Source organism: Seriola aureovittata, chromosome 13 (assembly GCF_021018895.1).
Source record: "Seriola aureovittata isolate HTS-2021-v1 ecotype China chromosome 13, ASM2101889v1, whole genome shotgun sequence".
Taxonomy (NCBI): Eukaryota; Metazoa; Chordata; class Actinopteri; order Carangiformes; family Carangidae; genus Seriola; species Seriola aureovittata.
In genome coordinates, this window is record NC_079376.1 from 19,841,520 (window position 1) to 20,129,877 (window position 288,358).

General features: G+C 40.1%; 1 protein-coding gene and 2 long non-coding RNA genes across 8 annotated transcripts; 1 reads left to right on the forward strand and 2 right to left on the reverse strand.

The window, feature by feature from the left end:
• The first annotated feature begins 19,889 nt into the window (after nt 1-19,889).
• On the forward strand, nt 19,890-29,862 carry LOC130179768 (uncharacterized). Its single transcript, XR_008829323.1, has 2 exons — nt 19,890-19,984; nt 28,846-29,862. It is a non-coding gene; the product is annotated as an uncharacterized LOC130179768 (long non-coding RNA).
• Nucleotides 29,213-80,652, reverse strand: LOC130179767 (uncharacterized). Its single transcript, XR_008829322.1, has 4 exons — nt 80,173-80,652; nt 34,076-34,182; nt 33,927-33,954; nt 29,213-29,311 (listed from the first exon to the last, which is right to left on the reverse strand). It is a non-coding gene; the product is annotated as an uncharacterized LOC130179767 (long non-coding RNA).
• Nucleotides 80,653-86,600: 5,948 nt separating this feature from the next.
• On the reverse strand, nt 86,601-201,736 carry lrfn5a (leucine rich repeat and fibronectin type III domain containing 5a). Of its 6 annotated transcripts, none has more exons than XM_056393992.1 (12): nt 200,759-201,736; nt 180,273-180,328; nt 157,430-157,537; nt 144,776-144,882; nt 110,521-110,744; nt 109,096-109,224; nt 108,804-108,984; nt 108,063-108,218; nt 106,829-107,088; nt 104,676-105,143; nt 89,413-89,686; nt 86,601-88,680 (listed from the first exon to the last, which is right to left on the reverse strand). In XM_056393992.1, the coding sequence occupies exons 5-12, from the start codon at nt 110,715-110,717 to the stop codon at nt 87,721-87,723; spliced, it is 2,625 nt and encodes an 874-aa protein (XP_056249967.1). In that variant the 5' UTR covers nt 110,718-110,744; nt 144,776-144,882; nt 157,430-157,537; nt 180,273-180,328; nt 200,759-201,736; the 3' UTR covers nt 86,601-87,720. The 6 variants fall into 6 exon arrangements, with proteins under 6 accessions (XP_056249967.1, XP_056249966.1, XP_056249969.1 ...); XM_056393991.1 differs by lacking the exon at nt 157,430-157,537 and adding an exon at nt 200,618-200,637; XM_056393994.1 differs by lacking the exon at nt 180,273-180,328.
• Between the last annotated feature and the right edge of the window lie 86,622 nt (nt 201,737-288,358).

A 288,358-nucleotide genomic window follows, 5' to 3' on the forward strand; every position in this document is an offset into this window, starting at 1 on the left:
TGCCCAGCAGTGGAGTGGATCCTGTATTATTAATTGGCTAGAGTTAAAGAAGGAGATTGGGAGCGACAAGTACAATTGCGTCACAGACGGAAGACACGCACAGGTTTCACAATATGAAAATCCACAATATTAATTATTGCCGTGTTTGTTGTGTCTGTCTGTGTTTGTGTGTGTGTGTGTGTGTGTGTGTATGTGAGACTCTATTTATGGGATCCACCTACACTACATCCATAAATGTTGCCATTATATTGTTTGAAAATGTTTCTTGCAGATGCCCGAACAAATAACCACACATTCACACATGGACAATGACACATCAGTGTTGACAGCGTGGCTTCCAGTTGCATCGACACGTCTCCTTTTGTCACCGCAACCTTGTGTATTGTAGCGTAACGTCTGCATGCGTACCGTAGGTATGTTCGTGTGTTATTGCATATATTTATATATGTACAGACTTTCTTAATTCTCCCTGGCTGCCAGTTCGGTAACTTGTGTGAGCAGCGTGTGCAATCTAAGATTTCATTCTTGTGTATTTCAAACAGTTGCTGTTGGTGGGATAAACACTGTATTCATGCCATTTACACGTCAATGCGAACATGGTATGTGGAACAGTGTGGAACTTCTGGAAGTCAGATAGAAGTAGACAGCAGCGTGTGTCAAGGCTGCGAGTGTGGAGAGATGTATGCGTGCTTTGTATACATGCAACTGTTAATGGCTTTTAAAAGCATCATGAGATGGGAAACATTTCAGTCAACTCTAATTACAATCTGTAGAAGCAGGGTTTGTTGTATAACGCGAGAGCACTGAGAGAAGTTTGGAGGGGTGGGTGATGGATGGAGAGGGACTAAAATAAAGTCAGGAAAGAGAAAATAGTGAGTGAAAATTGAAAAACATTTCCCCAAAGTACCGTCCTTTAAAAAAAAAGGGATTGGTTTTGAAAAGCTCTTCTTTGTATGGAAGGTACAGTCCAGTTGTTCAACTCTTTAGAGGCAAAAAAAAATACAAAACACTTCAAATACAAAAGTCTTATTAAATCCAGCAGCAAAATAAATGGTTGTGCAGCAATTTTTAGTTTTACAGAGCGAACTGGATTTCCAAGTCTGTGTCTGCATAGGATGCATTCATGCACAGTATTCAGGGTATGTCTGCTACGTTTAGACTTAATACATAAAAACATGCCACGAGTTGAGTTGAACTGCATATAGTGCAAGTAAAACGTGAGCCGTATGGAGAAGGCCGTTTGTTCCATCAAGACGTGTGTATGAAGCACAACTGAAAACTGCAGCTGAAACATCCTGTGTAGACACACTGTCTCATACTGTATCAGTTGTCTCTTCATTTTGGTTACATTACAGCACAGAGCCGAGCTCACATAATCTTGTCTTTACCAGCCTCACGAGATCAGTTAAATGCAATTTATATATAAGAAAATACCGAAGTAAATATTATTAAAATGTATTGAGGTTGATTCTTGCAGCTGTTACATCAAAATGTCAACTCTGTACACGAGACACTCCGGCACACTGATTCCCAGCTGGTGGGTCGGTGGACTGTGTTTCCATTTGGAGTAGATAATGAGCATGTGGGTTAATCAATCTACAAATATAGTTTACTTTGAAATATAGTTAATTTCAAGAGCAGCACTTTCATTTTGAATTACTATTTCCTTGGAATGCCTCGATTGATCGGTTTTTGATCGGCGTTTGATCATGATCGGGCGATTTTCATAAAAAATATGTTATGGGTAGATCGGAATTAATGCTTCAAGTCACCGATCACCTGTGGTTAATAATCTGGTGTCTGCGGCCGAGAGAAGCACTGTGTGCTGTGTAGTGTAGTCCCACCTCCCACTTTGTTCAGTACGCTGGCCCGGAACAGGCCACCAAAACAAAACATGTCGGCCGCGTGGAACTTTAACAAAGTGTGCGAGACTGATATAATGTACGCCATCTGCAATGCATGCCAAAAACGATCGGTGTCAGCTGTGGATCGGCGGATCTGTATTGGTATTGACCGCAAACATGTGATTGCGGGATCCTTACTGTTTCCCACTTCCTAGTGAGAAACAGAATCAGAGTCAGTAAATCTTTATTTCCAAGAGGGACATTTCTTTGTTACAACTGCAAAATGCACAGTTAGGAAAGTGGACGTAAACAATTAAAAAACTACTGTAAAATAGTAATGACAAATACAGCTGCAAACAGTGATATGGGGGCCAAGCAGCCCAGCAGGCCAAAGTTGCCATGGAAACATGTTGTCACTATGTCAAGGGCATGGTCACTCACAGCAAGTTTCATGTCAGTTGATTAAAGATTGGCTGAGATATGATTGATGATATGATTGACTGATTTCTTGTTTGACACCTTTACAACCAATTTCGATTGGCTGATATGGTTGAATGGTTCCGCAAATCCAGAATCCATGTGAGAATTTCTGTGAGTCTTGGTCTGAAGATCATCTGTGCCAGCTTTGGTAAAGATTGTTCAAAGGTTGTCCAAGTAGCAGCAAAAACAGCTAGACCAGTTGATTATAACAATAATAATAATAATAATAAGATGATTGTAATGAACACTGCTGCTTGTTGCGTCTGCTAGCAGGAGCCCAGACTTGTTATGTTTTTTCATATGACATCATCTCTTCATGATGAATTATGAACTACACAACAACCTTAACCTTCAGCTTGACTAATAAAAACATTTTTTCTGGATGACTGTCTCTATGCGAGTGTGTATCTGTAATGCTGATATTAAGACAGAATGAAGTAGAACACCAAATTGGATTTCTTAGCAGCCAGACTGATTATTTAGCAGCTTCAATTAACATGATCCCTCATTAGTGTGTTCAAGTAGCGTCATGGCATTTTGTGTCTGGTAAGAGCTAATTTCTATACATCGTAACTCTATTTCTCATCGTACATGTTAATTCTGTTTCCTAATTTCACTTACTCCATAAATCGCCTGAAGCTGAGACAGGAAACAGGGGGAGGGAGAGGGGAATGAAACACAACAAATTCCCCAACTAAACTGACCATTTTACTAACAAGGACCTCCTTGTGTTTGTCCTTTCACCCCCACACATCAATCACAATGAAAACAGTTTTATAGCAGCATTCACAGATTTTTTGGCCAGGAGAATAAACTGTACAAACAACACTGACATATTATCACCTTTAAAGTTTTTCCTATAGCGAACATGTTAGCGAACAGTTGCCTATTTTCACATTAAGCAAACATGGAGCAAAATTATCATCCTATGCAGTTTGTCAGTTTTGTTTGTTGCCAATATTCACACTTTGGACTACAGCAACTGAGGGAAACATACCACTAGCAGCAAAACCTATTCGACCCTTAAAATGAAGATAACACAGCTTTAAAGTTTTATATATAGTTTTACTTTATATAAAAGAACTATAGTTTATTGCATTTATGAAATTATAGAACTACAAAAAAAACTGTTGATATTTTATTGCTGTTTTTACCTGTTATAACAAAGGAAAACACCAAACTGAATAGGGGGAAAAAACACTAACATGTGTATAGATAATTTTAAATAAAACTTAACTATGCAGGCCTATTTGAGTCCTTCTCTTCTTTGTAAAGGATTAAAAAAATAAAAAGTAACCCACTTTGAAATAAATAAAACATATAGTTGCAGACTTTTCTTTTTTTGGATTTATCCATGGTTAGTTTACCGGGGTCGAAAACTCAAGATTAGTCACCTATCGGCGGCAGGAAGAGGCGGTAAATGTTGCTATATGGAGACATTGTAAGATGTGACGTATATTTTAGTCAGTTATCAGTATCACCTCGATCTCCAAAATATGGACAACAAGGATCTAAGAAAAAATGCTAAAAATCTGTGTAAAGTGATCTGACCTATTGATCATGTAAAAATATTGATAGGTGCAGCTTTAAGTTGATAGTGTAACATGAGAGTCTGATATGTGGTGGTACTTTGTAAGCAGCATGTTCACCTTTCTCCACACTTTGTCCGCTTCCAAACAACAACACTTCCCGTCACATGTCACTTAACTAACCAATCAGAGGCTAGAAGGACCTAGACTGAGGTAACTTAGAGTAAAACTACAGAGATGGGTATAAAGGTCATTGTAACTGTTTTTAAAGATGCGGATGTAAATATTTAAACTTGTAAATATCAGAAAATAATAAACAAAATAAACATAAATATGTAAATACTTAACTGTGTGAACATAAATGTGTAAATAATTAACTGGATAAACACATATATATATTTGTAGATAAACTCAAATATAGAGTATGGATTAACATCCTTACAGCCTTACAATAGTTGCAGCATCAGAAACATAGTGAGGAGGGACAGTGCTGGTTTCACAGGGTGAAAAATGTAAAAACTGAAGTAATAACATGCAGATATGCATGATGAGTATATGGGTAAGAGCCAAGCGCCTTGCTAAAATGCAGCTTGTTAGCATTACTCCAGTAAGTGGTCATTCAGTGTCCCAGACCACTTTGTATTTTCTTTTATTATTCAGTACCAATTTATTAAGCATTGCACCCTTGCATCATGCACTTCTATAATTGCAGTCATGTCCCTACACAAGAGTCCTTGTTAGCAGTCCCTCTTATTGTGTTCTGCTGTTTTAAATATCCACTGAATCTCTTGGCTTAAAATTAATTGTGACATCAAGTTATTACATTGTCACAAGAAAGTTTTGAAAACTTTGACAAAGTGCAAAACGAATCATTAGTGACTCTCACAGGATCTTCTTGGTAAATTTTCTGTATTGCCTCAGACAGTTTCAGGCAGTTATTTTTGTCGCAACGGTAGCCAATTAAATTCAACTGTAGGTGTTTAGCATTGTGCTGCGATGCATCCCATCCTTCCCAAAAAGAGCAGCGGAAAATAACCAGCTCTGAAACATGAGCTGTCACAATACATTAAATTAAAGACATCAATGTTTTATAAATTGAACAATAAACTGATTTGGCCCATAAATGAGCCACCATAGACAACAGTTACACAAAAGTATGATATTTGCCTCCATGTATCCAACTGTGCTGGGATCTTTTATTGAGTCGCCGTTAGATGAACTCAATGCAGCACCGTGAAGCTCTCAAAGACTTTCAAGAAGTTTCACAACATGTTTCCTGTAGCAGTTCTGCTTTTGGAGGTTTCTAATTCTAAAAAGTCTGGATATCAAATGAATCAGTTTTTTTTTGTGTATTTCTAATATTAGTTGGCATGCACAAATAGAGTTTCTTCTCTTCCCAAAGAATCAGGGATTTTTGGATGTGCTGATGTTGGGTGACTCTCTGCATCTTGAAGCTGCAGATAGCAACACTGTGCATGGTGAAAATGAACTAAAAAGCAACCGCCATATACCTTCTAAGTCACAAGCACGTTCCCTGCTATCTTTAAGCTCCACCAGCTCATACCCGCCTTCATCCAATCACAACCGGACACACTGGCCTTTAGCCAATCACTGGTAAGCCGTCAAACTTGAAAAGTGCTTTCTCTCTCCGCTGCCATTTCAGCAAAGAAAGACTTTAAAACATTTTGTGACCCACCTCCACCCTTTCAGTGCCTCGACCGTGGATGCCTGACCTTCTCCAATCAAACCACCACCATTCCCCATGGTTATCCACTTCCTGCCAGGGGGCTAAGCAGCAAAGTCTGTTCATGATGTTCACAACAAATTCCATTTTATTTCAAATTTCTCATACTCTTTTGTTCCTCTTGTTTGTCCCTCCTGATTGAAAAGGACATTATAAGTCAACGTCATACGCTGTAACTACACTGCATCACTGTTGTATGGATGAGGCTGAAGCACAAATCCTTTATTTACTGTTCAAAGATTTGTTTAGCAAAATTTTATGTTGCCACAATCTGAACTGAGAAGTGGTTTTATGATATATAAACGGATATTTACCAACATTAAAATTACACCTCTTCCTTCTTTACTCCCTTAAAAACCTGTCGTGCTGCACCTGAAAATGAATTCATAAATCATTATCTCATTAACTGTGAGACATTAGTATAATTACAGTTTTAGCGTGAACACCAAGAACACCATCATTCTCTGCAGTCTTCTTACACTGTGTTTTACATGGGCTGTCACTGGGCTATATCTATTGGAATAAACGCTGGATTACACCGCAACACAAATCAGGAAAGGAGCTAAGGCTTTTGGAGTAGCCTATATATGTATGGCAAATGGCAGAAGTAATAAAAGGCCATTGGAAGAATTAAAAATTGTAATCCTGTGGAAAGAGACAGAGGAAACCAAAAAAAAAAAAAAGAGCAACATTTGACAGGCAGTAAAAGTATTTAGAGGAAATCTTTATTTTAAGAACACCTGCAGGAGTATCACTGCTGTCAGAGACTGCTAATCTTCTCAGCTAGAACCTCTCCTTGCTCAGAGAGGCACTCCGCACATTGGATTTCGTAAGCTTGCTTTAGTGTGCACGCAGTAAAATCAGCAATGAATGGAACCTCAACACAGCTCATCTCAGTTCAATTCAAAAATACTTCCTGCAGCAGGGGTATGATATGATATGTTTGCAAACAAAAAAATCTATGTGAAACAATCTAAAGATACGAATATGATCATGTAAGAAAGGCGCTGAAATGCACAAGGGTTAATGGACGTGGCCAATCCATATCTGTACAACAATATCAAACAGAGGCGATCGAAAATGGATTCTTGAGGGCACCAACTTCAGGTAGTCTGAGTTGATACTGAGAAAGTTAAAAAAGAGTGTCCCTTTTTGAGTTTTCATTCACAATCTTTTTTTAGTTTAGTCTCTCCTATCTTTTGTTAACCAAGTAGCACTGTTGTTAATAACAAACACGGTGACGCTCCAGAGTTGCAGTATATGTGTGGCAGGGTACTGTCGATGAACAGGAAATGAAAAGTCTTTGGTTTAAATACCAACTGTCCAACATGTTAAGATAAGAACTTGTGGCATATTTGATAACTCGAGGAGGAAGGCGGATGCACCTCTGCTCTCCGCCGGTGTTATATCATACTCCAAACCAACAACTCAAAAAGATTTGATAAAGGATTCAAAAGGATTAAGATTTGACAAGTGGCTTCGGAACCGGATTCAGATTCAGACAAAATAAATGGACCCATTCCATAATGATGTGTGCTATTATGTACCATGTAATCTCCTAATCGTAGGCTGAGCCTGCTTTTTGCACAAATTGATGTTTTCCTGACAAAGGCTATAAAAATCGAAATGCTGCATCATTATATTTTTGAGAGCTTGTCTTTGTTCATACTGTTATGGCGCTCACTGTACTTCGGGATTTCACCATGAATCTGGGAGAGGATCGTGTTTGAAGACCTCACTGATGCCTGTTTTGATGGGAACTATTTCTTTGGTAGAATATAATCCTAAAAGTGTCTCAGGTCTGTGGATGATTTTGTTTTGTGAAAAAGTCAAATCTCAAAAGGAGGGTATCTTAAAACCAGGAAGTGCAAAAGCAAAAGTAAACAGAGGAGAGGGAATGATCCTCCTATGACCTAGTGGGAGGGGGGTTGACAAAGAGGGAGGGAATGAATGGATGAATGAACACTTGCTTATGTGCTTGTGCATTCCTCTACAGTGTGTATGTGTGTGTATGTGACTGTGACGCTAATGTTATGATAGATTGACACAGAGGCTCGAATTGGATTATTTAGCAGCAGGACTGATTAATTACTACCCTCAATTAACATGCACCCTCATTAGTGTGTGGGTTAGCTTTCTGACTTCCTCTGTCTGGTGTAGGCAACGTTTTTCTAGCTCACACCTCCCTCCCTGTCTCTCCCTGTCTCTCTCTCTCTCCCTCTCTCCACAGTGTTTTTGACTCTTTCTTCCCTCCAGTGGGTTTCCAGCCAACATCTGTTAATCAACTCTGAGTATATGTATGTGTGACTGATGTCTGTTTATGCATGTGCGAGGGCATCGCTGTGTGTGTTCACTTGTGTCCCTATTCTCCGTTCTAATTAAGGTGATGGTCTGTGAAATCGTTAATTGCTGCCTCTTTGTCCCATCTAAGGTTTTAAGGGGATGTGTCTGTGTATGTGTATGTGTGTGTGTGTGTGTGTGTGTGTGTGTGTGTGTGTGTGTGTGTGTGTGCGCGCGCATGCACGAGTCAGAGTTGGGGAAAAGATGCTTAATGAATTGTTTGTATTTTGTGCAACCATTGGCAACCTTGTATCTATTAAAATAGTGTCAGCTTGTGTGGGAAAGATGTCATTCTTTCCACCGAGGATGAAAACACAGGAATGCATCTGCTCATGTTCTCATTCACTATACAGCCAAAACAACCACAGTGGGTATTTAAAAACAGGGGACTGAAGCGTGGTGTAGTGGAAAGAGTGGATTCACCTACTAACTACATATAACAACATAGACTTACCTGAGCTACATTTCCAAGAAGTGTTTGTGGTGCATAGCGATTTTCAACGTCTCAGTGTTCGCCAGCAGCAAATAAGTAGCGTAGCAGCATGACCAGATGCTAAATCAATATATTTTATACTGGAGTTATGCTTCTCCAAAGACACACGTAAAGCTCTTTGTGAATCTGCCAACCTCCCAGAATTCAACAAACATGCTGTGTGGACCTGTACGCCAAGTTGTAAATGTACTACATGCAAGTACTTTCTCTCTGGTGAATCAGAGGATAGGAGGAGTGCAGCTGCAGGATTTGACAACAGTCATTTTTGAAGTTTCTTTTCTTTAGAAAAACAGAAAAATAGCCACTTAGGGTTTGGTTTTGCTGCTTAGCGTAAAAATAGCTTTCTCCCGGAAACAATGATTTTCAAAATAGCTCGGCTACTCAGAAGCTACTGGGTAATGCAGTTAAAGGTACGCCACACATGAATTTAACTATTTTGGCAGATTAGACCTTCAGTATCAGGGCTGTATGGGTGGGTAGAAACTGAACTTGACTGACTACTCTCTTTTGCACCCCTTAGTGCAGGAGCAGTGACGCCTTTATTATCATTAGTGCATGGAGTCTGGTGACCTCATGTGATTCCATAACTGCTCCACCCTCCTCCAGTCTCAGCAGAGCTCTAATCAGCCAGAATGAGAGAAAAAATTTATGTGGAGATCCACATTCACAACTTCAAAGTCAGCTTGGCTTTCTTATTTAAACATATGCTCAAATATTATCCGCTATAAAAAAAAAAAGAAATGTAAAGAGGGAGCTGCGCCAGCCTCATGTCCAGAGAGGGATCCACTTTTTAAGAAGGCAACCCTAGCGAAATGTGTGGTCTCAAATATTTATAGTTTAACGTTTAAGGCTAACTCAAATGCATACGCTTCTGTCCAGCCGGCCTGGGAGCATGACCTCAATATATCTTTGACTGCCTCTCAGTGGAACTGGAACTCAGGATTAAACAATACAAGATTCTAAGTGGAGCATATATTACACCTGCCAGATTATCCAAGATGGATAACAAATACCAAGATTGCGGCAAGGATCATTCCTCCACCTGCTCTGGGACTGTCCACCTGGTAAAAACGGAGTCAACATATGTAACATCACTACATCACAATGCTGGATTCAAGCTTGAGTACAAAACATTTTATGATGAACAGCAGATTCTACTTCCTTTCATTCATTATATCCCGAGTTTAAAAAATGTTTCCGGTTAAAAGCTGCAGTGAGGGACCACAAAAGCTGCAGAAGCAATCATGATGTGATATTTCTGTTGCAGATAGGTGGCTGCTGAGAACTGTATACACCGTGCTTATTGGCCTAGTTTTGCACTGACCCGAGGAGACACGACAAACAAGCGTCACACCTGAAACTGAACAAAGACCTTCAAAAACAGGGACGTCACTTAACAGAGTTATGAATCATGGTGTCATAACTTGCCTTTGAAAAAAAATGAAAAATTAGATAATCAGTGACTATGAATTGGCTTTAGTCATTGCTTTTCTCTGCCTGATGTTTATATTGTATATTTTATATATTTTGTTATGCAGTATCCGTCTCTACACACCTGTAATTCTGCAGTTGTTCTTTTTAATTTTTAACTCTCTTGTTATCTCTAGTCCGCTGTGACATGACAATTTATCTTCCCTCGTGGGATCAATAAAGTTTATCTATCCATCTATCTATCTATCTATCTATCTATCTATCTATCCATCTATAAATAATGGTTGTATGTGAATAACTTGAGTGATATTTTGCTAGCTTGGCAACATAATTTTACTGCTTTACACTGTATGGTATTATCAGAAATAAACATTTCTCCACCAGGATGTGGTGTCTATTAACATTTCTTTCCCTCTCAGAATTCCAATCCTTCTTAAGTGCTGAAGGCTGTTGTTTTTTTAACTGATGTGCTAACTGGACTGCACTATCTTAGCCTGGATTGCTGTTTTATGTATTTTTTTTATTTTACCAGGCAAGACATTAACATTAACAAATTCTCATTTGCGATGATGGCCAGGCAAGTTTCAGAAAACATTTGCAGGCAGGAGGGGGTGGGCAAACAAAAAGCAAACAAACAAAAACACAACACAAGAACACAAAGAAAACAAAGAAGAATGACTAATCAAATCAAATACAAGTCAAACAAATTGTTAAAATAATCTATAACGAGGCCTTTAAATGAAGTGAGAGAGAATTATTTTGATGGAATGATAACAAGCCAAAGGATGTGTTGGATTTAGGGGCCTTTATTCTGGTGTAAGAAGAAGACAGTGTATTGTGCTTGGCCACCAAAGTTGGCTGCAATAAATGAGTAAATAAATGAGGGGGCTGAGTATCCAAGTTTAACAGATGAGTGTAAACCAGTGTATGTTACGACAAGTATGCAGAGAGGGCCATTTGACCACAGAACACACACTATAATACACAGTGATCTGTATTGAAGACTGGGTCATTTGTAGCAGATCGAATAGCAGAATGATAAATTGCATCTAGCTTTTGAAGTGTTCCTTTGCTTGCCGACATTAGATTGTGTCCTCATAATCAAACAAGGGAAGTATGGTCATTTGAAAACGAACATTTGGCAGGAGATGTAAAAGAAGAATGATTTCTATGTAGAAAACCAAGTTTCTCCTTGACCTTCAATTGCAACACAGTAACATGATGGGAGACGGACAATGCACTATCTAGCCAGATTCCTAAGTATGCAAGACCATAACCTGGTAAATTTACTGGTAATGTCCAAGGGACAGTGTGTCCCCTTCTGACCAAACCACATAACTTTCATTGCAAAATATAGAGAAATTTAATAACCGAAACAGTGGTAGTATTATTATTCTCAGCTTTACAGAGTCCAGCATGAAACACATCCTAGGCGAGATGTTAGCTGCACACAGCAGCAGAAATGCTATCAGAGTCAACTCGAAATGCATAGGGAGCTTAGCAAAGTGGCAGTAGAGATGCTAGCAGCTATCCACAGTCCAACATGAAGCACACAGTAGCAGAGATGTTAGCAGTTACTCACAGTCCAACATGAAGCATGTAGCAGAGATGTTAACCGAGTCCAGCATGAAACATACAGTAGCAGAGATGCTAGCAGCTATTAACAGTCCAACAACAAGCACACAGTAGCAGAGCTGTTATCAGGTACTACTCACAGTCCAACATGAAGCACACAGTAGCAGAGATGTTAGCAGCTAATCACAGTCCAACATGAAGCACACAGTAGCAGAGATGTTAGCAGTTACTCACAGTCCAACATGAAGCACACAGTAGCAGAGATGTTAGCAGTTACTCACAGTCCAACATGAAGCACACGGTAGCAGAGATGTTAGCAGCTAATCACAGTCCAACATGAAGCACACAGTAGCAGAGATGTTAGCAGGTACTCACAGTCCAGCATGAAGCACATGGTAGCAGAGATGTTAGCAAAGTCCAACATGAAGCACACAGTAGCAGAGATGTTAGCAGCTAATCACAGTCCAACATGAAGCACACAGTAGCAGAGATGTTAGCAGGTACTCACAGTCCAGCATGAAGCACATGGTAGCAGAGATGTTAGCAAAGTCCAGCATGAAGCACACAGTAGCAGAGATGTTAGCAAAGTCCAGCATGAAGCACACAGTAGCACAGATGTTAGCAAAGTCCAGCATGAAGCACACAGTAGCAGAGATGTTAGCAGGTACTCACAGTCCAACATGAAGCACACAGTAGCAGAGATGTTAGCAAAGTCCAACATGAAGCACACAGTAGCAGAGATGTTAGCAGCTATTAACAGTCCAACATGAAGCACACAGTAGCAGAGATGTTAGCAGTTAATCACAGTCCAACATGAAGCACACAGTAGCAGAGATGTTAGCAGTTACTCACAGTCCAACATGAAGCACGCAGTAGCAGAGATGTTAGCAGCTATTAACAGCCCAACATGAAGCACGCAGTAGCAGAGATGTTAGCAGTTACTCACAGTCCAACATGAAGCACACAGTAGCAGAGATGTTAGCAGGTACTCACAGTCCAACATGAAGCACACAGTAGCAGAGATGTTAGCAAAGTCCAACATGAAGCACACAGTAGCAGAGATGTTAGCAAAGTCCAGCATGAAGCACACAGTAGCAGAGATGTTAGCAGGTACTCACAGTCCAACATGAAGCACACAGTAGCAGAGATGTTAGCAAAGTCCAACATGAAGCACACAGTAGCAGAGATGTTAGCAGCTATTAACAGTCCAACATGAAGCACACAGTAGCAGAGATGTTAGCAGTTAATCACAGTCCAACATGAAGCACACAGTAGCAGAGATGTTAGCAGTTACTCACAGTCCAACATGAAGCACGCAGTAGCAGAGATGTTAGCAGCTATTAACAGCCCAACATGAAGCACGCAGTAGCAGAGATGTTAGCAGGTACTCACAGTCCAACATGAAGCACACAGTAGCAGAGATGTTAGCAGTTACTCACAGTCCAACATGAAGCACACAGTAGCAGAGATGTTAGCAGGTACTCACAGTCCAACATGAAGCACACAGTAGCAGAGATGTTAGCAGGTACTCACAGTCCAACATGAAGCACACAGTAGCAGAGATGTTAGTTGCATGTTCACCCTAAAGCTGCACATATCACTGTTTGTAAGGTATTTTTTTTGCATGTTGGTAACTTTGGTTTAAGGATGTTAAAAATGGGAACCTTAGGTAAGCTGCTGATCTTTGGGGTGAGCAGGATGTCAAGAGATCCATTACATATCTGGATTTTATGGTTATATTGTTGTTTATGAGTTTATCTACATCGCACAGAGATTTAGTGATGCACCCCCTTTTAGGAGGAGGTAAGCAATAAAAGTGAAACACAGAGTTAAAGGTCTCGAGGTTAACAGATGTTAGTTACAACACCCAGAACAACATACGATATAAGCAGCTCAAGTTCTGTCATTCAGTGAGAGACTTGGTATATTCTACATCAGATCTGTCCTTCCTGCATGAATAAATCAGCCAAATTGAAGTGTTGACTTGTTGGTCTGATTTGTACACTTTTCCATCTCCCGGTCACAAGAAATCTTTTCACTGTTCTTACCCAAACAACGGGTCAGTGGTCTCTTAGTGCTTTGGTTTTACAGCCTTTACTGTTCTGGTCAAATATAACTGCTGTCATCAACCTTGCGTCCACCCTCAGCAGGAAGCTGTTCTCATCAAGCAAGCTCCAATAAACCCACTCTATGCTACATTCCCAGCACCAGGACAGACTGATTTGTGACATTTCAGGTAATATCTGGACAAAGATCAGGATACTAGACTCAGTTGGAATGTTGGAAAAGTATTTATTTGGAAAAATAGTTGAATGGGGTTGAAGGTGTGTGAAGGGTGAGGGTGGTGGCAAACTGGGTGTTAGGGGAGAGGTGAAATGGCGTCCGGCCAAATACTGAGGTCAGGGTTAGGGTTATTGTTTTGGGTGTAGTCTGGCAGATGATGGCTCAAGAGACTGAGGCAAAGAGTTGAACAATCTGGCAAGGAGTGAAGGGTGAGCCGGAGTACTTGAGCTGTAGGCAATGAGTAGATTGCTGTCAGTTGTGCAGGACCATGAGAGCCAGGAGAGCTAGCCACGGCCACAACACACACATACCCAGGCAAAACAGGGGAGGAGGAGACACAAGGGAGAACAGGGAAGATACGGGGAAACACAAGGGAAGGGAGAAAAAAAATACTCACAGCTTGAGCCGTGACAAGACTGTTAGACACTGAGTTAGTTAGAAAGTACTTGGTGGACAAAGTGAGGCAGTTAGCAGCTACAGAGGCAGATATTTCTCTCAGGAGTTGGTAAAGACCAGAAAAGAGCCAAAACATTGCCAGAAACATAACAGCAAATGAATGCTAATGTGCTGCATATCTGATGTAAGTATAAATGCTCAAAAGGCAACATTTTCCCTCAAAATTTTTTCTCAACTTTTCCTGCATACCTCCATACTAGACCTTTTTCTCCTCTGTCTCTCCCGCTTTCTAACACTTCAAGGTCAGTGTAAACTGTATCTGACAGCCATTAGCAGACTCTTTCCCACCTAGACCAGGATGCAAGAAATCACACTTATTGCATGTAAACGATAGTCTGCTGCCAGCCTATTGATTACTGCGTATAAACCTTCTTTACATGCAGTGTAATGGTGTGCGATTCAAAGGACACTGGAGTATTGCAAGATACTAATAGACTAATGACAGACCTGCTACTAAAGGGCTGTGTGTGCATAAATGTCATTCTTCATTTGCTGCAGGTTTATCTGAATGAAAATGTAATCTGGCTTTAATTGTGTGTAATACTTGCAAAGAGTGCAAAATATTTAGATGAGATGATGCGAACAGCTTATTTGTACATTTGTATATTAATGCAATTTACTGACACTGAAAGACATTGTGGGAGATTTAGCTGCATGTGTAATATCTCGTGAGGGAGAACAGGTATTAATCAAAGGAGATCTTAATCACATATCTTTTCAGAGACAGCGGCTCTGACAGCGAGAGTGAGATGTCGGGCAAAACCCTGTAAAGAGTTTTTTAAATGCAGAACACCAACAATTATCTGTACGGAGCAACTTACAAGAAAAATACCATTTTAAAGCTTTGGAGAAGCTATGAATTATTCGCAGCGAGTCACCGCTATGGAGAGATTCCTGAACAGGTCTTCGGGGTAATGTCCCATAGCCCCAGCGGTCCAGAAGGCACGTGACCCCCTGAGATTCACCTGCAAAATGTCCCTGCGAGACACAGAAAGAATACAAAGAGATGCAAAACAGCCACAAAAACATGCAAAATGACCACAAAGAGATGCCAAACGACTACAATAGACATAAGAAGACAACAAGGAGACACTACACAACCACAGAGATGCAAAACCACCACAACCAGATGTAAAATGGTCACAAAGTGAATGAACTTTTGCAAACTGACTTGAGAGAGAAACAAAATGTCAACAAAGAGGCAAAACAACAACAAAGAGACACAAAGTAACTGACTATAAGGAGACTTATAACAACTATAGAGAGACTCAAAATTACCACAGAGACACAAATCTAACAGAAAGAGATGCAAAACGACAACAAAAAGACAAAATGACCATCGAGAGATGCAAAATGAACACAAAGAGACACAAAACAACTACAAAGAGAGAAAAAAGAAAAAAAAAACAACCAGAAAGAGATACAAATATAAAGAGATGCAGAATGATGAGAAAGAAACACAAAACTTTTTTGGGTGTGGGGCGCCATTGATTCATAGTCAGTCCTAGGAGTCAGACAACACTATGGCTAATGTAAGTCCTTATCTTTAATATACTTGACTGATCATCAATTGACCAACCTTTTCTTTCATTTTTCACATACTGTATTCTGCCTCGGCTGCAGCCCACATTCACAGTCTGAAAGTAAAAGTACTCTGCTTGTAGATATGAGCTGAATGCTAAAGTTTCTGTGAAGCCGCATCCACAACAAAAGCAGAAGGACAAATTCTGTGTGCTGTGGGAGATAAAATGTCCTATCTGTCTAGTCTCTAAATGTTTATTGTAGCCTTCCAAGTTGGTTATTACTGTATCTCTTATGCAGTTTTGGAGAATTTTATCTTTCCATGCTGTCCTAAGAATATTGCAGCTCATAAATCTCTGTAAGAAACACACACACACACACACACAGACAGACACACACTAGTTTTATCACATACACTCTCACATACACACATAGGGAAGCAATAGCACTGTGAAGACACACACATTCAAGCACACACACTAGTGTCGATAATAGATAGAGGAAGGTATCAATCAAAGCTATGGATTAATGTAAAAACACTTCCTATGAGGCTAGAAATCAATACTTACTTACAATCACTTACAGAATAGCACACATGCATATCTACACATTTTCTCTCTTTAACACACACACACAAATCCACAAATCCAGACGACCACGCCCCACATACACCGCAACAATCTGTAAACAGTCCAAGTTTTGATGACAGCATTGTTAAGTGTCTTTTTCTGGTCCATCATCAGATTATTGTTCATTATGCAGCAGCTAGAGAGCTGATAGCTCTGTCTATTGAACACAGAGAGAGGGAAGGAAAGAAGAATGGTAGAGGAAAGAATGGACATAGCGCTATAAAGGACATTCAACAAAATCGCAGTGAATTGCATCAGCTGTGAATTAGCCCGTATCCTGGACAGAAATTGCGCGAGCATGTGCGTGTGTGTGTGACAAGGAGACAGAGTGACAGGAAGTGAAAGAGAGAAGGCAAACCGAGCTGATGAGAGACAGGCGAGGAGACGAAAAGAGAGAGGGAGAGGTTGATGACATGAGCTGCGGTTTTTCTAAGTGCCATGTCCTTGTGTTTCCTGGATCTGTCTGCCTCCGAGCTAGTTGTTGCCAGTCACTAACTAGACTTTCTGTGTGGCTATGTTCTGTGGATGGATCACATATGCATTATGCACTTTCTTGTAGTTTGCTATGAGAGGAGGGGGGGAGGACACACACACACACACACACACACACACACACACACACACACACACACCTATCACAGCTTACATAATGAGTTTGTTTTTTTTCAGTTCTTAAATGTGCTTCATACTGTGCTTTAAACAGCAAGCCAGGGTTTTTGACAATCCGTTGAGGAAGCTACGTTGATTAGCTACAAGCTATCCTTCATTGGAGGTAGTTAGCTACCCACACAACACTACACTTCTGGAAAATGGCAAACTATACTACACAACAATACAGAAAGCATATACTGTTAAGAAAAATAATATTGTTATTATTATCATATTACTATTCAGTAACTTAGCAAACAAATGCAAATTAAGTATTATTTTGTAACATATACCCAAGAGTAAAACAGTGAGTACAAGATTACGGGAACTCTCTGTGTCCAAAAATGACAAACAACAAAATGTAATTTTCCAATTTTGATATTTATTTTAATTACATTTCTTTTACTTATTTGACAAACAAGATATAATGTGGTAGATGTATTTTCTTATATTTAGTCAGGTTAGCTGATCTTCTTCCAGTCGTTATACTAAGCGAACATAATTGCTTGGTGGCTTTAGCTTTGTGTGTTGGCATCAGTCTTCTCATCTAAATCTTGGCAAGAAAGTAATGCAAAAGTGTTTTTCCCAACCACTTTAAATGATGCCCAAACCTATGAAAATACAAGTCTAGGTGTTCTAATGGAGCCATTTGTAAATTTTGCTATTGCTACATAAAAATGTTAGCATTAACAGCTGTTTGTTTACCAGTCTAGACACAAATTATTGACGAGTTCAGCATCAAACTATTTCCATTCCTTTACCCGCCTGTCTCCAGTGGTGGAAAGCAGCCCTCTTTTGCACCTATTTCTACCACTTCTTTTCTTCTACTGAAGTTAGCATGCTAACCAGCTAGCCCCAGTCTGGCTGGACTGTCTCGTTACTTTCCGATACTGAGTCACTGTAGCCTCCAATCTACCCTGACGAACTAGCACTGCCCAGAGAGCGTATTAAAATCTCTTGTGTTGTTAACGCAATGATGGCTGAAGCTGTTGGCAAGACTGGTAAGTAAAACAGCGGTTAATGCTAACATTGGCTATGTAGCAATGTAACAAAACTTAAAAATAGCTTCTTTAAATCACCAAAAACTTTAGCTCCATTAGTGCTGGACAAACAGCACCCTCACTCCTGTTCGTGCCATACAGGAATATCTAATTACGCTGCTAAGCAACTCCAGGATTCCTACTGTACGTAAACTGTGTTGGCCAGTAGAGGCTAACACTTCCCGTGCTGACAGTCTTTTTATGGTTTAATTAATGTGGTAATGGTTTCATTTTACATTGAGAATATACATGCAATTCCTCTCAAATGGTAAAATCTACCATTCAGCCACACAAAAATCTACATAATCCAGTGCTTTTGAATAAACAGAGCTCACATTTACACCGTGCCAGCATCCTTCTGTCTCTCTACCACACAAACCCATTCAGAACCTTCCTCGCCTCCCTCGTCATATGTCAGCCCCTCCCTCTAGCTTTTCATTCTCATGTGTTTCCCCCAACTCTTCCTCTGCTCTCCTCTTTTCACCTCCTTATTCGAACTCCTCTTCCTCTTTTTGTCTTCTCTGTCTCCGTCTCTCCTCCCTCCCTTTTTGGTCACACTCCTATCCCCTCTTCTCCTCCTCTTGTTGCTTTTCTCCCTCTGCTCACTTGTTCGCCAGCTCCCTCCCTTCCTCGCTCCCTCCCTTCATCTCTCTCTGCATTGCAGTATCTGTGTCAGCCATCGGCAGAATAGGCTGTCTGGTGTGTGTGTGTATGTATGTGTGTGTGTGTGTGTGTGGACATGTGTGCATTTGCGGGTGTGTGTGTGTGTTAGATACTGCAGTCCCTCCTTAGCAGCTGGACAGGAACTGAGATGGATAGCGTTTGTTCACCCCACTCTTTTTTTCCTCCTCTCCTCCCTCTCTTTTTCATCTCTCCTCTATCCTAATTTCTATCTACTCTTGCTTCACCCTTATTTTAACTCTCCTTTTTTGTTTTTGCCTTCTTTCTATAATATACTTTCATCTTCTCGCACTGTAACCTGTTTTCTTCTCTTAAATTCTCCAATTTTTTTTCTCATTACATCCTCTGATCCATTTTCCCTGCTCCTTTCCCCTGAAATGCTCTTCTTTTCTCTACCTCTCCAACACTCTTGATTTCTGGTCCTGGCTGAAGTTTGCTATGGAGACATACATGACAGCTGATCACCATTTACAGAAAAGATTGTAATTACACCGGCACTCAGTACAAGACCACCCACAGCGCCGACCAAGGGAGAGTATGTATCCTTCCCTTTAGCAGACACATGGCTCTGGTCTCATGCTGAGGGTGGACCTCAGGACACTGGTGCCCTTCTCCTCTGCCTGCCTGGTCGACTGACCCGGTCCTGCTCTGACTCCTTTGATCAACTGTTCCCCTGCAGTGATTAACCAGTCACCAGAAACATCTAAGTCTCATGTCAGTTCAGCCTGTTTTTCTCCAGCCATACTCCACACCTCTTCTTTCCATCCGCTACTGATGGATGAAGAGCCATGATGTGAAGTGGTCAGTGGTAGTTCTATAGTAAGTATGACACTGTCATTGCTGAATCTTCATATTAAGAATGTAGTTTGCTGTAGCTGACACTTCAGTATTGTATCAAGATTTCTTCAGTCAAACCAGACACCACATAACCACATTCCTTCCTCCTGTGATGTAACAATACTGATCAGCTCCTTCAGACGTGTGCCAACTTACAGCCACACTTTATTGGTGTGAATTTCTAATCCTTGGTAGGACCTCCCCTTTGCCTTCAGAACAACCTGAGTTCATCTAGCACAGATTCAACAACGTGCTGCAAACATTCCTTTCAAATTCTGGTCCATGCTGACATGTACAGTTGCGGATTTGTCACCTGCACATTCATACTTCATATCTTCTGTTCCAACACATCCCACAGGTTTTCTGGTCAGCTGAAATCTGGTGACTGGGCAGGCCACTGAACTTACTGTCATGTTGGTGGAACCAGTTTGAGATGTTTTCCTGTCTGAAAAGGTTTGTTATCATGCTGTAAGTATTGGTGAGCCTGTGCTCACTGTATTAAAAAAAAGCATTTTTGCTCACTGCCACTCACCAGCTACTTTCTTTTATTCGCACCAAGAGTAAAAACTCTAGAGACTGTTGTGCATGAAAGTCCCAGGAGATCAGCAGTTTCAGAAAAACTCAAGCCAGTCCGTCTGGCACCAACAATCATGTCACAGTCAAAGTCACTGGGATCCCATTTTTTCCCCACTCCCCAATATTTGGTCCGAGCAAAAACCTCTTGACCATGTCTGCCTGCTTTTGTACATTGAATTGCTGCCAGGTTATTGGCTAATACTTTAACTAGCAGGCCTTCCTAATAATGTGACCATTGATTATATGTTTGCTCACTAATATTTGCATTCAAGAGCATCAGCATTTAAATGTTAAATGAGATCACCCCAAGTGAGACATTATGAGCACTTTACCAGTTTACTACAAGCTGTATGGTATCTCCTGTGTCTGCACAGTCTGAAAAAATAACCTTGATGATGTCATAGTGATGTCATCAGAGTTATTTTGGCTTTGGGTTGGAGGCTATAATTTTTCTTTTACAGAAAACGTACAACCTAGGAGCAGGGAGCTTAAAAGATGCAGGCAGACAAAATGATACCATTAGTTGCATTATGGGAAATGTAGGCTCTTGTGTTTTTAGAGCTTGATCCATATGGACAAAAAAATAAATCCAGATATCTCTGCCTCTCTTGTTTTGATTTTGACCAGTCTTTTTAAAAATCTTGTGTTAGTCCCCCAACTTCCTGAAAATATAATACCAGTGCACTCCTTTTATCTCTATAATTTCTAAACTCTAAACATTTTTATAGCTTACATGTTAGCAAACAATAACTGGGTTTTTCCATCCACATGTAGTGCAAATTTTAACAGAATTTCTGGAGAATCAGTTTAAAAACAAAACAAAAATTTATGTCATGCAAATATAAAGAATTCAACATAAACAGTCGGTGGTGCTAATTCTCCAGTCATGTAACCTGAAGCCATTACAGAAAAAAGGGGCACAACAAGGTGATGTGATTAATAAAGTACAAGTAAACATAGTCAGTCACCAAACAATGTAGAAAATGTCATGACATTTATGTTTGTTTCATCTATGCATTTGAGGAAGGTTACAGTCTCCTCATCGCTCCACACACATCTGATGTGTTTATCTGCGGCTATTTTTCATCTTTTTTGTTGGAGCAGCAGCTTCAGTAAACTCTGCACTATGTCACATTTTGTTTTTATCTATACGCCAACTTTTCCACCTCAGTCAAGCGTAAAAACCTTGATGCCCAGATTTCAAGTGTTTTTCTTTCTTTTTCAGTAATTTTACTTTGCTTTTGTTTTTGTTTTTTGTTTTTTTGTGCACAAAAGGTGAAAGGAAACGCTTAATGCCATTCTGACACATCCTGCTGACACAGAACAATTTGGACAATCCATCTCAGTCCAATCCATCTGAGACTGAGTCCAATCCATCTGAGACAATCCATTTTTCCAACACCAGACTAAACTGTTCTCCAGACTGATAGCGGATGATTCTGCAAATACAGTATGGTTAAGGTACAAAACACCTCACCCAACCTTGTGGTAGCACTCGTTATCCAGGCAATGTCCCCACCCTCCACCCCCTTCTCTCCATTCACTCCTACAGACACACACAGCGCATATACACACTGCTGATTTTTAATGACCAGTTAGATAGCATAGCTAAACACTGAGGGTGTTAATGGCTGAGTGACACACACGCTCACACCCGATGAGACATAAATGACTGTGACACATGCAGGAGCGTGATGAGGGTGGCGGCATGTATGGGTCACGTGTAGCACACAGTGAGGAAATAGGTTTTGCTTCTCATTTTAAAAATAGAAACTGCTCTGCTTCTAATTCCATAACATGGCAAGGCAGACTGTTTCCATAAAATGAAATGACCTACCACCTGCTCACATTTTGGAAATGACAGGGATGGTTAAGAGCCTGGCCTCGCCGGAGCCGAGTGTAAAGTTGAAGTAAATTGGTTGGGTATTAGAGTGCAAGTCCATGTAATGACTTGCTGTACGGATTTTAAGATATGCTGTAAAGCTCAGAGGCAGCTGGTGAAGTGATACGCTCTCACCCTCTGCTCCCAGCCTGGATTCCTGCTGGAATGCTCTGGATAGATTTGCAGATTTCTGCGGTCAGTGTTAATACCGTGTTCTTTGGTCTGGATCTGACAAAAAGCATTTTACTTATTTCTTTAAAAGGAGTATGCCTTTTCCAGACATTTCATATCACACTTCTATAAAAGGTGGGGTACTCACAAGAGATTACAAAGGAGAAGGGTAATTTTTTATGTAGTATAGGTAAAGCTTGGAAAATTTCAGATCATACATCTTTTTGTTAGACCACCATTTTCTTGTAAATGTCCATGTTTGTTGTCCATACCTCCATTTCCTAATATAGACTTTCTGCTAAATGTCTAGTCTTGACATTACATGGTAGCCCTGCTGTAACTTAGTAAAATCATAGTCCATTGAGTAATAACTTTTCTTAACGTTAATTTACACTTTGATACAGAGATATGAGATATAATTTAAAATTTAAACCTTCATCAAGCGGGTGCAATTCCTTCCTTATGAACTGTTGTCATGTGGGTTAAAGTTAGACAAATGATGGGTGCTAATGTTAGAACTGAGACATGCTCGCTCTGTATTGTGTTGAACAGTTACTGTTACTAGGATTGGATGAGAATTTATAGCCCATGATTTTATGCTGGATTTAAAAAAAATCATAGTACAATCAACTTAATTGATAAAGCATTATTGAATTATTAATGTTACATGCACAAGCATGTGTTGTGTTATCTAAATAGTTTGCAATTATTCCTTTTTTAAATAAAATAGTCTATTGTAAATCACCTAAATTCCATTATCTCCAAATTTATCTGAATGCTGCAGTAGATGAAACATCACTCTCCTCAACAAGGCTTTCATTAAAGACTAGTAAACCGACCGTTATGTATAAGACCGTCCTCCTCTAAAAAACAAACCCATAGGCTGTTTGAGCAGCAGCTAAATAATACCCATAGTTACGTTTTGTTGCTAGGCGACACCTAGCAGCCATAATAATTATCACAGGAGCAAAGGGAAAAGTGCGATGATGTAGTATATAGAGCAACACTGTCCGCGTTAGGAGGAGGTTGGGGTGGATGGTTGGAGATGACCAAACACAGGAATATGACACAGGAGCGGGCTCTTTGATTCCCATGTGAAAGCAGCAGTTTATATTGTTTCTTTTCTTTTATCCATGAGTGTTTGACAAAGTTAACCACGTTTTATTGTAACCGTGACGACAAACATCATCTAATGTTGAGGAAGTAGTTATTCTAACCCAAATCACAATCTTTTCCTAAACCTAACCAAGTTTGTGCCGAAAGCTAACCAAGCCATGACCCTTATTATAGTAACCATGGTACATCGTACTTCTGGTACAGTCACCGGTGTTTACAATTGTAACCATGGCAACCAAGGTCCGGTGCAACACTCCAACACTCCTATGGGTCGTATGGTTGTTCAGGTTGGAGGAGTTCTATGTATGAAACTGGTGAAATTCACCTTTAATGGAGCATTCTTTGCAGTTCTGTATTCTGGATGTTGCTATCTGATATGATTAGAGTTGGAATTGAAATCTGTCACCCTTTTCACTCAGCTGTAATTGCCTCCAATACTGGCAAAGCAGGAGTGAAGGAAAACTTGATTTATCTATACATTTGTTGTAAAATAATCAAGAGGGTGTCTGTGCGATCTAAAAGAGCTTTCACTGAGGTTTGAAAAATAAATGTACAACTGGTAGAATTTGAATGTCCTAGAGTCCTTAAGTGGTCCTGTCTTATATCACTGTTGCAATACAGTGTGGCAGCAATGCGCGCACTACAAGACAACACATCAGGAGCCAAATTCAGGTCAGTCGGATGCTGCTTTGTCACCTCGTGTTGACTAATACTTGCTCACTCAGTGTTATTCCCAGGTTCTCCCCCAGCTTCAGTTGCCGCTTCATTTTTGCACGTCAGGTCAATGCTGAACATTTTGCTGGGAACTGCGCCCAGTGAGACTTCAAATAAATAAGTGAATAAAAGGAATTAACTAGTTTTTTCTTCCTATGATGCTCTCATTTTGACAGCCATTGCACCGTGCTGTCAAATTAATTTGAGAATGATCTGTATATTAGCGATTCTACTGTGCATGTAGGAACTTTTTAGTTCAAGAATAGCTGGATTATGTTGTTACGGATTGGACTGATGGATGTTGCATACAGACAGACAGAGATGCGATCGAGAAGGAGACAGAGTTCTGGCTATCAGACGGCTTCATGACCATTTGTTCTCAGCTTAACAGAGCTCTGCTCAGAGCTCCTATCCATCGATCATCCTTCATCAATCCCCATCTCTTCCCCCACCCCTCGGTTTTTCAATGAGTCCATCAGCCTGGAGACCCACCTGTATTGGCTCTAACCATCAATCACTGCAATCCTCAATCTGCTTCCATCATAGTTCATCCACTGTAGCTTCTCTCCCTCATGTCAATCAAAGCCTAGAGGGTGATCAGCCAGACAGACAGGTTTAGAGTTCCATTATTATTCCATCTCTGTCAGACCAACGTACAGACTCTCTGGCTTGTCTCTGCCACAGAAAAGTCTTCAGTGACCAACCAGCAAAGATGTCCAAAAATTCTAAAATCATAGAAATTCAGTCCTTCATGGTGTTTCCTATCTTTCTGAACATCAGGGTGTCATTTCCAAGTGGACAGGGTGGTGGGGATGAACGATCTGGGCTCCCAGATCCTCTGACTGGAATCCCTCTTACTTTTGCTCTCTGGGTTTACCTGACGGATAAATTCTGCAGAGATAATCCAAAGCCAGCAGCCATCAGCAGCAGAAAATTACTGGAGAGGCGCACCGTGCAGGGTAACTGACTAACTGGCATTTCCACCAGTCTTTCTGCAGCATAATTATAGAAGCATCTTTCTTTCTTTCTTTCTTGGTGGCATAACTGAAAAACTTGAGAAATAATCAGTTAATCTCTGACAAAAATGGAAAAATTTTTCTCCAGATAAACGGCATCAAGGGAAATCTCAATATTACATCGTAAATTAAAACATCAAAGAATTAAATTAAAACTTATGAAAAATGTGTACTGTTTAAACATAAGTAGACAAGATATTATGACTTTATTCAATTTTAGCTGCGTGCTTAATATATTAATATATAAATATCAACCGAGGTTTAGAATATCCCTTAGAGCTGTATTAATGTTAATTCATACGTTCTTTGTTCTTTTGAGTGTAACATTTTTTGTCAAAAAGTCAAAGGTCAAAGTGTAAAGATTTTAAGTGGGGCTGTCACGGTTTCGCCCGCTGTTTCAGAATCTTGTCACATGGGGGCATCGACGAGTAAGATTACTGTTACTCCGTCAAGTGCATCTTGGTCTTTAATATAATTTTAGAGCAAAAATATGCTGGAGATTTGCATCGTGGACAGTGCTGTTTTGTCCGTTGTGTAAGTTAGTAGGTAAATATGCAAGGCAATATTAATGTGCCCAAGACCTCAACCTTGCTATTGAATTCTGTTGCTAGGGGAAGTTTTAAAGTCATTGTAACTCTATTTTAAGGCAGCAGTAAAGTGTGGAGCTGTGCAATCTCTGGGAAGTCTCAGTGAAACTTTTTTGAACCTAAGTCTTGTTTGATGGAGGTGTGTAGCCAAATCCATGCTGTATTTTTGTTCCCGCATTGTGTATAAAATAGCTGCAGTACAAAATGTGCCTCCATCATGATCCATCCACTGTTTTTGTAACTGATGCTGCTTTGTGGCCTATATACAGTAAATTCGAGTCAAGTTGTTATGGCCAGATGTTAGATGACAGCAACTGCAAAGTCATCCATTTTTTTTCTTATATAATTATTAAGCGTGAGTATGGAGCTAAACAAGGAATTGGAAAAGCTCAGCTAAATTACAGTTTGGCTGCAGAAGGATAAAGCTCTTGCTATTAATGTTACGTCTCAGTTTACCATCACTCTGCTAGTGATGAACAGCAAACATCTATTTTGTCCAAAATGTGTATAGCATGCATTATCAACTGAAATATTGCTACATGGAAGGGAGAAGCCTGGAGAAGAGAGAGCAGCAGAGGGAGTTTGTAAAAAGAGAAATATTCGAGTCAAGTAAATTTTATTTATATAGCGCCAAATCATAACAGAAGTTATCTCAGAGCACTTGTCATATAGAGCAGGTCTTGACTGTACTCTTTACAGTATTATTTACAGAGACCCAACATTCCCCCATGAGCAAGCATTTGAAGACAGTGGAAAAGAAAAACGCCCTTTTAACAGGTAGTAACCTTGGGGGGCAGTAAGTGGCTCCAGCTCCAGAGGCAGAAATACTTACAGAGAGCAACAGGAGGAGAGAGACGAGAAAGCATAACTACCGGAGAGAGAAGATGCTGAGTTAGTAACATGCATTAATGGGATATGAATGTGTACAGATGGGAAATCCCACGGCAGTCTAGGCAGTATTATTATATTGACACAACTAGGGGATGGTGCAAGGCAAGCCTAAACCAGCTCTAACTATCAGCTTTATCAGAAATGAAAGTTTTAAGGCTACTCTTAAACGTGGAGATGCTGTCTGCCTCCCAGAATCAAAGTGGATGATTTTTGCACAGGAGAGGAGCCTGACAGCTGAAGGTTCTGCCTCCCATTCTACTTGTGGAGACTCTAGAAACCACAAACTGGCCTGAATTCTGGGAGCGCAGTGTTCTAGTGGGGTAATAGGGTGCTATCAGCTCTTTAAGATATGATGGAGCCTCACCATTAAGGGCTTTGTAGAGGAGGAGAAGGATTTGAAATGGATTTTACAGAGAGCCAGTGCAGAGAAGGTAATTTGGGAGAGATATGATATCTTTTCCTCGTCAGTACTCACGTAGGAGTGTTCTGGATCATCTGGAGAGTGTTTAGAGACTTGTTGGGGCAGCCTGTTAACAAGGAATTGCAATAATCTAATGCTGCATCCTTTTTGAGTCTGAATGTCCCTCATTTTTGTAATGTTTTTTACAATTACTTGAATTTTATCTGAGTTTAATAGCAGAAAATTGCAGGTCACCCAGGTCTTTATGTCCTTATGGCAAGATTGAAGTTTAGGTAACTGGTTTCATCTGGCTTTATTGATAATAGGGAACAGAAGTGGTCCAAGCACAGAACCTTGTGGAACTCTGTGACATGGAGGATTCATCGATAACCTGAACAAACGAAAATTAATGTGATTTAACGAGCTTAGTATGGTTCCTTTAATGCAAATGTCATGGGATGTTATGGTCAGTGGTGTCAGATACAGCACTAAGATCTAACAGGACCGGTCCTTTGTCTGATGCAATTGGAAAGTCATTTGTAACTTTCACTAGCGCTGTCTGTGACACAAGTCACACAAGGATTTTAGAGAGAGAGGGAAGGGTAGATATAGGTCTACAGTTGAAAATCACCTGAATCAAGAGTAGGCTTTTTAAGAGGAGGTTTAATTACAGCTACTTTAGAAGAGTCCAGTAGATAGCCTGTAAAAAACAGCTAACCAAGGGTAAAATGTCCTTCAGCAGCCGGGATCAGGGCTAAGAGACAGATTGATGGTTTGATGAAAAAATCATGGTGGTGAAGGTTCTAACAGACTAAATAGATATCAGGTTTTACAGCTGTTTCTATGGTTCCTGTGTTTGAGGATAAATCTGTGCCATTTGAGGGCAGGGGGGGTGATGAATTATGTCTCTAATATTAAGAATTTTATCATTGAATAAGTTCATGAAGTCGTTACTACTGAGAGCTACAGGAGTATATGGATCAATAGAGCTATGATGCTCTGTCAGCCTGGCCACCATACTTCTGAAGAGAAACCTAGGGTTTAATTTTCCTCTATTTGTGATGAGTTATAGGCTGCTCTGGCATTACAGAGGACCTTCCTGTATGTTTTAAGATTGAGCGAGTTTCTTACAGATTGGTGAAACCCCAATTCTTTCCAGTTTTTGCAATGTTTGCTTTAAGTTGGAGTTTGGACTTAAGCCACAGTAGTGGTACCTCGCTAGTTTTATTATCTTCTTTTTTAGAGGGGCAATAGAGTCTAGAGTCATTTGCAGCGAGCCTGCAGCACTATGGATATTTGGGAGGGTTAGCATAGAATTCTCTTTTATATATATAGAAAAGGCATTGAATTAAGTTCGGCATTTGGCAAAGACCAATGTGCAGATAGAGGACATTCATGACACTAATTCCACTTCTTTAACAGTGGTGTTCAGATTGCTGACATTCAGAATTTTGGAAAACTGTACAATTTTTTTTTTGTTCCTTCAGTAATTAAAGTATTTCTGCTTTTATGAACGTTATGATATATTCTGAGGAACCTTCACAACTCTCAGACTCACTGTCTCCACTTATAATCTCTAGTAGATCCAGAAGACTGTATCGGTTCTTGTTATTCATACTACAGAAAAAGAAAATGACAATGAAATAGGACCAACATAGGATAGTAAAATCTTGTTTGTTTTATTTATCAAGAAAAGTAAAGCTAAAGCCAAAGTGCAATTTCAGTACTGATATGCAAAAAAGATTTCATAATACATTTTGTTAATAATTTAATTAATTTGACATCATTTTTTTATGTTTACTTTTGACTACTTTTAAGGTTAAATGTCCCATGTGACATATGTCACAGAGATATTTTCCAAACATGTTTTATATCAATTATCAATATTTTCTATATTTGCTTTGCTTTAAAAGTGTGTTGATATTGGCCTGCATTCATTCTTACTTCCACTTTATTCACAGCTCCGGTGCCTGATGCAGACATACGCCCCCTTAACATCAGCAAGCCTCCACCATGTTTGACTGTGGGAATGGTGGTGTTCTCCTCACAGGCGGCACAGGGTTTTTTTCTCACCACACGGACCCTTTGACAATTATGACCAAATAGTTCAACTTTGGTCTCATCATTTAGTTCCAAAACTCATTTGGTTTGCTCACATGCTCTTTAGCATCATCTGAGCATGGTGCCTTGTGTATAGAAGTAGGCAATGGCTTCCTGCCTGCTTTTCTCTCAGACATTCCTTGGGTGCTTGAGCAGATCTAGTGTAAGTTTAATTATAGCAAAGTTACCTGGGTTGAGATAGAGCAGCATAAAAGCTACCAGTGACACAGAAAGTCAGTCAAAGGTACAGTTCTGTTCATGGTGTTTGTTTCTTACCAAAACTCTGATTCCGATGGTTCCTAAGTGACAACTCCCCAAAGTCATCCTCTGCAAACACAGAAGAAGAGAAATGTGACAAAACATTGTGAGACAGACTTACAATCTTACAGACAGACTCTCAACAACTATCATAAAAGCTCATAACACTCAGTTCCTTTTGTTTATTTGTTGTTAAGGTGAAGGTATTTTGCCAGAATAGATTGCACAATGTGTCAAGAGAGATGCTGCTGAAAGCAGTCGCAATCAATTTCAGTTATACTGGGTGAATTGATGGATTTTTGTCTTGCTCAGTGGGACCAATAGGAGCGCAGCAGCAAAGGCCTGTATTGCTGAAGTTAGACCAAAGCAGACACAGACACTAATTGGATTTACTGTAGTGTGTGTGTTTGTGTGTGAGAGAGAGAGACGAGAGACAGCAATGCAAATACTAGAGTGACACCATTTGGAAAACACGGACCACTTCCCTTCGTTTCTCATTTGTAATTCTATCATAAACTGTGTTGCACTCATTACACCGCTTGTGATATAATATGTCCTGTTAACTTCTGTGTGAATGTCATCAGCATTGGTGGAAATAAACAAGGTATCATTTACTTAAATACTTTACATTTTTGAGGTTCTTGTACTTTAATTGTGTTTCTTTTTTATGTTACTTAGTGATTTTGCCATTACATTTATCTGAAAACTAAGCACAAGAGCCTTATTTGCAGAGAGGATGCCTTATACATATGCTAAGCACACATGACCAGCTTGTCATCAGTTAAAGTTCAAAGCAGTTAATCATCTCTCCCTCCTGCTCCTCTTTTCCTTCCCTGCTATCATTTTCTTCTCTGTTCCTTTCAGAAGGGTATTGAGAGCAGATCACAGAGGAGACACACTCCGTAGACCCAATTTCAGTGTAATATCTTAGGTAAATATGAATCAGATGGTTAATTATCTGTTTTGCCTTCATTTGATATTATAGCACCCTGAGGCAGACATTAATTGTCCCCCGAAGCAGGCTTAGTTAATTTTAATTAGTGAACCCTCTCATGTATAGTGGTCACTACAGTGGACAGATATTCAAAAGCCAGTTTCTCGTATATGCCTGGGTTTGGATGGTGTCGTTGCATATCAGTCACTACAGTGGATAGTCCTTGAAAACACCATTGGCTGCCATCAAGTCACAAGCAAAGTGCAGCTAAATCCCCAACATCCAGGATGGCTGACGAAACATCAGGTATGTACGGTTTGCACTGAAGATCATCTGCCAGGGATGAGACTTTCACTTGACTGTCCTGACCACATTTTATAATACAATATTTATCTTAAGCAAGAAGTTTTAGACACTCATTAACCTCAGCTTTAACAAAATGCCAGACTAACAGCAGCACTGTAGATGTGTGCTCACCTAAATATCACTGAAGCAGATGCAAAACAACTGCTTGCTCTGCTTTTTCCACTGCTGTTGCATAAATATAAAAACTTAAATATAAACTGAAATGAACTGCCCTCTTTCTATATGAAGTGGCTCAGCAGATGACTCTCAGAGCCTTCAGTATTTTAATGGAGCACAGTGGGGCGATTTTGACAGCTGTCATCGCAGGAGCTAACAGCTAGCTAATAGGCTACCTATATCGAAATGCCTGGCTCAATGACATATGTTAACTTGAGGGCACCTTTTTCGATATAGGCTTTCTCTTGTTAAATGCCTATGATGTTCACTTTTTGTTGACACTGCCATAGAGGTGTTCATTACCTCTAGCAAGGAGGTCATGTTTTAAGCAGGATTAGGCAAAAAATGCTCAACTGATTGGCACCAAACTTGGTGGAGGAATTGTCCATGAGCCAAGAAAGAACCCATTAAATTTTGGTGCTGATCAGGTTAAAAGGGACAAATCCAGGATTATTTTTCATTAATGTTGTGAGATAGGGCATTTTTTTCAACACTTCAATTTCATAGGAAATAATTAATGGACCTTGAAGTAAAAAATCGGATGCATTTATGGTGTTCATATCTACGACTTTGTACAGTTTGGTGCACATCCAGATAATCCATCCAAAAACATGTGGTATTGTTTGGCCATGGTGGAGGAACAGTTTATGCTCCACTGAGTGCCATTCTAGACTTTATTTCTTTTGACCACATCAGGTTTGCTTGTCTCAGACTTTGTTGAATGCTGACATTGTTATAACTCTCCAACCAATTTCAGCTGTGACCTAACGGCATATGTGGAAAGTTCTATGTTTAGCTCATTTATTCTGTTTTGACATGTTTGAAATGTAATATTTAAATGTAGTTAGTGTAATTGCAAATCTGGTTCAACACTGCGTTATTAGACCGCCTATCTGGTAGAATCTTGTGACACAGCAAATGTGAACTCATTTAAATAGCTGGTTGATTCCAATTGTTATAGTGATTTTAATGGACCTGCTCTCATTTCGACAGGTGGCTAAAATTATGGCGTCTTCCCAGCACACTGAAATTAATTTCCCCAAAGACATTAGAGTTTTTGCACACTCAGGCACTCATAACCTCATTAGGTGATAAATGTATCACAACCAATGACTTGACCACACTCAGGTGCTTTTGATGTGGGATAATTGAGGTTGGATGACTCATGACAAGTGGGATTTGAGTGAAATTAAACTTAATTCATATCGAGTTGATCACTCTTTTCTAATCAGTGTTGTAGTGGTGAAATTGTTTTCAGCATTTGATAGGTCATATAGTAGCAGCCTATGACGGAAAGCCTAAAACTCCACTTACATGGATATATTTTTATATTTTCCACTTGATCATCATCCTAAAAGGATGGTCTGAGGTGAATCTAAACTCTAAACTCATCAATTTCATATTTATGATCCTCACCCTGATGTATATGTATGGTCGTCATGTTTTGGTCTGACAGTTGAATTGACCGAGCGTGGCACACAATCACCTTTAGGCCATTCCCAGTGGTCATGAATATTTACTAAAAGACAGATCCACAACACTGGAGCTGTTTATTCAGAACTGGCCTATTTAATGTGTGCACTGCAAGGTTCTGTCTTTGCTTGCACACAGGTTTCTTCAAAACCTTGGCATCTTCAATCATCCCACATGTATAGTGAAACATTTAAACATGGACGTTTCACCTTGTCATGTCTTTCTCCTGAGGTATTGCCTTCAAAGCTGTAGTTTTTAACACTGGATCAAATGTATGTGTGATATTGTGAATGGTATTGCTTGTAGTGACAAACCTACAGAGAATTATGACCCAACTCTACAGTTCTCTTTAGCTTTTCACCGTAGCTACAAAGCCTTTTAACCTCTTTTGCTCATTGCTTAGCTTTTTTGGTACATGGACTCCTCTACTATGAACCTTGTTTTCAGCTGCAGTGGGCAGGAGATTTCAGCAAAAAAAGCTGTGATAGACCCTCTGTATGCCAAAGACCAAATGAGAGTCAAATAGAGAAAGCAACTAGCTAGTGAGGAAAGTCAAATAAAAAAGTGTGGATGTGTTTAGCAAAATAAAGGCCAAGGATATTCTTGTCAGGAGTTGGTGTATACCAAGCAAGCAGTGCAAAAAGTTAGGCGTGGCTAAATACCAATTTTACTCCATGTCGGGTGGATTTTGAAATGCTAACCCATTTCAAATAATAAATATATAAGGTGTTTGCATTGTTTCACAAAACCACATTTAATAATCAAAACATATCGACTAATGCAGCTTTAAATACCATGCACCTCTTATTAGATTTTGCTTAATAAGATTCCATGTGAAAATCAATTTGGTAATCTGATTAGTGACATCGACAAAGATCCCATGTGTTAAAGTGCAGCACCGTCTAATTGGGAAAGTGTCATATGAATTAATGAATATTTTTCTATTCAAGTGTCGTACACCTAATGGTTCCCAACCCACATGGGCTTACAGACCACTACTTGTATTAGAGAAAACAAAAAGAAAGCAAACCAATACATGGTACTGTAAAGTGTGTCAACTTCACAAATTAAACACAGAGCCTTCTCATACACTGATGGTAAGCAACTGACAAAAACTGAGCTATGTCAAACAGCCAACTCTGTCTATTAGAAATAACATTATTAACAAATGATTTGCAACAGCAAATACATTTTGAAGGGAATGTAATTAAGACCAGATTACATATTCTAGAACAGTAATGAGTAACAATGTTAGGTTGTTAATTTCCATATTTCACAAATAACAAATTTACATTTGCATTTACACATTTGGCAGACGCTTCTATCCAAAAGCAGCATAAGTATACTGACCATATCAGTTCAGGTTGTGTAATGTCATCATGCCAAACATGTTAGCAAACAATTGTACATTTACACTGCACATCCACAGACACGGAGCAACACAAGCACACATTTGAAGTAATCTTTCTGACCATCCAATGAATGTTAGGATAATAATCATGTTTGAAAACCAACACGGAACAAAACAAATAAAAAAGGCTGTGGCGGCAGCTGAGTCAAAATTCCCTGTGGATTTCTTACTAAGAATGACCCCTCTGACATCTCACATAGTTATTTGATCCATTGTTAATATACAAATATTGACAGGTGCAGCTTTAAGATTCTATTTTAAGAGTTTTTTTTAAAGGTGAAAAAACTGTATAACGCAGGATACAGAAGTCTTTGTATGATGAGTCTATATAAGTTGATTCTTACCTCAGGCTGCTTGACATCACACTAAGACCTAAATTGGATGGACAGAGGCAAAAAAAAAAATCTGGTGTTAGATGGGAAGACAAGTCAGACAAGTCAGACAGGAGCAAGACATGCAGGTGATCATTGACATCCGTGTTCGGTCCCCTTACTGTCACATCCAGGAAGAGATGGGAAAGATAAGATGATTTGTTCTTTCCATCAGTCACACTCTTTTTCTCTTTTGGCCACAGGCCCCATGCAGCTATATTCAGAGAAGCTAGGAGAGAAAGGAGATGGAGATCATTAACATCCACCAGCAGACCCCACGCAGTCAAATTCAAGACAAAGGAGGAAGAGAGCGAGAGAGTTGAGGACAGTAGGTAGATGCATGAATATTTCTGGATACTTATACATGGCCATCTAGAATGATCAGGACAGTCTAACATGCTCCAAGCCAAGAAGAATAATGTATGACTTGGTTGGTATGACTCTGCATGGCACTCACCTTCCCCTCTGTCTCATGTTTATTTAAACATGGTTCTGGGGCGTATCGAGCCATACAGCATCTTAAGGTCCAGCTCAGTCACTCTTTCTCCACCTCACTTTGTCTCTCTCTGTCACTTTCTTCTACATAATTCAGGGCACTTAGCTAGTTGAGCCAGATTGAGTGTGTGATTGAAAGGGTCACCTGCTCAAATCTGCAGCCACTGACACTGTGTTTTTTCTACTCTTAACTCCTATGGCCTTTATAATTGAACATTTTACCAGGCAGAGTTCTTATACAAGTCTTTATTCTCAGGTTTTGGAGCTAGAGTTGATGTGCTTAACTGTCTGTTTTCTCAAAAGTATAAATAGTTATAAATAGTTTGGTTAGTGGTATAATATGGTGTTTGTTTTCTTTCTGACATTTAGATGAGAAGATCAATACCACTCTTTTTGCTGTGAGTTAGGTAGAAAGCTGGAGCTGGGAGATTAGCCCTACTTAGCCTAGCTTGAAGCATATGAGCTATAAATGAGTTTAAGGTTATTTTTTCTCTCCAGCCCAGAACTTCACTGTTTTGGAACCCACTGCACACTCCCTGTCCAGAACTAAATGGGACAGACGTAGTTCGCTATTGGACTTACCTTACCAGGTGCATAGAAACACAACAATAAATGAATGCTAATATTGCTGCATAAATGCATCTCTTCACCATATCCATTAAAAGGTGATTATATATCAATTTTCAGTTTGGCCAGTTAGCTGGTTTGCTAGATGAGGCCAAGCTAGGCTAATTGCCCTGTTTCTGCTCCATACTTAAAACAAGGACAAGTGAGTGCTATCAGTCTTCTCAACAGTGTTGCCAACTACTTTCAATGGAAAGTAGGCTAGTTAAAGCCTCCCCGAAAAGTTGCTAGTTGCTAGTTAGCATATTTGTGACGTCAGTCCTCCGTCTGCTTAGTGGTTTTAATTTTGAATTTTAACAGTTATAGGTCTACTGAATGCCTCCAAATGCTCTTTTCTGTGTCTGAATGTTGCTATTGAGGAAGTAGGGAGAATAATATGTGTGAGACCATTCAGATAGAGAGCATTCATTATTTTTTCTGGCCTCCCTCACAACACCAAACTATATTCATTGTATGTGGAAAAAAAAAACATATTTAATAATACTTTAATCCTATTTGTGATTCTGCTCTGATTGCATCCACAACATCAGTACCCTTAGTTCTCTCCCCCCCTGTGGGGCGATGTCGGGTGCAGAGGAAGAGCTAGAACCTGCTGAAGGACATGACTTAAATGAAAAGGCAGCGGAAGTGTCAAAGAGCCGCAGCACCTTATCTGGCAGTTTGTGCCCATAGCATGCATCCCCAGCCAGCCTCAAACCATATCTAATATATTGAATAGAGCTGAGGGTCTGAAGGGACATACGATTCCTGAATTTGTTTTTAATGACTCACATTTGACTGAACGGTCTCTCTACCTCAGCATTTAAGTGTGGGAGAGAGAAGAAAGAAACTGCAGCAGAGGCCAAGTCTTCATATGGATTTATATTGGTGCATCCTTGTGTTTCTTCACCTCAGCCCAGAACGCCATGGTGTTTATTATTTCCTCCCATGTATAAAGAATAAAGTGTTTGAATAGAGTACAATGTACAGGCTTGTCTAAATAAATTATCATCCAAAACGAATGAACTAAACCCCTCTGTGATAGTGAGTGACAAGACAGTGATAATGATCAAAACGATCAAATTAAATCATTTAGATTAAAACAAAGGAGGAGCAAACAAAAGGGATTAGTGATTGGTCCTTGGTAAAACACGCTCATTCACTGCACTGAATGTGCTGCCCATTCTGCCTCTCGCTCTATGCCACTCACCGGTCAGAGTAGACACTGAGGTGCCTCTCACTCACAGGGCAGTACGGACTCTCTTCTATGGAAAACAGCTATGGTTTGTCCAAACAGTCACTAGATTTGTCAGTAGGTAGTACTTCTCTAACCCTCCTAGCCTCAATTTTGACCTGTTTTCACCTGTTTAGATGTGTGAAACTTACCTTGAATTTTTTCTGATCAAAACAAGGTGTCATTATGTCCTCAACAATAACCTACTAAAATATATTTTGATCATTTTTCTTTTTTTAAATCCCTATTAAAAAAGAAAAAGTTGCATCTGTAGTGTTATGGGTTAAATTTGACCCAATAGTAATTATGGGTTGTTTATGAAGAGAAATACATGGTTACATAGTAAATGTTACCAAACCATCATGAATAACAAAAATTACAAACAAAACTATAATAATAATAATAATAATAATAATAATAATATTCTGTAGACTATAATAATAGTGTGTAATAATTTGAACATGAAGTCTGTCGTAAATATTAACAAGTTTCCCATGATGCAACAAGCAAAGATATCAAATCCAAAAGAAAATGAAATCCTGAGGATCTACATCCAGAGTGTGTGTAACAAAACGTTTTGCCAACAATGCAACAGTACCCCGTCTGACTTTTATGAGAAGCAAGTTCATCCCCTGTTTAGGTTTTGCTGTGTAATACAACTATTCAGTATGTATGTGGAAATGAAGCCAACTGTCAAACAGTATTGTAAAAAAAAAAACAGCAGTCAACAATCTGTGTGTCAGCAGTTCTTTTCTTACAAATAACTACTTGCTTGTTTGGCACATGCCCGTCTGACTTTGACTGGTTGAGGGATAAATCTGCCTACATTTGGCATTTGACAGGTAGTCATTAGGCTTCCAGCACGGCCGTCTGAAAGACGTAAAATCTTAAGAGTATAAGAATGTGATACAAGACATGTAATCGCAGCCAGCAGCCTGTCAGATGAGCACAGCCTACCTGACTGACAAGATGGTGAGACTATGGCTTCAGGCCAGCAAACACTTGACAGACAAGACCGCGGCTTGTCAGTCAACAAACTCAACAACAGGCTGCTAAATACGGAGAGCAGAGCCTGCATCATGAAACAGGTATTTCTCAGTTCCACTGCTAATACTATTAACACTACTTTTCCCTCTACTGCGGCTAATATCACATAACTATAACAAATACCAAAAAATACTAACAAAAAGTGACAGAGACAAAAGATAAAAAAAAAAAAAAAAAAGACAAAAGAAAATAAAATATGTAAAGAGCAATGATTTCACACTGATATTATACCAGCATCTTTAATGATCTCAAGTCTTTCCACCATCCCTCCCATATGACGTGAATGCAGCATAAGATCAAATGAACCTTTAAAGAGCCTTGTGAAAATGAAGGACAACAATCATAATAAGTGGATACAGTTGGTTATTAGCAAAATAAACACAAGTGGTATCATCCTGGGAATGAATGAAAACTCATGGAGGCTTTCAAAGCAATCTAACAAACAATGCTGATTTCTTCTTTTGTTTTTCATGAACACTATATACACTGTCAAACTGTTAAACACTCTAATGTGCACAAACCATTGCTTGCTCACAGAGTCAGAGTCGTGAGTGATGGCTGAAACAAAAGAGGTCTTTTGCGGTTTTGGGTTCAACTTATGACTCACAAGTTCTCTGCTTTGTTGAAACACAGCGTGAATCCTTACAGAACCAGGCTGGAAAAAGCCACTTGCCGCATTCTAATCTGTGATTTAGAAACTTTGCTGTTCTGCAGACATGGTGAGATTTTACCTACAATATCCACTTCATTGGTTGCTGCAGTTTCTGACTGCTGTTACATCACTGCATGTCACCTGTACTAAGTATAAACACTTCACAGATTTACAGTATTCTTCTGTTGCAGCTTATGCAATACCACGTGAAATGCATTTGTTCCTCACTCTCTTTTTCAGATTAGTAATATGCATGAGTTCCTGACATGAACCTGGCTGTTGCCTTTGGGAAAAGCTTGCGACTGCAACAGTGAACTTGCTTGCAACATGCTGGTGCTACACAGTGGGTGACTGTCTGATTTTGATGTTAATGTTGCTGCTTTGTGGAGTTGCATGGGACTCTCCATATCCTCACTTTTCTCCTGCATCATCCACACCAATACAGAACATTACAATACGTTTACATTAACACAGATTTTGATTGTCTTCCCTCTTATATATGAGGTGGCAAGGTGAAAGTGATATTTTGGTGGAAGTGGTCAAATGCAGACAAACAACCTTAAGGTGTGTCTAGTCTTAATTCCTTTAAAATTTATGTTCTGAAATGCAAGGGATTGAGTCTGGATTTTATCTTTTCTTAAGGGAACGGTTATATTAAGACTGTATACCTGCATATAAAGCACTAATATCTACATTAGGTTTGAAAAAGTCCCCTGCTACAAAGTAACCCTGGATGAGCTCAGCGGGTCTATAACTGCAGTATTCATTAACTTGTATTAGAACTGCACCACAGAGGATCAAAGATGGTGAAGAAAAGAGGAAGGAGGGAGGGACAGGATAAAAAAAATAACTGGATGGAGAAGTAGTGTGGATTAGGAACAGAGGGCAGGAAGCGTGAAGGGCAACATCATGCTGTTTCAGGTGAATGTGAATATTGATTTAAATAACACTAAACTCTGTTGACTCTCTCTCTCTCTCTTTCACACACACACACACACACACACACACACACACACACACACACTCTTCATCCCCCCACGCCCTCTCTCAGGTATAAATTTTTAACCAGTGTCTTGTTTTGGGAAGGTGGTTATTTTGCTCAGAGGAGAAATTACAATGGATTCCCAAATCCATTTTCTCCCATCAATTATTCAGATGTGACCAAGCCTCATTATGAATGGAAATGTTCTCAACTCATGTGTGTACATGTTGTGTGTGTGTTTACATTTGCTTTGTACAGTCTAATGCCGTGTGATCATCAAAGGACACATGTGGATGTTTGTGTACATGTAGATGTTATGTATCCCTTTCAGCAACCGTGCGCCTGTGTTTACCTACTTAGAGGTGTGTTAATACTCACATGTATTCAGTGAGGAACAGCTGTTTGTGTAGAGTTTTGTGTGTGTGTGTGTGTGTGTGTGTGTGTGTGTGTGTGTGTGTGTGCGCGTTGTGCTTAGTTACTTGTTGAAAAAACTCTCAAAGAAACATGTTCCATTTAATGGAGTGGCAGTGATTGATAACATTGGCAGGATGAATAATCTGCCATTTCAGACTGATTATACATTTTGCCTTTGTTATTATTACACTGGCAGTGTAATATATTAGCATAAAATCAGAGTTTATGATCTAAAGCACCTGTATCCTGGAGTGCAAGAATTTTGTTTTACTTGTTAGCCTCAACTCTAAAACAGGACAAGTTCAAGACACTTTCTGAGCTGTTAGTTTCTTAGTCAGGTAAGAGTTTGATAAATCATAAGCAAAAAAATCTTATAAATATACTTTATATCCCAAATTCTTACAATAAAGTTCACACTGCAGCTTTGTAAAGATAGTATTAACGTCAAATTTGATAAGTGAAAGGTGCCTCTGTGGAGTTTTGGACCAGCATAGTGCATTGTTTAACCAGAAGACACAAGGACACACATGTATAATGTCATTTTTGTTGATGAACATTTTAACTTAATATATTTATCAATGGCCTTTTTTTTCCTGAAAAAGACAAAACACTGATGATACTAAACTGACAGCATTAAATAATAACTGTGACTAAATGTCCATATAATATCGTTGACCAAAAAAGAAGCGACTAAAATGAATTTATGTATCATTTTATATCATGTCACTCTCTATTTAGATGAAAGAAGAGGAAACAAAATTAAACACTGTTTTATCACATGACATAATCCAAATATGCTTCTTTGAATGGCTATGCTGCATATTTCTCTTCCTGCACACCCAAATCATCTTCCCAGTGACTTTGCACATTAGCTTTGCAACCATGAATGCACCAGTTCCTGGACCTAGCTACCATGCATAGTAGTAATGCTACGGCTAAAGGAGCTCAAACAACATATTGTCATAGGAACATAACATTGTTGGGCCTCAGCCCAGTCAAGATGGTGGATGAAGCCACATGTTTTTTTGGTAGACAAACTAGGGCTATTCAAACCCACCCATGGGTAACCATTGATATGGTAATTTTGTTTGTAATTATTAAGTTAATTCTTAATTATGATTCCAGGTTGATAGTTATTTTGAGACTGAATCAGTGAATTGGCTTGCCTTTCCCTGTTGGGGTGGTGCCCCAAGGTTTACTTCAGTGGATTGCCAAAGCTTTTAGGATCTGTCCTCTGTGACAAGAATGCCAATCTCATGGTGGCATTAGAGGAACGGTTGGGATAACCAAAGCCAGTCAGCTTTAGCCCCTGCAGACCATGAATATCTGTGCAACAAAAACTGGCAATCCATCAAAAAGTTGTTGAGATATTTGATTTTGAACCAAAAAAAATGACATTGCCATCCCTAGAGGTTTGTTGCTAATGTGGCAAAAAAAATTAGATGAACACGAATTAGTTAATAAATTCACAGAAGTCTTATTTTTTTCTTCGTTTATCATGGCACGGTCTATCTCTGCCAAATGCTTACTGTAATATTAAAACAAACTTACAGCCAAGATAAAAATCTAATGGACAATTCCTACAATTTTCTGACAGTATTTCCACTTTTCCAGAAGATAACTTGCCAGATTTGAAGTTCATGCAAGAGGCTTGAGCCTGCACGATATGAAAGAAAAAAATCTTCTTTGGTCGTCATCCACAGTCAACACTCGTCAGTAACTATTTAACTATTTCCAAACGCAGGTGTAAGGTAGTTGGAATTCATTGAATGATGCTCATTTTATCCAAAATGCAGATTTTCTCCTGCATTGAACTTTCAGAAACTACTTATTCTCCCTGTGTCCTCCACAGCCTCTTACTCCTCGTATAATTTTCTCCCGATACATGTTGACGTCACAAATTCCTCTGTGACTAATGGAGAAAAGCTGGTGGCAGATGGTGCAGTTGGCCTTGCTCACATTTTCGCTCATGCATCCCAACAATTGGTAACCGTATTCTCATTCCCTTCTGTATTTTTGTAATCTCTTCTTTTTTGCTGACAGACTCGGCTCATAGATGGCTTTTTATTGCATCTCACGCTGCTGACAGGTGTATTGTAGCACCTCTGACAGAACTTCTCATTGGACGTGAGTCATGACCAACGAGAAGTCCATTCTCTGCATAGGTAGTGGGACATATCATGACAGACAGGCTGAGGGAGAGCAGTAGGGTTTCCCCCTATCTCATACAAACCACTCCCTCTTAATCTAACCTGTAATATTTGTGTCCCTTTGATTTGCACTGAATTGATTCTCAAAAATATGGAACAGAGTACATCCCAATACAGCACACGTCTTTCAGTTTCCAGTTATATATTTTACAGGATGGCTGGCAAACCTATAGTAGCGACTGAGAGTCGGTGTTACCTCTGCAGAATGATAATAAAGTTGGTAGAACAGGTCACACATACACCTCCCAGACCTGATGGTGTGCGTGTCTGTCTCCGTGCTGCAATTAATTCTGCGATGGTAATCAGTCTGCAGAACTCTGATTAGTATGGTTGTCACGGCAACACTCCTGGGATCTGACAAGAGTTTCTGGGATGGATTGACAGCATGGCCCTCAGTCTGAATGGAAATACCAATATCCTCTATGGCGTAGTTTCAAAGCACAGTTGCTGAATATATATTAAAACTAATCTTTTAACTTTATGACTGTCTGGCCACTTACCTAAGTTAGTGTGATACAACTTGGAACTGTATTACTGAAACTGAATGGATAGATTAAGTACAATTTATTGTAAATTTCCAAAACATTGAAAACATGGATATAAAGTCAAATATTGATTCACTGTGGTGAAGGTTTGGTTTGAGGAAAGATCATGGTTAGGTTTAAAATAAGTACTTTGTTAACGGGGACCTTCGTCTTCATGGTGACAATAATAAACAATTAGTTAAGATTAGGGAAGGTCATGCTGGCAAAATAAATATTGACTGATGGTTGGAAACAGGAAACAAACAGTTGTCTTTTGGCACAACCATCTACTCCAACCTCCTCCTTATGCGCAGACTTTGTCACTCTATAACTGATTGCTTCAGTTGCTCCCATCATAATTAGTACGGCCAAGATGGGTTGTAAATTGAATGTGAATATAATGTTAATTTGGGGCACTAGCTGAAACGACTGATTCTGTCATATTGGTTTTTGAGAAGTCAGTCTCGATTAATCTGTTCTAACCGTTGTGGAACTGTGTTGCTCTAAGAGACAATGTTCAAGATCACAGAAAGAAGACTTGGATTCTTGAAGCTCATATTCAGAGGAAACAGTTAAAACCAGCTCTTCACCCTGTCATGGATAATTGAGGTATTTTAGGGATTTACCAATTAGGTCGACGTAAGTTATATAGATGTGAGAAAGACCTCTGCCTGTGCTCCCTGAGGTATTCAGCAAGTGGTGATGTGAGACAATTGGATACTAATGAAAGGCATTAATTCCCTGTGCATTTGGTGTGACAACAGTTCTTGCAACTATCTAAAAAACATTGATCCCAAAGTGCTAAACATGACTATATTCAGCACAAACTCAGCACCAATAATCTGAGAGCAGTAAGAATGTCATTAATCTATTTTTATGCCTCTGCACCACTGACAGCTGTGGGGGATCGTTTTTTTCAGGTTGTCTGTGTATACAAACGTAGAAACGTTCACTTGGACTCAAGGATAAACTGATTAGACATTTGGTGGTCAAAGGTCCCTGTGACCTCACAAAGCACAGTTTTGGCTTCTTGAATGCGATATTTCAGGTGTGCCTGGGGGGAATTTCTTCAAATTTTGCGTAAACATTCACTTGGACTCAAAGATGAACTGATTCGATTTTGATGGTCAAAGGTCAAAAGTCAAGGTCACGGTGACCACAGATTATTGTGAAGGTAATGTATCAGGAGCACCCGGAGGGAATTTCATTACATCTGGCACATACATTCACTTGGACTCAAGGATGAACTGATTAGAAATTGGTGTCTAAAGGTCAAAGGTCAAGGTCACTGTGACCACACAAAACAGATTTTTGGCCACAACTCAAGAATACGCATGCCCGTTAACCACAACTGGATTGGTTGGCGGAGGCATACAAGCACGAGGGGGTATTTCTAGTTTTTCAAAAGACAATTTTCAGAGGTGCTGAAATACTGTGGAAAAAACACATTATAAACATTTCTGGCCATTTCAAGACTTTGAGCTCTGAACCTTGTAAATATAGGAATTGGTTACACATAAGTAGTAACTACATGATATGTGTTGATGATTTTATCACCTAAGTGTTTGAACTTTGCAGTGACTATTTTCTCCAAGCCAGTGGCCTAAACAACAAACATTGATTAAGTACAAGTCAACACACTGTTAATGGAACTCTCATTGTCAAAGGTAGTGGCCCATTAGTCTGGAATGTCACTGTGGCACTCTGCTATTTCTGCTTGAATAGAAAGTGCAATCACATTAAATTCCTGCAAAAATTTAAAAAAAATGGGCAACATCTGTCACAAGAATTTCCTTCAGGACAAGTAAAGTCCTGTCTTATCTTCATCCTTTAATTTTCAGTCCTGATTAGGATGCCGAGACAAAAGTAAACAGCACATGCTTTGCACTTCCAAGAGTTTTTGTTTGTTTGCTTTCTCCTATGCATGCTGCAATATGCACAGGTCTTGCATCTCGTGGTAGCCTTCATCCTGCAGTCACTGACAAGCTCAGCCCCAGGAACTGGCACATGAACAGCGACATTATGCATTATGATGTGCTGTGCCTGTGCAGAGTGGATGGAGATAAAATAATTCACTTACTCATCACAAACATCCTCAGCGGGATGGAATCGACGCTCAAAATGGCAACACTCTCCCTCACTGTCTTCACTGCTTTCATCCAAGGAGAAGTTGCAGTCGCTGTTCCAAGGGTGCAGCAGCAGAGAAGTGTCTGTGAGCCATCTTCCTCGGTCAGTGTCAACCCAAGCATGTGCTATTGGAGGCAAATTGGGTATTTTCACACTTTTGACTGCACCATCAAAAGCTGCTTTCTGACTCAGTCTGTCTCTATAAACATATATATGTATATGTTATATACAGATATATATGTTTTTTAATGTTTTGTAGGACAAAAACTTGTAGAGGTTTCTAAGTGGTCTGGCGTCGCCATCATCAGTGGGTTTAAGGTGGGCACTGGATTATGATAAGGGTGAATATTATTACCTTTTAGTGATTTTGAGGAAAATCATGGATCATTTGGCTATACCTAACTGCAATTACGCTTGAACAGTTTGCAGTTATGAGAATCACCATCATTAGCCTCATTTTGACCAAAAAGTAGTTCCAGCTACTTAACTGGAACGATTAGTTTCAGGTACTTTTATTCAAGAACTAAAAGTTTCCTGTAGCCCATGTTGTCTGCGTTTCCACCGTGGCCTAAAGTCCCGGGAAGATTATGCAAATCAGGCTGATGACCTATGGAAAAGCCAAGGAGGTTAATGCACTACACCTCCAGTCCAGTAGGTGACGGTAAGAAGAAGACAAAGGCTATACAACGACGATGCCGGATAAAACCGACAGACAGACAGGCATCATCATGCAACACTACAGTTTGCCTGAGGAGATTCAAGTTGTGCTGCTGTTGATCGTGCTAATTGCATTGCAATTCGATTCATTGAATCAGCGCTGGAACGGAGGCAAGCGTTAGTTGCAAAGCGGATTACAGATGCGCATCAACAGTCTCGAATCAAAACAAAACAGTCAGATTGCAACTGAGGGCTTTTAAACACAGCAGGTGAAATAAAAATGCAGCAAGTACTCGAACAATCAGAAATGTTCAGCGCTGCAGACCACACCCCAAGTTCCTGAACTTTTGGAAAATACAACCCCCTGTACTTTTTTGGGGGTCGATCAATAACCCTGGAACTAAATTTAGACCCTGGTTCCTGCGGTGGAAATGCACACAGTTGTCATAATTGGAGGAGTTCAGGTATACTGGATTCTTAGTCAAGTCATGGCAAAATATTGTTAGGTTGATCACCATATTGGGGCATCAGGTGCAAGTTGTGTATCTGATGACTGTGGTGAGGAGAGAGTTCTAAAACAAAACCCTCAATTTACCATTTATCAGTCTTAAACCCTCATAAGCTTTGGTCCTAAGCTTTGGATAGCAACCAAAGGAATCGTACTGCAGAAGCAATCAGACATGATGAGGTGTCCCCCTAGGATTGCTGGTTGCAATCTATGCGATAGAATAAGAGGCCTAGTCACTAGGGAAGAGTTAGATGTTGAGCCACTGCTCTTTTGTACTGACAGAGGCCAGATGAAGTGGAAGAGAAATCTAGTAAAACTAGGCACCCACTACACATGATTTTATCAGACAACATGTCATATTACTCGATGCAATATCAATTGGAAAATGGACTTCTTCGACCAGTTACACAAGAAGACTGCCCTAGAAAATATCAAGCATGTCTGATAAGAATCAGGATGTGTAAGACAAGGTCAGGAGAACATGAAGGCAATTAAACTGGGACCTTCTCACAAGAGGAAGATCGTGATAAAACACCCATGTGCTGATCCTGAAAATATCCCTTTGTCTCAGCACTGCAGTCTGGGAGACCCAGGACACACTGGAAGAATCTGTTGTGAAGGCCCCAGTTTTGACATAGCTTGACTTCAAGCTTTCTGACTCCACACCAATACAGTGGACATGAATGAAATTTAAACAGTGAATTCCACAGTATTGGTTTTATCAGGGTTCAAATTATGGGAAGGATTGGTGGAATCTGAACCCTCTGATTAATAGTTCGATCCCCCTAAAAGAGGCAAAAACAACAGTTCAAGGGGCTGTGATTGTAAATATCGAAATCTATTTCCCATATTGATGCCTCTGAATCTTGTAATACCATTTCAGACACAATTAGACTGTGTCAAGTCTATGGGGGGATGCTAATGTTCGCTAGTTTCTAACTGTAGCCTAAGCTACATCTTAACTCACTAATGTTAGCGAGCTGATAGTGCTCCTTTTCATTTCCATTGTTGGCTTGTCATTTCATTACCAATATAAAATGTAATTTCTTATCTAATTTTAACTGGAGTTCAGTCATGAGCAGTCAGACAATGGAGGATTAGTTGTTTTGTTTTGTAGTCTTTTGCATTGCTTCGGTGGTTTAGCTAGTCTTTTTCCTTTACCCTTTAAGACGCAGCCCCTTTGTTTTCACTCAGGAATTCACAAGTTTTGTCTAGTTGGGTAATTGAATAATATTAAATTCTCATTTTATAATTCACACTTTGGGTTTCATGGGAACGACGTTCTACCAAAAAAGTAGACCCCATGAAATCTATTGACAGTGTGTTTGAGTTAAAAAATGGATGGATCGTGGACTGTACAATAGATAAGTTTATATTAAAATCACACAGTGTGTACTTTGTTTTGTGTTACATTTTTGATTCCTGATGACACACAAGCACTGACACACAATACACTTTTGTTAACTGGAAAATGAATTATGCAGCGCAGCCATGCAGTATTTCTCCATTTGGGCTATTGTTGTGTTCCCACATCCTCCAAACTGAGCTGTGTGTTGTCACAGCTGATGAAATTGGTCAGCCAATCTGTGACTCTTTGATTAGTTGATTAGTATGGTTCAAGATGAATCAATGTCATTGTGGGAAGTCTGCTGATGCTGCAGACGTGACATCAATAGGATAAGAGATTTACACACGCAGAGGCAGTAAGTCTCTGTAGCCTCCCAGTATAGCTGTTGTATTGATACAGTGCATATAGGGCCTGGTGTTCCTGATTAGTGTCTCGGTGCTAATTAACTGAGCTGAGTGGGAGTGAATATTGTAGTGCTGCTCAGACATGGGGAAAACACACTATGAGCCAGTTAATGTGGAGAAATTTGACTTGACTAAGGTTGTTTTAGATTTTGTCAACACATATTTTCTTTTCGCCAGATATTTAAGCCTTATTTACATGTTATTTTTCATTGATTTGTAAAATATACTCACACAGATGAGACCACTATTTATGGCTCACCACTAATAATTCATGGGAACCTGAAGCTAGATTTTTTTGCAGTGCATTCTGGGTGAAGAAAAAGAGATCAAAATCAGCTATATAGGCAGCCAAAGCAGATAAAAATGTTTGTACCACATTGTCACTGTACATTTTACTACTCTAGGCCAGACATCCACCAGTGACTCATTATAATATTTTATATCACTTCAAATAATCTTCTGATATTTTGCTATCAAGTGTCAGTTAGTAGCTTTACACGAATAAAGAGTTTTTTTCCTGGTTTCAATTGTGATTTGGTGCAAAGGAAGAACAATACAATATGACAATGAGCATCAGCCCTGAATACAGTGTCCCCATTTAGTATGGCTGCTGAGTCTGTGCAGGGTGTATACTGTTAGTTTATTTAGCAATAAAATGCACTTAGGGTGTAGGTTTGGTTTCAAACGTGGGTGTGGAACAATTAAAAACATAATGTTCACGTAAAAAATGATTGTTATGGTGAATTCCTGGGAGTTGTTATCTTCTCTTTGTTTTGGGATTTTTTTTCCTCTGTTATAATAATTCAGAATCACTTTGAAGCCAAGCACTTTACTTTATGGAGGTTCTGCCAATTGAAAAAACAAAACAAAAAAATTACCCTCTCAAATGTATCCTTTTTTTCTTTATTGTCAGTATACTGTTTTATATGTGTGTTGCATGCACCCTACCTATCCTTCACTACTACTTCCATTGCCCTGGTGTTCCAGTGAGAATATGTGATAAGACTTTGGATTTTTCTTCAAAACCTCTCAAATTGCAAATATAGTACCTCCTCTTTCTCTTTCCCTTCTTTTTGTCTCAACAACATCATCTCTTATCTTTTTCCATTTGATTATATTTCGGTTTTGTTCCTCCAAGCTGAAAAGTGAAGTGCTTCCGTCTAGTACATCAGATATTTTGTCCAGAAAAAAACAGTAAGAACTGCATATACTGACTTTTGGACCGCACTGTATTTTAAATCATGCAATCGCAAGTGGCTCTTGTTTTTCTCTATGGTATCTCTATTAGTGTGTCCACTTTTGAAGCTGCATGAATTACTCTAATAGGGAATAACACACTGTCATGTGACTGACTGATTGACTGACAAACACAAAGATGTGTATGTGTGCCATTGTAGGAGTTACTTCTACATGCAGAAAATATGATTTTGTATTTTACGTCATCATTTATTGACCGCTGGAACGCTGGAGGATTAAACTGCTGTATCTGCACTATCACACTGATTCCTGAATAACGTATTCAGGCTAAGGTCTGCCTTTGGTGCTGATCTCTCCTAGGACTCAGGAACTAAGGAATATTATGTATGAATATGACATGAGCACATCTTGAATGTCAAGCAGCTGGCATGAAAATTCACCAGTAATTAGCAGAAATGTATCGATCCCTTCATGTAGAACTGGAGCATTAAAGCAGTTTTTTCTCCCCGTTACTCAAAAGTGACATCTCAAAAGAGAGCTTACAGTTTTACTGCAGGATGGTATTAAACCTAAAATAATATGAACTGACAGGAATCCGATGTATAGCTGGGAGAATGAACCCAACAGGACATGAAGAAATATTAAATCTAAAGAGGTAAAAGCTTTTTTGCATGATTAAATCTATTATTTTTCCACAAGAGAAGAGTAAGACTCACTGTAAAGAGTGATAGTTCCCTCTGTCAAACGTTGCAGGCGATATGATGAATAAAAAGCAAGAAGCAATAAAATTGAAGCTATTTGAAAAATGAGATAATCCCTGTGAAAATTGTTTCAGTATTACTGTTGCTTTGAGCTCATTTTAGTTTTTAGCCAATGGCATGCCAATCAGAACAGGCAAGGAAAGCAATGCTTACCCAGTTAAAAATAATAGACATCAATTAGAACAATACTGAAGTGGAAGCGATATCTCTTCTTACATCTGATCTCAGAACGGCGTTTTGTCCCATAAAGGATCTGTTGCTTGTAATGTAATTTACTGCCAACTTGTGGTGGCAGCAGGGTATTGTCTCTGGCAGCTAGTTTGACTACCAGCTGTTGTAACTATCGTTTCTTTCATTTTCGTGGCTGTGACTGTGTCCCGCTGACAAAGGCTGGGGCTAGTCAAGCGGAGCTTTTTTTGGACATTTGCGCATTGGGTGTTGACTAGCTATTGTGATACTGAGCTTGTGCTTCTCAAGCTGCCCTTGACACAGCTTTCACTGTTCTGAGATCAGTTATGGTATTGCACTTGTACCTAAGATTGCGTATTCAAAATCATTTTAACAGTCATTTCTTCCCAAGCTGTAAAAGTCACTGCATGGTGCATGTCACTTTTTACTATGTATGTGACACCAAACAGCAGATAGATAAAGTTAACGAATAGGTAGTGAACACAGTGGAGCATTTAGCGGTGAAATAGCTAGAGAGATGCCTTGCATTCAGCTGTGGCAGAAAGTAAGCCAAAACCAAGGGACAAAGGTGTGATATTACAATTGTTTTTGCCCATACTTGCCTCCACTGTTTACAATTTTAGTCTTAAAATCAAGCTACACAGAGTTGCATCCTTCTACACGTGATGTTGGACTTAGTCTCTCAAAGTTAATCAGTTGATACATTATTCCCATATGTTCTGTGGGACTGACTTGACAGTTCAAAGCCACAGCTCAGAAGCATTCATGCATTAGAGCTCAGTTGAAGCTCTTGAGACACCATGGGTGAAGTTTTCTTTAGCGTGCAGCTTCTTCAAATATGCTTTTGCACACATACAGTAAAGCTGAATAGGGTAGCACATCCTTTCAGTCAGAAGTGTTGCTGTCATATGCCCCAGAGAAAAAGAAGATCCCATTTCCTCAAACTGCAGACTCTGTACATTCAGACAAACTGAAAAACTTACACTTTTCATGCAGCATTGGATCATTTATGAGCCCAAAAAGTGCTCATGGGGGAAGCAGCCATCTTGGTATCGTTGAAAAACGGGACAGATCACTATGGTTCCTTTGGAGCAGCTGCACAGTGAAGCTTTTTAAACACATTCGCTTTTGCGAGTGATTCATGAGGGCATGCTGTGATTTACTGTTTTTGTCCACATGTTTATCTGTAATTAATCATTTGCTACTCTTAACGACAAGTGTTCCTTGTTGAAACTTTTAGTATTCAGAGAGTCAGAGACATTAGGGTCCGAGCCTCCCATTTCCCCAGTACTTCACAACCTGAAAACTAACTAACCTGCATTTCAACAAGGAAATATATCTACCAGCTTTCCCCATATGGAAACAATGTAGCACATCTCTCCAACTCCTTTTTTGTTTTCCTTTGTCATTCTCTCTCTCTCTTTCTCTCTCTCTCTCTCTCTCTCTCTCTCTCTCTCTCTCTCTCTCTCTCTCTCTCTCTCTCTCTCTCTCTCTCTCTCTCTCTCTCTCTCTCTCTCTCTCTCTCGCTGCCATGTCTGGTCCTTGTTAAGATTCCTAGCAGGCGCTGGGAGGCATCAGGAAACGACAAGTCACTAAATGAACAGACAGATTGTTAATTTCCCTCCTATCGGCACAGACTGGACAGGGTTGAAGTCCATTTCTGTTTGGATACAGAGCAAAATACTGTCACTTATGTTAGCTTCTTGACTACATCAATCTGTCTCCCTATCTGTGTCTGTCCAGTCTTTCCATTCTTGACTTCTCCTCCCACAATGTTTCTCTCTCTCTTCCTCCCTATTGGGCAAAACCAAGATAAAAATAAAGCATGACACACTGTATATTAATAATACATTGAATATGAATTAGATAGGAGGGATGAGTCAAGCTGTGCTGGAGGATTTTTTTATGAAGTCAAGGAAGTAGCTGATTTAGAGTTTATTGAAGCAGAGTGATTCCCTAAGACCAGTAGGATCACAGAATATACTCATTTTGACTAGCCTGAGCTAGTTTCTATGATCTCCTGTTAGTGGTGTTAAAAAAGAAAAATGCCAAGTGATATTCCCTGGGCTAAGATGTTTAAATGAGAAAATTATTATAAATTTTTTTCACAAATATTTGTTTTCGATTAAGATATTGAGTTATTTCTTTTATTAGTCCCACAGTGGGGAAATCTGCAGTGCAGCAGCAAAGTGGACAGTACAAAGAAAAGAAAAACTGCAAAATATCAATACAAAATACTTAAAAACAAGATAAATAGTAGATAATTATATAATATGTACAATTAGATATTTAAATATAACATGAAATATAACAAAAATAGCAGCAGAAAAAGTATATTGCACAGTTGGTATTCAGTATTCGAGTGGGATAGCATCTGATTTTGTGTTTTTTCTTTTTTCTTTAAGTTGTATCTCAGTCCTGGCTGATATGGTGACATCCATAGCAGCTGCTTTGTCAGAAATACAAAAGAAGAGCAACTGGTGTATCACAACCAAACAAACTCATGTTTTAAGGCAATCATTTGTTTGGTTTGCTTTAGCAGGGACTCAATACAACCCTGACGTGGAGTAAACAGACTGACCTGTAAATAGTGTGGCTGTTATCAATGAAAAACCATTACGCTGGATTACATGCTGTATCATTTCCTGTTAGTTCCTGGCGGGTGTGAAGGACATTTGAATCCAGAATGGGAATGGCAGACTCCATCACTAACAGTAAATACTACTATAGGCGAATGAGATATGGCAGAAAAATGACGACCATGAATAGTGTGTAAATGGGAACTCAACAATATGAACGCCAATGAGGCTAAAATCAAATGCTGCATTTTTCCAGTCAAATCCCAAGAACCGCAGCACTGTGCATCAAACTTAATTATGACTGACTGAGTGATCATAAGCCTGTCAGTCTATTACACAGCTAATTCAGCTTTAAACCTTAAAACACATTAAGACTGAGCCGTGCCTTTGCCTTACACCGGGCGATTTCTTTTTTTCTTGCCTTCCTCTGCATAAGAATTTCCCCCACTTCAGTAAAATCCAAAGCTGATTTGTTTTCCATATGACAAAACCTGGAGGTTATCTTGGCTCACAGTTCATTATTAATGGCCGTAAAGTTGGAAAACGAGCTCCCTCCATTATACTTTGAGTTGCCAATTAGTATTTTCTGGATTAGAAACAAAGCATAACAAACTTTATTTACGGGATAGCTTATTTATTTGATCCTCCATTCTTCCTGTTTGTACTCTTAGTGACACAACACCAACTGCTTTGGCTGGAAGACCATGATCACCGGTCCACTCAGTCCAGTTTAACAACTGGTCACAGAGGGAAGTTGGCACGGCTTTACACAGATCCAATCTAACTGCAACAGTGGTGGCTGGCCCACAAGGATGAGTCTGGACTACAGTATTTTTTGTTGTATTTTCACAAATACATGAAACTCTTATGGGTACTCCAAACACATATTCAAAGTAAACAGACTTTGTCTACAATAAAAGTATTACTCTGAATCAATGTATGTATTTGGTCATCTGTCATCACTCCATCATCTACATGTGTTGTGGCTGTGAGTTGAGCATGTAACCACACTCATAAGGTTGGTGAAAGGTTTGTTGAAAACAAATTAGAGTTGACCATCTGCCAGCCCTGGAATAGAGGTCGACAACTTTGCAGTGAGCAATCGGCTGAGTCATATTATAAAGAGTGAGCTCCAGCCTCAGACACAAAAGGGCTGAGGGCTGTGGTTCACAAAGAAAAAAAAAAAAAGGATTAAGTGATCATTTTTAGCATTTACCATTTTTCACAGGACATGGATTGGTTCGGATGCTGACAACAAGATGAAACAAGACTTTTTTCGCATTAACTCTAATTCTAAGATTCACGAGATCTTAAGTGAGAGCTACATAAGGTCTTTAACCTTTGAACTGCTTTGTACTTCATGCATCTGTGCTGTAACACTGTAGTTATAAAAAGACAAAGCAGCTACGTCAGCAGCAGATGGTATTTCATGTGTTTGGCTGCTAAAGTTAGCGGTGTGACATACTGGAGAAAATGATCTAAGAACATGTTGTTCGCCGGATTGAAGCTGCACAGAGACTCTCTTCGCCCCGAGATAATTTCATTTCGGTAGCATCTGCAAAAACAGTTGCTGACAGAGTTGCATACAGGCCGATGAACCACAGTCTGGCTTCGGCTGGAGGTCTAGGCTTCATTGTTACACTCTCTATCCAACCTTTTCTCTCAGTCTCACAAATTCAGCTCACTTTATCTTTGTTACAGAACGTTTCACATTTCGTGGGCAGAGCCATGCTACCTGCGCATGATTATGTACCATTAGCTATGCTAAAGAATTTGCATGAGCACCAGACAGACTTATCTAGCTGCGACAAAGAGGTGACTTTAGTCATTGTTTTATCAAAGGTGACCAATGGGCCAAATGGAAATGTCAACATAGTACTTCAGTCATATGCAGTGTGATCGCCTCACTGTGTGACAATGGTTTATTGCTTTTTTCTCTCTCGGCTAAAACTCTTAACAGCTGACTGAGGCTTACTGTGATGTGATGGTCTGATCTGTGTCTCTATTTGAGAACTCTTCAGTCCTCGCTTCTTCTTTGAATAGATTCACAAACAGAAAGGCATTCAGTAGATCGCATACCTAAGCCAAGGCCAAACAATCTCACCAAATTGAACTCATAAATATGTGTTTTGTTTTGGGGTTTTTTTTTTAACATCAAAACCCATCCATTATTTCCAGAGCAATTGATGAAAATTTCGATAAATGTCCTAACTCGCAATTTAAAGGAAAGTGATTAAAAATTCCTCGATCTGCCCCTTTAATCAGATCAGCACCAGCATTTAATGGGGAGTATTTAATGAGAAGTAATTTTCTAATGCACAAATTCAGTTTCCACACAAGTCTCCACATGCATATAATTCTGCAATATGATAACTGATCTCAGAACGGTGGAAGATGAGTCAAGGACAGCTTGAGAAGCCCTAGCTTTTGTCAATGGGACACAGTCACTCCCAGAAAAAAAGACCAGAAAGGAATGATACAACAGCTGGTAGTCAAGCTAGCTTCCATAGACAATAGCCTGCTGCCGCCACAAGAGGGCAGTAAAAGATGAATGCACACAGGCAAGATCAGATCCTTTATGGGACAGAACGCGGTTCTGAGACCAGATTTAAGGAGAGATATAACTTCCACTTCAGTATCGTTCTAACTGATTTTTAGCTTTAACTGGGCAAATACTGCTTGTCTTGCTTGCTCTGATGGCACGTCGCTCCGTTGTCGGGTACCGTATCCTTGTTATATTTGATACATGAAAAAAAAGAGTACATGTAACATACAGATGTGTGACATATGAAAGGGAAAAACCTAAATAAATGAGTGGGAGAAAGATTTTTGCAGAACACAACAACATATGCGCTACGACATGAACAAAACGCTACATTTATTTACTCGTTGGAGAGCATTGAAAGAAGAGAAGGGACAGAGGGCAGACACGGATGTTGCCTTACTGCCCTTGGACAGGTTGGCTTTTTTTTTAAACATTTGGAGTAGGCTGTGTAACTATATATTTTCTTAATGATGAATTATTATTTTGGAACTATGGAAATGTCTATGTATTTAACGGTGTTGGTGTAATTTGCTTACTGCCAGAAGGAGGAGACAAAGGTTGTGCACTGCAGGTTTAAAACAAACAAAACCACCGAATAGACACACAGTGACTACAAAGAGATGCAAATGACCACAAACAACAAGACACAACATGATTTTACTCCTCTCTCTCTTTCAGTCTTTCTCTTTCTTAGAACCATTTTAGAATTCAAGTTTCTACACCTGCCCTGGCTAATACTGGAAATAATGATCTAACAAGGCTACATTTCAGTTTGTTAATGTGGACTTTGACCGCCTGACTGATTACTGGAGGGAGTGCAATGTCTAAAGGATCCATCCATCTGTCCGGATTTAAGTAAATAGAAAATACTTTGTTTTCTACAGTGTAAAACCGCACACAAACTTGTACTGGAACCGGTGATGGTACTTTGTTTGGGCTGAGATGTGACAGTGATTGATGCCCAGGTGTCATGCAGCAAATTGCCCATTTTCCCAACACACACAGACACACGCACACACACACACAGATATGCACAAATGCTTGCATGCACCGGTAGACACACAGTAAATGCCCACCCGCATGCTTACTCACCCACACAAATACCTTATTTATCACAGCAGCACACTCACTCACGCACGCACGCACGCACGCACGCACGCACGCACGCACACAAACACACACACACACACACACACCCACCCACCCAAGAACTTAATCACTCTCTCTCACACACACACACACCACACCACAGGTCCTACTCATTATACTGCATGTCATCAATTTGTCTCGCACACACACTAGTTCATACACAGACACACACATGTTTAACTCTCAAACAAACATCCATTCTACTTCTGTAGATGTCATGAGTGGATGTTTTAGCCACTAATACTGCACCCCCCCCCCCCCCCAAAAGTTTCTCTATGTGTCACCACTGTATTTTTTCCCCTTAAGTTAAGTCGAACAGCTGAAGCTTTGGCCTGATAGGCCAATTATCAAGTGTTAAATCCTGGATTGTCGACCCCCCCCCCACCCCCCCACCCCCCCTACCCCAGTTGGATTAGTGGGCCTGTCAATCACCTTTGGCACTAATCCAGATAAAACTCACATGGGACTGAAAGAGACAGAGGTCAATGTAGTCCGTCTTCTTCTATCTTCTATCATCTTCCTCTCATTCTCAACTTTTCCCTTCCTTTTTGGACCCTTTCCTCAGAACCTCCCTGGTTGCCACTTCTATAATATTCTGATGTGTCTGCTCTTTTTCTTTTCCCCTTCTCAGGAGTTTTCTGATGAATTTTACAGCGGCATTCATAAATTATTGGCCACTAGGAGGCAGGAAAATATCAAAATAGGCTGACGGACACTGACTCTGCGCAATGATCTCCTTTTCCAACCACTTGACCTCGATGGAAAACGTCATGAGGTCAAGGAAAGATGAGAAGGACTTATGGAAAGACAACTGCTGTGGTGAGAGAATCTGATTACAGTTGCACTATGATTTTTGTTTTTTTAAACCAACTTTCTTTATAAAACATGGACGATATATACTCCTCTCCTAACACAAACACAAAACAAACAGAATTGGAATATTGAAATAAGATAACATGAAGTGCAGAAAATAGACGATCAGGCAAGGATTTCCATAAGTTTTAGATCATGTCACAAACATATAGATGCCCTGTTGTTTCTACATTTACATCGGCCTGCCGTGGTGAAACTACTATGGTGCATCACTTTAAATGTTGCTGCGGCAAGGAATTGTGGGACAGCATTTTCTCCTTTTCTTTCGTAAAGGAAGATCCACTGTTTCCTTTGCTAAAGGAGCTAAAACAGATAAAACAGGAAGCATTGAAGCACCTTTCCTTATCGATTAGAGGATTTGCTAGCTCTTATCATGGCTGCCACTTTGGTACTTCCGGGTCATTTTACTCAGTTACGAACCTTCCTAGGCAAAAAAAAGACAATTCTACCGCAGCCTGAGTTTTGACATGTTATGACTTCATAAACTTGCTGTAGCCAATGTCCCACTTGGCTTAATATAAGTCCTTTTTTTTTTTTTTTTTTAAATATTTAGACACATCAAGCTAAATTTGCCACTTGTTAATCAGCTCTTCATAAGCGACATTAAATCGTTGGATGTAAATCCAGCCATGCACTGACACAGTCTGTTGTGCTGTTATCGTCATTGACTAGATGTCTGTTGTGATGTTTACCTTTGTAAATCAATGCACCTTTGATTCAAATCTCAGAGGAACTCACATGAGACAAAGCGAGTGAGAGAGGCGCTGGCCTTTTTCATCTCCTTATCTCATCTGTTGTTTTGTGTTTGATTTGCCTGCTTGCTTTTCTCTTCTTCTCCTTTTCCCCCCATCACCTTTAAGTAAACCAAAAAAACCTATGAAAATGCCATGGCTAGTGGCATTAGCAGCTTTAGATGAGGAGTCCACTTCAACTAATCCAGTCTCAGGGGAGGGAAAGATAGAAGAGAGAGGGGTAGACAGACTTAATTTACACCTGGTATTAAAACGTGATCTGCATATCAATGTGCACTGTGTGGATAATGAACAATCCAATCTCACCCTTACATTTACACCTGACTTCAATATGCATTGCTTCCTGCACCTTCCATTGTCGCTGCATCTCATTTTTAATGGATTAACAGATGTCAGTCAAACACTGTCATGTGAAACTTTCTCCCAGATAGCTGCAGTATCATCATAATCACTGTTAACCATAACGTGGTTACCACCATGTTTATTGTGTTTAAAACACTTGATAAAGGTTGGATAAAGTTTGTGGTCTCGGTTTCACTTTTTATGTGGGAAAATCATGTTAAACAAGATATTAATCATAGCGGAGTATTTTTACATAGTTTAAAACAAGTCTGGAGAGGAACTTTAAATATTGGAAAAATCAATAATGTAATGTGCTTCTACTACAAACTCCATAAAGTAGCTGTGCATCAGGAGACTACTTGTCAGATGCAACACTTATCTGATTTGTGCTCGTTATTCCAACAGCATGGGGAAAAAAAAACAGAAGCTTCATGTATGATGTTGGCAAATGCAGCAGGTGTAATGCTATTTTCACCTGTGGTGATGATGTTTGTACTCATGCTAATTTCTGCCTGTGACAATGTATCTCCCCGTGGTGATGACATCTGTACCCACGGTGATGACATTTCTGTAATGAGAACATACTGTACTGAGCTGACTGACTCAACTTCTGTCTGACATCCAGTCTCCTCCTCGAGTTTCCCCAGATCGCATCCCATTCCTACAGCAGAGATCGCTGCGTGTGTTTACAGCTCACATTTAAGATGTTCTTTTCCCTTACAGGGATAGACGATAGACATCAGATATAGATCACAATATAAATACCAGTTGGAAACAGTCAGGAAAAAATAAATATGCTCTGGAAAGGAAGTGGGCTGCATTCAGCTTTCTTCCATCTCATTTTATTTTTCCTTTTTCTGTCTTTGTCTTTCACTGTTTCTGCTGTTTCTCTCTTCCTCTTCCTTGTAAGGTTAAAAACCCTTTTCGAGACCCCTGCACTTTGGGCTGGATCAGCATATTGCCCGACTGATGGAGGACCTTGTCAGTTGTGGTCAATGGAGTGGAATACCGGAGCTGTCTTTTCCTCTTCATTAGTCCTCTCTTGTCTTACCTTGTCCTGTCTTCACTCCTTTTCTCTTAAATATCCAACATATTCAGAACTCAGAGACAAGATACAGTACATGGAATGATGTTGAAAATTGTACATTACTTAATCATACTCTCCGCTTCTTTTCTCTCCTCTCCTCTCCCTTTGGGAACACAATATACTTTCTTTAACTAATACTGAGGACACATTACTCTCACAGCTCTTTCGTTCCGTCTTTTCTCCTGTTCTTTTTCAGCTCAGCTCTTTTCCATGTCATTTTTGTTGGTTAGACACAACTGGAACTTTCTCTTCCTTTACACTTGTTTTCAAGTGGTAAACATATGTATTCCGCTCAGTGTTTGTCATTGGGATTTCCTGTTTTTCTGTCTGTCTCCAGATAGGGAAAGGGTTTGAAAGGATATTAATGGGTGTATGGCTAACAAAAAGCACAGCTTTTAGTGGCTTGAAATTAATAATTAAGTCAAAAATGTTGCTATAGGGAGCAGTAATTAGAGATCCAATATACACATACACACGTTTTTTTGTGTGTTCAGTATGCAGTTCCACCACTGGCTTTGTTGTCCCCAATCAATCCCTGCAAATATTTTATGGTCCAGCTCTTGTGATTAATGAACTAATGTCTGAGAATTTGAGAATTACAAGAAAAAAAATAACTAAGGAACTGGGGAATGGTCAGATCTGCTGTTCAGAAATAGGCAGTTTTGGCAAGGTTATTTTGAAATGTACTGTAGATTACCAATTACCCTGTTCAATATGTCATAAGTAATGTTACTCTTTTAATTACTGCATCAAAGTAATGTAACTTATCACATATGATTCCTTTTTGATTCCCTTTCAGTATCATTAATAGTCTGTTGGTGCCCTGTAGACATTTTACAACCTAATGGACAGTTAATATTTGAGTTATTATAAACACAATGCTAAGTGTTATTAGACTTCCCACCTGCAACCCCTTTGTAATCACCAACATTTTGAGTGGTAACTGTGATTTGATTAAAGGTTTTTCTCAGTAAATTTAACATTACAATTACATTCATTTTGACTTAAAAACTTAGAAACTCAAAACAGAATTGTCAGAGATTTGTTGTCCTCAGTGAGCCAGATTTATTTCATTACGCTGCATTGTTGGGTGTAATATACTAATTTTTTTTAATAATGTAGGCTTTGTTGAGTTTGCACAGTGGGATAGGACTATACAGTGCATTTTACCTTTCAACTTTGGTAGCGTTTTTCTATTATTATTATTTTTATTTGTATTATTGGGATTTTTTTGCTTACACTGTTCAGAGCCCAGCTGATGATTTAATAACCTAAACTGTTATCCACTGAAATATGTTTACATTTGGGGAAAGTAGAAAGAAGCTGTGAATTAGTACAACCTGATATGGCAATCTAGTTAGCAAACAGTCTTTTTTTTTTTTTTTTTTTTTTTAAACAGTCACTATTTACTCTACTGTTGCGGTCTGTCTGTTGTTTTGTGCTGAGGAAGACGTGTACAGGTTACAGTGGGTGTTCAGACCCTTTTTGCTGCCAGTGCCTGGGCTTGGAGCAGCTGAAATCAACTGCAGAGGGTGACAGTGAACCAGAGAAGTGAAAAACTGTTGAACAAGGAGCTGAAAGATACTAAAACATTTCTTAAAGCTGAGGGGAAGTGTACAGTCAGGTACGGCTCTATTCTCTAGGCCCATTTAGACTGTACGTGACCTAATAACAATAACTATTTTACACCGTATTACACTGCAGCCAAATGTGGCAGGGAAGGAGCAAACACAAAGTGCTGAAACAGCACCAACACTAAGAAAAGAGAATGACAACCCGAATTAAAGCTGATAATTTAATATTAATTTTATGAAATTAAACAAATCACGGTCTCCCATTAGTAAATACAGGTTCTCTATCCTAACTGACTCCACAAGCTACGGCAACCCGCAACTTCAGCTCCCTCCTGCTACAATAATTGGACACAATTAATTTGGGAGGATTAATTGTTTCATGAGGGCACAATTTAGTGATTTAATTTAGTGATTAGATTATTAACTTGAGGAAAGCAATTAAGTCATTTGTAGGTATAACTTATTAATTTGAGGCTGCTCACAAATTAAGACAGTAAAAATAAATTTTGCTCCTACATGCTGTTAACAGTTTAATTAGAGATAAATAATTAACTAAATACGCGGTGAATGATAAGAGATAGATTGGTAGACAAAAACAAGGCATTTTGAACTTTTCATGACATAGTAAATTGGCAAGTATTATTTTTAATCTTGATCATTTTTAAATAAAGAAATGCTACAGGCTATAACTATGATATCTGACTTATTTTCACACATTTAATCACAGTTTTCCCAAAATACAGAAGCCCTGTTATTACAGTGTGAGTTCAATGTGTGCTTTTGAAAACACACCAATCATCTGTTGTATTGATTTTTGTTGTACCAAGTTTTCTAACTCAGTTTAAGGTTTTAGTGTTGTACAGGGAGTGAGTCATCACTGAGGCAAGAGACATCAGTTTCATACACTACACACTATTGCCTCTTTGGGGGGAAACAACTGTTTTCAAAAGGAAGTCGATAGTAAAATAGATACTCTACTAGGACAAAGCACGACACTGGTAGTTAGAATTACAAATCAATACCGCAATACTAACATATGCTTAAGGGCTGATGAATCTGCCTGAAAGATACAATAGTGGGTGCAGTGTCAGCAGGAGTTTAATGCCACCATAAATGCCAGTCAAGGCAGGTTCTACTGTGGCATGTCCAACAGTCACTTATCAAACCTCCTTCAGTCTGCTGAGAGAAGACATTTGAGGTTTGGGCGATTGGATCGTGCACCTCAAAGGACCAGATGACAACATGATGAAAGGGTTTATACTGTGTGTGTTTGCCCTACATCAACCCAGGTCACAGGAGAGTACAAATTCTGAACTATGAGCATGTGAAAGATGAAAACGTAGTGCATAAGCATAATCTCTGGTGTCTATAAATACAGTATAACACAGAACTCAGCACTATTCTCAGCACATTTTAATATAACATGGAAATAAAACCCTTTAGTTTAGAGTAACCTTACCTGAGTAGTTTGGGTCAGATTAATTGGTTTGTTTGAGGGCAGCTACTAAATAAATAGTATATAATCACCACTACATAAGTAGCATTAAAAATGACAAACTAAAATACACAAACAGCCAATTATTAACTGTGAAACCTTTTTCCCAAAGTAGAAAGAGGGAGAAAGACACTATCTTAGCAATAGCAATAGTAGTGAAACGATGCTGTAATAGAAATTAATTGATTGACCATGCAGTGATATTGACATTTAGATACTAAATTTGTCCCTCTTATCTTCAACAAAGTCCTCCAAATTACATGACAAAAGCACCATTTGTCCATGCTCTTTAGAACGACACGCTTTTTCTGATCTGAAGCTGCTGTAAGCTGGACGACATCATTTTTCTCTGTCTTCTAAAACCATAAATCACTGAGTAGTGGTTAAAGGGGCAAAATTTTCTCTGCCGCCGAACATGGTTTGACAACAGCCTCGGCCATCATTCTTTAACAAGAGGTTAATTTGCCCTCTGAGCAGTGCTACGTCCTCAGGGCAGATTGGGGATAGCTGGGTAGCGCTCTAACTTCAACATGAGGCAAGATACAAGAGTTAACATTGGTGTTGCTTTCCACCACTGGAGACAGCTCTTGGCGGAGTAAAGGAATGGCGTTTGATGATGAACTCACAACGTTTCTTCTAGACTTGTATGTAAACAGCTGTTAATGCTAACATTGGCTATGTAGCAATAGCAAAACGTAAAAATAGTTACATTAAGGTTTGGTTAGGTTTAGGGACAAAACTGACATTGGTGGGTTTAGGGAAAGATCATGGTTTGAGTTAAAATAGGTAGGTAGTTAGGGTTATGGGGGCTTTGTTGTTATGGATACAATAAAAACAAGTTGCTCGGATTATGGACCAATCGTGGTAATGCTTTATAAACAGAAAAACAGGTAATGAACCGTGGTCTCCTGTGTTAAAGTGTAATGTTTTGTTGACAATACACCATTCTCCTGCTGGAGTCAGGTCGCCTGACTTTCTTTTTTGCTCCAGTCATAATTACTACAGGGCTTTGTCATTTGAACATAAACAATATGTTTGGGGAATTCACAGAAAACAGTGATAACCTCGTTCTTCTTGTGAAGGCAGTCTCTTCTTTCTCTTTTTTTTTTCTGTACCTTTTTTGTCGTCTCGTCTCTGAGACCTTGCAGATGCTATCTTTTGTTTTACAAGGAAAAGATTACTTTGTTTATATGCTTTGAGTATGAGTTTTCTCCTCATTATACATAAAAACAAAGTAAAACAGAATGTCAAGCTATCAATCAGTGAGACACTTCATCAATGACAACTGAAAAACAAAAGCAACCGATAAGCATTTAATGTAGACTCTCACCCAGAAAACAATAAGTTAAGAAGAAAAAAAAATACCCAACTCAGGCTTTCTCTAACCCTCTTTTCTCTTGTCAATAGTGGTAGATGCACTGAATAAAGTCACTCTTCTATCCATTATTTCATCCCCAGTCTTTACTCAATCTCTCCAGATGCTGAAAAAACAGATCAATAACTAAAACTGAACAAAGGGTAAAAACAAACCAACGCTCTTATGAAACAGAATGAGCAAAAGATAAGAAACAAGGGGATTTCACTTGTTATATCACCTTTAGCCACAGTGGTGAGCTGTAAAAGAAACGCGGGGCAAAGAAGAAAGACAAGAAACATTAGCGCTGTGCAAAACAAAGTGCAGTATGAACAATAACCTCATCCCTCATTACCTTAAGTGTACTGATGCAATTCTCATAAAACACCAAGGTACATAAAGAGAGGGAGTGGAGAGAGAAGGAAACAATTAAAAAAATGCAGGAGCAAGGTAATGACTTGATGAAAATGCTGCATAGATCAATCGATAGAGAATTGCCAGACAGATAAACAACACCAAATAAGTTTGTTGTAAGAAAAGGATTTAGGAAATAAAGGAAGAGGGCAGAGGGATAACAAGGGGTGAAATTAATGCTGATGGTTAGATACAGAAGGAGAGCTGATGACTTCATATGTGTTTTTGGAAACAAGACAGAAAGCTGGCACTAATATGAATGAATTGTTTTCTAAATGAACACCAAGCTCAGCCAGAGTGCTGTTCCACCATTACCTCAAGTCTACCTTGGGTCATTGCCACTAATATGGTGAAGGTTGGTATTGAAAACATCTCTGAAATGAATGCAGTCCAGTAAAACAGTAACAGCTCTGACACAATGTCAACAAGACTTAAAGTCCACAATCATGAGCCTCACCGTGAGGCTAGGTTATTAAGGGTATTAAGGAAAACTGAATACTGCATTCAAACATTTTTTTACCTTTGAAGAGAGCCAGGGTATTTCCCCTGCTTTTAGTCTTCATGCAAAGCTAAGCTAACCATATCGTGGCTCTAGCGTCATAGTTGAGTGGTATTCTTTTCATCATGCTCTCAGCGAGACAGCAAATAAATGTATTTCCCCAAATTCTGAACTACTATAGTACCTTACTTATTACTTATCTTACTATCTATAGTAACATCCTGAATATCATATATCATGAGTTTTGTATTGACTTTGTTGCAGTCACTGGCAGAGGAAACATTAGAAGACTTTTCAGACTTTTTGGTTGTCTTTGGGATGAGGGTCAAGTCTGCATCTTCTCTGCATATGTTACATGGACTGTATGTCAAGACGTACATAGCCTCTGTGATGTCTGCGCCAGACAGAACCAGGTGAAGTAAAGATAACTGAAGATTACCTGAGTTGAGGACAACTATCACTGAAATTACATTACTGTAAGTGCAATTAAAGTAAAAGGCCAATAAGAACTTATCTAACCAGAGATATTTTCCCCTGTTTCCTCTGCTGACTCCCGGTGTCTTTACGCAACATCATTGCATTGGTTAAGCTAATAGCTAACTGTTAGCAAACACTACAATGAAAGCTGTATGTGAGTCTAACTGATTATCTTAGTTTACCACAAATCTTAAAACATGGCAGATTGTTGTAAACTGAGCAACTGACTGAGACAAACCAGAACAATCAAATCAAATCTGTTCTGAATTCATTCTTAAAAAAAAAAGAAAAAAAAAGAACCAGTAATAGTGTGAGCTGGATCAATAGTCAAAGTGTATGGATAAGATAAAGATCAAATCATCTGGTTAATGTCTGACTTTGGTAGGATGAGCATGTCACAGTTCAAATCCCCTCACTTTAAGTATTGTTTTATCAGTGTTATTTTGTGAATATAATTTTTTATGGCCCACAGTAAGATCAGTCACAAACGTGAAGGATTACTTTATGTGTAAGTGTTATCAATTCATTAGAAAATGGAACTTTTTAATATCTTTAGTCCTTGTAGCTGATAAATATTCTGGAAAAGACATCTGCTGCTGCCTGAGAATTCACACTGAATAGGGGTTTCAGAAAATATGCAACCCAGAATCTGGGTTTATTGATCATGCCAGAGTGTCGCTTTGATTTTCTGGAGGAAAATTAATTTTTTAGATTAAATCGACTATTCGATAAAATAGTCGATAGATTAAACTTTGGAAAAATAGTCGTTAGTGGCAGCCCTACTTTTTATATCATAAAAAGGAAGTGGTATCACCAAACCTTAGTGGTGAAGAGGAGATATTAGATGGTATGAAGGGAACAAGGACAAGAAGAGGTGAAGAAGAGGGAGCTGAGAAAACAGAGGAGGCTGTGGGCCATCACAAGTATGAAAAATAGATCAGACAGTCTCAAGTCAAAGGTCTCTGCTCAACAAGACATGAGGATGCGAGTTTCCAACACTGCATATCACCCAACAGTGGCACTGACACATACACACACACACATTCACACTTCCTCTCTGCAGCTGATTTGTTATCTCTGCCTATCCAGGGTCACTGCTCATGTTTGATTGGCTGACACACTGTAATTTAGAGGAAGTGGAATGTTGCTATGCCGACACCAGTCAAGGCCAGAGACAGAGAGGAGGAAAAAGAGAGTGACGAGTAACGAATATTGATTCTTTTAGCGTAACATTTGGCCAGTCACTGCTCTCTGATGAAGTGAAAGGTTAATGAAGCACTGAGGACTGTATTACCTAAATGTCTGTGGTAGTGCTAATGCATCTGCATGCAGAAACACAAGCATCGGTCTGTGTAGAGGGGCTTTTCTGCATGTGGAGGGCAGGCTGCAGCTGTGCATCAGATTTTTAACACACCAGGAGATACATTTCTAACCTGAGACCACTTTCCTTTTCAAATGGTCACAGACTTTTGGACTCTACTGTATTTCTAAACCCTAACTATAATGCTGACTTCCTTGCTCTTATTATTACCATCTGACAAGCAAAACAAAAGATATCTTTATGCTAAATAGCTACCAGCAGGCATTTATCTTAGCATTAAGCCCAAAATCTAAATTTCTTGAACTATTCCTTTAACTGATATTTTCACCTTTTTTTTTTTTTTTTTTTTTTTTATTATAACAGTCGGTCCCCATATGGGTCAAAGCAAAATTGAATTCAACCTCACAGAATGCCTTCATGTCTGCCTACCTACAGTAAATTCCTAATGTTAAGCACCAGTTCTTTATTAGACACACAAACACCTCTGCTTTCTTTGTAAATTCCATTTAATGTAACCATTTTACTGTTGACTCTTTTATTTTTGTTTTCATAATTTCATACTGAATACAGGTACTTTTTTTCATAATCCACATAATAACCAGCATTACTATAATCCCTCATTTTTAATCCTCCAGTCCCTAACACTGCGCTCTCTCTCTCTGTCATATTCCCGATGCTGCCTGAAAAGCATGAGCGTAGGACGGAGGACTGAATGCACAAAACAAATATGCAGGACAGACATTTCATTCACACCGCTCCAAACAAACTGCAAGGTAAGAAGAAAATGTCGCACACGCTTACATGTGCTGGCAGGTGTGTAGACACTCATCCCTGTGATTCGGAGAGGAGGCAGGTTGTGCGAAAGGCATGACGCACACAAGGTATAAAGATATAAGCATGGATGAATGTGAATATATAAATCACAACCAATGTCTGCATTGCCTTTTCTTATCTTTTTACATAGAACTGGAAAGTTTCTCTTTTATACATAATAAGCAGATACAGTCGAGATAGATACAGAGTCCCCATAATCAAGAGCACTGAGAAGCCAACAAATAGGGTTTGATTGTAGAAAGTCAGACAATATCCCATTTCATGACAGTGCAGAGAGCAACTGGTCTCTTCTGAAATCACAGGGAGTGGACTAGAGTCTGACCTCAGCTGCAGGTTTCATAAACCAAGCTGGCCGTCAACATGTACATCGGTTTCCCTCTCATCTACCAGCAGTTCCTTTCCATCCATTTTGTCCATCCAATGTAATGGCAGAGATTTCCAATCTGGCATACTTACCCAAGGGCAACAATGAGGCTCAGAACAGACAGATTTTAAAGGACTATAAGACATTTTTTTTGTTTTTTCCAAAGCATAGCTTATTGAGGTAAAAAAAAGTTGTTTCCTTGATGGCATGTGGCAGGTGTGCTGGTTTGCCCAAAACCACAGTAAGAGGCTATCGCCTGCAGCTCTTCATCTAAGAGCTCACTCTGTTTCACTACTGTACTATTCCTCCTCGAAAAAGATTTCAAACAAATCCACCGACCAAATAGCTCCGACTACTGTATGTCATATTTTGTTGTGTGGACCAATCTGTATTGAGGAATACAAAAGTCCACGAATGAATCTCTGCTTTTCCAGAGCTTCTTCACAATAAAAACTTCCATCTGGTTTGCTGGTGGCAAACTTGAAGGAGCAGCAGAAAAACATGTTCACTTTGTATCAGAAAAAACTCAAACACACCTCTAATATGTCTTAGGTGGGTATCAGTAATCAGTATAAGGTATCGGTAATCAGTAAAATAAGGATGATATTTTAAAGTACAAACATATATGTAGGAGTGAAACTAAATTGTAAACTATAAAGTTTAGTTTAGTTTAGTTGAAACTAAAAAAGTACTGAGAATTGAATGTTTTATCTTTTGACAGATAGGCTGGATTCTTTCTATTAGGCCCAGCTGTGCTACCAAGCAGTATGACTCTAGGTGGTTGTCCCCTGCTGTGAGGAGGTAGTAGAAACATGTTCGCAGCTCGCCACAAATAAAGCAGGCTAGCCTGGACGCATGGAAAAATAGTAGAATTCATTGACATAAATCTTAGTGCTACTGTGCGGCTGTCTTTAGCTTTTCTACATTTTAAAATAACAAGATAAGAATGACATGAAAACAGAGATGGAAAGAGATAGAAATTATTATTTTAACAAACCTGGATGTGGAAAAACTGAAGACAAAAGAAAATGTAAAATTGGACTGAAAGCAACTCTGTTTTGCAAATTCAAGTCTAATATGTGAATATCATTTAGGTTCAGATATAAGAGTTGGAAATCACTTCACAGACAAACAGTGGGTTCAGTGTTGGATCTGTAGGTGTTGGAAAGTCTGCTGTGTTTGCTGAGTATTAGTGACGGTTTCTCTGCCAAGATGGGCTTTTGCTTTCTTCTGCTTTCGTCTCTTGTGTGTGTGTGTGTGTGTGAGAAAGAGAGTGCTTGCATCTATCAGGACTCTGTCTTTCTCTGTTCATTTGCCAGGAGCAGTAATTACTTCACTGTCACTGCACTCATGCAAACACAAGCACACAAATAAGCACACACTGCTATTAAACAGATGACCTGGTTTAAAGCATCAAACGGGTATACCTATGTTTTTTCATACAGCTAATAAAGCCTCTGATTCTAAACCCTCCGCTGTATTTACCACAAAGCTGCTTCTGTCTGCTGCTGCAGGATTAACTTACCTCACAGGCGTCATGGGCTCCTATTATTTTCAAAACTCTCTAAAACAGCTCAGACACACTGTAGCACTGGCCTAACAAAACAAATCATGTTGAGCAGAGTGTGTATTGCAGCTTTCCTAACTTAACCCTGCTCATGTTTTTTTTTTTCCTCTGAGTCAAACTGGTTTTGGTTTTTCTCATTAGCGTGTGCTGCTACATAGCCCTGGTGACAGTGACAGTGGAGGAAGAGTGGAGACTAGTATCTAGCTAGAGCCACAATGTGATTCTTTACATTAAATTCTGGTGAAATAGAAATGCCTCAGCTGCAGTGACTCAGACATTCAGAAGTCATATAAGAAGAACTATTAGAGTTATCTGATTTACAGTGATGGATTGTGCAGTACTGCATGCCACTTCTTCTAAATGGGTTTTTTTTGAAGTACTAGAATATAAATGCATTAAAAAAAAGTGTTACCCTTTACTGGAAGGTTTGCATTTTCTGTGAAGTAAAGAAAGCACATAGTAGTAGCTTGTATTGTCTTCAGAACCTATAATGAGCATACAATATCCATTTAACCAGTAAATGGGTCTATTAAACAAGATTACCTCAACAATAACGGTATGTCTGAAAGGGTAGAGAAGGCGAGCTAGCCTGAGTGACTTTGCTGAGTACTGTTAATCTGTCATCATGTTATGCATTATTAAACCTGCATTAACTGATTTTTGTCGGCCACTTGGAGTCAGCGTAACAAGCTATGAACAGCACAGACATATTGTCACCATGGTTATAATGAATATGTTAGTGAACAGGTGCTAATTTACACATCCAGCAGACATTGAGGAATATTACTGTTCATTTGAAGTCATGTAGATGTTCAACTGACGAATGTACCTTCTTTGCTATCCACCAACTGCAGAGGAAAACACCCTCTCTTTAGCTGCTAAATGCTACAGCTACTCACAGCTAGTTGCTAACTTTGTCTGCATTTTGGTGCTGGGCAGGTGGCGTATACTGTTTTTTGGGGTTTTTTTTTTTACTGAAAAAAGCTGCCAAATGGGGTTACAGCATGTCTTCCAACCAAAAGAACCATCTTTCCTTACCCTGTGATACGATTAAGATTCTGACCAATAGCCGATGCTCATTAACTGACCGATAAAATTATTAGAACAGAGTGAAAGTGTCTGTAACCCGTTAAAAAAATACAAATACACAGGGGTTAAAGGAGGCCGGAATGACTTTCCACCACCTTCGATTAATAAGTGAATAAATCTGAGCGAGTGAGACAGATGAGCAGACAGGGGCAGGAGAGAAGCCCCTCCTGGCAGAACATCACACAAGGTGATGGTCCTTTCAACTTCATTGTTGCAGCAGGAGCGCCGCCCCGCTTATCCAGGGACGCATAAAAAGCTCTATGTTATAAATTCATGAGGTTATTATAAAGATCAGCTCTAAGTGTGATTAAAAAAGAGCAGGGGAGCAGAATCACTTCTGAACCGACACGGAGAGTGATATACAGTAGCAAATGATACACGTTTTCACTTTATGGTCATTAAGTGGAGTTTTAAATTTGTCAGATCTATGTAGTATCATTAATGCATTTAAGTCTACCAAATAAATTATCTATAACACACTCAGTGTTGTAGATGAAGTGTTACTATTGCAGACACACACACACACACACACTGAATTCTGACCAACAGATCATACTCAACAACAAAACACAGTAAACAAACCACCTTGCTTTGATCCTGTGAATTTCCACTTCCTCCTCTCTTCATCCTTCCCTCCATCACTCCCTCTTGCCCCTGTACCAGGAAATATTGGTCTGATCAAAAAAAAAAAAAAACAGCCAACTCAACACACTTTGATCTTTGCAACTACTCTGGTCCACTGCCTTTCCTACTCTATCTCATAGCCACAAATCTTCCTGGTATTATTTTCCCCCCTTGTTCTCTTGCAGTCCTTTTCTATATATTTCCTCACATTTGTTCTCCCAGCAAACACTCTCTCCTCTTCCTCTATTCTCCATTCTCATGAAGTGTACTTTCCAGAACCATGCTCTCATTTCTGAGTTGTTCCTTACTACAACTCCTCAAGAGGGTGCTTCCTTCTATCTACACCTAATCTTTGAACTTGAACTTTGTTTTGAGAGTCCTTTAGCTTTATCCTCAGTTGGAGCCAGTGGATTGTGCATTGTTGATTGCTCTGAGCTCATACATGGATGCAGAGTGTCAGTGGGGTCAGAACGAGCAACCCTAAGAGTGCAATCTGACATTTTCAAAAATTCTGAGTTGTGTGCTATTTGAAGTAGAAGATAAATCAGCCAACCCACATGGACTGGATTATATTGTGAATGTAGAATCTGTACTGCACTGATAATTGGCATCTCTCCTCAAGAAGACATCAGGCTCAGTGCAGCAGACAGAGAGGTGTGATGGTGATAACAACTATGGAAAGACAGAGCTCACAGGTGGTTACAGGGGTGGAGGTGCAACTTTTGGTATGCTGAACAGCAGCAGAAGCAAGTGTGGCAGGAAAAGAGTGAGACGAGTATTGATGGTTTAAAGGGGCTGTCTGTTTACAGGTCTGTGGGAGTACTACTGCAAAGCTGCAGGTGAAGACAGTTGTACAAATCCTTTTGTGGCTCCAGAGAGAGCTGATAAATTGACTCAAGTGACGTCACTAGACGCACAACAGGGGGGCAAACCCAGAAGCCAGAAACATTTTTGGCTCATGCGCCAGGTAAGCAAATTACAAGTGAGTCCGGTATCCAATAATACATCCATGACTGTTTCCCAGAGTCCTTTGTGTTCAAAAGGTACACCCCAAAAGGAACAGTGCCATGTCATGGCATTTAGGAGAACTGCAATATTAGAGTAAAAAAATTTTAAATTGCCAAATAATCCGGATGATAGTGTGTACATTGAATGCCTGGTCGCTTATAGACAGAAGCGTGCCCTGTAGCCCCTGTAACCACACCCAACGGTGATGTCATAGTGACATGGTAAATACTGACACCACCCTCTAATAACTACAGCTGGAAGACAGCAAAACCAATGATATACAGTATATATCAATGGTGGTGCAGCATCCTCAGCACCTTCCTTCACTGCCCGTGTTTCACGTGTCTGCAACAGCCGTGGCTGGAGCCTGTTTTTGTTCTCAACATCAAAATGGATTCACCCTCTCATCACATTGAATCGGATATCAAGATTGTGGTGGAATTTTAGTCTGGCAGTGTTGTATTCCATAAAAAATTGCACAATTGAATGTTACCTACAGTCCCTGAAGAACAATTTTGTCTCATTCTTTTCTTTTAACTCCCCTCATTTCGCTCTCTCCTCCTCGCTTGCTGAGTGTTCACCAAGGTTGAAAAACATGTATCCCTCCTTTCATCTTTCACATCTCCCATCCACCTCTCCCCGCTCAACACTCCCCTCTACTTAAAAAAACATGTATTCATCTTTTTCACCCCTCTCTTCTTCTCCCTGTCAGTCTATTAGGGTATCCACCCTCTCCTCCCTATGTCGTCTCTCTATTTAAATGTTTTTCCACTCACCATTCATTCATCCATCCACAGAGAGGGATTGAAGAGCATGGTCACAGTGCAGAGTGAAGTAAATTGGCAAACGCTGCCTGCACTACTGGGTTGGAGGGAATTGGTGAGGAGAAGGACTGGGAGGGGAGGAAAGAAAATTACAGCAGAATGGAGACCCTTTGGAATGGAAAAGGAGCGACCGCCTCCGTTTACCCTCTCCACAATTTTTATTTCTTCATCGCCGCCTCGCCATCGATTTTCTCTCCCTTTTTCACGGTATATTTAGCCCACAGTTCAGTATGTTTACCCATGTTTCCTTCCGCCACCTCTTCCACACTCATTCTTCATCTATCATATTCACTCTTCCACTAATTCTCTGTGAAGTCTGAATATAAATGTAAGAAAATTATCCCACAACAGTGGCATGTTTTTGCAACAACTTAATGTTTTTTGCTGCTTTGTTTGGAAGCACCAGAGCTTGATTCTAACAAATACTGACACATGAAATTGCATTGGAAACAAGCAGAATTATCGCACACCAATATCAGGTTATTTTTTCCCTGGATTTAAGAAGAATACATCTCTTCTTTCATCTTCCATCTCTCTATCCTCCCCCCTTTTCTTACTTCTCTTCCTCAAATGTGTCAAAAGTATTAACATTCCGCCAACAGCTAACTGATCCACACAATAAACACTTGAGCAGCCTGTGACATTTTATTGTTGTCTCTCTTTTACATTATATCTTCCTCATCTGCAGGGAGAGAACTCAAACCATCTAAAACTGACAACATCAACAAATTATTTAACATCATCCTCATGTAATATAAAAGTGTCACAGGGGATGTGAGGCAAAGATACTGCATGAGGTGAAAAGGACTTGAAATAAGTTAGAAGCCCCAAGCATCCCAGCAGACACACAGCAGGAAACCAACGTTGTTAATGTTGATATTTGGTTGAATTTAGGTTGTGATGTCGGGTGACCAAACTTCAATATCAGGACGTCTAATGCCAAGTCATTTTGATCTGATTTTCATTTCCAACTAAAATTTAACACGTGTCCATTGTTAGAGTCGTTAGAGTCCATCTTTCTGGCATTACATTGATGTCCGTTACCGGCTGGGATATGACAACTTGCAATAGTACTACAACAGTGTTAAAGGTTGTCAGTGTTAATGTCTCTGCGCCCGCGAAGCCATCCGTCCCATTCTGGTACATGCAATATCTCAATAACGACTTTACAGAACTTCTTTACATTTAGCACATACATTCACTTGGACTCAAGGATGAACAGATTAGATTTTGGTGGTCAAAGGTTAAAGGTCAAAGTCATGATGACCTCACAAAACCCGGTTTTGGCCTTGTGAACGCAATGTCGTAGTTGCGTAGTCAGCTCTGCTTGCCTTTCTGTAAACGTCACCACAACACAGATTTAACTATATGGTATTTTTGGAGAATGTAGTCTGTGGTGGAGTTGACCTGTAGTGTGTTATGTTGACAGCTGTTCCTTTTATTTTGTCCGCCCCATTAAAATTAGTGAGGGTAGGCTAAAAAACTGATTTACCTTTTCTACGACGCTACAGGGCTACTTCTATGACGATTATGTTGCTTCTTGTCAGTCAAATCTGGCAATGCTGTCTCACACCATTGTCGGGTCAAAATTACAATTTGTCCAAAACTTTGCTGCACTAATGACATTCCCAGCAGCCTCAGCTGTACTTTTTGTTTTTCTCAAATCAACGGTGAACATGGTAAACATGGTAAACCTGGTACCCGCTAATCATCAGCATGTTAATATCGTCATTGTGAGTATATTAGCATGCTGACATGCACATTTAGCTCAAAGCACTACAGTGTTTAAATAGAATCTCACAGAGCATCTAGCATGGCTTGTTGTTCTCATATGTTCCTTCAAATCCTGGAGGAAACAAAGGTCCGCTGTCAAACTGCAATATATCTGTAGTGGAACATTCTGTGATATACAGTACCAGTCAAAAGTTTGGACATGTTATTCTCTGTTGCTTACATTTGGTCATTTCATATGTTTACATACTATTTTGTGCTTGGAAAAAAAATCCCCCTGACACCACAGATAGTATATCATTCAAACTAATACTTGACACTATTAAGAGAGTTTCAAAGGTGAATCCACTTTTGTATTGACTTATGTGCACATAGTGGTTCAAATGCCTTCATGACAATTGAATAAATCTTTAAAAATTCTCAACACTATCTTCATTTAATCTCCTGAGTATGAATGATTTCTTGATGAAATATTTACAGTGTGTAGATGGTGAAATATTCATTTTGAGGTGTATTTTCTGGACAGAGAGCTAGCACACATACTGCATCCTAAAAGTGACAGTGTAAATGTATACACCAATGAGAAAGGCATGGTAATATACAACCCCATTTTGAAAGAAGATTTAGTCTTTTTTAGTTTCAGATTATTAGTTAGGTAGGAGGTAGAAGATTGGTACCTCTCTTATGTCTGCGAGGTAAATATGAAGCTAAATGCTAATCATTCAACTTAGAGACTCTAAATTCAAAGACTGCAAACGACGGAAGCAGCTACCTGCGCTGTAAGGTAAAAACAACTAGAAGTCTTGGGTGAGCCAAGAAGTAAGCCACTTCAGTTCATAACTTCCCACCAAACCACAGCTTGTTTTAACATTTTGTTTTTGCACCGACTGAACAAACTACATATCACATTTTAAATACTGAGCTTCAGAAAGAGGCTTGTTTTTGGTCTTTAAGCTAAAAAGCTCACCGTCTCCTGGCTGTTGCTTCAAGGTATTGGTAATGGTGCATCTTTGACACTGGCTGTGTTGACAGCACTATACTTACTGCAGACATTTTGGTAATTATACCTTTTCGGCAGCACAGACTTTCTTCCACTCAACTATTCATTCCTCTGATTAATAGATATGGATTCAAACCTCCTTACTCCCTCACCCCACTTTTGCCTCAGCCCTGTTACCATCCCTCCTTTTTCCATTCCTCCCTCCTTCACTTTTTCCATCCCTGCCTCACCTTTTTCATCCTTGCAAATGAAAAAAGGGAGCGGCAGCATATGAAAAGTCAGACGGCATGGAGTATTCAAATCAGTCTGAGCCCCCAGGAGAGTGCTGCAGGAGAGTGCACACTTAAGGTGCTCTGGGAGGGAAGGGTGGAGAAATAGATGAAAGAATGGTGCAGAAGTTGTTCGAACACCTCCCTAGTCCTTTCATCCCCTCTGTCGAGTCCCCCCCCCACCCCCCCACCCCCACCCCAAAGCCTCTCAAGTGTATTTGGTGCTCGGTTCTGTCTCCAATTTTTAACACTTCGTGATGCATGAGCAAGCCAGACATCCTCCGCACAGCATGGTGCTGCAGGAAGGTGTTTGTTCTCTCATTTCACCCATTCATACTGTGTTTAAAGCTTGAGCTGTGTGACTAATTGCTTGGCAAGTCAAAGTCAAGGGGTAGCAGCAATGCAGAGCAACAGTGTGTATTTTGTTTTGCAGGGACACAGCAGAACAGCTTCAAGAGAACACAATCTGCCGCTGAGCCAGACTCTTCTTTATACTGTCATCCAGTTGTTGGCTACACTGTGTCAACACACTCGCACAGCTTTTTACTAAGACCGCTTAGGAGCTGGAGAAGAAGTGAAGAGGAGGAGTTGGTTTCCTGTTGCAGGCAGTGAAGTAAATGAGATCTAAAAATACATATTTATATGTGAGCTTGTTTTGTGTATGAAACTTGTGGTACTGAGTGTTAAATACTCAAATATTTTCCATACCAAGTTTCAAAAACTTTTTGTGGAGTCATTTTTCATTAACCAGTATTTTGCTGGAACAAATGGGAAGTACTGAGCTTTACTGCGATTTATACATCATATTTATATACTAGTCTATACTGCTCCACGAGACAGCTGGAAAAGAAACACCTTTTATTAATTAATGTGGCAGAAAATGGCTCACGTGTGCGCTGCTTTCTTACTTTGTTAACACCCTAACCCGTGTGGTGCAGTTTAAATTAAATCTGATGAATTTGCCTATGAAGTCGGGAGCCTTTGAGCTGGTGAGAGTGATTTGTTGAGGACCACTCAGCTGCACTGAGAGCACTTGAAAAGATGCATCAAGCGGATTCTGCTGCACAAGAACACAAACCAGCCACATCATTTCATGTGAAAATGTGAACTGGTCTGAATCTAAAACTCAAAGAATAATTAATACTTCTATTGCTTTCATCTTGCTGCAGTTGGATGGTTGTCCTCTTTATGACACATCAAATCCACAAGTGTCTGTACTACATAAAAAGGTACCCTGTGGATTTTTTTGGATACCAACAAAGTATACATAGGCAGTAATTTTTATTTTAGCACCAATGGTCAAAAATTCCATTATCATCTTTCAGCATATTGTAATTAAAGTGATAAGAGAGCAAACAAGACGTCCGCACCTCCTCTTGGCTTTGTTTTCAGACTTTAGAAAAATTTAACTTGTGAGGGGAGACTTTGGCCAATCACAGCTCTTTTCAGAGAGTGTTCCTATTCGCTGTTCTACAAATGCAGACGCTTGTGCATGTCCTTTCACTTGGACAGGTAACAGGCTGCTAACTTCCTGTAATATCTAAATGTGTTGTAGTGGTTGATTGTGGATGTGTAGATTTACCATGAAAGCAAGAGATGAGTGGCTATGGTGAATGTTGCTAATAGTTTAGCGTTCTGCTTACGGTAGCCAAAGGCTGACGGCCGCGGCTGTGTTGTTTGTGTTACATATGGGTATGAAGCACATGCATATTCCATGAAGGTAGAGGGGTGGTTTTTTTCCCCCTTTCTTTCTTTTTCTAGATTTCTGCCTACCCCAGCTTTTAGCTTCAGCGTTTTTCTTCCCTGTCTTTGCATTTCTTGACACCTTCGATCAATGGAATAGTGTGAAGTCATCAGCCGGACTGTCTATTGTGTCACCAGCATACATATTCATTTGAGTGTCCTTGTGCGAATGCACTCTTTAAAACATTGCTCCATAGTGCTACAGGGAAAAATGGTGAAGTCACATGCTACATGTACTTTACCTCATGATCAGTCTACTCAGCCTGTTTCCACTGGACAAACATTTAAATTACCATCATTTCTACTCTATTTTTTATGCACAAATTGAAAGTGGTCATACAAACAGGCAGATGAAAACGCACTTAACAACAATAATATATAATAAGATTGGACAATTTGATGGCTATAGAACAATGCAACAAGTCCTCCAACCTGAACGACCAAATATGTTGTGTTTTTTTCAACCCTCTAGGAGTGTCTCCTGAAATAGCGGCCCTATGGCGACAGGCACACCAGGCCTTGGTTGTCATGGTTACAGTAGTAAACACGCGAACTACCAACAGCGTGGTACCTACCATAGTTATACAATAACAGTTATGGCTTGGTTAGGTTTAGGCACTACAACTAGTTATCTGTCACTATCACTATCATGATTTGGGTTAAAATAAGTAATTCCTCAACATTACATGATCTTTGTTGTCATGGTTTCAGTAAAGACAATGGGGTTTATTTTGTCAAAAGGCCATAGATAAGTGAAACAACATAAACTGCTACTTGATAAAGCATATAAAATGATGACAATTTGACTTCCTCCTCAGTGAACGTGCTTCTTTCTTCTCTCCTATTTCCAAAATGATGTTGATTGTGTGTAAATTCTGAAGGAAACGGAAAGTGATCCGGACTTTGTGAACCCGAATCCCCCAACAGTAATAACACTTTGGGGGGGAAAGTTGTCTGTTTCCACTTTCAAGAAAGGAAGAAAATCACTATAAGGTTTTTGGTAAGTTCTCCAGCATTAATGAATTGCTGTCCTAACTTATTTTTTTGATGACTGGTTGATTAACTATTTTCCTGTTTTGCTGCAGAGTTTGAACCTTATGCCCTCAGCTGGCAGCTTTCAAATGCCTGCTCAGAGGAAAACAAGATGAGGAGCCCCATTTGTTCCCCGTGCGTTACATTTGCTTAATACAAAATGATGGTGCTAACGTGACACTTTGCACTTATTTAACAGGATGCCATTTAAAAATAAATCTCATTATTTTCCTTTGAGGTGATGCTGAGGTGATGTTCGCTTCACTCACTCCTTCCACATGCACACACACTCACTGTAGATTCCAACTAAGTCACACACACACACACTTCCTGCCTCTCGTACATGCTGACGCTCTCTTTCTTCCGTACACAAACTCAACACCACAGTTGGCCAGCACATGCTGACACAGTCATTAAGCATTCCTTCTGGCTTCATGAGCAAAGGATAATTTCTCTTGTACACACACATGCGTGTGCGCGCGCGCGCACACACACACACACACACACACACACACACACACACACACACACACACACACTCACTCTTGTACAGCTATCTTTGTGGGGTCCAATCACTGACAACCTAATCTAACCCTTACTCAGCCATTTAAACTTGTTGGGTCCAGTATTTTCGTCACCACAAAGTTGTATAGTGAATTCCAGGTTTATGGACCCCAAAAATATAGTGAAAGAAGCCAACATGCGTGCGCACACACACACACACACACACACACACACACACACACACACACACACCACACACACACACACACACACACACACACACCTTCACACACATTTGCATTCTTCTACTCTCTTTTTATCCCTCAATTTGACATTTTATTCTACAGAGGTACAGCAAAGACACTTACTTGCATGCAAGCTTGTGTGCATGCACAGCCACACATGCAGATCAGAATAATTAGTGCTCGGGTCATTACACAACACCAAAATCCCAGAAAGAATGGGAAATCTACTGCAAAGGTACAGGATGCTGCGTGTGTGTGTGTGTGTGTGTGTGTGTGTGTGTGTGTGTGTGTGTGTCCACAATATAAGATACACCTGCTCAGATGCTCATATATCCACATAGATGGCGTAAGGGGAAGGAAGGGGTGACAGTGAGTGGACTATCTGATACTGTGTGTATCGGTGTATCAGAGTATCAGATAACCCAGACCTCTCTCTCTCAAACACAGAGAGAGAGAGACAAGACACTTCAACACGACACAATCATTTCAAGCACTGACAAAATGCTAAGAACTAAGTTAAAAAATATTAATCGCCACATTTTAGTAACACTTAATTTCCATCAATTCTTAATAATTTCCTCAGAAGTTTCTTGGAAAGAATCAGAAATAATAATGTAATCCCTCCTTGCCACTGAATGTAAGATATTAGACTGGGCTTCTAATTAAAGTGTTTGAACCAGATCCGGAGTAGAGTTGAGTAGGTTGAGCTTGCTAAACCTCCCTGTACCAGTAAATGTGATCATTACAGTCTAGAATGTAAAGAATAAGCATAATGTAACCATAAAGTAATTACCAAGAAATAATAGCGCGGTGCCTCCACTGTGGGTCTACAGCCGTTTCTCAATCTGCATTCTTCTCTGTGCTTGTTCTTGCAGACTTTTGAAAAGTTATCAGTCTCAGCCCAAGTACTGTTCCAACTGAAAGTCTGTATCTACCCAAGTACAGATCAAAAATCCTGGCGCCACTGCATTTTGCACTAAATAACAACAACGGCAGAGTTCCTAAACCAGGCTCAAAGCTGAAACAATTTTCATCCCTCGTACTATATGAAGTCGTGATGGTTTTTCAGGCAAGAAATTGACCGTTAAGACTTCAAATATGTGGTCAGTTTATACAAATAACGGCTGTTTGGAAATTTGCTCGGCTATTTTCGGACATGTGAGGACCGTCGAACCGGGTGAGATCGACGGTCATTTCAGCAGCTCGCTGCCCAGCTCCTGGCCCAGTCAGTGTTCGCTGTCTAATTATAATATTGTTAAAAACAAATCTCTTTTTAGTTGCTTCACCATATTAAATGAACACAAAATCAATACCAGTGCAATTAGACATAAAAGAAATAAGAAATAAAAATAAATAACATTTCAGGAAAGTACCCTTTAAACTTAAACTGATGTTCTGAAAAATAATGAATACTTCAAAAATATTTAGACTAAACACACTTTCAACCTGTAAAATGAACACTTCCCTTGTTTTTCCCCACAGCAAAACCCCTGTGTGTATGTTTACCAGTTCTGACCATTGGGGCCCATTAGTTGGTGCACATATGAAGAAACAATTCAGTCGGTTACTCACGCGACCACAATACATGCAGCTAAGAAGAGTCCACGAGCTGGTAGGTTACGCAGCAGCAGGTGAGATGCACAGGTGGTTGTCTGAGTCCCGACGCAGGTCCAGTGGCTGAGTCGACCCTCATAAACAGAAGCAGCTGCTGCCAATTAACATGGTGCTCCAGCAAAGTCTTCCTCTCCTCCAGTCCTCGGTGTAAATGCTGCTGACTCACGACGCTGCTAACTTAAAGGTCCACATTTTAGAGTCCAAACGGTTTACGTTTTACAAAGCTAGTGACAACAATAAACGTACCTCTGAAGCCAGTAGGAGCATATACGCTCCCAAATACCACGTCGTCATAACTCCGCCACATTTTCAGATAGAGACATGCCGCTTTTTTTTTCATTTCAAACTAGAGAAATGGCGCTAATAAGCTAATGTCCGTCCGTGTGAGTCACGTTCTTCGGTCGATAAACTAATGTGAAAAGTTAGAAAATAATTGGACCTTCTTACTGCTTGCCTGAGGCATTGCTGTTTGTGTGTTTATGAATGGATTCACATCCGCAATCTTTGCTAGTGACGTGACGAGCCAATCAGAGTGTTTGATTGAGGCTTGCTCAGTTGCATGTATATACCCAAACTAAATGGCAGCAGTACTGAACCATTCTGAGCTCACAGTGAGGGGAAGTTGCTTTGACTTCATTGTAGTGATTGAAAACATATATCCTATAAATCCTATAAAATAAGGAAAAATTCCCTCTTTGTTTTTATTTTTTGTTGTTGTTTTGTTTTATTGGCTGCTATTCTCTGTTATGCTGTACAGAAGTTTTTATTGAGTGACCTATAACTAATAATTGGGTGAAGTTGTGCTGATTCTGAATCTGTGCAGCACTTTAGCTGTATTTTGTAGGTCCCTATAATAAAATTTGTAATAATTGGATAATGGGTATAATATTGACAGTTTCCATTTGGTATATTTCCAATTAATTAATTTAAATAAACTGCTGAGCATGATCCATCCATGTGATCTATTACTTAACAGTTCAACTGATTCCCAAGCTCGTCATTGTTACGCAGGCCAAAGTTACCACAGCAAACCACACTGTAAAAGCATACTTACCCATCAGCCTCAGCTCACCCAGTCTTCCGTAAGGCCTCCCAGAGCTCTCAGCCTCAACCTGGGGGTTGGAGATGTGGGATGCTGCTCAGATTCTGGTCCTGACAGTAACAATTCTCTTTACGATTATTGTGCCTAAATGAAATGATTAGGTCACACATGCAGCTCTGGCTTTTGTTGCTTACTCTACTTTATATTCAGTGAAATTCACACTTTTTATTTCTTACTTTCATTGTGTTGCATTTCCTTGAGATTCTTGCATTTTTCACAGATTGAATTTTTCAGTTGATTCCTCGTCTTTGTGTTCCCCAGACAATGAGAGAGGTAGATACCATTGATATATCACCCAGCAATATGCAGTGGCACAATACAAATGTATTCACTTAGACATTTCTGTACTTCAACAATAAAACATTACTTCTTTCTTTCCCCTCGCTGTACTAAGCTCATGATCCTGATGATGTTATGGTCTGGTCCCAGTAAAAAGTGGCAGAGTAAATTCATCTGCACATCTTGCACCTTCCTATTGTTGGGAATGTTACTTTTGAAATGTTACTAATTACCCTGTTAAAATGTTATATATAACTTGTCATTGCCATTAATTTAGTCTGTTGGTGCCCTGTGGACATTTCACAACCTAATGACCTCTCCAGGTTAATATTTAATGAAAACACAATGCTACGTTAAGTTAGTGAGTGTTATAAGTTCTCACACCTATCACCTGTGTGACCCACATCGTCCACAAATATGTTCCTAGTTACTCCCCATCACTGCTAGGGACGACTCAGAGGTGGCGATGTAGCTGGGGAGCTAACAGCAAACACGTGCTAGTGTAGCTCTTCCAAACCTTTTCCAACTAATGGCCCACTTGAAAATCTCAAACATTTTATATATATATATGTACATATATACTTTTTATATAATTACATTTTTTCAATAAAATGATACTGTTTTGGAAATGATTTGTGGGATCACTTGCAGTACCTTTGTAGGGTTAGGGTCCAAAGGCTCGGACCACTGTGCTCGTCAGTTACAATCAGTCTCTGAGCTTCTCTCTGCTTTTCCTCTACTAGGCTGCTTACTCTGACATCTTGTTATGAAGCTTGTACATCATTTCATTCAGTAAAGAATTACTGAAGGAGATAAAACCCTCTGAGCTGGCTCACTAACTCTGTTATTAGCGCTTACTGTCAGTTATTTATAGCACTGATTCCACTGTTTGTTTGTTTTTTGAGGAAGTTAATAGTTGGACAATGGAGGATTAACTTAAACTGGATGTGACACAGGATTGTCGGGGTCTTTGTTCCCTGAAAGATCAGCCCTGTAAAGACATCTAGCTGTGATGCAGTGTTGACTGTCAAAGGCCACCAAAATTCAACATGACTTTGGGGCGAATTTACTCTGCCACCGAACGAACAAATGATTTTGCTGTTTTAAATGTTGGTTTTACGCCGCTGTCACTCTGCATCATGCTCGGTTTTTCACCATTAGATGTCAGTCACACACTTCAGGGTTTGTTTAGGGTTCGAACTATTCTGGCTCAAAGTTATAACTGGAGTTCATTCATAAGACTCTTAGTACTAGTATTTTTTTTTTTTTTTTTTTTACTCCAATCCATCATCTCAGGCTTTTCCTCATTCATTCAGACTGTCTTTCAAACATTCACTCCCTCTGTGTGAGGCAGGCCAGCCACACGGCTCACGCTTCCACCGGATGACTTCAGCTTCTGCTGAGGCTCGATCAGATGGCCTCTGTTAAAACGCTCCACCAGGACTTTCACTCGCCACCAAAACTTTATTCATTAGTTTTTTTTCCCCCTCATTCAGAATGCGGATGAGTCTTTATGAGTTGAAACGCAGTGTAAATGTCACAGATTATTACTTTAAGCTTCTTCTGCTGTTACACAAACTATCATTCACTGTATAAAAGCTGCTGCTAAATCCACAAAATATAAAAAGATAAATGAGGGAAAATGAAAGACGGAGAGAGAGAGAGAGAGGGAGAGGGGCAGGTTTTGAAAGGGAGAGAAAATGAGGAAGACGCATATAGAGAGGGATATTCTCCTGCAAAGCCTCTTACCATTAAGCATTTACAGCTTAAGAAATAGGCATTAGAAGGTCAGTCAAGGAGGCGTGAAGCAGGACGATACTGACACACTTTTAAAGAGAGGAAGATTGTGGGTGTGTGAGCTCAGTTCTGAGGCTGTATATGGGCTGGCTGTACAGCAGAGGCAATGGGCTTTCTACGCATATTAAATGAGGAGAATTATGGGAAGGTAATTTGTTTCCCCTCTCATCTTCTCCTATGACTCTCCAGCTACTCAGGTTCCTGTTTAAACATTCACCTGATGTCTGCTGGCGTCATCAGCTATTGAAATGTAAAACCCGGCGGAGAACCTGAGTGTGATAGGAGAACGATAGCGGGGGGTGATTTTGTCTTTAATCCCGCAGAGAGTTTAGGTTTGTATCTCACTCTCTTTAATTAAATAAGTTTGTCAGGAGAAAACATGTGACTTCATTACTAAGAATTTAACCCGATGGTCTTCCAGAAAACACAGAGTAAACACTTAGATATTCTCACAAAGGTCTGTAATGATTCTCCGTCAGTTCAGTCAATTCAATTTACTTCATTAAAACAGCAAAGCCTGATAATTGAAGAGAGAACATCCATTTGTAATTTCCTGTCAGAACCGCTTCATGTCAAACAAATTCCAGTAATTTAATTGCAAAGTGAATACATTTTCTGCATTGACGTTAACTAATAGTGACTTCACCCGTACTGGCTGTGGCCCCCAGGTCGCCTTCCCACCGTAGCTGCTGATGTATAAAAGCAGACCTGATGGTGTATTACAGCTGGGTGAGGCGGAGAGTGAGAGCTTAGTTTGAAACTTGGTTCTGGTGCCTTTTTTGTGTGAAATGCTGATACATGATGACACAGGTGGCTGTCACGCCAGGGATCAAGTTCATTTGAACAAGTGAGAGCGCATATCATTTGTCCTAACCACAGCAGTCTGGGTTAGAGTCCAGCCCGAGGCCCTCTGCTGCCTGTCATCCCCTCTCTCTCTCTCTCTCTCTCTCTCTCTGACTTCCATGTCTCTCTTTCACTGTGGTAATTACAAGAAAGGCAAAAAATGCCCAAAACATAACTTAACAAAACTAAAAATCTGAGACCACTTTCCCAGAATGGGAAGGACTGCGGTGTATGTTTGTTTTCCTGAGGAAATACTAAAGTATAGGAGTAGGACACAGACCTTCAGTCTTTTTCTGAGGTGATCAGGTAAAGCCCAAACTCACATACTTTACCGCGGTTACCTGATGAACTTGCAAATATAAATATATAGGCTGCTTTACACTGATCACTTGGTTAACAGTTCATATTCATCTAATGGAATTAATAGTAGTTTGGCTTTCAAAGAGGTGACGTCCCTTCTCATGCGGTTTCTTTCCGGGCCTCTGGCTGTTCTGCCTAACCTGTTTGGTTTGGTTCAGATGAACTCTGGTTTGTTTGCCAATTTGGTCTGGTTCGTTTAGGCTGCTGGAAAATGATGCCAATTAAACAACTAGAGCGAGACTGTGGGCCTGTGGGCGCTGTCACACCTGTGTTTAGGTTCAGTTGGTGCAGACCATGGGGAAAAAAATTATATCTGGCTCACGTTCGCACTGGCTTTTTACAAACAAACCAAGAGGAGTAAACACAAAGTCACAGAGTCTGATACCTTATTGGATTTCGATTGGACAGTTTTGGTGATGTCATCCCGTATCACCAGCCCATCATCAGGAGCAACGTGAGGAAATCAAATCCTGGTCACTGATAGCAGTTCATGCAGCACTTCAATGCTTTTAATGTGTATATTTACATATTTTCTCTGGTGTCATAAAGAACTCATGAAGAAATAAGTGATTAGATCTTCACACTCAGCAGAGGGATTTGATTGGAGTGTAGCTATGAAAATCGTGTTAAAACCACATATTTTCCATCACAAAACATTGTGGTTGGTTTCTTTAATTTCCACAAATGAACTGCACAAGATTCAGCTTGGAAGTGGACCCAGACCCCGTCTTAGTGCGGTTGTTTTGGCAACTGACAGCTTTCACACAAGCCCAAACGAACCATGCTAAACGGACAAACGCACCAGGGTTAGGTGTGAACGCACCCTAAAAGACTTAAATTTACAAGAGGCCTCTTTTTCATCCAGCTTTTACCTGTATGTCATCATTTATGACAATAGTGATAATGATAACAGTCATTTATTAATTTGTATGCTTTTTGGCACCACCAGAAAAACATAAACAAACACATAAGGTCTATAAAGTGCTTGTAACTTGCCGTCACTCACCAGAGTTAATTACCAGTTACCGGGAACAGTGTATCCTTTCTTTCTTTCTTTCATTCTTTCGGTGTCTAAATAAATTAGACCACAGACTTCTACATCTTGCTATTCTGCTCTTATCATCCTGGTGTACTTGTTGTTAAATACCATTCTGGCCCAAGTATAAGACAATGTTTTTTGAGGATTAGTCATTCACATATTCACAACTACATGTTCCATTTAAATGGAGTGAGTGCCAGCACTTGTGTTACAGTGTGCGCCAGAGTGAGCGTTGTATAAGAGAGTGAGAGCGCATATAGAGAGCTGAAGTCCTGCCCCTTCTCTTCGCTTGCTTTTATTCCACTTGCATGATTGTATTACTCAACAGCTTTACTCAAAGCGTGTTCTTTACTTTGTGTTTAAAAAAAAAAAGAAAAGAAAAAAAAAGCCTGTCATGTGTTCCTAGGTTTTCAGTCTGTTTTCACCGCTGTACTGGGCATTAATATTTGAAAACCTCAAGATAAAACAATGATTATTTTTGTTATCCCGTGATTCTCAGTCATTTGCACACTGGCAAAGCCTCATGGGAGCATTTTTCTGTATTGTTACACTCTGATAAATGTGTTTGCAGCCAGGAAAAAGTGGGAGGATTGGAAATGAGATCGTCTGCTCTAAATAAACAGCCGAAGAAGATTTGATCTATCAAATTACAAAAAGAAGAGTCAAAATGTGAAACTTCAATTATTCTAACTTAAAAGCTGCCACACATCTGTTCTGTTCTGATTTGCAGTGGGAAATTGTTTTTTATTTTTCCCGAAATGAAAATGAAAATTTAAGCCAGATGAAAAGTGATTTTAACCTCCCGTAAACGTGTTACTGCAATCACAGTAGGAACTGATGCTGATGACATTATTGCATCATTTCCAACTGCTAACTCTGTGATACCCTCATCCCTCACGATAAACACGCAAAGATCCAGAAAAATACATTTCCAATGCACATGAAAGACACGTGTCACATTTCCACTTTTCATTTTATCCCTTTTTTATTTTACACAACATAACAACACAGTACATGTTGTCTTTTTCTGTACAGAAGCTTTCCGGGGAACTCGTGACCAACACAGGCTGTGGAACACCAGTGTCAGTGAAAAGCTTGCAAGGTTTTTTTATGTTCTTTTTTTGTTTTTTCTTTATTCTTCCCTTTAAAAAATATTAATTTCATAAGAGGTCCGTTAAAGTCTTCTGTTTGTTACTTGTTGTCTCAGTTTGTGTCCGTCTGTATGTCAAGAAAACATCTGTACTCCTCAGTAGGTAAGAAAGGCTATGTGTGAAATCTTCTATTCCTTTGTTTGCCCCCCCTCTCCTCTGTCCTAATCCCTCGTTCGTGGAGCCGTGGTGGAGTTTTAAATCCAGTTCTATCATCTGTCAGAGGGTCTGTTAGTGCAAAAGAAGGCACCGACTGCTGTTCTCTTGCCACCGTATGGACGCACGCTCTCTGTGGGCATGTGAACGTTAAGAATGGTGTGCTTTTCAGTTCTTGTATTGTTGTTGTTTTTTTTCATTCTTTTTTTCCTGTAATTATTCCCTTTTTGTGGTATTTTCAGATAAGGTGAGTGTGAATCGGGAAATGACGTGGCGAGCCCATTGTCTTGTTTTCTTCTTGTGCTATAAAGTGGAACCAACGAGACAACCCGAGGACGCTACGAGACAAGGCAAGTTATCCACTCGCTGAATGACCGACTGCAAAACAGATAGGAAAATGTCAAAGTGAAAAAACTGTAAACTGAATACAAAGAGTTGTGGAGAAAAGTTATGAAAAATAATAATAAAAAAAAAACCTGGTTGAAAAAAGAAACAGTATGGACGCAGAACACACACTCGCAGTCAATCATCCAGCTACAACATGAACACACACACACACACACACCAAAAACGCAGATTCTAAACGGCAAAAAACATATGTCACAAATGCTCACACACACACACACACACACACACACACACACACACCTGTACCCTCACTCACACATCTAGAAACAAATTCAAACTAACACACACAGAGAGTCTCAGACATACACTCATACAAAAGATAAACAATAATGGATAAACCAAAGTTTATTTTATAGTCGCCGCCTCGCTCCACTTCAAACCGTGCTTTCTAAGATCCAGTCTGAATCACAGCGTCCTTTGTCCGAGTCTCCCTCCCCGTCTTTAGGGAGCAGCATCCCGCTCATTGATTGGCTCCTTTTGTTTCGCATTATGCGCCCTATTCTGGGCGCTCCTCCTCCCTGATGTGACGAGTGCGTCTTTGAGCCTCCCTCACTGAGCGAGTACCTCCTCCTTGCCCTGCTCCTCCCTCCCTCCTCCACAGGGAGAGTCTGGTACTTGGCGGAGGAGGAAACAGTGGCGGAGGAGGAGGAGGCGGTGTGGGGAGCCCGGCGCAGGATGGGCGTCTCTCTGAATCGGATGGAGGGGACGGGGCTCGGCGTGGGGTGTTGGCTGGAGAAAGGGGAAGGAGCGAAGGGAGGCGGGGTTTGGTTGAGAGAGGTGGAGTTGTTGCGGTTGGTGTTGAGGTTCTCCAGAGGGATGGAGGAAGGGAGGAGGACGGAGGAGGCAGTGGAGGAGGAGGAAGGAGGGCGTTGGGAGGTGGGGAGATTTTCAGGGATAGCCGAGGCGTTGGAGCACGCTGAGCCTGGCTTACTTTGGGCGGGCATCCGCTTTGGCTTGGGTAGTGAACCGGTGGTGGTGGTGGGCGTCGAGATGCCGGCCTGAGCTCTCTCTTCACCTGCTTTCTCCCGTTCCTCGGCTCCAGCTGTCGGGCTTCTAGCCGCCCAAGGCTGGCTGAGAACTGACGTAGTGGTGGAGCAGTCAGGCAGGGAAGAGTCGGACGAATGAGTCATCGTATCCTTGCCCCCTCCTCCTCCTCCTGCTGCTGCTCCGCTCCTCTTCTTTGTGCCTCCCGAGAGGTCGTCTAATCCGATTGAGCCATGTTTAGAGGCGCTGGGAGTCACAGTGCATCCCTGCGACTGCTGCCCATTGGTCTGTGAGTGAACGTTGGTCATCGACATTGAAACGCCTTTACCACCCTCCCCAGGGTTACACACCTGTGGAAAAAAAAAACACAAGGAAAGGTTTTCATCCTTTTTTTTCCACACTCAAATATTTGTATATGAACTCAGGGCAAAATGACAAAGAAAATATGAACTCAGTGACCAAGAATTAAAAGAGCTACAAACAGAAAATCTATTCAAATAAATACATTATATAAAAGTGAATCTAATGTCAATCTTGTCAGTTTGAATCCTTGTAAATCCTGCAGAGTGAAATGTTTACAGCCAAGGACCTTATGTCTTGAGCCGCAATTATGACATATGATCGGTTAGACTTAGCTTTGATGTAATTGTTTAATACCTTTACATGCAATATACGTTCTTGACAATATATATATATATATATATAAAAGTTTCTACATTTAGTTACCCTTTGCCATTTTTTGTCACCATGAAAAGAAAAAAAAAAATCATGATGTTTTTCCTTTTCATGGCATGAATGGACTTTCATACAGGGGTCAATAATCATGTAGTGCTATGCAGACTCAGAGATGCATTCTGAAATCTTAAATGCTCAAAAATGGCTTGTGATTGTTTGTCACCGCTGTGAACGAACACGTTAACAGCAGAAGTGTAGTGGTGCGTAAAGGCAGGTTTAGATCTGGGCAGTACATGGCTGCCATGCGAATAATCCCAATTGTCTCACATAATGAAAAGCTCTCTCTCCTCTTATTCTCTCTCATTTCTGGCAGGAGAGGATTAAGAGTGACAGACGGAGAGACCCACCTTGTAACGTATCATCAGGATGATGATGAAAACGAGCACCGAGGCCACTATTATCCCTCCAATGATGATGATCATAGTCCCGCCGAGAAACTGCGACTGCATGAAATGACACCTCATGTACTCTGACTCGGTGGTGAACTGCACACAGCCGACCACGCGGGTTGCTGTCAGAGAGGTGATGACATCATCGTAGATGGCCAGCACGCAGAGGTCGTACTGGGTCCCCGCGGCCAGGTTGTTGACCAAGAAGTTCTTGCTTGACGGGGGGATCATTCTGTGGACGGCACAGGACACACAAATGTTTATTTAAATGTGTGAGTTTCAACAAACTAAAGGCACTTTGAGAAGAATAATATACAACCAGTAGAGGAATGTGCTGGTAAGGCTATATCCCAATGTCATGTACTGTAACAGCTTTTCTAGATGGCCTCAAACCATATGGATTTATATGGCCTCACATCAGTCGTTAGTTAAAGGGCCCATATTATATAAAGTGAGATTTCTATGTATTTTTTGATTATAAAGCAGGTCTAGGTTCTATATCAATACTGTTAAAGTATCAAAGCGCTCAGTCCACAGAGAAAGACACACAGTCTGTATTCAGAGACTGAGCCTTACAACAAGTTGTCAGGATTTCTGTAACACTGAGATGTCACAACAAAGCAGTCACTGCCCACCTGGACCCACTATCCAACCTGTGTTTACCTGATATCGGTCAATCAATCGCTAAGAAAACAGTCAGCCAATCAGAAGAGAGGCTGTTGTTACTAGAGCTCCAGAAAGAAGCCTGACAAAGAAGATGTAAAACTACACTGAGATGGTTTTAGGTTCTTAAGGCCATAAATAAATCTTCTTATGGATCAAAACTTCAAATAAAACACAGGGAAAGTGTAAAATATGGAACCTTTACATTTTCTTGACCAGAACTTTACACTATCTCAGACAACTCCGAAACCCTTCCTGCTCATTATTTTAATTTGATAGATACTGAAATGCTCTTTAGAGTTGAGGGACTACAAACATAACATGAACATATATTCATTACAGCTGCTTTAAACAGCTCTTGTACTTTGCCTTGGGTACAATTACAAGCAACATTTCTTAATCTAACAGTAAGGGGACTGGCAGGACAACATTATGTGAATGCTCTCTCTGTACAACCTCAATAATCCATTTACTGGAGTGTAATGTGGTAAAAATACTCAACAGGGAAGTAAAAAGGAAAAGGGTATAGAATCAATGCACTCTGCTCAGATGTGTATAGCCGGCTGCTGAATCCTCAAAAACAGAAACCCACAAGTCATCAGCTGGACAGGAGTCCAATTAAATGATTTACTATTGCAAGGACGTTTGAGCAGACGCCCTTTCACAGCGGGCAAACTGTGTTCCAATTGAGCACAAGTGTAGAACAAAATCTTTCACAGTGAAACACAAAAGGGAAATAGTTTTCAATCAATCCATATATTCGTTTGGACAAATACAAAGGTCCTTTGCCACTCCGAGTTAAAGTTGGTTATTCTTCACTGGTCGCACTGACTGAAGAATTTGCACATTTGTCCCTCAATTTCCTTTAAAACGTCTTGTCAGCTTTCCCCAGGTTTCCTCATTAAAATGCTAATGAAATTCCTCATTAAAACACAAGAGGCCGGCCGGTTCACAGCTCGCGGCCTCGCGTGCACCGGGAGGAGCCGAGGGTTACTTTGGCCAGGTTAAGCATCTGGTCTGGAGTTGGAGTTAAGTGAAGGTTAGGAGACATGTAAAGGTTTAATGGTGAGTATTAAGAGCAAGAGGATGAATGTAGTGGGAGGTCATTAGTGTGTTCCCAGCGGAATAACAGCACAAGGATGCAAGAGAGTGTGTGTGTGTGTGTGTGTGTGTATGTATGCGCGAGCATCTACAGCGATCAGCCACAACCTTATAAACAGTAACTGGCTTTAAACGTTTATCAAGATATTTTTAAACTGTGTAGATTTTTAGGTTGTTAAACGTTGTTTTCTATTACTGATACTACAGGCGCTTCCACTAAGGATACATGAGCATTTTGGAGGGTGTGAGTGTGTGTGTGTTTGTCTGTGACCTTTCAGTATGATTATGGTATCTCTGTATATGTATGTGCGTAAATGCATCATCTCCTCGTGTGCATCTTCACGTTTCGTGGCTAAGATGTGAATGATATTGGTGATTGACGATCATCAGAACGTTCGCCGATAGCTCATGTCTTTAAGACATGAGCTATCAAGACGATATTTGACTTGCCCGCCACGGAGCTGCACTGTGATTTAAGAACGGAGGAGATCGACAGACAGAACACGTCATTTAGTTCAGAGTTCAGCCTTAAGAACATGTTCCAACAATCCAATGAGTACACATATAAAAAACACATATACTAGATACATGCAGTATTAATGCGTCAGTAAACAATGGTCTCTGTTTGAGAGCATGACAGCGTTTAAGTCTACGAGAAGATGATGGACCCAGAATGTGCAAGGTTAGGAAACAAACACTTTTTTTTTTTTTTTTTTTTACAAAAAGATATTAATGCTTTGCTGGTTAATGTGAACCTCAAACACACGACACACATTCACACACACAAGGCCCAAGGCCACAGCAATAATGTGGAAATGAATCTTTGTCTGTGTGTATGTAGGCTATGTGTCTACAAATGTAACCGCTTGTATCTGAGCTTTTAAGTGCAGGTGACATTCCGCTCCTGTCATTAATCTTCAGTCTTCAGTGTGACTTTATGTGTCCCACCACAGGAATAATGACAGCTGGGCAGTGTGTGTGTGTGCATGCGTGTATGTGTGTGTGTGTGGTTTGCCCCCATACTGATGAAAACATCAAGCAGAGGAGTGAACACTACTTGTTTTAGTACTCATGAGGTCATATACATTGATCATAATTAAAACCAGTTATTGGTATCAATGTTGTGGCTGATCATTGTATTCTGGGTGAATATCAAAAACAAAGGGTGTTGGACCTGTTATCATAATGCAAAACTATATAACTGTTGTTATCAAAACATACAAAGGTGGCAAATATAAGTGAAAACCAACATAAAGGCCTCTGGTTTCATCTCAGCAAACCTTATCAGCAAATAGCTCATACACTCTGGGGTGCGTATTGTGGTTTATGGTGGAACACACACACACACACACACACTGCCCAGCTTGGTGCGGTGAACCTGATGTGTTTGTATTATGAATATTTCGCCTACTCTGAACAGCTTTGACTGCCGCAGTCGCACCTGTGACAAACAAATGACAAACAAATCTCTGTCCTGATTCTGTGGAGAGCCGCTGAGGCTGCACTGACTGTTCCTGTCACACTGACATCATGTTATCCATCAATCCCCGGATTCTCCACTGAATTAACAGAAAGCTGGGAACTATTTTCATGCTCTTACTCCACTGAAATATGAAACAATATGACAGAAACATTCAGTGCTCCACTCCACTAATGTTTTGTAATTGTTTGGTGGTGGTGACAATGTTACCTTATGAATAGTTTTATTATAGGAATATTAAAGGAAATATTTCAGAAATTCTGCTTTTAATTTGAACAATATGACCATCTGTGCCATAAACATATTTGGTGTGATGAATAATCATTTTCATGTTCACACTTGTGTATTTCATTCCACAAGTCATTCATTCCAAGTAATTGGAATTGGTTAATTAATTAAATGGTTAATGAATAAAATTAGATAATAACATGGAGAACTCTCCTGAACGACTACAACACCACTCTTCCCAAAGAGATTCCTTCATTTCATCCTTTTGATGATGCACAGCACTGTTGAACATGTCAATCCAAAATCAATAGCAGGAAAGAAACATAAAGACCATGGAAGTACATCTCTGCTGTATTGGTACAAGACGAAAACCCCTTCTTCTGTCAGTGTACCACCATGTTATCTCTTATCTCTCTTGATCAATCTCTTATAGCTCCAGAAGTAGAAACAGACAGTGATTCTGTTTGATAAATCTCACATTATCTGGATATTGATCTGTAGGTTTTGTTCAAAATCGAAGGGGAAACAATCACGAGTGAAAACAGTAACAGGGCGAGTTAAAAACCAAATGTTGTAACTCTGAATATGTTTTGGTTGGAAATCTATTAATGGACACTAATTATCTGTCTTTCTCGAGCATTTGTTTGCTGCTTAGCCATGTATCTGCATGAATAAATGACATTTTCTCTCTTCTCCACTTCACAAACCTTTGCTTCCAAGAAACCATTAGCTACATGACTCATCCTGGACACAGGCCAAATTAGACTGTCTCTAAGCAAAATCCATCCGACCGGACGCTCCGGCTAATGAAACTCGCATTGCAGAATTTTCATTGTGGACGTGTAAGCCAAGCTGTCATCATTTATAATTCATAGATACATGGAACAGTCAGAATATTGACAATATGTTTGGCTTATTTGGACCCTGTTCCGCTGCATGCTGAGTGCACAAAATACATTTTCATGCAAATCAGGTTTTTTTTTTTTTTGGTCTTGCATACAATTATTTCTTGACTGTGTGAGCCGTTAGCATTTGTGAACTCATCCAAACTGACTCATTCATTGTGGCTAATTTCTTTGTGTCTGAGATGGATCTTGCTGCCAGTATTTGAAGCCCTACAGTGGGCAGATGATTGCCTTGGCCGAGACTATTACACTAATCTATCTACTGTGCTCTGCCAAGCCCTCAGCCCAGGGCGTCTGTGTGTGTTTCTGGGTTTTATCACAATTTACACAAGAGAAAATGTCTGTGTGCACGCTCCTCTATGAGTATGCATTTGTGCACTTATGTCTGCATGCATCTGCAGTATATATGTGTGGACATGCGTGTGTGTGAGTTCCATTACAATAATCTTCCCCTCCCATGGCAGCTTCCTCTTCCCTGTGGCTGTCACTGTGTCTGGCCTTCTGCCAACATTCATCACTGATACAAGTCTATATGCTAGTAAAACCCAAACTCTTATTGTGTGTATCTGCATGCACACGTGTGAGCATGCACATGTGTGTGTGTGTGTGTGTGTGTGTGCGTGCGTTAATCAACTTTAGTTTTCCTTTCCTCACTCCAGCTGGGACGAAGCCAGCAGGCCAGTGTGATCTCCATTAGTCGCCCTCAGCTTTTTGTCTCAAGACAAATGACTGCCTCCATGCACAGAGCGGTGAACTATGATACCAGATTGTTCTATTTCAGGGCATTTCACATGATTAAATATTGGACAAAACCTACATGCCACAAACATGCATTATTCCAAAAGAGAAAAATGGCATTCATGGCAATGATTCAACACACAAGACCAGGGTTTCTAGGTCGACCCACAGCAGTGCGATAAGGGGCCAGGGCTCCTATTAACTCAGCTGCAGTCTGTAGTCATTGGCTTCCCTATAGCAGAGCCCAGTCTGACCATGTGTGACACACTGGATGAACAACTTCCAGTGTTTTTAAATGATATTCACTGCTCTGGGCTAGAAATGAAGGGGAATACTGTTTTTTGCATTTCATCAGAGGACTGAAAGTTTGTGAAAAACTTAATATTCACACATTGTGTTAAAATGTTTGTTTTCTTTTGATTACTAACACCTGGCAACTGTTTTTAATCAGCATTATTACCTCCACCAAGGAGGTCGTGTTTTCACCTATATGTTGCTGTATGTTGTTTATTTCTCTGTTTTTCAGAAGGATGAAGCAAAAAGTACTGAACTGATTTGAATGACATTAAATGTACTCATTTGGGCAGCGACTTACAAGTGGGAGAATGGAGCATGGGCCAGGAAAGAACCAGTTATATTTTAGGGAAGATCCAGAAAATTTACTATGATTAAAAAATTTTGGATGGACCGCAACAGCTCGGTCAGCTCTTTAATCTCCCTCACTGACTGACTGACTGACTGACTGACTGACTGATCATATTTCAACCATTGCTCAGCTAAATGCCAGTTGGAGTTTCACCATTGGCTGTTAAAGTATTGATATAGATAAACATATGAGTGGTATTGATCTTATCTAATTCATACCAAAGCAAATAAGCACATTTCCCGAGAGTGAAGTTAAAACAAAGCAACTAGAACATACTGCCCATGTGTCAGGTGTCTGTGACATCAGACATATCCCAGTTCCATCTGCTGTTGAAGATCATGTGATGTGACTGAGAGCTCCAACTACAGAAACTCTGCTGATGAGAATCATGTGATCAAAGGGCCAGAATAGCCACTAAATGACTTGTCTTGATAATAAGGGTCATAAGAAATTTTCATTTTCATTATATTATAGCATCTACCTTTGTTGTAAAATAATACACCAAAACTCTGATAATAAGGCTGTTTGCATTCCTTATTATGTATATTTTATTATTTCATTCATACATCGTCTATCTGGTTTATGCTTCTGAATGTTTTTATTTGCTCTGTAAGGTGTCCTCAGGAGCCCAGGAAGGCGCTTGTAAATAAAAAATGTATCATTATTATTATCCAAATTTTTCTGTAAAACTGAAAGAATGCAGTAATTTGGTGTGAAATCTCAGTAGTATCAGTAGTATGTTACCACTACCCACTCTTGTTAGAGGTATTTGAATAGAAAAACATTGTGAAATTGCACAGTAGTGTTGCTCAAACTGGGAAGGGACCAAAATGTGGGTCACAGATATCTAAAAGTAGGTTGTCCAATTATTTCAGAAAATGCTATTCAGTGCTTCTGGCTAAAGCCTCCCATGCCACCACATTGCAAGCTAGTCTAAATTCAATAGCCTGAAACATGGAAAACTTTGTCAGATAAGCCAACAAAGTAGCACGCAAAAACAGCAATGGGTTTTAATAAACTTTTCTTGACACTGCACTTTTTAAACATGTGTTACCCTCATATTTGCAAATAGTTCTTTTTGCTTTCATGTTGTGGATAAACTAAACAGTAACATGCCATTCAGTCTGTTAAGCAAACGACACAGTCCACTGTAAAGCAAACAATTGCAATCAAACCAGTAAAGATTAACTGGTTTCCAAGCAGAAAGTGAAGAGGATTAATGGTAGTTCAACGTCCGCTCCATTACTGCTGACCTCAAAGCTAATGTAGCTTACACAGCAGATGGCACAACGCCATGCTAATAGGTCTGAGTCTCGAAGGCAGACAGAAAACACTGCAGAAGCTAGCTTCTTATCTTTGTTTTGCCATGCATAATGCCCCTGATGCCAGAGCTAATGGTTAACAAGCCTCCACACAGCTTGTAGTCAGAGGTGGAACAGGGATTTTGAGGCCAGGCCAGGTGGGCTTTGCTAACACCTCCCCATCCATTTTTATTCATTAAACTCTGCTCGACTCAGGGAGAATAGTTTTACACTTGGTGAAAAAGTAAACATTAGCCAGCTAACTCGCGGATTAGCAATGATTCCGCAGTGAACGAATGAATAGTTCCCACCGGTGGTAACTTACTCAGAGGATTAGGATAATATTTTCCCCACCACTGAACAGTTTGACAAATTCTATTTTAATAACAGTCATAATATTACAATAACACCACATTGCCACTTTATTGAAATGCCAGTATTTTCTAAAAACTGTAATTATCCCGACCTTTTGATCACTTTCCTCATAATCATTATCACACACTAAAAGATCTGAGAAGAAAAATAGCTTTGAAGTTTAGCTCCTGTATTTTGAAATACAGCTGCCATCTAGAGGGTTTTAACAAATCACGGTGTAATGAATTACTACTTCCTGTAAAAGATGGAATAAAAGATCTAATAATATAAACTAATTATAATTTGGAATTGAGTTTTATGAATATCAAATTACTCTTATGGATAATTTGTCTAGCACTACAGATCAAACTGAGCAGTTTGTTACACAGAAGTCAAAAACTTAAAGCTGCTGTTGTCAATATTTTTATATTCAAAAGAAATGAAATGACCATGTGTAATGTGAAAGGTGTAACATAAGTGTATTACCCAACTCTGTAGTTTCCCTGAGCTCTATGGAGCATTTTTGCATCTTAAAGCTAATTGTTTTGGTTGTATGGCCTGATACTACACTAGCCAGCTGCCACCTGTCAGCAACAAACATCAGACATGTAAAGTTAGCATTTGGCTAAAGAAAGGAAATATTTCTATTTTCCAAATGGCCAGAACTATACCTGAAATTAATGAATGAAAGCTAGTGCTGCTCCACGTCTGCTGAATGTGTAAATATACACAGTTTTGCTAACAAGTTCACCATTGCGTCATAAGGAAAATGTCAGTCTTGTGTTTTACAGTTTCTTGCGCTGCCCCAAATAGCCAAAAGTAACTTACAATGTAAATTGAATATTATGAAGGACTCAGTTTGAACTAATAGCAAAATAGTGACAAAAGCTTCATTTATACATTGCTGATGGAAAATGGAAAATGATTGGAATGTTATTTAGTGACCATTATGGCAAAGCATACATGTGATTTATCATAAAAAATGTTACATTTAATATAGAGCAGATGGGAGGACTGGTTTGACTGGTTTCTTCTCTTGAATGACCCCCACCAGCAGGGGACCCAGTTTTGTCAATTCTTAATTCCAAAACAAAAGCAATGACGCTCCACACTTAGCAAGATCTCATTACTGCTGAGCTCAGTGCAAACATGCACCGCAGAGTGGATGTCAAAGTGCCGTGCAGCGAGAGCTGTCCCAGATGCGGGGAAGACATTTCAGCACTATCTGTAACTGGGTGTAGACCTCCATCTGCCCAGCTCAGCTCCATTCTTCCATTTAGCTGAGTCATCTACATCTATCCTTAATGCTGTGGTTGGCTCCTTCCATACTTTTCCCCCTCCATACTGTTGTTTCTTCACTAATCCATTCTAACTTTCTGCCCCTTTTTACTCCATCTTTCCTTCTTTCCTTGCATCCTCCCTTTCTTGTTGTCCTTCATTTCCTCTTACTTCCAACTTGTTTTCAATTTATCCTCCCACCTCTTCCTTGCTCCCTTTGCCCATGCTTACTACTGCTTTTACTTCCTTCATTCCTTCCTTTCTCACAACCTCTTTCTTCTTTCTTCCTCCCCTCTCTCACCTCACTGAAGAGTCATATAAATCTTCTTTACGTTCTGTTTGCCTCCTTCTATCTCTCCTTTCCTCCTTGCGTGCTTTGCTGCCTTTCACCACTCGTCCTTCCCTTCTTCCTAGCTGCTGTGGTAGTTCCCCAGTACTACTCACCTGCGTTTAAAACCCCATAGACTATTTACAACAATAACACTGTTACGTTAAGCCCACGATATGTTTATGGTGCTATAAAATCAGAATTGGAACATAACTGTGCGATAAAGGCAGAGGTTTTTTCACGCCTTAAGCACAGCTGAGCTAGGTGTTATACCTGGGCCGCAGGGACCATTGGCAAGGATAAACTACTTCCTCCTAGCGTGAGAGGGAGGGACAGAGGGAGGAGGGGGAGTGGGCCTTTTTAAAAGCCTGGATTCATCCCGAACCCCCTGTTGTGTAGCCTCATAAAAAAGCTTGCCACACAATTTGCTTGATGTGTAGTTTTTTTGGCAAATGGCAACCAGCCCCTGTAGCTCGATGGGTCTGCTGGAGTGGAAAACAACTGCTGAAAGAACATAGAGGAAAAAAGAACAAAACAAAACAGGCAGAGCAGAGCAGAGCAGATGAGGACTAGGGTGGAGGGAGAATGGGTTTTGCGTGTGTGTGTGTTCTCAAGTCAATTGGTAAATGTCAAAGGAGAGCTCGGGTCCAATGAAAGAGAAATTCAGCAGATACTGTATGTTGAAAAAGTAATGTCTGCAGACTTGGAAGCCATAACTTAACCCTTTGTTGAGGGCTTATGTTAATGTATGGCAATGGCAAACAGAATTTCAGTATTTCATTGAATTATTTTCAAAGCTCAGGTTGGTTTAGAGCTTGGTGATTATCATCCTCATCTCTACACTTCATAATGTTCTGAGGTTCAAGCTGACTCTCATGCATTTAATATTCTTGTCTTTGTCATTTTTCATTCTTTTCTAATTCTCATTTTTGATCTAGTTGCAATTATTATCATCGCCTCCACTGATAGCCTCGTTACACAGCCTTAACCCTGCATTTCACTGCACATACTGAATGAGCATGTGACAGATTCAACCTGTGAAAACTGCTATAGGCCATGTTCTTTTTTGATAACTGGTGAGTTTCGCCTTGCGGGTGTTCACATTTTATTTCAAGAGCTGGTTCCATAATTTCCATAAAACCAAGTTCAAGTCCACAAACTCCTGAATAAACCAAAAGCTTCAGCAGGAAGACTTTGAAACACCATGTAGAGCAATAGTTCCCAACCTGGGAGGTCAGGACTCTCACAAATTGTCACAAGATGAGTATAAATGGCTGAAAGAGAAAAACTGTTTATTTTTTAGAGGTTCCTGAAAAAGAAAAAAAAAAAAAGGTTTGCTTGAGACTTAAGTAAAGCAAAACCCAGCCCAAATGCTGTTACATTATCATTTACCTTTATCAAAAAAAAAAATGTTAATAGATATCATTATAATGGAAAATCAATTATATCTTATTAGAAAGCTTTATTCCATCAATCTCTCTTTCTTCCTTTCTCTGTTCAAGGCTCACATATCTTCAATAGGCTTTTTAGCCATCATCATTTTGAATCTATTCATTGACTTAACAATAGATATGCTCATCTCATAATTTGGGAATTCATTCTTTCTGTAATCTCAGAATGGCTTGCAATCATCCCAACCCTTAATTAAGGGCAATAATTGCCCATGCAGCTGAATAAGAGCACAATCTTCTTTGTGGCCGTTTTATGGATGTCAATGTCAATGCTGACGGTGAGTTTTACTATCATCATCGACGCGGCTGTGAATTGTTCAATAAAAACCAGCGAGGTGTAAAGGCCAAACACTGCACGTGCCGCCTCTGCTGCGATAGGTCATGTGTGAAAGGTCAGCGGATTATTTCATCGACATCAGCCTTCCCTAGACCTGACCCTGAAATAAGGAGTTAACAGCTGAGGCTTAGAGGGCTGTGTGGATGACTCAATTTAGCTCCTAGTGAAGAAAGGAATACAAAAGAGATTTAAGAAAAAAAAAAATCCAAAGTTTTCAAGTTGCTGAGTAGATGAATGAGTAGCATCAGGGGGCGAAGAAAAAGTGTTTCTTTTGGGCGCTGTGTAATACAACCTCCATGTTTACAGCTTCTGATAAAGCTTCTATTGGTCCATACATTGGAAAGCCTTGACGAAAAAACAAAATGAGCCTGAATTCTATCAGTTTTGGGTTGACTCCTAAGAAATGTGTTATTTAACTGTTCTGCAATCACAGTGAAAGAGGGAAAGTGAATTCTGCGCAAGAAAATTCCAGCAGCTTTGGCATCTAAACAAGAGAGGTGGCCAGTCTTTTACCTGTCTATGCCCAGGGACCTGTTATTTCACAATCTGTCCGTCTGGACCCAGATACGATGCAGGAAAATGGTGGATCGATTGAACCAAAAATATATAATTAATTTGATAATTTAAATTTTTGCTAAAATTGACATGTCCAAAATGAATCGATGGGCTTCCCACCAACACCCAAAATGTAAAGCTAATTGTACTGTCTGAGACGGGCAAGAAAAAAGCCTCAAGAATGTTTTAAATGAAATTTAAGACTTCTGCTGCCTTTTTTGAGAGAACCTTATAAAGGCCCTTCACCACTTTTCGAGACCTCTTATTGTTCAGGTCCCCCCAGGGTTCAAACTAGTCAGTCAGAAAAAAAAAGTCAACTTCTGAATGAAGGCGGGTGCTTCTGGAGAGAAAATTGATGCTGGGAGCGGGTGGTGGTGATTGTTGCTTGACAAGAGCTTCAGCCATTGTTGTATTTATAATTATATAAAAAGAGGTTATAATACACCCTCTGACCATGCTAAGTTTTCAGAGCAGACCTGAGGATGCAGCGAGTCGCTATCGCAAAGTTAGCTGATTAGCGTGCTAACTTCAGTAGAAGAAAAGACGTGACAGACAGTTTTTGCTGTCCACCACTGAAGACAGCTCTTTGTGAGTAAAGGAATGAAGTTTGATGCTGAACAACATTTCTTTCATGTCAGTAAACAGCTTATAATTATAATGTTAGCTATGTAGCAATAGCTACAACTGACAGAAAGCTCCATTAAGACATGACATTTGTGTTATAATTAACATTACTCAATAATATTCAATGTTAATCATGAGATTCAAATGTGTCATTTTATTATAGATAACAGCTGCATAGTTGGTCAGTCATGTCATGACAATGGTTTGTTAAATGACTGGTGACTTCCATTTGAGTTAGCGTTACATTAACATTACGGTCAGTGGTCATGCACTCTAGCTGTTCGGACAAGACAACAATAAAAAGACAAAACCCACACTTTCATTTTTCAAACATAAGGAAAAAAGAAAAGAAAAAAACATCTTGTGTATACAAGAAGCATATTAACCAGAAAACAGGCAAGGTTTCCAGTTTATTGTTTTGCCCACTCACATCATTAAGTTAACCAGCTGCAGCTGAGAACAATCAACCTTCACTTGCTGCAGCTTGTTAAGACACTGTTGTTTTTGCATGATATAATTAAAACTGTGGCTCTTGTGATCTGAAATTCACAATTTTGATATATAAATGATGACTTGTTCAGTCACATTTCATTTGAGTGGTAATTACAAGGAAATACTCATCATTACTTTAAGCGATTGATCATTGCTCCACTAAACAAAACCTGCAATGCAGAGAGTTGCTGAGTGTGAAGAGGTTTTACTCTTGTGGCCGACTGGGCAACAGGCCGGCCTCTGGAACTGAAATGTAACACTTAAGCTGGAGGACGGGCGTTCAAACACCGCTACTGTATGAGTAATCATCTGCTCGTCTCAAGTGTCCTTGAGCAAGACACTGAATCCCCGTCAGCTCCGGCAGCGCTTCTCTGCAGCTGACCCTGACCTCCCTGTGGAAGGAGCTGTGGGTGGGGTTTCCCTGCATGGATCAATACAGAATCAAGTATTACAACTATTACATTTCAGACATGCAGCGTGTCCATGAGATGAACTGAACCGGAGGGCGGTGGGGGTATGCCGGTAAAAGCTTGAAACTATCGCTCACTTTTCCATCTGTTTGTGCTGAAGTCACAGTATGGAGGAATCATACAGGAGCCCCTCCTACACCCAACAACAATATGTTGAGCAGGTGGGGAGTAAAGTGCACAAATGTCAATGTGCCGCAAATCGATAAGCTCTCATTGAACCTGAAAGTAAGAGCTCTGTGTGTGACAATAGGACCAGTCTTCCCCAGTTGGTCATTCTCTTCCCCTCCCACCCTCGCCTCACTCATTCCCCCCTCCATTTTCCACTTGTCATCTTCTTCCCTCCCTCTTTTCTATTCTCTCTCTCCCTCTCCTTCGCCTCCCCTCTCTCTTCTCTGTGTTTGGGTAATGAAAAAGAAGAATCGATGAGTTGCTACTTTGTGCCAGCAGAGGTGTTGAATGGAAATCAATCCACTATCTAAAGACAAGAGAGCTGCAAAATAACACGGAGACACACAAATGAATATTGGAAAGGAGAGAAGAAGGGAGAGCGAGAGGATGAAAAGACAGGAGGCAAAGATACGACTTTGAGTTAGGTGACAGGGAGGGGAACAATGGTGAAAGGCTCTCTCATCACTCCACCTCCGTGCCCCCACAGGAAGCTATTTGTTTGTGTCTGTCATTCTCTCTGAGTTAATACTTTCCAACAAGTATTTTTAAGCGTCAGGCTTAAAGTATAAACTCAACCTTTTGTAGGGTGAAAACCCTACAAATGCAAGAAGGCTTTAGTGTGCTTTGAACAGACGTTTAGTGTGAAGAACGAGAGATAGATAGATAGATAGATGTGATCTATGATGTTATCTCTACAAGACAGACAGCTGTAAATCCCATCGGCGCCGTCTCTCTATGATGCATCCTCTCAATGGGGTTAAGTGCTGATGAATTATGTACAGAGATTAGGAATAATATGAAAGGCGGATAACACCAGCAGAGTCTTATATGAATGATCCGTGTTTGTTAATTATACATTGGTGCAGTCAAAGAGAGATAAAGATCATACATTCAAAGCTTGTGGGAAAAAAAAAAAAAAAAAAATATATATATCTTCAGAGATGAATTTCTTAACGACCCTGGGCATTGTCATCATCGTGACCCAGACAGTCAAACCTTACTCTCTCCCTGCTCTCGATGATGACGATGTGTACTGATGAGGTATGTATGGAGATTAGCAGAATATGAAAGGCAGATTATACTGGCAGATTTCCCTTCGAAGGCTCTTTGTGTTTGTTAATTCCCGCATTTCACCAGGGTAAATATTTAGCTCAAATAACAATCATTCCCCGCGAGATCCATCTAATCTTTGTAATCCTGAACAAATAGCAAAAGTCAAGAAAGATTGGCAGAGCTGTTCCTGTCAAGGCCGTCCCAGTGAGTCAGCAGGGGGAGGGGGAGCTGCGTTGTTTTGGATGAGGATTGTGAACTTTCTCACTGTTTCTGTTTTGTCCCCCGTCTTTGCCGTCACAGCCCTGTTTCATCTCCATGCTGGTCTATTTCGCCCTGATATGAACTGATCTGTCTGCGCCGTAATTTCATACACAGTGATATATGTAAAAACAATGCACTAAGTCTTCAACATTACTACTATTCTGTTTATAATAATTCTCACTTGATCATTTAATAGCTTTTAATATTTTTTCAATTGCCGTTTCTTTTCGGTATACAGTATATCCTTGGCTATTTCCTACTGTACATGCTGCATACACGCTGTACTGTTTATATCAATAGCTTATATTTCATTTACGGGATCAGAGCATTGTAGCACTCTCATAGCGCCCTTGAGATAATATGGAATAATAATATCTCTTAACGTGCCGCAAAAGGTGCTATCTATTGTAGCATCTTTGAAGCACACTTGTAGTGCTTTTGTAGTTCCCTTGTAGTTCCCTTGTAGTGCCCTCATAGTGCACTTGTAGCACCCTTGTAGGGCCCTCATAGCACCATTGTGGTGCCCTTGCAAGTGCCCTTATAGTGCCCTTGAAGCACCCTTGTTGAGCCCTCATAGCACTGTTGTAGTCCTCTCAGAGTGTTTGCCTATTTGCCTCAGCTTCATCTGTGTTGTGTTACTATTTCCTGTGATCACATTTTCCAATAGGATCATTACAGGTACATGTAATCTACTGTAATCTAATTGGTACAGCTCAGACCTGGGTAATTGTTTACCTCCACTCAGTGTAAACTGTCTGTCTCTGACGTAGTGATTCTGTCAGTCTTACCTGTACACCAGCGAGTCGTCCTGGCTCCCGTTGTACTGGATCTGGAACATCCTAATGCCTGGAATATTCCTCTGGAAGTTGAACTTGATCAGAGCTGTCGACGACGTGGCTTCAGCCGTCACCACCCTCTTGTCCACGCCGCCCTTCACGTCGCCCGTCACGTTGCTGCCGTTGGCCCCGCCTCGGGTCGACGTGGAAATGTCCGACGATCCCGGGTCAGGCTCTTGGATGTTGTTGGTATTGTTGGAGATGTGAGGGAGTTTTATAATAACCAGGTCAACTGTTTGGTGGGCTTCACCGGCAGGGTTGGAGGAGATGCAGGTGAAGGAGCCGGTGTCTTTCACAGTACTGATGAGGATGTCCAGGGTCCCGTTGTTGTAGACCAACGTTCTGGAGGAGTTAGACACCAGTTTGCCCTCTGGAGAGATCCAGTGGATGGCTGGCTCTGGGTCACCTCTCGCCTTACACCTTTAAGGAAGCAGTAGAGTGGAACTTATGAGAAACAAGACAGAATGGGGTCAATTGTACAGTAAAAGCAGAGAATTTCTTGATGGTGGTCCCTTCACTTTCCCTCGTGGACCTAAAGTGGAGGGAAAAGACTCTGATAGTATTTAGACTGTCGACAGGGCACATATTCTTTAAGTTAAACACGCTTTACCCTACAGCAAAGATGTAGAAATAAATTTTCATTAATCAGGTACGTATGAAATAATGACAGGGTACAGTTACATGTAGATCTCTGGTGACATGTTTTGCCTTGTTTTGCATTGAGTTACTATGTAAGTACTATATATATATATATATATACAATAAACAATAAAGCTATAAATACAATAAACCAAGGAACTACATGTGTGACTCATTCATAATGAATGTAGTTCAGTCATGAAGCAGAGATGTAAATAGATTTTAAAGCCTTATGACAAGTAAGTCATGTAAGTGAAACACTGAGGGACTGAATAAAAAAAAGAAATTGATATTTTTTTTCATTGAGAAAATTACAGGAGAGAAACATTGTACACCCTATAATTTCTTTTTTTTAACACCACCTCCCCAGTTGCATATAAAGAACAAGCAAATAAAAAAAAAAACAGTCTTCTGTTACCTTTCCCTCCTTTCCAATAGCGACCCCCCCACCCCCATCCCCTGGATCTCTCCTCACAAAAACAAAACCAACAAAAGATTTTAAGTTGGTCGCACTGCGCGCTCTCTTTAACTAAATTGTAAGCGCTCTGGCCACGGACCCCTCCATCTGGACAAATTTGAGCAAAGAATTGGCCCACTGTCGCCAAGCCAGGGAATGTTTTGTAGGTGAATGACTGTAATTAAAATGTGTGCAGTTATAATGGGCTTTGAAGTTGTTAAAGATATAAGCAATAAAAAAATAAGTCATTGAGACCCTTCACTTATTCTATACTTACAGTGAAGTAAAACAGAATAAGCTCAAAGGGAAATGTAGTGATTTTTTCAGTGGACTTTGCTGCAGGGTCACACTAACAAATGTCTGACAGTGTCCGGACATGTATTACCTGGTATTAGCTTATTCCCAGTCATGAAGTTATAAAATAAAGAGTGGTTAAACTATTATCATTCATTAACAAATGAGATATATCAGATAAAAAATCATTATCAACACCTAACTGTGTACCCTGACTCTTCCTTGGCTTTTTGCAGTTTTATGCTGCAAAAACTGAAAAACTTTGGGTAAATTCATCCTCTGATAATCTGCACTTCACCTTATACATGGAGCTGAAGACAAGACACAATAAAGGAAAGAGAGTAATGGCATCTCATTGATTTCCTTTGCCCCCTTTTTTCTAATTTTCATCATATTTCCACACTTGAAAACATAACATCTATTATGATTGGAAGCGTGTGACCAATATATATGCAAATGAAGTCATTATTAGCTTTCTGTTGTCTTGATTTAGTTTTGTCCTTCCTAAATTTTTGGTGTAATGTCCCTGTGTTGTGCTTCATTGAACAGTAAGGCATTTCATGTATTCTTGAGTGGTTTATAAACACAATGCACAGCTACAGGAACTAAAATAGAGAGCGTGTCTATGTGTGTGCTTGTGATTGCTTATAGGGTAATGAGGAAACTTATTAAAACTGATTGCATCTATTCACACTATTAGAACTAATACTGATACCTCAGTGCGACTCGCTGTCCTTCAAGCACCCTCATCTCATGGGAGTATCTGGTGATGAGGGGGGGTTCACATATGAACTCCTCCTCTGGGATGGACCAGAAGTATCGACCAGAGAGGAGTTGGGGTGAGGCGCATGTCTCCAGGTCGTCCTCCCTGTTTAACCTTCTCAGCCACAGTAACTCACAGTTACAGTGGAGAGGGTTCCCGCCAAAAGACAGTGCGAAGGAAGAGGAGGTCATGATTCCTGATGTGGCCAGAACCTGGTCGTGTGAAACAATGATTCAAAAGTTCAGGCAAAAAGTTATTTTCCAGTAAACCTCTGCTATACATTTGATTCTGGAGCTGTTTATGTGGAGGATGTGAAAAACTGTTCTTTAACCTGTGTGACTGTAGAAATCACCAGGGCCGGAAAACATGAAACATGATTCAAAATGTGGATGAAATAAGCATTCATTCGAAGAAGTTTTAAATTAGCTTTGAAGGGGCTATTAGTAAATTTTCTCTGCTGCTGAGTGTGGATTTTTGCTGGGAGCGGGTGGTGGTGATTGTCGCTTGATAAGAGCTTCGGCCATTGTTGCGTTTGCAGGACAAGAGGTTATACTACATCCTCTGAGCAGCGCTATGTCTTCAGGGCAGATTGGAGGCTACAATGAGTCGCTATCGGGAAGTGACAAAATGGACCGGGGCTAGCTGGTTAGCGTGCTAACTTCAGTTCAAATTCAGGAGTTTAAGAGGTGACATTGGTGTTCCTTTCCACCACTGGAGACAGTTCTTGGTGAGTAAAGGAATGAAGTTTCATGATGAACTTGCTGCTTCTAGACTGGTAAGTGAACAGCTGTTAATGCTAACACTGGCTGCATAGCAATAGCAAATCTGGCAAATAGCTCCTTTAAAACAGATTTACAGTGGTTTATCACTAATATGAAAGTTGCCCCATTGACTGCCATAGTGACCGAACAACAAAGTTTTGCTCTGAAGGGTCATCACATTTGTCCCGTCTTTAAGGCAGAGATGGAATTGTTAATTACGTGGAAAGTTGTATCTTTTGCTATAATGTAGTTTGGTGATTTTAAAATATTCTACCACTTTGCATGAACTGTTACCGTAAAAACAATATTAGAAAAAAGAGGTTTCTTATGTCATGAGGATATATGATGTGCTCCATCATCAACTTAAAGCTTATTTGACCAAACTGTTTGTTGGGTTGGGTTTTAATCGTTTGATTAAAGGATACCTGAGCTCGTTGAAAAAGAGGGTCTGGTGGGAGCTTCTGGAGCTTATTGGAGGTGACGTCCAGCCGGTTGAGTTTCTGTAGCAGTGAGAAGGTTCCCTCTGGAATAAAGTCCAACATGTTGTGGTCTAAACTCAACGTATGGAGGCTCGTCATTTTCTGTCGGAATAGCAGAGAAAAACAGATTTCTTTATGATTTTACCTTATATAAGGATGATTTAATACTTAAGGCTTCTCAGCGTGCACACTCATGGTCAGTGTCACTGTTTTTTCAATCTTTCACTCTTGAAGTTCAGTGGTGATAAAAATGTTAAAGCTGAATTGGAGTGTTAATATGATTAAATACATTTAGAAAACCAGTTACCTGTTATTGCAACTGTATCGCAACTACTTAGTCTTTTCAAGATTCAAGAATATAATAGGAAGCTGTGACATTGAGATCACATAAAAATTGCCTGTTGACTGACAAAAAGCACTAATATGATTGTAACTTTTAGCAATGAAAATGAACCGACATTAAAAAACCTCAAGTGAGACAATCAATGACAAGTGTATATAGGTCTATTGAACTGTCTGATAATGGTCTCTCTTCTGTCAAAAAGCCCCTAAGATCTTTTTATTTTATTTCTAAGAAATGGCCAAAAAGGTTTTATGGCCACTTTATTGTGCTTGGAATTGGCTCTTTTTTAAAGGCCTCCAGCTAAACAGGTTTGAGAGGCTGCTGCAGTTTAAGGAGATTCTGACCTGGATGGCCTCCCAAGGAATAGAGTCCAGATTGTTGTAGCTGAGGTCCAGTTCTTCCAGCGCCAGCAGGTCGTTGAACGCTCCCTGGTGGATCAGCACCAGCTGGTTGTTGTTCAGAATCAGGTGGTGAAGCTTCGACATCCCGCTGAATGTATCATTGCCTATCCTCGTCAGCCGGTTACTGTGAGATATTGAAGGGATAAAAATCTTTTTTTAAACATCCAGATCTTTGCAGCTTTGGAAAAAAAAAACTACAACACCCATGATTCATCAGTCTATGTCTTAGACATACCTGTTGAGGTGTAGAGCTCTGAGGTTTTCCAGATCGGCAAAGGCATGAGGTGTGATGTAGGAGATGGTGTTTCTGGATAATGTCAGGTCTACCAGCCGTGTCATGTTTGCAAAATCTTTCCTCTTCACACTGTGGATATAGATGAGTTTATTTAAACAAGTGACAAACATATATCACCTCTGATATTTCCTCCAGTACTACAGATAAATATGTCAGACTATTCCTTTAAAAAATTGGTGTTGCATGTTTGTTGCTCCTTTATTAGTGTTCAAATGCACGCTAGACTTGAAAGAGAACATTTTAAAGAAGAATTCATCCTAAAACAGAATTCACGTGGTATTTCTTTCATCCTGTGGAGCTCATTCAATATGAACAACTCTCTCCAAAGGCTACAAACCAGAGAACCACGGCATGAAACTGCAATGCCATCAGGAGACAGCCTTGAGCTGCTCCATTGACTATGAACCGACTCCGACTTACTCTGGGGCCCTCGAAGAATGTGCTTTCTTTAAACACCCAAATTAGTTTTATTTCATTCTGGTGCCAGAGGATAATGTGCTCGTATCCCCATAAAAAGCACCCTGGGTGATGCCGCTCTGTCCAAAAATTCTCCGACTTATTCATGTTTGCTGGAGGAGCTCTGGGCGCTGTTACATCATGACATCATAGATCACTCTCTGCAGTTTAGAGGGAAAGTTGTTCACTATCCACGACTCTATAATTCATTTATTTATGCCAAAGCCCTCTGTATTAGCAACCCCACTATGTCAAAGCTATGGTGTCTTTGACATGAATGAGTCAATATTAAAGGTCCCATATTGTTTTTTGATTATAAAGCAGGTCTAGGTTCGGTTGTGCTCTCTTGTGAAAGCATCAAAGCGCTCAGTCCACAGAGAAATGCACACAGCCTGTATTCAGAAACTGAGCCTTAAAACCAGCCATCAGGACTTCTGGAACTTTGTGATGTCACAACAAAGCAGTCACCGCCCTCAGCCATGCCCCAGGCCAAGCCCACCTGGATGGCGGGTCCCACCATCCAACCTTGCAGGATGTGGTTTCTCTGAGTGTTTTCCGGTATGTTTTTATTAGATCACTCAAAAAACAGTCATCCAGTCAGAAGATAGGCTCTGAGCCTCGTCTCTTCTGATTGGCTCACCGACCTGTTGTTACTAGAGCTCCAGAGAGAAGCCTGAGAGAGGACATGTACAACTACATTGAGATGGTTCTTCTAATATATCTTCTTAAGGATATCAACACTTCAAATAAAACACATAAAAAGTATAAAATATTGGACCTTTAATTTCTATATGAACACTATCTAAAAAGTAAAAACTTCAGTAGGGTAGTAACAATAGCAGTATCACTTGCAGAGTGAGTGGTAGAAAATACTAGTGTTGTTAATAGCATCATGGAGGTGACTGTTACCTTGTGACAAAGTTGTCAGCCAGCCGTAGCTCCACAGTATGCCTGTCAATGTTCGGTGGTACAAAGAGCAGACCTTTCTTGGCGCAGAGGGTTGCCAGGTTGGGCGACAGGATCTGACATACGCAGCGCTTTGGGCAGATCTGTGCCCTCACTGCCATGGCAACTGCCAGCATCACACACAGCAACAGCCTCTCCATGGTAACCACCCCACCTGGACACAACACCTGAAAAATGAGACAGACGGACACAAAGAGAGAAATGGAGATGAAGCCATACTGGAAATAAGATACTGCAAAAAACAAAACAAAAAACAAAACAAGAAATGGATAGAAACACATTCACCATTTTATTAACATGGTCTTTTAATATCTTTCCAGTGTTTCTGCAAAGTCTTCAGGCAGGAGTGCAAGGAAAATTGACTAATAGACAATTTATCATACACTAAACTTTCTTTTGTATCAACTAAACTGTATGCAACTTTCAACGCAGAGAGCTGTATTGAAAGCTGAGTGTTTATATTGTAGATAGGATGATAAGAACCACTTAAAATATTGGTCATATCAATAGAATTCCTTATTACATACACAGTTATTACACTTTGTAAGTGTAGAGATTCTAACTCTGATAAAACTGCTAATGAACAGACTTCACTAAATGAACCCAAATGTCTCACCACCAACTTTTAGGTATCACTAATCAAACCAGGGGAGATGTTTATTAGTTATTCATTGCCCAGCAGCATAGCTGTGCACGCACACACACACGCACACACACACAAGCACGCACGCATGCACGCACACACACGCACACACACACACACACACACACACACACACACACACACACACACACACACACACACACACACTCACACACGTTCGGTCATCATTAGTAAGCAGCAGTGCTTGTTGTTAATTAGGAAAGGTTTAGAGAGAGAGACGGAGCAGGGCGATGCGGGGCGAAAGAAAATGCTCATTAATGACAACCTTGATTGGGGCTTGAAGGGCATGGGAGAATCAGGATTAAAGAGATCACAGTGCAAATGCGCACGCACGCACTCACACACACACACACACTCACATAAATATGGTGGAGGTGAAACAGAAGTTGAGGTTTTACCTCAGTGAACGTTTCTCACACTTCATCATATAAAAAAGGTGAGCTGGAGAAGAAGGAAATGAGAATGATGTAAGGAATGTGGTGTAGTGCACCATTTCTAAGTAAAATAAAAAGTCAAAATGATGAAGATCAGTTATAAGCCATTAATATGATTTGTTTTTTTGCACTGGCGGCTGCCACTGCTCAGGCTAACCCTGCAGTTCTTATAGCTTTTCCAAACAGGAAACATAAACGTGACCATCTTCTTCCTTTCTCGCCAGAGCAGATTTCTTGGAGAAGAACTACCAGACTTAAGTTGTTCATAGAAGTAAAATCTTTTATGTTCGCACACATCGCCAACAATCTGTCTGTGGGACTCAGGCCCAGGTCAATTTCCAAAGACATGAATGATAAACAAGAATTATGAATAAATGCACCCTATAGAAATTATTTTGAAAAAAAATGTAATACATTCGATGCAACAGAGTATTTATGGCAGCGTATGTGGGACCGCCTAAAAATAAACTATAAACATCACGTTAGCTGCATTGAAGGAACATGTGACCCAGAGCAGTTGTGTGGTTGATATTTTGAACAGATTTGGAACAGCATCAGAGCTCTGTGGCAGAGAGGAATAAGCTATATCAGGCTTTGCATACACAGGCCACACATGTTATTAGATTAGAGATCATAAAGATGAGGAAAGACTACAAAGACACAAAATAACAACTGCAAAGAGACACAAACTGAGCACAAGAAGACATAAATCAATAGAAATAGATGAAAAAACTATCATTAAGATACACATATTGGTAGTTTTGGTCTTTTTGTTGGATTTATTTACGATAGGAAAAATATAAATATGACCAGCCTTATCCTTTAATGCTGCAAACCAGTAAACCCGATCTAGACAAATACAGTTGCTGTAATGGTTGGGTGTCAGCTGACTGGACTTTGCAACATAGGACAGTATAATGCCTGCTACATGATCACAGGGTGTTTGGAAATCAATTTAGTATCAGTTTCAGTCATTATTACTTTCCCTGTCGCTATCTTAATTGAGTCAGTGTGATAACACTCTGCTGCAGGTTGATATAAGTGCTACATATTCATATTATATCAAATCACTACCCAGGTCTGACTAAGAAGCCATTCAACTGTCTCCGCTCTAACTTTGCGGTCCTCTCTCTATATATCTCTTTCATTTCTTGGTGTAATTACTGAGCTGAAATCTGCGGCGATGTCGGAGGTCATACGATCCCTGCTTTTCTTTCCCTCTCTATTTGAGTTCAGAGAAAGAGGAGCAGAAAGACAGAGCAGCAGCTAAATAGAGTGCCGGATGACTCATATGCACTTGTGCTACATAGAGAGAGGGAGGGAGGGAGGGGGAGAGAGAGAGAGAGAGAGAGAGAGAGAGAGAGAGAGAGAGAGAGAAAGAGAGCTCATGACCCTTGTGACACGAAAGCAGATATCAGCTCATTAATTAGACTGAGAAATGACTGTAATGAGAGTGAATGAGTGAGAGACAGAGAAATGGAAAGGATTCGAGGGAGAATTATCAGAGAGGGAGAGAGGAAAAAAAGAAAGATCAGAGAAGGAGCTAATTAAAATGAGTGCTGAGGTGTGACAGGAAGAGGGGGGAGCGGGGACGAATTTCATTTAGCGCAAGGAGACGAGGTGGCACAGATGATGCCGGCGTCACATTGTTACGCTTATACACGGCGCTAAAACTACATTGAACATTCGCTGTATAGGAGAGGATGTTTGGGATATAAGTAAAACATGTGGAAATGATCGTTTTCACACAAACTCCTCCAAACACAAGTTAGTGACTCGGTGTAGTGCGAGGTGAGACGCGGGACCGGTGGAATCAAATGGAATGGCGAATTAACCAGCGGGATTATGGGTAAGGAAGACAAATTAAGCTCTGTTTGTAGTGGTGTGTAAAATACGATTCTGTTTCACACATGTGCAGCCTGCTTGATCCACCTCTTTGAAAGCCTTCCACACTGATACCCCAGTTCCCCGAAGGTCTGCCATAAAGCCAGTTTCACCCCCCCCCGGCTCGCTCACTGATGAACAACTGGCTTCTTGGCCGACTCGAATGGATTCTCCACACGATCCATATACTGAAACTGAGCTTAGGCTGCATTCAAATCTCAAGGGGGATAACCAGTGGAACGGCTTGGCAGTTAAAAGCGACGGCTTGGAAGTATTCACACATTCAAACTCTTTTGAAGCTGCCAAGAAGCCGCGATTGAAGATTTCATTGGACTTGTTGCTCCTGATCAGATTTTTCACACTTAATGCACAGCCAGCTAGCCGGTGATACATTTGAGGTCATGTGTTTTATAGGAAACGATACAGTTAAGTAAATAAAAATCAGGCAATTTCATTTTATTTTCCTGTATTTCCATGTTGGAAGCTGTGGTAAACAGTTATGTAGGGATTTCTCTAAATCTTATGTCATTAGCTTAGCTGTGGTTAAAGGTTTCAGGCAGGTTTGAACTTGTGTTGTCGAGAAAAAAATTACTTAATCTGCTAAATCCCAATGATTTGGATAAAACTGCATCATTGTGTAATTACACTTAAAAGGTGCTTAATTCATTTTTGACTTTAGAGACAGGGCTACAGAATTATTCAGTAACCTGAGGCTATAACACAGAAAAGATGTATTCTACGACTAATTACCAATGTAATTTGAATTCAAGCTAATATATCTGACAGCTTACTGATACTGCAGATTGTGAGGGAAGAGAGTTGTAGGATTTACATTTGTTTTTGACTGACAAAATGACTGCAAGTAATCTATATAATATAAAACATGCACTATAAATTGATCCAGTGGTATTTCTAAAGTCCATCTTCAGCAGTTTGTGATGTGGTCGGCTGAACTGGAAAATCAGAATGCTGAAACCATATTGCCTTATTTCCATTTTGCAAGTGCATGAACAGCATTACTATATAACGTTCCTCTGAAAGAGTTGCTGGGCTGATACAGTTATAGTAACTTTTTCCTGTCGTTTAGCTGGATTTCAGCCGAATCTTTGCTAAATGGCAGCTAAGCTAGTCAGATGTGAAGTGACACAACAACAGGCCCATGGTGGGTCTAGTGGGTCAAGTCATTACGAACTGTGTTTAAACCTATATAAATAATTCTTTCAAGTTCTGTTGGACTTCCCAAAGTTTCCTATTAAATTCCAGACTTACTGATTTTGGATGAAGGATATTCTAAAATGTATTTTTCTGTATGGCAAAACCACAGGGGATCTTGGGTTGCAGTGTTAAGATCACATTGCCTCAATGAAGAGTTGGAACAAGCTGAACAGAATATATGGTGTTACAAGGTGTGAAATATTTCAACATTGAAGCTATTTAAAGGGGAAAAGTTAAATAAGGTGTTACAGTTAGAGGTCCCATATTTTGCACCTTTCCAGTGTTTTATTTGACGTGTTGATATCCGTAAGAAAATATACATGTGGTTTTAAGCATCAAAAACCATCTCAATGTTGTTTTACATCTCCTCTCTCAGCCTTCTCTTTGGAGTTCTATCAACCACAGGTTTGTGAGCCAATCAGAAGAGGGCTCTGAGCCGTTCCTCTGATTGGCTGGAGAGAGCAGGCTCTGAGCCTCTCTTCTGATTGGCTGACTGTTTTCTGAGTGATCAAATAAAAATAAAGCAGATTTCAGGTAACCACTCCTAAATCCTGCAAGGTTGGATAGTGGGTGGGGCAGCGGCTCAGCTCCTGAATACAGGCTGTGTACATTTCTCTGTGGACTGAGCGCGTTGATACTAGACCTGATTTATAATCAAAAAAGACATAGAAATCTCACTTTATATAATGGGGCATTTAAGATGGAAAAGTATTTTCTGGTTATTCTTACAACTGAAAGCTGAAGAGAAGAAGTGCCTTTTATAAGGGTATTCATCTCTGACTGACTGATGTGAACAGTATTGAGAAGTAGAAACCTTGTAGCCACTATATTTACCACATGACATGAACATGGCAGCAAACATAGGAAACTACTCTGTCTTCCTAAAGTGTCATCCAGCGGTTTGCAGGCCTCTTTGTTGAGGAGTGTCAGGTAGTTTCCTATGGTACTTGTGCTGTTAAAATAGATTAGTCATGTCAGAGTTAGGAAAACACTTCATAAGTTAAAGTGTTCTCCAACAGTCTCAGAGCGCTGTGCTCTTGTTCAGAAGAGAGACATTGTTTACTGAAACATTCAACTGTTCAAACAGCTGCAAAACCCACAGTGAACTACAACCTCAACAGATTTAAGTGACATCGAAAATTAGATCATTACAGATACTGGATTTCATAACAGCGTCTGTCTCACAGCATTTCTTTTTCGATGACTGTACGGATATTTGAAATACAGAAGCTCATGCAGATTTTTCCTTCATTTGTTGGATTCCTGCTGGTTGCAGCAGAATATAGTAACATGAGATTATTCTACTGCACTACTGCACTACTACTACTACTACTCTCCATCAGTTCGTTTGACATGGAGCATTTGCTCTGTTATATTTTACTCAGCTATTATGGAATATGTCATACAAAGATTAAGATAATATTTGATATTTGTTATAAAATAGGATTATTATTATAGGATTGCTGATTGAATGCGGATTGTCGTAAATACATGTACAGATGACGTGTCTCATTTTAATTCTTTTATACATCCTATACATCTCCTATACTTAATCCAACTTCAAAAGGATAATCTGTGATGCAATGGTAGAGAAAAATGATAACCCAACCACCACACTTTAAAGGTTCCGTTAAACTGAATTACAAGAAAACATCTTTTGTCTCTCAACCTTATAGTAGTTTATAACTGCACAGGTAATTTTGGCTTTCTTACTTATATCTGGGATTGAATCGTCCTTTTAAAAAAGGGATTTGGATTTAAAGGAAATTGTAAATGTTGAAATTTTCATGTATTTCCGTAAACCTGTAGGTTTAAAAGATGAGGTTTCCCCTCATGCCCCTACTCTCTTCTCCCACATTTCCAGTCCATCTTCACTGTCCCCTCATCAAATAATGGCGTACAAATGCCCACCCCAAAACATTGAAAATAAAATAATATGTATGCATATACAGGTATAAATATGTGATTTTATTGAAAGCCATTGTGGTGTGATTGTTTTCTTAACTGTCGCTTCACTGAATGTGAGACAACAACCCGTGTTTTCTAATCATTTACTTTATTTATGAGGTCAAATCATTTCTGTGGGGCCTTTAAATGGCATACTGGGAGTGTTTGTGTGTGTTTATTTCTAATGTGATACAATACAAAGCATTTGGGACACTGTTAACCAAAAAAATGTTTGAATCCTTTTGTTGATTTCACTCATTAAAGCACCTCAGTATTGACGGGCGATGTGCTTGACGTACTGCACATATTAAGAAAGGATTTCAGACAGTCAAAGACAAAGTGTTTTTTACACTCGCTGCACAAATTCTAATTCACGGCATGGAGATTATAGTATATCGCTCTGGCCGCTGGAAAACCTTTTAGCTCCTTTTTATTTTTTTCAAGCAAATTAATAGTTTACATGGTCTTCTGTGCCTTCAAGCATGTACCTTGGTTGTTTGTACCAGCATCTAATGCATAACAAAAAAGCACCAATGCCCAAGCCACTTAACAAACCCGCTGCCTTCCTGTAGCTGCCACTCTCTGGCTCTGTTTGTCCGTGTGTCCACCGGAGTAAACCTTATGCTTAAGCTAATGGCTTTACCCACTTGAACAACAGGGGTCAGCAGCTGCCTAAATACATCGCAATTACTCTTTATTCAATTAGTTCACTTTAAGACTGCTGCACTGAGCACACGCACACTCATCACACACACACACACACCACACACACACACACACACACACACACACACACACACAAACAAAGCCCTGAAAACCCACAACGTGCCTATATAATCACATGAGCAACCAACCGGCAACACAGTCACACAAATACACACACAAGCAGACAAGTAAAATGAATCCCAACAACAGAAACTGGACTCTCATCTGCATGGGTGTTTTGCATTCAAATCAGAAGCCAAATATATTGTGTGTGTGCTTTTGAAAAGGCTAAAACAAAGAAAAGAAAAAGAAACCTCCCATGCTTTGTTAGACTTGCTATCCAATACGAGATCATCACCGCTCAAGGGAGAGGTTTTTAGGTTTTTAGTGAACCGTCACTTCCAATCCATCCACTTTACTTTACACTGACTTGCGAGTCATTTTGCACATGCATTTTTTCATTGCGTTGAGGCTGAGGAATCCTTCTTTAACCTGCCCCCCCCCGTCACCACCTTCCTTTCATGACTGAACTGAACTTAATGGATGAAATCAAACCAATCAAAGGCAGATACAGCCAGCCGGATGATTTATAGGTGCACATGAGCCGCCAGGAATATGAGACGATCACCGCCAAGGTCAGTCTGCAGTGGAATGAGAGAACACACAGATGGACACACACGCACACACACACACTCTTAAAACCCTAAACACAAACGCACATATATACATATATGACAGTGCACACACACAGCAGTATACATTAGATATACATCAAGACAAACATGGACTACTTGAGTATTGATTCATGCATTATGTATATGACTGGGAGCAGCGAAAGAAAAAAAAAGAGAATGAGAGAAAGATGTGTAACAGGAGATCTTGGCAGTAAGAGCCTACCAGTGGTACTTTAAGTGCCTGATTCATGGGGGGTGCTGTGTAATATCTGGTCTACAACGCTATTTCCGCACCATTACATCACAGCACTATTTTTCACAACACGCCAGAGTGCATCCATCACAGGCTATCAGATGATATCGTGTTCACAGGACAATTTCTATGGCATAACATTACTATCACTATCCCTCAAAACGCACACGAGTGCATACATCAGCGCTGCTGAAGAGGATCTGATGTAAAACGGTTTCTGAGCTCATTGTTTTATGAGCGATCGAAGAGTGGTGGCGCCATTAAAATACATAACTTATCTTTTAAGATGTTAAACAGTACATATGTCATACGATGGGATAAAGTCTCAAACTTGAAGCTATTTCAACAGCATTACGCCATCTAAGCTGCACTCTGGTACTGACAGAAGAGTGCACGTCATGGGCTACAGGAAATTAACTAACATAAAATACTTTTTAGATACAGTAGCAGTGTAGGGATGGAAACGGTGGTGTGTTGACTCCTATGCAGAGCGAAGCAACTACACAAATATTGAATGGATACCGAGAACTTTTGCGCAGAGATTCATGTTTCCTGGACTTTTCGTTTCGCACCACGAGTAGGTTAGCGTCTTTGATTCACCGTTAAACTATTTGATGGGTTGCCTTGTTGACGTTAGTGTGTAGGTGATTGGCACAATGCCGGCTATCTCTAAGCTCCACCAGCTCATTCTCGCCTTCATCCAATCACAACCTGACACTCTGGCCTTTAGCCAATCACTCGTGTCAAACTGTGTTCTCGCTCTCTGCTGTCATTCCGCTGTCATTTCGGCACCGTGAAGATTATGTGCCGCACCTCCACCACCTCATCTGCGGATGCCTGCCCATCTCAAATCGAACCATCCGATCAGAAGTTTCCCTCTTATGAAGATGTTCCTATGTTTGATTTCCATTGCTCATCACCACCACCACCACCACCAGTGTCTTGGCTCCGGGGGAAGTTTCCTCTAATTGGAAGCACCTTACCCCTACGGATCATGGTGATCCACTTCCTGCCGAGGACTGAGCGCCTTCTGTTCACCATAAATTCCACTCTTCTTTAAATCTCTCACTCTTTTCTTCCTCTTATTAGACTCTCCTGATTGTTAAACAATCATTTTTGCACTTCCATGTTCTCATGGCGTTTTCTCACTGTAGACTTGATCAATACAGCCCACAATATTCCAAGTAATGTCCCATATACAACAGAACCTACATGCACACAGCTGTAACATGTATAATGTGTAGCTGGTAAGTAATAATCATTGTTTACAGCCATAAGTACAGCTCTAGGGCCGTGCACTGATCCTCTGCAATGCTCTCTTAAGGTTAACAGGCTTTGTGCCTGGTGTGTGTTTTAGCTGGGTGCACAAAACAGATGCACAAAAGAAGCATTCGTCACAGGTTTAGCCTTTGCTAGAGTGTAGTATGAGACGACTGAATCCCTTTTGAAATGCCGCATTCTTTTGATAAAAAACTGGTTTGGGATTTTGGCGTTTAGCTTTTGCTTGAAAAACAGACACACTGCGATCTCAACCGCACACAAACAAGAAGCAACTGAGGACTACAAGCCTGAAGTTCAAAACATAGAGGGTGGTGTGAATGCAGGAGAATGGAAAGAAAGGGATCGAAGCAAAGACGGGTCCACTCCAATTTCATCCATTCATTTTTGGTACCTGGCTTTACTGTTCAGAGTTGCAGGGTCGACTCGAATTGAAAAGTTTTATCTTGGTCAGAAAATATGAGGTATAACAAACACATATACACTATACACTGGCACAGTCCACATAGATTGAGTGTGCGCTGTTAAAGCAAATGTTCATTCACTGTTTGTGGTTATAACACAGTAAAAAAAAAAAAAAAAAACACAAGAAGAGAAGCCAAGAGTATATTTTACGCAGTTAAGCTTCGATACATTGGGATTCACAGGCGCAATTAAGTTGCTACAACAAAATCCAGTAGTGTGTCATTGAACCCATAATGCTCTCTGTTTTCTACAGCTGCAGTAGATCACATCTTTCAATCCAAAAAAAAAAAAGCTCCAAAGGTTTTGCCAGGAAATGTACCAACAAACCCAGCGTCTCAGCAAGGTCTCACTGTGATTACAGCTCTACCATACACCCAAACAAGCCTCTCCAGGGTTAAAATGACTGCTGCAAACCAAACAGGTGTGAAAATGCCTCGTGAGATGTTGGTTGTACAGAACAACAACGTCTTCTGTAACACTGCGGTGAACAACCCAAAGCTTCTGTGTTTTACTTCCTCGTATCGAACACAGAAACGACGGAGCACAGTGAGGGCCTTCTTAGAGTCACAAGTGATCATTTTCTTGCCACAGACGTTTTAATCCTCTCAGAGGCATAGAAGTGTTTGATGTTAATAAAATGGCACCGTTTTTTTTTTCACCCCGTCATCCAAACTGCCACATCGCAGAGATACATTCACATGCTAGAAGCGTAAAGATGAGGGTGCGATATGTTCCATTTCTGTACCACAAAACAAAAATCCCATTAATCTGTCCTGTCGTTACAAATACATTTTGTTCTGATACACATTTACACTTGGGGAAGCACAAAGCAGATTTGGCATTTTTAATATACAGATGGAAACACCGCCCAAGTCCCTTCTGAGACCGAATCTGCCAAACATACTCCGCATTCACTCACAATTCTGCATCTTCCTGTCTCATTCACACAAGAAAACACCCACAGGTCCCCACACAATTCACTCCCACACAGATTCTAGAGATATTTCAACTTTGATAGTATAGGAATAGGGATTCTGGACTGACTATTTGGACAGGATAACATTCGTATGTGCGTGGCTTGTGTGGCAGTGTTTTGGCATCACTGAATATTGTGTGTACACTCCTTTCCGCTGCTTTTCTGAGTATACAACAAGTATTCAGATTGATTTCAAACTTTGACTGTAACTAGTTCTAATTCATTGCATTGAGATTTAATTTTCAGAGGCTTAAATCAGCTTTAAATCTGGAATTGATCAAAGCGATTGTATTAGAAAATGGTATTTTGGGTATTTTCTTGGAGGCATTGTTTTGTGCCTTTACTTGACAGAGAAAGTGGAGAGAGACAGGAAATTCAGGAGAGAGAGTGAGGTGAGACACTACAGTAAGGAGTCGAATCAGGGACTCAAGGCTCATTATGCTCAAGTGATATAGTACCACTCGGCCATCAGGTCACAGTATACACAATTTTGTAGTAAATGAATGTGGCCCTTAACAGTTTGTTGACCTGTAAATGCCCCCAATCCACTAACAGACCTACATATTCTGCATCTGCTATAAATACTGTGTACTGTAAATGTAAATATATGTGAATGCAGCCTATTTTAAGCAGTTTAAAGCCCATCGGGAGAAAAAAAAACGAGTGTGCAATTATGAACAAACTAAGCATAAAGCATAAGGGATGACAGCCTCAGTGAGTAAGAATATCTGATAATCAGCATGTACTGTAGCTCTCATGAAAAAAACACTGAAGTTAAGAAAAGGAGAACTGAGAAATTCATGAAAATGTGACTGAATATAAATTGGCTAAACTGAATTGACTAAAAAGACTACTAGAGATACACAGTGAGGGTTTATTTTCATAATGGGCTCTCTAGGGTGAAAAAAGTATTAATCATGAACTGGGAACGGGCAATGAAAAATTTATTTAAGTAGTCTAAATTGGGTCAGGCTGTTTTATATTAGAATATATGAGAGACAGATAGTGACAGTAATGGACTGAAATAGAGTAGTAGAGAAAAGAGATCATATAAGACTGACAGAGAGAGAACGAGACAAGGACAAGAGAGGACACCATGTCCATTCAAGTGTCCAGAGGATTTGAAGCAAACTTTTGAAAAGTCAATTATTTGTAATGGCACAGTTTAACTAATATAATCTATACATATTTCACATAAGCAAATGTACAAAACTGGTATTTTGATAGTAACATAAAATTGGAAATGGAAAATGCTAAACAACTAGTTTGTATTGGTTACTTTATATTATTTTCAAACCTTCAAACTGATTTTTCTGGCCACCAGGGGGCAGCAGAAACAAGCAACACTAACATTTCACCATCTTTTAAGTTGATAAGGCGAACTTGTTTGCTCATCTACACATTCAGCAACATAAGCATCCATTTGGACTCTGGCTTTCTGGCTGCCTGGTGAATAAGTCCAATATCCATTCTCTTTTAGCTCCTTTTTGGTCTCTACCAACTCCTTAGGGAAATATCTAACTCTTTAGCTGCTAAATGCTAACTGTTGCTGTCTATTAGGTGCTGCTAAAATGTCTTTATGCCGCCACAAAGGACAGCTAAAGAATGAGCTGAAATCAACTACAAAGCTGCAGATACATAACACTTCTCTGTAGGGTCATCATTACAAGCAATGCCTCTCATATTACACACTGTAGCATATAATTGTTATTAGTTGCTTTTAATCTAGACATTCCCAAATCTGCATCATGCGCTGATGAAAAAGGCTGGTGTCATTTAAGCAGCTAACTTCAATGGTGTGTGGTGACACATTTCCCATGAAAAACCATCTGTTACATTCTCGTGGTTCTCCTCAGTATCTGCCGTCGTAAAAAATATTATCACCCAGTTTAACTTGCACCTCTTCTGTGATTGGTCAGTTTGGGAAATGTGACAGCAAATTGCTCGGAAGTGGCTGCACCAAATAAGGGTAAGTGCCTAATGGACTCCCTCATTTGACAAAGGCTGACTTTCACAAAGTGGGACTATTTCCTCCTCCATAAATCTAACAGCTGAAAGCTCCGCAGTTTGAGACATCACATTATGCTTGATTTATGCAAAAATATTAGTGTAATAAAGTGCTTATTTCAATAAAGGTTGTAGTTTTTTTGCACATCAATCACAGTCATTCACTAACACCTGGCTTGTCTCTCTCCTAGTGGCTGTGTGGAGGCACTGCAGTGTCACAGACAGCCTGTAGGATCATTCGCTCGCCTCCACTCTCCAGTCCTGCACAACTGTGCGGGGAGCTTAACATCTCACATTGTGTGACACTGTTTGAGGAACAAACCCACTGCTTACATCGCTGTCGATGTGCGTTTGAAATTCATAATTAATTAGCCATTTGTGTATGACGACACAGTTGTGTTACCCAGGAAATGTTTCTGCCATGCCAGTAAAGCACATTTGATTTGAATGGATGCAGAAAGGGAGCGGGAACGAGAGAGATAGAGAGAGGTGGGAGGATGACAAACACTTTCTATCATCATCCTCGAGGCAAGAGGAGGCTGCATGCTTACATAAGAATACACACACACAGAACTCAACACAAATACGCATCTACACACGCACGCGCACGCACCAACTCACAAAGATGTTGTTTTTGTTTGTTTATATGCAGACCAGTAAATGGGGTTGGCCAACAGAGCAAGGCATTGTGGGAGGGCATAGCAAACATATTATGGCATTAGGTTGTAATGACACATTGTTAGTTCACATGTGTGTTTGTGTGTGGTGTCTGAAAATAGCCCGTGTGACTGAGCAACGGGGAATGTTGAAGCATAAATCTTTGTCTCTCATCTCTGTGCTTGTCTTTCTCTCATTTATCTTCTATTGTAGTGCACTGCCACCCCTGACAGCAGATATACAGGAAAGTGTGAGGGAGAGAGATATTGCAGCTGAAATGATCATCAGGAAGCAGCCATCTTTTCTTTTCTCAACAATTATAAATAAAGGTAGGAAATGTCTCACAAGGAAACCAGAGTGTGGTAAATCTCACTGAAAGGAAATTTCTTCCCAAACGTTTCCCCAGCTCACTGACTTGCCCTTCACATCTCAACTATTGACTTTTCTCTGTGTTAGTGCAGAAGCTAACACGCATACAAGACAATCCCCAACAGCCCCTGTAGTTCAGCATGTTACCTTGAATGTGAATTACTTGAATGTTTTATTGGTTGAGCTAGATTTCCACTTGAAAGAATACAGAACCAGACATCTAATTTGTACAGATGAGGGCGACGGTCTTATTATTTGAAACTATTCCAAAGCTGGTAGCTAATGCATATTTAACTCTAAAATTCCTTAATCACATAGAAATCAAATAAACTGTAATCATCCTGAGATAGTTTTTCAAACTCTGTGTTGTGTTACCTTTTCCCCAGTCAGTGCATGTTGAACCACGGTCAAACTACATTTTTTTCATATTATTTTCAGTCTTCATCACTTACTGTGCCAAGAATTTATATATTACATGCCTGTATGTTGCTGGAAAAGATTTAAAGTGATAGTTGGGGTTATTTGATTTATCCACAGTCAGTGTATCACCTGGGGTAGGTCTGGCTCACCGTGCTCCTGATTGGAGAAGCAGGGAGAACCAGCACAGATGCAGAGTAATGTATTGCTGTGGATGGGGAATGCAGAAAAAAAAAAATTGTTTTACCCACCTAAAAACATGCCCACCTCAAAAAACAATATCAGTTTAAGTGTATGCTACATGTGTCAAATAACACAAACTATCACTTTAAAGTCTGTTTCTTTCGCTACAAACTTATTGAAATACAATAAGAAAACATTTTTGCATTATGACAATAACCCCAAACAAATAGCCAGACTGGTACAGTAGATTTACATGCACATTGATATTTAACTATTATTCCAGAAATGACAATAATTGGAATTTGATATGGGTTATGTGAACAACATATTCCTTGTGTATATTCCGAATTTGGCGATTATCTGAATTGATCATTTTCTGAGTAAGACGTCGGAAAAGCAGATATTATTGGGATTTTCAACGCGTATATGTGTGCAGCCCATTTGAAATTTGCATCTCAATTGGCTTTGTAATGGCAGTGTGTGACACACAGCCTCTTGCCTCTTTATACAACAGATGGTATGGCCCCTAATGATGTTTCCTGGAGACTATGCTCATATTCTACACAACTACTTTCACAGGCACTGGAGTCACCAGGAGGTGGTTGGGGTCGACGGCAGCTGTACAAAGCGCAAGACTGTTACACCGCAAACCGGAGTTCGCATCCGCAGTCCTGTCTCTGCTTTGGGTTTAGGCAACAAAAGAACTTTCGTCAAGCTTATGGAGAGATTGTGGTTTTAAATTAAAGTAAACACATTGTCAAACGGAAGTCACTGTGAGACCACAATATTTCTGTAACCTTACCAATGTGCTGTGTCTAAACCATTAAAAGGTTTAACAATGCTGCAGTCCCTACAAATGGATATTCTACTGCAGTATATTTTGGCAGAAAACAAATTCATTGTCATTGATATGTTCAGTATCAATGTGTTTGCAACTTACTTAGCAAAATACATAAATTAACATTTCTCATGCTGTTAATAGGAACGTAATCCGGTCGGAATTGTTTCCTTCAGTACGTATTTGCTAATGCAAATGAGTTGTAACAAATAAATAGACATGCAACGTAAATAAATGTATTTTTGATAGTCCTTACCCTCTATTTCTTTCTTCACTACAAATGACACTGTAACCTTTAAATGAGCAGTCATTACTGATGGCAACATTTTGAATTTATATATTGCCTTCATTTCCCAACTGTAACAAGATTCCTGGTGAAGTTGCCTTTTTCTCATTTGCACACGACTCAGTAATTGCCACCATTACTTTTTTAATTTATAGTCATTAATTTGTCATTAATGGGATGTAATTTACCTTAAATTCCCAGGAGGGGATCAGTCAGAACACAATATTGGCAGCTCCGTCAATAGTCAGCGCTCAGCATTGGCGACCATAAACAGGAAGGTTGATTACCGATGTCTGGCTAAGTAGTATATCACCTCCATCTCCTTCCCAATGAATTCTCTACTTGACATCTCTCTAAGCTAAAGTAAATAAATAAATAAATCATTTATTCCTGAATGCAATAATGCCCTGACCTTTACATTTAGTTGCTTGTAACGCTGATGACCTGGGAACTTAATCTTTATCCAAAGCACACCTCCAGTGGTTTATTAGAATTCAGGCTCTTCACTCATTTACCGCTATTTGTTGGCATCAGTAGGAACTGTCCATCTGTGGCTCAGGGGGACACCAGTAACCACAGTCAGGTCCCGGTAAATGGATAAAAGGGAAGGTAGGAATACATCTAGGTACCTGTTACATAATGTTTCTTTATATTTTTGAAAGGTATGATGGAGAACATGAAACCACTGACAGTGTCGTTGTAACTTTATTGAGCTCTTTCCCATTCGTAAATCTGTTTCTGTCACCAAAAGTGTCTACACATTGTAAAAAGACTACTCCCAAAATGAAGTAGATATTTGCTTTTGTGCAATTGATCTGCCAGTTTCTGTCACCATCATACTCCTCTCCCTGTCCTCTTCAAACATGTTCATCTCCTCTGATGATATTCTGTTTTCATTTTCCATATCTTCTTTTGCCTTTTTATTCATTGTGTATATATCCTTTAGCACATACAGTACAGGTCTAATACAGAAATAATGAAAGAATGGCATTCACCACCGATTATGTGCATCAGTTAATAAGAGCTGTCACTGCTTGACTTTAGGTTTACTGAGTACTAATGGGAAATGTCTGCCCACCTGGAGCAGGAGCTGAATCTATACTTTCTTAAATGTGTATATTGTGTCCTTTATAGCACTTGTGATTTCTATTACTGATATATAGCAGGTCATATACACAGCTAATGCATCAGGTCACTTTAAAGTGTATTCAGCATTCTCAACAGCACCATAGAAACGCAACACTTTCTGTGAGAGCATTGATAAAAGTGTATTTCAAACACTCTTAACTTCTTTGATCCATTGTTGTCAAGAAACCTGGTTAGGATTCCTGGTTAGTAAGAAATAAGACTAGGTCATAACCTATGGCTGGACCACATCATGGGTTACTTGCATTCTGCCTAATGTCAGCTGGTTTCACCCCTTTATCGGTTTGCTTATCTCCTACTCTCTGTGCTCACATATACAGTGTTATATATACAGCTGAATGCAGATGCTGCTGCTCTGCACCGTTAGATTCCTGACTTTATTACAAAGACATCGTCTAACAAAATCACCACGAGTTAAAGACATCAGCTGTGTTGTCATTTTGGTTATATTTACTTTTAAAATGATTGCTTAAAGTAAGAAGCTCATTCACATCAGCTGACATGTGGTCAGCATAGAGAGGCGTGTCTGCAGAGGGAAAGCTCGACCTTGTGCACGTGGGGCATTACTGGGGACTCTCTTCTACAGGAAGCTGCTAAGGTTGGTCCAAAAGTCGCTAGGGTGCTTTTTTTGAAAAAGGGTCAGTAAAGACGTTTGAAAAGTTTGGAAATCCAGTAGCTAAGGTGTTAAGTGAGCAACACTGCTTATTCGTGCTAAATCATTTTGAAAGAGGAAGACCAATGATGAAACTCAAACACTTGGGAACCAGCCAATGGCATAACTTTATCATTCAGCCACACGAAATTTGGCTAACCAATGATGCAGCTCCATCACTCATTCAACTCTAGCACTCAGTCAGTCGGTCAGTGACATTTGCCAAAAACTAGAATTACTGCCTCGCTGTTGTATTTCCCCTTCCTGAGTTACAGAATTGAATAATGGCCAGAAGTGTTTCTGCGGAACATTACAATGTTGCACTGAGGTTGACCTTTGACCTTTTGGATATAAAATCTTCGTCTCCCTTCATCATTTTATACTATGAGACATTTGCGTTGAATTGTTATGATTAGCATAATTTTTCAATATTGCGAGTCATGGCCAAAAGCATGTTTTGTGAGATCACAGTGACCACGACCTTTGACCACCAAAATCTGATCAGTTCGTCCTTGAGTCCAAGTGAATGTTTGTGTCACATTTAAAGAAATTCCCTGAAGGTGTTACTCAGATATCACATTCCTTACAATGGGGCTTGATGATGTGAGGAAGCAAGGACGCACCCGACACTTGAATACATGATGCCTCCGGCCCTGGCTGTCGCTGGTACAGACGAATAAAAAGAAGAAAAGTTACTCTGGGAACACGTGCCAACTAAATGTCTAAAATATAAATGAAAATGCAGAGCCTATAAACCAAACAGACACAGAGTTTGTGCTTGAATAAACTGTAGGCTCCTCATTGGGACCTGCTCCTAACGTATCCTGCATCCTGCTGTTATCAAAGTTACTAAATAAAGACTTTTTATACCGCCCCCCCCTCCCGCTGGAGGACACTGTCAACTTTGAAACAGACTATGGTAACTGCTGGTCCCAAGCCAGCCCACTGAGATGTTTAGTTCCTGAAGAAAAAAGCTGTCTTGACCATTTTATTTTCAACCGATGTGCTCAATAAGAAATGACATACAGAAAGCGAGAGAGCAGAATGACAGACGGACGGAAGGAGACAGGTAGAGCTGTGGCGTGTGAGCAGCATGTCGCAGGGGAGAGTGCGTGTGTGCGTGTGTGTAGGGTTAAATAATTCACAATGATCCAAACATGAGCACACTCTTTCATTATTTAGACACCGCACATTTAACACACAATCACACACACACAAATGCCAAATTGAATGTATTCTGTAATAACAAAAAAAGTCAGAGGAAAAGAATTACCATGAATTTTTAAGAAATGCTCGGCACACAGCAACAGAGAGAAAAGAACAAGAAAGTAAAGGTGAATCACAGCAAGACACATGGTTGGTAAGAAAGCGAGCAGGGTATTTGGGGAAAATATTAAACTTGCATAAACCTTTTCCTCAGTGTTTACGCTGCTCCTCATGTCCCACCGTGTCATAGCAATGAAAATAGTCAGAGTACTTCAAAGTGAACGGAGGGGGGTTGTGGTCAGGTCAACTGTTGTTTTCCAGTACTTTATTTCCCCAAAGCAGTGTGTACACATGACATAACTTTAAATCAAATTCCATTTATTTGCCCATGTAAGTGAGCATCAAACAAACTGTCCTCCATACAAAGCTATGGCCAATGAGCCCATCAGCGAGGCTCTTGAGCCGCCCTGCCTGCTCCACTGACAAAGCTCAGTGGCTGAAAGTAGCAGAGATTGTACTAGGCGGCGCCCAGGTGTCAGTGTGAGCTGAATTATATGAATGTGATATATTTATAATAGCAAAAATCTTAACTTGTGTAGCACTTATAAACTACACGACACTTGGAAAATACTTCAAAAAAAGATTCAATCACACTGCAAGAGCAATGAAAGCGAGAAATGCTGCGTTAAAGAAAATCATGAAAGGAAAACGACAAATTGTATTGGATCAAAAATTCATTTTCAAATCATCATCATTTCATGTAATATACATTGAAAAGTGTTGGTAGACATAGGCTTTTGGGTGGTAGCTAATGCAGAAAAACTAAAAAAAATGATGACATTGGACTTCTAACAGGTGGCTCACTTTGTGCAGGCACTTGTAAAATGTATATTTCGACCGCTCATTATCACAATTTTGTATTTCCCTGTAATGTAGTGAAGTGTTAGCAGTGTTACCTATAACTTTCTTTCTCTGCCCTAGACTCGAACTATTTGCTGAGGCTCCTCAAAAATGTCCATATAAATAATTGAATTAATATCATTAATGTGCAACAGATAGCCGACTAATGGCTTGAACTGACGGCTACGAGTATGGTCGTGGGCAGCCCTACACAATAGTATAACTACATACATGTCTTACCTTGTTTGGGGAGACGAGAATGTGGAACACCGTCCCTTAAAAGGATGGGTATTAGCAAAACATAAATAATCAATCAGAAAATACAAGTAAATCAGCATATTTCAGTTCATCTGCAAAACTTGAAAGCAGAGGAAGGATTTAAATATGCAGTCTCATCCAAACCTAGTCTTAAGCCTTCTACACTTTAACTGAGACTTTTTTTTTTTCACACACATAAATTGTCTGTTTTTCTGAGTGAGAACTCCGTCAACATCTTCACAGTGTTTCTGTGCCAGTGCACATCTGTCTCACAGTAACTGAACTTGTGTCAGGTGCCATTACGAGGGAAACATCCAAATGAGCGTGTTCAAGTATTTAGCTGCACTTTGATAGCTGACTCTGATGTAGTGAACCGCACACATATGGGAAGTTACTTAAAATGTCTTTGAAGTATTTTTATATCAATCACTGTACATGTGTGTGTGTGTGTTTACATATACATGTGCTATGTTGCCTTTAATGTGTCAGGGACTTATCAATAGCCACTGACTAATCACCACAGTATCTAGGTTAAATACAGCTCACCACTGTGTGTGTGTGCATTTGTTTGCATGTGTGTACACTTCCAAACAACACAATAACTAGGCTAAATACAGCTTGTACCTGTATGTGTGTGACTGTGTGTGTGTGTTTTAGTCCTCGCATAAAAATGATCTGCACGCCCCTGTGTGTGATCACTTCATAATAACCTGGGAGAATGACTAATCTAAATGTATCCATCAAAAGCTAATTGTCACTTCAGTCATAGAATCATTCAATGGCTACTGTGAAAGATAATACGTGTACACGTGTGTGTGCGTGCGTGTTTGTTTGCGCAAGTGTGTGTGTGCAGAATTACATCCTGCAATTTCTCTGAAATGTTATGGTTTCATCTAAAAATACTCCTACTTTCAACATGTCACAGATCCTGTTATAACATGAATAATTCATCATGTCAGTATTATTAAAGGTGAATTTTTTTTACCACTAGTATAACTGTCACTTTTTTCTTTTTTTACTTTGAATGTCATTTTTAAAAGGTTCTGATGAAGTAAATCACAGATAAAGGAAATAATATCAGCTCTTCTACCAAGTGTTCCTTAAAATCGTTCATTATTTAATAGTTTTGTGGATCAATTTACAAATTATGTACAATCAAAGGTCATTAGCCAGGAGTTCTTCATCTCAAAACCATTCCAATGCACACAGTAATTTTGTTTGGGTTCAGAAAGGTAACCAGTTTTTAATATGAGCCGCACTGACATGAGGCTGGTCCTCAAGAGATGAGACTGTTTCACACGACACAATCAAATTTGAATGCTGTGGACATCCAACTGGAGCTTAAAACGCAATCTGTCAACGTCAAAGGGCCACAGTTCCTGACACACTGTCTGAAAGCTGGTAACTGGATTCACCTGCCCAACAAAGGAGCTACAACACTCTGTGTCTGTGTTGCCGAATAAAATGCGAGTATTGTAAAATCACAGTTATTTTCATGGTGCTTAAGTTTAAGGTAACTGCTATAGTATTACATCAGCCATGCTATGCAAGGAAGCTGAGTTTAAATTCTAAATATATGATCCTGCTGCTTGAAGAGCCACATGACTGCCATAACTGAGGCTGAGCAGTCTGTTAACACTATACAGTAGCAAGGAAGAGCTCTCCATGGTGCTGAATATACAGCTAATGTATAGTACAGGGACGCTAAGCCTACTGCATTTAATTTAGGCCTAATACAGAAAAACATGTTTTCTGTCTCTCCACCCAGTTTCATTATCAATGTAAATGGGGACTGGCCCACGGTGGCAAAGTGACATGGATAATTGGGTTTAAGACAAAACACCTGTGAGGCTACAACATTTTGATAACATAAGAGGTAGGTATAGGTAGACATGAAATGATAAGAGACATGGTTAGAAATTAGATTTTGTGAAAGGGTAGCAATCAGGTTGATTTCAGTCCACCTGTTTTTACGACATTTTCAATTTGTGGAAATGCCAGAACTAAAATTAAAGAAATCTCGCTATCTCACAAACATGGTTCTTACAATCGGTGATGAAATCAAAATCTGACAAACTGCAATGAAAACACTTCAAAATTCATGACCTACATAAAGCATGTGACTTAAACATCCACTAAAGTTTCTGCTCCACTGAGGAGGCATAAAATAACAGCAGACAAACACCTCAGATCTGTGAGGAGCGATAAGCAGACTGTAACCTTCCTCAAAGTAATATATGAAACTAACATAAATGTCATATATCTATCATGTTTACATAATTATTTTCACCACTTGGATCACATGGAATCACTTAATTTAATTTGGTTCAATGGCATCCAACTGGGAAATTAGTATCATCAGCCGTTTATCTTGATGGATCAGCTCCTGCTATCTACAGTAGTGGATGGAACCACACATTAATTTGCATTTTGTTTTGTAGATTTTCTCAAAATTCTGTAAAAAAACTGGACTACATTTGGATAGAAACCAAACTGGTGCCACTTAAAAAGTAAGATACAGTTGTTAAAATTTGCATTTAAAAGTGGCCCATTCTCTCTTGACATGTGGGCTAGTCTTGGGTCTTCTTGTAAATGAGTGTGGTGGAAGATGGCTGCCATTTGCGGAGCAGACCCGGCATTAGATTTGACACCAGCCACTAAATTATTTGTGATTGACCCAGCAGTGTCAAATTCAGTTTTTCCATTGAGTACCAAGTTCTAGGATGCCAGTGGTCTTGTTACTGGCCCTTCTTTACATTAACTGGAACTTAAAATATAATGCTCACAGTCTCCAGGTTTAGAGAAGCTGGTACAATGTTATGATCCTGTGTTCCACTAGACCACTGGTTGTGGCTATGTTGACAGAGATCCAGTGTCATCTGTCTTTGCAACTATTGCACCACTAAGGCCTACACCCCAGCTGCACCAAGATCAGCCTGGAGACCTATCAGAGGATTCAGCTCCTCCTGGCCCTATCGGTGGATTCCTAGGCCGAGCTGAACTGCAGTCACAGACACACTCTCACAGTTCAGGTTGGGGGTCAAGATCACTTTTAGGCTGTGTCTCTGTCTCCTAGGCCTCGTGGCATAATTAGTCCAGGATCAAGTTCGAATGAGCCTGGTGCACACGTGCCTCTGAGATCTGGGACTGGAACAGTCCTCTCCAGGCCATGGTGGGTGCCTTCAGGCAGTAATGCTTAGCCTTATGCTGATGGGAGACCAAAGAGAAAATTGATGGAGCAAGTGTAGGGGTTCATTGATGCACCTGTGAAGGCTGTAGTAAGGACTTTCTTGTTTGAATTCCATCAAGAGATAATGGTGGGATTTAATAGGCCTTTTCAGAATCTCTCAGGACCTGCCGAACGGCCCTCTCTCTTCTTACAATAAAAGTGTCAGAATTAACATTGGCCAGACAGGGAACAACCATCCTCAAACGGGAGAGACCGATGTTTTGTCAGCTTGCAACAATCATCATCAGTCTTAGCTTCTGCTCCATCAACCCTGGAGTGAGGTCACCCAATCAGCAGAGAAGCCTTGCTATCCGACCCTTGTTGCTCGGCAACCAATGCATCCTTCTTCCATCAAATTGTCAAGAAAAAAAAAATGTTGAAGAAAAAGGGCACATGTTAATACAACAGAACACGGCAATGCCTACAGACTGTTGTGGCCTTTTCTCATTATTATTCCTCAGAACCATATGAAGTGATGCCGTTTTCAAAACAAAATAGTGTGATATTAACTCTAATTACCAATGAAAACTTGACACAGGGCTCTCACCACCCACTACACCAGTTTAGCATACCTAACAGATGAGAAACAGTAAACAGAATGCGAGGAAATGTTCGGCACACACAGAGTAGTAACATAGGGGCTGCATTGTAACGAGTAAAAGAGAAAACACTGACCCAATGGATTTCAATTAACAGTTCTTCACTGAATTATCCTAAAAATCTTAGATTTAAGTCTTTGACATTGATCATATTTTGCCTTTTACACTGATTGACATCCATCAGCCCACATGACTGTCTGGAAGTTGTACTTAAGTCTGTAGCCTGTGCTGACAGTCTGTGTGTAACACGCGCACACACACACACAAATACACACACACAAACAGGTCATTAAGAAGGCGTAGGTAGCGCATTTCCTGTTGAGGGAGTTGACAACATATTTCTCCAGTGAGTACAGTCATCCATGTCCATATTTAGACAACCACAGTGCACTTCTTGTCTCAGTGTTCCACATACATCAGCAGTTAACAAAGGCATCATGGGACAGACGGATGGAGAGAAAAAGAAGGAGAGAGAGAATGAAGAGGAGTTGGGGATAAAGTGCAGCACAAACCCACCTAATCTCATTTTTAAATGTACATCTGTCTGTGTGTTTGTTTCTAAAGATTATCTTTATGTTTGCTAAATCACTTTTTATTTCACGACACACTGAATGGCACACAGCCACTTTGTAAATTTCAGTTGTTATCCATGTTTTATAACTTCAATAAGCAATCAAATGTCCCGCTTCCAAAGAATTTTCAATTTTTAAATAGTTTTTTTTACAGCTGACAAAAACACTGACAAATAGAACATGAGAGGATTGGCAGTGTATTTCACACCGAGCATTAGAAAGTCATAATATCTACACAGACCAAATCTAAAGACCCCTCTATACTGATGACGAACACCAGAGACATTGTGAATAAAGAAAGAAAACATAACCAAACGACTAAATCCTCAAAGAACAGAATCTCTGCCTAATAACCGTTGCTAAGCGATGATTGGACACTGTTTGGGTGACTCTCCATATTCTCCATGTACAACCACACAAAATAACACAACCTCTTTTACATTTTTTGAGCAGGCTGTGTGTGATCATGCACTGAGGTATGGCCTCTGGACATGGGCATGGATATGGATACAGTATTATCTACTGAGCTCAGGCCTACATTTCACACATTGGCAGTACACAAATGGATATGGTTTGGAATGGCTTTTAAAGCCTTATAGGGCACTGGTGCACCTTACTGGCAAGCAAGGAAGATAAGACTAGAAATAATAAGCAAAACATTATGCAGAATGCGAGGTAAATGCAAATTAAATTAGAGCAGACTGGCCACAAAATGAACCCCAAAAAACGCCAGCGTTATCCTTTAATCACCACAAGAGAACGCATCTGCTCCAGCACTGCGCACTCTCTCTGTGAAGGATTCAGGATGTGCTGGAGTTTCTATTTTTACCGCAGGAAAGACACAGAGGTGAGAGAAGGAAGGTATACACAGAGGTGTATGGAGAGTGAAAGGCGCACAGACTCATATCTGCAAAGACAGGCAGCAAAGTAAACAGAAAGCCAAGTCACAGAATGCAGGGACAAAAACAAAAAAGATAAAAAAGAAAGAAAGTAAGAGAATGAGACTGTGTGATGCTGAACCTCGGAGCTCAATAAGAAAAGATGTAGCAACAAAGACCGAGAGGCAGATGAGGAGCGGATACTGACCAGAGGCTGAGAGACAAAGAAAAGAGGTAAAATCTACCTAGAAGCAAGATGAAGGAAAATCTGAGAGGAGGAAAAAAAAAAAAAAAAAAGAATGTGCACAACAGAGACCGAAACTATGAGAAAGCGCCAGACATGTCAGAAGAGACATTTAGCTTAAGGGAAGGAAGAATAGCATCTGCAAGCTGTCTGACTGAACACATTGGGTTTTAAAGGGGAGCAGGAGCATCTGAGGAAAAAACAAATATGGAGAGCCTGGCTTGCATTAATGAAACAGCTCCATAAAAAAGACACAACGGGGAATATAGAAGCAGTAGTGTTGCACACACACTGCTTCATCCCAGTATGGCTTCACATTGTTTTGGATTTCTTCCTTTCATGTTAGTAGAGACTGTTGTGAAAAGTGTGGCTGTATCCCTGTCAAGTTCATACCGACTCTAACTGCAGTTTGAGTATGTCATGTGTTTGGACTGGAAAAGTGACAACATTTAGTAGACTTGAAAATACCTGCCACACGAAGGGTTCTTACATGCAGTGGCATACAACTTTTTTTTTTTTTTTTTTCCCCCAGAGGAGCTCAACTCCACCTGTGTTCATTTGAATGGAAGTAAATGAAACAGGATGTTTATTAACATATATAATTATAAATATAAAAACATGTATGTTGTTAGGATTTTATGTAACAGTTCAAGACGGTGGAGGATGGTGGAGGCTGTACATTTAAACCATTTATCCATTACTTGACCTCTCTGCTCTCTTGCTTACTGTTTTTTCATGCATTTTCAAACCCAATGTAGGTGTCCTGGTGCTACAACTGACTCAGGTATTGTAGCTGATCCCTGGCAACTGGAGAAATACTTCCTGGTTGAGAATCACTGCCTTAACGTCATGGAATGCATAATAGCTAATAAAATAGAGTAACTACTGTATAAATGGCAGAAACTCTAGAGTTTAAAGTTCCTACACAAGATACCTACTGCACATACCTTGTGAATCTACACACACCACGCAGATACATTAATATGTACCAGCTGCACACACAGAGTTACTTAATGATGCAATGCTGATCTAGACGGACATAGATATAGATGTACTCATATCACCGGCAGCGCATTGTCAGACAGTAACACAGTGTGAAGTGTGTGAAGACAACAGAGAAGACCGAGTGATGGATATAACGATGAGAGGAGTGGGAGAGGGAGACGGAAGTTGGATGGGAGTTGGAATGATAGAAATAGAAAGCGAGAGAGAGGTGGAGGAGGGGGGGTGGGGGGTGGTGGGAAAAGGCATAGCTGGAGGGAAGAGAGGTGACTGCGGAGAAACTTTTACAAAATCATTGTTTGAGAAGTCCTGGATGGTAGAGAGTGAAGAGTTAAACATGTAATCTCTATACACCTCAGTGAGTGAGTGGGAAAACTGTATCCTAAATACTAAATAGTACACACCAGGTTGACCATTTATAATTACTAGCAGAGTACTGGATTCTTAAACATTGGAATATATTAAAACTTTTATTATCTATTAGTTTACAGCTAGTTGGAATGTAAAAAGGCCATGTCCTTAATTTATTGTCAAAATTCTTAATTGTCAAGTATATATATATATATATATATATATATATTATATATATATATATATATATATATATATATGCAAACACACACGCACACACACACAGTGTGGGTCCAAAACTGTGAGACCACTGTCAGATTTACTTGGATACTGTGCATCAACATTTTCCATTTCCTTTAACCTTTTATAATTTCAAATGTCATCACAAGCATAAAAAAACATGAAAACCAGCCTGTGCCTGCGCCTGTGCCTCCACCTCCAGCCTCACAGAGTCTGTCCATGTTTGTCATCCATCAGTGGTTTCCAGCCAGGCTTTGGGCTTTCAGTATAAAATAAACAATTACTATATGGCTATCCTCACATCCTGTTTCACATACTCCATTTTCTGCTGCTGCCTACGGTGAAAGAACAACTGAGAGATTCCAGAGAATGGGCAAGAAATTTAGAGGGGAAGTCAGAGATAATACAACTGGGCCCAATGTGATGAGGCAGTGAAACAGACAGAGACTCACTTATTAAACCGAAGATAACAAAATCCTGAGGGGCATCCTTTGTGAAATAGTACTGCATCTCAAAATCTCCCAAACAAGCTGAAATGGCCCTAATACCACAGAAACAAGAGGGAAACGAGGGGCTTTGTCGGTTTGATATCTAACATCCTTTCATTCAAGTATTAAGCAAAACAAACATGTTCTACTTTAAACAGTGATAAACTAGCGCCAAAGTAACATGTCCATCGCGGCGGCGTCGCTGTGAACAAATGACATGGTCAAGATGACTGGTAGCACCTATCAGGGTGGTACAGTTTTGTTTATTCTCAAAATTGAAATCCCATTTGTGCTGTGAAGCAGATATCAGCAAAGAAGATTTAGTGTTTAGTGTGTGATCTGTGGGGCTATTAAAATTCATGGTATATAATGCAGTATCCTTGCCAGAAATGTCAGCTTTTACAACTACAGAACAGTGTAATCAAATTTAAAATGTATGCGATTGTAATTTATAGAGATTGATAAATAATTTACGTCCCAATTAGACCTGACCTCTGTAGTTCTTCAAAGTCTTTACACCAAACTTTGTAACAGCAGAAGTTACTGTAACGGCACCTGTAGACCAGTTCGTAAAAACAAACTAAGGTTTTTACTTGAACTTCAATTATCAACAGTATGTGGGGTTAATCAGCCATCTCTTGTTTTCCATCTACCAATATTTTGTCTGTCCTGTTATGTCAAACCAAACATATTCACAGTTTATCAGTGTGTTGGAATAAGTAAATACTAATTTGTTTGCAAAGTCAAGACACTGAAAAGTCTAAGAACTCCATACTGTGCTATGTTTCCTTGCTGTGCACTTCTTGAGATATAAAATCTGTCATGACTCACACTGTTGTTAGATTTTGTTGATACCCAGGGTTTTCTTTAATATATCTGTCACTGGGATGCCCTGTGCACCCACACTTGTACAAACCCATCACAGAAACTTTATGGTAACATCCAGTCTGCTGCGAGGCTGCTTGGTGATACAGTTGGTATTGATGCTGAGGAAGAATATACACAGACTTCAGTGTATTCAGTGTAGACTTGCTGACACCTATGAACAACTCTATAACCCTACTGAGTTGGCCCCTTGATCCTTTCATCAAGGGACACACCCCTTCTTCCCTCTTACATTACCAACACTTTATCGTCTTAACAACAACTTACCTATAGATATGCTGATTCAATCTAAGGGTCCTTCCTGCCCTACCTGTGGATATGCCGATCGAGCCTAAGAGACCCCCTTGATAACTTGAACCTAGGTGTTACACTGCTAGACCTCTAGAGAACGTTACTTTTTGTTTCTAATTTCCTTTCCTGTCTGACCAAATGTCTGTAACCCCAGGTCTATGCAAATACAGTTCTCTATCCCATTGTCTTGAACTGTATAACTGTCCCCCTGCCCTACACTCTGGGTCAGTCTACTGCCTCAGACCCGCTCTGTGTCAGTTGGTTCACCGTATCCTGGGATACCAATGAAACCTGCATCACTACAGCAAACTTGAAACTAAAGACTTGAGTGAATTTTCTTCAACAATACTGATACTGTGTTGTCTGCTTGAAGAGGCTATTTGTAAGTTTTCTCTGCTGCTGAACGCGGTCTCTTGCCAGGAGCAGGTGGTGGTGATTGTCGCTTGACAAGAGCTTCAGTCATTGTTGTCTTTTTAATGTAAGAGGTTATAATACTCCCTCTGAGCAACGCTACGTCTCCAGGGCAGACTGGAGGCTACAGTGAGTCGCTATCAGTAAGTGACGAGACGGGCCGGGGCTAGCTGGTTAGCTTGTTAACTTCAGTAGAGGAAAAGAAGTGATAGAGACAAGAGTTAATATTGGCGTTGCTCTCCACCTCCGGAGACAGCTGTTGGTGAGTAAAGGAATGAAGTTAATGCTGTTAATGCTAACACTGGCTATGTAGCAATACCAAAACTTACAAATAACCCCTTTAAGGCCTGCTAGTTGTATTAATGAAGCTTTGGCGAAATTAAATCATAAATTCTACCTATATTCCTTTATGACTAACTTCTGCTTTTTCCTTTTGTTCTATTACTCTCTGTCACTTCTGTTTTCCCACACTGTCAAAATACTGACATGTTTCGAAGTCGCCAAACACGACCTCCTCTCCATCACCACCATGACCTCCAGCATGTCCAGAGAGATTCAGCTGAGAGTTCCCATCATCCATCTGCTGGCTCTACCCCACCACCACCATCACCAGCATCGAGAGTCTCCGATCTTCATTTGGGCCTTTGCTTAACTATGTCTTTTAATGAAAAACCTTTTCTGTGTTGCTAACCTCAGTAAAAATTCTGATATGCTTCCAACTGATCTCTCCTTATTGCAATACAGTAATGTGTGTCACTGTGATTGGCCAGTCAACACAATTTGAATACTTCTCACTTACTATAAATCCATATGGAGTCATTCCAGGTGAATGTAACATATGTGCTGCAGGGGGTTTATGAAATGTTTTGGAAAAAAAAGCTACATGAAGCATTAAAAATATTCTTGTTAAAATGTTTAGTAATGGTTGTTGATGGTAAATTCTTATATTTAATTATTTAGAAAAAGAAAGATCCTGACAGGGCCATCACTGATATGTCATATTTTTCTGGTTTTTCTTTTTTCCTTTTGGTCAATAAAAACAAAAAAACTGTGACTGTGACACCACTTCAAAGACAATTTTTGGAATACTGATATAGACACTGTCATGGCATGGTCTTAGATTTAACTTCTACAAACTTTGAGTCACCTGCCTTTATACTATTTTTTGTTTGTTTCAAAGTTGTTGTTTTCTTTTATAAATTACATCTGTGTTCTTTTGTACATCCCATATTGGGTATCTGTGTCATGCTGGGAGTGTTAGTCTGCTGCTGCTGATTGGGGGGGGGGACAAAACGGGGAACAAATACCACTTTGGAAGTGTTCAGCATGACTAACAACTGCATGCAAAAGCAACAGCGGGAAAGAGATAGCACGAGAGAGAGAAAGAGAGAGAGAGTTTCAAGCATGACTAGCTAAATACCTTAGGGTGTGTGTCTTATGTATTTGCATTTCCTCTAATGTATGAATTATCCTACTCCCTTTGGTTTCTTTTTCCTTTTATCTCTCCTCTCCTCTCCTCTCCTCACCTCCTTACATCTATTATCCCATGGGGCAGGGGGAAGAGGTTAGCTTGGTGACCCAGGCCTGGCCAGCCATTGGCAGGTCTCAACTGCCAAACTCCCCCCAGGGATCCAGGCAGTCTTTCAACTCTCTGGGAGAGAGCACCTCTCTCTCCCTCCCTCTCTCTCTCTCTCTCTCTCTCTCTCTCTCTCTCTTACACACACATACACACACACACACACACACACACAGCATGGTGAGATTATTGCACATACGCACTCACAAGCTGCCAGAGAAGGAGGTAAGGAGGAGGTTAACGGAGGAAAGCAGCATGTGAGGATTGTAGAGAGAAGGATGGGATGTGATAGAGAAAAATTCAAAAAGGAGGCCGAGGGGAATATGGGATGAAGACGAGAGGAAAAATGATACGTGGGTATACGTGTCAAAAAGGAAAAAGGAGAGAAGAAGAAAATATGGGAGGTAAAAGGAAATAGGAGTGGAGGAAGAAGAAGAGAAAACAGAAGAAGCAGAGATAAAAAAAAGAGAGAGTTAGGGACAAAATAAGAACAGTTTTGACAAATTTTAGAAAGTGAATAATGGATAAAAAACTGAAAAAAAAACTACCAAAAAGCGAGAGAAAATGTGACTCAACCTGCACCTTAGGGCAACATCTGAAGAAGTGATGAAAAGGTCAAACCCATCTACCCACCATTTCATCCATCTACTTCCTCCTCACGTACTCTCCCCAACACCCCCATCCATCAATACGTACTCAACCCCTTGTGCTTGCAGTGGTTCATTCATCCCTCTCTCCATCTCCTCCCTTTTTATCCATCCATCCATCCATCCATCCATGAAAGTGAGACTTACTTGACTTTGACTTTGATGTGTTTTGCTGATCAGGCGGGGGCTTCAGCACATGCACAAACACACACACATGTACTCACACATAGAGAGAGAGAGAGAGAGACTCAAAAAGAAGCTCCAGCTCTGAAGAGATCTTTAGTTCCAATCGCTGTCAGAAGCTGGAGGGTTGTGGGTTGAATTCCCCCATCGGTGCACAGGCCTCTCTGAGTGAAAGCCAAAGCACTGAAATATGTGACACTTTGTTCATTAAACAGATTCAAACAGAGGCTGCTGTTTGAACTGTCGTCTCTCTCCTTGTCTGTCTGCATCTCACACTCTCCCTCTCTCCCTCAAGCACTGAGAACAATTTCAAAAAATGCTCCAAACAGGTGCTGAGCCAGGTGAACTCAAACACACACATGCACACACACATGCTATATATTAGCACTGCACTGAATGTTTACATTCTCCTTTGTGTTCATTAATATTTGTCACTCAGTCACTTTATTAAAAAAAGCTTCTGCCACAGAATAAAATGTATATTCATTATTAGACTTTTCACCTGAATAGAAAAGAAAATAATCCAGTTGATTCTTATATGTGTATCCATAGTAACAGTGTAAATAACACATTTATTAGTCAGTCTGTGAAAATAACTTTCCAAAGAACCCTGATGGTACCATTAGGGCTGCAACTAAGAACTGTTTTCATGATTGATCAATCTGCTGATTGTAATTCATTTTACAATTAATTGATTATTCATTTTGCCTATAGAATGTCAGAATATAATGTAAAAACATCCTTTGTAATTTCCTAAAACCCAAGATAGCATCATAAAAGTAGTTGCCTGGTCTGACCAACACTTCAAAGAGATTCACTTAACTCTAACAAGTGACACAGAAAAGCAAAAGACAAGCAAATGGTCAATTTTAAGAAGCTGAAGCTAGGGAATGTTTGGCATTATTGATTGAGAAATTACTGAAAAAATGTTTCATTGTTTCAGTTCTAGATTTCATACAGGAAGGTAAAGGTTAAAGGTGCTATTTTGTGGAATGTAGAATCCAGTGGTTTTTGATACTAAAGACTATAAGTCTGAATATCTGGGCCTCTGCTGCTTTTTTAGATGTTTCTTGAGTCCCCCAACTTTAAGGAAGTTCAGCTATAAATTGCTGAAGAAGCACTTTAGGTTTTCATGGTGTAGTCAAATTGTGCAAAACCTTCTAATTTCAAAGACATGAGTCCTAGAAAATGTAGATTTATTCTGAATACAACAACATATGGCTCAGCTCAGACTAAAGAGAGTAAAAACAAAAGAGCCTCAACTAAAATGGTGAAGTCCGTGGTGGACGACAGGATGATTATGAAATATTTACAATTTTATATTTATATCTAATCATTTGACCACAAAGACGCAGTAACTAAATGAAGAAGTCCAGGTATCGATGGGTTAATAATATTCCAAATACAACAGGAAGTCAAGTGAGGAGGAACGAACAGTGTGAAGCACATGCTCATCCTTTTTATAAGCTTTTGAGGATGACGACAAACGACGAGACTGTGAAAGACATGAGGGAGACATGTGCATTCATCGGGCCAAGTCGATACAATAGGCTGTGAGAATCCTCCACCTCTGGCTACGATTATATCTCAGCAAACACTCTTTATATTCATGTGTGTGCCATTTGTTCTGGTCAGAGCAAATTTCACATTTGCCTGAGGTGTAAATGTAGAGCTCACACACATACACACACACACACACACACACACACACACACACACACAACATACACATCATCATCTGCATCTCATCCTCTATCTCCACTTTGAGTAATCCAGTCAGTTATGAGAGCTCAGCGTCAAGGTTGAAAAGATACAAAGATTACAGCTTCAGTAATTGGCATGTTTTACGTAGATAGATGTATAGATAGACAGACAGACAGACAGACAGACAGACAGACAGACAGACAGACAGACAGACAGACAGACAGACAGACAGATAGATAGATAGATAGATAGATAGATAGATAGATAGATAGATAGATAGATAGATAGACTCTTGCCTCCTTCTCTTCCCACCTTTCTCTCTATCCTTTCCTTCTGCCTTCTTTTAGCTGAGTTCAGCACTCAGCCACATCCCAGAGGGACATATCAAGGTTAGAAGTGTAGATCTAAGAGCCAGCTGAAGAGAGGAAAAGCGATGGCAGGCTGGGGAAAAGAGAGAGAGGACAGGGAGGGGAGACGGACTCGGCAGCAGAGTCTCAGGGGGTGAGGAGGTTAGAGGTGGATTTCTGACAGAGGAAGCCGATATGAAGATGACAAGCTAGCATAATGTAGCCTGAAAACAATAGCGGGGAGATAAGAGATGATGAGAAAGGCCAGGTGGGAGAAAAGAAAAAAGTAGGTTTGCCATTTATTGGCAAAAAGGGAAGAGTGGTCACACCACTGAGGACCAGAGGCAGAGCTGATTCTTACTCAAAGCGAGCTAGCTTCATCTCCACTGTACATTCACACTTAGTTAAAACAAGACTGGTTCCCATTACAGGGCAAAACAGGGCTAATCCAATTTCCATGGCAAACTCAAAGACAATAAAACTATTCAGGTTTCCACTGCAGGGCCATACCAGGCGAAACGTAGCTTCCACTACATCTCCATTTCCACTACAAGGCCAAACTGAGCTGGCCTGGCATCCAGGTGACAGATGTGAAGCCTGTTGCCTTGACCCAGATCTAGCCTGCTTTACTTGAGCAATGTAACTCAAACCGTTGCTAAACAGTTTCAGGGCCTGGTTTCTGCTAACTCAAAAAAGAGGCTAGCCTGTCGCGAACAGTGCTGAAGAGAACATATTCCTATAATAAGCTTCCACAGCAGAATTCTCAAAAGAATACATGGAAGTCGACACTTTGGGATTTTGGTTTCTTTTAGAGGGTTAGATGAAAAGATTGATGCCCCTGTTTAATCTGTACTAAGATCTGTACCATGTGTTAACCACTGAGCCTTGGAGGTGCTTGTACGTTGATTTTGTTCCTTCTAGACAAAGCCAAGCTAGCTGTTTCTATCTGTTCGGGTGTTTATGCTAAGCTGAGCTAATCACCTTCTGGTTGTTGCTTCACATTCAACAGACACATATGAGCCTGTTGTCAATCTTTTCATCTAAGTCTCAACAAGCAAGCAAAAAGAAACACATTTTTCAAAATGTTAAACTATTCCTTTAAGCAAATCCATCCCAAAGACCAGAAAGTGATCTTACCTTCAGAGACGTAAAAGCGGATAACACTCTGCTTCAGGAATCACATGTTATTGTGGCTATAACATCATGGATGAGGGTGCAGGCCCAAAATCTTCTGTGTTCACTCACTAGATAAAAGAGATAAAGAACAGATTAGTCTTCAACACTGGACTCAGAAATCAACTAAAGTTCAACAAAAATATGACAGATAATGATACTCTGGACAATTCGAATCACATTTTGACAGCATGTTACATTTAGTCCATAGAGTGCCGCAAGAGTGAGTTCCAAAACCCGGAAATTAGTTGGCATTTTAGCAGTTCCAGGTTCCCTCTTTCCGAAGCCATCAGGTTTTTTTAAATGGTTTTTTAATTGATGCCTGAAATAAGGTCTGTGGTTGACACAAGCTCAAGACATGTCATGTTTCATGTTTTATTCTATGACATAAAATACATCGTAAAAAACCCATAGTCTGGATTTTTTAAGCTTTTTCATATTTTAAAAAAGGCAGATGGTAACAAGTGGCTAAAAGAGATTAAAGAGGTTGTAGGGGACGTCAAACATCATCACTCTAAATACGAAAACCGATCTATTCCCCAGTCCGCGTTGACAGCCTTGTTGTGTTTACACTCGCACTTTTATAAACTATTACTAACTTTCTAAAAGGAAAGGCTTTTGTAGAAGAGGTAAGCACTGAATCAAACTACAAGTTTGAAGTTTAGTAGTGGTGAGTTCTGTGAGGGTAGTGTAGCTGGTTTATAGACTAACATGAGCTTTTTACTTCAGGCGATTGTATTTAGGTTTCATATCGCAGAGCTTACGCTCCGCAGTAATGCACAAAATAGAAAAGATCCATTGGCTTTTAGTCAAGGAAACCAGGGTGATGCTAACTTCCGGGTAGGCCTACACAAATATGTCATACCTGCAGCTCTCTATTTGTATTGAATGTATTTATTTTGTTGTTGGCCTGCTGTACAGTAAGAGATGTACATGTATTTACAGCCTGACTGTTCAAAATCAGCTCACTTATCAATAAACTGCTTGTCTGACTTTTCAGTGGGAACTAAAGCGCTGCAATTGTACACCATTGAACCAGAGGAAGTGTGCTAAGTTGGGAGCACATGTCTTATAGACAGTCACCCCCCCCTTCATCACTCTCTCTCACACACACACACGCACACACACACACAACACACACACACACACACACACACACACACACACACACACAGGAAATCTGCCCTCAGATTCTGTTGCTACTGGATATCAATGACTTGAACAACCCTGACCATTGATCCAAAGATATCCCTCTTACACCGCCCCTCCTTCCTTCATCCTTCTTCCTTTCTTACCCCCCTTGCTTCTCTTCATCCTCCTACGACTTCACTTCTTTTTATCCCATTTTTTTCCCATTTGCATTTCCCTCCTGTCCTTTTCCCATCCATGCTTTACATCTTCCCTCTATCCCTCCCTCCCTCCCTCTCACTTTTCAGCTCTCCCTCCTTCAAAGGATAGAGGACACAGCTGAAACAAAGGCTGCTTCTGTACCAGCTGAGCCAGCAGGACGGAGGGAGGGATGGAGGGATGGAGCGAAGGATCAAAACGAGGCGTGGAGGAAAAGAATGAGGGCAAAGAGTAAGGTGGGAGGGAGGGTGAGTAGGACAGAGCGAAAAAAGAAAATGAAGCGGGGTCATGGGGATGCCAAGAGTGAAGGAAGGAGGGTGGACCTGAAGACAGAGAAGGATGTTACCAAAAAAAGCAGTTGAGTATGGAGGGAGGTAGAAAACAGGAAAAAGAGGATGAATGTGAAAGTGAAAAGGGAAAAGAAAACAGAGGGAGATAAAGATAAAGATGCAGAGAAGAGTTTGAGATTGCTCTCACATCAGTAGTGTAGTGATGTCTGATATCAGCAGGATCTCACACAGAAAGAGTTATCACAGTCAGCCTTTAATGAAATCTGCCTTGAGCAGCACAAACACACGCAGTGAATATCTACCTCTCCTAAAGCTGCCATCGGTTTGCTATCACAGGTACAATTGTCTATACACAAGCTATTACATGGATGCTTTAAAGTGCTGGTATAAAAAGTTACTGGACTTACAACATATTTGACTTTAAAATGCTGGATGGAGAGACAGATACGGCGGATAACATGAACTGAATGACGGGTAAGGGTTGTGATTTATTAATTCCCCACTCTCAATATGACCTTGGGGAAACAGAAAAGCCATAATCAAATAAGGATACGGTGCCTGTTTGTCAGCAAATCTGCGAGGAGCAGCAGGAGTGATTGACTGGTGTTAATGTGCAAGACCACACCCTGAATGCAGGGGCATGAGCTTTAAATCCACCAGGCACTGGTCAAAGAGATGCACATGCACAGGATAGGCACATAGAGTGTAATGTATAGACTGTATGTTCAATAATTTTACTTTTTTTCAAGATGCATTGCAGTCAAATAACACCAACGTGCGCATGATTCATCATTGTAAATACTTTTCTCATTTCCTTTAAAATCCAAAATGCTGTTCCATCCCAAATGTGACTATGACACAGACACGGCTACGTCTACAAAGTGGAAAGTGTTCCACCAATTTGCCTGAACAGCAGAATCTAGTCCAAGGCTATTACGTAACTCCACATCAAACTTTGTCCCCACAGCTATTTACAGACACAAACAGACAAATAAAAGTCATATACCTAATCTGATCTACCTCAACTGTCTAAAATATAATTTTTGTTTGTTTGTTTTTAAAAGCTTCTGTATCCTTGGAAAATTTTAGTCTCAAATATCATGCCTGTCACCATCAAATCTATTTTTCAGCAATCTGACAATAACAACAGCAGCAGCATTAAACTTTGATGAAATCCATAACAGCACAAAACATTAAAGTTGCAGACAACAGCATCACATAAACTGTGGGTCAGTGGTTAGCCTGTAAGTTCCACATGTGAAAAGACGACTGGTGCAATGCGACTGCTTGTAGTCTCACCCTGCGTCTCCGGGGTGACACTACATCTACTCAGTTTTGGTCTGATCTTCGCAAAGAGCGCATGTATCCATTAATGAGACGAGATACCTGGGGTGAAATGCCACCGTAACTTTACTCTACATGGGTCCCTGATGATGATGAAAGCTTTGAAGAGCCTCCACGTGAAACAAGAATGATAATTCAGTCCACAGAAAAAGGTCTCCTAAAAATAATTACTTTCAATTATTCAATACCTTATGTAACTTCAAACTAGGAAAAAAGGCATAACTAGGCTGCACAGCTGCAGGAAGTCTGCTGAGCTACTGCTTGTTTATTCTTTATCTGAGAGTTCACGGCATGGGTAGCGTACAGAGACTCTTCAGAAGGTCTGTGCAGTGAAAGTGAGGGTGTATGTATTGACCAATCATCGCAACATGATATCATCCTCAGTGCCATAAAGATCTGACGGTAACACAAGGTGCATGCTGGCACACATTCTAATAAATGGCTCCATATTTTAGAAAGTTAAAACAGTCCTCTCCTCCGCTTGAGTCGCCCATAAGGTCTGATGAGCTCTGCGGGGAGAGGAGCAGTGTATGTAAGTGCATAAATAATGTTACTAAGAAACTACTGCTACCAAGAGTTTGCAGTGAGGACACTAATTTCTCAGATGTCTCTACACTGGTTCGCTGATACATGGGGCTGATACTGGTGAAACTAATTTAGTCTAATTATTTTGATTTGAACAAACAATATCAGTGGTGCCGTCAAATTTGCCTTTCATTACTCACACGGAGCTATTAATAAGTTTTCCCGGCTGCAGCGAGCGAGTGCTGGCGATTGTCGCTTGACAAGATCTTTGGCCATCGTTGCGAGAGTTAACATTGGTGTTGCTTTCCATCACTGAGGACAGCTGTTGTTGAGTAAAGGAATGAAGTTTGATGCTGAACTCGTAACATTTCCTCAACACTGGTAAGTAAACGGCTGTTAATTCTAACGCTGGCTATGCAGCCATAATAACTCCTTTGACAAGTTGCCAACCTATGTATAGAAGGTTTTGTTAGCTTAGCGCCGGCAATATTTGGATGGAAACCTGGCAATACTGAAGCTGCTGGGTTCACACACCCTAAACAAAAGTAGGTTATTCCTGACTAAAGCATTGCAAACCAAAATATAAGGCAAAGCTACTAGTAGATAGATAGCAGCTAAGAAGACACAAATTAGACAACCTCTGAGTCATCGGCAGGCACATATATCCTGTTCTGGTAGAGGCAAGCCACTTCCCCTACACCTCCTGTCCAGCAGCAATCTGTCCTCTCAATACACAGAGACAACACTGATCTGATCATCCCTCCATTAAACTTCAAGTGAGACAGCAAACAAACCAACCCCAAAAATGTTGAAATAACTTCAGTGGGATTATTAACTGTAATGTAATTAAACTCTCTACTGCCTTATGGACCAACACTTCTAATAAAGATGTACAATGGTGCATTAGAGAGAGAAATCATTTATACACTGCAAACAAACTGAAATGAATACAGCTACTAATCAAGAGGAGCTGTTTAGTTGCATGTCGACCTTGATGGACATGAATCATAGATTGTTAATGTAGAGAATCTTATTGACAAGTTGTATTTTGATTACTGAAAGAGGCTATAGCTGAGATGCTGCTTTTAAAGCCAGATTTTGTTCGTTTTTCTTTTTTTCCTTTTTTTTTTTTTTTTTAAGTTTTCTGATTAGATAAGCTCCTAAATTTGGCAGTAATTCTATCTTTGATCTTTGCTGTGGACAGCCACGGCCACTGGTCCAACATTTTCCATTTGAGGGCCAAAAAAAACCCTTTGTTGTCTCAATAAAACATGATCCTGAAGGTTTATATGTTTTGTATCGAACATATACAGCTATAAAATTTTTAGCTACACTTAAGAAGTACTCTTATCTTCTATTTTTTAAAAGAAAGGAAATAACAATAACTTCTGTGAGTTCACCCAGGTGCCATATCCTTATGGGATCAAATTTCTGAAGCCTGTTTGGTGTGTAAAGCCGCATAGATGTAAAACTGCCAAGTATTACAAACACTATGTTTGTGTGAATGTGTGTGTGTGGGTGTTTGTGTGTAACGGTTGACCGAGTCCATGGATAGAGTCCATTGCCAGCCAGTCAGCCAGCGAGTCACTCCTCTGAATTATTGAAACAGGTCAGTAAGCAGCAGAACAGCTTCTGTATATGTGTATATGTGTGTGTGTGTGTGTGTGTGTGTGTGTGTGTGTGTGTGTTTGTGATTGTCTGTCTGCGTACATCACTGCACCGGAGATTCATAGCTTAAGCTTTCTGTTCTATCCAGGACTATATAGAAGGAATTAATGGCGGCGGCTTCTATTCATTTCTAAGCTTATAAATAGAAAACAGGAGCGGTGTCAAGTAGACTTTTTATTTTTTTTTGTACAAATGTAAAATATTGCAAATAGTGGATTAGTTGTGTTTCAAAGAGCTGCGCTTCCTAAATGCAGAGCTCCATCAGAAAAACATCCACCAGAAAAAAGCGGTAACGAGCACAGTCATATTTAGCAGTTCTTCAAAGGCCCCTCTGACTTTGCAGGAAGCTTCAGAACAATGTTGTGCTCTCACTTTATTCTGCTTCTCTGTTGTCCTGTGCTGTTTTGTTTTTTTTTTCCTTCAACCAAACAGCAGTTGGAATAAATACCACAGGCGACCAATGTTACTGGATGAGATAAATATAAAGACGGCAGGCAGAGCTTCTGATCTGTGCTGCTGCGATATTTAACGCACCAGTGGAACAGATGCACAAACAAGTTGTTGGACTTTTTGGTGCCTGAACAAAAAAAAAAAAGAAAAGAAAAAATGTATTAATGTTCTTCTAACATGAGCTGCTCCCTTTAGGTTTTTGTTTGGATCCATGTAGGTGTTAGATAAGATAACAAACGAGACATAAAACAAATATTGTACGGAAATGCGTTGGGGAAAAAATGTCTAAATAAGGTTTGAAAACATTATTTGTTAAGTACAGTTTCAAAACAGCCACCAACTGCAACAGCAAACTAACAAATCAAACAATAATTAAGACATCTGGTGCAGCTCAGATATTAACAGAGATGCTGGAAAAAGACCATGAGATGCATTTAACTAATCTCTAACAAGTAGAGAAGAGATCTGAGGCAAATTAGCCCAGAGGTTGATTTTAAAAAGAGGATATTTCAGACAAAATGTCACAAGCCCTCTGATCTTCAGGCTGTTCCTACTTTGTTTGGTCTGTTTTGGAAGAAGTATCATCTTTGCTGCACATCAGTTACAGTATGTCTTAAACAAACATACACACACACACAAACACACACACAGATGCAATCATCATATTGTCACGCAGTTCAAGAATACAGAACAAGCTCTGCTCTGTTCTATCTTCAGATGAATAACTGTATTCATTCCTTTGATTATACATCCATACTATTTTGAAAGCTTATTGCATGACAGCTAGAATAAGCCAATAAGCCAAGCTGTCTTTCTTGGATACACAAGATTTTCATCCATATGATCTTAAAAACAAAAATAAACAAACATTTGAAGCATGTGGGGCAGAATCTACATAATTTGGATGAAGCGTCTTTGTTGGCTTAAGGTATTTGCATTTTCACTACTCTTGGCCTGGAAGCTATCCTTTTATTATCACTATAAGGATGCTAATTGTTTTGTTCGCATATGCTTTCCTAATTTCATTTTTTTATTTTTCTGGATTTTACACCTTTATCGTTTGTTGATGCAAACCTCCAGTGGCAGGAAAGACCAATGCTGACTCAGCACCGTGCTATATTTGCACATCAAGAGAAACACGCAGGTATGGATCAGTGTATACAGTGAACTCGAAGATGAGTAAGTCTAATAAGCGAAGCGGTAACCTCAAGTCCAGCCCACTCAGTAGTAATAGAGCACAGTATGGACGTGCCCACGCATTTATTTACACACATTAACTCATCCAGTCACTCAGCACAGAGCTGCTAGAGGACTTCAGAGAGCTCTTATGTAACTGAGGTGTGGTCAATCACTGGTGGTTACACAACTCAGCTCGTGTGTGTGTGTGTGTGTGTGTGTGTGTGTGTGTGTGTGTGTGTGTGTCTGTGTCTGAATAGGTATTTTAACAACTGTATGAGTGTAACGTGGCTCACTGTAACAAAGCTACAACATTCACCAGCTGTGAAACTGGATTCAAAGCAAATAAACTACATTCCTGCTGAACAACAACAACACATTCAAACTCATCAGTAAACAATGACATCAGTGTCAACAACACAACAAACAGCAGCTGTGGCTGTGATCAAATCGGGGCTGCATGATATGTACAAAATTTCATGCCTCAATATTTATGCACTGGATAGTGATACAATATATGATATGACGATGGGTTCACACATTTGAATTTTTTAGGTATAGCAAGAGGGAAAATTAAATTCTTCAAAAAACAGCATAACAATACCAAACTGATGTAGAAAATGCAGTTACTTAAAATATTTCATTCATCAGAACAGACCAATCACTGCCTTAGGCTACATTAAAAATGAACAAAAATAATGAATCATTTCCAAACCTGTTCTGTTACATTACTCAATATGAGAAAATCTCTAAATACTTTGGATTACTTCAACATTGTCTTACATTTTAATGCAACATTATGAAAGTGGTATTCACATAATACTGCTCACTCAACTAGACTATTATTCAGTTGTTTTCTTCAACTGTATCAACCGTCCGAACACATCTCAGTCACCCTGAATGTATATCAACCCTCACTGTAGAGGTGCAATATAAGACAATAATTCATTTTCTGGAGCTTAAGTTTGAGTAATGTAATGAGGGTTGTCTTATATTTATTAAGACAATTACATGTTCAGTCATTACAACAGACATTCTTTTTGAATGGAGAGAGTACCAGTGACTTGTACCTTGTTTTGCATTATGGGTTGTTCGTAGCCTGTCACACAGCCAAGAATTACGTCCGTCACAGATGATGAGCTCAACGAGACTGAAGTCTGAGAAATGTTAATGTCAAAGGGAATAATTATAACAGGAATAAGAGAGAGAGGGAGAGGATTCGACTCCCTACAGTCACTCAGTCCGCTGACTAGAGGCCACAGGGAGTGAGCTGTCTATTGCAAAAATGCGAGGTGAGCATGAGAAATTTGATCTTGTCAATTTCCCTTTACGATATAAATATGCACAAGTTCATAGATAAGGATATGTTAATGACATATCATCCAGCCCTACTTCAAATGCAGCTCAGTTCCCCAGTAACTGGCTTAGTGCTTATTTACAAATTGTGTGGGTTTAGAAAATACCAACAGTTGTGGACTGACTTGATTTGGCAACAGCCATGCTGCTCAGGCTTCTGGTATTTTTTAATTTGACTCCTATCATTAATAAAACAAACCCAAAACATTGGCAAGGCTTCATTCATTGCCTAAAATGCTGTTCACACTACACATCACTGCGATAACTTCTTCATTTCCACACATTCACCAGCTTTGGCGTAGGACTGTCATTGCATCAATCAAATTTTGACCCGAAGCTTAAAAGCACACTGTCTTAGAGTAACAGCCTCTGTGAAGAACTAGCACTGTAACTATCAGTTAGTTTAATCATATCGATAAAAATGTGATCATGATGCTTGTAAATTGTCTAAAATTAATCATAAATGCCCAAAACATGTTGCCAGATCTCAGAGCCTTGTTTTGTCTGACCTTGAATAAACAAGAGTCTACAACCATTTAACCGTTTAGTTTTAGAGAAAACCAAAGAATGCGCCCTGATGATGGCGCTAGATGGAAAACAATTGGGTCACCACAAAAGTGAAACTCATGACGGTGCTGGAGAAAAAGTCAGGGGATCATCAAATTCAATAGGACTCATCCTCTGGAGACCATGAACGTCTGCGCTAACATCTGTGACAGTCCACAATGTAGTGGTACAGATTTTTCACTTGACCTACTGATGGTGCTACATGAAACATCATCGGTTTACCAAAGTCAGGGATTCATAGGATTCATCATCTTAGCACCACAAATGAATACCAAATTTAATGGAAATCCTTCCAATATTTGATGAGATATTTCACTGCCCAACCCACATTCATCTTTTCAGCCCTGCCACCGTTGTGGTAAATTTAAATTCTGAACTGGTGTCGATGCTCAAAGAAAAGTCATCACAATTAACTCAATAGTTGTTGAGACGTTTGAGTAAAAAACGGAAAACCAACCTCACGGCGGCATAGTCACAGGATTCATCCTCCAGGGACCATAAATGTTTATACTACATTTCATGTGAATCCATCTGGAATGACAGGCTAACATCGCTAGATCCCTGGATAGAAGCATGGAACTTGAAACTGAAAATAAAAAATAGCAAATCTTCACATTTGAGCATCTGGTGGGCTGTGGTGGTCTTAAGGTTAGAGGAGCAACCTTGTGACTGCAGGGTTGCTGGTTCCATCCCTGGACTGGACTGGCAGGATTAAATCTGGGTTGGAAAAAATGAAAGAGCAGCATTCATCCAATCCTCATCAACACCACTGTGGTGCCCTTCAGCAAGGCCCTCAACCCCAGTGGCAAGTCAGACTGCTGTTGTACTGCAACAGTCTGAAACTACCCTGAATAAATAAAGGTTTAAAAAAAAAAAAAGGACTGTAAGCATGACATTCATTCATTTGATAAATAACTGAAATTATTGATTATCAAAATAGTTTCCTATCAAAGGACCAATAAATTGACTGATCATTTCAGTATTGATGACTACACATCCCCTGAGGAAAAACCAGGTCTTGCTCTACATATGCATCTGGCAGAAAAAGTATCTGTTAAGTCTTCTGTGATGCCTGTTTTAAAAGCTTTAGAGTTGAGCAGAAAAATAAGCTCTCTAGGTGAAAAGGCAGCCAAGTCTGACAGGACGTGTTAAGTTTTTTAATGTTAGGGGGGAAAAAAAAAGGGTTGGATCTTTCCTTATTTTAAAACTCGTCTCTTACAAGAAAAAAAAAGAAAAAGGGGAATGATTAAACAACCGGGTGCACGAGGCAGCAATCGGAGAATCATATTCCATTATTCACAGCCTCACATCATGCTCTTATTTTATATCACATGCTGCAGCTCAGTGTGAAAATGTAAACACCAGATGACAGATGTGTGCATGAGAGTGTGTTGCGTGTGAGTTGGTGTGTGTGTGTGTGTGTGTGTGTGTGTGTGTGGGGGGGGGGGGGGGGTGTCTCTCCAGCTGGACCATCTTTCATCTCTGCATCTGTCATTCTTTTCCACTTCATTCCTCCATCTATGTGACTGCTCCCCACCCTACCCCTCCCCTCTCTGTCTCTCTCTTCACCTATCTGGGTGTCCATCCATCTCTGCCCACCACCGCTCTCTCTTTCTCTCTCTCTATCTCCCCCCTGCCCTCATCCCTCAATACATCTGGCTCGATCCACTCCTGTAGCGGGAGTTGTCATTGTGGAAACCTAAAATGTCTCAGAGGAAGTAAAATCCAACCCCTCTTTGTATTCCAGACGTTGAGATTTCAAAGCGCTGTAGAAAGAAGTTATATCCTTGTAAAACATGTTGAAAAGAACTGGGTTTGTTAACGTTGAATGCGAAAATAAAGTTTATAAGGGAGTCTGAATGCTATTTTATACTGGTAAATCACATTAGAACTTAGACTTATGGCATCTAGCTAGCTGTTATGGATGTAAATGTCATATTTAGTCTGCCAGTAAATGCATCAGACTTGTCATTTAGTTGCAGCAGAGAAGAATCGATGAGGGTGATGAGGAAGATAAAGGGTGACAGATGAAAACGTAATGAAATGTAGGTTATTTACTGTGTTCTGGCTTTGTATAGCTATGTACACATAGGTGATCATGAATAGCGATCAGAGGCTTACTCCAGTCCACTATCAGACAAATAATCTCAGATCCTTCAGTCCCCCCTTAAGCAGATAATCCTATGTTATATGGGAGATGAGAAACACAATGGTTAGGAAGGTTATCCATGCAGCCATACCTGCTTTGGTTCCCCTAAGCAGGTGCTTAACTGGCAGGCCCTGCACTCTAACTGAATGATAAAGGAAGCTTTTTCATTTCCCCTTCCACAAATGGCTCCATAAAAAAAACAGCAAACACACAGGCTGAGAATGTAAGAACGCAGGACAGAGAAAGGAGGCGCCCGATTCTTTAAAACTTCAAGCGTCACTCCCACAGAGCTGCACATTCAGCACACGGTAAAGTTGCACCGAGGGCAAGAAGGGCTTCCTTTTAAAATCCCAACGCTTGCGACTCCACTTAAGCTCTTTTCACAGTAACAGAGGTGGCAAATGGCAGCGAAAAAGACACGCAGCAAAAGGCCACCTCGCTGGTTTCAGAGCCTTTCACAGTGTCCCGTGAAAACCAACTGACCACAGCGAAATTCTGCTGAACCGTTTTTGGTTGAAACACATTTTTGTCTGCGCACTGAGGAGGATTTGTGACACAAGAGGCCACTGTACAAAGTCAACACTGTATGGCCCCCGCTTGTTTTTCTCATTATGATTCAATTTTATCATTTTATTTTCACAGTAATGACAAAGTTCTTCACCCAGGACAAAGACATTTTGCTTCTTTCTTCTTCCTATTTCTTTAAGATAGGCATGCCTCTTTTTGAAAAATGTGAGAAAATGTAAACCAGCATTTTGAAAGGTACAATATTTTACACTTTTCTGGTGTTTTATTTGAAGTGTTGATATCCATGAAAAAGATGGTTTGAAGTATTAAAAATCATCTCAATGTAGTTTTACATCTCCTCTTCTCTCTGGAGTTCTAGCAACAACTGGTTCTCTGAGTGATTGAGTTTTTACCTGAAAAGGTTGGACGCTAGGTCCAGGTAGGCTGGGCATGACTGATAACTGGTGGTGACTGTTTTGTTGTGACATCAGAAAGTTACAGAAGCCCTGACGGCTCGTTTTAAGGCTCAGTTTCTGAATACAGGCTGTGTGCATTTTGACCGTGGAATTCACATTTTACTTAAACAGTTTTTACATAGAACCTACACCTGCTTTATAACCAAAAAAAAGCAAGGACATCTCACTTTCTACAATATGGGACCTTTAAGCAAATCATAAAATATACACATTGTCAAGTATAGCCTATTGTTGATCTGGACTTCACAGCACCTCCTCCACTGAGTCAGACATCAAAGTGTTGTCAAGGTAATCTGCACACAGCGCAGACAGACTCATTACTTCAGATGAAGATAAGTTTGGTATCCCCTCAGTAACAGCCACTGTTGTGCGCATGAAGATGTGAGTTTTACTGCGCCTCACGTCGTATGAGGTCCGTTTAAAGACTGTAATGACTGTGGATCGGAGCAGAGTTCACAGGATTTGGTGGTAGCACAATTTTAACAGAACCTATGGCTGTTGCTTAGTAACTAGAAACTCGTTATCAAACATCTTCTCCATAGCCATACTGTCTTCCAGGCCATGACTGAATATATACTGCACATTATATACAGACTCAACATGTCAGCCTTGATGGTGGGAAGGCTTAGAGATGGAGGGTTCTTAACTTATCTATTATAAAATACCATATAGGTTCCTCCACAGCAAATATTATTTGCCAAATACTTTGTGACAAATAAATAATAATATACAGCTCTATCTCTGTGTTTGCTGTCAATCTCACCTGGCTGCTGTCCTCCTCCTCCTCCTCCTCGTCTCCTACATCTCTCTCTTCAGTAGCTGCTGTCCCTTTCTGACCCTCTCCTGCTGCTACAGCAGCTCTGGTTCAAGCCTGGAAATATTGGAAAGAAATGAACCGGATAGCTAAATCACACTAGTCGGACTGTTAAACTTTCCCACATGTTTTCATTGGTTTTCATAAGTGTTTTGCTAATACTTCTGATCCAGACTGTCTTTGCTCCTCCACAGGATGAGTCTTTTGAGTCTTTGAGAATATTTTTCAATATTCATCTGGAGTGAGGGAGCAAACATTCAGTGTCAGAGTTACAGGATGTTGATATTGACCAGCAGCTACGTCAGCCGTCTTCTCTGAGGGGAAAAGCCAACAACACTCCTTCCACCTGCATGGTCATGTCTTGATTCAAAGTGTGCAGGGAGAGGAGGGGCTGCTCACAGACACTGTCCATCATCAATATGTGCCAGCGTGTTTGTGCACAATGAAATAAGATTTTACCTATTTGAAATAGGAAAAAAAAAGAAAAATCAATATGTGGCATCAATTCTGATAGTGGTGGGTCGCAACCAATAAATCAACACTGACGTGTGTTCAGACAATCTCCTGGCTGACGGAGATGCACATTATTCTTTAAAGAAGCTACATAGCACAGAACGACCACAATAATCTGTGAGGCGACGAGGGCTTGTTGATCAATACCAATGACTCAGCAATTTCTTGGCCAAGTGCTGAGACGCCCAGTTTTCATTCCCTTATACATATTCACTGTTTTAGAACAATAACGTCCGACTCAGCAGAATTACACGACAGCCCGAATCCCAAGGTCTCTGCTTTAATGAGCTGACCTGCTTAAAGCCTTTTCACCGCACGCTGAAGTGTCTGTGCTGAGCGCTGGCACATGTCTTCATGGCTGCTGTGAGCAGACAGAAGGCTTTAACCGAGCACAGCTCTGTACATCTGACTCTGCAACAAGGAGGCAATGACACACTTTTCTCCAACGTCACTTTGTGAACACACTGATACTCATCTCTTGTATCATGTCGGTTCATCTGTCAGTCTGACAGCATTGTTTCTATTACAAAGTGTTTGTGCGACATGGCGCATGAGTATAGTCAAAGGTCAGCAGTGCAGTAAGCAGTCGTGATAGAGATGCAACCACTATAACAATAATACAACGACCGAACGCAAGTCAATTTAAAGTTTTACACGACACAAAAAAGCAGTCAGTTACATTTGAGAAGCTGGAACCACTGAATATTTTTTGCTTGATTAAATGGTTTAAACAAATAATCCATCATCAGTATTGTTGCCAACTAATGTTCTACTTGCAACTAATCTTTCCAACTAACCTTTCCCAAAAATCTTGTGTTGTCCTATACAGTACAAATATTATTATTATTTCTATTGATTATTCCTTTGAAAATTTGAAAATTGCTTTTAAAGTTGATACACAGAAAAATGCCGGTGACGACAGACAGGAAATAGTCAACAAAAACAACAAGTCAGCTCATCGGTATGGATGTTTTTTTTTTTGGTTTCTTTAAGTCTGACCGATATCAGGACACCGCTGTGTGTAAACCGCTTCCACCCTTTGGATTATGCAACATGTCGTCAGTCACAATCAACATCTGCTACAGGAAACAACCCACAGGCAGGCGACGATGGAGAGGTACTCAGCAACAACACCGTACGTCAAAACATCCAAACTGTAGGACATTAGAGTACTACTTTCCTGCTGGTCTTTATTAAAAACGGTTTCTTTAACCAGGTAGTCTGAGAATTAACCAGCTCTTGAGCCTCTGAAGAGGAGATCCTGACAGGAGCATTCGCTTCTTTGAAACAGCCACGTCAAGCAGCCAACCTGCCAGCGAGGCAGACAGCTGTTTTGCATTTTCTGTCAGTTCACTCATTAAGTCAACACAGGCTTAATCTCCTGTGGTGAAATAAACTTTTGTTTATTTATTTCATTCTAACTTATTTATTTCATTTGGGATTCATGTCATTCTGATTTCAGGAAACAGGTGGTCCGGGCATGCGTAAGTGTAATCCACTCACAATAATACTCTTATTTGTTCCAGACTGTTAAGTCCATTGAGCTGCATTTTGGTGATATGTCAGGCTGAATACATTTTTACAGGCCGGCCGAGCAGATGGTTTGTTCCAAACAAAAACAAAGCACAGAGCCGAGAAGAAGAAGGAGCTGATTGACAGTCTGAAACACATGTTGAACATTTTTCAGTTTACAGAAGTTTGCGTGCAGAAAGGGAGATATTCTGTTTTATAGGAGACATATTTTCTGCTCGATTGTAAAAGGATAATTCATCCTGGACATATGTTTGTTTCCTCTGTAATTTAGAGGAGTGCAGTCATTACAGGAAACTGGTTTCCACACTAGAATTTGCTCGGCTGCACTTACACCATGGCCACTGAGAATTCTTGATTCTGATTGGCTGGCAGGTGAGGGTTAATCTTTAACACCCTGACAGTAGAACTGGCCGACAGCATCCAATGTAAAATCCAACTCGTATTGCATTAGTGATATGTAATGTTATGCAAGGCAAGGCAAATTTATTTGTATAGACATTATCATATAAAGGTCATTCAATGTGCTTAACAGAAATTAAAGAAGCATGGAGAATAGAAGTGAAACGCATCATTTGAAAACAGTATAAAAACACAGATAATAGAACAGCTAATATCTAATTAAAGTAAAACATTATGTTTCTTTATAAACAGTCTAACGGAGCCATTGGTGAGCCTTGCACTATATACTGCCAACCCGAGGCCACCAACACGACGGACAGCAAATTTCAGTAGGGGAACGGCAACTGGACTTGGTTGTAAAAACCTGAAGATCTATCTCTTGGATGAGAGGTGGATAGACTCAACAGCAGTGATTATGACTTTTCTCCCATGAATGAGAGTGCTGTTTAACGTCATTGCTGTTTACGATATTTTCTGGTCACAGCTACTGAGGCAGCCTTGGATTTCTACCAAAATTATTTCTGCAAATCTTTGAAAAAAAAAAAAAAAAAAAAACAGCAAATAGTTGGAGAAGAAAGAGGGAGAAGACAGACCACCACAGACACACAAATGTCTTTGATCTGCAACCCTATCAAACTAGCCAGCCAACACACACACACAGACACACACACAGAGTGTGTGGATGTGTTTGAGTGTTACGTATCTCTCTACCAAATGTCAGTGAACTTCAAAGGACATCAGACAAGTACACAGACACACACTACATATCCCATTATTTTGAGAAATAGGCCAGAATATATTTTGCAGCAGTGTGTTTTGGCGTGCATGTATGTGTGTGTGCGTGTATCTGGGACAGGAGTCTGTATTCCAGCCAGGCCTGCATCTTTGACCAAGGAGCAAAAGAAGTTTTCAAGGACAGAGAGTTGGTTCAACAATACTGAGAGAGAGATATGAAGGTGAAGAATCGGTACACACATACATACATACAGTGCATGACATGGTACCAAGTTAAAGATCCTGGTGTCAGTGTAAAACCTGCATGAGGTCTGGACTGGAACAGACATTGAGACTCTCTTCTTCAGATTCTTTTCTGTCTTTGACAGAGACCACTTTTCTCTCAGAAAGGAGCACATACTCAACAACTTGGTACACATTCAGCAAAAACTATGATAACTGTCCCGTCGCTAGGCAACTGCTGAAATCCCGCCAGAACGTGGTGAATTCCTGTGTGTTCCTGTACCAACACTGAAATGGGCGAAAAAAGGAAAGAAGCTCAGTTAAAACGCTAAAATTGGATGAAAGTGGGCATGAATGCAACAAAGACTAACGACTACAAAGAGAACTGGAGGAGAGAGAACTTCAGAGTGAGATGCTCCGACACTCACAGAAATTTCTGAGCACCCACAGGGAAATTATATTGATGGGGTGACCGCAACGAGAGAACAGTTATGTTGTCAAGACAAATACAGGACGGGGGATAGTGTCAAAGCAGCGACCTTAACCTTTCAGTTAAAGTTGTGTGTGTCCACCGTGCCTCATCTTGCATCACATTGTGAAGCAGTTGTTTCACCAAGGTGAACTGGCACTGGAGGAAGGTATGTTAAACAAATAGATAAATAACTGAGTTTACCAGTAAAACACATCACGTTAATGCAGCACAAAAAGGACACGGGTAGCAATGTGTGTCATTCCACACTTGTGGAGAGTATGCCACATGATCACAGGCGACAGTGCTAACCACTGCACCACGGCGGCGCCCCCCTACAAAGTCGAGCGCCAGATACGCCAAAGGAAACAGGCATATCACAAATTGAGGCGTTTGGCAAATCACGTGAAAACAGCTAATGTGAAAAAATAATCGTCAGATGAATCTATAATGAAAATAATTATGGGCAGCCCTATTTTTTGTTATTTGTTGGGCTTTTTATGCCTTTATCAGAGTAGCAGTGAGAGAGAGACAAGAAGGTTCAGACTTGAACCCAGGTCGCTTCGGTAAGGGATCCTAATGGTGCTTGCTCTCCCAGGGGAGCCACCGAGGCGCCCCAGTTGCAGCCCTACTGACGCAGTAATTTTACTTGGTTGTGGTTAGGGTTGTGGTTTACTTGGTTATCTACTCTTAGAGACTTTAAAAAGGTTATATGTTTCAAGCACCCCCGGGGAAAAGTCAGCTTACACTCATATTTCTCTATTTCTTTACTTAATTGTTGGCCATTCGTCTTCGTAAAATTGGCTCAATTACTCACTTGGCAATATTAATCCAGATGGTGGAAAGTAACTAAGTTTATTGACGTCAGTACTGTACTTAAGTACAGTTTTGAGGTAACTTTACTTTACTTGAGTAATTTTATTTTATGCTATTTTAATTTTCTACTGTCAAGTCTAAGAGGGAAATATTGTGCTTTTTACTTCACCACATTTATTTGACAGTTACTTTGCCGATTCAGATTATTTAAACAAAATATAATCAACAAATACATAATCATGCCTTATTGTAAATTAAACTATACAGTACATACAATATATAAACTAGTTAGCTATTAAATGATCATTACACTCTTGATGCATTAATAATTATGATCACATATTATAATATATATTATATATAATAATTAAGATTATACTTTTATCTTTTTTATATTTATACCTATTATTCTAAAATGGGCCTAATCTGCATACAGAGGACTGATATACTTCGAATGCACAACTTGTATTTATGAGTCACTGTGTTATTGCTACTTTTAATTCTTCCACTACTATCAACATACACACACATGCACACACACATGCACACCGACAACAGCAACAACAACAGTCCAGTGGAAACAAATGCTATATATAATGCGCTTTTGATTGCTGATGTAAACCAACAGCTGAACATTACTGACTCGTTACTTCCATCTTAACTCGGTTGTCTAACTGACAAGCAGCCGAGTTATTGGGCTTTAGTTAGAAAACGTTTTTCCACACCCAGAGCTCTGGAAAAATGCTCAACTGTTGGGCCAAAATCCATTCCGAGCATTTGAGATGTGTATCAACACTCACCACTCTCATTAGCAGTTAAAGTGCTTCAGACCGCTTTTCCACATATATTTGCTTTTCCACATCTCGCCTGGTACACCAGCAGGCCCATACATATTGAAACGCTCGGAGGGAAAGATTCTCCCCAGAATTTGCTCATTTAGTCATAATCATCTCGGTAAAACTGGATTGAGATTTGTGAACATTTGCATAAGCAGGGGATTGATTTGTTTATGTTTACAAACGGAGGTGAGAGTCTGAGCAGCGGCCCGTGGAAGCTCTGCGTTAAGGTGGAATTTCTCATTTGTTTTCCAGTCCTGCGTGGTGTGAGATCAGTGGCCCGTTCAGCCACAGACAGTGAGTCTGTGGCCTCTGAACTACTTAACATCCATACATCACTCATAGGTTTAATTATGCTTTATTTACTTGAAGTCCAGGTAAGGGGGGGGGGGGGGGGGGGGGGGCAGTAACAAACATTATGACTGTAAGTTAGTTCTGAGTCATGATGTTTGATTTGAAAGGAATGAGTTATGTACAAATGGATGTAAGGGACGCATTATATCTGAAGTGATTGCAACGATTTATGTTTATTTCATGCATCACAGTACCAGTATGCAAAAGAAACAATTACAGAATACAGTGCATTAGTTGACTGAAGGCTTTTTGGTCCAAACCTGTCAAGGTTCACTGGTTTTTGTACATATTTTTCAGTGCAGCTGGCCCCAGTGGATCAGAACCCACTGAACTGGCAGTGTAAGTGCTCTGTCCTGCCTCTTTGTCTGCATACACTACTACATACGTCTATTTATACATTCTGCATACTCACAGAGACTGACAGACCAACCCACGCATGATTAAGTGTGTGTGGTATATGTGCAGTTTATATTTTCACTTCACGTATGTAATTTGTGTAATTGATGTGTGGCAGAAAAATGCAGAATGTTAAAGAGCAGTGCAGCTGCATCACATTAAAGCTCAGTGTTAGAAGAAACATATGTGTCTCTTTTGAACTTGTCAGTACATGGTGGAGTGATATAAACAAAGGTCCACTTACTGTCCTCAGAGCTTTTCAACTGCATCTTGTGCTCTTCATTGAGCCCAATTAAAACTGGGAGATACAAACTTTTGAGGCTTTCTACCTGTTGTCCCTTATTGTCCATTGTGTGAATGGATAATACTCCTACCACTAAGATGCTCTAAGTGCCCATAGTGAGGATAACCGACAGTCAATACCATTCATCTGATCTGATATTTGTTCATCTTGCCTGTGAGCCACCTTTAAGCCTCCATCATGCTTTTCATAAACCTCAGTATGACACATTCTCACAGAGATTACGCTTTAATCCAACTACTAATATTGCATAATGTAGGCCCACACTACCTAAATGTGTATTACATAATATGGTGATGGAAACACCCACCATCTGGTTACCATGATGTTAGTGACAAACTATGAATAATAAGCAACCTTTCTCTTTTCACCCAAACTATTGCATGCAACACATCACTATCTAGCCTTGTCCTCATTTATACTTTGTAAATGATCAATCAATAATCAATTAAAACATAATTTACCCACCTCCTGTGCAACCAGTGACTTTTGCCATTTAGTTTCTTTGAATCAGTTATAAATAGCCAACTGCACAGAGAATACAACTAACATGGGGCCCAAAAGGCCACACATTCATTGTGCCACGAAAGTACAGTACACAACTACAACTACACAAACTTCTGTCTAATCAAATGACCACAAACACATCTGGGGCCCGTAGCTAATTTTTTACCTCTAGCTTCCCTTCTGAGTATATCCACCCACCCTTTCATTACAAAAACAAACACAGAAGGAGGCGCACTTGAAGGCATCATCACTTTTTAATCCCTTTTCAGCCTTAAAGCGACACAATGTAACTGTTGCTGAACAGCGGTCCCTGGGGCCACGTGTGGCAATAACAGGATAATGGCACGTTCAATTTGCCTTTATTTCCCAAGATTCTCAAGTCATTTCCTTTAAAGACATCATCATTACACGACCTAACTGACCACGAATAGGACAAGCACAAGCAGGAAACAACAAACATGTCTTCTGGTCAGGAGTGTTTCCTACATGGTTTACGTTTGTAATAAAATCCTTAAAACTAGAATTTCCACCCTGTGGTTGTTTGCCTCAGCCAACCTGCCGAGTCGCAGGAAATATGGTCACAATCTCTCCTTCCAGCATTTACAGCTACAGCATTGAATAATGGCCAGAAGTGTTTTTGCAGAACATTATGATGTCACAGTGAAGTTGACCTGACGAACTATTTGGATATAAACTGTCATCACTTCATCATTTCATCTCAGACATTTGTGTGAAATTGTGTCATAATTGTTTTGTGAGATCACAGTGACCTTTGACCTTTGAAAACCAAATTCTAATCAGTTCATCCTTGAGTCCACGTGGATGTATGTGCCAAATTTCCAAACTCGCTCAAGGAATTACTGAGATGCCTCCAGCCCTGGCTGTCACTGGTGCAGAGGCATAATAACTATTGATAATAATCATGACAATGTGTTTACAAGAAGCTACAGATTGTCACTAAAAAAGCTTCTCCCTTCATGGAGCCGGTGGAGGGTGACCATCCATATGGCCCAGTAGTGTTTAATATTTAGTATTTTCGATTTTAACGCTGGTTTTTACTTTACTGTGAATGCCATTAAGCTAGGATGTAAGCAAAACACTATAATAATAATATAACTCAACTACAAATAATCTGACACCTGTTTTAGGTTGGGTCAGGAAGCAGGTAATTCTCTGAACCTGGTAAAGTAACACATAAAAGCAGATCCAGGGCCCCACAGCACAGCAGAAAGCCTTGTTCTGTATTAGATTAGGCAGCGCTGGGAATTCTGCTTGTGTCTTTTCTGTCTTTCTCTTTTAAGACTTTACTTTGACCAGGCTGCTTGTATTATATTGGGTTAGGCAGAGCTGGGCTGTCTGCCAGACAGTGATGTAATTATATTGTTAACAGTCAGTGTGTCAGGCACCGTCAGCTGTACAAAGGTTGTAGCCTTTACCTCTTTCACTTTCAGAGATGACATTACACTTGCTCTACCTTGCTCTCTCACTCTCTCTCTCTCCCTCAGTCCGACTCCGTCATCGAGGCAGACACTGAAGGCTCGTGAGGGTGACAGTGACTGCGCCGCTGTTTAAAAGGCATCGGACATGCAACTTTTACTGCTGTCCTGTCTATCTGTGCATCTCTTTGTCTCGCTGACATTAAATTCGCCTCCACCGTTTCTCGCTGCCGTCAGTTGTAACTCCATCTCTTTGTGAAACAAAAATTCCCTAACCTTTCTCCCTAATAGAAATCCCTCTGTCGAGTAATGGGAGAAGTACATCTAATTATCTAATTATTCTAACCGTATTTCTTTTGTGTGGCGTTTTTAAATATCTCTTCCTTTCAGACCTGCTGATATTAAACAGTGAATAAACTCCAGATGTAGCTGCAGCTAACTCTCTAGAAACAAAGAAAAGTTAGGCACAGAAACAGGAAGCAGGCGGTTCAGATCAACACACATCGTGCGAGGCGAAACACAGGAGGAAGAACGAATGATGTTCAGATATTTTTGAATGAGAACAAGTGAACAAGTTTGGATGATGTGTTTGAAGTCAGTAACATGTGCGCAGGAGTGTGGAAGAAATCCAACTGGGAGGATGAAAGAGAAACAAAGGAAGAAAAATTCTTTGTAAAATCCAGAGACATCGTAAGATCCTGTGTGAATCTGTCCTGGATATATCTTAAAATTCTGGCTCCCAATTGATCTGATTCATTTTTAATAAGCAGGCCTCGATGTTGCTATGCAAACAGCAAATGGGGAACTATATTTTCTAATGTTTAAGCAAGACGAAAATCAATTATTTGTCAAATTATTGACATATAATTATGGTTTTAGTTTGATTACACATGGCTGTTTGCTGGCGAGTGGCCAAGTGTGATAATACTCTCCATGTTTGTATGTTCCATGATTGTATTGGATTCCATCCTCAGCTTTACCTCAGGTGGTTCTCAGCCCCTGCGCCATCCACAACAATTACTGAACATACAACTTAACACATCTTATCCCTTGTTTAAAATCAATATGGTGAGCCTGTCAGCAAACAGTTGCTTATTAACAAAGAGCAATCATGGATTTACATAGGCAGAGTGTTGTTGCAGTCCAAATGTAAGTAATATATTCACTCCGTTTTGGGTTCCACCAACACAAGAAGGACGCCATAAATCTCTGAAGAGCTCAGGTGAAGCTCAGAGTCAGGTGGTCATTTTCTGGCGATTCATCACTATGAGTGCCCCCTTTCACATTACATGTATTTATGCCCCATACTCCACTAGTAATCGTTAGTTAAAGCTGTTACTCGACTAGTGTTCACTGAATTTCTGATTTTAATTTCTGATTAGTTAACTAAATTTTGGGGGGGCATCAGAAAATGGTTTGAGTTCCAGGGCTGAGAAAGAGCCTTATATGAAACATTGCTGATACTGTGCTACTGTACATTACAGAGAAAAACAAAAAACGTACATAAGCGTGTGCACAAAGTGAGCTTCCTGTTGGCGATACTGATTGAGTAATTGTTCTGAATGTGTCAGAACAACCAGCAAGGAGACTGAACATTTTGTTGATGTATTTCAAAACATTACACAACCTAAGCCAGATAATTTAGCTTCTCCCGTTCCCACGAACACTTAGATAAGGCTAATAGCACATATTCATTTCATGTTTGAGGTCTACGATTGATAGGCGAAGAGTTGTCCTTTAGCCTCTCGAAATGATCCCACACTTTAGAACTTCCTGCCCCACATATGTAATTGCTATCAAATAACCGCAGCCGTGTAAACCATATCTCTGAATATCTCTGTCTGAAATTCACCGACTGTCGCCACTTCCTGAGGGGATAGATTTTTTTTCCTATGACCAACTGATCAATGAAAACTTGGTCGACTATTACGCCTTATTTATTTCATTCATTGACGATATGAAAAAATGTATTATAGCAGCTGTAATGTTTAATAAAGTGACTAAAAGTCATTGATCACGCTCAAAACTGTGTTTTTTATACTTTGGGTCTAAAGATTTTAATCAGTTTCTTGGTTGCCGCACTGAAAAAACAGCAAAGCAGTAAGTCATTCTCGGCCCTTAAAAGGTTTTGACAGTATTAACATGTAATCCTTTAGTCATATCGAGACACAGGGCTCATTCAAGATGCTCATTAAGAGACCAGTTATCCTGAGGCGATTAAATTCCTCCTGTTCTGATGTGTGACTCTGCATTTCCAGCCTGTCAGTCAAACGCTCCTCTGGTAAACCTGGCATTCACGGATGAAAATGTAAAATAGGCAACGTATTCTCAACAGGGTTATCTCGCAGTAACATTCAAAAGGTTTAAGCCACTGTGATATCCTTCAGGGCTGCGGGTTTTTTTTTGATCATTCGGATTTTAAAATCCCATTTTGGTGTTCTGTTATCATTGCCTCCTCCACTTTACTGTGATTTGTAAAAGTAGCTTCAATGGAGGCTACCTCCCTGTCTTCAGTAAGCAGCAAAAATCATATACTAGTGACTGAATGCTTTCTTTTTAAAATAGGTCACCCTGTCCCTGTGTTTCTCGCTAAAGTACTTTAAGATTCTTGCCACTAAAAAGTCATCACCATTCTCTTATTCTTTGTCTGGTGCTAAATATTCAATATGGTTCTTTTTAGCAAGATATTATGGAAACACTTTGTCTCTGACTTCTCTGCCTGTTTCTTACTACACTCTTACAAACTACTTTCATTTGAACCAGCAGTATCAAATTAAAAGAATGCTCATGAATGTCCTATTAATAGATAGGACATTCATGAGTCCTAGCACACACACGGACACACCCACACCCCCCCCCCCCCGACCCCCCCCCACACACACACACACACACACACACACACACACACACACACACACAAACATGCCAAGATCCCGAGCTGGAAACACTCTCCTACTCTGCCAAACCAATGTCACCTTCTGATGTGCTCAGAGGTAAAGACAACTGGACCGCAACCTTCAGGTGCACTGCACGTGCGCGTGGGTGGGTGCGTGCGTGCGTGTTTGTGTGGGTGTGTGTATTTTTTTAGGTGATTAATCAGAGCAGTATCTTTAGCTGCAAACACATAAACACACACAACGAACACGACTCCACAGCATGCTCACACCTGCAGTACAATTCCATGGGAACAATAAATGAAGTGAACTATTTCTAATTGAGAGTTGAATTCATGCGTATTATTGTGTAAAACTAATTGCTACTTTGTGTGGGCTGTCATGGCTGTACACGCGCACACACAAACACACACACGCGCGCACCCAGTCCCGTTGCTGCTTCACACCTAGTAGGTCCAAAACAAACTCATGATTCAAGCTCATTTCAAACCATGTTGTGTAAAAATATTTGCAGCATAATTGCATATTATTTAACAATTCCTTGAGTCATTATGTTTAACACACATGAACACACAAAAATAAGCATGTACGAACACACACCCATTATATCTCATAAATATTCTGATGTTTTCTGGGAATCACACAACAAAGAGCCGGGTCCACCTTCATCAGTCTGCAGATGAACTAACCCACTGTCTTTGTGCCAAAATGATATGAGACAATCTTTCTGTGCTAAAGCCCTTTCTTCTTTTTTTTAACTCAAGAAAAAAGATAAAAGCTCATCGCTGATGAGCAGAAACATTTATACATACACCCACGCGGTCTTGATTTCTCTGCCTGACACACACACACACGTTCTTAACAGCGAGTATTTATCTGAGTGTGTGTCCTTTAAGGCTTCTCTCCTGATGTCAGTTGTGATTGGTTCATCCTTCAGACCAGCGCTGTTGCGTTTCCCAGCCGTTCTGCCGCTGTGTGCAGTCTGCTTGTTCACAAATAAACACACCAACCATAAACTCAGTGACTCCACAGAGCTTAAAGTGTGTTCAAGCGTTACAGTGTCCTAGATGGACGGATTGCTCTTAAAAGACTGAAACTGATCACATTGTAAAACTTAACAAGAATCAGTGTGTTAATGAGGAAATGTCAGCAGAGGCTAATTCAAGCAGCTGTTCCACTTGTTAACTTAACTGAAACTTTTTTACCATGATTCCTAGTTAAGTCAATATCAGCCCCCAGTTTTGCCTAACAACCCTAACAACTACGTCTCTATACAACTAAACTGCAACAGCAATTAGTGTTGCAATGGTGACTCAACTATAAATGTAGCACTACATGAAAACTAAAGCAGGTTGCCTCTGAACAACTCGTATATAAGTATTTTGTATAGGAGACAGGCTTGTATCTAAGAATACAAAAAAACAACCTGTCAAAAAAGCTGCTAAACTATGCCAACCTGCCACACTCATGCTCTTCCCACATTTTCAACTTTAATCAGGTTCTCTTCACCTTGAGATTGGCGACATGTGAATCTCTGTAGTAGAAAACGGGAATTGTTAAAATCTTCAGCTTGACTTTAGAGGAAATACTAAATGAAAATAAATAATATATATGTCTTGAAGTGGTAGAGCGTTGAGAGTTGGCAGTTCATTAGGTAGATCTAGATAAAATAAATTCAATCTATTACAGCAGTTCTGCAATAAATCCCTTCATGTTATAATGTTCGTTATTTGTTGGTACAGTTAATCATCATGTAGTCAGGATGCAGTTTGGGGGATGCTGTTGAAATGTTTTGCATTATACTAACCCATGTTTCCATTATTTTGTCCACCTCATTTATATCAATGAGGGTAGGCTACAGTACCGATCTGTGAGTTTTAGAGCTGGGCCTTCAACTCAACGCTGATCAAACACAGGGTATGGGTATGGTTGTTTTCATTAGTTTGTTGCCGACAAATTGGTATTGTCCCCACAATGTTCTATTGTGTTTTCACCCAAGGAGGGTCGAGTGAAGCGAACGCACCTATCCGAAAAGCCGATGACGATTTCCCCCGTGCGATAGCTCTGGCCTTGATCCTTCAGGAAGAGCCTAAGACAGTGATTTTTGGTCCCACCCATTATAAATCAAATGTGATTGGTTAATTCACCTGCCATTTTCTAAACAAACACACACAGCTGAATGAGCCTTCCTATTTTCATAGGTTTAGGACAGTAACCCTTTCAACTTGATAGTAAATGATGCAAAAATTCTAATTAGAGGAGAAAAATTATTAAATGGAAGAGATTAAATACAACATTTAAAATATTGATATGTTTGGCCTCTAAAAACCTAGACGGCCCTGAGGGTTCCCCCGCTGGTAGGCTGAATAACAGATGCATCTCTCTGGATGCACTTCACCAAGTCAACAAAACAACTGCCAAATACAATACTTGCAGGAGGGTACTCACAAAGAGGGAGACGACAAATCCCTGCTTAAATATTAACCTGCTCTCCATCATGTGAAAGTGAGAACTTTCTTCATTTCCCACCAAACAAACTAATTACAAAGATTTGATAAGGGATTCAGAACTGGATTTAGATTCAATAAAAGGCTTTCGAAACTCCATCCAACTATGTGGATCCCAGTAAAATTTGGAAAAGGCTAGAGGAAGCTTTCAGCAGAGTTTTGTCACCGTGTAACCTGATGCCTCAGATAGTCGGTTACTCGGAACTATCTGGGAAGGCCTCATTGGAAACTGTTTAAAAAACAGCAAGTTGCTTTCAAAAAGTGCCTGGCAGGTGATCGGATGAACCATCCGTCTCTCATCGACTATCACAGGCTGATTTCAACTGATCAGATTCTGCAACCTTCCCATTTTTTTCACAACCAGCTGGTTGGTGGTAAATCAAGCTCTTGTCGATGTGCCTTCAGTGCTGTTCTCTGCTCTTCTTCTAATATTCTAATATAAGTGATGCTAAAGCAGCATCTACACTAACCTCGCTAAAACAGCAGCTTCTTGCTGTCTTCAAACCTAAGACACACCTGCAGCTGCTGGTTTGGCCACTGGCAAGATGGATTCTCACTCGTGAGAAATCCAGCTGCCCCGCAAGGTTAGTCGCTGTACGCTGCAGTGAATGGCGTTTAGACATTGAACAAAAATGAGAGCCCTTTTTTTTTTTTTTTATTCGAAAGAAAGACATCTGTCACTCTGTGTCTGAAATGCAGTCCAGGTTTCTGCAAACCAGAAACCTTTTGATCTGGTTTGAAACACGTTTTCCAAACGCAAATCCACTTCCATTCCCAACAGCAGGTCAGAGTGTGTCTGTGTCTTTGTGTGATGCGTCTTTTTTTCTCACAGACTCAAGGAAGAAGTGCTAAAAGCTCTTAATGCAACAGTGACGGGTTGTTCACTGCCTTTGTGTGTGTGTGCGTGTGTGTGTCTGTGTTCTGCTACACTGCAACATGCTATCACTGCTGCTGCCCACCAAGCACACCACATGTCACAACCACTTTCCTCTTGACTTGTCACACACAGACTTTAACACACACTTTTCAAGCAGTCCCCTCACTCACACATACACACACACACACACACACACACGCAGCTCAAAATCACAGCTGCCGGACAGCATTTTCAACTCATCTTATTTCACACGAAGACAGTTGTGCACACAGTTTGCAATCAGCGCGGAGTCGGCTGCATACCGATTGATTGCTGCAAGGTCAAACGGAGAGGTGGAGAGAGCTGGAGGGAGACGCAGAGAAGAAGAAAGGGGGGAGAAGAGTGTTTCGTTCCCATCTCTCCCAGTGTGTCATTACTGGGTGATTAGGGTGGTAATGACCCTGTAACTCTAACACCTGTCAACTTTACAAACTCACTGTGTTACTGCTCTCCTTTCTCTCCATTTATTCCATCCTGAGGTGAGAGGAGCGGTGACCTAATCCAGTAGGACTCAAAGTGAAGCTCTGGGGCCACACAAGGTTGCTTTCAGAGGGTCGAGGGGGTCTCTGGTAAATGAAAAAGCAAGTGAGCGATTTCACTTTTATACCAAGTAACTTCAAGGATCTAATGCAGGTCTATGAAGCAGGTTAAAATCCTCATGCTGCAAGTTACAAAAGTGGTAATTGCTCGCAAAAATCAACTGTTAGGAAGCTGAATATTTCAACAAGGTGCCACAATGTTGCTCAACTGGGAGATTGGTGCCATATTAATGGGAAACTTCCAGTAGCTGACAGTAGAAATGTCCTAGGTGAAAAAGATGGCAATTGGATGAATGTGAGGCAATGCCTTTGCTGGAAAAGAACATTGCACTCAGCAAACACCTTCCCTGGATTAATGACAAACGAACGGAAGCAGTAACAGGCTGGCAGAAAACATGTTAGAACTGAGCTGACACGCAATCCAGTTTGGCGTTCAGAGGCGACTGGCACCCAGTGTGAAATCTGGCCCCTATTGATGATGGTATAATGGGAGGAAATGTGAGGATCAGGTTGTGAATGTTGAAATCTGGGTTGCCAAAGGAATAAAATGAACCTCTCCCTGGGTGCAAAATGGCAACAGAGGAAGATCCTGTAAAGACATAGAATAACTTTATATCTCCTTGTTTATTGCAATCAGCTAATTCTTGTAACTTGTATCTTGTAGAAATGGAGTGTTGATATTTGTTAAGAACCTGCGGGTGGACGCTGGGTATCAGCTGCACTAGCGTTTTAACTGCGGTGATGAAATAAAACGAAAAGTTTTACATATGTTTGCGTCCTAGAATCGCCATTATTTGTATGATACTATTGACTGTCATAACTTTTAAGTAACTGCAAAAATGCTAAGCTGCTAAAATAATTGATTTCAGCGTAGGCAGGTGAGACAGAAATGTTCTATTCTAATTATTGACAGTATTGAGGTTAATTAGCAATGTTTTTAATCACTGAGGAAGGAGAAAGACAGAATTTAAATCCTAAATTTATTGTCAATGTAGGATTTGTAACTAAGCGTGTTATCGGCAGAGCTAAGCTACATCAGACTATCGATTGTAACATTAGTGGAACATAATCGCATGTTGACTAACTCACTAAATTCCTCTATCAGTATCACTCAGTCAGCGTGAAGCTAGCTCCGAGAAGCTGTATTGTAGAAAAACACAACAGCAGTGGCTTCAGATGTTTTCGGTCACATTAATCAGATCATTATGGCCACAGCTCTTACGAAAGTTACATAGTCTCCCTTTAAATTGGTGAAGTTTAGTTAGTTAGTTTTTTTTTCTTCTGTTCTTTTAGTTTTGATTTCACTCGGATGCAGGAATGGAGGAGAGGGACACTTGCAAAACAGACATAAAACTCATGCATTTGTTAAATGTCAGAGAAGTACTGGACGCTTTCTAAATGTAAAAGCATTTGCATTTTTTTAGTACATGATGAGACACAGTGAACATCCACACAATCCGTTGGACATTTCCCCTTGATTATAATCACTAAAAGCCTCTGTAATTTAAGCTTACATCTATTCTGACTAATGGTTGGGCTGGTACAGCTTTGTGTTGTGTGTCTGCGTGCGTGTTGTGTATGTGTGTGTGTTTGTGGTTTGTTTGTTTGTCTGAATTTGCATATGTGCCTTCGTGCGCCGATTCCCTCTCTGTCTCATGTTGAAACATCTCAATTATGCCTCTGCACTTGTGTGTTTTCCCCCGTGTTTATGTGTTGTGTGTGTGTGTGTGTGTGTGTGTGTGTGCAGTGGTGTTATGTGGAATCCATTATGCCCCTGGTTTGTCAAGGAACACAGAGGCAGGGCTCGCTGCCAAGACTGAGACCTATCAAATGAGTGTGTGCGCATCACTCAGTGGGAAATTTATGCAGACACAACCATGGGAATTGTCGTGTGGCAATTTGTTGTTTTCTATCCGATTTTCCCCCAAAATCATAATGAAATTAACAGGCGGGGGCACATTTACTCTATTCTAACAAGGGAGGTGGCAAATTGAATTGTGTGTGTGTCTTTACATGTTTGTGCGCTCACGTATATATGTGTGTGTAGGTGTTTCTTCTTCTCAGTCATTCCTCAGGATTTAATTGGCATCACTCACTCACTTTTTCTCCAGTGTTTCCGATGCTCGCCCGCTCCCATCTGAGTAAAAGATCTGTGCCGGAAAAGCACAACGAAAGAAACACTCCTACACTCTGTCTGTGTGTCTGTCCTCTCTCCGGGTGTCCCTCTGTCTGTCTCTCTGTTGACATCATTATAACCCTAATGAAGACGCTTGCTGGCAAACTTAAGCCACCGCCATATTCCCATTAGCAAACAGTCACACACACACACACACACACACACACACACACACAGTAGGGGTATTTAGAGAATTGGCTGTGAAGTTGCTCCCAGCTTGCCCACTGTGAACTGAATTGAGCTCTACAAACAGCATTTAAACGGTCAGGCTAATTTATGTGTGTGTGTGTGTGTGTGTGGCTTTGTTTTCCTATATTGGTGGGGTCTGAACAGACCCAGCAAGTTTAAATAAATGGCTGTTTGGTCAAGACTTGGTTTGAGGGTTAGCATCAGGTTTAGGTTTAGGTGAGGGGTTAGGGAAGGTATTATGTCAATGACAGGCACCCATGAATGTAGTACAACTTTATGTGTGTGTGTAATGTCTTTGTAACAGAGAAAAATATGATGTTATAGTGTTGTCTATTGCAGATCCATGAGTGAAGGAGACGAGAGAGAGAGGAGGTTCAGGTAAATACTGCGCTGGCCAAAACAGAGTGCACAGCAAGACCCTTGTTTTCCTGCTGAAATGTGACCACATGTTAAGTTTACATATAGACATATCAGCTCTTGATCAATATATCTATTCAATAAGTGTGAAAATTGCTGTTGCTGTCTCCAGTGAAAATGACGTCAGCTGGACAGATACAAAACATCACTTAGTTCTGATTGGTTGGGGAAAAGAACTACAAAATAAACCCCGTCTCCAGATGAGAAATTAGCTCAAACCCACGTCAGGCTGAATGAAATGAAATGGCAATTCAGTCTGATTATCAGGCTAAGTTGCCCCCTGGGTTGAGCTGAATACATAGTGTAGAGACATGACTCTTGTTAGAAAAGCCAGTAGATGTATCCTTCAAGTGAAAATCACATTTGGTTCCTTGCTGGAAAAAAAATATGTTTTTTCTCAGTCAATATGTTTCCAGTGGACACCACTGTTTTGGTTCCAGCTTCACTCGTCCTATCTTTCTCTCTATTTTTGCTTCTTCTCTCCTATTTTTTTTCTCCTCATCTTTTCTGTCCTTTCTTCACTCCTCCTCTCACGCCTCTCTGCTGTACTCTCTGTCCCTATTTGTCCTCGTCTTCCTCAGTGACGCGTGTGTGTGTGTGTGTGTGTGTGTGTGATGCGGACAGTTACAGTTTCCCACCCGGTAATAATCTTGTCACAACACCAGTGTTACTGATGACACCGGCCATTTTAGAAGAAAAGACGTGTTGGTATCTCTGGAGGTTTGACAAGGGCTGCAGGTTGCCTCATGAATGTTATCAGGTAACATGATACGACTCCCCTCTGACACTTTGATTTTATATTTGTAGCGTCCGACCAAGTATTGAAGACTAGTATTTTATTTTGTTTTTTATTTGATGAATGAAGGCAGTGCTGCTGGTATGCAAAGACGAACCTAAAGGGTTTAATGTCTATAAAAAAAGAAAAGATAAAAAGAGGGTGGGCAAATTATGTAATCTGTGTGCCTGAACACCATGTAACACGGACTATCACAGCAACCCTAGCTTCCTGTTTCCTCTCCTCTTCACATTCACACCTCCCTCCTCCTCTCCCCTGTGACTAAACCAGCATCTTTCGCTCACTTTCACACTCTCTTTTCTCTCTTTTCTCCTCGTGTTTCTCTCTTCTTTTATCCATCCATTCCTCCTCTCAATTACCTGGTCTGCCCAGCATCTGGGAGTCTGGCCCATAGTGTGTGTGTGTGTATGCGTGTTTGTGTTTGTGTGTGCATGTGTGTGTGTGTGTGTGTGCATGTGTGTGTGTGTGTGTAGGTGGCCATGTGTTGTACTGGGTTCTTGTCAGTCTGAATGGAACAGCTGCTAACAGATAACAAGTAGCTGGCTTCCCTGCAGGTTTGGAGACAAAATAGAAACACAGTCACATTATTCAGTCAGGACCTTTCCTGTGTCACCCTGGACTCCAGCTGAAACAGATGGCAACGTGTTGGCGACTTATCACCATCTTATCTAATCAGCGTTGATAAAGGAAATCAGACGTACAGATCAGGATACAGCCCCTCACGTCTGTCAATAAAAGCTTTGTGATTCCAATATCTATTGGATTAAAGCCGATATATTGTCATGTTCTTTGAAATATACCATGTCAAATAAATAAATAAATAAACACAGATTAACAAAGCTAGAATGTTAATGTTTCACCTTCTTCCCATTGACACCGTGTCTGCTGTTGGTAAGTTCGATTAATAAATCTATTAATACTAATAAAGATGCGACTTAAATAACCGTAAATAACAATTACAAGTTGTTAGAACTCAGAAACCTTAATTATCAGCATTTGAAGTGAAAATTGAAACTTGAAGTCTTAATGAGTATTTCATTACAAACTAATAAGTTCTGTTGACCTGTGTTCTGTAGTCGGGGAATGAAGGAAAATCAGTCTTCAAGATCTCATAATGAGTCAATTAAATAAACTTTTCTTTAATTATTAAGTTTGTGTAATGAATCACGAGGAAGTCTCAAGTTGAAATTGTTTAGTTGCCACTGTCAGTATACCACTGACTTAACTCGTCTAATTCAGCCATTCGCATATGCTTCCCAGCATGCATTAGCCAGTGTCTATCATAAGGTCAGTACTTGTCTGGCTTACAGCAGTGTAACAAGCAGTATTACATCCCTTATGACACGCCAATGTTACGTGTGCTTGTGTTTGCAGCTGCAGGGGGTCAGGTTGGAAAATCTGGGTATTTTTGGGAAAACTGAGAATCAAAATTGAACTGTGCCACCTGATCTAAATGTAATTAGAGATTAAACTATTTGTCGATTAATTGATTGCGGCTGTAAACTGTTGATCTTTTGGTTTCTGACAATTTTTCAGACAAAACAAGCAATTTAATGACATCTCTTTAGGCTTTACTAAACTGTAATCACTGTTTTTTTCATTCTATGGACCAGACAATTTACTTATTAACCAAGGAAATAATTGTCAGCTTTATAATTATTAGTTCTAGTCAGTAGTAGCTGCACCACGTCAACCATTTACATTATGACATTATTACATTACTAGTCTCAGTGATGGCAGCTTCAGTCTTGTTCTTAATCTCTGCTTCCTCCAGGAGGAACTTCAGACCAGTGTCCTCTACCCCTGGTACCAGGGACATAGTGCTCTGCTTAAGCACCAACAGCTCTGCAGGTGCAGAGGCCCCTGGAGAGAGTGGACCACTGCTTATCTGAATGCCAACAATGAATGTCAGCAGCATGCTGTGCAGGGACAGAGAGGTTTGTGCATCCTCTTCTGCTGCTGAGAGATGATTGACACAAACATCTGAAGGCCCTACGGTCTGACCTTCCTGCTGAACACCTGTTAAAGCTGCTTTTCTGTCTCCAGCTCTGTTACCAGGAGCTCCTGCTCCAACAGACTGAGGCAGAAGTTTCTCATTGTGGTCCAGGCCAGTTCAGCCATGGAGAGATGCTGTCCTTCCTATTATTTCCAGTCAGCAGCCAGGTCTTCAGATCTCTTACAGATAAATGGGGAGGAATTTGATCCTGTTGTTTCATTAGCTTGAGCTGCCTCATCATTTTCTGCCAGATAGATTCAGCATGAAGTCTGACTCAGCTCACTGCAAAACCATATTATACTCAACTGTAACATAGAAATGAGCAGTGCACCTTCACATTGTCCTTTCTTCTACCTGGTCGCAGTGTTGCACTCTCGGTTTTGAGAAAGAGGAAGGTCTCATTTTCTGGACTTGTTGAAAAATGTCCATATTTACGAGATGTCAAACTTTTAAAACAGAGAAAAAACTAAACATTTGTCAAATGCAATGAACACATATATTAATTACAGATTCAAATTAATTAGGGAAACAGACAAATTTTTCTTCAATTATCTTCTTAAAAAAACTCATATTTCTTTAGAATGACAGTAAAATGAAGACTCTACAGAATCTACATCTTTCATTCAAGTGTCCACTGACAAAAGACAAATGAGAAATAAATGGTTATATTGACATATATATGGTGTATATTTAAGTCTTTTCTTTCTCATCCACATTTTTAAATCTAGTTTTTCATGTTGTAACCTAAAACAGTCTGTAAAATGTATAAAAGTTCAGGAGGCAGAGCAGGTCGTCCACTAATCAGAAGGTAGGTGGTGCGATTCCCTGCTCCTTCAGTCTGCACTTTAAAGTGCCCTCGGGCAAGATACTGGAAAACTGCCCTTGATGTAGCATTTGTGTATGAGTGTTTGTGTGTGGTAGAAGAGTGCTATATGTGTGGTAAAAAACACTCTGTATGAATGTGTGTGAATGGGTGAATGTGGCTTCAAGTGTATAGCGCTTTGAGTGGTCAATAAGACTAGAAAAGTGCTACACAAGTTCCTTCCATTTACCTTCCGTCTCTACATTACCAGAAGCAGCTTGGGGATGACTGCCTGGTAACTAGTTTTACTTAAACGTCACAAGTAACAGTATTCTGTACTTATTCCGTTGTCTGACAGTTAAGCTCCTTTCAGTAGTGATCACACTCAGTCAACTGACATCTCAACTCCTTATCTTCCTCTTCAGTTCTCACAATGACTCACACAACCTCCGCTGTTTGAACACAAGTTACCCAGCATCTTTACTACAACTTCTTTCTGTGCTGCTTCTTCAGCAGATACACATCTTTCAGTTCACTTGAACTAACATTCATTTTCTCTGGACTTCCACTTCAACTTTCACTTCCAGCTCAATTTTATACTCTGATGATTTTGATGATTTTAGACTTTGATGATTTCAGCTCTTTCCTTTCAACTGAAACTTCAGTCTGTGTTTCTGCTTCCACTTAAAAAAGAAATGCTTTATCTATTTCAGATATTTCAAAGCTGCAGGTGTGAGCACATGTAAATATTCTTGGGGAAATCTAGCCTTTTGTAGTTATAATATTAATATTAATAATAATAATAATAATATGTGGCTTCTGAAATTATTGATGGTATGATTTTTTTTTAATTCCTCACAGTGTGATTCAGTTTGACAAGTGCTAAGTGGGATTGAAATAATAATAATAATTATAATAATGAAGACAGAAATAAAATGGTTCTGAACAGAGACCCAGCTGATCACACCTCCTGTGACCCACCCCCAACCCCCCCAAGTTTAATGTAACTGGGGGCAGAAATAGCATAAGTGAATGCAAATTACCTCATTGTAGTACAGTGGGGCCGGCCTTCCCAAGTGACTGTCTGCCAGCTGTGGAGCTGATGGTTGAGGGATGAAATGGAGAAAGGAGATTAGGAAACCTGATATTAAACTTCTTACAGGGTATTTTAAAGCCTCTTAGGTCCTCTCACTCTCACTTTACCGCCCTGCCTTCCTCTCTCATTCTGCTGAACTACTGAATAAATGATGAAATTCAATATGGCTCCACAATCACTCGGGTATTTTGTTTCTCTTCCTGTTTCAGCCTGTACTCCAGTCTCTCTTTCTTATCTCTGCAAGTTTTTCCTGCTATTGTTTATCCTCTAATCCTCCCTTTTATCTCATTCATTTTTCTCTGTCTTGCTCCTGGTAATTGCTACAAGAGTGCTACAGAATTACATTGCTACTAGAGTGTTTCTTTCCAAAGCCTTTCATACCTTGGGTCGAACACCCTGTTTACACCAACATGTTTACCTGACTAAAAGTGCAGCATGCACAGTGCTTAAGAGATATTGCTTCTTCAGTCTGTCTCCAAAAAGGGGACGTTAGCAGTTCAGAGATCATGTATCTGGAGTACAGCTGCAGTATCAGTTTCAAAAGAACTTTGTTACAGATGTTATAGAAAAACCAAGGTCAAGAAACACCAAAGAAACAGCAAAATTATTTTGTTTGTAAATAAAAAAAACTACTTCCAGCAAATCATCCATCATTGTTTTGTATCAATGATAATACACCCACAGGAAACTGCTTCTGAAAAGAGAATGTTTACAGATGATCAGCATCAGCACTGATCAATTACTTATTAAATATTACTCAATTACTATAATATTATTCATAATTCAAGTGATTATGTCACCTTACTAATTACTCAACAGCATAAGTAATTAGATATATTATTCACAACATTATGGTCATTACTCAGCTCAGCTCAGTCAAAGGAGTCTTTAAGCAACTCAATAGCTCCCACATTCATACATCACATCTTCTGTATTTAACACATGTCGAAGTGGAAAACCAGACATTGTGATTTAACAGGCAGTCAGCCTGCAGTTTTGTTTTGAGGTATCTACTGACCATTAACAGATAGTTAACGTTAGCTCCGGAGGCTACATGCCGCGCTCCATAAGTCCTGTCTTCACACCAGAGCTCCCTCCAACTCTGCAGATAAGATCTGCTGCACACATTCTTACATTACCAGTCACCTGAACAGATCATTTTTTCAGATTTAATTCCACCCAAAACTGAAGAAATGATAACATCTTGTCATTCATGAAATAGCCTAGGTGCTGAAACTGTCCAGCTCTACAAATATCTGTTAACTGTGTTTGATGACAGATTGAGATTTAGCGGAAATACAGATGTGAGTGTGAACAAGGCTCAGCAGCATCTGCACTGCCTACATGAACTAAACTCCTTTAGAGTAGATCAGAGAACACTGACAACAGTTTGTCGTTTATTCTCTGGTTTACAAAAGGATAAGAAGTGAGTACAAGGGGTTGTTAATTTCAGCTCCAAGACTGTTACTACAGACTCAAAGAAAAGATCATGTGTTATTTATTAATTGCCTACATTATGGGACAGGCTGCTCCTCAAAAAACACATGTATGCTACTACAATGCTGTGTCAATTCCAAAACAGGGCCACTGCAATGCTACCACACAGAACACCACAGCTGTGTGCAGCTCATACCTGTACTTACTAACATCTAGTCTAATATTGGATAAAGCATCTGGGTCATGTGCTGGTACTGAAGTACCCCAGCATCACTGTATTAGTAGTAAAATACAAAAGAGGTTCCATGCTTGGATCTGATAAAGCGTATCTGGGTGGAAAGCTGCACAGATGCTGCAGCTAAGCTGCTGCTGGCTGTGGATTTTCAAAGGATAAACTCTTTCCTTCAAGAAGCCAAAACACCCCTCCAGTCAGAGAAAGACCCTGATTTCCAAAGTCTCTGGCTTTACATAAGTAATGCCATGTACTCTGACAGGGAGGGAGTTGTTTTATTTATTTATCTAAATTTAAGATTTTTACACCCTGTAGATTTTTAGACATGGATTAGTAGATGATGGCAAGCTGTGTTCTTTTATCAGAAATCTCAATGTGTCTTGTCATCGTTACTGCTAATACAATATAACACCCTTCTGTCCATGTCCATCCATCCGCCCATCTCTTTCTTTGTCTCACCCACTCTCAATCTCCATCACTCTCTCTCTACTTCTCCCTCTACGTCTCTCTCTCTCTCCTTCCATCTCTTTCCCCTAATCTGATGGAGTGAATAATTCATGTCTATTCTTCAAGGAGGCTCTTTGTTCTCCCCAGTGGTGTTTTCTTTTAAAGCACTTGGGACAGTGTGATTGTGTGTATGCATGCAGCATTTGTGTGGTTGAATGAAGCTCAACTCATCCCGGATTCCTGGGTACTTTCATTCTATCCATACACATGTGCACACATTCACACACTCATGCCAAATTTCCAGAACAACCTCTTATTCCTGCATCATTTTTTTCTTTGTGTCAAGAGAGAAAAATTCTGTGATTTAATTATTTGCCAGCAAGTGTGTATGTGTGTGTGTTATTATGTGTCTCAGTAAATGTGTTTGCATGTGTTGTGTTGTTGTTTGCACATATGTATTGTACAGAATCCAAACAAAGTGGAAGTGTGAAAGCAGATATATATTTGCTTTCTGTAGAGCACATCTCTGTGCATCTCATATTACCATGATTATCAGTATTCATTACAACTCTCAAAACAATGATGTGTGTGTGTGTGTGTGTGTGTGTGTGTGTTACTTAAGATGATCATTATACTTCGGAACTTCCTCAACCTTCTGTGCTGCATATTAATAATTATCTCTCACACAAAAATATATATATATATATATTCAAAGCATCAGCTGGAGTGAGACAGACGATGCTTCTCTCTAGTATTAAACTCATTAATTATTTCAAAAGTAATGTTATTACCCTGCAGTGTGTGTCTTGGATCCTGATTTTCAAAATAATTGTTCCTTTATGTAAATATTAAAGTTATGATCCTTAAGATTTCAGTTCTTATTTGGCAAACATCTGTAGTTACTGCAGGTAACACTAAGGACACTTTAATAATACAAGTCCCAGTTCTGCAGCTACTGTGTCAGAAATACAGAGGACCAGAAGAAACTTCTGAGTCAGTTTACATCATCGCTAGGAAATCGGACTTCTTCTTTGCAATGTGCACGTGTCTGGTATTTACTCTCTAGTATCTATGAATCTCTTCCCCCTTTTTTTACTTTAGATCAAGTAGGTCCAGCATCATACTTCACTTACACATACTTCAAATTCAAAACCAACACCTCCACCACATTCTATCCAGCACAGAAAAATAAAACGAAAAAATAAAATAAAATAAAATAAAAGTGGTCCTGAATTTTCCAGCACAAATTCTTCCCCTAGAGATTTCAATACAAAGTAATAAAATTAACAGTATCATATCATCTCCACAACCTGCTTGTGAACTCCATTTGAAATCAGTGTAATTAACGGTAAATGGACTTGCACTTATATCGCACTTTTCTAGTCTTACTGACCACTCACACATTCATACATCACACTCGTACGGACAGTCATACACTCATGGAACAGCCATCAGGGGAAATGTGGAGTTCAGTATCTTGCCCAATAACACTTCGACACGCGGCCTGGAGGAGCCGGGGATCGAACCAACGACCTTCTAATTAGTGGACGACCCGCTCTACCTCCCGAGCTCACAGCCGCCCAAAACTAATCAGTGAAGATAAACAGTATTTTATAGTTATAAGAGAATAAACACCAAGCATAAACAAAACATCCAAAATGATTCCTTTGAGTACTGGACTGTGGTTACTTGACTGACAAGTGTGTCAGCCTATCAGAGTCAGTCAGAGCGGTTGCGCTTGCCATGCCACCTCCCCTAGGACTCCTTCCCTTTGATCAGTTTGGCTTTCCATGGTAAGATCTATTTAACTTTAATATCATTCATATGAGGTCTTTGTACTGTTTTGCATTGCTAAAGGAACAGTCCTGTGGGAGCACGGTGGCTCTTGGGCCTGCAGAGTTACCAGACTTGAGGAGGGTCCAGGTTCAGACTTCAAAGTGATATTTCAGAGGGTGAAGCCACATATTTCTCCTTATTATTGCTAACTAAAGGCACGTGTGTCTTTGTAATGTCAACCAGGCCAGCATTACTTGTTATTTCCAAACACATTTATCATCATCACCATCATCACTTTTGTCATTTCTTACTTCAACAAAGGCAACCACAAAGGCAGCACTGAGACAGATCCAAAGTTGTGAGAGAACAGAGTCAACACATCAAAGACAGAAGCACGTCAGCCACGTTGGATAAAAATCAAACAAAATTAAATATGGACCCAAATTTTTCCTTTGATATTTTACATGATAAGCAGAGTCGGTCAAAAAGCCATGAATGAAACATAACATCAACTATGAATGTCTCTGTGCTAATATTACATTTATTTATTAACCAGCCAGATCATTTTGGATAATTTATACAGTAACTAGCAGCTGCAGTGGCACTTCTGCAGCTGACAGGAGCTTTAACACCTAACTGTAACAAGACATTACTGGTGTTAAAGAAATTCAGAATTCAGCCTCTTGTTTTGACAGTGTCACACTTTAGCTAACACTACGGCTCGTGTGTGTGTTGCTCCAGCTGCTGATGCCGTGTCTGAATTGGACTTTGGTTGATAGTTTGTCCTGCAGCTCTTCACTCATTTCAAAGATTTCAGTGTCTTTCTGTGTTTTTTTGTCCTGAGATGAGTTGAGTTTGTTTCTGCCTCCATCTGTCCCTCTGTCTTGCAGGTGCCATTTCAACCAAGTACCATGATGTGCATCAAACTATGGCCATCATGTGACTAAAGCAAATGTGATAATCCACATACATATGGAGCTCGCCGAGCATACCAAGGGGCCCACGGCGATCATCAAGTGTTCTCGTCCACCACACAAAAGGTTGAGTTAATTTCTGTTCTGCTGATTGGAATCAGAGCCACTCCACCCGTCTACGGCCTGAAGGCAAAATTAATATTCATACCAGTTTAGACCCTTGGTCATGAATATTTATAATGGTTAACACCAGATACGCAAATGAGCCAGCCAACCCAGATGGCTTCAGATCACGACATAATGATCACACATACATGCATGCACAAACACAACTCATAAAGTACCAAGGAAACGCACACACACTATGATGTCTTGCTTCCAAAAGGAAAAGACAACGTGCCTCACGTATCAGAGACACAAAGTGGAGATGGAGAGATTAGACACGGGTACAGAATTCAGCTGGCAAAATTCAAGTGGAGATATGATACTGACACAAACAGGATGTGCCCATATATCGACAAGTTTACTCTACTAACACGTGTGTGTACGTGAGGAGAGGACAGAAATCAGGGTAAATAAATACTTCCAAATGTAATCCATACGTATTTAACTTTCTTGAGTCGGTACTCAACAGTGGCTTATTGCAAGATTAAAGCTGGTCCTTGAGGAACGCCGGCGCTGTTATGTTGCCAAAAATCTTCCCCAGGTTCCTCAAGTACAAGGTAGGCTGATAGAAAGGATAAGATTAAAGAAGATTACTGCCACATAAACGGGGTAGATTAGTGATTAGTGATGGTGTCGCCTACAGAAAACTGTGAAAAAATATTGTCTTAGGAGTCAAACTGGTTCAATACTGACGCACTTAACTGCTGTAATAGGCAGTACAGATGTGTAAGTGAGTGAGGTGACATTTTGAACACAAAAACTTAAACAAAACACACACACCAGGAGCAATTAAGAGCAAACGTACAAATTGGAAACAAACAACTTCAAGTTATGACACTGAGTTTACAGAGAGAAGATTTTCATGCTAGCATCCTCACAATTAGCATGCTGATGTTTGGTAGGTATAACTGGTTGACCATATTTGGCAACTTTCTTTAGCATGCTAACATCCACTAAATGTGACCTCTCATCAAATCTCTGAACAAAACATGCTTTTAAGTGGACACCAGACATATTTGAGGATTTCCTTTTCCTTCTATTTCTTGCTTATAGTTATACACACCTCTACACTTCCTCACACACACACACACACACACACACACACACACACACACACACACACCACCCACACACACAAATCCTGCCTAGATACTGTGAGCACAATCAGATATTTCCTTTGAGCCAAAGCCTTGCTAACCAGCTTATTACACCACCTACTGTGTATGTGTGTGTGTCTTGTAAGCACTGGTTAACGTGCTACATATGACACAAGTAATACACACACCCACACACACGCACACGCACAAGCAAAAAGAGCTGTACTTCTGTTCTGATGCAGGATTAAGGCCAACTAACTTGTTGTCGGTAAGCTCAACATCACCTGAGATCACACACACACACACAATGAAGTCAATTAATGAAGTCCTTTTTCAGGAATTATCAATGTAACTTGTTCCCTTAATCTTAATATACTATTGTATCTTAGTTGAGGAAAGTCAGATAGTTAATGATGCTATCTAAAATGACTGAATGCACGAATGACACACATTGCTAAACCACCTTGAAAACAGCAAATTTTTGTCACGTGGTGAAAGCAGCAAAAATTCACATTTAATCGAGCCCAAATCACCTGAAATGCGCAAGTAAGATGTGGCTGTGTTGTGCTCCATGAAAGCAGCTGCAGAAGCATCAGTTTTTCGGGTTTTTTTACTGTCAGAATGAGGTCACGCTGAGCAACAAAGCTCAACTGGGTCACAGGCTGTGACTCGTGGTATGTTGCTATATACCTGGACTCAGTAAAACCCCCACCTAGCAGGGAGGCATTCTGCATGGAGCTCTCAGTGACTTGGGCTGATGTGCATCTATTTCTTTATTTATGTTTTTAAAATGGCAAACAGGGTGTTGACTCAAGGAGCGCATTGTTGTTGACCTATGTATTGTCATTAACTCAGTATTGGTGGTTTCTATACAACGTAATTATCATGCCATAGCCTTTTATGCAACAAATTTCTTACAAGTGCTGATAGGATTTTCCAGTGTGAATACAATGTGTTTATGGTAATGGTTCAAATTGGGGACTCACAATGAGAGATATCACAAGAACTGATACTTTGGTTCTGAGTCGATTCCAAAATTCTATAAATATGACTGTACTTGTTTTTCTACAGCAGCGAAGATGTTGTAAGTACTGAAGATGTGTAGCCAGGCTGATATCACAGTGTACTTAGACACCCTGGTGTACATGTCTGCATCAATGCAGCAAGGTTAAAAGGTTAAACGATGGAGGTCAGCCAAAGTAAGAGTTTCAGATGGCGTTTATTACCTATCTGCACCCATTAATAATAATGCTTTCACTGCTAACTACATTAATATGTTTTACTGCATCTGACCACACCCACCTGTGAGCAAGGGTGTGGTCATAGGTTCAAAAGGGTCAAGAGTCAACCCACAGAGGTCAGTGCAGCAATGCTATTCCTCCATGTAATATCTAGCGTGGAGTCACCAGAGTGAATCCACACCGTCTTCCTGTCAGCTGAAGCATGACATCAGAATAACAGCCTTACAATAAAGTAAAAATGATGCATCCTCAAGCTTATCCTGGAAACTCTTATGTATGTGTAAAGGTGTATGTACAGGTGTTGTAAAATGGACGTCTCAAAAACCTAATCCATCTCTTTTAAATGTGCTGACTCACTGTGTGGCACCGGTAAATGGTTGAGTCATGCTTTCACTTCAGTTCCCAGAGGGCAGCCGTCGTAACGCTGCACATCCTTTTATTTGCTCGCTCGCTGCGTCGTGGTTACCTGCCTACTTAAGTAGATGCTTTGTGTGCCTGCTTTACTTTGTATCTGCAGTTTATGAGAGCTCACAGGGAAGCTCCCGTAGTGTGGTTAAGAGCATTTGTGTTTTATGAATCCACACCCTACTAGTCTCTGCGTCTTATCCATAAATCATGGTGTAGTCATTCCTTCCTGCACGACATACACTGCTGATACTATTAGGTAAGCAGACTAAGTCATGATATCAGGCTTAAAGGGATACTCCAATTTTCAACCCCATTGTTGTAATAGGGGAAAGACATTAAAATCTGCATCTTTGCTTGCGCCACTTTACTTGCTTGAACTTTACTCTAGATTTACTTCTTTTATATTCACATTCCAGTGCAAGCCAGGCCCCAGACGAATGAAACACTTCGCTAGCTACATTTGCCTCCGCTTCTTCTGTGCAAAGACAATGTGAGGGTACTTATATACTAGACCTTATGGACAAAAGCAATAACAACTTGCATTTAGAGCGGACTGAAAGTTGCAGTCAAAGAGATCATGTTCTACAAGCTGCAGTGAAAGAAAATCAAGCAGATTTCATGGAGCGGGTCAAAAATCTGCAAACATAAAATTGCTTTAGGTAAAGTTTATGTAACATTAGCATTAACATCAGTGATGTAAGCACACATTTGAAATATTAAGGCGTGTTAGGTAAAAAATACAGTGCTTTTTATAAAAGCCACTGAACTTCAGTCCATTTTCAAGGTATATTTATTAGTATTAACTTTTATCCTAATCAATATTTCACAACACAAAAAAAAAGTTTATGTAAACACAACTGCCTTTTTTATGACATTTTTGGAGGAAGATAAATTGCAGATGTGTTTTTGTATTTTGTAAATATATTTATTTAACTACTTGAATTAACATAAATGTGCGACAACTAGTTGATTAATGGCTTAAAGTAATAGCTACCAGGTGACCAGGAAAATCTTTGGTAAGAGGCCGCCCCGCTAAAAAGCAGCCTTTTTATAGTTTGTTAGAAGACTATGTACTCAGGAGTTAATGTGTGTGTGTGTGTGTGTGTGTGTGTGTCTCTCAGCATGGTGGCTTAGAGATCAAGCCATACTGACTGTCAAAATGACAGCTCATTATCAGGGACAAACAGCCCCTAAGGGTACGGACGGACGGACACACACACACACACACACACACACACACACACACACAGAGTTCCATTAGCTTATCCCACTGAATTAGAGAGGAGGAATGAACAGAGAGAATTTTGTATTGAATTGATTTACATTCATGAGAGCCACAGTAGTAACCTATAATCTGTTGAGTATATACTGTTTGTGTGGAACTATTTTGTGACATTTAAACATAAATGAACAATTTGTCATTGCAATGCTGTAACTGTTCAATCAATTCACTTACACCTGAGTTCAAATAGCCTGTGCATTGCATAATGTGACAGTATGTGCACTGACATCATGCAGGGATCTTGTCACTTGCTCAAACAGCTTATCTCAGGCCATCTCCATACAGTAGATGTATGAAAGGTGCCCCGTGGAGCTTTTGACCACTATTAGTAATATAGATAACTTGCATAACAACGTCCCTGCACAAACACATGCAGTCCGGTGACATGATACACTGCCCTATGGTTTTGCACTGTTTCCTTCATCAACAGTCGGAGGCATTTTACGGTTAAAGACGTGCACGAACACAGGCAGGGAAGAAGAGTGCGAGCAAGCAAACAAACATGGATGTAAATAATGTTGGTTTGCAATTCTTCCAAAAATCAGCTTTGGAAATTATCTAGACATGTTTGTTTGAGATAGACACTGTGATGCCACGATGTTGATATTTTGACACCGGGTAATAAACTTATGACAACACTGGTGTTACTAAATGGGTTACTTAAATGGTTTATTAATGGTCTATAAAAAAAAAAAAAAATTTTACAAAGATGGTGGGGCTGTTAACGGCAGAAAAGTTATGTAATCAGTAATAAGTTCTGTGTGTCCCTGAACACCATTTAAAACTGGTAATACCAACTACTGGCAAACGAAAAACTGACACACAATACATTTAATTCGCAACTTTTAAATACTGCTGCATACACTCTTACGACATTTTGTCTGTACAGTAATCAACTTCAAACAACTGCTTAAACATATTTAAAAAGGAACAATTTTGTCTAATATAAAAACAGGTCAAAGGTCAAACTCATTTCCTGAATGAGAAGAAATACAGCATATCTGCTATCATCTGATCATCAAGGGCCAGGAGCTTAAACATGAGCCCTGAGCAGGCTTAGAGGCCAAAGGGTCAGAGTCCCCTTTAGCAGAGCCTGTGATATAACAGTGTGTCTGATAGATTTGACTATAAACTATTAAAATTTCTTGATGGGTCAAATTCCTTCTAAAATACATCTTTACTTTAAAAAGGCCATCATGTCACCTTCAAGATATACTCAGGATATGACAATTAAAGTGCTACAAAAAAGAGGATTTCCAAGTCAAGATTTCCAACAGGTGCCACCTGGACTATTACAGTCAAGTTGCTTGAAGTGCTGGATCAAAGTAATCCATCACCGGACCTATTCACTGTCTTTTATTTTGAAATCACAGCTCTTTTCTGTAGGCATGTTGCAGCAGTTACTTTGGATCAAATCCATCCTCAAACAAGCAGCTCAGTCTTAATTTCATTCAGGCTGCTCAAGTCTTGCCATTTTTATTCAAAAATAATTAACTAGGTTGCTCAATACATTAGAGTATCCTCTGAATATCTAGAATTTACTGGCAACTTCCTAAAACCATATCAATACCCTTCAGTCAGATATATCAAGAGATCAGATTTTGGAGTGTTTGTTGGTGAGTAGCAGCTTGCTAAGCTTAGGTTAGTGCCAAGTAGAAAGAATAAAAAATAAATCAAAACACAGCCAACAGCTAGGATTAGCTGGCTGCTATTAATAGTATTTGGTGTAAAAGCTAGCTAAGTGGGATGCAGTGATTTGGGAGTCATCCCTCTGTATAAAGCAGATGGATAAACTTTAACTAGCCAGTGTGAGCATGCTACTCTAGATTTGATTTTGATTTGTTTTATAATGACACTAAACCAGACAATCCAATACCTGTGGATGCAAATAACCCGTTCACCTATTTAAATCCAAATCTGGATAGGTGAAGTCATTTGAAATGTTATTGAACCATCAGTTCCACATCAAAAAAGAAATTAACAACTTCATAGTGGAAAGTAAACATGGACAGTGTCAAGCTTTTGTAGACATTACACATTGCAGAGAAAGACCGAAAAATATCAGACTTCTCCATCAGAAGAATAAATCAAAAGACTGAAAGGAAGTAGTCAAAGTAAGGCTTTTATTTTGTAAAATGAGACCACCACCACAGCACTGAGGAGAAAGAAAAATGAGGAGGAAAATCCACATTTATAGGGAAACAGGTGAAACATGAAAGAAGAAAACCACAAAGCAAAAGACCTTGATCTGTGATGTCACTGGCCTACAACATGGTTATTATTTTTTCTGCTGTGGCAGGATTTTGTTTAGGTCTAGTAACGCAGAGATTCAATCGGTTCACTTCTTTAACACATACCATCCCAGGTGCTAATATGACTGCCAATTAGTTTAGTCTTAACATATGGTGAGTTTAATGAGAAAAAATCTGAGACATGCAGTATCAAATGTAGAGGCAACAACATGGAGGGGATAAAGAAGCACTCCACCACAAAAAGTCACGCATTGTGGTTTTAATTCATTTCCAAAACACAGTAATAACACAACAGTGTAGAGACGGTAAGAACAAAAAACAAGAAAACTCTAAATCTAAGCACCTCATTTTGGATCACTGTACTCAAAGAGGTTCTGAGGGAATAAGGTCTACTGAGTAGAGCCTATACAGTGCTGAACCAGAAAATGTACCCATATCTCACGTCTGCTGTGTAGCATTAATCTGTGTGTGAACAGATGGCATGCGCTAACAAGCTAGGCTAAATGTAGCTACTCTTGGCATGAGCCAAGACTGATCTCTGACTTCCTGATCCCAAGCCTCTTAATTAAATGCACCATTTAATCTACTCAGTTTTCAGTCCCTCTGCTGCTCCAAAAACAACAGCGTTCATCACTGATGACCTCCTCGTACTGCTGATCAGGACATCACACTACTGAAGTAATTATAATGACAGAGCCTCCCATTTTAAAAGGCAGTGTTCTGAAGAAATTATCATCATCCTGACCGATTATTATGTTGTTGTTGATAATAACTGTCAACAATATGTAATCATTTTTTTTCATATTTCACTGTCATTACTGTTTGTTCCCACCCAGTGGCGACAGGGCTGGGCAGTATATCGACTTAAGGTATATCAATGTCTTTTCAAACAAGATATAGAATGAGACAATGGCATTCATATCGATTATAGTTAATGTTCCGTTATAAAGCCAGTTTCTTCCGATAAGCCGTGTCAGTGTTTGTATCTCTCTTCTCTCACACTCAGCGCAAGCTCACCCCCACTGTCCCTCTGTCTCTGCACAACATGGAGGGAGACACAGCACCGGTCAAACTGCTGAAGACCACCTGGTTTGTGGAAAGAAATTATTTGGAGATGGTTTGGGTAAACCTGTAATTTTACTCTATTTTAAGTTTTTAAGTTATTGTCATTGAAAACAACTGAAGGAACATTCACAGAGACAGGCCTATTTTTATCTAATATTTTTAATTCATATTTCATTAATGTGTAACAGCAGTTAACTGTTGTCTAAGATGTTAGCTAGCCAAGGCTGCCACAGTACGGCACCCCACCTCTCCACACTAACGCCCAGATATTGTAAATAAGCAATGTGGAAAGTGGATGACTCATAAAAGCAATGCGGTGTGATAGTATTTTGATCTAAAAAATGAAAATGAGGTTATATTTTGGCTGTGACAGAATAAACTGGCATATAACCACATCAGTGCATTAAACTGCTAGGTATAAAGGCTGTTGGTGCTAGCACTGCTAACGCTAGCCACACTCGACAAACAAATAAGTGATTGTTTACCCAGGTGTTGTGACTCCCAGAAAATTGTGCTTAGTTTGGACTGTTTTCTTACTTTAAGACTAGTCAAGTAGTGTAAACTGAAATTTCCATTTAAAATCGACAGAGAAATTAGTTGTTAATATGCTTCTAACAGTAACTCAGTTTCACAGTACCCACTATGCTCATATTGATGGAGCCAAAACAGATAAATTAAGGATTCATTCTTTATACAGATGTTGACACAGAATTGAATAAAATATAGTGAAAACTGCCAGGGATGCATATATCTTGAGGTGTCCAAGGTCCTTTATACATCCTGAAGCAATATTGAACTACTTTGTATTTTACTCATAAATGATTATACAGCAGTTGATGTTTGGAGTGAAGTTGCAGATAGCAGGGCACGACACTCACTATCCTTCAACATTTGCAGCAATGTAGCACCAACATGTCAATTCTGAAAAACTCTCTTGGGCATTGCTTTATAACCTTTCACCATGACATAAAGCTCTCCTTAGTATCAGTCCATTCATTCACAACAGTTCATGTCACTAACTGAGTGTCAGGCAGAGGTGGTGGACAATATGCTATTGTGATGCTATTATTTGTAGTATGAAATTAATATTACATTAAATTTGCCCTGCTATAGTTTCGAACCAGCATCCCTCGCTGCAGCTGTTTAAAGGCGCCTCACCCTGCTGATTTTGAGTGAATATTGTGAATGCTCCGATTATCAATTGTAAAAAATGTTTTGTTTGTGATGACAACTTTGTTAAGTTTTAACATAGCCATACAAAGTACTTGTCATCCTACAGTCATCACTCAGGGTATCTGAGAAAGAGTGTTTTCTCTGTTACTCATGGAGTAGAGCAACCGTCGCCACACACTCCACCAGCTACTGGCAGTTTAAGCAAGACAGTCTGACTATGGATACGATCGTGCAACTCTAAAAAACTGACTCTGGCTCTATACACAATAATGTTTTTTTTAAGAGTTGGCTTTTAAGGAGTCTACCTTGTTGAAAGAATGAAACAGAAAGGAGGCAGGGCATCAGACACATTGTATGAAAGTGCTCTCAAGCACTGCCTCTGGCAGTAGCTTGTGGTGCACACTTTATGCCAAGTATGTGTTTGCTCACCCACTGGCTTTTCTCATGGTTTATATCAAGCAATAAAATCTTCACAGGTAAGACTTTATTCAGCACAACAATAAATAATGTTCATCACAACCTGCTCGTGTGCTGCAGGAGTCTTTCATCAAAAAAACACAACTATTGGGGATCTTACAAAGCATCTCATCACACAGATTTGTGTTTATGATAATACTCAGTGGTTTAGTGTAAGTCCTAGAGACATAAAACATGCAACTCAAATTAGGTTTTGTGCAACACACTAAACTGACCCTGTATCATGCACAATGGATATGACATGCCACTTTGGCACGACATGCACATGCAGTTCTGCAGAAAACACAGACCACACACATTGTTAGCATGCTCTGCCATCAGAGCCTGAGGACTCTCAGGCATCTGGAGTTGCACAAACTCAGCAAGTCTGTCAGCTGTTCTGTAGGCGGAGAAAGGTAAGGCTGCATAGTGCTTACAGTAAATACCAACTAGGAAGCCATGGAGTGCAGGTAGTATCTGACAGCATTTATGCATCAAGTTCAATAACTTATAGTCCGGACAATGTTATCATAGAGTGTAAAAGTGGGAGTTTTTAAATGTTTGTGCCCCAGTCTGATCCTGCTATGGCTGTCTACAAAGGCAATTTTACAATATTTTCAAAAGGCAGTGCTACAAAGCATCTCAGTTTATAAAAAAGCTTTTCACTGCACTGATGTTTCACACATTTCACCCTCAGGATTTTTTTCATAAGAGCTACTGTACTGTTGGATTGTGTAAGCTAAAACAGTCTGTGAAACTAGTCTACTCTCAATAAAACACCAAGTGCCATGTCTGGTGGTGGAATCCCCCGGTGACAATTGTGCAATATTTACAATTAGTCTTGTAATGACAGTGAAAGCAGGTCCAGTGCAGACTGGAAAGTTTTTAATCAGAAGTGAAAAATTCAAATTTACTCTCAATGTTATTTGTTTTCTTGCACCGAGATGACTTATGTTAATATGTATATTTATGTGCAACTCATTATCAAAGCTTTCAGGCTGGCTAATGTATCCGTTACATGGTCGCACATAGATTTATACAGACTTAATGTTGAAACTGTCCTAAATAATGCACAGAAGGCACAGATCGCCACTTGTTTTAACAGCAAGCATACCTTTCTCCACACAGACAACAGGGAATAGTGCAGTTCTAAAAGACTCTGTGGGCTCTTCTTTCTAAGAAGAGACAAAGCAGAAAAATAATGGGTCATCAGTGTAAAATACCTTTTTTATTTTAAGTAGTGGTTCTGCTTATCTGAATAAATTTAGATCCACTAGATAAAATGTAAGGGGTCATGAGATTCTTAACAACATTGGGAAGCAGAACATAAAAGGTTATTATTTCCAGCCGTTCTTGAATCTTTGCTCTTTATCTGGAAATTTTGCCTCTTGAGACCTCTAAAAACTGTCTGTAGATGTATCTGCAACTCAAGAAGAGGGGTAGACAAGTAGATAAAGCTTTGTTTTAAATGCTACAAACAAGTGGAATTCTGTCTATATCTGATTTTCATGACATCAGTGTCTAGTTTGTTATTAACATATACGTTATTCATGCTTGTCAGCTACCATAATGTATAGATGGACTAACTGATAGACACACAGGCACTGAGCCAGAACTCTGTGCATATTGTGTGACATTCACCCACAGTTACATGTCCTGAACACGGCTCATTATTGCCCATGTCTCGCATCTGTCATGTCAGCCACTCCTCTTGGTCACACCATCACACACACACACACACACTCCCCAATGGCTACCTAAAGCAGGATCTAGTGTCAGACATGACACAGGTGATTTTGAAGCAGCAGGTGTGCACAGAGCAGGGGGGCTGGTGGGGGGGAGTACTTTAACAAACACAGGAAAGAAAGAACCCCATAACCTCTTTTGCAGCAGTTGCACAGCAGATGAGCTGAATTTCCAAGAAAAAACACCACAGAAACACCACCAACAACATACAAATCTATTCTAGGGTAATTTAAGACTCTGTAATGGATTTTAAACAGGAACTTAACTAGAGCTACTAGCCAGCCAAACACTAATCCTGCCTTGGCAACGACAGGCTTTTTATTTAGCGTTACTTGTGTTTAAACAACGCTGCCAACGCACTATAGCAGCACTAGTTTCTGCATGTCAACAAACCAATGTCTTACTGTTATTTCAGAATAAAAAGGTGCAAGTGCCTGTAAAGTACACATAATAGTATTTTGGTAGTTAATTTATGAATTCAATATTACCTGATCATCAACAACTAATTCCATGATAAAAATACTTCGACTTAGCGTAAGGCTTAACATCCTATGTCAGGCCCCCAAGGTCTTCTTGAAATTTACTGATAGTTTCTGGAGGGAAAAAACCCTGATTTCATTCAGTTGCAAAACTTCTCCAACACTTGCGTCAGGGTTGTTTAGGCTGGTCATGGGAGACTAAAACTAGGAATAATTTGCATAATTCATTTTCCAATATTAAGGTGTTCAGTGGAAGCATATACAAATACGCATATACCTGAGATCGAACCCTGAGTTGCACCATAACTGATTTCTGCAGGTGTGGATGAGGAATATTTTGATTGGGCAAGTTTTATTTGCGAGGGAACAATTAAACTAATCAAGCATAGAGACACAGCCTGTAATAAAATTAAAAAAATAAAACGGTTAATGAAATGGGGCAAGCAATATGGATAAAATGCTCTGGCACAATATGTCAATACATATCATGAGATCATGATTCATCTTGATTTGGGCTGGACCATTAATCAAAATATTATGTAATATAAAATTATATGATATATAATATAAAGTGCAATATCCAAAATGCTGGGGCTGCAATATTTTTTAGCAATTGAGCCTTGGGCATTTCACCAACTGAGATCATTTGAGAACTTCTGGTCTAAGTTGTCAATCATCTGTTTTTCAGCCAATACCTGGGTGAGTAATGGAGAAAAAAAAGATGGTTTGTCTTTTGTCTTCTCCCTTCAGACTCACTGATGGCATTTTAAGGACATATTGTTTTAGTTGATAATGACCACACACACTCACCCAGTCACCCACATAATCAATCCAGATGTCACAGCATCAGGCCCACTTTCCATAAAGCCTGTCTCTGCACTGCTAATAGGAAATGTTCTCTAACATCTGTGGTCTCCATCCCTTTCCCTATCTCACTCTCTCTTCTCACTGCCTCTCTCTCTCTCTCTCTCTCTGTCTGTCTCTGAGCAGTAGAATAAATTGAATTAGAGCTCCACCACCCACTCCGCAACATCCTGCAGCCCTCTGTCAGATGCCTAAACAGAGAGAGGAAGAGAGAGACAGAGAGTTGCAGAGAGATAAACAGAGGGCAAGAAGAAAGAGGGCATAATAAAAATCCCCCCTGCCCCTAAAAAGAATAAAGAACAGTCCTTACAGCCTCTTCACTCCCCTGGACTACAGCCTGATAAGACTCCACATTTTTTTTCCCCTTTTCGTGGGTTGTGGGGGTGAAAGAGACAAAAATAATGAGAGAGAATGGGAAAATAGAGGATAAGAGGGATGCTGCTTCTGCTTCATCTCAGTCTGCCCTAAACATGCCATTATGGAATAAGGAGTGATAAAAATGCAAGATGCATGCACATAAAGAAACACACAGCCAGTCATACAAGCACACCAGATTTTTATCCTTAAGTTCTGCACAACTTTAAATGCTATTCATCCAGCACTGATGCCAGTAAAGCAAATTATTTATTTTTTTTTTTAAATGCTAAAAGGTGGGTAAGGGTCATACAAGCTGTTTGTTTGCCGTCTTACATTTTGCAAAAAAAAAAAAAAAAAAAAAAATCCAACAATCTGTAACACAAATGCACTGCCATTCATCCTGAACCTAATGGCACAGCAAACCACTCCTTTTAGACATAAATAAGAGGCTAAACACAACTAAAATGGAGTGAAAATCACCAGTTTCTCTCCCTCACTCATTCACCCACACTCTTTCTAGAGCCAGGGAAGCATTTGCATAATGCCTCCATATCCACGGGCCATTAGCGCCAGCATGAGTGGCTCGTGTGCATAAATTTATTGCCTTGATCAATCTATGTGAGCTACTGTACCGGTACAAACCGATGAAACTCCAATCTGGCAGGAGATAGAGGGAAAAAAGGAGGGCAATTTTCAAATGTTGACATGTCATAGTCCTAAATTAGAGAGACATTAAACAGCACAGCCCCTCATTGGGAAAAAGGTTTGATTAAAATGGTCATTTGAGATCACTTCTACTGATTTACTGCACAGTCTAATGAAATAAAATAACTTCCCATTTGCGGAGAACCTCATAAAACAGTTTGCAAGGACCAAAGTGTCAACAGAATGCAATTTGATGTCCACAGGTGTAGAAATAAGATTCACTGTTTTCAGATCAAGTGCAGCTCAGGAAAACACATCTTAAGGTAGCATTAGCTTTGATGGAAGATAGTGACAAACACAATGGATACAGCTGTTGCTCATTTCCAAATGGCTTTACATGGCCAGTTGCATCCTCTTCACTTGGCTTAAATAGGCAGTATCTAATGTATTAGGGCAAGCCATACTGCTGCCATGTTTCTTAAGCTATTCCTGTATTTGATGCTTTATATCCCACAAATGAGGCTCAGCCAAAGGACCAAGCTGAATACAAAACCCAAATGCAAATCCATCACACACAAAAAAAAACAAACAAAAAAAAAACTATTTTGTTCTGTTTTTCTCTAAAGCTTCCATTTTATATAGCTCCAATTTCTTTCTTTTGGCTGAAGGCAATACAAAATCTTCCAGCCTTTCAATATTAAATGAAAAACTTTGATATATAAAATACAATTTAATGATCCCTTTAGAGAAGTTAGAAATAGACACTTTGATTTTTGATGCTCGTCGTATTTAGATTATTCCATGTCTTTTAACACAGCAGAGTGCACGGTTTCAACTGATACTCATTTTAAATGTGCATTATGTCTTCATAGATCCAAAACTGTTTCCTACTCCAATAGGATGTTTACAGTAACTAATGTCCTGCTGCTGCAAGGACAACTCAGAATATGCTTCGACTAACACAGAGAGCAGAACAGTACAATGCATAAAAATGCCAGGCTCCTTGATTGTGAGTAAACAATAAAATGTGAAAGAAAAAGCAAGTATTTGTGGTGTAAAGTTGTTTTAATAATGCAATTCTAACCTGCCTCTATTTCTAACATAAATATGATAAACTGCTATTTTAAATAAAAGACCTAAATAAGTTTCACAACATGTGACTACACAAATTATTATCGATATCAAATAAAATTTATTTCAGATCAGTGTTGGAGAGTGTTGAATGACTGATAATGACTGAAATACAGTCTTCGTTTAAATTCTAATGTACTGGACTCTACCATTATCTCCTGATCCATTCAGTGGTGCCCTCTATCCAGTATTGTATGTCTGAACAGGCGTGGACACACACACACACACACACACACACACACACACACACACACACACACACACACACACACACGGGGGACAATAGGAATGCTCCATCACGATCCAGCTTTGTGCCAACAAGGTATAGGGCTGGGGTTCAGTTGCGCACGCGCACATACACAACGCACAAACACACACGCGCGCAGATTATATGTCTGCCATATGTGTCGTTTCTGGATTAAATTTCTAGTTCACTGTAACATGGATAAAATATATAACCAGAGACGCAGACAGGGACACGCAAACGTAGCCCAGTACTCGCACTGTCTCCACACAGTCACTCTCCCTCTCTCTTGAGGTACAGGCGCAGTGTGTGCGGCGCACAAAAAAGGGGTCGAGGCGCAGTGTTTGTGCGTGTGTGCATTAATAACTAGCTATACTTACAGACTGCTAATATTATCCTGTAGCCTACATGCACATTGAAGTGAGTTTACGATTGCTCAAAACCCATAGGCTTGGACGCGTGCGCACACACACACACACACACACACACACACAAGTTTTCTGGCGACACTCACGCGCTTCTGCGTGTGCGCGCGCGTACACACTGACGTTTATTCACAACTCAACTGGGTGCAGAGCTGCTTGAAATTTAGCCTACCTACAAAACTAGCTTACGTCTGGGTCCGCCGACCACGGGCTCAGGCGCGCGCGCACACACACACACTCACACACAAACACAGGTTCTGTAACTTACACAGGGCTCAATTTTGACCTTGCAATGTTCTCGCTGCTGGTTTTCCTACATATAGCAGCACCTTCTCTCTGCACCCCCCACCTTGCTCTCCAAACACACCCTCACTGCCTCCCTCCCGCCCCATTTCAGCAACCAGACTAAATGTCTGTACTAGGAAATCGAGAAATAACTACCTCTGTCCCTCTTACCTCTCAAAGCCACCATTCCTCTGCTCCAAAAGACGCAGTCATAGAGGAAGAAGAAACAGAGAAGCTTAGAGAGATAAGGGGAGGAGAGGACTGAGCCGTCATTTTTAACATATTAAAGAAATATAAGAGTTTGAACTTTACCTTTTTCTGGATGCAGTTCCTTCGTTCAGAGTGTCAGGGCGCAATTAACTTTCCAAATCCCATTATTAGAAAGGTAGTGATGATTACAGTTGTAACTCCACACAAATATGTTCCAGAGAAGAGAATATGCCCCATATGTGTGTATATCGAGGTAAATATATGTAATATCCTTTGGGTGGGTGTAAATTCCGTACGGGTTTATAGTTCAATCCTGTCTTCCAGTGGGGTGCGTCCGTTTTGCATTCTCACAGCGCCCGACGACTACATCCTCCACTTCTCCCTCCTCTCTCTTTCTCTCTCTCCCTGTGTTTTTTCTCCCGGTTTCATCCCTCCATCTGCGGGGCGAGCAAAGAATCCCATGCGAGAGAAACTGAAATTATTCCCTCCAACTCTCCTTTACCTTCAGCCGCTTCTTTTTCTTCTTTTTTCCCCTCTTCTTCCCAGCCGGTAGTGCCTCCCTCCCTTCCTCCTTTACCGCCGGTCGCTGCCCTCGTGCAGGTGAAATGGGAAGAATTCCACTACAAGAAAAAATATCCCAGGCAAAAGGGCGGAAAAGTCTAATTATCCCATTAATAAAGGGGGTTAGGCAGATTTAGCTGGTTATTAAACAAACATATATCCGCAGTAGTATCTTCCCTGCTTTGTTGGAGAACGTTAAACCCTTTCTATGACGAATTTTTGGATTTTCACTTCAGTCGCCAGCTTCTACCTCTCCCTCCCTCTCTCTCTCCCCCTCTCTCTCTCTCCTAGTCTGTCTTTACGTCGCTCACCCTCTGTTAACTCGACTCTTTGCGTCTCCTCTGCAGTCGGGAGTAGAATAAAAGAGAATAGAAGAAACAGAACAGGCTGAAATAAAGACGAGGCAACGTCCCAGTAAAGCTGTCGTCCGGTCACTCACTGAAAAGCTTAACGGTACAGTCTCGCTGATCCTCTGTCCTCCCAGCCCGTCGCGTCTCCCGCACCGTTAATCCATATAGCGCAGCGGGCATGACAATTGTCAGGTTGGAGAAAACAAAAGAATGCGACTTCCTGTTAGAGTTTTCAAAATAAAACCCATCTTTTGGCCGTTTTATTAGCCTAATAATCCACAATCTTTAAGTGATAGCCTATGTCTGGTCTCTTCCATGTATTATAGGATTTGCATCAATGTCTCATCGGAGGAGAACATGATATGCCCCAGTTATCCTTGCGTTTATCCGAGTTGATCAATCTGCCTCGGACCCCCAGACCATTGAGGGCTCCGAAAGCTCCATATTCACTGTATGTATTGTGGTATGTGGAGATATGATTAATTTGCAAATACGTTTAGGAATATGCACAATCACATTACACTATCAAGTGAAAATGAGATGGCCCAGTCCTGCATTATTAATCCCATACAATGGTCTTCAGTCAAACCAAAGTTTTGATCCTTCCATTATTAAATTTCACATTGTGCTCCTGTGCTATTTCTATATAACTCTGTTAAAGTTGGTGGGCAACCATTTACAAAACATATATGGTGTAGGAGGTGTTAAAAGGTCAAAAGATTCATGGCTCATTTTTGCCCTGGGGCATCCAAGTCAGTTAATCCAGAAATGCATTGAGCCAGGAACATTAAGTGTAATAATTAATTCAAATAGGGCAAGGCTGGCATTTTTAATGAACTTTAAAATTTCAACTGTCTTGCTAAAAGGTTTATTCAGGTTCCATAAGAAGTGGAGTTAAATCTTCCCATACTACAAGGAAATTATATAACTGGAAATTGATATAAATACAAAAATAAAAAGTTGTCACTTGTCATGGCAAATAGACTTATCTGCAATCACCTTAACCATACTGTAGGATAGGGCTGCACCATTAATCAAAATATAATCAAAATTGCCAAATGTAATATCCAAATCGCAGGAGCTGCCAAAAAATCGTAGGAGCTGCAATTTTTTTTGGTAAAAAAGGCAACATTGTTAGTACCGTTAGCATTGCGGTGCTACAGAGACACCCCGGCCTACAAATCATATTCTCCAGATGTAAAGGAACATGTTTGTTTGGCACAAGACCCAACAAAAATCACATCAATCATCTTTATATTTTTCTCATTGAAAATGAAATGCAAATGATCATTCAAACTGAAATCACAATATTTGCCGAATTAATCGCTATAATTTTTTTTTTTATATACATATGGTGCAGCCCTACTGTAGAAGTAAGATCACCCACTTCATATGAAACGATTCAATTCTTGTTATCCATATGACTGTAGAATAAGATTCTTCAAGAGGTAGATGTTCACTGCATCCTAAAGAAAAAGTCAACACATTTGAGTATGCTCAGAACAGATGCCAAGTTGCATCCAGAGGTGATATCATCAAAACACAAAAATAAATTAGTCTGTTGATATAAATGTCACTATCTTTGAAGATTTTTTTTTGTTTGTTTTTTGTGTGTGTGTGTGTGTGTGTGTGTGTGTGTGTGTGTGTGTGGGGGGGGGGGGGTGTTCTCATTTTATGCCTAAAACATAATGATGGTTGTGGTAAGCCCACTTTGCCTTACCAAACCAGATCCTATTTCGTTTTGTTCCAACCAGATCCCAAAGAGTATAATACACTGGCATTTACTCTGAAATACAAATCACCGTATTTCCGGACTGCGCCCTGATAGTCTTGTCTCGCTTGACGAAGCTCAAAACCTGCTGCATGGAAGTTGTTGGAAACCGCTCTAGTTCCCCATATCGTGCACGGTGGCAGCCTACACCCCGCTGGACACGCTACATACATACACACATTAAACTTATACAACTCTGCTGTCATGTGTCAGAGAGGGTGTTCGAGTCTCCTTCTCGCCTGTGTCTGCGCCTCAATCACTCCGCACATCGTCGATAAAACTCGAGCGTGCGAGAAATTGAAGGGAAAGTGGCTGCCCACCTTTCCTGGACCATATGGAACAGTGTGGTACCGTAACATCAGAGAGCACCAGTCACCTCCTCGAGACTACATTTTCTCAAACATCATTCTCCCTCTCTGGCTTTTGAGAAGGCGTTTCTCTTTGTGAAAGAGACTCGAAGAATGAGAGTGTGGTGTGGGCTACTGACTCTCTTTCTGCCGTTATACAGATTATTGTTACGGGGTTGATAGAGACAAAAAAGAGGCGGGGGAGTAGGGAATAAATCCATATAGTTTGTGGAAGGGCCACAACATTGGGCCAATTTTTTACAGCTAAAAAAGATCAGGTTCACTTCATTATGAAATAGGTTTTGAGAGAAATATATGATTTTTATGAACAACATATCAATGTGCCTCCAAAACATCTTATATTTTCTAGTGACACTGACTTTCGCATAACAGCATACGATGAAATCATTGATCTACAAAGAAAATTATATTTCATCACACCCTGTCTCCAGAAATTTGGACTTTTAAAGATGCCACAAATATCAGATACAGGAGGGCTTTATTGAGCTAATGCCTCTGTTAACATCTGGGGGACCCATATCAGTTCTCAGTGCCATAAAAGACAAACCTGGAGATACGGGGTCTCTGTAGGGCACTGATAAGCTTGATTCTGGTGAAGCGGAGACTGGGAGGTCTATGGGAGAGCATGAATATATGTCCGTGTGGAGCAGGATGCTGCAGGGTAAGAGCATGCAGTTTGGAGTCAGTCTTTACAGGATAAATATGGTTAGATTATACAAGGAAATTTAATATATAGACTGTTTGGACATTGGTTTTTGTGATTGCCAACTCCTTTTATCACTGACCAGCGAATTCCCTCATCTGGCTGCCATTATAATAATACATTTTATTTGGCAGCGCCTTTCACAGCACTCAAGGACACTTTACAGAAGATTAAAAACACAATAAAAAATAATAAAAACAACAGACAGTTAAAAAGAAAACAATGAAATTACGGCGAATATGCAGATTGAAACAGATGAGTTTTGAGTCTTGATTTGAACTGGGGTAAAGAAACAATGTTACGGATGTCTGGTGGGAGAGAGTTCATAGTGCTGAGGCGGGCGGATGGCACAGAGAGGTGAAGGGAGGAGGAAGACCTGAGGGAATGAGAGGGGGTGGTAATGCGGAGGAGATCAGCCAGCGGAAGAGATCACTAACCTTTAAAGTTCTCACCAGTCAATCAATAATGGTAAAAGTAAAATTTGACAACACATGATTTAATGTGTTCACATATGATGTATTGACCTGCTGTCAATAAGAAGTGGGTTGGGGTTAGAGTGTATAAATTCTCAGAGGGTTGCTGGTCAGTCCCCTTAAAAGAGTTAAGAGAATCTGAATTTTATTTATGTTTATTTTATTACTTCTCTCTTGAAAGAGCCTGCAGTATGTGTCCAATGGTACCTCAGTGCCACAGAATGATCGGTCATGACAATAAACCCGCGCGATCCAACCTTCAGGCTACTGCTGCTGCCAATCAGTTTATTGATTAGCTCTTAACAGCTGTTCAAGTCATTGAGACATTGACAGGTGGCTGATGGGATAAGTCCCCACTGAAATCACTATTCATTTGTTAGCCAAGTGCTCATAAATGTGGGCGATCAACAATTGGTTAACCATTTAAAGCCTAATCAGGCTCATCTATTTTTTCTTTTTGTTGTGTCCTCATTCAGTCATATAATAAACCCTGAAATACCACTTTTATATGGTTAAGGGGAATTTACGGAGGCAATAAATGCATTTGTTTTACTGTTTTGCTGTCCTAAAGCATAAAGTGACCACAATGGACAACTTCTGCAGGGGCTTGATAGAATTGTTGATCACCTGTGACTCAACAATCGCTAAACCATGTGCAGAGTTTTTTGTCTCTCAATCTTTTTTACAGCCTTAAATTTAGACTGGGAACTGCCTAGTCATCCACAGACTGCTTATTTCTGCTGCTACCCACCTGAACTAGATCCACTCATCATTTGCTCAACTGGCGCCCAGGATTCAAAACATCTTCCTTATATGGTAACAATGCATTCTTTCCAGCTGCAGTATACTGACAAGTGACAAATTAAAGACCCCCTCCAATTAAAATCAAGTTTTTAACCTTGTTAACATGTCCATATGGTTTTTTTTTTTTTTTTTTTTTTTTAATATATAATACAGGACATATGAGTAAAATAAGCAGTCAACACCATGACTGCATATTTCCACTTTGGACAGCCAGGGTTTCATACATCACAAAACTAAGGAACCAATCCCATCAACTTGTTCTTTGTATAACCTTGTTATACAAAGAACAAGAGGTTGCATTAGCACAACCACTCACACTGTGTCAGCCACTGTCAGTTACAGGCTAACAAACAAACAAATAAAAGATGCTGACTATGCCAATTGTTCCGATACTGGTCGCCTGTTTTGGTCACAACAGACTCCTCATCTGAGTCTGACTGAGGCTCAAACAAGTGGCTGAGTCTCTCCAAACGAACCATCTTGATACCGCTTTTACATTTTTCACATGTAAACCTAGCACAAGCAGCGGTGGTGGGCAGGGAACAAGGCCTGATCCAGAATTTCTCAATGAGGAAGAAAGCATGGATGAGGTTCCAGCCCCCTCAGCCCCCCCACACACACACTTTTTATGTGGGAAACCTACGTTAAACAAAATATTAATCATAGCAGAGTATTTCTACATAGTCTAAAACATGTCTGTAGAGGAACTTTAAAAGGAAAAAAAAACAACATAAAGTGTCTAATTAAGGTGCTGGGCCACCACGTGGTACCAGAACAGCTTCATTGCTCTGAACTCTACTGGAGGGATGAACACCATTCCTCCAAGAGATATTTCCTCAATAGGTGTTTCGATGATGCTGGTGTAGAGCGCTGTGTAACATGTTATTCCAAAATCTCCCATAATGTTCAAATGTCAAGCTCTGGTGACTGTGAAAGCCTTGGCATATGATTCACATCATTCTCTTGCTCCGCAAACCATTTAGTGACCCCTCCTGCCCTGTGGATCGGGGCATTTGTCATCCTGTCTCTCAACTCATTTTTTCCTTTAATTTGCCCACAGGTAATGCTTTAAAATAGTCAGGGCAGGTTTAATGAAGGAGTTTACCTGCTATGCTTGTGAACATGCACTGCAATAAGAACCACAGTACATCCCTTCCACTGCTGGGGAATCTGTTGATTTGCCTTGGGAAGTAGTGGATATAAACCACCAAACGGAGCCCTGTTCAGCTGTCAGCAGAGATATTAACAGCCGGCTATAGGCAGCCTCTAAATACAGTATGCTTCAGCTTCTGAGAGACGCAGGTAAATCCTGGCAACAATATTATCTTTCTGATTAAAGTTCTCAAATGTCACAATGTTTTCCATTGAAGTCACTAAATACAGCAAGGTAGATCATATTCATTACAGTCTGAGATTCATCTACCAGCAGTTAGTTTCTATATTTCCAAAGGACACTTTCACAAAAAGGTGACTTAATTCAAAAGCAAGATGTACAGCATGTCTTTAGTTTATTGATAGAAATAAATAGCATATACAGCATTTTCAATTTTCATAAAAAAAACTAAAGCCCCTTTTACACTGGCCCAAAAAAAAACAAAAAAAACAACAACAACAACAACAGGTGACCACCAATAACACCGGCTTTTGTCTTCATCACATTTTTTGGCGGGAATCCCTGTGTGCCTGTGTGATCCCCCTGTGAATGTATATTCCTCTTTCATCATCTGTCTCTTCAGTGTGTGATCATTTAGATTGGATGATCAGCTTCTAAGATGTAACTGCCGCTGCTGCAGACTAAGACTATATATATATAATACTATATAGGCTAAATTTACCTCACATCTCATTCTGATAGATGAATGGGCAGTAGCTGAAATTTAAGTGTAATTGTACAACACCACAATTTTTCTTTTTCACAGCATTTAAACATAATTTTGGTGAAATGGCATAGCGCAAAAAAAAAAAAAAAAAAAAAAAAAAAAAATCATACCAGGAGTTTATTTCTTCTAATTCTGTTCAAGATGCGTGAAATAAGTAATTTTATTGTGATGCACCCTGCCTAACCCGTTATGTGGGTGTAGTGGACAGGTTACTGTGGTTTACCGTGTGCCCTTGAAGATAACTGAGGAATGCTGGTTGCAGCAGCAGGCCAGATGTGGAGCACTTGACAAACTCTGTTCTGTCTCTATCTCTCTCTCTCTCTCTCACCTGGACTCATCCTCGTAAGTGTTTGCACATTTTTTAATTTTTTTTTTTTTTTTTTTTTTTTTTTTTTTTTTTAAATTTAACTTCTGTATTGTTTTTGCTTCACAGCACTCCACAACTCATTATGCTCACACACACATACACACCCCTACTCCACTGACACCGACAGGCACACTCCATATTTGTTGCTGCTTCTTCAGTTGTTTACCTTATTATAATAAATATTCTAATGGTCATCCATTGTGTCCATTCCCGTGGTTGTCATGGCCTCAGAGCTGGGCTATAACATTATAGAGGGATTTATGGGACAGATATTTGCTCACAGGATTCCTCTGCAGATGTTCACTGAATTCAAAGTAGACTCATCCCATATCATACATAATGGAACTATTTTTCTGCCATTTTTCTGCTATTGCAGTAGCGTCTTGGCACCACAGTTCGTATGGACCACTAGATATCAGTCATAATCTGGGTAATTTCTTATAACACTAAAATCATTATTAACTACAGTTTATAAAATTCATAACAAGCTCTTTGTTCTTAACTAGCACAGCAGTGTCACCGCCGGTCACCGACCACTGCTCTTGACATTCTAAGCCGCTAGAGTTGTAGTTTTCCACTGGTGCTGATCAGTGCATTGATTGGCAGATCATCAGGGGACCATGTTAGAGACAGTGGTAAGACTAAAATAATTGGATAGCTGGATAGAAATGCCCTCAGTGAGACTTGGATCAGTGATCAGAAAGGTAGACATCCAGTAACCAGTTCAAGATGAGGCCTGATGTACTATAGGTTGTGTGAGGCAGCTCTGTTTCATTTCAAAAACATTACCTTTAAAATGATAAGCTATAACATCACAGTGGATTTCATAGAGCTTCACCAATCATGACTGTGTATTACCACCATCTCATAACTTGTGGTTGTCAACCTGAATGCTTTAGAGCTTGTCTTTTAAATTCGCTCCACTTCCCAGAATTTGACTGGGTCAGACACTGTTCTCAGAGACTGGCTGCCACTAAAGCTATAAAATCCCCAGCCCTGCCAGTGTTTGTGTCATATTCTATCCACTCAGGCGAGAGCTGTGGATGGGAGCACAAAGGCACCGTCAGTATCAACATAAGCTGCTGAAGCTTTAGCCTTCTGTCACTATGGATCAAGCTATTGATTAGCTGTTATGACTATTGCAGACGACAGCAGGTCATATTGACCGAAATCCTTTTGCACACAGGTGAGTGGTCAGGAAAGTACACGCTCAGCAATGACTGAAAGCCTCAATCCAGGAAATTTTCCACTGCATCTATTTCCTGCACAGTCACTTTCCTTCAGTGGGGTGTAATGGCCTCAGAAATCATTTTAGATGAATGTAATTGTTCTGAAATGTTCAAGAAAGTGAGTTAAACACTTAACCCAATAAAAACCAATACAGATCAACTGCTGTTGTTGTGCTTCACATTCGCTAAAATGCTAAAACCAATCCAAGTGTGAATCTATGAAGTATGAAGAGACAGATTTGGATTTCAACGCTAACATTTTCACATCTGCTTGATATAATTGTACTCAAAAAAACAAGCAATAGCTCACAAAGATGATGTCGGTGTCAATCAGTTGAGTGCCTAACACGCTCAAAACTGGAGGGAGGTGCGCTCAACAGCACAAGAGGTTTTGTTAACTGCAGGAAGCGAACAAGCATAAAAACTTCCCGAGGGGCTGGAGTACTTTGGCAGTTATTCAAAAAGTTAAACACTAAACCAAATCAAATCATATGCTTCCAGGGCACCCAGATGTGCAAGCCAGTCCATGTAAAAAGAACAAGTATTGCTGTACTTTTGTCTATTGTTGTGCGTTTCTTTTTCTTGTTTGCACTGATCAGGAAAAACTCTCCGAATTTCGATGTATATCTGTACAGTGACAACAAAGGCTTTCTATTCTAATAAAATCTTAAAGAATTCTATGTACACTATGTAGTAAACACAGCTCATAACCCTCAACCCTACATATAAAGTGAACAGTATAATCTAGTTTAGATTTCCTGCAGAGTAACCAAGAAGACAGTGAACAAGATTCATACATTGAGGCACAACTATTAACTTCAGTATAAGGAGCATAATCCAGTGTTGATCTACAGACCGACTGTGTACAATTTGACAATAGAAACTTCAGAAGATACTATCGAGGTGGTATTGTGAAAAGACAATCTGCCTGTATCGTGTGTGTGTCACGGCCACCTTGCTGATCAGCTGCAGCGTCCACCTGCCAACTCCATCTTTCTTTCTGCATCGAGTTTGCCTTTGATAAAGGCCATCAATATCAAATGTTTGATTTCTTTTCATTATAAAGCTTATTAACTTTATTTACTCTCATTCAGGGAAAGACACACACACACACACACACACACACACACACACACACACACACACACACACACAGAAGGGGAGAGACAGCAGCAGAAAAACACTGCCCTTCACCTGTTAAATTATTGACATAATATAATTATAGCCTAGACGGGGTTTTTGCTATGACAATATAGTACACATTTGGCCTCCACTGTGTCCACATTGAACTGCTATGATAATATTTACAAAAAAAATTTCACACCTGTGTTATATTCAGATTCAGCCTAGACACTGGAACTGTAGTGAAAGGTGTCAGTTTTATGCAACGGTGCAGGTATAATGTCGATGTGACCATAAGCAGATCGAAATCACAAGCGTCACACAGGGCTTATAATGCATCCAGAAGTTTGCATTAATACGACCTGTGAATATCATTAAACTGACTCAAGGTTAGATGCAATGACAGTGTTTGAAGCTGCCTATTTGCTTTTACTACAGTCAACATCATTAGTGACTATAATGAAATGATCTCATGCAGACAAGAGGTGAGAACATGGTGAGAGGAAATGGAAAGATTTTATTCAGAAATGTATTTTCAGTGGCATTCTGATGACAATGTCTCACTCCAGTCTGCAGCCATGATGTGTTTGATGTTTACAGGAATGAGAACAATATTCATGTCATTATCAAATATTCTGTGAACTGACAACAACAAGGAACAAGAGACAAACTTTGCCATCTTTAAGTGAAACTGCATATTATTAACATGCAAACCAGACTAATGAGTAACCTCTCATTGCCCTTACTTGATTCTGTTGAGGAACTCAAGGTAATGACAGTTCACCCTCATTAAATTTAGCATTGCTGCTGAAACTAGAGCTAATTGAAGGATCTTGGACATTATGCCAGCATAGACAAACCTGCTGTGCGAAGGAGGAGTGAGGTTTTATGTGCAGTCAAAATGCACAGCAGCTTACTTTTAGACTGTCGGAGAAGAGCTGAAGAGCTATTGAGTAGAAATCACTGGAAGATTGCATTGGGGGTTTTGAAGAATGTATGAAATTAATCAAATTAACATTCAAATGAATTCTTACCAATTAAAACTATACCTAAAATGTGAACATTTGTTATTCACTATAGTTTGAACAAATGATGTTAACCTCACTGTGTGCCCAGTAGTAGATCATTTTCCCTGTTGCTCCAAGCTAACACCTTTTCTGGCAGTATGTTAAGTTACAGGATACTAGCAAGAGGGGGAAACCAGGGAATATGACAGCTCTAAAACTATATAGTAAATGGTTTAACTTGGATTTTTTGTTATGTCAGTACAGTAGTGTGTGTGTGTGTGCGTGTGTGTGTGTGTGTGTGAGAGAGTAGTTTTTAATGGATCTTTGAAAACAGTTGGAGCCTGTGAATAAGGGAGGCTAAACCAAACAAGTAATATGATGAAGAGATTCTGACGCCCACAGACTCCTGGTCGATGTCTTCACTCCTTCATGGTTGTTCTTGGTCTTGGACTTAAAGGTATCTGTGCTTCCCCAGTCCCTGTTCGAAGCATAGGGCTCATGCTCTCGCTCTTCTGTACTGTTTACCAAAGCTGCTGCACTTAATGTCATACACCACTCCTGGCCTCTCCTCAGAGACCGTCTTGTCCTTTGGATGAACCAGCAGGTTTAAGGTAAGCGTCGTCTCCCTGTGCTTTAAGGACGGGGTCTTAAAATTCCATGACTTGTAGCCATTTTCCCGGAGAGCATTATGAGCATGCTGGATTTCCTTGTCTTTATCCATTTCTTTGCTGTTAAGATGTTCTGCTCTATGTTGGAGTGTTCTCACCACTGCTCTTTTGTGTTTCAGATGATGATTTGAGGTGAAATCTGGTTTGTGTGCATGGACTTCCTGTACACACTGGTTTTGGTTCTGCCATCTTTATCCACATGGATGCAAGTGTCCAGGAATGGTAATTTACCAACCTCATCTGTGTTCACTGGTGAACAGGGTGTGTTGGTTGATGATGGTGATGTGTTGGGTGAATTTATACATGTCAGCAGTGGGAATTTTGGTGACAATTGTTGTCCATTTAGTGGGTCGACCTTGCTCAAAATGTGCCATGTGTAAGTTGACATCACGTATATGGGTGAGCCCACAGCTGTGCACTTGTTCTGCTTGTAAAATTCTTACAAAGTAGATGGTATCCAAAAATAACACAAAGAACTTTCTTACCGGTCCACAATGAGGACGGTCCAGTCCTGCCAGCTGTGATCTTGTTCTAACTTCTGTCTGATGACTTTAGCAGCTTCCTTGGTGGGGATACTGGTCAACAGTGCATTCACATTAAACAATTCTAGTTTATGACAGAGAGTACCTCCAAGTTCTTAAATTTTTGGACAAAATCACTGCTGTTCTAAATATAGTGCTCTATGTTCCACACCAGTGGACCAATCACCGCAGAAGAATGTAGTAGAGCCTTGACTTCTGTATGACACAGCGATGTTCCTTGCAGATGTGATGTTAGACCTTGGGAGTTTCATATTTTGAATCTGATGGCAAGCTTGCTTCGTGGCTGTGACAATCTCATTCACTTGGATTCTCAACAAAGTTCGGGACCCACCTTTCCTTTCCCCAGTTACTTCCGAACCAGCTCTATTCACTGAATCAAGACCTGCAAACTTCAATGCTAAGTAAGTGGACCCTTCAACAAATATTATTCCCAAAGTCCTTCAACGACTCGTTTTAAACTAGACAGTATGACTTCTTACTATAGCAAAGACATCAGTGTGTTCAAACTGTAGGGATTAACCACAGAAGAAATAGCTGTGTCTGTTGAGCTGCAACCAAAGGGAAAAACGAAATCTCCATCGGTGAAACACTTAAACACCAAAGTTGGGCTTTTGTGCTGTAGAGTCATCTATAGTGCATGAAACATCTACAGATACTGTATGAGGTTCATTAGCAGCCAAAGTTTTGACAGCTCTGACAGTCAGCTTTGTTCTAGAATAATAAGTCTGAGAAACACTTTCTCTCCCCACACACATACACACACTCACTATAAGGCACCAACTGAGAGTTATCTTTGCACAAGCACAGTGAAGCTAAAACCCTACATTACACAATACTCACTTTCCAATATGATAGCAAACTTAAAATCGAACGGAGTTGAATTCTCCTGTGTAGGGTGTGTAAATATCAACTATAATAATGATGCTATTAAAGGGATAGTTTGGGTTATTTGTCGTGGGGTTGTGTGAGGTAATCATATAGTAGATTCTTATCAGCACGCTCCCAGTTAGGAGTTTCGACTGGGAGCACCGGAGAGCTATGTGTTGCTGTGCACGGTGCCACCAGGAAAAAAAAACCTGTTTAGACACTTTTAAAAACACCCATCAAAACAATCTAATATCTGTTTAAATGTACTCTTCATTTAGAATATTTTCAGCAGTTTATCTCCCTGTCAAAACAGCACTTTCCTTTGACACTACAATTTTTTTTTTTTTTTTTTTTTTTTTTTTTTTAAACAGCTGAACTACTCTATTCCTGCGCACAAGCCAACCTACAGACCGCACTGTATTACGCCACGGGTCAGCTGAGTGAATCAGAAAGCATTTTCAAAAGTGTTTTTGGACACATGGAAACTCTCAGCATTGCTAACAGACTCTTAAGTTACTGAATGAAGAACATCACACTGTACACCCAATGGACATTAATCACTAACTGAAGACACTTGATATTAGATTAGTCAGATAATATTTTATTAAATCAGTATGGGCTGTAGAACAAGAAGTACAAGAAATAAATATTTATTTGACTTACTGTCAGCACTGAAGGATGCTGGGAACTGTCCGTCTCGACTGCAGCTTTTTGTCGCTGCCTCCTGCTTCTGCCTCCTGCCCTTGTCTCTTTTGTGGGCATGGCACAGGTCATCTCAAATCAGCTTATCGTCTATGGGAAAAAGGAATAAGATTTTTACTTCTGGTATCAAAGGGGCACCCAAAATAAAATTCTCCCACTTTGCAACTCTCAATTAAAGTGACAGTAAAAACTCATTTAGTGCCTGCTTAAACCAAATATTGCACCAATCAAATTACTAGTGCTGACATCGTTTCTCAGCAACCTGTTGAACATTAATGATGATTAATGAAAGATTCCTTAGCAAAAATAAAATTTGATCCCAGTTCCACTTTCACAGATTCAAATGTAGCAATATAAGCTCAGATCACATTATTTTATTGTCTTTTTTAAATCGTAACCATGGGCCGTTGACTAATTGAACTCCAACTGCTCCCCAGTGTTGCTAACAGATTGCCATCATCTGAGCATAATGCATTTCCCCACCCCACAAAACCCCTCTCTTTATCAGCGAGCACTGCCATATGCCTTTCTCACTACATACATATCACCAAGCTAACAGCGTTGTTAGTCATGTTGGCGTTGTCAGGTAGCTGTGCTTCAGGTCATAACATCTGCTCCGTAACCTAGGGAACTGTTCATGTGTGTGTTTGACTGTGTGAGTAGTTTACTGAGCCAAGTACATGTTCCATTCATGGTGAGATCTGTTCCTTACTCTCTGCCTTGCAATGTTATCTACCCTGACTCTGATAAGGCGTCTAAAAGTGTGTGTGTGTGTGTGTGTGTGTGTGTGTGTGTGTGTGTGTGTGTGTGTGTGTGTGTGTGTGTGTGTGTGTGTGTGTGTGTGTGAGTGAGTGAGTGAGTGAGAGAGTGAGAGAGAGAGAGAGAGAGTTTGCGTACTGCCAAACAGATAAGCCTTCCCTGCAAGCCTCTTATTCATGCAGCACCTAACAAGACAAGGCCACAATCACTCTGAAACCATCTTTTACTTGTTTACACTTCAGCATGACCAAAGCGAGCCTGTGTGCGCGCGCATGTTTATGAGTGTACCTGCATTAATACGAGTTATTTATGCGTCAAATGCTGTGTTGCTATCTGTCGTTACATGCGTGTTCACATGGGCTTTGTTTGTGCGTCGACATATTTGTCTTTTGCACTGATTGCGTGTTTCTGTATTGTGCTGTGTCTGTTCTTGTGTGTGTGTGTGCACCCTCACAGATAAGCCTCCCCTGCAAGCCTCTTATTCGTTCAGTGCCGAACAACAACAAGGCTGGCATTACTAATAAACTCAGTGTCTACGCTCTGATATGAGCAACGAATTTAGAGTTTCTCAGAGAGGCTCATATGGGCAAGGTTGACGCTTTGTAAGCCCCAACAAAATTCACAATTTCCAGAGAGGCATTATGATGAGAGACATGGTAAAAGTAAGAGTCTTTGTATGGCCCCATGCAGAGTATGTGATAGACAGACTATTAACAATATTATGCAAAATGCAGCCTATAGAGCATAAAGAGGAATTGTAACACACCATTAAACCATTTCCGTCAAAGGCTGCACACAGAAACAAAGCCAAGACAGTGCCCCATGACTAATGCAGGCTTCCTGTGATGATGTGTCATCACTTCACGTTTCATTAAAAATGCAAGATAATAGTTACTTTTTCTTCTTCAATCATAAGCGGAGTGACTGCGGGGGCAGAGGGTCCAACTGCCCCAGGGCCCACACTTGATAGGGGCCCCTACTGAGCCAGTTTTTGGCTGGACCACAACAGCGGGCCTCTGTTCCTGACTGACAGTGACAGTGATAATGTTACAGTGACACAGTAACTTCAGCTGATGTGGACTTTTTACTCTGCATAGCCTGTAAAATGGAAATCTGTTGCATTAAAACACAAGAGTGTAAGACAAGTTTAATAGCATACTTTGCTCCACTAAAATCTTCTCATCTTCCTCATCCTTTCAACACAACTGCAATGATGATGATGGAACGGATAATCTAACATTATTGCTAGCATTACTAACCTGACAGTGGCTAACAAGGAGGCAGCACCAGTGCTGAAAAAGGTTTCAGCTGTCTGTCTGAGGTTCATTAAGAGCCATTTGCATTGGTGCATGGATGAGGCCAGACTATGCAACCTCACTTTGCTGTGTGTTGAGGGCATAAACTTTGACAAGACAGGGCAGTTGGCAGGTTGTCACCATGAAGGAAAGGAGGATGAAGGTTGGAAAAAGGACCATGATATTTTCAAAATTTGTCAACCCGTTCAGGTTATTTAGTTCTATGGACAGTGGTGAAAGACAAATGCACCACACTAAACTACAGCAGGCTGAGCAGGTAGTACTGGTGAGTGAAACATCCATTAGTTTTTATTATATTAGTATTTATTTTATTTCATTGTGTCACTGCCTGTGGTGTTGGAGACTGTCTGCTCTGTGTTTGAATAGGCCTTGTAGTGATGCATACCACTTTGTCTATTTTATCTTACATTGTACTGATGTAGACCACCATTTATATTTTATGTTATTCCTGTGTAAGACAGACATGGTACAGAGACAGTGCACCTGCCTTCGGCATCTATCAGCAGTGATTCTAAACCCTTCTCGAATCGATGCACTGAAAGCGCTGTGCGCTGTCCTTGGTGCTGAAACATCTGAACGTTCCTCAGGTCCCCTTGAGAATGCTCCGCCCCCTCTGTACTACAGTTAACTCTGCCCCTGCCTTCAATTATCACATTCTTATTAAGCCAACAAGAGTAATTTTGAAACAGTGTCACAATGAGCTTCATTTTATAATGGCCTAAATGAGGCTGGTGGTTAGAGGTGGAAAGCAAGAACTGATTTTCATTTTAGAATCAATTCGAAATTGTGTGATTCCTGTGAGTCAGTTAACAGTTCCTGTTATTGATCCCTGTGCTTTACAAGCAGTGACTCAATTCTCCTCTTAAATGCAAAATGCATTTTGCCCTTGAAAAACTGATTTTAAGGAATGTTTGTCTTACCATGAGCCCATTTAACAGGATAGGGCTGGTGACATATTTTATTGTCGATAATTTCAACAAAAAGACCAAAATCAACAAAGATTTGAGCCTACTAACCAGTATTGACAGATAAAGCTGTGTTGTTGCACTGGGTGACATGGTTCTTGAAACATGAACACACTGTAGTGTGTGTGTATTTTGGGTCAGTCCCACAAACACCAACATGTCACTGTGAATCCTTACTGGAACACCAAATATGTGTTCAAATAACAATAATAATATTAACAAATATACGGTTTCATTCTACACAGGCATTTATGGAATTCCCTTTTTCTTTTCAGTAGGAATGAATGGGCCTGGAAATATATAAAATGTTATTACCATGCATGCTAATGAATTAAAGAAAGGCTTTGACAGCTGTGGGACTTTGGAATTGAAATATTAAGTAGTAAGAGTCGGGATCATTGTGAAAGTGTCTGATTTTCAGCCTGCTAGACTGGACTTCACTGTAAAAGCAGCAGGTTTTTCAAGTGTTTGAAGCTTGATTAGTGATTTACCACCAGATGCTGCTGCAATGTGATTTGGCTAAAGTTCAACTTGTACTAAACCGTTTTCTGGTGCACTGTGCTACATTGAAAAAAACAAAAACAAAAGTGCATTACAAGAGTTTCTCTTCAGCGTGGTATGAGGATTGCTAAAGTAGGAAAACATTTATTTTCTGCAAATGTGCGGAAACAAAAAAAAAGGAAAGTGAGCAGCCAAGAATGATGATCATGATTGTACAGAAAGTTTCAGTCTTGGCATTGACTTGGCATGACTTCAACAGACATCACTGGAAAAAGTTAGAGATACAGTATAGAGGAGGTAGTGAGTGGGAGAAGGAGAACAGGAGTTAGTCAGCTCACTATGCTCCAGTTTGAGATGGCAGACTGTTGTGGAATAAAACCTAAATATACAACAAAGACACAATTAATCAAATCATAAAGCCATTTCTCTTACATGAATACATTCATGCTATTTTACATTCATGACAGGTGCAACCATGACTTCCTCTAATTCTATTGCTTTTTCCCATACATGTTTCTTTGTGCTTGTCTTTAAATCAGTGTTTGGCAGCACACTCTGCTCTCAGTTCATGAAAGATATTACATTTTGGTGCACGAAGCCAAAACAGCGCTTTGTCACAGAAAGCGATCATCATCATGGTGCCTACACATGTGCACCACCAAACCAGTGATGTCTTTCCACTGAAGCTGCTGTGAAAATCTGTTTGACAGGCTGGAGTAACCGTATTAATATCAGGGACAGTTCTCTTTTTATAGTAATTGACTTCCCATCAGTCTCTGTAGGCAAGAGAGCACAGTATGAATGGAAAGAACATTCTATGCCCCAGACTGTGTGCAGGAAAACAAAATGGTTATATTTGAAGACTCATATTTCAAGAAAATATTTCCCCGTTTCCTGAATGATTGACGCAAAACATTTTTTAAGCTGTGGATTGGATTTAGGATAACAATCATTATACTGTTATTATCTGACAAAATGATGAATGGAAAGTATTTTCTTTTTTTTTAAAACCATTTTAAAACACTTTGCTGCACTTGCAGGACAGAGCTACAATAGCTTTGACTACAACATTACCCTATGGTAAACTAAACGTGGTAGTGCATACAGCAAGTCAACAGCACATGATAGAGCTCAGATTCAAATCCTCTAATGTGAACCTATCATGTGTTTCCAAAATGAAAAAAGCTGTGTCAGCCTGTACTCAGGCACAGTGGACCTTTGTGATAAATGATAGCATCAACATACTGACACAATGGCAATGCTAACATGCTAATTGACCATGTTCTCCATCTTAGTTTGTGTTAGCATGCTAACAGAGATTTGATCATAAACCAAATCAAAACCTGACCTCCTGATAACGTTAAATTCATAGCAATCCAACCAATAACTGTCGAGCTATTTCACCCAAAACCACAAATGTCAACCTCTTTTTGGTGCAAGAGGAAAAGACAAGGGATCACAAAAGTAATCAGGAAACATCATCTGAGAACCATGAATATGTGAATAAAATATTGTGCCAGCCTATCTCATGGGTGTTGAGATATTACAGTGGGAATGTAAAATTTTGGTCTGCTTGTAGCGCTACTCAAGGGGATCACTTATCTCAGTAATAAAAAGGAAAAGTCAGAGGACCACCAAAGTCATCAGGAAACGTAATCTGAGAACCATTAACAACTGAATATCGTGTCAATCTATCTTGTAAATGTTGAAATATTTGACTAGAAACTTTTGGCCTGCTGGAAAGTGTAGATAAAAACAAACAAAAACATTGGGATCACCAAAGGCATTGAGATTAATGCTCCAGTGACCATGCATGTCTGTAACAATTTTCATGGGAATCCAGCCAATAGTTGTCAAGCTATGCCACTAAAAAACTAAATATCAACCTTATGGTAGCGCTAGAGGAAAAAATTAAATCTGTCGATGACCCAAGTTAGTATGATTCATCCTCCGGGGACCATTCATGTCTGTAAAACATTTAATTGGCAATCCCTTTAATATATGTTGAGAGATTTTAGTCTGGATCAAAGTGGTGGACCGACCAAACACTGAACAGGTCTCTTGAGTTGTAGTAGCATGAAAACTTCAACTTATATAAGAGAAGCTGGAAATGTGTGTATTCGCTATTTGGATTGATGAGAGGAAATACTGGAAGAAAAGGCAATGCTGTCTATCCATTGTCTTCGAAATCACTGCCCACTATTTCAAATCATTTCAGTTCAGCAGTATTCAAGACAATACTTTGTAAAGCAACAATAACAAAGTCAACATAACTGTGTAAGTGCCAATGAAAATGCTGTCAATAGCAATTTCTCTTTCTTCTGTTCTCCTCTTACTGGTCATTTTATCTCTGTCTCCCTCTGAACCACAACTTACAAAAGGTAATGTATTCCACTCAAAGTGGCTACCTGTAGAGTTGCCTCACTGGAGCAATATTTGGACATTTTGAATTAGTCAATTTTGTCTTCACCACACAGTTGCCACAGTGGCAGCTGAGTGTGCTCCTTACTTTTCATAAAAAAAGCAGTTATTGAAACAACCGAGCAGGTACCGTCACAAGATCTCAGTCTGCTCTTTGCTATGGTCTTGATGATGTATGTTCTTAGAGTGTTTGTTATCAACTGAAGGAAAAATGTGATTAGGGATCGAGATAACCAGCCAGACAACCTGCTGCCCTTTCATTTTATTACAGGGCAGCAGGGTGTCACCCTGTTATTTGCCCTGCTGAAAATTCAATGAGAAGGCTACTACTCTGTTGCTGACCTTGACATTTGACCTGTTTGAGGTTTTAAGGTTGTGTTCAGGCAGAGAACCCACACAGACCATCAGTGATTTCAATTAGAATTATTTCAATTGCCCCCATTTTTGCACCATTTAGATCCCAACACACTGAACTGAAGAAAATAAACAAAGTGTAAACATTTTGCCATCATTGCCATCTTGGCAGTGCCAGTCTCCGCCCCCAGCTCCCAGCTAATCCAAAAATGGGCAAAGACTGACTCACTTTGGGAATCAGCCTCAAGTGGCCATTTAAGGACCTGCAGTTTTTGGCACTTCTATGTTGGCTTCATTTTTCAGCTCCGCTTGGTGTAGACAACTTGGCTGATTTAAACCTATCTCAGTAACATTCAGCATGCTGTGTCTTTTTTTTACTCTTTAATCTTCTGCTTCAGTTTCAGACGAAGTGCATAAGAGCAACCTTGGTGAGTAGATTTACCGAACTCTGTAAATTAAGAGATGCCCAATATTAACTTTGCCATCACTCTTTCCATTTGCAAATCTTTTTCTGCCATATCTTCCATAAATTCAATTGTGAAGGTCAGCATCAACTAAATTAACCTTTCCCACAAAACCTGCTGTCTGTCTCCATGACAAAATGATGGCCTTGCTCTGTGCAATGTCGAAAAGTACAACCAAAAAAAAGAAAAAAAAAGAAAAAAAAGGAAATTGTACCACACCTAAGTTTTGTACAACAGGTCAGAAGAGTCAAGAAGCTCTCAAAGACAAACATCACAGTTACAGCTGAGATTCAAACCTTCTGCTCTGAGGTGACAGTGCTCATCACACTAAGACCGCACTGTAAATATATTGCTGCTAAAGCCTTTAGTGTCAGCTCCTGCCCCGCTACTGTTATCACTACACTGGGTGGATGAACATTATCTGCTGTTTAATACATAAGGCTATGATTAAAGGTCTGTCTATATTCATAACTGAAATGACAGAGCTAAGAGAAGGAGCGGGGTCATTACAGGATAAGGGAGATAGTAAATTAAACCAGGAGAACTTTTCTTCTAATCTCTTTCCTGTTCCTACCCTTTCCCCCCCCCTCAACTTTTTTTTCGTCTTCAGACGGAGAAGTGGTAGATTTCTTGTTTCTTTGTTTTAGCTCCCACTGTTTCAGAGGTGATTACTCAGCATGACTGGCTGGCACGGTGTTGAAAAGCTGCTTGCTTGCTTGATTGATTGATTGTCCGGAATGTCTGTTGGTCAGAAATCTTTTCACTGCAGGGCCAGGTGAGGCTTTGCATCGCTCAGGGGTAGACCTGAAACAACTCATGTGGTTTTCAGGAAGTGACATGGTTAATCAAATCAAGAAAAAGCCTCAAACAAGCACAGCAGCACAGGAGGACTGGACTCTTATGAATGTACTGTCTTTTGTAAAAAAGCTCTCTTTTAAACAACTGTCTGTTCATCACTCATAATGCCTTTTTTTTTTTTTCGATCTGTCTGCTCTTACATATCAACCATAATACTCACACAATGGACTTCAATCACAGGAAATCATGCCACATTCCCAATTTCCACCATTGAAAGGTGATGAGTATTATAGTATTGTGTAAGCAGACATTGGGATGAGTCTCTGTGAGAAGAGAAACTGCTCCTTGGTAATTTAAGCATGGTTGCGGATGGTATTTTTAACTATCGGGAAATGACAGGATGTGGTCACAGACATGGACATTCTGCAGGAGAATTGAAGGAGAGGCAAATATACTGCATGAGGTGAATTTAAGTCCTTCTCTCTGCCATAACAGTTTCATACAAGAGTCAAATGCGGAAAAACAATCCACTTTAAATTAGATAATTGACACTGAAATTGTTACTAAAGGTGTGGGTGAAAAAATGATCCACATACCCGCTCTGAGTGGGATTAAAATCACTGACCAGCACTGGTAATGTTAAAAATCCCCCAACCTCCCCAAGAGAAACAAGTGCAGTCTTTTACACATCAAGTCATTATTGTGATTCCTTTTCATCGTGCCTGAAGTTACATTAGGCGAAACTAGGACTAAGCATGTTGTTAAGTCTACACATGAAGAGCAGGTGGATTTGATCCAAAATAAAAATGTATTCCTCCAAAATCGATCAGGATGTTATCCTCTGGTAACAAATTTGTACAACAAAACAACAATGTTGTGCTGAGAGAAACATCCTCATTAATGGCTCTTGGGTGCAGTGTTTTAAGACTAAATATTCAATATGCTGATAGTTATTTTTGGAGAGCTGCCAAGATGCATCCCTAAAAATGCAGGCAAGAATTTTCACCCTCTGTGCTTTCTTTTCAAAACTGAAAGTAAATGTTGCTTGTTCTTTGTCTGCCTCATTCTGTCCTTGACCACTGCAGACGAACCCAGACAGTTATGTGGAAAAATATTTTTGTAACAGATGGTCAAAATTTTTTTAATTCTCCTGAAACCCTGCTTCTTTGCGACTTCCTTTCAGCAAGACCTTATTGGATACAGTGAGTGTGCAGTGGTTTAACAGCTAACCAGACACTGACAGATTACAGATGATGTAGAGGCTCCACTGTTTACACAATGCATCGTCTCAAACCTTTCATAAATTGTCTAACCAAACAAAGCCTAATAATCTGTCTGCATACTTGTTTTATTATGAAAGGAGAGAGTGGACAGAGAATAATGGCCAAACAAGAGAGCAGAGAGAAAACCACAGAGGGACACAAACAGAGAGTTAAGAGACAAAAATGCAACAATACAGCTGTGAATGAAGAGTCAGCAAATGACGCATAAGATGTCTGTTATATTTCTAATTTCCTGATTGATTGATTGTTGTTGTATGGGATAGTGAGTGAATGTCATTGATGGTCTATTTTTCATCATCAGGTAAAGTGTGGTGTATTTTGGTTTCAGCTGATACCAGATTGCATTATGGAGAATTACTGCTTATTGAAATTTGTACACAATGAAAAATGACAATACATCACCAAGATCTGTTAAATTTAGCGATCAGATGGAGCTTTTAATGACCGTCTTATCCGGGCTTTGCAGATTGTCATACTGTTATAACATGATGTTTATACCATAAATAAAAAATACATTTAAATATGTAAAGTCTTGTAATTGTAACATCTACATATCCATTAAAGGAAAGCCCCAAACTCATGCACAGGTTTCTGAGCTAAGCCCAAAAAATCCACTGATTCTTGAGCAAACTTTGGTTAGTAATTATTGTTTAGTCAGCAACTACACTACAACACAATCCAAATACTGTTCGATGAAAAGTAAAGGAATAGTTTAAAAGGCTTACCCACCGTCTTGCTGGGTTAGATTTGAATATTGGAGAGAAGACTGATGCCACTCAAAAACACAAAGCTCCAGTCAGCAGCCAGTGAGCTTAGTTTAGCATACAGACGGAAACAGCAACCCTGACTGCAAACGCAACAGAAATCTGCCTACCAGCACCTCTAATGCTCACTCATGAGAATGATATATCGTCCCTGTTTAATTCATACAAAAACCAAAGTGTAAAAATGATATGTTGTGGTTTCATAGGTGTTGCATGCTGGACTCTCTTTGCCAGGTGCAGTGAGTCCCTGGAGTCTCTGTTGATTACCTAGAAATCTCTGATGTCAAGATTCCTGGAAGTCAATATTTTTGGCACAGATTTTCTCCTTATAGTAATTTAGGTAGGCACAAAACAACAGTACTGCCCACCTAAACAGTGCCCTCTGGGTAAAGCAAATCCACAGCAGGGACCTTAGCGAAATTAACCGGACGGGGTAAACTATTTGAAAGCGGCCACATCCATCACAATATATGAGGGGGTGTTTAGACAAGTACTTGACGATAAAATTACTATATGGCCTAAAAATGATGAAAGGACATGTGACAACAAGGTCAAACCAAAGTGACAATATCTTACCCTACCAGAAATAGAAAGGAGACGGCCTAATGATGAAGCCATCAGTCCCCAGTGTGATCATGAGTACATACAAGTAAGAGGACATGGCGGACCTGAAGAGATTGTCATGGGTACATTTCTGAACAGCTTACATCCCAGTCTCTATACAAGATCCTCATCATCCAGAACCTGTGCCCAGCAGGAGGAGGGCAATTCTGCACACTTATGCTTTAATGCCCATGAGTGCGTTCTGTGCAGGAGAGGGACGGACTCTCAGCTTGCAGACTTGACTGAGAGATACGACTTGAAGAGATTCTAAAAACCATTTATCTTCATTGCCAGAACATTACGGATCTCTTGCCTCAAGCATTTTGATGATTGGATGCATCTGCACACTGACTTACAGATCTACGCCCTCTGCCAAAAGCAGCTGAAGAAGGTAACAGCTAAAATGGCTCTTTCTACATTATTTCAAGTGTACACTGGCATCAGGAAAACGATGAAACATAACCAGGGACACAGAACTGTAATTGTCATGCCAATAAAACTTCAACTCACATTATTCACCTATTTATTCTAGTTTGGGAAAACAGATGGAGTTTATGTCTCTGATCAAAATGAAAGCGTCTGCTCTCAGAAGAAGCTAATATACAGACCCCGACAGGATGAGATACATCACCCTATACCCCATTTATTATTATGATAACGATTGCTACTTCTACCTAGCCTCTAGCTCCTCCTAGTCGAAGGAAAAGCTGAAGCCATGTGCCGTTTTGTTTACAACATTGGCACGTAGTGTTATTTAAAATGCAGAAGTCAGACAGATGACAGTAATCCAGGAAGATAATTCCCAATCTGCTGCATTTAAATTCATCCTCCTTAGGGAGTGGCCAAAAAGTCTTCTGGTGTATTGCTGTCCATATAAACTGTTTTGTGTGTCAGGGGACATGATTTTACCCTTATCAATACTTGAATTAAAAAAAACAAACAAAAAAAAAAAACTTCTAATCGTGGAAGGCTTGTTTTGTCAAGTGGAATTGTTTATCTGTATTTTTTTTTTTCCTGTCATCATGGACCACATATGTACATATGTATTGAACAGAGAGTGATTCACAGTCCTACTGAAAGCCTTTTATGCAGACAGGATGATAGCAACATATTCTTTAACCAGACTGTGAAATCCAAATTTTCCAGCCGAACAATAGCCACACAGACAATTTCCCTGTGGCATTCACTGAACCACACAACACACTAAAGAGAGAGTACTTCAGTAATGCTGCCATTGGCTGTAAATGACTGATTGAAGGTGACCAACACTTCATCAGTATTGGTCACCAGTAATGACAGCAAACCCTTCAAACCAGGGACGCAGCTGTCAGTCACGATACGCACAAAGACAAGTGATCCTTGGTGCCAACATGGTGTCATTACGTCTGTGTGTTGATCCGTCGTCCAGCAAACGTGTACTGTATATGTGCTACTGTCTATTTGCAAATAAAAATCTAATGCGAGAATGAAAAAGGTATCCTTTTATAATAAGAAAGTATAATTTACCCCTTTATATTTACATAGCCAATTTATGCATCTTGAGTGGATCAGACATTTATCAGATTAAAAAAAAAAAAAAAAAAAAAAAAAAAAAAGAAGCCAACTATAAATGCATCCAAGAAGCATTTGAGACGGACTGAAAGTGGATTGCTCAAACCCACGCCTGAGGAGGTTTATGGCCAGTTTTTAATTTTTATGTAGTTGTGATCCGGCCAGCTAAACTGTGAGCTATTCTTCTGGTGTTTTTGGCAGGTACTAAACGGCTTCTGGCCTGGAGAAGGGCTGACCCTGATTTGCATGTAGCCTGGGGGAAACTTGGACTCATCTGGATATGAGACGCTTCAAATGACAAGTGTTAATGCCGTTTTTCATTTAGAGGAAACATCAACTGGGAAAGTTGCATCTGCATGGCGCGTTGTGTGACATACATTTCGTCATCTGCCTTTGCCGGTAACGGTCTGCACCACATGTATAATCAAAGGCTGTTCTATGTAGCATCCTTCAAATGCTTGAAAGAGTCTACCTATACAGACAGTCAATGTCTTGTAACAGAACCCATTCTCCATGTCTGTTTAGGAATACGCCGAGGCCTTCACTGACAGTGAATATCTGGGGAAATAAATCACTGCTCAGACATCAAATAATACCACTGGTACTGATTCAAATGCTAATTTTCTAGACGGCATAGTTTCTGTGTCTGTTCCGGTTTTCTTTCTGACTGCAATTTTTATTTCAAGGTGATGGATTACACTGCAAATGTACAGCCACAATAAATAACTTTTTTCCTATTTGGCAAACTTGAAATCAGTTTGTTTTCTTCATTGCCTCTCTCTTGTGAGATATAATAGGTAAGTCCCATTTTTGCTTAGTGACTTACAAAGTCCCTTGAGGCCCGAATGTCTTTGTTATACTGTTGTTAAAAAGGTCAAATATGAAAAGTTTTTAAAGGGTACAAAATGTGTCGGTCTGGCAAGATATAACCATGCAACTTTTCTGCCTTTAATATTTCTTTCAAACTGTTGAAATGAGTTAAGGGAAGTTCTAGATGTGTGTTCAATTTAAAAAAATAAAATAAAAATAAAAAATATCTCGATTGTTTTGAAAACTGAGCGGCTGTATGTTTCTCCCTATGTGTGTCTCTCTCTCACTCTCCCCGTCTGTATCTCTGACAGAAAATTGATTCAGGGGGTATAATTAGCATTAATCTGCAATACAGCATAAATAAATGACTCCTAATAAACTCCACTACAAGATGCTGCAACAGACTGCACAATGAGATGCACTGATAGGGCCAGCAACACACACACACACTTTGAATTATCTTATCCAAACAGCACTTCCTTACATAACCGAAACCACACATAAAAACATGAGCTAGTGACAGAAGCATCACACCTGTAGTAACATCATTAAACAACAAGTTTCATATAGATATAAAACACATAATATAGTATCAAGTACTGCAATCATGAGGGCAGATACAACAACAAACCTGATACAAATACTACTGATCAACATCCAATATGGCAGCAAGTGTAACAGTGGTGCACCATCATCATCATCATTTCAATGACAGAAACGGCAACAAACCGAATACCAAATGAACTGCAACACAATCAACTGACCATTCACTATGTCCTGCCTCCCTTAGCTACTGTTGCTATGCTTATTAATCTTTCAGTTACATCAGCTGTAGCTAGCTAGCTAATTAAGCTAACGTTGTCTTCAGGAGGTGGTTGAAAATGCTGTTCTCTAGTTGACTTGTTTTAAAAAAAAAAACAAAAAAAAAAACCAACTAAAACACTAAAACTATTATGTCATTCTGGCCCTGTTCGGCTTAGCTTAAATATTTCAAACTTTCAATTCGGGACCCAAATGCAGACAAACACGAAGGCAAGTAGGTGCAAACCAGGTAATATAATAAACAAAACTGACTTACTTGCAAATGGTGAAAAACTGAAGTACTGGCAGGAAAACAACAGTCAGGAAATCCAAACTTCAGGCAAAACTCAGGAACAAGAACAAGAGCATGAGGAAACACCAGGGGAACCGGAGGAGTGGAAGCACAGAGACTAAAGTGGCAGGGACACAGGTGAAACACTTCAGGGCGGGGCAGACAATCACTAGGGCGGGAAAAAAGACAGGAAGTAAAACAACAAACAGACACACAAGGAGAGTTATATCAAAATAAAACAAGAAATAATAAACAGAGTCCAAACAAAGTCACAAAGGCAAACAGAAACAAAACAGACAAACTGACAAAGACAACAGGAAGCCCAGAGACTAAACACAGGCAAGAGAGGCAAGGGTGGCTGAACACAGGTGAAACACATTAGGGCGGGGCAGACAATAATTAAAGAGGGAAACAGGGAAAAGGCAGGAAGTAAAACTAACGTGAAACACACAAGGAAAAACTACTACAAAGTAAAATAGGAAATGCCATAAAGAGTCTATCAGGGCAGACCATGACAACCACAAGGCTAAAGCCAGGCTCAAACTTCATTCTAACATTCATAACATTCTAACTCCATTTGCTTAGCTTAAATATGTGTTTATATTTTCATTGTGTTTGCAAGTGTAACGTAATCTTGGATTAAAAGTTTCGAGTGGCTGGAGAGTAAAGATAAAGAGCAGAACAGAGGTGATGATGTTGCCCTCTGAACATCCAGGACCAGTGGGACCAGTGGGGAACGATCACACGTATGTGATACTTTTGAATGAGGCTTTTTTTTACCTGTAACCCCACCAAACAACATCGTCAGTTTGTTAATGATGTTCTCATGTGTTTTCATGGGAGTGATGGTTGGTTATTAGTGTATGTATATATCTATACAGCCATGTTTGCAGCTAACTGCTTTCCAAGATCTCATGCATTAATCACAGTTATTTAGTAGTACAATGTCATATGTCAATGTCATAACCGGAGCATTGAAAATAAAATCAAGGTTGCAATAAATCAGTTTCCCTAAGAAAACCACTAACAAAGACCACAACACCATAAACATACACAACATATTGTAAACAACTATAAACACAGTTAGCTTCAACCTGCCTTAACTTGGGGGCAGGAGAAACAAGCTGTGGACATATTACCACCTTTTAAGTTGATATGCTGAACTTGTAAGTTTCTTATTTACACATCCAATAGTTGCGGAGAAATATTAGTATTTCTTTGGAGCCGTGGTTGTGTGCACCTAATGATTACAAGTCCAATCTTCACTCTCTTTTACAGTTCATTTTTACCAGTTCCTGTGGGAAATGTCTGTCTCTTTAGCTGCTAAATGCTCCACTATGCGCAGATAGTGTACAATGGGTTTTTAGAGCCATTTCTTTGCTTTAAAAATAATCATCAACTGAAATTCAAAATGCCAGCAGCGGATACTAATAGTGACAGCAACACCAACAAAAACCTAACCCTGTAACAGAGGCACCAAACATCCTGAATGAGCATAAACTGCAAGGGCCACCAAATGATGGCCTAAAAAATGACAACAGTACAAACTAAATGCAGTATAAGAAAATTCACATTGAAATGTTAAAATTGACTACATTTGAAACATTGTTCTTTTCCCCTCTAACTCCACCACCCTTCATGCCATCCCATCTGTCAGGCCTTTCTTCTCAGTAAAGGTCAGCTCATCTCTATCAGCAGCCTGCATTTTGATGGCTCAGATTGGCTTGGCACAACAATTATATTTCAGCCCACTCCAACAGCTCCCAAAGTTTCAAATTATGTCACTCCACAAAATATAGATTTATTGACGTTTCATAATGCAGACACTTATTCTATAAACCGACGCAGAACATCATTCTAGATCCAAAATTTTCAATATGTGGCTGTCTGATTTGACACTGACATTTATTAATGGGGCTGCAGCTCTGACGTCCATCGTGTTTTGTGAAAAGGTTTCAGTTTAATTATGTGTGAACTTGAAACTTGAAATAGGCCAGAGTAACTGAAAAAATAATATAATCTCCAAGAGTGTTTTTTGAGCAAGTCCTTGTCCTGATTATGAAAAGAGGGCTGTCGTAAACTAAATTATCTTTCACTTGAAAAGCAGTGAAGTGATGTGCGATGAGAACATGGTAGTAGTGCTCAGTCTCATGACAACTAACCGCTGCTCTGAAAGTCACTCCTTTTACAGGCGGACAACGCAGGTGCACAACTACACTGCAATGTGACAAAAAGATGGAAGTGACTCTAATGAAGATACTAAAACCGAAAATATTAATCATTCTGCATTTTTTGGGAAACAATGAAGGCAGGTAAATATTATGAGATGTTCAACATTTGCTATTTATCACGTTTTATACAGGACTGAAACATAATATTCAAAGCAAGTTTATGCTTCATGACAAAAGGACAACCTTTTTTGTACACAATAAATTTTAAGTCTAGTTCCTTCCTCTCAGTTAGGCTACAGAGTCTAGCAGATAGCAGATAAAGGGAAATTGGATAAATCTGTTATACCATATTGTACAATCCATAGATATAAAAGGAATCCTATCGGTGTATTCTAATTAAATTCTTGTATTTATTATTTCTACTAACCTTTACATTTTTGTGTTGTAGTACCTTACTGTCTCTGCAGAGTATTTCCTTGGAGTGTCCTTCCACAGGATGTTGAACCCAAAAGAATGAGTGTGCATGGGTGAATGAGAGTGTTTGCAGTCATTGACACTGTATGTCTGTCTGCAAAACACTTAACTTCCTCATTCTTCTGACATTGATGCTAAAGTGACTATTGTAGCGGCTGCTCCTGGCAATATTTATATATTCATGTACACTCACAGGAGTTATCTCTCCCTGTTACTGCCATACTCATTTTGTTGAGGCCGAAACAAACCAGTAACTTGTTATTTCTCATCCTCAACCATTTTCCTGAGCTGAGATTTTCAAATCCCACTTATTTTTCTCATCAAAAACCAAAATTACCAGTCAGTGAATTCAGATTGCCTTTCCATGCTTCACGTTGATATTCAACCCAACCTTTGCAACTGGATGACTTGCAATTCATGATTGTACAGTTCTTGAAACTCAGAAAGACAAGTAATTCATTTAATTAAACATTAAGAGCGGTTGCTCCCACAAAGATCACCATCACAGCTTGGGTCTAGTTTTGCCTCAGTAACACTGCAATGCTCCACATTTACAATCATGTTGAGATGCATGCAACGGCTGGTTTCCCATAGTCTGAATACATCTACGAGGAACTGATAGTTCACTATTCCTGCTGTTCACTGTAGTATCCATTCCTCTCACTTTTGCTCTTGTGGCTTCACTTTTGAAAGGCTTAAATGCAAAGTAGCCTATCTTACTACAGTCTCATAATCACTGGTTTGGCATCTGTAAAATGCAAAAATCTGTCATGCTTAGTTATGATTGGACAATTATATTTGTTAATAGCGTGAAAAATAACACATTTCAACCAAGGGGGACATCAAAAAAACAAAGAACAACAATAATTAAGTGGACTGAAATGTAAATTCATCTGTCACCCACTGAAACACACACACACACACACACACACACACACACACACACTTTCAGCTACTAAGATCATAATATCAGTACACTGTGACTTTGCAAAAAGTCCTCTTAGCTTTCACCACCAAGGTCATTAAATACAGCTTAGTGATGAGTGTACATTGTTGGAAGAAGAAGCTCTTTGTAGAGGTTTACATTTCAAATCAGATTAATATGCACATGACAAAAAATATCTTTTGCTTTCAATTGATGCCACTCCTCACTTTATGTCCAGTTTGTGGCAGCAATTGAAGTCCCTTGTAATATAATTAGATTTTTTTGTCTGTTGGGGATACAAGCCAGCGCAAGTGAGAGCCTGAAAGCAGAAAAATTACCCTTTTAGAAAACTGTCTGACTCAGATTTAAAATGTGCATTTGGTTAGATAACCAGAACTGACTGCATAGCCAATCACAGTGACCATCAAATCCTATTGAGATAAAGTTTATAATCTACAAAAGTTTAACTTTTCAGCAAGATGTAGTCTTAACAGACAGATAAACACTTGTTCTGGGCTGAGCTGTCATCAGCTGCTCCATCAATACACTGACTGTGAATAATCACGCTGTCATCAGTCCGTGATATTAAATGAGTTCTATGTGCTTTATTTCCAGTTGAAAAAAGTAGGACTGTGTTTGGTCATTGTAAGACGTGAGACTGTATTTTGTAGATAAAGAATTTTAGGTATTTAAATACTAAGTTCATGCAAGTACTCAGGTGTTTCATTGTCAGTAAACCAAAGTCAACAGAAGACAGTCTTTATGCTTGTGATAAAAAAAAGACAATGTATTTCAGGAATACTTCCCATAGTAATAATAATGATAATGTTGTCCTCTGACACCGTGTGTTGATAAAGGCAGAATCAGCAGCGTGGAGGCCAAATCGGTGGCATTGGTTTTTCGGATTTGATTCAGAGTCCGCCTGCTGCATGAGCTGTGCTCCATGCAGTAATAGTCCATCACAAACTCTGCATGGGGCACATTTCAAACCACTCACTCCATCTCTTTGCTTGTCCTCCCTGTCTCAGATTTTCTCCTTTCTCCCCCTGTTCCCCCTTTCTATTTTCATCTCCTTTGCAAAGTCCCCTCCCTCTCTCTCTGACCCCCCAACAATTTCTTTTTTCATCAGATGTTGTACATTAGATGTTGTCTTGTGTAAATCCTTGGGCTTTTCCACAGTTCCACAGCGGGACAGGATGTAAGATTGACATTCTTATTGTCTTTATTCAGGCAGGGAGTTGAATATTCTATTTAGCACTAGGAAAGAAAGAAAGAAAGAAAGAAAGAAAGAAAGAAAGAAAGAAAGGAAGTGCACATGCTTACACTCGCTTCTTTCTTTGTGAAGGTAGTTGCAAGGAAATTTATGATGATTTTCTATATGTTCTTTATTCCCACACTCTGCAACAAAGAAAGATGATGGGTTTATCATAATGCCATTGTACACCTCCACATAGACACTGTGGATAAAGTTGCAGCTGGCGGAGTGAATGGATGCATAGTTAGTGTCTGGTTCTGTGCTGTGAAATGCCACCACACAGCCAATGGATAAGTTTAAACAGGGCATAAGTGACGCAGTTTCCCCTGTTTGGTCCCAGAGAGTTGGAGGATGAAAAGCATCCATGTGGATTGTCTTGGATTTGAAAGAGCTCCCAGTGCTCTTGGGTATGACAAATGGGTAATGCCTCAGTGTTAGCACCGCTGTCTTCCCTCTGATAAGCACGCAGCTTAAAGGGACTAAGAGAGCACAAAATTAATTCCCCAACTTGGTTGATTTTAAGAAAAGCAGTTGAGCTGTCTTAATAAACAATAGCTTGAGACTGATTCATTCAGTGGGTTGGAAGGGCACCTGAGCAGTGTTAATTGGATTGATGAAAACAATTGCAAAAAAATTTTTTGTTAACACCCAGGTGTTATTCAACAACCTGCATACAAAGCAAAACCGCACAGTAACAGGAATGTTAGCTGAAAGAATAGATTAAATTAATCAGCAATCCCACTGAGAACTGGAGCATGTTCAAACCTGTGTGGTTTAGCTGTGGTTTGTTTTCCCCACTTGGTGCAATTCATTCGGACATATCTAAACGCAGCAATGGTGCTCACACTCACAAAGGTCTGTTTGTGATGGGAACATGATCCAACCTTGATCTGACTGCAAGGTGTAATCTGCAATTTGGGCTAAACAGCTCCCAGATGTGCAAAATCAACAGTTGCTAGCAGCTGGTTGGAGAATCAATAAAGGTCTGACCTGGACTAGCAATGAAATACGTTGTCTATTTTATACATAGACAGATAGCACCTTCTTCAGGACCTTCTTCCTGCCCCAGACACATGTAACAAATGAGTAGGGTGAACATTCCCGCGTGGCTATCGGTGATGTATTTTGATTCACTTGAATTTTGTGATACAAACCGAACCAAGTTGAAAATGCAACAAGTTCACCAACTTGCCCACTGATTCGAACCAGCAAACACACACTCCAGGTTTTGAAAATACGCAAGCGGCAACAATACAGCCAAGACAAACTGAGCAAACAGACACTAACATGCTGAGATTTATAGAAAGCTAAGCTATTGTGGCGCTGCAATACGATAATAAAACATTATTTGCAGAACGCATTTCATAACAAATTCTTAAAGTATTTCACAGAGAATTAAACGGAAGAGCTGTCCGGTGATAATTCCCGCTCATGGGCTTCTGCATGTATTACTTGTAACCCACCCAACGCCCTGCGGAAAGCACTTCAGAAGGAGATAACTCTCAAAATCCCACATCACAAGAAGAGATAGCTGAGGCAGACTGTGAGTAGCTGAAGGTGAAAGTGAAGGAGTGACTGAATGGACACCGATGTCCTTTGAAACCAATAAATTGGTCACGTACACCACAGTGGCGGAGCAATACGGGCGCGCTGCGGTCTTCTTTACCACTCGAGGGACCAGTCCTCGATTCAGCGCCATTACCCCGTCAGGCTTCCGAGCTATGAGCAGATGGTTTGAGCGGGTCCTTGCTGCAATCACTTTATCACTGTATTTACCTGCAACTTTGCTCCCTACCTGTGAGACTTGACATTTGAGTCATCTCTGCAAATCAGGGTCGATTGGTTCCTCCACCGCCGAAGAGGATGAATCCTAAATGGACCGCAGTACATGTGTGATGTCATCCCACACATAGGAGAGGATCATTGTGAGTAAAATGTGAGGTGTTAAATCCTGTAGGTCACGTAACAAAGCAGTGATGTTAACAGTAACAGCGCCTGATGCCAGTCGACATAAACAGAGCACGTTTCGTTTTGAAAAAAAAAAAAAACATGAAAAACTATGAACAAGCAAACTGTCAAAATCAAGAAGAATCTCAAACTTGAAAATCTTGCAGGATAAAAAAAAAAAAGAGAGACTTCTAAGCCAGGCCTGTTATTCTACACTTTCTTCCTTTCACTGCAAGGTTTGTTGCTCTTTCATAATGTTGATCGTGCACTTACAGGTTCAATAGAGTATCTGAACAAGCTTCAAAAACAGTGTGCACTTCAAGCCCAAAGCTCGTCTACCCTGACAACAAAGCGGCGCAAGCAGAGCGATGTAGGTGTACACAGTTCAAAGCGGCGAGGAATGCACAGACCCGAACACATGGCACAACATACTGGAGAGCCAGGTATGCAGGACTCAGCGGCCCACCTACATCTGCAGGACGATCATGTGACGAAAACAATGTCGACGTTTTGACCGGAGAAGACTGACGGTTTGAGAGAGTGAAAGAAGCCAATCGATGTCAAACTGGAACAGCATTCACGTACAGAGGCGGTGGTCCACGACACCACTTATCAGCCACTCAGCACCCATTCACGTCATGACTCATGTGACCTTAATGACTCACACGTGACATCTGCAACTTTCAAGATGTCAACGACCCCGAAAAAGATTAAACGTCAGGGACCAGTTAGTTAGAAGTGAAGAAGCTTTTCAGATGAGAGGTGAAAGAACCTCAAGCAAGTCCAGTTTCCTTATTTAGAAATGTGCTTGTGTGTGTGTGTGTGTGTGTGTGTGTGTGAGAGAGTGAGAGAGAGCGAGCAGGGCATGGAGGGGTTGAGCAAATTAATGTGCTCTACAATTAAATCATTTTATCCATTTGAAACAGTAAGATATTTTGGGTTCATTAAAAACTGTGTCAAGATTAATCAGACTATGACAGAGGACGTCAGTAGAGTCCTTCAGTGTGGCCAGGACGCATTTGCGTTCACACTGCCAAAAGAATGTGGCCACAGGGCGCCTCGGTGGCTCACCACGTGGACTTAGTCCTAACCACAGCGGCCACGGGCTCGATTCCGACCCACGGCCCTTTGCTGCATTTCATCCCCTCTCTCTCTCTCCCCAACTTTCCTGTCTATCTCTCACTGTGCTATCAAAAATTATAGGCATAAATGCCCAAAAAATATAACTTTAGCGAAAAAAACAATTTGGCCACATGTGGCCTAGACGACCTTAGAAGGTGATCTGAGTGAGTGGATCTCCAATGTGTCCTCAATGCGTCTTGGGTGTGAGAGGAGAGTACACACCAGTCCCTATCTTCTACCTGAATTCCAAAACAAGCGGTGTAGTAGTAAATGAATTTTAGTAGAATGACCAAAAATTAGCATAAAACTTCAGGGGCGTAATAAAATAAAAAGCATATTAACATATTACATATTCATAAAGACATGCAGCTGTGATTCAGCCAAATTTCATTTATCAAAACAATGGAAGGCTGACAGATCATCAATCCATATACAAACCAAACATACTGGTCTTCTATTGGTCTTTACGTTCAGAAATAAAAAAATAAAACAAAACAGTTGAAGGATTCAGCACCTTGTCATTAGGAAACTGGCGAAGGTCGACAGCTCTCTCGCCGCTGCAGTAAGCTAAGCTCACTCTCCCTGAGACTCTGAGAAGGAAGAAGCTGGTGAGGGAAATGCGTAAGTGTGTACTCAGTTTAGAAGTGCGGGATTCTTTTTGGCCTAATATAGCATTGTGATGTGATCTGATCTGATGCAGCAAAGCAGACACAGAAAAATGTGCCAGCTAAAAGTAAATGAATTCAGAGCTGCAATTAGCATTGGTGTGCCAAACAGCTCAAATTAATGAATCATAATAGACTCCACGGCAAGATGTTGCAACAGACTGTAGAGAGAGAGAGAAACAGAGAGAGAGAGAGAGAGATAGGGCGAGCCATCTTCACTCTTTATCTCCATCCTATTTGTGTCTCTACTTATCTCCCTCTCAGGTCTCCCTCTTTAGCTCTCCCTCCGCTCCTCTGCCTCCTATCGCCCTCTTCCCCTTATTCTCGCTCTTTCTCTAGAGGGAGATCAAGGGCAGGGGAGAGGAGAGGGGAAGGATAGAGGAGGAGAGGAGAGGAGAGGAGAGGAGAGGAGAGGAGAGGAGAGGAGAGGAGGGACGTCTAGAGAAAGTCGCATTCCTGTCAAATAAAGCTGCTTATAAATCTGCTCAACACTGTGTCTCCATTGTCTCTGGATAATTGTGTGCATTAGCTCCTGGGGGAATTCTAGCACATGTGTATGGCTGTGTGTTTGTGTGTTTGTGTGTTTGTGTGCAGATTAGAAGCTGCAGGTGCCTTCACACCGGAAAAAACAAAACAAAACAACAACAACAACAAAAGTATTGCACTAGATTATTCATGCTTGCGTAACTCTCCAGGCTTCATTTGTGAGGCGGGAGAAAACACGAAAGTGAGAGAAAACCGAAGAAAAGGGGAAGTGAAAAAAAATAAAGCAGATCAAGGGAAAGAGCTCAGAAGGTAAAAAAAATGAGGAACGGCAACTAGTGACTTTGAGGCCTTGTGTGTGTTACATGGCTGTAAACATCTGGTGTTTCACACAGTTGTGCTTTGGGCTAAATGCCACAATCATCACGCTAACCTGATGATGTTTCTTAACATGCAAACATTCCCTAATTAGCACCAAACACAAAGCACTTAACAAATTAAAAAATCTGACCTGATGATGGATTAAAGGTGTTTGTTTTCACACACGCGCACTGCACACATGTGAACAGTCAACATGAGACAGAGCCGGTCATTTTAAGTGCATTGTGAACACAAAATGCTCCTGTTTGGCTTCGCTTTTTGTGTTTTGCCATTGTATTTTAGCTTTGCCGTACACAGGTGACATGCTGCTGCGCTTAGACGCTTGAAAAAAACAAAACAGGCAGAGCCGCGGTCGCTGGGAACGACAGCAAGACCGGTGGAAGATGAGAAGTTTGGTCTCAGGAAGTAACGACTGTGCAAAAGAACAAACACAACTGTGTTCTACAAACAGACCCCCCCCACCACCTTTTTTTTTCTACACACACACACACACACACACACACACACTTTCTCTTACAAGGTTTTATTAGTTAATGATAATGCAGAAGTAGTACTGAGTTTAATTTAATAGTGTCACAGTTACTGTTCCACTCATTCACTCCTCCCTAGCTGTATGTAGAGGACTACATAGTGACAGTTGGTCAGTGTTGGTTAGTCATTAACCATAGGTTGTACACCACTTTTCACAGTGCATTGTGGGATACTATGAGTCCACTACGTAGGGTATGATGATACATTCGGACAGCACTGCAAAATGGCGGACTCACTACGACTATGTAGGGAGTGGTGAGAGACAAGACAAGTATAGGAGCAGCCATCTTGTTCCAAAGCAGCAAAGTGTCTGAGAGCTCCAGACGAACTATAGTGCGAACAGAAAGAGGACTGAGGCGCCGTCAGAGCTGAAGTGGACCATAAAGAGAACTGAGTCCTCTTTGAAAAGAAACTCACAATGTGAACGCGAAACGAACTGAGTCCCATGCCTCTTGGCCCGCTTTAAGATAATTGAGTTTGGTTCATTTAAAAAGGACTACACGTGAAAACACCATCAGATGAGCAGATCAATACCATTCTCATGTGCCAATGTCAAGCATGACGGTTGGAAGCAGGGGAACAGCTAGCCTGACTCTCTCCAACAGTTTATCCCTCTGCCTAAAAATACCGTGCAATGTGCACAGACCAAAGCGCCTGGTTGTTGTTTCCCACAACACAAATCTCCTCACAAAACCACAAACTGACATTAATCAAATGTTCTGTTTGTGCTTGAATGAAACAAATGAGACACAACATGTTCATTAGTGAGCTTTGGAGGTGCCGGTAGGTGTAGTTATGAACTTTGGAGAGAGCCGGGGCCAGCTGTTCTCCCCTGCTCCTAGTCCACACAGACATGTGGGTGGTATTGATCTCTCCATCTAACTGAATACTGAATACATCAGTGGTATAATTGCTCTTCGCTGACGAAATAAAGAAATAACGGGTGTCACGAAAAGACAAACTTCAAAAAAGAGCTCAGTGTGATGAGTCCTTTGCCACTACTGGTTTTGAACACTTAACTGTGTCTTTACAAGCGCGGACTCTTTGAACAAGTTGATGAAAAGTAGCTTCCTGATGTTTTTCTTTTTTTTTTTTTTTTTAAAGTTCCATAAAGAATTCAGTTGTGCTCCAAAGAAACATATTCCACTACACACATCCAAAACCATATATTAGGATTATTATAAGGCAGAGCGGCTGAATGCATTCACCAAATAATATGTTTTGTGGAGGCCTCCCGTTCTCCCATGAGCCTTCACTCTGCATAATATCTGCATCTCAATGAGCAGGTGAACTACATGAGCTTCCCGTCCTCCTGAAGTAAAAAGTGGCATCCCTGCATAGCAATTAATGCTCATGAAAGCTGTTTATGCTGCAGCTGGAACGTTTAAGTCTCCCTATGGAAAGGGTTTGTATGAATTACAGATAACCACACAATGGTAATGCAGTGTGCGTTTTGACACTGTCGCCACGTACGCAGAGCTTGTTATGCCCTCAGGACAAGGTGAGGATGTTTGTAAGATACTCACAGATGCAGGGGTTTACCCAGATGTCTGTATGTCAACACGTGCGCTGCTGATGTGCTGTTGCTGTATATAAATGAGCATCTGGGGGAAAAGAAATATCATCTAATTCCATCTAAAAACCCCTATCCACATATAAAGATACTCATACATGCACCGCTTTTCATAACCAGTGGGCAAAGGGAAGAATTTTGTTTTAGATTATCAGCTTCATTATTTTTGAACACATGAAAGACGATGTGAGCTGAATAACCTGACTCTAAATTATTCCCTCAGGCCCTTAAAGTCAAATTAAACCTGGTCTGATGCATTTGTATGTGGAGCAGTGCGAGTATGTGCTTGTCTGCATCCACGCGAGAGTACTGATATTTAAATGTAATTAAAACCACTTTAATCTCAGCCAGGTAAACGGTGCCTAATAATTAGGAGCAAATTCCTCATAGGTCCAATTGGCTGTGGCGTCTATCCACAGACAGGGGCAGGTCTGATCAGTATTAACCTTGCAGGCTGTTTTGCAGGCTGTATTACAGGCTGTTTTTGTTGTTCTGTCATTAGATTTACCGCCAATTCTAATGATGCCAATCATCCTCAATTCTTAATTCACCGCACGCGTGAAAAAGCGGAAAGCTTGTTTATAAAAAAAGATGCAAAAAAAAAACAAAATGGAAAAACATATCCACAACATTTTTTATTTTATTATTTTTTTTTACATCAATTCGTTCTTGTTATTTACTGAGAAATTACACTTTGATTAGATTTCTGTTGCAGCCACAATCACAGGCATGAAATGTGAAATGTTGGAAATTAGATTTTAACAATTTAATGATGGTAGAAGTTCATGCTCGTTCCAAATGATGACACAAGTTTAGGGGCAGACAAATTCAACAGTATGAAAATGTTTGTAGTTCTCTGGTTTAATCCTATAATGGCTCTGTTTTAACCATGTAAGCGCATGGTGTAAAGTACATTCAGGGTGTGTCCAAAACAACTTTTGGAACAACAGCGCCAGGCGCATGGTTCAGAAGGGTTGTACTTAGTCTCTTAATTAACCATGGGTGTGTTTTGGGAATAACATGCAACAAATCAGAGTGCAAACTCTATCTGAGCAGAGGAGGCGCGGCCTTCCCTTAGGAAAATGGAATCAGGGCCAAAAGATTAACAACCATGAAAAGCAAAGCAGGCAAAAGAAACCCACATCTTCTGTCTGTGTATGATCTCTCCTGCTCTGTTTTTCAATATGTGTGTGTGTGTGTGTGTGTGCAGTTCAGCACGTTTCGCACATATTACTATCTTGATAATGTGCCCTTAAACTAACAGTGAAATGCTGTGCCGCTGACTTCAGACCAGGTTTTTGTTGGTCAGTCACTTTCTGCTGCTTCAAGATAGCAATGCACCAACAATACACCTGAAAACACACGACCACATTACAAGACCAACACAGCCATGAGCTCTCAGATGGACGCAAGCGTATTTGCTATTTAAACAACAGGAAGGTAACACTCGCTCTGAAACTAGCAAGGATGCTTTCTGTCACGCCCCATTTCAGACCGGATTTCAGTCCCTGGGGAAAGTGGGCTTATTTTATCATTACCTGTGAAGATCAGCAGGAAATATGGTGGTTGTATGAGGGTAATTTTTCATCCTCACCCCAGTAATAATTACAGCTGCAGCCCCCTACTGTTTATCTGTGAAGTCATGGTCCAACTGAAATTTAAATCCCTTCTGGAGCGATGTCTATGTATGTTGAAGTGGATCTCTGAACCTCAACATGCAGGCCTATTTGATGATCCTCTATCCGAAACATATTTTTGTACGATTTCCAAGCAGATTAACGACTGTTAATCGGAGCGATTTAGCCTACACTTCAGGAGGAGACATCAGTACATATTTCATGTCTGTGTGTTAATATTTCACCTGAGTTGTGACTTTTCTTTTACAGGAGAGAACATGATTTTCACCTCCACTTCAACACTTTTGTCTTCTGTCTTTTGTCTTTTACAGACCATATCCTTTAATTTCCTAATGCTTAAAATGCCTTTCAGATTGATGAGTTAAACGACCTCCGAGCACAGTCAATACTTCATTGCATTGTAATGTTAGTCCCGTTGACATGGGGCTGTTGCTCGGGGGCTGTTGCTTGGTGTATTTTCAAACTTCAAAGGCAGCGGGGTTTCCTGTCTTCACCTGCCTCTTGTCTTTATGCTTAGCTAAGCTGCCTGCCTCCCGACTCCAGCTCAGCACATAACGTAAGGACATGACAGTGGGATCAATCTTCTCACGTAACTGTCTGACACACCAAAACGTTGAACTGTCCCTTTAAGGACGACATCAAACATACTCACGATGCTTTGCAAGCAAGTTGGTGTCGCCAGTGACGGATGTGACAAAAGTGGGATCTGTCTATGCTACAGCTCATAATTCCACCACCCACAATGACAGTGTTACTTATAACATGAGCCGGTTGTACACACCACCTATGATGTATACAAACATTGATTAGACACCATGTTAGTGGACAAACACCTAAGAACTTTGTCACCTTCCTCTACATATAGCCATCTTTTTTTATTTATTTCACCAATATGAAAAAACACTGACATAGAGATTATTATGTGCTTATTATGTTTGAAGATGTAGAACCGATTAATTCCCCGGTGCCTAATCACTGTCATTTGTCATTACTAGCAGAGACAAACACCAGCGCATTTCGATACACTCTGCAGGTATGTGTGTGTGTGTGTGTGTGTCTGTGTCTGTGTGTGTGTGTGTGCACATGCATTTGCAGCACTTAATCTGTGGATTGTTTTGGATCGCTAATGAGAGCAGCTGCATGTATGTATCTACAGCCGTGGAAGCAGGTGGGAGTGTAGTAGCATACAAGGATCGTGAAGCAAGGAAGACACACACACACACAATTAAAACCCCATGATCTTCTAAGCATGTGTAATTGTCTTCATCTCTCTCTCTCTCTGTCTCTCCCTCTGTCTCTCCCTCTGTGTGTGTGTGTGTGTGTGTGTGTGTGTGCAGCCACAGGGGGCCTATACAGCTCATCTCAATCAGCCTTCTCCATACCGAGAGCTTCGACACAACTACAAGTCAATTAGCTTCTGTTCCACTTCACTCAACCCGACTGTGAAGTAGCGCGGAGAGAAAACTTTGAAACGCACACTTAAAGGAGTGCACCAACGTTTAAGCAAATTAGCTCTTTGATCACCTCGCCGTCATGTTCGATAATTGGTTGCCATTTCCAATCTCGCTGCTGAATTTAGCGAGCATAGCGTTCACTAGCGCGACACATGCCACCAGCCCAAAAATAATTAGTGAGATCTTGGTAATTAGTGGATCAGTAGAGAGTAAAGTCACCTTAAAGTGAATACTCGGCTTTGATGGACCTCTGTGGTAACAAGTTTTCATGGCAGAAGAAAGTTTCATCAAATACAACATATTCAATTTACTGGACAGTGAAGAAGTGTATTGTGCTCTCAGAGTTGGCTGAGAACTTTTACATGTTCATATCATTATTTTATTTAGTTTTTGCCACCAACGCACAATTCCATTGTAACTGTTTAGAATAACAAACCGACTGCAGCAGTGGCGATTGCTCTAAGACTGCAAGGGAAGTTCAGCTTCCCCTAAAATGTCAACAAAATAAGTGGTCAAATATGTGCTGTTGTGTGTACATTTCATTGACTAAATATGCGCTAGAACACGTTCATTCGATGGGGAAGCATAGAGTGGGTTGTTCCACTGCAGCGAAACTAGACGGTCATTGGATAAATGCTGGGCTTTGTCCCGCCCATCGGACGCTCAGCGTCTCTGGGGGTCTATGGGGCAGTGGGCTGGCCCGGACGCTCGGCTTCTGCATGATGATTGGATGATCTGTCTGAGGCTGAGTCCCTTTTTGATTGACAGCGAAATGAGCAAATCAGCGATCTTGAAGTATAAGCATCCACCGGAGCAGTTTTCAAGTTTTTCATTCCGTTGTTCGGAGTTGAGTTTCTTTTGAAAATAAACAGTGTGTTAGTGTTGACATTATCAGTTGCGTTCTGTTTAAATCAGTGACGGTCTAAGTGGAGTTTGGGAATTCCCAGGGGTCCTTAAATGAGAAGAAAAATAAAGCGTATATTAATTTGACAAATTGTCTTCATAGGAAATCACCACTATTATGAAATGTATCAGAATTACATAATCTCTTTCTTCATGACCATTTTACCTTCATCAAGTGGAGCATTATTATAGACAGGTCATCCCTGTGGTGTCAAATGAATACATTGTCTTTAAGTTTCATAATCCCTCTTGAAATAGAAAAACGAGGCCCTTTAGCTAAAGCTTAGCTAAGCTGTTATTGTAAAGCTGAAGGACAAGGAGATCCACAGTAGTACGATCCGTCCTCCTGATATGATCCGCGGCTAAACCTTTTGCTTTGCTGGCACTGTGCTCTAACCGGCGAGCTACACGACTAGAGTAACGGCTCATTGAGGACAATAAAACTACTGCTATCACCAACCACTCCAACTGGTAATAGGTGTAATAAGAATATCAATTTTAATGACCTGAGGGTTATTTGGTGTAATTACTGAGGTGCATAATACATTACAAGTGCTCTTCTAGATACAGAACCTTCACGTAATGGAAGAGCTGGTCTCCTACCAACAATGCAGGGAAGCATTCATGTAGCTGTTTCTTTGGAAAATGACAACACTGACCTGTGTTCTTCATATTGCCATTTGTTACATGTTGTCCTCATTAGTTGTGTCATTTTCTGTCATAATTGTACTTGAGTCATTTTAGCACAGGTGAAAGGAAGGAACAGATGTGTAATTGTTGCAAGCGTAAAGGCATATTCCATAGCATTTTCAGAGCGACACAAATGCCTCATCTTTCATATTCCGAATTCAAATTGAAAATGAAATACAGTGGGGTTCAAAAGTCTCATGGATGCCAGCTTTTCAGAACATTCTCCCACTATTTCCTCACTGTTGTTCACAGAATGAAAGTCACAGATGATTTGAAAAGCAAATGACAGGCAGGGGAATGCAAACAGGAGACACTGAGAAGAAGATTGGAACAAAAAGCAGTGGGAGTGAAGGCTACAAGGTTTTGCATCTGAGGGCCTCCTTTCTCTTACTTGACAGCTTGAATGTGTTGATTGAGCGGGACCTATGCTGCAGCTTCTAGAGATGACAGATGAAAATTGTGCGTGAAAATGGTGACATGCATCACAAACAGTGATTATCCGTTTTTTTACTTCCGGCTGTCTTCACTGTCTGGAATTGTGCATTTGGAAAATTTGCACATTCAACACATATCGGAGCTTTCTTCCCTTTGTGTTTTTAATATAAAAATATAAGGCCTGGCTTAATCTATATGCTAGCAGCATGGCTCTAGGGATGGCAATGTTATGTCTGCTGATGTGTGTGTGTGTTACAATCCCTGAGGTTTCTGCACTGCAACTGATGTAAGTGGGGTTGTTCTTGGAGATGACCACTAGATGATGTTGCTACTACTACAACACATTTTCCGCTGTGTACCTCAATGCCACTGGGTGTTGGGTCCTTGTATCACAAGACGTCCTCACCTGAGGCAGGCCTGATCAGACCTGGGTGTGTTTCTCATAGTTGCTGTCTAGATGGCCACTTGACAGCCTGTATAGTATCTCTTCTTGTCAGCCACATCCACTGACTGATAACTATGACAATATTGTCAAGTGCTTTAATTGACTTCCTATGTGCCTGCCCTCTGACTCTTACCTCCCTCAGCAGCCTTGCACTGCCACTGCACCCCACCTTAACTGGACACACTTTTGAGCCTCACTCTTCTGCTTCAGCAAGGTTGGTGTAGTACACCCTTTTCTGTTCACATACTTCCTCCACAGTGTCCTCCAAGGGGACCGTCAGCTCAATGATGAAGACACACTGACAAGAGTTGGACCAGAGGACTAGATCCAGTAGGTTTGTTGTCACAATTTTGGATGGGAAAGTGAGTCTCTTGTCTAGGACAACACACATTTCCCAGTCGCTGTCTGCCTTCAGTGCGCATGAGTCAGGAGATAAGGGGTTTGCCGTCTGTTTCTCTTTCCGTGGGACTGTTGTTTGTGCATTGAGAGGTATGACGTAGGTGGTTTCTCTCTTGCACTCAAATCGAGCTGCCAAACACCTCAGCACTTGGTCATGTCACCAGGTGTGTCTGCCATGTATCAGACTGCACACTGGAGACAGGCTGGATCCTCTCCCAGCCAAAGATTTAGGTTTGTGGCAGAGGGCTTGACATCACATGGCTCTGATGATTAAGCTCACACTGTCTCCTCCATGCTCCACAGCTCTCTCTATGTGATTTTCATCCCCTCGACGCCATCCCACTTCAACCAGCATCCTTTCTCGGCTTGCAGTATCGTTTCAGCACACTGGGCTGCTTCGTCTTGTTGGCACACCTCCTCCACCAGCCGTCGCAGGCAATTAGTTGCAGTAGCCATTAGCCAGGTAGGTTTCATTGCTCTCAGGTCAAAGCCCACTAGATCCTGCTGTCAGAGGGCAGATTTAGTATCTATTAATGCTGTAGTAGCGTCTATTTCTTTACTCTTACCAGTTTTGGAGCAACAACCTCGCGTCCCCCGAGAAAAAGTGTCATATCCAGCCTTGCTTTGGTATTCATCTTTGTATTCCTCCATCAGGCTAGAGATTGGTATAAAGAGGGCTCTGTTCCTGTAAAGCCATATGCTGCTGAGGCACCTTGTTAACTCAAGCCACCTCACTTGTGAGTTTACCAGTCTCTCCAAATGATCTACATGCCATAGAGGGACTTCGTAGATGGTAACTGGCCACATATGTCATGGCAACAGTCCAAATTGAAAGCACCAAAGCTTCAGCTTCCCTGAGAGAGCTGCGTTGTTTGCTGAAGGCCGCTAATTGTATCCTTCCTGAGTTGTTCTACCTGCTCGGTGTCTTTGAGGTCTGCATTGTGCCATTGCCCAAGACTTTTGATGGACTTCTCCAGGACACTTGTATTAGCTCATCTGGTGCCTGTCTAAAGGTTCCTACAGTATTTTGCTAAATCCCTCACAACTCAACGGTAACATTAACCACTCCATTAGGAAATGGATTAGTATTTATCTCAAAGCACTCCTGTGCCTAAATACAGCTTCACAGAGCTGCTAGCATGGCTGTCAGTTCTTAGTCTTATTGAACGAACATGAACTTGTGTTGCATTCTGTGTTTGGATCTTACTGTAACTGGGAGCTAAATAATGTCGACATGTTCTTGGTCAAAAGCTTTTTGGTTCTAAAGGTCCTCTATTATCTATGGGTTCAAAGTAATACCCTAGATGTACAGTACTTTAGATCACTGATCACTATGACATCCTATCGTTGGGTTTTCAATTGAATTCATTGTTGAATTAAAAAATTGGCTGTAATAATTTGTTTTATTGTCTCCAATAGCTTCTATGTGTCTTCTATTTCTCATACAGTTACTTATTCTCTTTGGCTCTTACAAGCTAATTTCCTCACAGCAGCTCATGAAACCTTAAATTAATCCAATTTAGCTGCATTAATTGATGAGAAGCATGCAGAGTTCTATCAAATCATGCAGTTGAATTAGGAAGTGAATAAAAGGGCAGAGCTTTCTGGTTACCCAAAGGAAATTTTGGCTAAGTTGTGAGCTCTCATGCAATTTATGGACTTTTTTATATTATACATGTATATTAAGTCAAGTTTACTTGTATAGCCTCTACAAAACACATTAGCCCATCTGTAAGACAGCAAGGAAAACCCCATTAAGCTTTAGGACATAAAGTAGCAAAAGCATAAAACTTTGGGAGGAAATTCAACAGAAAAAATTATTTGAAACATGGATTCAAAATGGTGCTAGATATATTCCTCTGGGATTCTGTTCCATGGTGCCTTGATAACATAATTTAGTCAGATGTTTTGGATGTTTTACAATCCTCTGGTTCAATCTACCAAACGGCCAAGATATAGGACTGAGCAGTCCATTGGAATGAATGTAAGAAAATATCATGTTTTTAAACAGGTTGACATGATGCTTTGTGACATGGTGTAATATCACGCTGCATGTATTATTTTGAAAAATAAGCATTGGCCATGTTTCCAAGATGATGAGTCCTAACGACTGGTGATTCCTGACTTTCGCCACCATAAGGTTAAAATGTCCTAATGACTTTGGTTGATCCAGATTCCATCTTTTTCTACAAACCAGTAAAAAATTTTCACTTATCCAGTAAAAACATCTCATTATCTACAAGGTGAATTGGCACAAAGTCATTCATGGTTTCCTGGGGATTAATTCTACTGACTTTGGTGATCCTCTCACTTTCTCTAGTGTCGTTGTCTGGTTAACATTTGTGTTTGAGTCAAATAACTGAACAATGGATGTATCACCACGAAATATAGTGCAGACATTTATGGTTTTTTGAACTTTGGTGTTCCCTTGTCTTCTCATCAAGTTCATTACTTTGGTTTATCTTTTTAACCCTTTGGTTTTCTTTACAATTAGTATTACAGTTTCAAGCGTGGCTGTAGTGATCTTTCAAGTGACAGGAGTGGAACCTCAAATGCTCCTCTGCTGCTGTAACTCATCGAGACCCCCCACTGAGCTGTTACCTGCACTTCTGTGTCCTTCCCATTAGCTTGAGCAAACCAGCAAATTCTCCTCAGACCTCTTTCATTGACGAGGTGTTTTCTCTGCGGAGACGCCGCTTCTTGGTGTTTCTAAGATGAGAAGAACCCCCAACCTTTAAAACCTACACCACTACCAACACCAGGTTCAACATCATTTACTGTAAGTTACACATATTCCCTTCATATTCTAAATGGTTATTGAACCGCTCATTACTGTGTGTACCCAATAAACTGACCACTAAGTCTTTGTCAACTGTCTTCTATTGCAATGGAATCCAATATTATTTTGAGCCTCAAATTGTTTCTCTTGCATTCATTATCCAAAGCTTTGTGTACTTCTGCCTCAGTTACTATATGCACCTCCTAGAATAGCTTTTGGCATCCCACAGAGAAACAGTGGGATGTCATGACCCAGAATTGCTGGATCCATCTCCAACTCCAGCAGATTCTCTTGAATATGATGCAGATGTATAATTTCACTCACCTACACCTTCTGTCCATCTAGTTTGCTCCAGGCTCATTCTCCCTTTCTCTTCAGCTCCTTCTTTTGCATCCCTCTCAACAGTTCTAATTCATTCGTCTCTCCGCCCAGCCCCCTTTGCTCACCTTCCTTCCTCTCTGTGGTTCTCTTTGTTGTTAGTCTTTTATTCTCCTAGAGAAGTCTCACTGAGAATTTGATTGACAACCATTGTGATTTTTTTCCTGCTTTCTTCTTAGTTTGTGCAGTGGAGAGGTAAGCAGAACAGAACAACCTTAGTCTCTCTGGCATCTGCGCACATACTTCTTGGATGTTGACAGAAGGTTGAATGCTTAACCCTATGGGTTGTAAATGGATATGTTGAAGGCTGACAACCTTATTTTCCCCTTTGTGCATTGAAGAACTTACATTTTCATGCATTTTATAATGAGTCACTGAGGTTTAAAATACTGTGAAATAGGCTAAAATACAGAAATTCACTGTAAAATCAAACAAAAGCAAATAATACAAATGAAATGGAGGTTTTCATGACTGATACGCAGAGTAAAGGTGACAATAACATGTCCTTCGTTCTAAAAGCTGTCTTCCTCTGAATAGGATTGTTGTGTATATCCTTTGCTTCTTACCTTTGTTTGCACTGCTCCTGTTTTGACAAAACCAGGATATTTTAAACAGTCTCACATGCAGCCGTCACCACTGAAAACAATGAAAGAACTAGGGGTGGCAACTATGTGGATCTGTTAATTACGTAAAAAAAAAGAACAGAGATTACACCTGAGAATGTTAGAAATAATCCAGGTTTCTTCTTTTGCTGGTTCCCATCAAATATTCTCACAGCACCAGGCTTTGATACAGGATCATGAGGTAAAAATAAACTGTGCAGGATGAAGCAGCAGTCGCACCACAAACTGGCTTTCACTCGTCCATATAAAGTAACCAGGGCCAGAAGCTTGGTGAAACAGTAACCACTTGCAGGACTAGTTGGCTAGCTATCCGCTAACTGCAATACACCTAATAAACAGTGATAGATTCCTCTCTCTCCGTCCCCTCCATGGTCAGCACTGTATAGAGGGCTTGTTATTGCTCAATAGTGAAAATTTCTCTGATTTTCAAACCTGGGCTGCTTAGCTTTATCTTGCACTGCACAGGTAATCTGTGAAAAGCGATGAAAAGTTATTAAGGATAACCTTCTCCAACTGCCTGAATATTGGACTATTTACTGATTAAACCTCTGTGCTTTTAGTCTGTAGTCAATTTGTTTACATTTTGATAAATTTGCTGCTATGCAGCCAACAATCACTTTACTTATAAAGACAGTGTGAATCTGATGATTACAGGCCAAAATATGAAGGATATGGACATTTTTTATCCTCAATGCACATCATATACACTGCCTCCACTGCAAGTGAGTATAACATCCCCAGCAGGAATCCACGAGGCTGACTGACAGTCTACGACTTCAAAAGACCCCCGTTCACACTCAGTCATTTGTCACTTATCTGTTGGAAGTATTCTTTTAGAGAATTCTGTCACACTTTTCATTCTTGGTAAACAATAGTGTCACTGTGGTGATATGAGATCAATTGTCAATACATCACGAATGCTTTTTGTTTTCTTAGTTAAAGACAACCTTTCCCTGAAGATAGTGGTAATGAATGTCAAGTATGTCAGACATGAACGTGCTGTTTATGCACGTGAGGCCTTGAGGTGTAAAAATTGTTCCTCCTTTTCCATACACTCAGTCAAGGCCTTTAAACACAAAACCTTCTGAGATGAAGCTCTGTGGTGAAAGAACTGTACGTGTTTTACTGTGAAGAGGTAGCTGCTTTACACTGAGTTTGGTTTGTGCTCTTTCAAGTCCATAGGAAAGACATGTTTAATTTCTTGAGCCTCAGTTAAAAGCCAGTATGTGTCAAGATTACAAAGGCTGTAAGTGCTAATGAGCTTAAAGTGTCTTAAAGGGGCCATTATAGGATTGAGTGGGACCCGACCAGAAGGTATTACACCTACAGTAATAGATTTAACTGGCCTGTGCACCTGCTCTTGTAGTCTGTCATCTTACTGTCATCTCACCATGGCGATAGTGTGTCTACAGAATACTTTAAGTTGTTGCGTTCCTTTTAATGGCTGAAACTTTTAGCCTGGATTAAATTTTAATATTTGTAAGGAGAAAATAAGTGCCGTTTTAAAGATTCCTGTAGGACATTGCTATTTTTTTTTGGACAGGTCAAAGTAAAAAGACCCAGAGGACAGTGGTGAGAGGTGAGTCAGCCTCTACACCAGATAACCCCTCCCCCCCCAAAAAAAAAAAAAATGTTGGAATAACAGAGAGCACTTTAGCCAGCTGAGCCAAGTAGGTGTTTCCCCCTGGGGCATTTTATCCCCGCTGCTGTCAGTCAGTGCACTGCACACAGACTGACAGCAGCGGTTTCTTCTCTGTGGTTTTCTCAGTGGTGATGGAGTAACCATTCTGTAATATTTTCATTCACCAATGCGGCCTGGTGGGCATGTGCTGGCCTGTGATCATGAATTTAACTGTGCTCTGAGCTGGTGAAATCCATGTTTTTAACATGTTCAGGTCCATGTTTAAAGCCCTGAAATTAGAGTTACCATGACTGTTCAGACTGGCAAGATTATGTTTCATGAAAATGGCTCTGTGGATCTGTGTGTTGGCCTAACTCTGGGCAGGTTTGTTATATTAAGCCGTTCTTTTCATAACCTCTTTTTGTTCACCAGGGTCACTGTCATGGAAAAGCCACAAAACATTCATCACATTACACACGGGCTTCAGGAAGTGATGTCTCCCAAAAATGATGTCTAATTTTAAACTATATGTTCTGAAAGAAGCCTAATGCCACTCAGACTGCATTTTTAATCAACCTAATAAAACTTCAATGTTGATTTTAATTGAATGAAATAAACTAGGGCTCCAACTACTGATTATTGTCATTATTGATTAATCTGACGATTATTTACTTGATTAATGGTTTTGTTTATAAAATGTCAGAACATAAAAAGATCTGATGTAATTCCCACAGCCAATGTGATTTGTTTGGCCAACGTATTCAAGTCATTAGATAAACATATTTTGATATGTGAGGAGCAAATGTTGTGCATTTTTGTTTAAAACATGTACTAAATTGATTATTCGATTATAAAAATATAAATATATAAATTACCTGTTGAGCAATTAATAGTCTAATTGTCTTTACAATAGACCATTTCAAGCAAAATTACATCCATATATAGCATAATCCAGAGACAACTATAGGTTAGAAGCCTTTTTATCAGGAGGGTCAAGGAAGGAATTTTTACTCTGTGAAATCTGTTTAAACAGAGAGTACACGAGGCCCAGCGAATATGTGTTTTAAGTAAATGTCTGGTTGTAATCTGGTTAAATATCTGATAAATGTTTTTACTGGTTTCACAGGTAAGAATTTGATTAAGAATAATCTGCATTACCTGAATCTATGTAATCTGCACAAAATGTTGTCCGATAGATCCAAAGTATTTGTGAGAATCTGAGGTTAATACCTAAAGGGGACTTGGACGAAGACATAGATAAAGCAACATATCATCTCTAACAGTGGTAAATATATTGAGAGAGACGAGCGGGGGAAGGTATGTTAAGATTAAAAAGACTGGGACTAACTGATGACAGTCAGCGCTGGAGGTGTAAAACAACAGAAGGCTTCGTGGGACTACTCTGTAATTTAATCTCTATGCAGGGAAAGAAATACTGAAGTATATGGAAGTGGAGGTGGGGATTTGTATTTCAAAGTGTCCTTGGTTACATTTACTGTGATATTTCTCCCGTGCCTGGATTGAATCAATGGGCACATAAACAGTGTGATCCTTTGCAGAATGGAAGAGCCCAAATGCAGCATCATTTAACATTCATTCATTTAACATTATATAAGATAACGTTGTTGAAAAGAAGGAAGAAAAATGTATAAATTATGGAACAAATGTAATTTGATCAAAATGTATAGTTAAGTTTTCATGTTTGTTTACCTTCAGAAGGTAAAATATGATTTAGAACAGAACAAAAGGAGAAGATCTTGCTGATTTCTCAGCATGTGTTTTGTATTTGTACAATTAATTTGTATCTCTAACATAAATTTTTTTTAGAAATGCAAATTTGTGATCTTGTTTTTGTATTTAAATGAAAAATATACATAGGCTACGTTTATAAAAACACATTTTAATGAATGTATCTACAAACGTAAAGCATTATTTTTTGTATGTCCACTTGTTTCCATTATGGTTTAAGCAACTCATACTGAGAAAGGACTAACATTAGACAGAACATGTTTAATAATAATTACATTCATTAATAAATGAATACTGTAATTTAATAGGCTATATCGTTAGAGATTTTTCTAGTCTAGGCCCTTCTCTCTTTAACAGCTCAAAAAAACAGACTTAACATTGTTTTATCCCCGTGACACTTCAGACTTACAATGATTTCCCGAAAATGTCTCATTGACATGAATATTGATGACGTCTCATAAGGCTGCTACAGAGGACAGTGCCTCACGTCTGTTTGTACAACATGGTTAAATACAGTGGATTTTTCTCATCTCCATCTCTCATGTGTGAAGGTATGAGTCTCACACAGCATACTTCACAACAGTCTGCTAACAAGAGGTGTAAGGAAATGTGACCTCTCTGCGGTATAATTAACTCCAAACATGAGTAACATTACTATCACAGATAACATATTGTAGAGTCCCTTGTCTGTTACTGGCTGGCATTCTTATTTGATCTAATACAGCGCTTTCCGGCCATTTCTATATTTTCTCTAAGCCTAATTTGTGGCAAAGGGAAGGGGAAAGGTTACCACCTCAACAATCTTCTACATACTAGGTTTAGAGATAAATCAAAAGAAAAGAAATTCTTTTACAGATATAAGTCGTGTTTGAGGAGTCTGCTTGTGTGTGTGTGTGTGTGTGTGTGTGTGTGTGTGTGTGTGTGAGGTTGCCTATATAAGCCTTCATTGTGTGTATATGCTTCTTTGATGCCATCATATCTGAATAAATTATGCTAATGTCACAGGCATGGAGCTACAGAGAGTACCAGCGAGCTCTTGCACTGTTTGTGAACTGCTGTTTGTTTTATATAGTGGGTGTCAGTATTATGTTCTTGCAGCTGGGAGTCTGGTATTTCAGCATCATCTACAACAGGCTGATACTTCAGAAGAATTTGACCCTTTTAGGAGGAAATAAAAAGATAAAAATATATAAAGAATTGAGGTAATATATAATATATTACACAGAATAACATATAAAAAAGAATTGGTTAAAAAACCAAGCAATGCTTTTTCTGGCCCTACCACTTTGTAAACATGGTACTGGAGTTATTTTCAAGAAATATGGGCACATTTTCTGGACTATAACCGTTAACACTACTGTGATCTGAAGCTCCTTTGGGTGTAAAACCTCAAGCAAACATTTTATGAGACCATAAATTCAGCCTCCTGTACATTGTCGATGGAGCAGAAAAATTGTTGTTTGACAATGGAGCAGATTAAGGGTTCTCCAGCTATAGGAGAGACTTGTCCGTGTTTTCAAGTATTGATTGAACTGTCCATGATCATAACAGGGCTGGGGGATTGGAAAACCGCTCCATCAAGGCAGGGCAGACTGTGGGTTACCTGACAGGGGTGTGCGGTTAACAAGTGTGAATGAGGACAGGTAAGGTGGGAATCAGACTGACACTTCTAGCAAATACATTTCTATTTGCCACATTTTAAGATTTTAACATTTCAAATACCATGCACTAACTGTATTTAAGCAGAAGGAATATTCAAACACATTGCTCAGCCTGAGGCAAATTCAAACCCTCACCTGCTAAAATGTAACATATCAAATTGTTAATCGCTTATTCTAACAAGCAGCATAAGAGAAATACAGTAGCTACTATCAATTATGGACAAGTCCTGTTACCCCAGGTTGCACAATATACACACTGTGCCTCACTTTAAATCATCATACTGAGGATGAAGTAAAAGGTTTATGTTTGTGTTGCAGATGTTTTTGTTAAAGCCACATTTATATTTATTTGCACCAATTCTGCAAAGCTCCATTTCGACTGAATGAAGACCTGACCGAGACATGGGCGCTGTCAGGGTTAGAGCTTTCATTTCTTCCAGCTCTTTTTGTCCAGCGGAGTGTAAACAGAGGCAGGGTTAGGGACAGCACTGGGTTGTTCACATATAATGCAATATAAACAACTTATCACACATCACATGCACGTTATTTCAACTGTCACAGTTAAAAACCTTTTGCCCACTGCACATTTAGAGGAGGATGTGTCGGTGTGTGAGCAGCAATGTAGATTTTTTTATTTATTTATTAAAAAAATTAAAATTAAATTAAAATTAATTATATTTTTAATATTAGCCCATATTTTATCATTGTTATAATTTCTTTTAATCAAATTTTATCAATAAAAATGACTTTTTTGGGTTATTTTTTATTCCACTCAGTGAGCAAGTGTGGGTAATCAATATTACCTCATTTTATTGAAAATGGCCTCCATCCGCCACTCAAACACACTCAACATATTTTTGAACATAACTCTAAATTCACATGTGAGCACTAAAGAAGTGTTGATCCTTTTAATCCACACACACGCCAACCTCTGTTAAAGCGTCCTCATCCTCAGCTGTACTTCAGCAGTACAGATTGTAAAGGTGCTCAATTGACAACTGAGCAAGTTATATAATACAAATGAATGGAAAAAAATAATTTCTATGTAGGCTTCATGAAAAGTAAATTGGGTCAAAATGGCATTGTTTAAGTGTGTCATCTATATTATGTCTTCCGCAAAAGATAGCTCTTTGATGCCATAGTGACACGGGGTCTATAATCTGTTATAAGTGGCATTAATAAGGGGATTTGTGTGATTTCAGATGCTGAATATGGTGATTACGCTTCAGTGAGTGTAATAAAAAAGGAAAGGGGTCACATCTTTGATATGCATCACATGTATCTCTTGGAATCAGGATGGACTGACAGATTTGAGAAAAAGGAACCATGAGATAAGTGAAGGACGTCTGAAAATGCTCAAGAGTTACTTCAAATAACACGTGCAACAGCTTGAGAGCTGCGATCCTTGAGAGCTTTTCTTATTCACACCATACCTTAAAGTTGCTGTTTGTAAGCTTTCTCTTCCAACGAAAGTGGTTGCCGGGGGGGGGCGACGACAAGGGACGGGGCTAGCTGGTTAGCGTGCTATCTTCAGTAGAAGAAAAGACGTGATAGAGATAAGAGTTAAGGTAAACAGTCAGTGTTGGCATTAACAGCAACATAGCAATAGCAAAACTTACAAATAGCTCCTTTAAGTAGCAAGCTACCTCTACATTAGATTTTACATTGTGTGCCAGAAGGCGTGGAACTCGCAGAGAATCTTCTCTAATGCTTTACAGCACAAAATAAAATTTACTTACACCACAAAAATGACTTACAATTTAGAGTAGACCCAGAACTTAATCTCAGTAAAATGATTTCCAGTAGCTCAGCCCATCCTCTAAGCATGCTTTAACCCCTGTGCTCTTGTTCTGCAACAAAACACTTCAGCTGTGACAGAAAGCAGAAAGGTTTGTTTCTCATTTTGAGAAATACAAGTTAAACAGCAAAAATCACCTTCGGGATATTGACTAGGTCCTGCACAGCAATACAGAAACAATCTCACCTTAATCCCAAATCTGCTTTGTGAGGGTCAAGGCTCAAAATACTCCCTCAATCAATAAGCTTATTTGCAAGCAACTTGGCCTTGAATCTGATAGTACAAACATTTGATGTATGAACACCATTGTCAGCAGTAGCGTGGCACTGTCAATGTGAAATTACATCCTGCTGCCTGGGAGGAGTACACCTCCGAGTGAGGTGAAGCAAAGAGTTGGTAAGGAGAAAGGTGTCGGCTTGGGAAGTGCGGCTCCGACAAGGCAATTAAACGCACCTTGGGCTTGATGGATTTCTAATTGGAGGCTGGTCACATCAGAGGTGTGCTGGATTATAGTGTCTGTAATGAATGGGAGAGACAGAGCGTGACAGATTAGTGCTGTTACGCCTCTCCCTGAAATGTGAGGAGAGTGTGTATGAATGGCAGTGTGTGTGGGTGTCTGGGTGTATGCATATGTGTGGATATGAGAAAGAGATATTTATGTGTGTATGCAAAGCTCTGTGTGTATGTCAATGTGAAAGGTTACTGATGTGTGCATTTTTGTGTGTGTACACTGGTGCTGCTCTGACATGTGGAAAACAGCAGGGGGGAAATGAAGACAAGGGGGAGGGAATACAGGAGAACAAACGGAGAAAAGGTGGGAGGAAGAAGAGCAGAAAGAGGTGGGTGAGAGAATGCGAACGCAACCAAAAAGGGAGAGAAAGACAGGGTACGGTGCTTGGGAAGGGGCAAAAAAAAAAAAAAAGTTCTGTAGTGAGATCTCAAGCAACTTTTGCGAGATCTTGAGAAACTTTTGCAAAAAGTTGGAGTAACTTTGTGAAATCGATACTTTGTGCATGGGTGCACTCTGGTCGCAGAGCGTACTCTGACCTGGCTGATTGGGTTGAATTCATTAGCAACCAACTGCAGTATTCTGGACAGCATCATGTATAGGGTTAGGGTTGTGCAGAGAACATGGGCTATGTGTGGGGAAAGATTAGTGTTAAAGTAGCTGGATCCGAGAGGAGTGTCAGTAAGGCAAGCTCAGACGATGGAGCTGCTTCTTAAAATGGCCGAACTTGATGTGGCACCTGGACTCATGTGATAAACTGAAGCCGTGTGGTACATGTCAACTGAAGTATTGATGGGTTTTCATGAAAGATAACCAGTCTTGATGACTACACAACAAGGGTTTTTTTTATAGAAGCAGTGCAGTGTTTAGAGGGACGCCCTGTAGTTGTAAGAGGTAATCTTGTAACTGAAAATGGCTCTGTCAGAGACAACACCCTTGGTAGTTACTTAGAAGGAGCCGGCACCATTAATCTAACAACTGAATATTGGTGGGGTTTTTTTCTTCTCAGCCAGGTTCTGTTTATCCTTGTTTTCAAACCTCAGAGACAGACGGGTTGTTTTCGCAGTGGGTTTCTGGACAAAAGCCCCCATTTGCTTTTGTTGTATGGGATGTTCCTGGGTTCTTCCTAAATGCATCTATATATTCTTATTAACAGCATGAACTGGATGACATTGTACAAGCTTGAGAATACACACACCATCAGACCATCAAAAAACATGGATGTTCCCTGCATGAACTCTATGGAGCAAGAGACTCCCTTTCCCCAGTTGAAGACGAACATGTTCAACTGTGCAAAAACGAATGAGTCTATTGGCCGACCACAGTGTGCAATCCAGACGTATATGAAATATGCAACATTTATATGGCTGAGTGTTGAATGTTTTATAATGTTTCTGTAGCCACCAGTTCTGTAAAGATGATTTAAATACGACTTTGCTGACATCGCTCCTCACTTTCATGTGCATGTGACGGTATGTGTTTTAGAACTTTTTCCCTGAATAATAATTTAAAAAAAAAGAAGAAGGTATTCAATTGCAGGATCCATGTTGTTCTATGGAGGTAGGAAAGAGCAAGGTAGAGCAAGTCCTCTTTATCGCTTTCCTCCATTGTGGCCTGGACAGCCTTCTCAAAAGCTGATCTCTCAACAGGAAGGAGGTAGTTGAGAAATGATGTCATCAGAATGTCTACATCAATTCCATGGATGCGGGCTAAAATGAAAGCCTTTGATAGCCTCACCGGCATGACGCCATGGTCTAGTAATCTTTTAGCCCAGATCCGTCTCACTGCTTGCCATTCAGCCTCACAGAAATCTGGCCTCAGTCCTGGAACCTGGAACTTTGTTTCCTCTTCATGCCGTTCAACAAATTGCTCCCAGAATGCAGTGTAAACCTCCAGCATCATCAAAGGCTTTTTCATTCACAACGTCTCTCTTTAGAGTCATATCCGATACGCTGCTGTCTATAAATACAGCCGAAGGATCCGTGGCCTCTCAGGATTTCCTGGGTTGCCAGCTCAGGTTGATGGGGAAAGTTGGCTGCTTTGAATTTAAAGGCAAATCTTGTGATAGGAAATTCAGTCCACTGTCCTGCTGTAAGAAAAGAAGTATGAATCAAGGACCAGATAATATTGGATCTTATGTTTCAAATTAGCGAAGAAACGGTTACCGGTTTCATGCTATATCGCGGTAGAAATGCCAGACAGTTAATATTACTGTGGTTAATTTGACTCACGTTAGCATCAACCAGCAACAGTGTCCCAGACGCAGATGCGGCAAGCAGTGTGGGTTTTGTATGTGTCAGTCAAAACATGGCGGAAGGCATTGGCAGAGTTCCTCCAGAGATTTTTCAGCATGTAATACCTTTTACACCAAAGTTAGCTGGTATAAGCCTAACGGTCACTTGGTGAACTGATTTCATGTTGCTTTCCGTGATAATAGTAATAACTGTGATCATTTTGGTCACTATAATATTGATATTAAATTTCTGTACTGTGTCACGTCTTTTTTCCAATAATATAACCCAAAAGCATCTCTTCATCTTTCAAACTCCACACCTCCAGTGTAACGGGCAGGCTCTCTATTCAAAATGTGTTGTCTTCAATCCGAAGCCAGGTCAGAGCCGCGCACAACATTATGCAAGTGTGTTTACAAGCTGGGCACAGGAGTAACCGGGCAACTGACTTTTATGTGCAGAGGTGTGGAGGGTCCCTTTAAAAGATCACAATGACATGCCTGGGTGAGGTAATCCATTACACTGAGTAAATGATGAATATAATCATATTGTTATGAACCAGCTCAAATTCAAGGTTTGAAGTTATTTCGATTCACTCAACTACTAATAAGCAATACACAAATTTAATGTGGGACATGTAGATCAATAGTGTCAGTGGTGTGGTGAGGGCTTGAATGCTTGAAAGTGTAAGGTATGTAAGCATTAAAGTGACTAAATAAAGCTAAACAAAGCACGACCAAATCAATAATCCTCTTTGCTGGGAGGACAGAGAGGGAGAGAGAGAGAGAGAGAGAGAGAGAAGTGACCTCTCCAGTCCTCTTATAAGGCCATCAGGAGAAGCGGATTCAGGTAGGACTCCTGACCCACCTCTTCCACTGTGACCGCTTGATGAAACACACACACAAGGACCCACAGGCAGAGTGGGAGGGGTCAAAGACAGAGCAGTCCTTGCGACAAAAAGCACAGACCGCTTCGAGACGTCGGGTGGAGTTAAATTCAGATTAACACAAGTATTAGCGATATTGGTTTGCGTCGGCGGGTTTTCTGTACCTCAGTTCGGAATTTGCCTCTGTGAGTGTGGGACGCCGTCAGTCTCAACGGTCCATGTCGAATATCATCAGAGGCAGAGTGTGCATGTGGCGGCCTCCGACAGAAGATCCTCCATAATCACCCATCATCTCCCCCACACTGGCGCTTAAATCTGCAGTGTCATGAATAAAAAAAAACCATGCCACTCCATGTCAAATATGTCACTTCAAATAGACTTTCATACGAAGCCAAAATCAAGATTCGTAGGCAGTTATTTATGTTAAGTCAATACTATCTGTTTATATGGTTGAAATGCACCCTATCACTGTGGGTCTCAATCAAACTCAGCCTTACAGGATAGGCTCACATTTTTTTCTTATCATTGTTAAACCAACACTCACATGCACATGTCACTGTTCCTCGTGTCCAAGCTGCAAATGATCTTCCTACTGCAATTCCAATGTCAGTTCAGCATCAGAATATTCCAAAGTAACAGTTCTTTAAGAATAAAATGAATGCAGACAGTTTCCATGGTCAGAGATAACTGAGCTGAGCTGCAGGAGAGGAACTGTGACACAAAGAGGAAATTCTGAATTAAAATGAATCCGGAAGATAACATTTTGATTTGATTAACTCTGCTGACTCCTCATATTAGCTTTAGCTGAACTTCCCTATACATTTTTACACAAAATTATAACTGTGGGCTTTGTCTGCCATCTCATACAATTTGACTTGCATTAGGAACAATCTCTTCACAGATACATGGATAATTACAGTGATCAAAAACTGAGTTTAAGTATGGGCACCGTGAACCTATCGTTTAACCTGACCTCCATAATATTAGACATCGGAGTCCAATATTAAGCTAATACTAAGCTGAATATGGCCTTTTATTCCCATCCAGATGCAGAAGCTGCCACGCCTTCACAAAATAGTGCTAAACAGCTCCACTATATCACATCTTCTGCTTGCAGCGGTGCACCTTACCTGTGCAGTTTGCATCGCTTCCTCTCATATGGACTGCACATGTAGTGTAGGCAGGTCAGTAGCTGAAAACAGTGGGAGTGGAAATCCTGCAGAGGTACATTTACCTGAAGGATCAGAGTATTAATTGACATTAGACACTTTGACCTTTCAATTGTAAGTTGTGGTGGCAGACTGTAAATTATAAAAGTCTTTTTAAACACGTCTCCTGCATCAGCTTATCTTCTATTTCAAACCAAGAATACTCATGAGATAATCTGTAAATAATCCGCTTAGATTTTGAGAAATGGAAAAAAAGATTAAACCTCTGAAATATCAAAGTCAAATATCACTGTTTATAAAGCATTTGCACAATCTGCAAAATCAAGTCAAAAGGACTCCACATCATCCACTACTCTCTGCTTGCCAAACTACACTATTGCTATCTCCTTTTAATACAAGTTGTGCATGACTTCGCTCTTGCACTATACACTAGAAATGGAAGCTCATGAAAAATATTAATATCCAGAAATATGATATCGAAAGGGAGAGATTTAGAGTTGTGGGAGCCCACATGTTTATAAAATATCTTACAGTGGAATCCCACAGCTTTATTTAATCTTTGCCAATTCAGAAAGTTCGGAGGGATCATCCATCCATCCATCCATGCATTAGCTATACTGCTTATCCTTCACGAGTTGCAGGGGGGGGGGCTGGAGCCACTCCCAGCTGACATTGTGCAAGGGCGGGGTACACCCTGGACAGGCGGGCAGTCTATCACAGGGCTGACATATAGAAACAAACAACAGCGCTTTTAGAGTCACCAATTAACCTAATGCGCATGTCTTTGGACTGCGGGAGGAAGCCGGAGCTTCACATCTCGATGACTTGAGTCGGTGTCCTGCTCCCGTCCAATGTGGGTTATTTTAATGTCTATTGGGGTTGAATTAGAACAACGTGGTTTTCCTGGACTTCATGCCGCCACAGGCTCAGATGTTGCCTTTTGTGTTTTGGATTTTGTTTTCATCTGGAAATACAGATTCTGCAGTAAATATATAAAAACACTTGTTTTCAATGTTTTTGTGACTCAATGATCACAAACAGTGGCGATGCACGTTTCACATTTAATAGAAAGAAAAAAAGAGATAACCGACCTGTTGAAGAAGCTTCTGCTTTACTGCAGCTTCAGTTTGGTTGGTTTATAAAATCTGCCAGCAGTTGTTGTCTGAAGGAATCAGGTTTCTTTTCAAATCACAGACATCAAATGTGAAAATCTCCAGCTCGCCCTTTTGTTGACTGGCCATCTGGAAAAAAATAGCTTCTTTCCTATTTCCAAAATCTGAGCAACAGTTGTAGTTTTTTTCCAACAATGTATGTCTTGTTTCTGATAGGGAGAGATTCTTATCATCGGTGGTCGAGGTATTTCGGTGAAGAAAGAGCGCTGGGAACGCTGGGACTGCTGAGGATGTTTATTGAAGCTTGGCCAAGAAGAAAAGAGGATTCATCAATACAGTCTCCTGTACATGATGTCACCTCAAATCTGAAGCAGGAACCCCTGAGGATAGTCTTTGTACACTTAGAGAGATTACTATAGATAGCTTACACTCCATAATTGGTCAAATATCTAAAAGAAGAGGTGAGGAGAGATGTGTGAATAAACAAGGAAACAAGATTATATACACGCCCAAGTGCTGATTCTCAGAACACCCAGCCACTTGTTACTGACCATCCAAGGTCTTCTGTTATCAACCCCGGCACACCAGCAGCATCAGCAGCAAACCACAGCTGCGTCTGGAGGAGCCGCCTGAGCATCTCAAGGCCTGTCAGATTTAATGCAGTAGCTGTGGCACAGACACCTAGGGCCTAACACTGACCATTAGGTGGACAAGAGAAAATTCCCTCTCAGTTCCTCTGCCATTTCTGGTCCTTTCTTGGTATTCATCACCGGTAAAATGAAGCCACTGAATTTCAGTCTTCCTGGAAATCTGTCCTCCTGCTTATCCTCTGTCTTAAACATCCCTTCTCCTTACTTTTGGAACCCAAAAGCACTGCTTTTGTTTTTGTTCTCATTTTTGTTCTCAACCCAGAAGGTTCCTATTTTAGCTCTTCATTTTTGTATGAGTCTCTTTATCGGTGCTGCACTTACTGATAGGAGAAGAGGACATCCTACTTAGTCACAATATGAGGGGATGTATCTAGCCATTTGTTGATTGGTTTTGATGTACAGCACAGCCCTGTCAACCTGCAAAGACAAAATATTAAAGGAAGAACTTGACATTCTTCCTTTTCACATGAATGATAAACACAAAGACTCAAAAACCAGGACCTCCTTATTTAAACAGTTTTCATTGTTTCAGTGATAACCACCCCCTTGACATATTTAACATTAGCTCCATTTCTCCCTTAGGTCCATCACAGGCTCTGTGTTTAGTTATGGAATGAATATCCGACCCACCTTGTCCCTTTGCATGTACATGTCTTCTTTTGCGACCGAAGGAAATGTAGCAAATTCTCCTCCATGATTCTTCCTTTCAAACCCGAACTACCAGAAAATATACTCTACCTAATTAAATGCAGTTTACTTGTCAGGGGTAGTACAACTCAACGTGGGAACACTGTTGTATAATGTCTTCTGTGGCTCTGGAGGAGCGGTCTGATAAGATAAGATATCCCTTTATTAGTCCCACAGTGGGGAAACTTGCAGCGTCACAGCAGCAAAGTGGACGGTACAGAGGAAGAAAAACAGATGTACACATCAGGTTTTGTTTCAGTAGAGATACATTCCCAAATTTATATTACAATAGCACAGAGTATTTCTCTGAGACATAATTCTGTTGAGTTATAGTTCAGCAAACTTACAAAAAAATTACTAAATAAACAACTGTATAGAATACATTTACATTGTGTACAGATGAATTCACAAAATGTTGGAAGCACCCACTGCAGTTACGGGTTGAACTCAGCAAACAGGCAGGGGCTCTGCTCACACACACACACACTCTTTATCCTGTTCTGCAAAACTTCACTCTTACTTACTCATAACATCACATGCACATTCTCTCGACGCTTTAACTCACATAAGAGAATTATCAGGACCACTTTAGCAGTGTTACTTGCCGACAACATACCTTACAAATGTGGAGAAATCATCACACGAGTGACAAGGTGATGTTTCCTCAGTGAGAACGTTCACTCCAATGAGGAAAATAAGTGATTGCTGCTTGGTATGTGGGTGCAGACAAAAGCAATCGATCCAAGGCTAGCAGATTAAGAGCACTTTGTAGATCACTGATCAGAATCAATGCATTAAAGACATTTTAGCCTTTTAACCCTTTTAACAGAATATATAGTCTCTACTGTTCTCTCTACTCTACTGTACACATCTTACGAATCTTATTACAGATCATGCATTCACCGTCACAGACTTTATCAACATGGAAACCATTAACTAAAACCTTGATCTTTCTTTAACTAGTCACATGTGGGACTCAGGATGTGAACCCTGTTACCAGAGTCAAAGTTCTGCACCATCCTCGGTGACTACATTTGCCTCAAAAACTCCTCTGCAAAACAAATTATTATTAGTACTTAAATTAAATTTCTAGGAGACAGGAACTGTTGAATCCCCCCAGTGTGTGCGTCTACAATTTGTTTACAAGTGAAACAAATTGCTTATTAATCAAAACTAAGGATTGTGTATTAAAAATTACAAAAAAGCAAATTACAAGCTACAAATATGTGAAATTAGAATTTTATATGTGTCAATGTTGTTTTTTTATCAGTAATGTCATTTACATTATTTCTTGAAATATTGGAAAGAGCGTTTTAGCCCACAGTAGTGTGCCTTGGTACACTGCTTGCTAATTACCCCGTAAAAAATATAGTACTTTTACATCAGCCGGAAATTTGGTACACTTATGGACAACATGTGTGGGCACCAGGAAATGTTTTAGTTTTATAATTCATATTTTTAGTATAAGGTTCATTGTACAACAAAAAAAATTGTATGCTTCAATTTTCAAAAACGTGTATATTCAATGTCCTGTATTTTCAAAAAGATTAGCGAATTAATGTATGTATTTAAAGTACAAACTGATTATAAATTTAAAGGTTTAAGCATCTCCTTCAGTGTAGTCACTGGTGCTGTAATGTTTGCATAATAAGTTATTAAAGCAGAGTTACATAAAATCAGGCAGAAAACACTTCTGGGAGATGCTGGACTGACTTGTTAGGCAGCGCTCTCCACCACCATCATCAAAACACCGAGTGAGAGAATTTCTCTCAAGAACTGGAGCTCAAGAGACTTGTAGAATCCTTTCATTTCTATGACAACATGAGTGTAATGCTATGTGTGAATAATGACTGTGGCAGCAGTTTAACTCTTAGGTCTATCATCATCTGCTTGTAACGGATCAAAGTAAAGTGTCACTTAGATGAGATTGAAGTGAATGGAGACAACAAGGGATGCTAACAAGAGGGAGGAGGACGAGCGAGGGAGGGATTAAAAAAAAAGAGGCAAGAGAGGTAAAGAAGAGAAGGAGAGGGAGAAGTCGACTTTCCGTGTTCTGAACAAGCAGAAGGACAGGCGGAGAGGAAGAGGGGGGCCAAACGAAGTGAGAAAACAGACGAGGGAGAGACAAGAGAAAGAGAGTGTGTGTGCGTGTGTGTGTGTGCGTATGTCTGTAAAGTGAAAGGGGTGGGGGGGGGTGGCAGGAAGAAAGAACAGGCAAGGAACTTTTAATGGCCCTGCTGTTGTCTTTGTCAGCACACTGTGACAGCCAGAATCAATTATTAACCAAGACCACAAGCCTTTGGAGGAGGAGAAGGAGGAGAAGAAGAAAGTACTGCAGGGAGGTGATGAGAACGAGGGAGATGAGGGCAGAGGGATGGAGGGAAGATGAGAGCGTGAGCATTGATGTGAAGGGAGGATGAAGGGGTATATATGGAAAGAAGAGACGATATATATATCCGACTCATGCTCTGAAATCTATCAGGCTGATATCAGAGAAAACAATATCTTTATGTTATATGTCGTATTTTAGACCCTGACCAAACACAGCGTGCCATCTTTTAAGACTTGTGGTAAGAATATATGAGACTAGGGAGATGCCAGATATCCACAACCCACCTAACAGCATCAGCAGCGAATGTTCACACATCTCATCCCAGAATCAGCAACCACATACAACTCTGTCAGGGAAAAGGTTAGCAGAGGTGCTACAGTTGTGTGTTTGGAGGCAGGGTTGTAGTATATGGATGGTAGTTTGACATTTTTCTCAGTGTTGTGACGTAGATGGAGTGAAGCAGATATGTGACTGAGGCCAGCAAGACAGAGGGGAGAGAGGGCTACTTGCAAAGGTTGGTTTTTGACAGCTGTATCGATTTTTTTTTGTCTTCCAGATTTCATGCAGAATGAAGGATCTGTGGTTGTGTATCGATCGCTGAATCTCTGACTCTTCAATCTGTTTTCTGATACCTATCAGTTAATCTTTACTCCATAACTTTACAATGAAAAGACACAGGACTACCACAGAGAGACACAAAACGACCACAGAGAGACACAAAACGACCACAGAGAGACACAAAACGACCACAAAGAGACACAAAACGACCACAAAGAGAAGCAAATGTTCACAGAAGTACAAAATGAGCAGAAAGTGTCAGAAAAAATACCACCAATGATGTAACAATGGTAGTCATTTTGTGTCTCTTTCACGAGGGGTGGGAGGTGTTTTATTTCTTTGTGCCGACTTTCTCATAATCTGTCCATGACTACATATTAGAGTAGTAGTGGCAGTATTTTGTACCCTGATACAACAGGCTAGTAACAGGCTACTATGGGCCTGTTGTAGGTATTCACTTATAATTTGACTGTACAGTTTGTACAAATTGTGGATTATGTCTCCCTTTAAGTAAAAAAAAAAAAAAAAAAAAAGTCCTAAACTTTTCCTTTCACGACTTCCTTGATAAGTCTCTGCCAGCTGTGGAAGAAACAGAACCGAGAAGCTGTGTTATTTTGAAAGTCTGATCCACACATCAAAGCAGTGTTGCTCATTAACCATCATTCAGTCATTCATCCACAATTCCCTTTTTGTTGAAGCTAAGACGTTACTGATCATTCACCAGACAGATTAACAAACAAAGACCACGGCTCGACAGCTAATAACTGATTCCTTTAATTAATTATTTACTTGAAATATTAATTAAGGCTTCAATTAACAAGATATTCCAATTAATGAGGAAACAAATATATTTACAGGGACAGCAAAGCAAAAGACAAAAAGGCCTCTGAAGATAGTGAGTGCGAGGGAGGTTGAAATAAAACAAAGAACAGAGTTATTACAACGGAATTTAAAGGTCACCTCTGGAGGATTATTAGACGTGAGAGCAGGAATGGCGTGTCAGAGCAAAGCAAAAATCAAACAAACTCAAAGAGCGGCGAAGATCAGCACACACAGAGGCCACCGTTCGTGGTTGACCCTGCTTCGAGAAGTGTGGGAAAACAAATGCAGAATGATCTTTGAGTGAAGAGACAGATAAAGCGTTTTGTCTACTTTTTTTTATATAAAGTTTAGAGATGATACAGATGAACCCCCTTGGATCTCTCTGGATAAAAAAAAAACAAAACAAAACAAACATTTTCTTTAGGACACACTGAAAATTTCCGGAGCAGCTCTAACACAGCTATAGATAGTGTCTTTGCTGCCTCCATCAAAATATCACATTCAGTGGATATCAGAGCTGTGCACACTCTTTCATACACCCTAGTTCTGATGCCAGAAAAGGAAAAAAAAAACGAAAAAAGAAAGGCTTTTTTTTTCTTCTCACCTATTGTCAGTTAGATATCATAACCAGAAATATCACAGGAGAAACAGACTGTTCATTTTTGACAAAACCAAACCACTGGAGTTGGATCCTATTTGCATTTTTTCAGCCCATCTTCCCACATTGTGCTCTCCAAGATAATAAATCTGTCTTAAGGTTTGACTTTATTCCCACTTAAGCTAATTTTCAATCCAAATTTAGTGCAAATTTTAAATTTCCAAGAAACTGGCAAAAGATTTTTTGTTTTTTTTTCCTCCTTTGTCCCGGATGTTTCCACTGTTTACCTGGAGGAATCATTTGGTTCATTGAGATACACAGCTACTGGCACCGATTCTCCGGTGGGGTACCATTAAACTGCTGCAGAGGAAGAGGTCGTAATGACAAGGCACACTCATAAGAATGGAAGTCTAACCATCAGTTAAATGAAAATGTGAAAAACATGATGGAAATATGGCATTAATGTTTCATGTATTCATTTGAGTCTTTTTTCTGCAGGTGTTTTTGACCTCTTCGACGGAGGCTTCATTTTACGTGACAATTTATTTGCAAGGTCTGTTTCCATCGTACGCTGTCGCACTTTGTCACATTTTCAAGCATAAACCAACTTTTCCACCTCAGCCGAAGTGTAAAAACATCACAGTATTTCAACTTTTGCTGTTTTTTTTTTCAAGCTTTTTCATCTGCAAACTGAAAACACAAATAAAAACAGGTGGTTGAATTTCATGTCTTTCTCCATGATCCACAGTGTGATGTTAATAACTGATGAACTGCGTTGAATTAACTTTTGTGTTTGTGAATTAATCTACAATATGTATCTCGAAAAAGCAGTAATTTATCAGTTTTAACTTTCTTACAACTTCTTACAACGCCACACACAGACACACACACACACACACAAATACACACTTTCACTATCAAACCTGCAAAAATTGTGACTATATATCTTTGCAAAATGAACACAAACTACACAATTACCTACAAGGTGACTTACTACACAGCTTTGTTTAATCTTGCCTGATGAAGAAATTCACTCTGATGTTTCTTAATTCTCTACTTGTTTCTCATCTAATTATGTTTCTTCACAGTCAGAAATAATTTTTTTTTTCATGGATTCTTGTGATTAAAATCATGCAAATAGGATTCACTTTCAGTTTTCACCTGTTAGGTTTTATTTTTCAATTATAACGCAACAGCTGAACAAATTTCTGTGAATATTCTGTGGCATCATCTGCTCAGAATAATTACCCACATTATTAAGTAGTAATTTTCCATCTGGCAAATGAAGGCATCCAACCATTCATCCATCCACCTCTCCCATGTTTTCAATTCAAATTTTTCATTTAAATTGCCGTTAAATCATTTTGTTGGTTGATGAATCCTAATGACCTTGGTGATCCCCTCTAGTGAGGTTGACATTCATGGTTTTGAGTGAAAAGTCTTTACAAATATTGAAAGGCTCGCCCTGCATGTTCCCCTGACAACGAGCTGTTTTTTTCATTTGGTGCCATCAGGTCAAAATTTTCATTTGTCCAGTACTTTGGTAAATATTTAGTGCTAATTAGCAAATGTTAGCATGCAAAAATGCAAAGACAACAAGATAAGATGTATATAGTATAATATAGTATAAAATAAAAAACATATGAAAACAGCAAAACATCAAAGAATAGAAAATATGGTATAATACAGAATAACATAGCTAATGTAGATTATAAAATATAATACACTACAGTACAGCAATAAATAGAGCAGTATAATATATTATAAAATATAATTTGTTGGGTACCACCTTACGACATCTGCTCCTGGCTGAAGGCTGAATGCAACCCAACATGTGTGTGTTGTAAGTCAGTAAGTGTTCAATATTTGCAAAGCAGTCTAACTGTAGTTCACACTGACAGCAGCAAGAGCGGTAAAAAAAAAAAAATCTGGTGTAATTGTTGGTCAAGGATCCTGCTGAAGCTCTGACGTGGATGAAATACACAGTAAGTAAGTTTGTTCGGAAATGCCATCTTGCAAGCTGTGGCGCTAGTTAAATTGCAGTTCCCTCCAATTTTCACTAAATATATTCTAGACTTCTTTTCACCAACTCACCAGGAACATCTACAATGTCAGACACCATTGTCCATGCATCATTTTTTATTTATTTATTTTTTTTTTTTAAAGTACCTGTAAACAAGCAGGGCCACATCGTAGCTCCACTGTGGTTACTAAAGTTTTACATCTTTGTGCTCTCTAGTGTTTTCTAAAGCGCAGCGCTTCTACATTCCGACTGGTGGCCACTGAACCACGTCATAGCTAATTACCAAAAAAAAAAAAAGCCTGCGAAATCCTGGAGGGACTGAAGAAGCTACAGTTACCTGCTGCACACACTGAATGAGCCGAGTCACCTCAGGAGCAACAGTCTGCTCGGTCCCTTCAGTGTTTCTGTGTGTCCAGTCCGAGGTAGTTGTATCCACCTTTTCCACTTCTCTCTGGATGATGAAAAACCAGAACATAATTTATTTTGCTACTGTTTTGGAATAGGAATCGGACTTCAGATCAGAAACTAACGACTACTTATTTTGTTTGTTCAATTCAAAATTCTTGTTGAAACATCACCACATCAGTACGGTCATTGTGAGCATGTTAGCATTTATTACATACACCATCACCGAGCCACCAAACATGGCTCTGAGTCTTGTTTACGTTATAGTTGATTGTTTTTGCTTTAATTTGCCACGGTGAAGGCTTTGATACCTCAGACATTTCATGGATTTCCTGGCTGTGCATCAACACCAGGAAGCACAGCACATGAATCAATACAATAAGCTGCAGTGTTACAGTTTTGAAATCGCAAATATGAAACAAGCAACAACAAAACAATTTTCTTCTCATGTCATGACAAGCTAATTTCATAGAGACTCGGGTGTTCAATAAATCCATTGGCGAGATACTTAAGAAAATATCTAAACAATATATTTAAAAGTTGTTGTTTTTTTTTATTATTGCTGGAGCTAATAATAAAAGCTTTGTTCCCGGCCATATTGATTCAGCGTGTGTTTCCCATTCGGAGAATTCATCAGCTATTCATGAAGATGTTTGATGCACGGCTGATAGTCTGGCTAACACTCCCAGTCACGAGTCACTCCGCTTCGTATGAAAAACACACACAAGCACGGGGGGAATCACGCACACACACACACACACACACACAGACACACACACACACACACAGAATGAAACTAGTTATTCTTTGTTTGGTGGGTCGATACGAGCAGGCAGGAGAGCAGAATGATCGCTAATGATCTCAGTGGAGCATGTTATTGTAGAAGTGGTGCACAAAACAGCATATTATATAATAATGTTAATTAAAGTGAGAGGGGTGATCTAAAGCTGAGTAAAATGCTGATTGCTTGTTCAGTGCTGTGGACGCTGTGGTGAAACTTACAACCTGTGGAGAGTTCAGCTTCTGAAGCAGCAGGCAGGACCTCTGCAGGGTTTCATCTGGCGGATATCCTGACTGGGAATGAAACCCCTTGGAGCTCGCGCCGTTATTAAACCTGGAGGGGGAACAGCCCTGCATTTCAGGAGTCAGACTGACTAGCAAGAGCAGCTGTTCTTTGCCCGCTGGGTCAATATGTGCAGTCAAGAGAGCAGAATGGTCACATCATCATCAGCAAAGCTTGGGCTGCTTCGTATAGTGGAATCACTTTGCAACACAGCACAAAGATCTAAACTGTTATGTGGCTGGCAAAATTCATGAGTCCAAAAAGCTCTAGTGAACTGCCTGTTAGGCGGGTTTTAAATTCAGCACCCCAAAAGAAGAACAGCTAGTTGCAGCTGATAAGTAACAAATAATTGAAAATATTTAAATGACACTTAGACAGTAGAGCGCATACCTCCACCAAAGCTAAACTGTCTATCTCTTATAAAATAACAATAAAAAGGAAAAAAGAAATTCCTGGATCCACTCCTTTAACTTGGATCCACACCAAAACGTAATGGGTTCTTCTCCGGCCCATTCCACCAAAGATTGGTGCAAATCGGCTCAGTACTTTTTGGGTAATCCTGCTGACAAACCAACAAGGCAACTAGAATAGCACCCAGTAGAGCACATACCTCCACCAAGGCCAGATAATCCTACACTTCTGTAATTTCTCAAGTGATGCTGTATTTATTTATGTCTTTAATCCTCATGCAACGCAGCTGTGTGGTTTTATTACCTGTTGTATGAAATGATGATGTCAATGTTGTGCAATTCACACAGCGCTACAGTTGTACAAAGTTGCATGTTGAATGAAATACTGATGTAAGTATTCCTAAGTTCTGCTGGTGCCATATGCACTGTTACTTACTAACTACAACTCTGTGTGCAATGCTGATTCAGCATATCACCAAAAAAAGAGCATGTTTTCCTATGTCTTCATTCATTTGAACTTTTTCTCCACTTATAAATGAGCAATGTACAGTTGCTTTTAGAAGTAGATATCAATGGACTTGCACTTACATAGCGCTTTTCTAGTCTTACTGATCACTACAATACTTGCCACATTCACCCATTCACTCCACATTCATTCATCACACCTATACGCACACACTCATACGCTGATGGGAAAGCCATGCGGTTTCTTGCTGGGAGCGGGTGGTGGTGATCGTCTCTTGACAAGAGCTTCAGCCATTGTTGTCTTTATAATACAAGAGGTTATAATACGTCCTTCTGAGCAGCGCTGCGTCTTCAGGGTGGATTGGAGGCTACAGTGAAACGCTAGCAGAAAGACGGGCTGGGGATAGTTGGTTAGCGTGCTAACTTCAGTAGAAGAAAAGACCTAACAGAGCCAAAAGTTAATATTGACGTTGCTTTCCACCACTGGAGACAGCTGTTGGTGAGTAAATGAATGAAGCTTGATGCTGAACTCGCAACGTTTCTTCTAGACTGGTAAGTAAACAGCTGTTAATGCTAACGTTGGTTATGTAGCAATACCAAAACGTACAAATAGCTCCTTTGAAAATGGTACCCATTTTGAGAAAGATGAGATTGGGACATACAGTACATGGTCTTTGTTATTGAAAGTTTTATTTGTCTGCTGAGCACAGAATAAAAGCTTGTGTATATGTTGTTGAAGATTTTGTGTGATTGGGTGAACTGGACCGAAAACTCCAAACTCTTCAATTTAAAGAGAATGTCATATGAAAAGGTCTTTAGCTTCGGTTTCCTATACTGTTTGTATCGCAATTTGTTAGACATTTCGGGAAATGTTCGGTGTGCTCGGTCACGTTAAGCTGACATCATTTCTCATTGGGTTTCACACTTCCCTGGTTTGATTAAACTGTTTCTGATGTTGACTCTTACCCCCTGCAGATGTGGAGCCTCCCAAGGCAAAACAGATACAAGTCATGCACCGTTCACTGCTGAGTACTGGCTTCAACATCCCTTTTTTCATGTTGCTTTGACCAAAACATTTGCTCTGCACAATTTGTGTTCCAATGTCCACCTGTGGGAATTGTCTAAAAACACTTTCCCCTGTTTTATCTGACTTTTTATTCAGTTTATCCCCTTGTTGCCACAGGTATCTGTGCATCTCTCATGTTGTTTCTTTTTCAGCCTGGTAAAATAAAGCTTAAATAAAACTTAAAAGCCAACATAGTGAGGTGGAGAAAATACAAATATTGTCAAATGCGACCACCTGTAGCTCTGTATCGCAACCAGGCACGGCATTAGATGTATTTGCATGTCTGCAGGCACATGCATGCAAGTGTGTGTGTGTGTGTGTGCGTGCGCATGTGTGTGTGTTTAATCTTTGCCTAGAAAGCCTTCAAAACATCAGCGCAAATAATTCAGTTTACCATCGTTGCCCTGGCTTGGTCCCAGCTTCACAACAGGAAGTGAGGCGTACGATACACAGCACCAAATAAAGAGGGTGTTTCAGGGACACGAACACCAAACACAATCGCCACGTGAAGCCTGAGGAAATGCCAAATGCCAAACTGTGCCACGTCTCAGTGTCCGCAAGAACACACTGCAGCCCTTTTAAATGCTTGTTGACTCTTACATAAACAGCACGCTTTGACTTTCATATGAGCATTTTACATGAAAGTTGTTGAATTGAATATGAAGAGCGGGACTGGGCCGTGCTGCTTGTCCTGGCACTGAGCACTCAGGCAAACACACACACACACACACACACACACACACACACACACACACACACACACAAATTTAGATACAAATGACATAAAAGCTCAACAACAATTAAATAAAAAAAGGTTCAAGTTGAAACACATACACACACCACTCAAGCAGAACATCTTTTGGAAGCACAAGTCACCAGACCCACATCAGAAGTCATGTGAACTCACACGGAACAAAGTGATGCAGGAAAAGTTATTTCTGTATAAACTTTTTTTTTTTTTTATGTTATTGTGCTGTTCAACTTATTTAGATGTTCAGAGGGCAGTAATCATCCATGAACTCAGTGGGCTCCCCTCATTCATACATGTGTAATGAAATAACTTTTCTTTATTTATTATTTATTCAATTTTCTTTATTTATGCTGTGCTCCTTGAATCCGCCACAAAGCCAAGGGAGGGACACCGTGACTAAAGAGCTGTTGCTAATGTGCAAGTTTAGCATCCTTACAAGAGCTGAAAGTCCAGAAAAGTATTTGTGTGTGTGTGTGTCTGTGTGTGTGTGTGTTTTCAGACTTTGTTTTTGTTTATCCACATAGGAACATAGGGCTTTATGAAAGAACAGGCTCTGTTTGTATGTAATTCTCAGCTTGAGGGACCTGAACATACATGCACACACAAACACACCGAGCCAGAGAGACGGAACAGAAAAAGGCTGTTTTTCGAGGGAAAAGCTCGACGACAGATCGACAATTGTTTATTGTTGTGTTCCAGAGTGTGTGTTTTATGATTTTCAGGACTAATGTGTGTAGGACAGAGAAATCCAACTCTGTTTGATGTCGTGCATTATCTCAGAAGAACAAATGAAGCAGGTCTGAGAGGGGTAAAACAAAGGAACACATTTCTTTCAGGTTCCATTTAATCCTGCAAACAAAACCAAAGCGGTGCAGCTACGGCAACATCAGTTCAAACTGACACGTCTCTGCTTTTGCATTTTGACATTAAGTGTATGGCAGCAGTTGTGTTGTATCTTCTGTGGCTCTGGGAAAATAACCTTGATCATGTCACCAGGGTTAGCTCATCTTGGGCTTTGTGATTCAATTCAATTCAACACACATTATCTCAAGGCACTTTACAGGGTAAGGTCAAGACCTTCCAATGTTAGAGAGAAACCCAACAGTTCCCACAATGAGCAACAACTTGGTGACGGGGGAGGAAAAACTCCCTTTTGTATTTGAGTATTTCTGTTATGCTGTTTTTTTTTTTTTTGGCCAAATAAAAATGTGCAACAACAGAAACTAAGTTTTAAAAATACTGCCTGGGTTACGGTCACTGTCAACATATACATATATATATATATATATATATTTTTTTTTTTTACATGTTTACGTTCGACTGTCGTAGGGATGGGGACAGGGTGAATTATTTACAATTATACAAAGCACAGGATTTTGGCACCGGAGATACTGTGCTATGATTAATATATTGTTTAACATGGTTTTCCCATGGGCATCGAGTAGCTCAGTTGGATGAGCATCCGCCCCATGTGTAGAGGCTGCAGTCGGCCCCGGTTCGAGTCCCGCATCGGACAAGCCCGTAGCTGCATGTCATTCCCCCTCTCTCTACTGCACCATCAATAAAGAAAATTGTAAAGTCTAAAAAAGGGGCTGGAAGCACATCTCTGTTCACTTCCTCATTAAGGCCTTGTGCCCCGCCCACCTGTGTGAGAGCAGAGAGTATCAAGATGGCTGGAGGAATAAAAACATTAGAGAGTCTCAGCCATATGTCGGACCCGGACTCAGGAGTTTGTTGAGGTGTGACGATTGTGCAGCGACGTATCAGAACAGTAAGCATAGGTATATATTCATGTTGTTTGTCAGCTTGTAACTGGCAGTGACTGACACAGTGTTAGAACTTACGCTAATGCAAAACTCACAGTCTGAACTGACAAGGTTTCGGGGGTTTTCTTGCCCCTCTCCCCGCAAGTTGACGGTGATTGGTTCCTTAGATTATATGACGCATGAAACCCTGGCTGTCTGAATCTGTTTCTATGAGACTGTCATTGGTTCACTGCAGTTCCAAGATGGAAATACTCCGTCATGAAGTTCACTGCTTATTTTGCTCATGTTATGTCTTACATTATATAAGAACACCATATGGAAATGTTAAAAGGTTAAAAACTTTAAATAACAAGACTTTTAAACGCAGCCTGTGTACTTACTTCAACTCACCGTAAAGGGGGATTCATATTTAAGTCAATTCGCTTATTTCCTTTCTTGTCAATTTTCTTGCAGATACCACAGAGTATCTTGCTTGTTCTGAACAAATACTGAGTTTTACAGGGCTTTATGTGTGGGACAATAGCAGTGACTTACCTGACTACATAACATTGACTCAGTGCTTTCAAGTCGACTGCAAAGGATTTTTTGACCACTTTTTTTACTATCAATTCCAATAAGGATGTTTTCTTTGACTAATCAGGGAACTCAAGTTAATTTTTCTTTGCTCAAACTGCACACACATGGTAAAAGGCATACATTAGTCAGTCAGCAGTAAAGTGCATATCAGCATGTACATTAATTGCTGCATGGTACACAGTGTGCTTGCAAAAAGCTGGTGTCCCCTAAGGACTCACTTACTTACTGAGGCAAAAGAAATAGTTTATCAGCTGTGAGTTGTGTTACCGGTCTCTGGAGCAGACACACATACCCACAGCACAATGTGTTGCTCGCTGTGCGGAAATGTCACATGAAGTCTTGCATGATAATGTTTTAATGAAGATAAAGCGTAATAGTTTTGTGTGACCTTCATTTTTTTTTTTTTTTTTTTGTGGAGAGTGCTGCAGAGGATCAGTGCAGGCATCCACAGAGAGACTCAAGCTGTCTTCCATTGTCTTAAAACACTGAGTGACACATTGTTTTTTTTTTTTTTGGCTTCCACTTTCTTCCACTAAGACCCAAAGTGTCGTCTGAAAACATGTTCTAAAACCTGAGGGTTGTTTGAAAACAACCTCCTAAAACCTGAGGGTTTTCTGAAAAACTTGACGTTCACTAAAACCTTTATTACCGAGCATCTGAGGAAAACAGAAGGATGAAATGAAAACCGTTTGAGTTTAAACCTCTGACTTTTATTACAAACCTCCGCCTTTGCCTTTGAAACCGGATATGGCTGGAAAAACAAACACATTTGTTAACATTTTCAGTTCAGTTCAACTCTTTATAACATTGATTTCTTTTATGTTAATGAACATTAGGGTAAAGGCAATAATTTACAATAGTCAGAAGGATTTAAGGTCTCAACTAGTTTTATATCATCTACTTCAGAGGCTGAGTATTAAAGGTTTTAGTGACAACGTTGCATCAGGTGACTCTTTACTTCTGGCTAGCAGTGATACTGGCTCACCGATGCCCCTCCTCTGACGTGTCTCGCCCTGAGCCTCGGCCAGCTGGTTAGCAGCTTAGCAGGTTGAAATCAGTGTCCGAATCTTCTGAGTCTTTGTTTTTGTTGTTTTCATCCAGATAGTTGCTGTAATCTGCTTCACTGTCACTTCCCTCACTCAGGTCATCAGCCATTGTCCAAACTGTGTCTTTAAAAAACTTTTTGTGGGCTAAAACCGCGGAACAAACAAATAAAACACATTTCCCATAATGCATTTCACCTTCCCGTAATGAATTTCAGCGAATTACAATGCATTTCATTGGTCACATGTCATAATAAGAACAAAATCCTATAATACGTGTGTACGTCTGGTCTTAGAGGGGGAAGCACCTATGTGTCGCACGTGTTCTCAAAGGAATAAACGCGTAGCCTCTGTCGCATCTGCTCCTAATGGGTTAGTATACTTATCACGTATTATCTTCTAGTCTTCCAACACCAGGTCATGGCTTTGGGGTAACTACGCAAAAGTTCAAGCCACGTCCGCATAAAAGCGGACACATTTGAAACTGCTGTTCCCATGCTTTTCCCCACATCCTCTCCCAAAAGTGCGTTCTTCTTCATCCACCTTTTAACCGCAGTTCATAAACAACAAAAAGCCTCATGACCCCCACACCATCTGTGTTGAACAGACACACCATCTGGAAATAAAAGGCCGGTTACTCCATTTGGTCTTCAAGGCAACCCCGCCATTTTGACCACTTTTGACTCTGTGATGCTTCATGTTTTCATTGATATATTTGCTGTTGTAAGGCAACACAATCAGCAGCGATGTGATGGAGCGTCATGAACGCAGGCTGTGAGCAAAGGTTCCAGTAATTTTTATGGTCTGATATGTTGAACCCACGCATCTCCTTCTCCGTTTCTCCAGAAACAGAAATTTGTGTCAGTGAGCGAGGTGGCAGATGCTCTTCATACTGCTGATACATTTTTAAAATGTATTTGGTCTTTTCTGTTTTTGCGTAATGTCTTGTGTATTTGGATGTTTTTTCCTCCCCCTTTTTTTTTTTTTTTTTAACTGTGTTGTCAAATCGATGAAGACGTTTTCTTCACTTGCTTGTGACTTTTCTATTTACATGTGTTTTCTTGACGTGATGTGCATTGAGCTTTCAGGGCCACCTCACTCTCTCTCTCTCTCTCTCTCTCTCTCTCTCCCTCTGTATAATTTCATTCCATCAATACTGGTTGAACTGCTTTCCTCAAATTCACAGACACGCATAACATTGAATGAATGCACCTGAATGCAAGAGCTCCAGAGCACAGGCTTGATCCGCTGAGGGAAAGCGCAAAGTACGGAAAGGAAGAGGAAAAAAAAAAAAAAAAAAAAAGCAGGAAGAACTGATTATTATGTTTACTAGAACAGCTCTGGTGTCGCCCAGGGGCATTTTGTGAATGCCGTTCTTACGTGAAATAATAATTCTATGTTTGTTTACGATGTTTATTTGTCCAGAATAAAGACTTGTTTTCTTTCTCTTTCATTAATCTTCAGCTGTTCGTGCCCTCTGCCCACGCACACACGCTTCTCTCTCTGTAACTCGCACGTGAGGCATCCGAGCAGACGCAAGCAAACCTACCTCATGCACGCTCTCTCTCTTGGTCTCTTACACACACTTAAACAAATGGGCCTAATATGTGTTAGAAATCGTACACAGAGTGTGGTGGTGTATTCATGTGAGATGATCCTGGGACTTCTGCTTGTGTGCGCAGAGGGGCTTGCATCAAGAATGGGATCGGGGGGGGGGGGGGTTGCATTAAAGGGACAAAAATGTCATCACAAAACTTTTTGCCATAATGATCAACATATATAATTTTCTATATGTACATTAAATACTATTAATGAGGAAGGAAATGCATTTAACATTTTAACACACTGTTTTGGTGAGTACCACTGAATGTAAACATAACTTGTTTGAACTCAACAGGGTATTATCAGAGCCTGAGCACCGTCAGGTGCAAGGACCCTATTGTATCAGCAGTGTTTATTATTTTAATTTGAAGCTCAAGTATATTCAGTTTAGGACTGAATCCTAAATAAATGAAATGGGTATATCATCATGGAAAATTGGCAGATGGACTCTATATGGTAATCAGATTTGGGGATTACATACAGCATTACACAATGTGATTCCATGCAGTGTAAAATTTGTTGTAACTCACTGTTCGCTAAGCCCCGCCCCACTCATTTGCTGTTGCTATTGTCAAGTTTTCCGTTCTGGCTGCTGAAATGACTGGCTGGCTAATGAAGCCAACATTACAGCGGAGACGAGAGGTTCAGGTGCATGCATGCATGTGGTGGCTGCAGCATCCATTGTTCGATTTCCAGCCGAGGAACTTTGTTGCATGTAATACCAAACCCCTTTCTCTCCCCATGTTTGCTGTTTCTCTGCACTGTTGACTCACAAATGAAGCCAAAAATGAAAAGAAAAAAAATAAATAAAAATTTAGTTCCATTTCACTTGTTTTAAGACACAAATTGAACTAGAATGAGTCAGTTCTCCAGAGGCTGTTGTTTCCTCCTGACTTATATGGAGGTTTGGCTGCTTAACTTACACTTTCTTACACTCAGTTAGTTTACATATCGCCATTACAGTCTCTGTATTGCAATCTCTGACTATTGGTTAGCTGGAGTGTAAACGTCCCAAAATCCAATTAAGTAAAGGACAGAGCTGCTAATGTTAGCCTAACTGTGCTAGCCACCACTAACTTCTACAGAGTGGGGAAATACTAACGTTTTTTTTTTCCTTTTGAAACAAAAACTTGAAATCCACCTTGGCTCTACAGTTATTACTGTGCAACTATTGCCTACTGTCATGTAGTTAAGTAAGTTAGCTGGGTGGAAAGCCTACAACAAAACACACAAAACCCACTCTTTAACCAGTTCCTTACACTTTTGGTCTTTTGCTTTTAAAATATTTTGAAAAGGCCCAAAAAAAAAAAACTTTCATACACACCAAAGCTTGACAGACCCGCTGTGCCTAGTTACGATTGCTATGCTAAGCTATGACTGAACAATTGCACTCGGGGTGTTTAGCGAATGATGAATTGCTGAAACAAAAGTTTGAAAGACACAATATACTTTTCTTTTTTTTTGTTCCCCCTACATTTGCTGCTTTCGATGGGAGTGAAGTCTTTGTAGGGGATGTTATCACTATGTTATCACTACACACATGCAGGCGAACATGAATCGGAGAACCACGTGTTCTTCACAGCTTCCTCACAGCCAGTTTTTCTAGTTTTGTTGTCGATAAAGCAGCGTACAGATATTTGAAATCTGATTCTGCTCTTCCATTAAATATAAATCCAAAGCCTTGGTGGGAGTTTAGGTTATGTTCTGCATGGTGGCTCTGTAAACACAATCCCACTCACACACACCACCTCTACCTTGTGATATTGCTATGAATTTTAATGTTTGCTCTTCCTCATAGCATCTGGTAAACAACAACACTGAGAATCACTTATCTTTGTGCTGCTTCTGGCAGTATTGTTTTAACACTGGAGGTGCACTGCAGAAATCCCCTGAGCTCCCAGAGCCACAGCCAAACAGCCTCAATACTATTTCGGGCATTGGTGCTCAACCACATAACAAAATGTCCTCAGCATGTTTTTCCTCTGCCGTCTTCTCCCTCCTTTACTTGTCCTCCTCCTCCCTCCCTCCTCACTATTATCATCTACTTACTTGTCGAACTATAGAAGATATATATCGCCTGCTCTTCCAGCTCTTTGACTCTAGATTTCATCAATTTCCGCTGCCGTTTGGGAGGACAGCGGGTCCTCAGGGAGCGCTGTGATATTTTCTCTTCATTTCCTTTCGTCTTGCTGTGGAAGCCACCTGGTTTATCCATCATATAAAACTATTGCCTATAGCAGAGGTGGGGAAGTAGCATCAGAAGAACAAAGAGTACTTATATAGGAGTTCCAGGGTTTGACATTTATAAGTTCTGCATAAAAGCAATGGGAATTAGATCAATGAAATCATTGCAAAAGGAGGGTTCAGATTAAAGAGTAAAGTATGTTGGAAGCATTAATGGAAGAATGGATGAATCAATGTCCTCAGCATTACTTCTGTCAGAGGGGAAAAAAAAGAAAAAAAAGAAAGTGTGATTACTTAGCCAAGAGGTCAGGAAGGGTTGACGGTAATGGTTACCTTGCAGGTACAATGATAAGCTTCTACTCTCAGCCTCAGTGCCTTTCCAGGTAGATTTAAAGTGCCATGATCATGGTTTTGGTACAAAGAGCACTATTTTATCCATTTGCTTGAAACATTTTTTAGGTATCTTAAATTTTTTTCATAATTTTTTGGCAATGTGGGCAACATAATGCAGACTTCAAAATATGTTGTGTTTTAAAGAAATCCAAACACACACATCATGTTTCTTTCCAAACAACGGGGTGTTTTCCCAAATAAAAAATATTGCAGTATAGTTGTAGTAAATATAGATATTAATGTATTGTCAATGTGACAGATAAGTGATAAAAAAATGTAATGTTATGTAGCAGTTTCGCCCAAATGAAGCAATGGTATGAAAATAAACGTATTACATTTGCACAAAAAGTCTGTATAATAGCAGTGCAGTCGGTCCTCTATTTATTCTTTATATAGACGGGTTAGATTGTAGAAATGAATTGCCCCTTCTTGAATTAATAAAGTATTCTGAATCTGAATCAGTTCTATTATATAACTCATCCTGAAAATGTGAAAAATAAGAGTGTTATTGGAGAGGTGCAGAAACACATAACAAGGCCCTCGTCTTGTTTCAGCAATTTTTTTGTTAAATTGCAAAATTTGAACATTTTCCAATTTGGTGTCTATATAAGACTATGGTCTACTGTGCATTCAGAAAGTGTTCCGACCACTTTCATTTTTCACATTTTATTATGTTGCAGCATTATGCTAAAATAATAATAATAATAAAAAATTACTACACTCAATACCCTGGATTGGGAGAGGGCTGCAGTGATGGTTCCCACCTCCACACAGGAACTCAACCAGAGGTGACCATCAGCTTCATGGTCACCTCTCTTACTAAGACCTTTCTCCCTTGATTGCTGTTTGACTGGGTTTCCAGCTCTAGGAAGAGTCCTGCTTGTTCCAAACTTCTTCCATTTAAACATTTTGGAGGCTGCTGTGCTCTAGGGAACCTTCGACCAGATTTTATTTTGTAGCCACAGATCTGTGCCACCGACACAATCCTGTCTCTGAGCTCTGCGAGCAGTTCCTTCCACCTCATACAGACAGGTGTGTGTCCAATCAGCTCAATTTACCACAGGTGGGCTCTAATCAAGGTGCAGAAACATCTCAGAGATGATCAAGAGAAATAAGAGACACCTGAGCTAAATTTCAAGTGTCATAGCAAAGTGTCTGAACACTTATGTGAATGTGATACTTCAGTTTGCGAAACTAAACTTCTAAAACTCAGTTTTTGCTTTGTCATTATGGGCTATTGAGTGTAGATTGATGAGGGAACGTTTTTTTTTCCCATTTCATAACAAAATGTGAAAAAAAAAAAAATGATGGGGTCTGAACACTTTCCAAATGCGCTGTATCCTCTAAAGCAATTATTTCAGCCACAGGAGGGGGTTGAGTTAACAATGCTGCCAGTCAATCAGTCGTACTTGTTCAGGTATAATGCTGTTATTAACTTCAGGACCCCCAGACTATTTTCCTTTTTTTTTTTCTTGACAGTCACATTTGTGACTGGAAATTGGATGGATGGAAACAAATTACATTTTGTCAAATGAGTGACTTACTGTATGTTCCACTGAAAAACAGTAATTGTACTAATTTCCCACAAAAGCAGAAAAACGCCGGTATCAAAATGGATCTGAAGGACAGGTCTCATTTAAAAGAATGACTTTGAAAGTTGACTCAAACTTGCATACATGCTTAATCATGCTAAGTTATATTGAATTACCAGTTAATGTTTTTAAATCTGCCTTCAGTGCTTTACTACATATAATAAAATCCATGTTTGCTAAAAGTATATGTGTGGAGGTGGCAGTGGAGGTGTTTAGTGGCAGCAGGTTTGAGTGTTTTCATCCAGGTAATAATTAACATGACATGACATGAGGTGGTCAGCTCACAGCGTGCTCTGTTCACGTAAGCACCCAGTTAATGGACACTGGCAGAAGGAAAACATTATTTATTTCACAGCTGGCTTTCGTTCAGTTTCCATCTTTGGCACATTAGCTGTGGGTTAATTTAATAAACTGCTTTCCTATTCATGTTCTCTGTCAGCAGTGCCACAGTCAGAGAACATTGTGTTGAGATTTGGTTATCAAGCAAATTGCTGCATTGAGCACGCTGGGATAGTGAGTTCGGTTATAAACTCACCTGAATAAGCAGTTACATGGTCATTTAGTCATATTAGGCTTGTAGAGCAGAGCATGCTCAGGAAACTAACTGCGGTGCATGTAAACAGACACAACCAGGGGTTACATTCAAAACACACTCACTTTGGATGTATTCCTTCACCTATTCCTCTTCTCCAGGTTTTGCTTGCATGCACGACACCATTTGCAATATTTTCCTCTGAAGCTGGCAGGAATCTGTATTAACCCGACCATCAAATAAACCGGGCTGATATATTGGTCAGTAGTATAGCTTATTGCGGATATATTGGCATTGGCTCAAATAAAGAAATGCCAAAGTTATGGTTGCATCATTCGAAAACAGGGCATGGATTGTTCACTGACATGTTCATTTTTCAACTGTCCAACTCTTGGTCACAAATTATGAAAAATGTTGCGTGTGTTATGTGTTTATGTAAAAATAGTAAATGGTAGTCCTAAAACGATTGCATTTATATCACACAATTCCAGTGTTGTGAAAGTTCACACTTCATAAAAGCAGTTCACTCCATACGGATTCATATGAACTAATTCACGTTCAAATCTTTTTTTTTTTTTTATTCCTCCGCTCCAGAACCAGAGGCATGTTGTTTTCACGTTGTCCGTTTGTCCCGTTCTCATGGACACGATATCTCAGTAACGCCTGACTCAACGGTGAACCGATTTTGAGGGTCAAAGGTCAGGGGTGTGGTGACCTCACAAAACACAATTTTGGCCTTGTGAATGTGATATCTCAGTAACGCTTTGAAAGAACTTTTCCAAATTTGGCACAAATGTTCACTTGGACTCATGGATCAACTGATTAGATTTTGGTGGTCAAAGGTCAAGGTGATGGTGACCTCACAAAACGTGGTTTTGGCCTTGTGATCGCAATATCTCAGGAACTCCTCAAGGGAATCGCTTCAAATTTGGCACAAACATTCACTAGGACTCAAGGATGAACTGATTTGATTTTGGGAGTCACAAAACACCATCCTGGCCTTGTGAACACAAAATTTATTAACCTTACTTGCATTTGCCACAAATGATCACATAACTGGCGGATTTCACATTCTGACCAGTCACCACGGTTTTTAGAACAGCAACATGACCAACTGATCTAGGATCCAACTCTCTCAGTCCTTAACCCTCCACACCGGTCAAACATTTGATAAAAATGTAGGTGCAAGGTGATCACAAACAATCTGCACAACCAGACGAGCTAGAAACGCTCACATCCGGTTTGGCTGGCTGCAGAGGGAAGCTTTAGTCAGAGCAGTGCCACAGACAAGCTCTGCTGAAGCTGCGTGGGAATTAAGTGTCTCGCTCAGGTACATTTTATGGTAGGTGATGATGGAGGGGGCACTTGCAATGTAATCACTTCCAAGAAGAGATTTATACTTTATACTAGACTGAAATGACCACCTTCTAGTCACAGGACCACTGGATGGTTACAGATAGTATAACAGCTCAAAGCTGTGAAATAGACATGGCCTCAAAATGAAGTCAGATGTCTGGAAAATTCTTCATGAAATTCAAATTCACCAGACAGATTTGGATTTGCTCATAATAAGACAATCCAACGATAAACATAATCCATATGCCAAGATTTTTAATCCACCTGTTTCATTGCAGGCTCACAAAACCTGATCCAACAACAACACAAATCACACATTGGATGACAGTCTAGAGGTGGAAGTTGAGGGTGTACGTCATGTATTTTTTTTTCCCCCAGCATGCTCCACCTTTCATTTGTGTCTATCAAGAGGCAGCGAAGAGTAGAGGAGAAAACATGCTGAAGGGCAGGAAGGAGACAAACAATGCTCGCTCATTAACAACAGCACTGCTGGAAATGTCATTCATTAATAGCACCCACTTTTATTGCTACCCGGTGTTTTTGATGGTCGTAAACAGGTGCTCTCGCAGCGTCGGGAGAGCTCTTTCAATTTAAATAAAAGCATTGTGGAATAGAGGTTAAAGTGAAGGAAAATAATGTTAGCAAGAATTTAAGAGAAGTGATGATTTCACTCATACACATGAAGCACATACTTGATGCCTTTAGATGTAGGCGATGTACAATTCTCTTTCTCCGTCTCTCCGAACAGTGAAAAGAAATCCTCATCTGTCTACTTTCTCTGCCTTCTCCCTCTCTCACACTCTTACATACGCACACACACACACACACACACACACACACACACACACACACACACACACACTAAGCTTATAATAATAGACAGACAAGACCATAAGAATTCGTGATGGAATTTCCAACTGAAATTACATCAGCTTCTCTCTGACTGTTCCCTAACCCACTTCCTTATATACACACACACACACACACACACACACACACACACACACTACAATCCATTTTGAGACTCACAGTGGAAATGGTGATTAGATATGAAATAACTGGGAATAGAAGCTGCACAGATACACACACATGCATACATGGATATTCTTACTGTTTGAAACACACACACACACACACACACACACACTCACACACAGGTATATGAAAAGCTTAACGTTAACACAGTTTAATGCTAGAAAAAGGTTATATGACTGAATCCAGTTCTGGGACGAAGCAGAATTTAAAAGTGACATTACAGATTCAGTGTTTGCACATGTGGAACTAGGATCCTTCAAATGAAGTTGTATTACGAAGAAAATGATTTTTAATCTAAATCATTTATAATACTGCCACTATTGTAATCCCCCTGTAATCCTCTTTGTATGCAAATCTGTTTCTCTGATGTCACATGACAGGTGACCAGTTGTTTCCTTTCGATGTATGTGTAAATGTGTATGTGTAAATACGGGTGGTGTAATGGTACGTGTATTCATCTGGTGCAGGATATTCAGTCACCTAGAAATGATCCGCTGCTCTATCCGCTGAGCTGCTCTCACCAGCGATGGACGGACTTCAGGAGCAACCTCTCTGTCTGACGCCTGAAAGCAAGGGGAGTCTTGATGGAGAAAAAGCACAAACTGGTGAATTGCCTGTGAAAATCTTAAACTGCAACACTGTTGTTTAAAGAACATGTTAATTATCAATAGGCAACATTTTTTTTTTAATGCTTTTTACTTAGGTGATTTTACATTTGAGAATATATCCATATCCTTTTGTAATGGCCATTGGTGCCATATTCCCTTACATCCCTACTGATATAGATATAAATGTACGTGTATACTCCATTTTTGTATGGAACATAACATACCATGGGTCTGACATGAAAATCATGGCTGAATAATCTAAAATAATTTCTGAAGTCTTGTGTTTTTCATAAGCTGAAGCAAAATTACGTTCTCAGATGAATGGAGGTTGGTGAGAAATACATAACTGGAGTGTTACTTTCTTTTTCTCAGAAATGCCAAAGTACTTGAATCTTAGCTTGTGAGAAAGCCTTATCTAACTTTAATGTACAGACAGTGCTCATACTTAGTGATTGAAGACAACCATTTTTTTTTTTGTAAAGACTTTTTTCCTCAGAGAAAAAGGAAACTTTCCTTTTACACAAAATGTCGTCAAAGGCCCGATCACGCCAAAATGTTGCATAGCGAGCTCGCAGGCTTGGTGACATGACGTCTAATTACAGGGCTGTCATAATATCAGACATTATATATCTCCAAACAAACCTGCTTGCCACCTGACAGTTTGCCCACTCGCTATGTGCAACTTAACAAGCGAGGTAGCTTTGTTTTTCCTGAAAATAAGTTTAATTAAAATAAAACCTCTTTTGTTAACAAGCTAATTGCAAGCAACAGCAAAATGACTGGAGCTTTGTTAATGCTGACTTTGTTGCTGCAGTGTCGCTCAAAAAATGATGTTCTACCGGTATTGTCACTTTATATGTTGTCATCATTGTTGCAGTATTGTCACATGTAAAAATGACAGGCTAAACAGCTTTAGCTTTTTGATGCATCAGCGATCCTCAGTGCAGAGGTTCAGACAGCTGTGGAAACACAGCTAACAATGGGCTGAAAGAACCTTTAAGTTCCTGGGACTAAAAGTTCCTGGGACATGAAAATGGAATATAGTTAAACCATAATTATGAGCGGGAGAGCGGGAAAAGCCTTTCACATCAGCCTCTGACTTGACAGACATATTGGGAATTTTCGACACCAACGATATCTCCCTCTCGGTGAAAAGAACTACAGACACATCAACAAACTGTTGGCAGATTGGCTGCAAATGCACGCAGTATTGACACTAAAGCAATCAGTTCAGCTAAAGTAATTGTGTTTCATAGTGTTTGATTGTGTCTGATGCCACTTGATGATTAACTGCTACAAATATATAACAACTTAAGAAACTTATTTAAGCTACTTATCACTTAGCACTCGGGCTAACCTCTTTGGAATATATAGCTCTTCAGACTTCACTTTTTTCCAACGCACAGTTTCCGTCATTATCGTCTGTATCAGCATTTTCATTTTAATATCCACCTTAGTACAACAGAAGAGAGAGAATGAGGCCACACCTCCAGACTCCCGATTGAACCAACTAGTGCTCCGATCAGTCAGTGGTGACGAATGACATTTACACTGTGTCTAACGCTGTTTGATATTCACCATCAATACTGAAAACACTGCATGTGTGACTGTGTTTGTCCATGGATTGGTGTTCATTCCATGTTACAACAACATTTAATCAAAGCAGCAAACACCAACAGATGACATTTCTATTACAAAGTCAATACGTGCGGTCCATTGCTATTCAATTACTAACAACATGTTTTGCATCTTGTATGGTCTTCCTGTCCCTCACTTTGGCTCCATTCCATCCTCTCCCTACTTCGCTCTCGTTCTCGCTCTGCCTTCCCTTCTCTCACTCTCACACTCTCTCTCTCTCTCTCTCTCTCTCACACACACACGCACGCGTGCAGACCTTGTAGCCATTTCTCATTGTTAGGACATGCCAGATTGTGCTGTCTGTGCATGTGTCTTTGTGTTATAGTGTGTGTGTGTGTGTGTGTGTGTGTGTGTGTGTGTGTGTGTGTGTGGTGTGTGTGTGTGTGTCCGTGTACAAGCGTTAGCGTGCGCTGAGATAGAGAGTACTAAAAATAGCCAGTGATCAT

What these genes read in the sequence shown, in the direction of transcription:
- lrfn5a (XM_056393990.1), bottom strand. Translation starts at nt 110,717, where the DNA reads ATGGAGAGGCTGTTGCTGTGTGTGATGCTGGCAGTTGCCATGGCAGTG. An exon ending in AGAGCTCTACACCTCAACAG is followed by an intron (nt 108,985 to 109,095) that starts GTATGTCTAAGA and finishes AATATCTCACAG; the next exon opens with TAACCGGCTGACGAGGATAG. An exon ending in TCCTGATGATACGTTACAAG is followed by an intron (nt 88,681 to 89,412) that starts GTGGGTCTCTCC and finishes TTTTTTCCACAG; the next exon opens with GTGTGTAACCCTGGGGAGGG.